We start from the raw sequence: 288,358 nt of genomic DNA on the forward strand, positions 1-288,358 counted from the left end.
CCATTGGTCGACTTCTCTGTTTTTATGCCAGTACCACACTGTTTTCATTACTGTAGCTCTGTAATAGAGTTTGAAGTCAGGGATGGTAATGCCTCCACAAGATCCTTTATTGTATAGGATTGTTTTGGCTATCCTGGGTTTTTTGTTTTTCCATATAAAGTTGATTATTGTCCTCTCCAGATCTGTGAAGAATTTTGATGGGATCTTGATGGGGATTGCATTGAATCTATAAATAGCCTTTGGTAGAATTGCCATTTTTACTATGTTGATCCTCCCAATCCAAGAGCAAGGGAGGTCCATCCATTTTTTGGTATCCTCTTCAATTTCTTTCTTCAATGCCTTAAAGTTCTTGTCAAATAGATCTTTCACTTCCTTGGTTAGATGTACCCCAAGATATTTTATGCTGGTTTTGGCTATTGTGAATGGTGAAGCTTCTCTGATTTCCCTCTCTGCTTCCATATCCTTTGTGTATAAGAGGGCGACTGATTTTTTGGAGTTGATCTTGTATCCTGCCACATTACTAAAGCTGTTTATCAGCTGTAGGAGTTCTTTGGTGGAGTTTTTGGGGTCGCTTATGTACACTATCATATCATCTGCAAATAACGAAAGTTTAACTTCTTGCTTTCCAATTCGAATCCCCTTGATTCCATTATGTTGTCTTATTGCTATTGCTAGAACTTCAAGCACTATATTGAAGAGGTATGGGGAGAGTGGACAGCCTTGTCGTGTTCCTGAGTTAAGTGGGATGGCTTTGAGTTTCTCTCCGTTTAATTTGATGTTAGCTGTCGGCTTGCTGTATATAGCTTTTATTATATTTAGGTATGACCCTTGTATCCCTAATCTCTCCAAGACTTTTAACATAAATGGATGTTGAATTTTGTCAAATGCTTTTTCAGCATCTAATTAAATGATCATATGGTTTTTTTCTTTCAGTTTATTTATATGCTGGATTACATTGATAGATTTTCGTATGTTGAACCAGCCCTGCATCTGAGGAATGAAGCCTACTTGATCATAATGGATAATTTTTCGGATGTGTTCTTGGATTCGATTTGCCAGTATTTTGTTGAGGATTTTTGCGTCGATATTCATGAGTGAGATTGGCCTGTAGTTCTCTTTCCTGGTTGAGTCTTTGAGTGGTTTTGGTATCAGAGTAATTGTGGCTTCATAAAAGGAGTTTGGTAATGACCCTTCTGTTTCTATCTTGTGGAATACATTAAGGAGTATAGGTATTAGATCTTCTTGGAAGATCTGGTAGAATTCCGCATTGAAACCATCTGGTCCTGGACTTTTTTTGGTAGGGAGGTTTTTGATAACCTCTTCTAATTCTTCGCGACTAACAGGTCTATTTAGATTGTTCACCAGGTCCTGATTTAACTTTGGTATATGATATTTATCTAAATAAGTATCCATTTCCTTTACATTTTCCAATTTTGTGGCATATAGGCTTTTGTAGTAAGATCTAATGATTCTCTGAATTTCCTCTGTGTCTGTGGTTATGTCCCCCTTTTCATTTCTGATCTTATTAATTTGCAAATTCTCTCTCTGCCGTTTGATTAGCTTGGATAGTGGTTTGTCAATCTTGTTGATTTTCTCCAGGAACCAGCTTTTTGTTTCATTGATTTTTTTGTATTGTTTTCTGTGTTTCTATTTTGTTGATTTCAGCCCTCATTTTGATTATTTCCAGTCTTCTACTCTCCTAGGTGAGTCTGCTTCTTTTTTTTCTAGAGCTTTCAGTTGGGCTGTTAAGTCTCCAATGTGAGCTTTCTCTGTTTTCTTTAAGTGGGCACTTAGTGCTATGAACTTTCCTCTTAGGACTGCTTTCATAGTGTCCCATAAGTTTGAGTATGTTGTTTCTTTATTTTCATTGAATTCCAGGAAGACTTTAATTTCTTTCTTTATTTCTTCCTTAATCCAGCTATGGTTCAATAGTTGACTGTTCAGTTTCCATGACTTTGTATGCTTTCTGGGGGTAGCATTATTGTTGAATTCTAACTTTAATCCATGGTGATCTGATAAGACACAGGTGGTTACTAATATTTTTTTGTAACTGTGGATGTTTGCTTTGTTACCGACTATGTGGTCGATTTTCGAGAAGGTTCCATGAGCTGCAGAGAAGAAGGTATATTCTTTCCTATTTGGATGGAATGTTCTATAGATGTCTGTTAAGTCCATTTGATTCATTACCTCCACTAATTCTCTTATTTCTCTGTTAGGTTCCTGTCTGATTGACCTGTCCATTGGTGAGAGAGGAGTGTTGAAGTCTCCTACTATTAGTGTGTGCGGTTTGATGGCTGCCTTGAATTTTAGCAATGTTTCTTTTATGTACGTGGGTGCTTTTATATTAGGGGCATAGATGTTCAGGATTGAGACTTCATCCTGATGAACTGTTCCTGTTATGAGTATAAAATGTCCCTCTCCATCTCTTCTGATTGATTTAAGTTTAAAGTCAACTTTGTTAGAGATTAGTATGGCCACACCTGCCTGTTTCTTAGGTCCATTTGCTTGATAAGCCTTTTCCCAGCCCTTTACTCTGAGTAGGTGCCTGTCTTTGTGGTTGAGGTGTGTTTCTTGTAAACAGCAGAATGTTGGATCCTGTTTTCTTATCCAATCTCTTAGCCTGTGCCTTTTTATAGGTGAGTTGAGTCCATTGACATTAAGTGATATTAATGACCAGTGGTTGTTAACTCCGGTCATTTTTTTTTAGTCGTAGAGTTTGTGTGTTTCCCTTCTTTGTTTTGTGTTGGTGAAGGGTCTCTAGATGTCTGAGTTATTGTGGTCATTGTTGGACTCCTTGGTTAGTGATTTTCCTTCAATTACTTTCTGTAAGGCTGGATTTGTGGCTGCGTATTGTTTAAATTTGTTTTTATCCTGGAAAATTTTATTTTCTCCATTTATAGTGAATGAAAGCTTGGCTGGGTATAGTAATCTGGGCTTGCACCCATGGTCTCTCAGTTTCTGCAGTACATCTATCCAGGACCTTCTGGCTTTCATGGTTTCCATGGAGAAGTCAGGTGTAAGTCTGATAGGTTTACCTTTATAAGTAATTTGGCCTTTTTCCTTTGCAGCTCTTAATATTCTTTCCTTATTCTGTATGCTTTGTGTTTTGATAATTATATGGCGAGGGGATGTTTTTTTTTGATCCAGCCTATTCGGTGTTCTGTATGCTTCTTGCACCTTCATAGGAAAATCTTTCCTTAGGTTGGGAAAGTTTTCTTCTATAATTTTATTAAATAGATTTTCTGGACCATGGAGCTGCACTTCTTCTCCTTCTTCTACTCCTATTATTCTTAGGTTTGGTCTTTTTATTGTGTCCCATATTTCCTGAATGTTTTGTGATGAGAGTTTGTTGGACTTGCTGTTTTCTTTGATCAGTGTGTTTATTTTCTCTATGGTATCTTCAGAATCCGAGAGTCTTTCTTCTATCTCTTGTATTCTGCTGGTTATGCTTGTTTCTGTAGTCTCTATTCGTTTACCTAGATTTTCCATGTCCAGACGGCCCTCAGTTTGTGTTTTCTTCTTTGCCTCCATTTCAGTTTTCAGGTCTTGAACTGTTTCCATTATCTGTTTGATTGTTTTTCCTTGGTTTTCTAGGGTATCATTCACTGATTTATTCAGTTCTTCAAACTTTCTGTTATATTTCTCATCCATTTCTATAAGGGCGTTTTTTACATGCTGTTTAAGGGTGTCAATCACTTTAATGAAGTCAATCTTTTCTCCTTCCTCTTGATTAAGGGGTTCTTGTCCTCCCGTTGTGAGGTCGCTTGTTTCTGGTAGCTTCATGTTGCTTTTCAGCTTGTTGGGCGAATTCTTGCCTTGACGTCGGCCCATCTCTTCTTCCAAATGCTCCCTATGGATCTTCTTTTACCGGATTAGGTCTCCTTGCCTACCAAACGCTGTCTCTCCCCAATGTTGGCTCTCCCAATGCTGGGTCTCCTGGCGCCGAAAGATCAGGCCTCCTTGCTGGTTGGGCAGCTCGCAGACAAAGCGCCTACCCCGCTTGGTGCAGGCAGGCCACAGAAACAAAGGAACTGCTGCCCGCCCGGGAGCCCCGGATACTCGGACCCTGCGCCCAGATAGGCTGGGCTGGGCGATGCCACGCGCCTAAAGAGGGCAGTGGGGGCGAAGTGGGGAGGGCTCTGGACGGAAGCTGGGTGGGCCAGGAAGAAAGAGTCAGCACCCGGGGAGTAGAGGCCCTGCAGAGAGCCCAAGCAGGACAGGGGGCCAAGAAACCCCCGAGCTCCCCGTCCCAGGCTGGCGCCGTGGGCCAGAAACTCACCCCAATGCTGGGTCTCCTGGCGCCGAAAGATCAGGCCTCCGTGCTGGTTGGGCAGCTCGCAGACAAAGCGCCTACCCCGCTTGGTGCAGGCAGGCCACAGAAACAAAGGAACTGCTGCCCCTCGGGAGCCCCGGGTACTCGGACTCAGTGCCCAGATAGGCTGGGCTGGGCGATGCCACGCGCCTAAAGAGGGCAGTGGGGGCGAAGTGGGGAGGGCTCTGGACGGAAGCTGGGTGGGCCAGGAAGAAAGAGGCAGCACCCGGGGAGTAGAGGCCCTGCAGAGAGCCCAAGCAGGACAGGGGGCCAAGAAACCCCCGAGCTCCCCGTCCCAGGCTGGCGCCGTGGGCCAGAAACTCACCCCAATCAAGATTTGTCACTTGTATTGGCTTAATATAACACTGATTGGCCAGTAACCAGGCAGGAAGTATGGACTGGGTGGATAGACTAGGAGAATTCTGTGAAGAGGACAGGCTCAGTCTTCAACCCATACCCATATGCAAAGGAAGCATGATCAAAAGGCCTTACTGATAACAGGTACAAAGCCACATGGCTAAACATAGATAAGAATTATGGGTTAATGTAACTTGTAAGAGCCCATTCATTAATAAAAAGCCTGTGCTAATAAGCCAAAAAGTTTATAGTTGTTATAAGCCTCTGTGTGTTCCTTTGGGACTGAATGGCTGCAGGACTGGGTGGGACAGAAACTTCCGTCTACAATTGTCTTTCTCAGCATACCCCTTTGCCTACCCCTTGACCCAATCAATCCCTCAAGTTCCCTGGCCCACCCATCCCAGTCCAACCAGGAGTTCTCCTCTATTTCCTCTCCTCTGAAGACCCATGCATCCCCCCTTGGGTCCTCCTTGTTACCTGGTTGTAGTGATATTTCATGTGTATTTTAATAAAAAGAGCTTGCCCAAAGTTTAGAGAGTAAAACAGTCCCACTGTTCAGCCTTACAGACCAGGCAGTAGTGACACACACATTTAATCCCAGTAGCCACACTAGTTTGCAATAAAAACCAGGCGGTAGTGGTGCACACCTTTAATTCCAGCTCTAGAGAGGAATACCAGGCAGGAGGACACAGCTCTTAGACACAGTTCCATTCTGAGATTCTTGGAGGCAGAATCTCCAATTTCAGACTGAAGTAGAGGTAAGAGCCAGTGGGTGACCGTTTTGCTTTACTGACCTTCAGGTTGAACTCCAATATCTGTCTCTGGGTTTTATTAGTTAAACTACACCTAGCCTCTCTGTATCTGTAGATTGTAGCATGGTTAGCCTTTATTTTATAGTTAACATCCATTTATGAGTGAGTACATACCATGTTTGTCTTTCTGTGTTTGGATTACCTCGCTCAGGATGATCTTCTCTAGTTCAATCCATTTGCCTTCACATTTGTTAATGTCATCGTTTTTAAAAGCTGAGTAATACTCCTCTATGTAAATGTACCATGTTTCCTTTATTCATTCTTCCATGGAGGGACATCTAGATTGTTCCCAGGTTCTGGTTATTACAAATAAAACTGCTGTGGACATAGTTGAGCAAATGTCCTGTGGTATGATTGAGCATCCTTTTGTTTTATGCCTAAGAATGATATCACTGGGTCTTGAGGTAAATTAATTCTCATTTTCTGGGAAAATGCCATATTATTTTCCAAAGTGACTATAGGAGTTTGATTCCTACCAGCAATAGAGGAGTGTTCCCTTTGCTACACATTCTCTCCAGCATATACTGTTATTTGTTTTGGATCTTAGCCCTTCTTATTGCAGTAATATGGAAGCTCAGAGTGGTTATGATTTGCATTTCCCTGATAGCTAGGGATGATGAATATTTGTTTAAGTGTTTCTCTGCCATTTAAGGGTCTTTGGGATTCTTCTATTGAGAATTCTCTTTTTAGGTCACTACCTTATTTTTTTTTTTGGTTTTTTTTTTTTTTTTTTTTTTTGTTTTTCGAGGCAGGGTTTCTCTGTGGCTTTGGAGCACTACCTTATTTTTTAACTGAATTATTTGATTGTTTTTGATGTCTAGTTTCTTGAGTTCTTTATATATTTTAGAGAACAACCCTCTGTCAGATGAGAGCTGATAAAGATCTTTTTTTAATAGGCTACCCTTTTTGTCCTTTTGATGGTGTCCTTTGCCTTACAGAAGCTTTGAAGTTTCTTGAGATCCTATCTATTAATTGTTGATATTAGTGTCTGTTCTATTGACATTATGCTCAGGAAGTTTTCTCCTGTGCCATAACATCTGTTAATTCTATTATTTTCTGCTTAGTTTCTGTCTGGATGACCCATCCATTGGTGAGAATGGAGTGTTAAAGTCTACCACTTACCAATGTATGAGGTTTGATATGTGATTTTAACATTAGTGATGTTTCTTTTACAAATATAGGTGCCTTATATTTCGGGTACAGATGTTCAGAATTAAGTCATTATCTTGGTGGATTTTCATTTGATGAATATAAAATGTCCTTCATCTCTTTTGATTAATTTTGATTTGAAGTCTATTTTGATAAACTTTAAGACAGCTTTACCAGCTTGTTTCTTTGGTCCATTTGATTGGAAAAGCTTTTTCCAAACCTTTACTCAGAAGTAATATCTGTCTTTCAGGTTGAGGTGTGTTTCCTATATTCAGCAGAAGAATGGGTCCTGTTTTCATATCAATTCTTCTAGCTTGTGTCTTTTTATTGGCTAATTGAGTCCTTTGATGTGGAGAGATATTAATGACTAGTGATTGCAAATTCCTATTAGGAATTTATTATTGTTGCTGTTGGTTTTGTTGTTGCTCTTTTTGGTGGTGGTGGTGATGGGGTGTGTGTTTATGTTTCCCTCTAATATGGGATTATCTATTGACTGTGTTTTGTGGATATAGTTAACTTCCTTGGGCTGGAGTTTTCCCTCTAGCATCCTCTTTTGATCTGGAATTTTAGATATAATTTGACTTTGTCATAAACTATCATATTTTACCCATCTATGGTGATTGAAAATTTTGCTGGGTATAGTAATCTGGGTTAGCATTCATGATCCTGTTAGATTCTGCAAGTCCATGCTCCTCTGGCTTTTAGTCTCCATTGAGAAGTCAGGTGTAATTCTGATAGGTCTGGCTTTATATGTTACTTTTTTCTTTACAGTTTTTAATATTTTCTCTTTATTCTGGATGTTAAGTGTTTTGATTATTATGTGGCTAGTAATTTTTTTCTGGTGCAGTCTATTGGTATTCTGTAACCTCTTGGAACCTTTATAGGTTTGTTCTTCTTTAGGTTGGGAAATTTTTCTTCTATGATTTTGTTGAAGATATTTTCTGGCCTTTGAGCAGGGATTCTTCTTCTATCCCTATTATTCTTAGGTTTGGTTTTTCAAAGTGCCCCAGATTTCCTGGATGTTTTGTGTTGGAAATATTTTAAATTTAACATTTTTTACCATTATAATTATTTTTTTCTATTGTTTCTTCAATGTTTAAGATTCTTTCTTCCATCTCTTATATTCTGTTGGGGATGCTTGCATCTGTAGTTCCTGTTCACTTACCCAGGTTTTCCATTTCTAAAATTCCATCCAATCTATGTATGTGTGTGTGTTATTGTTTCTATTTCCACTTTCAGGTTTAGAACAGTTTTAATTTGCTTCTGCCAATTGTTTTTTTATTGGTTTTCTTGACATTCTTTAAGAAATTTCTTAAATTTTATTGATTTCTTCCAATTTTTTGGTTGTTTATTCCTCCATTTCTTCAAGGGATTTTTTTTTAAAAAAAATTCTCCTTAAGGATCTTTATCATTTTCATTAAGCTATTTTTAAGGTTGTTTTCCAGTGTTTCAGTTGCATTGGAATGTTCAGGTCTTTCTGTTGTGGGATACCTGGGTTCTGGTGGGTGTCATATTGCCCTTTCTGTTATTGATTCTGTTCTTACACTAGCATTTAGCATTTGAATTTGGGGTGATTATCAGTCTAATTGTTGATTACTATGTTTGTCTTTGTGCAATAATTGTTTTGTTCCTTGGTTTACACTTCCCTTTTGGTCTTCTGGCCTAAGTAGCCGAAGCTTCTGGTGATTAATGAGTCTTTAGGTTTAGTAAGGTGTCTCCTCTGGGGCTGGGGGGCCTCGCGTTCCTTGTTCCATTCTGGTGTCTGGCAAAGCCAAATTCTTCTTGGTTCTCTAGATTCAGCCTGACCTCCAGTAAAGCCTGAGTATTCCTCTAGGGTACATAGGACCAACCGGGCCTCTCTAGAGCTGCTGGGGATATCCATTCAAATGGTATGGACTGTACATGGGTTTATGTCATCTGTTCTTCTAACTAGTATGGAACTATATCTGGGCCTATGGAATCTGGTGGATTTCTGGGGAAGGACCACTCATCCACTGGTGAGGGTGCTTGTGAGGGTGATCTGTGACTCAGTGATGGAAGTCAACTTGGGCTGGGGGCAGGGTCCAGCCATTCTGGATGGTGTATTCTGTGCCTAAGTGGCAGAAGTCCACCAGGATTGGGGATGGGTGTTCAGCAGCAGCAAGGCCCAGTAAGAACTGTGATGGCATTTATTTGCCTGAGGACAGATCATGGAGAACAGAAAATATAAGGTATTGTTCCACTGTTAGGTGGGTCACTCACCCATTCTGGCTTGTGTCTCCTCATCATTTCTTTATAGAGAAGGAAAAAGATCAGATTTGCTGATATTATCTGCCCAAAGGCCCAACACAGTAGGAGTTGTATTGAGGCTGAGATTATACTGTAGATATGGTTTTGTATGCCATTTTTATTCTTGAAACTAGTGAATAAAATCAAATAAATAACTTTCCAAATTTCACAACATTTGTCTTAGGAGTTCGACTTTAATATACAGGGACAGAAGAGAATGGGACTCTTACATTAAACATCTGGAAAAATCCAGGTGATTTACAATTGTTGCATCCCTTAAACCCATCGGAAAGCACAGATTGCAAGGCATGAGAAACTGCTCCTGGAAGAAAAGTAAGAGAAGAAAAAATAAAAGCCAAACAACTGCTCTGATGAGAGGAGAAAATAGGTGTGTGCACAGGTTATTGTTCAGCTACAAAGCAAGGTATCCAGGGAACAGTCTCCATGACCTTGGACAAGGGAAGATACAAGCCATATAGCACAGAAAAGGAAATGTTAATAACTGGACTCCGTCAGCAGTAAAAGATCTGCATACATCAAAAACTGTTTAGGACAGCTTTTGGGCAGCTGTAAGCGTCACTTAAAGTAATCTAGGTACCTTTCTTCCCAGAAGCATCTGGATTTGGCGTATGGTTCTTCACCTTGTGTCCTCAGACATTGTAGGTTTTGTGAACTTAGGGGCATTGAAGAAACTGTGCATCTGAAGAAAGCAAGAGGGCCATGCCAGAGAGCACAGAGTCTTGGGCCAAAGGAGGATGGCAAGCTCATTCACATGGGATGAGATTCAGAGGCATAACAAAGCCCTCCTTGGAAAACTGAGAGTGGGTATTGACAATGGAAGCAGAATATGCCCACTTTATTTTTCTTCCCAGGATGTTGACAGCCCAAAGAAAGCTTTCCTATAGAGACTGCTACTACCTAGATTAGATAAATACGTCTTTTTACCATAAACTCTGCATCCTTGTCTATCTGTATGTGCATATCCTTGTCCAGCTATATACAATAACCGATGATTCCATTCAGCTCTATACAATAAACTTGATGAGCTTACAGGGTACTGTGGTTTCTCCAGGCATGAGCCCAGACCACCAGATCACAGCCTTTTTCTGTATTTATTTGTTTATTTTTTCTTTGCTCCCTTGCTGCCACAGTCAGGTTCATCCCTGGAGCCATCCTGGACAAGGCAACAGTTCAGGTAATAGTTTGCAGAAGCAGAAATGGCAGAATGTAAGATGAGCTTTGCTGCTAGTAGCGAGAAAAGTGGTGCCTTCCTTGGTATGTGGGAAATTAGCTGCACAGGCTACCCATGGTGAGCCGTTATTGTAAAGGTCCCTGCACATAGGCAAGGTGTGATAAAGGTGACTTCCCGTTTTACTAGCTGTGTCCTCCTCCCATCCCCGTGAGGCTTGCATTTCAAAGGAGCACTGGGCAGGTGAGTTTACACAAGCTGGCACACACTTGGAAGAAGAGCAGCAGAAGGGTGAAGGGCATGCTTGGGGCCACTCTCCATGGTGGTTGGGCAAAGGAAGCGCCTTCAGTGTCTCTGCACAGTGCCCTCCACACCAAGCTCCAAACGCGGCAGTCAGCCACCTCTGATTGACAGATGAGTCTTAGTGGGCTCTGCTCTTGTGCTCTGACTGCACAAAGATGAGCCGTTATTTTTCCTCAGTCCTGTCATCAGTGTCCCTCCATTGTCATTAAATGCTTCCTTCCTTCCTTCCACTTAGCTATTGGATGAAAGGTGGCAGAGCCTGGGAGCCCCTTTCTGCCGGTTCCACCCAGGCTCTGGTTTCTCACCTATTGAACAATATCCCACTTGGCTGTTGCTCCAGCAGCTGGCTTCCTCCTGCTCTTTTTATTTCTCTTGTTTGCTTTACAAATTAGAGAGAAAATTATTTCCTCAATTTTTATTTCTGCCATGGGTCTAGGATCTGGGAAGAAGCTGATTTTCCAGTGTATCTTCCTAGATGCACAAAGAAGAAGAACCTGTGGAATTTGCTTTTAAGACTAAGTGCCTGCTGGGATCGTACCTGCTGGGTTTTCAGGCTGGAAAAAAATACTAAGCTACTGTGCTTCCGAAAAATTCTAAGTAAGACTCATTTTTGAAATGACTGGTGAAGAGAGAGAGTTCAAACTCTGTATTCCAAGCAAATGGTGTAGCCTCTGAAGGCTGCCCGCCATCTGCCAGCTACGCGTCTAAATTGCCGCTGCTCACATCCCACTCCAGTAAACAACATTAACCAAAAGGCTCACTTCTGCTGAATCATTTTCAAGTCCTGAAATGCAGTCCACACTGACATTCAGTGTGACAAAGAAGGGAAAACATCATTTTAGAGGAAGGCTGGCAGAGCTCCAGCCGTCAGAAGAGAATTCTGAGGATCAATAATAAAATCATACAAAAAAAAAAATTGTCGAAAACTTCATCCCATCCTGAGCCCTCATCTATTACTTCACCAATACTGCTACTTAATTCTCAGCCCAGCCTAATTTTGAAGAAAGCAATCACAGGAAAAGCTTGGCCACTAGGGTCCGTACTTGGCTTAGATAAGCACACTGTTTTTCCAACACTGCCCCAAGACAACCTGTTAGCAACCTGTGACATTGCACCCTCCCAGTCACCCCACTAGACTGCATATATTCATGATTCAGACAGCAGATATAAGTCAAGATCTGTCCTCAGCAATTGTTCGATGGCATCTCAAGCCTATTCAGTCAGGTTCCTGGATCTCCTCAGGACTGGGATACTGGGAGCAAACATAGCCTGGACTGGTTTTAACTACATGGTCAATAATGCAAACTCTGTCATTGAGTGAGCTTTTAGGTAGAATCTCCTGTTTACCATCATAGGCCTATGAATAGTTGAATAAATATGGTTAAAATCAGATGCATCATGAGAAAAGACCTGCAAAGTAAAGAAAAACTTACATAACATGTCTGTCTGTTAAAAGAGAACCACACGCATGTCTGGATCTGTGGCCCTATGGCAGCCAGGATCAGAGTTGGTGTTCACAACCCTGTTGCCACCGAGGTCCTTGTGGATGACTGGGGTCATCTAGTCAGTCACCTGAAACCACCTTGGTGTCTGAGGGCCATGATGATGCCCGGGGTCATATCAATCTAGGTAGCCTGTACTGCCATCTGGGACCTTGGAGACATCTGGGTAGCCTGTGTTGCCACTGGGGGCCATGGAGACATCTGAGCCCAGGTTACTGCCTGGGGTTGAGTCTGTGAACCTGTAGTGGCCAGGGTCTGCAGTGGTATCCATACCTCCTGTTACCACCAAGGGTTTTGCAGATGGTCTGGGCAGCCACCAGAGACCATATTGGTGGCCAAGAGCCATCAGAGTCATACTGATCTGGGTAGCCTATGCTGTCACTGGGGCCATGGTGACTTCCAGGCCCCAGCTGCTGCCAAGGGCCAGGTCTGGATCTGTAGTCCTGCTGCAGCTAGGGTCTGTGATGACGTCCATGGCTAGAGTGAGCACAAGAGGTCAGAGGAACCACTCATGTGGAAATCCCAGGGCTGTGCTCGGCCAGCCCCACCCTTCACTGGCCCCGGGATAGCTGGCGGTGCCCCTCATGGGATGCTGCAGCTAGAGAGATGAACCCCACACTTGGGAAAGACGGCCTCACTCCTCACCACGGGTGTGCAGCTCACCTGGATAGCACACTGAAACTGATCCTATTGCTGGAGATACAGGTGAGCTGACCCCACCCCATGTTTGCCGTGTGGTAGCATGAATGAGGGAAGATGTCCTCACCCCTCTACTCCTTGCTACCTGTGGCAGATTAGAGAACTGGCCCCAGGGTCACAAGAGTGAGAGAACTAGCCTTGCCCCTCACCAGCTACAACACACAGGAGAGAGGGCAGGGGTGCAGGTGATTCAGCCCAGAGGGTTGAAGGCAAGAGAGCTGCCACACCACTCCTTCCTTATATGCCCCCAACAGCCATTGAGAGAGAAGACCATGTACCTCACCTGGGCAAAACAGTAGAGCTGGCCCTGGAGATATGAGTGAAGGCAACAAGGATCCCAGGATCCTAGAGCAGGAGACCTGGCCCTGTTCCTTATTGTATGCTGCATTGGATGGGCTCGTAGAGGCAGTACTGGGGAGTTTGCTCAGGTAATGACATTGAGGACAAACTGGTACCCTGACCAGCCCAGCCAGCATCCAGGCCCAGAACCAGAGCTATGAGTTGGCCCACCCCAACACCCACAGAAACTAGGTACTTTTGTGGCATGTGAAGGGAACGAACCTACAGATCCAAAAAACTTTCAGATGTTCACAGCATAGGACAAGTATAGCATATTCAAGAGGAGCCCCGGTGAGAGACCATTATAAATAGTGCAGCAGAGGCTAGTGGCATCAAATCAGACCAGTGACTCACATTAGTGAACACGTGCAAGTAAGGATAAATGGACTAACGAATAAATTGTGTGACCCAATGGCCACACTACAGCTTCCAAGATGAGATTCTTCTCCTTTTTTGTTTTGTTTTTAGTTGTTCTTTTAAATTTTGTTTTGTTTTGGGAGGAAGGTACATAGGCAGAAAACAGGTGGAATCATGATTCATGAAGTGAAATACACAGAGAATCAATAAAAGAAAAAAAAAAAGAAGAACCACTCAAGCTACCCTCATAGTAACATGCTCCTCCTGCTATTCACTCCCGAAAGAGAAGCTATGAACAACAATGGCCCTTGAGTGTTTGTTCACACATGTGGCCTGCTTCCTCTTTTATTGAATATCAAGAAGCTGGATTTTTGCTACGTTCTTCATCAAACCTCCTGGTGTCATATTTTCCACTTGCATCTTCTCCAGTCCTGCACAGAAGGCAGGAAGAACCTGGGAGTACCTGCCCTGACAGTGACTTCCTAGCAACGGTCTTACAGATAATGAAATGTATATTTTGGCAATGTTGAAGCATGCATGTGCATCCCATATATGGTGGTTCTGTTGAACTTGTCCATATTGGGTTTCATGGACTCAGTTGGTGAGGATGACTGACCAGGTCTCTTCAACAAGAGGGCATTGGGTCTCATTATAAATAGTTGTGAGCTACCATGTGGTTGCTGGGTATTGAACTCAGGACCTTTGGAAGAGCAGGCAATGCTCTTCACCACTGAGCCATCTGTAGATGATAAAGGTAGGAAAATGTCAGGACTTATCTCTGCTCCCAGGTCCCAAATGGCAGAACTAGGTTTAAGACCTGTCCTACTTAAACCACTTGCTTACACTCTCAAGCTTGGTCTTCCTATTCAGAACATGGTACCTTCTTTCTACGTAAATATCCTCTGAGGAACCACTAGAAGTGGATACTTCAATACCATGCCCTAAAACGCTAATTCAAACTAAGATGTGTGAGCCAAGGAAATCTTGGGAGAGCAACATTTTACCTCCCATTTCAGTAGCTCCTGTCCTTGGAACTGTGTCAGAAGCTTACAACAAAAACCACTCTTTAGGGCTGGAGAGATGGCTCAGTGGTTAAGAGCATTGCCTGCTCTTCCAAAGGTGCTGAGTTCAATTCCCAGCAACCACATGGTGGCTCACAACCATCTGTAAAGAGGTCTGGCGCCCTCTTCTGGCCTTCATCCATACACACAGACAGAATATTGTATACATAATTAATAAATAAAAAAAAAACCACTCTTTAGCCTGTTGCTGCTGACCAGAAACAGAGGCTGAGTTTGAGATTAGGGGCTACCGACTAGACTTTAATACAAGGAACATGTTTATCCATTTTATTAGCCATTGACTAGGCCCATACATCTTCATGTTCTTGACTAGGCCCATACATCTTCATGTTCTAAAAACACAAGGAAATGTTAGGTGCTGAACTATAAAGTTTGGGCTACCCTTTGGTTGTTCCACATATTCTTCTTCACAACTAAGGAATCCAGACTCAGAAAGCTAGCAATTTTGTGCATCCATGCAACTAATTGCCCTGACTTTACAGGGCCACCCTCTCACTACACTGAAGTCTTCTAAGAAAGGATTAACATGACCAAAGTCAACCACACTAGGAGGTAGAAAACTGCAATGTAAGAAGAAACTGTAGAGAGGGCCTTGGGGCTACGCAGGAGCTAGATAAATCAAAACGATGCAGACAGTCAGCCACTTATCTTCCACTCTGATGTGGCTACAGACTGAGAATATCGGTACATTCTAATCCTTCCATGTCCCTCCCCCAGGATCTCCCTTCATTTGTGGGTGTCGTGTGGAGACACTGAGACTTTCTCTTGACTCACACTATAGTTAAAATTCTGTGCTGCCAACTTTGAACCTTGGAATGTGAAACTCTGAACTCAATACTCTCTTTTGCTCTCTCCTAGTTTCTTAGATATACAGTACTTTCATTTATCTTTCCTAAGGTTACAACTGTCAACCATAATACACATTCTACATTTTCTCTGTCTCACTCCTGTTTCCTTGGGATTGGATTTTCCCAAGCCAGTGATAGCATATTAGTTTGGGTTCAGGCTCAGATTTGTAGAGCAATTAGCTAGACACACTGATCTCATGTTAGAGAGTAGAAATATAAGCCAAACTGTGGTGGGGCATGCCTTTAATCCCAGCACTCAGGAGCCAGAGGCAGGCAGATCTTTGTGAGTTCAAGACCAGCCTGGACTGGTCTACAGAGTGAGTTTCAGGACAGGCAGGACTGTTAAAGAAACCCTGCATCAGAAAAAAAGAAGGAGGAGGAGCAAGAGGAGGAGGAGATGTGGCAGCCTGAAAGAAGAAGGAGCCAGTCACAGAATCTTACAATGGAAATAGAATCTGAAGCCAGGCTGCCTAGATTCATACCCTGCTTCTTTGTATACCTGCGTGAACTCAGCTAAGCCACTTAGCTCTTTATTTGAACTTCCTCAATCTGCCCCACAGGGTTATTATCAGGACAACACTTAATACACAGCCAGAGCTACATTAGGCAAACAGCGAGCACAACCAACATCATTAATATCATAATCACCATCATCACTTTGCAATGATTCTCAATCTTCTAGTCTTGTGACCCCTTAATATAATTTTTCATACTGTGGAGATTCCCAACCATAAAATTATTTTCATTGCTACTTCATAACTAATTTTACTACTGTTACAAATCATAATGTAAATGTCTGTGCTTTCCTATGGTTTTAGGCAACCCCTGCAAAAGGATCATTAGACCCCCAAAGGGTTGTGACCCACAGGTTGAAAACTGCTATTTTAAGGCCATAATGAGGGTGAAGGAAATGGTCAGAAAAGAAAAGATATTGGGAGCTATGTCTTTAATTTCATTGCTGCCTCCATTAAGTGAGACTAGCTGGAAGATTAGAAAGGACTTACCCCTCCCTCAAGGTCTCTGAAGTACAAAATAAATAATCTGAATATTTTCGCCAAAAGGCACCCAGTCTTGTGCCCCAAAATGTCTCTGAGAGTGCTGTAGAGAAAGAATGCAGAAGGGTGACAATGGCAAAGACTGAGCCCAGTGGCAGATTGTAGGCACAGCGAGCTGAAGAATTTTGCAGGAACTTTACTAAGGCAAGAGAAGACACTAGGAACAATACCAAAAGTTACAGAGCTGCCCTTACACCATAACCTCAGAGTTCAGCTGTGGTGGAAACGACTTTTAGTCTAGGCAGCGACAAATCAGAGCAGACCTCAGTAAACAATGGCATTGGGTGCCCACTGTCTCTGAGGAAGCAGAGAACTTAAGGAAGAAAAGCCATTTCTCAGAAAAGAGCACACAGGCCAGAGTCCCCTGCATACATCCCACCAACAAACTGACTAGCTTTCCCTATCACACATGCCATGGTAAAGGGGAAGAAGCTCTCTTTAAAGACAGATTTTTAGTTAACAAAAGTCATTACACATCATTGTGGCTTTGGTTTTTCTTTTCTGTTGTTTTGAAGAAAGGTAGCTTTTACTAAATTCTTCTCTCTCATTACCTACTCATTCTTTGCCACCATCCCTTCTCTACAATTCCCCACCCCCTCCCAGCCTGCCAGTTTCTTTTCCTTTTTCACATCACATGGGGCCTTTCCCCATGTACTCCCCACCGTATTTCCAAGCATCCATCTTGATTCTTTTGTCTCCTTCCTTGTGTTTGATCCACATTCACACGCATTTTTAATTAGTCTATGACCCACATATGAGAGAGAACATTTAGTTTTTGACCTTCTGAGGAATTTGTGTTACCTTGATTACTATTATATTTTCCATATCCATCCATTTGCATTTATAAAAATTTGTGTTTTGGTTTTATGAGACAGAGATTTTCTGTCTAATAGCCCTAACTGTCCTGGAACAAATTATGTAGACCAGGCTGGCCTTGAACTCACAGAGGTCCACCTGCTTCTGCCTCCCTCCCGAGGCCTGGGATTAAAGGCATGCACCACAATTTCCCAGCCTTGTATTTATAAAATTTATAAAATATAAATTTCATAACTGTTTTCCTTTACAGATGAATAATATTCCACTATGTTTATATAACACATTTTTTGCTATCTATTCATCATTCACTGTGTTTAAATGTCACATTCTCATTATTGACTCATGTGTTGATAGACATCTAGACTGGTTTTATTTCCTTGCTATGGAAAAAAAAGCAAAAAAAAATTAACTGTGCAAAGATCTCTGTGAAAAAACTGATCATGTATTATTTCTATCTGTTCTTTGAAACTCCTTCATACTGATTTCCATAATGACTCTAGTAATTTGGACTCTCACCAGGAGTGAGAGAATAAAAGGTACTCTTTCCCCACATCTACATTGACATTTTCTGTCAGATTCCTTGGTGCTTGTCATTCCTGCTGGGTCAAAGTGGTATCTCAATGTGGTTTATATTTGCATTTTTCTGGAGAAAGGGATGTTGACTGTTCTTTATAATACCCACTGGCCATGAGTACTTCTTCTTTTGAGAATAATCTGCTCCTTACACTAACCTGTTTATTGATTGATAGTTTAGAAATTTGGGGTTTTATTTTGTGTGTGTATGTGTGTGGTTTCCACAGTCATTTGTAAACTGAATATCAGCCCCATGCTTGAAGACTTTCTCTAATTCTGTGGAAAGCCTGTGTCCTCTGCTGATAGTTTCTCTTAATGAGCAGAAAATTCATGATTTCCCATGGCCTTGTTTGATTCTCCTGGGAAAAGGGTATTATCATTTTTTCTATTTTTTTATTGAAAATGGATTTTTCAGACTCTATATTCTAATAGTGATTTTCTCTCCATAACTCCCATGTCCTCCCCTCTCCTCCCTCCTGAATCCATACCCCTTCAGTCTCTCATTAGAAAACAAATAGTCATTTAAAGAATACTAGTAAGACAAAATAAACAATAGGTAGTATAGGACAAAACAAGCAATTAGGGAAAAAAGAACTGAAGAAAACACACAAGAAATACATAGACACAGAATCATACATATTCCTGCACACAGAAATCCCATAAAATTACAAAACCAGAAGCCATAATGTATATGCGAATGACATGTAAGGTTTTTAAAACTGCCCTGAAAAAAACAGTATGAGACAAAGGACATCCAAAATACCATTAAGTTCTTTTTTGTGTTGGCCATCCACTGCTGGACATAAGGCCTTCCCTTAAGAATGGTTTGTAACCCTAGTGAGACTCTGTTGAAGAGAATTTTTTCATTTGTGAGTAATTATCAATTGGAGATAGATTTTGGGACAAGTTAGCTTGTTTCCGTTTCTTAGTGCTGAAATCCATTATCCTCACATCATGAGCCCCACAGAGACTACCTGGAGTCCGAATTCATATGCAAAAGCAAAGAGCCTTTATTGCCATTCTAGCTTGGGCCCACCATCTGTTCCAACATAGCAGTTGGATTTGGGAGAGTATTGAGCTCAGCTACGGCAGGGTTTTTAAAGAGTAAAGGATGGGGGCAGAGAAGGGGAATTTTTTTGGTTTGCTTGCCTGTTTCTATTCCAGTACCACACTGCCTTTGCCACTATAGCTCTGTAATACAATTTGTGATAAGGTGTTATGATGCATTTGGGTGTGTTCTTGGATATTTCTTTGACTGTTGTAGTCATTGTTCTTTGGGCTAAGAATGAACTTTAGATTATTGTTTTATCCCTAGTTCTGTAAGAATGTCATCAGAAATTTCATAGAAATTATGCCAAATCCTGTAGATTGGCTTTTCATCATATCACCATTTTCTTGATACTACTTTTGCCAATTTGGGAACATAGAACATCTTTCTATCATGTAATGTCTTCTTTATTTATTTATTTATTTTTTTTTTGTTGAAAAAAATTTCCGCCTCCTCCCAGCCTCCCATTTCCCTCCCCCTCCTCCCACTCCTCTACTCCTCTCCTCACTCTTCTCTCCCTCTCCCCCACTCCATTCCCCCTCCCTCTCGAGAATGAAGAGCAGTCCGGATTCCCTGCCCTTTGGGAAGTCCAAGGTCCTCCCCACTCCATCCAGGTCCAGGAAGGTGAGCATCCAAACAGGCTAGGCTCCCACAAAGCCAGTTCATGCAGTAGGATCAAAACCCAGTGCCATTGTTCTTGGCTTCTCATCAGCCTTCATTGTCTGCTATGTTCAGAGAATCTGGTTTCATCCCATACTTATTCAGTCTTCTTTAATATGGAGAAATTCTTTTTGTGAAAGAAGAAACATTCCTGAAACTATATCTTAAAGTTGGTTAAGTTTTTATCAAAAAGGTACTTTAAGAATTGGAGGAAATTGTTATACTTTCATGGAAATTTGAAGTTTATGCTTCTACTTCTCTAGAAAGAAGAGTTCTGCTGCTCAAGGACACCAGAGACTGATTGTAAAGAAGAGACATTGCATTCTAGAACTCCCAGGAATAACTGCGCATATGAAAAGTGAACTCAGAGTGCTTAAATTATCTTAACAAAAACATTCAAAGCTCATATCATTCTTTCTTTTAAAACCACTTCCACTTATTACTAACATTTTCTTTTCCAAAGAAATAACTGTGATTAGAAAGAGTGAGCACCAAATATTTAAAATGTTTGCAGCCAGAAAGGCAAGGAGAGGCCGTCTCTATTTATTTAAAATAAATATTCTACATATTCTGTTCAGTTCTCACTAGAGTAAACAGCTTGTCGTCCATAAGGTCAAGCAAGTACAGAAACCCAAGCGTAAATAATTAATAAGGATGTACACAGTGTCAGAACTTGCCTGCCCTAGGTTGGCTAAGATACAGATAAATTGAAATCTGACAAAAACAAATTGTGTTTAATAGTCCTTAAAACGTGATCCCTGAAACATTCTGCACAGCTTCAGCTGCCCCTTCTCCAGCTTCTTTCATCTTAATTTGTAATTGACAAAGACTACTCAGAAAAAAGTATTTGAACTTCAGTAATGAAATCAGTTACAAAACCACTTACTTTATCACATACTTAATGCGCTTCACTACCACTTTTTATATATACATGCAGCTTTCTAATCTCGCTATTTGGAGAGGACACATAAAGTATCATTTAGTTTCAGCTGAGAAAGCGACTTTGAGAGCCAATCCAGGCCTCAACGGCATGAAGTGAATTACCCTTCCTAACTTTAAGTGAAAGAGATGGGTGAGAGAAATTAGCCTCACATTGATCAGGAAAATAAAATGCCCTCTGACGCCTCAAAGCAGAGCTTCCCAAGATCGAGCACAGTTCCACTGTCCTCAAATTGTATAGCTTAGGAGATACTGTATAGCCACATAATTCTGAATCCCTCCATTTTTTCTTTAAGTTCTAGATAATTAATTATTTTCTGATTCATTTACTTATTTTACATCCCTGGCTGTTTCCCATCCTTCCTCTCTTCCCAGACCCTCCTCCCCATCTCTGTTCCCACTTTCCTGAATCTACACCTCCATTTCTGTTCAGGAAAGGGAAGGCCTCCTGTAGGTATCAAAAAAACATGGCATATCAAGTTGCAGTAAGACTCAGCACCTCTCCAAGTATTAAGGCTAGGCAAGGCGACTCAGTATGAGAAGCAGAGTCCCAAAAGCTAGTAAAAGAGTCAGGGACAGTCTCTGCTTTCACTATTAGGAGTACCGCAAGAGGGCCAAGCTACACAACTGTAACAAATATGCAGAGTACCAAATCCATCCCATGCTGGCTCCATGGTTGTCAGTTCACTCTCTGTGAACCCCGATGAGCCCAGGTTAGTTGGTTCTGTGGGTTTTCTTGTGGTGTCCTTGACCCCTCTGGCTCCTACTACCCCACTCCGTCTTCTGCAGGATTCTAATAATATTCTTCTGTACGCATAATTGGTGCCTAGCGCAATTGTCGTCAGAAAGGCTCCATACAGCAGCTGACGACAACAGATGCAGACCCACAGCCTGACATTAGGTGGAGCTCAGGGAATCTGCCACATTTTTGTTCACCCTCTCCCAGGGCATGATGGGTGAGTTTTCAAGCTTTCACAGTGTCTTTTGTCACTTATTGTCCATGTGTCTTTCTGAGACTGTCCACATATGAGCAGATGGGGTCAGCTGGTGGCCATCTACGTGTGTATGACTGCCGAGAAAGAGAAAACAAACACCATAGGTTACTTTGAAGGAATAGAACAAAATAACATTTTCCCAACCCAAGGAAGAAAAATGTATTAGTTGCTTTTCTTATTGCTGTGGCCAGTTCTCTGATGAGAAGCAGCTTAAAGAAGGAAGGGTTTACTTTGGCTTACAAAGAGCTAGAGTCCATTGTGGAAGGGAAGGCATGGTGACAGAAAGGTGAGACACAGCTCTCAGTAAGTGCTGAGAGATGACTAGCTGTCTCCTAGGTCCCATTCTAGTGAGCCAGTGACACCCATATTCAAAGTGTGTCTTTCCTCCTCAGTAAAGCCTTCCTAGAGACATCTGGGGGGAGGGGTGGTTCCATGGTGACTATGAATCATGTTGCCTTGACAATTAAGAATAACCATCACAAATGCATTACCAAATTTCAAATTAACTTCCAAGTATAAGTGGAGGCAAAATGGGCTTCAATAAATCTGCATTCATTTCTGGAGATAAGATCTTCGAATTGTATCTTTCATTTGCTATGTGCATGCACATGAAAAAATAATTATAATTATATACTTGTTCACAGACTTCACATAATATTTTAAAAAACAATCCTTTTTCAAACTTTAAGTACACTTAGATAATAAGAAAAGAAGAAAAAGAAAGAAAACTGTAAGGGGCTAGAGATGGCTCTTCCAGAGGGCCCAATTCCTAGCGCACACATGACAACTCAAACTCTCTATAACTCCAGTCCCAGGGGATCCAGTGTCCTCTTCTGCACTCTATGAGCACCAGACACACAAGGAGTAAATCCACATACTCACAGGAAAAACACACATACATATAAAATAAATTTTTAATAAAAAAAGAAACACTTGTCACTGTGGCAAGGATTTGAGATTTCAAAAGCCACGCACTGCTTCTGCTGTACTCTCTCTGTTTCATGCTTGCTGTTCAAGATGTGAGCCTTCAACTCAAGCGTCCAGCATCAGTCACCATGCCGCATGGATTCATCCCTTTAGAACCCGAAGCCCAAAGTAAACCATTACTACTATACTTTTTTTTTTTTTTTTTGGTCATAGTGTTTTATCACAGAACAGCAAAGCAACCGAAAGAGAATATATAATATATATTGAAAAAATAACACTTTTTATTAAAAAAAAATTGGAGCTCCAAGTTACTGAAGAAATGCTATTTGTTCATTAATTGGTCTTGGAACAAATCACCAAATCATTTGTCTGGTACAGGGGTAGTTAATAAAATAAAGTTCAAATGGGTTACAGATCTAAGCTGAAAGTATAAATACAAAATACTAACAAGGCCAGTAGTGATAATTACATAACCGTATGCTGACAGGCCTTTATTGGCCTGGTGAGATACTCAGGACAGATGACTAGGTTTCATCCCAGGGATACACACGGTATAATTCAGGAACAAATCCCGAAAGGCTGTCTTCTGACTCCCACAAGTACACCATGACTCATCAGTCCTCTTCCACAGAACACAAATAAAGGAAATGCTGCTTAAATGTTAAAAAATGTACGTAAAGGGTATTCATAAGGATTATGTAAAAAAAACCAATTTTTAAAATACCTTAATATTTGATTATATAAAACAGAACTTCAAGGGTACGTGGCAAAAAAAACTAGAGTAATGTTGAATTTTTAAGAAAAGGGATAATTTCAATGTTTGATTCTAAAATCCTCTCCAAATTAAAAAATAACATTATATAATAATATCTGAAAAAATTCAAATAAAATTTCTTCACAATGAGATCAACCAGTACATGAACATGTCATGTATAAAACAATAATAATCAAGGAAATTCATCTTAAAACTATGAAGTGCTATTTTGCATTTCAGACTGGCAAACATGTTTAAAAGCTGAAATTCTAGGAGCTGCCCAGTTTTCAATAAAATGCTTCCTCTGAAGGCCTTGGTCTTGTATGGAAACACCTAGAATTGTCCTTTCTCTCTTTCCTAAGACCCTTGTTCTGGAAAAAATTTCCTTAAATATTCAACTTTAATGTCAACCTAGTGATGGGTTTCTGAGAACCCTGAATGTATTTGATTCTTCCCCTTTGGTCACCTTCGCCTTGAGTCACCTTCCCTTTGGTCATCTACCTTGAAGCAATTTCTGTCACTCATGTGAACCTACATAATTAGGTTTGATTCTCGCTAGTATGGGCTTAAGTGGCCAAACAGTGGCATGTTAGTGTCTGTGCCAACATCAAAGATATTTCAAAACTTTGTTTTTGTTTAAAAATGTTTCAGAAAGCGTCCTAATGAATCTATGGCCACATTTGCAATTAATGCTCTAAAATTAATTCTGAGTTGTTGATTTATTGGGTCAAGAGTGCCCATTTAAGATTTCAATGCACTTTTTTTTTTTTTGAAGTTTCGACAGTGTATTCCACCAGCAATGGGCAGGTCTTATCCCTTTCTTCGCTTTCAGTGTATTTTAACACTTGTTTTAGTATTTTGGTTTTTAATATATAAATAATAGTGTCTCATAGTTTATTTTGTAACTCTTTCAGTTTAAATGAGAATGAAAATGATATATTTTTTCTAATCTTAATTCTTCTATTTGTTATTTTCTCATTTAAAATATCATACTAGGGGAAAAAAAAAACAAGGCAAGAAGTAAGAAAAAAGCCCCTCAGAATGAACTCACAAATGTGGCCAGAGGGGCTGAAATCATTTATAGCACCTCTTCCTAGTCCAACCAAGCAAGAGTGAACATGACTAGAGAAGGGACTTTCTAACCAGTCCAGAATCATCATTGGGGAAAGCCCGGAGGGGAACTGAGCAGAAAGATAACACTTTAAATTTTGTCTCTCTTTTGATTTCATTATTAGTTATGGATCTCTATCAAAATCTACTTAGATACACACAAGTATTTTATGATTCACACAAGGAACCTATTATTCCATTTAAAACTATTTATTGCATAGCCTAAATTTCTTTCTAAGTATACTGTAAAGCCAGGCAGTTATTATCCACAATAAACATTCATTTAGATTAATCTCTTTTGATACCATCCTTCCACAGAAAATCCTGATTAGTGAGGTCTTTGGTAGCTAAGGTTCCAGGTCAAGAACTGAGTAAGGACTGAGCACCCATCAGTGAATTTCTATTCGTGATGCATTACTCCTCTCTAAGTTTGCTCCACACTCCACTACCCGGCGTGCTAGAGAAAGCACTTCTTTGGTCTAGTCATGGGATAGGATAGTGGAGAAAAACAACTAGAGGTGGATGGCAAGGAACAGAAATAAAGGGTGATTTTTAAGTTACCTAGCCTTCATTTGCTATGAGCATATTAACCAACGTTACGCCCAGTACTGCTCTGAGCTCCCCTCTCTAAATATAAATAAGCCAACCAGGACTTCAAAGCCCATTTCTAAGTCTATCTAATCCCTTGCAATACCTAACTGGGATATTGTGAAGACTGCAGGTCTAACCCACATAACATATTTGCCATGATATAATCAAAGAATCTCAGAAAATAATTGCTAGTGTTTGTATCATTATAAGTGTCTATTAGGACTGGACCAAAGGGAAGGAATTTAGACAGATGTGCCTGGGAAGCAGAGTGTACCTCCTTTTGTCCTTCACTTAGATGGGCTCTTCATCAGAAAAAATGATAGACACAATTAAATCACCCCTGTGAAATGTTGTGAGAAGTTACCAATTAATACTGAAGAGTGCTTTGGTAACATAGTGTGAAATCAAAAGGCTAAACACTGCGTAACAGTTTCCTCGGAATGCCATCACCAACATACAGCAATGTAATCTGATTTAATTAAACAACACACAGTTAAATAATAAAGAGCAGAGGAAGAAATGAATTAAGAGGCACAGTCCAAAGTAAAGGGCATGTTTTCAAGATGAGATCTGGAAGAAGATGGTGAGTCAATGAGGCAGAGAGATGCTGGAAAGCTGTCTGACTTGAGAGAAGATACTGACAAGATCCCTCCTTAGACAATCTGCCACATTCCCTGGTACCTAATTACAGCGTTAAATGTATCAGCATCTGCAATAACATGAATGTTAATGACGATCATTGCTGAGACACAAAAGAGCACTTAATTACCCTTTGGGAGACTAAATGCCGTCGTTACTGAGAATTGTTGAAGTCATATAAAAGTTGAAAAATGTAATAAGTTGTGGCTGGCTAACTCAGAAGAGTTAGTGCCCCCCTTCCATGGTTTAAAGTTGCTGTGGGGATACCTGACCATCAAGGACATAGCCACTCTGCATCGAAATTAAGTAGATGGCTGGTCCAGCTCATGGAGAGCCGGAGAACTAACATAGGTCAGTCCAGACCCCCAGTATGTAATCATTACTGGTACTTGACTGTAAACATTTTCCTCTCATAGTCACCTTATAGCCTTTATTTTAAAAATCATGGCATCAAAATAGTGTAAGGAACCTGAACTCCAGAGTCTCTGAAGAAAGAGCTGCCAGCTAATGTCCCCTCCATGGGGTCAGGCAAGTACAAGGAAAGTTGTCAGAATCACTCTTGCAGATCTACTCAAGCACTTCATACCACTGCAACACTGGCCCTAGGTCTTTATTTCTGCAATTAACTTTCTTTTGTTTAAACATCGAGCTGTTACAAAAAGAAAACTAGCACAAAACAGCAGAAAAGGATGAAGGGAAGCAAGCAAAAATCGATTTCCAATCCATGCCCACTGCACCAGAGAAAGTGAGGAACAATGAGGCAAGTGGGGCAGGACGGCTGGAGGGAAGGAGTTTGGCAAAAGCCCACTTTTAAGTGGAGTAGAGAAGCCTAATGAGAACTAAACTTTTTACGGTTATTTTGGGGGGGCATGCACGCTGCAGTCTGCAGGACTCATGTCGTGAGATTTCAGTTGATAGAGCAGAATGCTGGCCCACCAGAGTGAATGCATTCTTATGGAGATAAACCCAGTTCACAAGGTGCTGGGCCTACTACCTTTTGTATGTCAGCTGATTCTTACAGTAGGTCTCTTGTGAAACCATAAGCACTCTTCCTTAGTACAAGATTCAGCAGAGTATGGATTATTGGGCACAATTCTTTCCCATGTACTGGTATATTGGGTCATCCCCCTCCACTCCGTGGGACCTCCAGTGAGAAATGTAATCGCACAGTCAATAGCCTTGATTCCCACAGTCTACTCTGTGCTTCGTTCCGTTAGATACATTAGAAGCCACCTCCCTGGAACTATCTTCCATTTGGCAGGACATGCAGTCAGGAGAGGAGTCTATTTGGGAGCGTCAAAGATAAAGGGAAGTCCCAGCTCAGAGAGCTGCCTCTGTTTTGCGTGTGTATATAAAGTGGAAACTTCACAGAATGGAGGGAGAACAACAGGAGAAGAATAAAGAAACTGATGCAGAAAAATACGTAGTGGAGAGTTCATTTTGCCCTCAGACCTAAGTCCTGTGCTTGCTGTAAATCTTCTGAACACTGAAGGGCGCATGAGGTCCCCATACATCCATATTCACACTCATGCACACCTCGATGGACATCAAATGATAACTTCTAGAAGTAAGCACTCTCCATCATGTGGGTCCAGATGATGGAACTCACGTCATCAGGCTTGTCCTCCAACATTTTACCCACTGAGCCATTGCACAGGCCCTCCAGTAAAAATTGTAAAGAATATTTCTTCACTGCCCTGGATTTAAAAATGAAGACATCATAATAGACCTAATGAAATCGATTTTCAACAAGAATGAATGAAACCGCAATAAATATAGGACTGAGGGGGAGATAAAATAGAGAGGAGGAGGGTCAAACACTTTTCCCAAGGTAAAGGTAGCCAGAAGAAGGTGGCTAGTGGACACCACCGAGGTGCCTGAGTCATGCTTTGTTCTGGTTGGTTGTTTGTTTGTTTGTTTGGGATTTGGATGCTTAGGTCTCCATCAAATACCACAGTGGAAATGGAGTAGTGAGAGATGTGAAAGAGGGGAGGAAGGGGGCAACTGTGGTTGGTACAGAAAATGAATAAAAAATTAAAATAGAAAAATGTGTATGGCATGAAATGCAGTGAAAAATGTAAATGTAAAAAGTGTTTTCCTAGATATATATCTAAAGGGTTAATACCATTCTGCTTAAGGAACACAGCAATAAAATGACTCCTAATGACAATCTGCTATACCCATAAATATACCCAGCCATCATCAGAGAAGTTTCTTCTTGCAGCAGACTAGAACAAACACAGAGACCCTCAACGTGTCAATGTGCAGAGGGTGAGAGCTATTAAAGCACTCAGTGCTAAATGCCATGGCTTCATCAGAGCCTGCCTTTCGCAACTTATTTCTACTTTTTTTAACTTGAATGAATCGGAGTTCACGGACACTCAACAAAAACGTCACGTATGTCTCACTCCACTCCCATTCTCATCATCCCTCAAAACTAGGCGAAGGACAATCATTTGGAAGACAAACCAGAATGGATATCTCCCTTCACATCTTGTTGACTTTCTGAGGTTACCCTTACATCTATGCTTCATATCACATATGCACAGTGTGTTGCTTAAGTACCCTGAAGTTGCCTGATATGTGAATAGACTTTCAGTTCAACTTCCTGGTGCCTATTTCAGCATTCATATCAGGGCAAAATGAAAATATTAGGAAGAAACACAACTGCAAGAGGAAATGAGTGCAAAGAAAAGCATGGGTTAGTCATGCATTGCTATGGAATAGCAGTGGGTGGTATGCTTCCCATGCGGCAGGGTCATTGGAGGGGATAGATAGCCAGGTAATTAGCACTTCCTACTGACAATGGAGCTCATGGCATTGTCATTGAACAAGGATAGCATTTTTCCTTTATGCCAGATCCTAATATTTTTAAGGGGTACTCCAAAAGTCTAAACAGTATATTGTTGTCCATTAACACCTATCAAGTATTCCCAAAATGGCTTTGTTTTCTGAATACTTCCATTGAATTTTAAAACTCCATTTTCATGTTCGTACTATAAATAATAATTTTTACTTAAATTGAATTAACCCTTCCAAATTCCATTTTGGAACACTCACAGCAACTGCCTTTCAAATCTCAGACACTAATATATACAATTTTAACAACATGGAGTTAAGAGTTTGGAATCATAATATTGCATATTCTAATGAAAGTTCACAGTTTTAGGTATCAAAGGAAATCATAATATGCATAACGCACAATAAGCAGCATTTGCAAACCACACGTATGGTGTGAGTGCATCTGGTGTAATATTTAATTTGAATACTATCTTTGCACTATGTCTCAGCATCTTGAATAGCACCAGGTTTTTCAAGTCCCCTTAAATAATAAAATATTTAAGATGCTTCCAACAATTATAGAGCTTCAAAATCCAAAATTGTAGAAGAGGGAATGGTGTGAGTTAAAGTCAAAATGGAACTTTTTATGTAACTTGATTGTAGAAATGTAAGGTCGTAGGTTCCCAGCACCAAACGTGTGTATGTGTGCATGTGTGTGTGTGTCTATGAGTGTGTGTGTGTGTGTGTGTGTGTGTGTGTGTGTGTGTGTGTGTGTGCTCAGCTGTAGCGTGGGGGCTTTCTCAGTAGATAAGAAGATCTCTTACTGTGCAAGCACGGGAACCTGAGTTCAGATCTCCAGTGCCCACTTAGAAATTGAAAATGGCACTGTTGCCCCAACATTGGTGGATAGGGCAGAAGAACAGATGAAGCTTTTTGGTCAGCCAGCTTCACTGAAAAATGTAAGCTCTAGGAATGTGAGAACCCATGTCTCCAGAAGAAAAGGTGACAATCGGCAGATCAGGCACTTGATGTTCTCCTTTTACCTCATATTCATGTACATGCATGAGTATGTCCATGTGTACACATATGCATAGATCATATATACATACATACAAAAAAATTAAAACTTAAAATTAGTACATTGCTTTTATAAAATGATGCATATTTAAGTAAAATTTAAGTAAATAAAGTAAAAATTTTAAGATATCAAATCTAATCAGAAATTATTCTACCATGGGTGAATATCAGTCACGACAGCTCTACATGTACAGATACAAATCAATAATAAAGTCATAAGTGCTTATAAAATAAAGATCATTGTATGTATTTTAAGTATCTAATTTTACTACTGCTCAACAAATTAGAGCTAAACTATAAAACATTCCATTTTTAAAACACGTTTTTCTCCCACCAAAATTAATCAAAATCACAAAGAAAAAATTAGTGGTTTGAGTTATGGCTGTTATTAAAGCCATATTTAGTTTCTAATTAGTACTCTTTGGTAATAATGAAAGAAAGGAAGATGGTCACACTTCTTCCTGCCTTTTATTTTGTTTGTGCTAATTAACTATTGTTCGTGAAGTGCCAAGGATCACCACACTGACGTCCTGTTTTAATGGACTTCCTATAGTTCTTTCCTCTTAGTTTGTGCTGCTTCTTTTCCCAGATCCGTTTCATTCTTGAGATGTGTGCTAATCCACTAGGTAGCTGGTTGAGTCCCAGAGGCAACTAGTTCTTTCAGGAACAGCGCAGGAGTTTGTGTTTGGGAATGGGAGTCTTTGACCATCATATTCAGTTCACAGCTTTATATGGGCAGAATATCCTTTGGCCAGCTTTGCCTCTGAATGAAGCTTATGACACTCCATTGTTAGTGGATATTGGACATTGCAGAAAAAAAAAAAAAGCAGGTCTGACTTTTCCTCTATAGGAACCTTCTGGTTGCTGGATTTTAAAAAATTTATTTAAGTGTCTAAATAATTCCTTATTTTTTTGGTTTATATATTAGTTTTAAAGGTAAACCAGAATGGTCTCAAGCAGAGGTGTGTTTGTCACTACCTCCCAAGTGCTGAAATAAAATGTAGGAGGTATGTGCCACCATGTCTTCTTTATCTATTTATTTGGGTTTTCTGGAGACAGGTCTCACATTATAACCCTAGAAGACCTGCAACTCACTGTGTCCTGCAGCCTGGCTTTGAACTTGCAATAATCCTCCTGCCTCTGCTTCCCACATGCTGGTATTAGAGGCATTCATTACCATGCTCAGCCTTAATCATTTTATATCTGAAATACTAAACCTTTAGATAAACATCAGGATTATTTACTCTTGAGTGAATGTATATATGTGTATACATGTGTATTTGTATATATGTAGGTGTCCATGTATGTAGGGTTATGTGCAGGTATCCATCTGTGTTTAGGTATATGCAGGTGTACATGTGTGTTAGTGTGTGTCCAGGTGTCCCCTGTGCAAGGGTGTATACAGATGTACGTGTGTGTTTGTGCATATCCAGATATCCTTGTGTATAGGGGTGTATGCAGGTATCTATGTGTGTCTCTGTGTATCCAGGTGTCCCTGTGTGTAGGAGTGTATACAGGCGTACATGTGTGTTTGTGCATATGCAGGTGTCCCTGTATGTGGGGTGTATGCAGGTATCCATGTATGTCTGTATGTATCCAGGTGTCCCTGTGTGTAGGAGTGTATACAGGCATACATGTGTGTTTGCATGTGTACAGGTGTCCCTGTGTGTAGGATGTATGCAGGTATCTATGTGAGTCTGTGTGTCCCCAGGTGTCTCTGTATGTAGGAGTGTACATAGACATACATGTGAGGGTTATTTTTTCCAGACTGGACTCACCACATAGACTAGGTTGCCTCACCAGAAAAACTGTGCTTTCCTTTGTATCCGTGCCCAACTTTTTACATGGGTTTTTTGGAGACTGAACTCAGGTGCTCAATTGCAAACCAAGCTCTATCAAATAAACTGGTTCCCCATCTTTAGTTTTGTTTTTTAGGTTTTTATTCATAAAATCTACATATATGTGTGAATATGTACAATTGTGGGAGCAAGTGTAGGCCAGAAGAGGCCACCAAATCATCTGAATCTAGACTTGCAGGTGGTTGATGCCCATGAAGCCAGTCACTGGGAGCCAAATATGATTTTTTGTGAGGGAGAATGCAGTCCTTCCACTGAGCCATTTCTCCAGGCCCTCTCATTCTGTCTTAATTTCCTCTGGAACAGGACATGTTCATTGTCTCTGTAAATTTAATTCTTAGTTAATTTCAAGAAACATATTTATTAAATTTGAAATATTTTAATTATCTCTTTGCTTTATGAGTTGAACTTTAACCAGCGAAGCATCTATTATCTCTGCGTCAGGGCCCTGCTTTTTCCATGCCTGATTCCTTCTAGTTGAGTAAAACTCAAGCCTTTTTCTTCTAAACTCAGACTTTTTCTCCTAACTATGAGTTTGATTTTTAGATATTCCTCAGTGTTTTGGTGAACAAGATGGTTTTCACTTTGCAGTGTTGCTGTTTGTAGTTTCAATCAAGAAATTCTGGGGTTTTGTTTTGTTTTAAGAAAAACTCAGGACACAATTAACAGACATGATGTTTTTAAAATGAATATTTATTTTTATAATAATATGATTTACACTTTTAGACCTATTCTTGCCTCCAATATTTTATTTATTATTATTATTAGATATGTCAAACCCAGGGATTGGAAACAAAACAAGACAAAGCCATCCTGGTTTCTGTTCTGATGTGCTTTGAATACCACTTAAATATTATTGATCTAAACCCATAGGGATTGATGGTTCCAATGAGACAGGTACCAAGGTCCTGTGTTCATCTGCAATGGTCTACTTTTAAAATTATTACAATTGGATATTGAAAATGATGGAATGTACATATCATTGGTTTCCTTTGAGTTGTTTTTGTTTGCTGACAAGAAGTGAAATAAAACAAACAGGGGTGGGATATGAACATCATGAACTAAAAGGCAATAGAGATAATAAAGATGCTAGAATAATAAATGCTTCACAAGAAAGACAAGCTCATTAAGGGTAAGATATAAAATTACCTTCTTAACAGACTTAAAATTTTTATTTATCTTTGCCTCTTCCCTTATTTAGTTTTTGGCACACTAAACTACCCTGCCTGACCTTGAACTCCCAAGCCTCCCGCCTGTCCAGAGTGCTGCAATTACAGGATCATGCTAATCTAGATGGAAGTGTGTATGCTGTCACACAGACACACGCACACACACATACACACACACCATAGACAAAAAGACAAAAAGACTTTTATGATTTTGTATGTATGGGTCTTTTGCCTGCATGTATATACGTCTGTGAGCCTGTGCATGAAGTCCCCAGGGAGGCTAATACAGGGCATCAGATGCCCAGGGCTAGAATTACAAATGCCATGTGTGTTCTGGGGATTGAACCTGGTTCCTCTGGAAAAGTCGTCAGTACTCTTACATTACGAGGCATTACTCCAGCCTGATGAAAATTATTTTCTATTTATTATTATGGTGTATGTTAATGGTGTGTACGGGTGCAGGCATCATGATAGATACAGAGAGACGTTTCTCTTTTCACACTTAATATGGGCTCCCAGATCAAACTTGACGTATCAGTCTTTCGTAGCAAGCATTTTACCACCTACGCCAGCTTCCCAGAACCAGCACTAGGTGGCAGAGGCACTATCTAGGAACTATTAGCCTCTTGCAAAAACTTCAGCTGGATCACAGGTCACCATGTCTCTAGAGCACCCAGGGGCTCAGGACAATTCACAGGTCTCATTCAGAATTTGCTTCTTGTTCTTAAAAAGCAATTGTATTGGCAGATTGAACTTTAATTAGATAGCGAGTTTTAAAGACAGTCTCATGGGCTATTGTTGAGTGTTTGTTATGTTCTTCTGTGAACCGACTCCTCTTGCTCCACAGTGAGTCCCATTAGCACAGGCAGGGCAGGATGTTTAAATATGTTTTGTCACCACTTAGTTTAATTTGGGTTACGAAATTGCTGTGACATGCTTCACGGAGGCAGGAGCCTTCCACGCTGCTCCTGCAGGTGAGTTTTAAACTCACAGCTTAAACTCATGAAGACGAAGCATCACATTTTATCTTTATAATGAGCTCTGAAGCAATTTCACCTTGCAGGACCTTTGCTCCTCAAAAAAAAAAAAAAAAAAAAAAATGGTCTGGAGAAAGTCTAGTGGAAGCACTCTGCTGCCTCCTCCTTTCTCTCCCAAATCAACCTATGGCTCAAAACTGTCACTTCCGTTACGGGTTACATTCATTGAGAATCGATGCTCCCTCCCTTAGATACATCATCATCTGCAAGCCTCTTTATTATTTTTCTGCTTGAAGCTCATTTTAATATATATAAAACATTTTCTCACTTGTCATTTGTGTGTGTGTGTGTGTGTACATTCATTGTGTGCACAGAGATCTATGCCAATTTCTTGCACAATTACTCCCCTCCTACTTTTTTATTTTTATTTTTTTTGAAACAGGGTATCTCAATGAACCTGGAGCCCCTGGGGTCATCTAGCTTTCTGATCAGCAGGTTCCAGGGTTCTCCAAGGGTTTAGAGTTATACCACCTCACCCCACTTCTACCTGTGTTCTGGGGTTCAAAAGCAGGTCCTTGTGTCTTTAAAAATGTTTTGTTCACTTAGTTAACAGTTTTCAAGTCTCTTCATGTCTTTCCTGTTAGAAGTGCTGTCCTCTTGCCTTCTATTGTTTGTGAAGTAGACAAAAGACATTTATTTTTAAACTGTTATGATTTCATTTAAGCACTAGTACCAAGTTACACACAAGGGGACCTGTACTCATTTTATTAAAATTTCCCCTTTGCTAGAGCCTGAGATTATTTTCAGCTTGTCTACTTTTGTATCATAATATCTTTAAAATACAAGGCCACGTTTTTAAAAGAAGGAATGCCATAACATCAGCTTTGGTAGCTAGAAAATACAGAGATTTGATCAAAGCAAAAATCCCAAATGAAACAGCAGAGAAGAGCTGTTCTGAGCTTAAGTAGTATGCAGATTGCTTTATTTTAAATGGTAGCATGATAACAAATGATATTTCTGGATCTTGGCACATCAAACTACCCACAGATGAAAGATGACTTAATTGCTTTGACCACAGTCCGAGTCGGAATAGCTCAGTTGGCAAATATAAAAATAGCGCGGTGCTGTTTGCATTTGAGCAAGGAAGGATTTCATTTTAATGCCCAAAGTCGAGATAACAAAGCAACAGAGGAGGGGGTACGTCTTGCAAAAAAGGTGCAATTTTTTGATTGATGTGTCTAAGGGTTGTATGGGACACATTGATCTTGTCAGTTATGCCCTTGTGCATAGGAAATAACACTGTCAGGGTAGTGCCTTCAAATTCAGACCATAGTATATTGAGAGTTTATATCTCAGAGGCTTAACGGTTAAGCATCCACAGAGATTTGTCGCCTCTGCTGTCACCTTTAAATAACCTCCTAATATTCTTTTAATAAGCCATTGTTTCCTTAAATAGCCAATGGTGGTGTTAATATGTGAAATTGCGTCTCCTAATTTTATCAAACAAAGAGTTTCAAATAATCATAGCAGAGTGAAACTTATTGTACTTTGGAGTATATTATGTAATCATACAAGTAAAGTAAAGAATCCATAGAAGAGGAAAAATATGACACAAAGAATAAGAAATTTCTCCAAGGCCTGTATTAAATACAAATCAAAAGCAAGTAATGATAACTGTGAACTACAGACTCTCCATTTTTTGCACTGTGCACTGTTTGAGATGATGTTGCTTTTTATATTTTCTAAACTTTGTAATCTAAACAGCAAACTTAATTCAGGAAAAATAATCTTCCATAACTGATTACCATAAGCATGACCACAGACCTTTAAATCAAAAGTCACTTGAGTTGGAAAAGGTTTAGGTTTTTTCAATAAATTATTTTTTATAATGACTATAAAAGTTATATAGTACTCGGAGGCTAGCTGGAAGGAGATGCTTTACTGTGCCTGAATTGCAGGGAACACTTTCTGAGACATAAAGCTGACAATCAGACATCTGAGTGTGACGCAGAAATAACCATCCCTGAGAGATTGAAGTGAGGACATTAGCAACTGGACATAGACTCTTGTTCTTCAGCCAGGAGCTATGATGGGTGAACCGTAACACAAAAACGTGCACATAGCTGGAAAGAGTAAAATCCCACAAGAAATCACTTTTATATTTCAAAAAAGTAAGTGGGAATCCCTGCTCGGCAAATCTGTGTCTCTTTTGGTATTTAGAAAATATCGCTGTGATCATAGGAAACTGTGTGCATAAAATGGCTTAATTTTCAAAGTTTAAGTCCTAATTACTGTTTACTAATTACTGTTAAATAAAGTCTTTACTCTTGCATTATAATAATTTCATGTTTTTAATGTTGAAAACGCTCCTCATCTGTGTAACCAATAGTAAGGAGAAGCTGATGTGTTTGAACATGCGGTAGATATTGATAACTAGTGTGATTACTTTAAAAACATATTCTTGATCAAGGCGACAACGAATAAGCTGTTGGTTTAAAGGAATGATTACTGGAAGAGAACCATTTTAGAATCATTTGAAATTTAGGAAAGGTGATCTGTTTCTAAATGGAGAAGAGACTGGATTGTGTTATGGAGGCTCCAGAGAAGACACTGGTATTTCTTTCTCATTAACTCTTTTGCAGAAATTAAAAATCTCCCAGTGATCTTTCCACGTTTTGCAGAGATGTTTTAAAGAAATTTATGAAAGTGTACCACCTTCTACCTCCCAAACTCCGTTTCCAAGAAGGAAAGAAAATTAACTATCAAATAGTCTCTAACAAATAGGAAATGAAATAGCTATAGGTTCTTGCCATGTAGCCAAGGCTGGCGTCCCACCAGCTACAACCCACCTACCTCAGAAGTGGAATTCCAGCTGCCAACCAGCTCAGCAGGCTTACATATTCATGACATTTTTCATACTTTGTAAGTGGTCCTCTGATGGCTGGCTTTCTCAGTGGGCTGTCAACTGCAAGAGCTGTCTTTCTTCCTGTGTGACTATCACAGTGTAGATGGTCACTGAGACCACATATCCTTCTGAGTGCCATTCTGCCTTCTTTGTCTATGTGAGGCACAATGCCATCCTTCCATCAGTGAGAAGTGAGTTCAGATTCCCCTTGATCCTACTCCTGTGTCATTCAGATGATGATGGCTCTAATGAAAGTTCCAAAGAAATCTGGAATGTTCCGCTGGAAACCCATGTGTTCTGTGTTTATTGTCTTGAACACTGAAAAGGATCCTACAGTTTTTGAAATGTACTGAATATGTTATATCCTATATCTTTCTTTTTCAGTTTATATTTCAAAAAATTCTTCTCAGGCCACAGCTTATAAAAATTTACCACATTCAGCTTTGACCTGTTGTTTTAACAAAGGTTCTCTGCTTTGTAGCCCAGTTTGCCTTAAAGTCTCAGGCCCCACTTTGTGCCTATCTAAGTGCTGCAATTCCAGGTACATCTCACCACATCTGACTTCAGAGTTACTTTACATCATAGGAACTACTTTGTGGGATGGAGGCCCTACAGGGTATTTAACCATTTGCAAGCCTGCAGGTTGTTTGATATTTTCTGCCCTTTAAGAACATCTTTAGAGATCTTTCTACATAGACTTGTGCTTTTGCAGGTACTTAGATTATTACATTTGCAACAATTTTTACTATAGCAATATTTCTTATAACTCTGCATATAGTTATTTTAAAATTTAGCCTACTTTTTAACCTTTATTTGATTTTTTTATAAAAAAAAATCCTGAATCTCTTTTTATACCATTTTGGACATTTTTGCTTTTCTGTTAATTACCAGGTTAAATTATTTACCATGTTTCCTGTTTAATAGCCTTGAGTTTTGTAGATGGCCTCTGTATGTGTGTGTTCATTTCCCCCAATACATCACTCGTCTTTACTTTGTTTGCAGTTGTTTTCTTACAGAACAGGAGATTTGGTGTTTTTCAGTGCATCAGCCTTTCCCTTTGTGAACCCTGGTTGCCAGTGTGTGCAGAGAGGTCTTTCTTTGCACTGTGAGAGCATCTTTGTAGCAATGGAGCTCTTCACTCACAGGACAGGTATTTCCCAATTTATAGGAAGCCTGATTTAACTGGGATTTTAGATTGATTTAATTTTGATTCTAGAAAAACAAAAGAAAACATTAGAATAATTTATCTTGAGGAATAATGAAAGATGGCACAGTAAGCAGCTAAGGTTTAAAAAGAAAAAATAATTCAGACAAGCATGTTCTTCTCAATAAAAATTACAGTCTTAGCTGGTGACCAAAAGCAAGAGTCATAATAAATTTATACCTTTTGACTTGCATTGTCTTCATAAATCTTTTTATCAAAAATTACTTCTGGGTGGCTTCTTTGGGGTGACTACTCTCACTGAGCTGAAAACTGCCTGATGAACCATAAGCAATGGAAAGACTGGCAGCATTGATACATTCAGCACAGGGAAAAAGAAACAAGCCTCACACGAAGCCTGGCAACCGAGTGTAGGAATATATTGCTATCGAGATGATTTTATAGCCTTTGTAAAAGACTAGAGACAATTTTGCTCCATTCAGCAAGCGCCCCACAAGGAGGAAAGAGGGGTACTCTTAATGGCAGAAAAGAAAAACAGGGGTGGGTGTGAGCACTGAGGGTCTGAGAACATAAAACGTCAAAATGTGACCTAAATTATGTGACCTGGCTGCTGTTGGTGGCTTTCTGAAGTCGGGTTTCCTTTTAGGTTGACCTCAAACTTTCTATGCAGCCAAAGCTGACTTTGAACTTCAGATCCTAATGGTTTATGCCCCACATGTTGGGATTACAGGGAAGTACTCTGATGCCCAACATCCCATTACTCCACTGGTTTTATTTGTTTGTTTATTTATTTGACAGTTTCCCTGTTTAAAACTGGCTTGTGTGGGACATACAGAGATCGGACTCCTCTGCCTGTTCTGTGCTGAAATTAGAGGCTTGGACCCTGTCTGACTGCATCCAAAGACTCAACCATGGCCCACTCAAGGAAAGGTGATTTCAGATCTAGTACCTGAAAGTTCTGATAGAAAAAAAGCCAATAAGATAAAAACCAGGAATAAACTATTAGATGAACGAACGGTCAGTGAACTGATTCAGATTGAATAGCCAAAGAAACATAATATAGTGTTGAGACTAAATGTATGTGTCTCTTAGAAACGTCTTCCATAATCTCCATTATTTAATACAGTGAGGAAGTCAGGAAAGGTATGATGAATAGGGCCATCTTCCTCTTGAACCTCAGGATGCTCAAAGGGAATGGCCAAATATTACATATTACAGATGTCACTGCCATAGATCTGCTGTATCTGCCACAGCTTTTCTTATCTCATTAGACAATTTAAAGAGCAGTGCAATCCAACAGACATGTGAATCACAGTTCAGAAACTTTTCCCCAGAAGAAACAGACTGCTTCTGCGAGAGAGTCCCTCCCACATGTTCTGTATTCACTATATACATTTTCTGAACTCAAATACGTATTTTCTGATCTTCCAATTGCCTGCTTTTATTTTTCTTCATGAGCTTTGTTCTTGCAAATGTGGGAAGAAACTCAAGGGAATGAAAATGCAAACAACCTTTTAGACTTTGCATCCATGACAAGAGTGTTTTTTTTGGCGGGGGGGGGGGATTATTGTCATTATTTATTTTGTTTTGTTTGGGAGAAGTGCTTACGGTCCAGTCACTTTTCAAGTCAGTTTGAAATGTGTACTGCTATCTCTGTAACCCACTTTGTAATGCCATTCTCTCCATGGGCATCATCCGAACTTATGATACTGTAGGATGACCTCCTTCAGAGATTTGACACGGAAATTTCCATAAGAGGACACTGTTTATGTATTGACATTCATATCACGAAGACTTTGCAGCTGTTAGGGCCTGTTTTGTTTTCGTTATCTTGAGATAGTATCTTTAGATGTAGCCCTGCTGGCTTGGCACTATTGTCCAAACTCCAGGCTTGAGCCACCATACATACATACATACATACGTACATACATACATACATACATACGTATATACATACATACATACATACGTACGTATGTACATGTGTCTATTACAATATACAGTGCCAACATTGTATATATATAACACAAATGTTATCTCTTTCTTCCCCCTTCCCTCCCTTTTTTCTCCCTTCCCCTCTTTTTATGTTCTAACCAGACAATTCTATCCCTACTTTTCATTGAAATACATTAACAAAAGAGTCGAGTTAAATGTCTCTTTAATAGGAGTTAGTGACTATGATTATGTGCAACAATACCAAATTGCTAGAGTAGATCAAATGACCTCATCAAAAACATTCGAGAATGTGTCAAACTTATCCATGTTCAATTTCAAAATTTATTGTGAAAAGCTCTTTAGCTCACCATCTGTTTATCTAGTTCCTCCTATATATAATCAAATTTCTTTCAAACAGGAGCTCTTACATTGACAGAGTAAATGAGTCCAAATATTTAGCTTAATAGATCTTCACTGCAATTAATAAAATTAATCCTTCACTGAAATGACATTTGCATTTGTCTGTTTGATCTGCTGTTTTTTGAATGATATTCATAATATTTTGTACACTACAAAAAGCATCTCTACTTTTATTTGTGTTCAAGCAGCTGGCCTGTGTATGCAATCCGAGATGAGAATTGCTTTCATATGGGTATCATCTCTAATTCTTTTTACAAAGTTGGAGATCAAAGGCAGCACCTTTGACATGCAAGCAAGCTCTTTATCAATCAATTGGTTATCTACCCCAGCCCTATCTCTGTGTCTTAGTAGCTTCCAGTTTTATTATTAAGAGGGAGCAAGCTTTTCAAAAATACACTTGGAAATGTCATGCACTAAGTACCTGCAATTCTAGTGTGTACACTATGCTCTTCTTGAAAATTATTTACCCTAAATGATATTTCAGGATCAAAACCTAAAATGGACATTTTATAGGATTGGGTGGTGAGGAAACTGTTGCCTAAAGAAAATGAAAGTCATTGAGAAGATGCAGCTAGATTACTTGCTAAGGGTTGCTATGAGGTTGCAAATGAGGAGGCAGGAGCAGTTGAGTCTGGAAGAATCACCTTTACTCCCTTTCCTCCAGAGGGGGTAAGTACCATTCTCCAAAGCAAGGGGGGAGAAGCCTCTCCGAAAGAACTCACTCTTTGAAACACGGTGATAAATCATCGGAAAGGCAACTGAACACCTCGGTGTTTGCTGACTTGTCTGTTCTTGACAGTACTTAAGTTTGCAGCATCTTTCTCATGAAAATAGTCCGGTCTGTCTTAGCATGAACCTATAATGTAATTTCTGTGAACAAATTCTGTATTCGAAAAATTAAATGACATTTTATTATAAACCCCCAGCAGAACTACATCTAAATGTATAAAGCTGATGTGTATATAAAACTAGAACACAAAGTTCTCTTTAGAAATAATTCCCTTTGGGAACTGTACCTGACAATGTTTAATGGCCATAGATGTCTGGATAATGCTTTTTAATCATAACCTGGCTATCACAGAAATGATTTTTGAAGCATAAAATAAAGTGTGCCTGTATGTACTTGAATATTTTGATTTTTAGTATTCAAACATTATCATACCCATGATATTCTCTTTGATGTCAGGAGATGGCGCTGTGGGTTTTAAATCTCAGAGCTAACAATTTCAAAGCCCAGCTAAATCTTTAGTTTTCCTATTTCTGGTCAAACCCTAAAAGTATCTATCATCTTTGTTCGAATTACTTTAAACATTTTTTCCCGAGTGTTTTCTAACATCATGAAGATAAGATTGCAGGGGCGAGACTCCTGTAAGGACAAAGAAGTCTATTGTTACCAGTCGCCACGGAAGACAGCCACATTTTATGTCTAAAGTAAGAAAGGCAACAGGGAACTCTTCATAAGCTCTTTCCACTAGTTCTCCGTTTATTTCAGCCACGTAGCTTAGGTCGCCCTTTGAGTTTCAGCAGTGATAAGCAGGCACCTTATTTCTGTCCCTTTACACAGACTACCTGACCTTGAAAGTCACCGGTATTGGGAACTTCCCTTCAGCGGGCTCGGGCCGGTTTGTGTGGATACTGGAAACAGCTTTTGCACGGGGAGGATTTCTGTCCGTATCGATTCGAACTGTCAAAGAATACTAAACAGAAGCCTCCTTTCTTTAAAACAGACTAAGGAGAAGAACTCCGTGGGTAGAGTTTGTAGCAAATCCCAAGGTCGAAATCTTGGGAACTGGGAAGCCCAAGGCAATACGAAGTTTGAGCCCCTTGGAGTGCTGCCGGAACTGTTTCAGCTCCGACCTCTGTCTTGGTCCCTGCTTTCTCTCTGTTAGTTCTCTTCAACCCGGAAAAGTGCTAGGATATTCGCAGACCCCCACCTCTCCAGAGAGCCTTGAAGGAAGCGAAACAAATACTGGTGGCAAAAGGATGCGGGAGGAACTTGGGCACTTTGATGGACTTGACTCTGTGCCATTGAGATCTCAAGGGACCAGGGGGCGGAGTGAGCGTTTAGCCGACCCAAGCCTAACCAAACGCCACAGGGTAGAAGAAGCAAAATGCAACTTCAAGGTCAAGGTGTCTCTTCCTGGGGCTGGAGGACGGCCCAGAGAGCCTTGGCCTAGAGGGATGGGGTGGCTCGGGCTTCACGGCATTGGAATTGTCAGTGCAGGAGCAGTTTAGCAGACAGGGTCCCTGGGGACTGGGCAGTCGCTGCCAGAGAGGACCTTTAGAGCGGGGAGGCACACCACTCCCCTCAGTCTGTCACATTATCCCCACAGCTCTTAGAGAATTCACTTCCCCCTCAGAGTGGCTCCCTAGCTAAAGTTTATGTTATTTTTGCTCAACTTTGTTTTTATTTTCCAAAGTGTTCTGAAATAGATAAATCTGAAACACGCAGACAGCTCAGAGCCAGACTTCTCCTGGCTGTTTAATTTAGGTAAGTCATAAAGTTATCTGAGATGCAGAAATGCTACAGCGAAATCCCTACCACCACCCCCACCACCACCCCCACTTTAAAGTAGGGTGAGTTCCATTATGATTCTGCCTGAGCTATTTTCAAATCCAAACAAATATTAGAATCATCTCTAAGAAATATAAGTTTGACCTACACATTACTCAGGTCTGCAACTCCGCCCTCTGATTCCAATATGGTGATGCTTGCTGAATATTATAGACGCTTTTCGGGGCTTTCGGAGTGTTTCCTCCAACAATAATAAAATTTGTTCATCTTTAAAAGAGCTCTTTGATGTGTATACTTTTGAAATCCAGCGCTCAGTCGAAAATGCACCCCTTTTTGAATCTGTTGGTCAACGACCTTCTTCATGGAGGCAACGAACAGCTCGGACCCCACGAACTATTTTTGCTTGAGTATCCCTAGCTGTCCCACCCTTCCGCTGGTGCTGGCCAAAGGACCTGTCCCCTGGGTCTCTGGTATCACAAACCCCCTTCCGCTAAACTGTGCGGAGCAGAGCGGTGTGGAGGGAAGGTTTCTATAGATGCTTCAGGATCCAGGGGGAGGGAGGGAAATCAAGGCTGAGTACGGGGATCACGCCCTGGGTTGGTGCCCGACCTCACTCTCCTTAGAAGAGAGTTCTGGTTTGGACTTTCTGTTCAATTTTGCAACTTGCGCGTTGCTTCATGAGCCGCGGCCTTTTCTCTAACAGCTCCAGCAGGATCAAAGTTTAAGATTTCTAGAATTCCCGCGGCCTGAAGACTCTGACAGAGCTGCTGACATCACTCTCGGCTGGGCCGGGAGCTAGGCGGCCTGATTCTACCCAAAATGAAAGGAAGTTGAGGCAGTGACTTGTGATTGGTGATGATTAAACCAGGTAACAAGACGTCGGGCAGATGTGTTTTCATTGCCCTGTAAGATAAATGCAGTGTTAAGTGCCTGACAACTTCCCAGAAGCAATCAGCAAAAGTTTACGAGTGCATAAACCTGGAAGACCATTCCCCGAAGCTGCTTATAGCGCCCGCATTTAAAGCTCCCATAAATTCTCTGGCCATTTCCCCAGCACAACTTTCCGGGCGACTGTTAAACAGCCACCTCCTTTGGGGAGGCTGGGGGGATTTTCTCTAATCTCAAAAGAGGTGAGCCGCTAGTACCTAGGGCAGTAAAGCTGCGCAAAACTTTCCTGTAGAACTTATGATGTTGACTGGCACAGAGGTGGGACTAGGGAACAGAGGAGATTGTAACCTCACACAATGAGTAATTGGATACCTATAAAAAGAACCAGGATTTGCTGAGGTCTGGCTATGAGGCTGGTGGCATCTTTGCCACTGATCTGCCTGATTTTTGGTTTTGATTGTATTTTAATCACCCTGTCCTTCCTGGATGCCCTCCCAAGAAGACACCAACAGCTAAGTTAAGAGCTTTTCTCAAACTGGTACTTGCTACATCCTATGCCTTTTAAATATCTTCATCAGATCCCCGGAAGGAATCCAGGGACCCTGAGAACACAAGGAAAACATACTGGAGAACGAAGTCAGACTTTAGAGAAGACTTACAGTCACTCTGCCCTGAACCACTAAGGCTCTAGCCTCCACCCTTGTATTTAGCAGCCTGGCATCAGACTAACACAACCTACCTGTGTTTGTAGAGATCGTTCTTTTATGATCCCTATGAAAACAAGACTGCTAACTGCCAAACAATAATACTAGCGTGTCTTTAGCTTCCTAAAGGGACAGGTTAACAGCTGCTAGGAACAGAAGAGTGAAAGAGGGGACTGCAAGTTGCAGGAGATTGCATACCTTACACCAAAGAAGCTTTGGTCCACAGCTATACAAGTAGGTGGGCAGGCTCCAGTGTCGTGTAATGGCCAGGCCAAGATCCCGGGCAGTAGATCTTCAGGCAGTCTGCTTGCTGGATCTGAGTCTTTGGGTTCCAACACCGCTGAAGGAACACCAGTAAGGGACGACCTGGGAGTGTCCCTCTCCCTTAGAGGCTGTATCTCAGGCTATTGGACTAGTAGAGCTAGACTCCTTTCCACACTTTCAAGGTGACAACGCAGGCATTTCGGTGTCGCCCTCAAGCTTCCTGTCTGAAATAAGGTGCCCAACTGTTCTGATATTACCATTCAGAAACAGGTTCTGTGGTGAACCTCATTTGTGAATCTATTACAGAGATTAATAGATTATTTCTCCCTTTTCAACTAATTCTCAGTGGGGAAATTTAACCATATGGTAAGGAGAGAATTAGAATTTCATCACATTAGAGGAAAATATAATGAAAAGAGTCCAACACCTGGGGCCAACTCTGAAAGCCACAATTAAAAGGTTTTTTTTTTTTATGAAACCAGAGAAGCCACAAACTACACAGCCTTCCGTAATTCTGCCACAAGAAAGAGACTTATTGGAAATGTTGGGGAATATTGGTGTTACTTATGTTATAAAAATGAAAACCAGTCGCTAAATACCATGTGCTTCGATAGACTGAACTCAGACGCGCGAGGACCGCGTGTACTGTCCCCATCCGGAGAGCACTTGTTTTCATAATTCTGCCCTGAACTAACCCTCTAGGAACAGCCCAGATGGATCCAGCTGTCCCCAAAAGGCTTCTGAGCAGCAGCGGTTACGTTTATGGCTAAACGATTATGCACGTATGCCCCCACTTGGTGTGTGAGCGGATTCGTCTCCGTGTTCACTCTTGCGAAGCAACTGGATTTAAATCTTGAGGAAAGTTTGAGACTAGTTTCTTTCTGTTCGTGAAGCAGTGCGCTTCTGTCCCCAACCATCTTATCAGTGTGGGGTGGGGGGGGAAGGCGCCAAAGCCTCCCCCACCCCACCCAGTTCCAGTTTTAAATCAAATGGGCTGTGTGAGCAACTTGACCATCCTTTTGGTGCTTTATTTTTTTTTTCTCATCTGTGTAGGAAAAGGCCGATGGAGAGGTGTGGGGGAAAGCCGTGGTGGGGAGGAAATCCTAACATACTAGCTGAAAATCTAGAGTAAACTCAGAGCAGGCCAGCAGGGACACCACCACCCCCCTCGCCCCCAGGTCCCATCTCCAAATGCAGACCATGCTATGAACAGGATGGAATGTAATTCTCTCCTCTGAGGGTAACTGCGCAAGCTGAGACAGTAGTGGCAAGTGAAGGGTAGTGGGGGGTGGGGCGCAGTGGGGGTGGGTGGGGGAGTCTGCTTTCCACCGGACTCCCAGCCTTTACCGCAGTTCTACAATTTGCTGAAGGAGCAAAGAACATCCTCGGCTCTAAGTAGGGCTTTTAGTGTGCTCATTGATGAGTGAAAGTCGCCACACATGTCAAGCTAAAGGCAGTTGTTGGGTTACTAACAGGACCCAGCGCCTTGCAAACATATGCGCTAAGCTGTGTATACAGATGGCAGGCAGAATAATGGAGCAGGCGCCTTTTATAAAGCTCTGGCTGCTGCCTGTCTTCAGACCTGGGAAATGAAACTATTCAGACTCGCGGCCAGATAGCGCCTGCGATTGTTTGTTACCGTTTTAATCCTATTAATTAAAACGTTAACCTGATTGGGTAGAAAGCGCTGTCCCAACAGGCGAGTCTTCTTCATAATAACCTACTCAGAGATAATGATGTAAAAGACTCCCCCGTCTGTGGCGGCGGCTGGTTGATGGGTCCGGAAATCTCTTGAAGGTGAATCCAAGCAAGATAAACGGTGCGGAGAGGAGGCGCGGGGCTGGACTCAGAGCGGCGCGAGGCGGCGGCAGCGGCTCCACTCCCTCCGCGACCACCCTCCCACCATGAGGGGCCGCGGCCCATGGTGAGCCCCAGCAGCCAGCACCGTCGGCTGGAGACGAAGAAAAAGAAGAAGAGGAGGAGGCGAGCGCGGGGGAAGGCGAAAAAGAAAAAGAAAGAAGGGGACAGGGCTGCGGGCAGCGAGGGGACCGACGCGCGCAGCAGCTCCGGAGCCCGGCTGGCGCGCGTCTGTGCGACCGCCTGACTCCCAAGCCCAGGCGGTGGCCAGCCCGGGCTGCGCGGCGGGTCATGGCAATGGAGCGCGGGCTGCACCTCGGCGCGGCGACCGCGAGTGACGACGACCTCTTCCTGCACAAGAGCCTGGGCGCCTCCACCGCCAAGCGCCTGGAGGCGGCTTTCCGCTCCACGCCCCCAGGCATGGACGTGTCCCTGGCGCCGCCGCCTCGCGAACGCCCGGCGTCCTCGTCCTCGTCGCCCCTAGGCTGCTTCGAGCCGGCTGACCCCGAAGGGGCCGGGCTGCTGTTGCCGCCGCCCGGAGGAGGAGGCAGCGCGGGCGGCGGCGGCGGCGGGGTGAGTGTCCCTGGGCTGCTCGTGGGCTCAGCGGGCGTGGGGGGCGACCCGAGCCTGAACAGCCTGCCGGCAGGGGCTGCCCTGTGCCTCAAGTACGGCGAGAGCGCGAGCCGCGGCTCGGTGGCCGAGAGCAGCGGCGGCGAGCAGAGCCCCGACGACGACAGCGACAGCCGCTGCGAGCTGGTGCTGCGAGCCGGGGGCGCCGACCCGCGGGCATCCCCGGGAGCGGGGGGCGGCGGCGCCAAGGTGGTGGAGGGCTGCTCCAACGCCCACCTGCACGGCGGCGCGGGCCTCCCCCCGGGGGGCCCTACGGGTGGCGGCGGCGGAAACGTCGGCGGCGGTGGCGGCGGCAGCAGTAGCAAGAAATCCAAAGAGCAAAAGGCGCTGCGCCTCAATATCAACGCCCGCGAGCGCCGGAGGATGCACGACCTGAACGATGCTCTGGACGAGCTGCGCGCGGTCATCCCTTACGCGCACAGCCCTTCGGTGCGGAAGCTCTCCAAGATCGCTACCCTGCTCCTCGCCAAGAACTACATCCTCATGCAGGCTCAGGCCCTGGAGGAGATGCGGCGCCTAGTCGCCTACCTCAACCAAGGCCAGGCCATCTCAGCCGCCTCTCTGCCCAGCTCAGCGGCCGCTGCAGCGGCGGCCGCTGCCTTGCACCCTGCGCTTGGCGCCTATGAGCAGGCGGCCGGCTACCCGTTCAGCGCCGGGCTACCCCCGGCTGCCTCCTGCCCCGAAAAGTGCGCCCTATTCAACAGCGTCTCTTCCAGCCTCTGCAAACAGTGCACGGAGAAGCCTTAAACATTCCCTCCCTCGGAAGCCTCGAGACCGACCCCAAAGCTAGAGGAAAGCGAGATGCTGCTCCCCACCCCTTTTATTTTGTTCCTCTCCTAGTTGCGAAACACTGGCAGGGCAAACAAAGCAGAGGCAGGAACTGAGCAGTAACTGAGACAAACCGGACTTTCAGCCTTGGCTCGGCCCCGAATCTCGGTCTTTGGGGTGGGGAGGGAGGGGAGAGGGATGTTGAGTAGGGATGGAGTGCGGATGTCTCTTTTTCCCTCAGAAAAGTGGCAACGTTGGTGGTAACCTAGACTTCGAGGAAGTGCAGTCTTCCTTGAAGGTTAAAAAATACTTTGAAAACTAGTAGTGCTTGTTTATTAGACGTGAAAAGTATTGAATGGCAAAATACTAATCCTACTAATAGCTGAGAATTTGGCTAGTACTGAAGGGGAGAGGAGTCCCGGGTTTAAAGGTGTGAAAGGGACAGGATATTCATTCAGACAAATCAGAAAGGGCACTTGAAAATAACTTCTGATTCTGAGCCAGGAGAAAAACTTGAAATGCAGGCTTAACTGAAGGGGGAAAGCAGAGAGAGAGAGAGAGAGAGAGAGAGAGAGACACGTTGCTATAAAGGACTTGTATTTTTTATCGTCTCTGAACTTAAAAATCCTGTGAAAATGCTCAAAGTTTTGGTGAGAGTGATATAAAAAGCAGGCTGTGGCTGAAAGAATTGCTTTTAAAATATTTATGTGCACCTTGTTACTTTTTACTCTGCAATGATGTATTAACAATTCATGGTATTTATTTGTTATTCTTCAATGATCCACATCATCAGTATTTATTACGTGTTAAGGTTTTGGGTCTTATGTGAAGATTTTTTTCTTGATGCTTCTAAAATTCTGTTTTATATATTAACTTACACTGTGTGCCAAGTGTTGAAAGGTTTATTGCCAACAAGTAAGAAGAGAAATATTGATGTATTTGAGCTGCTTAGGTTTTTAAAAAGTCACCTGGATATTTTCAGTTGCATCATCCCTGTGTTTAAATTGAGCTTTAATAAATTGCTTCAGTCCAAAAATTACAGGAAAGGTGTATTCTTAATTAATGAATGAATTGATTTCTTTTTCAAAAGGGGATCTATTTGCATTCCAAAAGGGAAAAATCACAGCAATAGATCTTATAAGTAAGAACATGCTGGGCAAATATATTTTCCAGGTTGTGCCGTGCATTTTAAAAGGTCTAATTTAATTGCTTTTACTATAGATGTACATATATAAGTTATTATAACTGTGAAGACTTATTATGTTAAAAGACTGCTTTGATTTGCTTATGGTGTGAAATCATTTGTTATTTTTCTAAAAAAAATATAAAACTTTAAATGAAATGACATAAAGCTAAGGAAGAGCAAGAAGCTGTGTACCCAAAGCAAGCTTTCAGTTTAGTTTGCATGGCTAGCTGCCTGCCTTTTGTCCTATGAAAAATCCAGAAAAACCTCTTAAGAAATGGGGTCTTGCTGTTCTCCACTCCTTACAGATAATACAAATTCAGTTTGTCAGGTTGGATGATGATTTCAGAGCTGTGATGGATCTGTCGGTGGGGTTTGGCTGTATAAAGAATTAAATATATATATATATCTATTAAATAGGTCAAGCAGACTATGACAGTTATGTACGACCATTTGTATGTGTATCTATGTCAGAAAGAATCTTTATTAAAATATTTTGATCAAACATTTTATTATGCTGTGCTTTGTAGAAGGAGACACCACCTCTCTCCTGCGTTATTGTTGCCTGAAAAGTGACAGAAAAGGAAACGTGTTTCCAAAAGTTTTGTCAGTGCTGGCCAGTTATGAGTAGCCCTAGATCACATGCTTACTAAAAGGACAACTGGGATTCCATGGAAGCAGAGGTGAGAGGGGTCAGTCGTGGGACCCAGGACAGGCCCAGAGAGTTCCTGATACTGGCAAGAATGTACAAAGCCAGACTCTCCCGGAAGTCTGTCCCGCAGGTATAGTATCTAGGCCATGGTAGGGCCTGCCAAAGGGAGTAAACTTTCTTAAAGGCATTTTAATCAAAAGTTCTGCCTCCAAAGGCTTGAAGACCAGGGGAAAAGATGGATTTGGATTCTCTGGACACCAGCTTTATTGTGGCTTCATTCTACTTTCCTGTGGCAAAAGAGTCAGCTTGGTTGAATTACCTAAGTGTAAGTAATGTCCATAGAGACTTCCAGAGTTTATTCGGTTGCCTGTTAATGAGATGTTAGTGTTTGAATTGGATTAGGCATGGATTCTACTAAGATATGATATGTTTGCTTGTATTCAGGCCTTTGCTCTTTAGTGTGGAAGATCTAAATTTGTACCACATCATAGAGATGGGGGTGCTGATGTGGAGGTATGAAGGTACAGAGATTCCACTGGACCTGGTTGCCTAAATGCATTTGTGTGTGGGTTCTGTGCATCATCAGCCCATAAAGATATCCCTAAATGCCATCAAACTTGGGGAGGGGGGGCTAAGGAAGGATGTTTTCTTCTCCACTTGCTATCAAAGAAGATTAATCAGAACCTGTAACTTTTTAGACAACATAAGAGCAAAAGGCCTTGAAAGTCAAGCCCTCCCAGTCAAGGGGGGGGGTAGACAGGAGGAAGGGACCAGGGTAGCCCCCAGGCAGGAGAAGACTGTCTCTCAGCATTTACCAGACAAAGCCTGGGTGCGTCTAATTATGATTATTAAAACAATTTCCATGACGATGTCTAATATTATGTTAATTTGAAAACAACTGTGTATGAAAACTGTCGACTATAATACCTAAATTCATTTAATGAAACACATCGTTAAGGCAATTAAACCTCCTGGATGTGATTAAGAAACATAATTACGACACTGTTCTGCACCATAATTGGGTGTCTTTAATCAAGGGGAAAAGTGATCAGCAACGCAGCCATTAGTTTGTATTGTTCTGGTCCTGCTGTCCATCATTCTGATTAGGAATTAGCCACAGCCACCACTAGTCAGGGTTTTTTTCCCCCTTTTGCATATTAACATTGTAGGGAACACATTTGCTGCAAGATTTACTTCTTAGTATTTTACATTATTAAGAAGGCCTCCTTGAAATACTTACGCTACAACCTTTGCACTGTGCACCCACTATCAGAAATTGGACAGAATAACAAACCTTGAACTTCAGGAAGGAGAAATCCTGATTCTCCCATCACCCTGGAATCACCCAGGCTCTGAGTGAGTCCGGAAGAGAACTCAAGTGCAAGCGGAAGAGAACGGAGAGGAGATTGACAGAAAATGTCACACAGGGTCACCTGAATGCATCAGGGACAATGATATTCATTTTCACTTTAATATTTTCTTTCCAGACCTTCTTCCAGCAAGTGCTTTTAGGGAACCCAGGATGTCAAAAGAAAAAGCAGAGAAACTGCAGATTTACTTAGGTGTCCCTCTTTGCCTCAACTTCAACCCCTCCATAGTGTCTCCAGCACCTGCTGGGGAAGTGCTCTGCCTCTCAACACCCCCACCTCAGGCCACTCTTCTTCTGAGTCCTATTTTGTACTTGCTCTGGAGAATTAGCCCCTTCACTGTTGCACCATAGTTTCTGTCCAGGTAGGACACCTGCATGAGAACTGAAGGCTGGGCACCAGGCCTTCAGAGTGCACTTATCCAGGTGTCCTAAAAGTGTGGGCATGTGTCAGCCAATAGTGTTTCATGCAGGAGCTCACTGGGGTGTCCACCAGACCTCAGGGGCCTTTGTCAGGAGTAGCCTTCCAGCAGGTCCTCAGGGGACCGAGGGTGGACACCTGAGAACAGGAGCCCCAAGTGGCCTCTAAGGCTCACTTGAATTCTCGCAGGAGTTCACCCTGACCCCTGACATTTGCTTCAACTCTCCTTACTGAATATCTTGGAAAAGTCACCTCTCCTTCCTCCTCCATGAGGTGGGTAGATTTCTGTGCCTGTGGGGTGCTGAACACAACACAACACACACACAAACAACACACACACAGAGGCACACACACAGACAAAAGACACAGGCACACACACAGACATACACATACACACACACGCAGAGACACACATACAGACGCAGGCACACATACACATGCAGAGATACACATACAGACACAGGCATATTCACAGACACACACACACGTAGATACACACACACATACACAGGCACACACTGCATTGCTCTTTTTTCCTCCTTCTCCACTCTCCAGTTGAGCAACCCTTCTAAGATTTTGTGTTGTACAGGGATTTTTCTTCCTGTAATGACACTCATTTCCTACTATCAACCCACAAACCACTAGAGAAAACCTAGGCCCTCTGAATTTCCTTTCCCATGCACCTTTGGCAAGCTGCACCTGAACCAAATCCTTCCGCCCTTTCCACCTGCCTATGGACCTGACCTGGCAAGAGAGGTAGTGATGGTTGCAATGTAATGACTTATGAAAGATATAATCATGTGTTAAATTGAATCCTCCGTTTAACTGTTAATGGTGTGCTCTGGGCACATTTACGTATTAAATGCTATGGTAACTAATCACCACTAGGAAAAAAGATAATACACTTCCCAGACTTTGAAAAATAATGATGAGAGTTCCGTCTTGCTAGCAGCACATTGTGGCAACTCTGCCTGGCTGAGCGAGGTCTGCCTGTTTTCCAGAAATGAGGGAGGTAAAGGATCCTGCTTGGGGAGGCTTCCAAGCTTCCTCTTCCAACCTTCAGTGAAAAAGGGATTCAGCCTTAGGAGGAAGGGTGGTACAGGGAGGGAAGAACTTAATGACACCTCTACACAAAATGAAATCACAAAACCTACGCAGCAGAAACACAGATGAGCTTTCTTTCAACCAAAATGCAGATCAGACGAAAATCATGCACTGTCAAGGGATTTTACATCAATTTATAATTTTGTTGTTTTGAGGGCAGAAGAAATAATTGAGTCTGTCTCCTGCAATCTATGCCTGCCTTTGTAACTGCTGTGCCTCTGGATTGGCCAAGCCAATGAATTTCAGACTGATTTAAACTCTGCTTTTAAGCCAAACAAACATAGACACAGAACGAAGGAAAATGAGGAAGTAGTAATGTCAGTTTTTGAAGTACAAGCAACTTTTAGGATGAGAGTTATTTTTCTCTCAAGCAGGTCTTTGGTTCTTCTGGTCAACTGTATTCTGCAGGCTGCAGAATGCGCAGGATAAACAGCAGTCTGGTCCAGCCCAGGTCGGAGGCAAACCCTAGTGTTTGTCACCTAACCTCAGCCTGTGCAAGCAGAAGGCTGTGCAATGCTTGCTGGTGGAGAAACCCAAACCGCACAGCGATGTGAGCAATCACAGAGCTGTTCTCACTCTGCACCCGGTGACAGGGTGGCTATCCCTGGCCGCTGAGTCACCATTCTCCCCTGCTTCCCAAAGACTGGCATTTCCTGGCCCTCCCTCAGGCCAGCTGTGGTCCAACCCCCAAGTTTCTAGGGAAACAAAGAGAACTTAAGGCGCTCTTCCCAGGTGTTGCCAGATCCGGATGCCCCCTGCGTCTCAAGTTTCAGGCTCTTCCTTTAAAGGAGCACCTTCTGCAGCTTAGTCAACCCCAGTTGTTTTGGGAACTTGCCCCACTTTTAAATCTGGAGGAGCTTTTACTTCCTTATAGGGAAGGGAAACTCTTCTTTCCCCCTTCCCCTTTCTGCAGATTTGTGTGGAATCAATCCTCTCACTTTTTTTGAATTAGTGGTATTGTCCTTAATATTTTTCTGGATTATCTCAAAATGGGCGAAGGGAGGGAGAATTTGTTTGCTGTGTCCCTTTTCTGGCAGGTTCTCTTGTTATGCAACACAAAAACACAGACTAGACAGCATTAGAAGGAAATTTCAGGGCTGGAAGGGTCAACATGCAACAAAAGGAAGATGATTTTAAATACTGACCACCTCCCCAACCCCACCCCTGCCAATGATGTCCATCTTACACGTCATCAGCATGCTTTGATGGGGAGTTAACTTTAATTATCCTCAATATGGTATCATCTCCTTCCCAGCTTGGGAAAGAGTTAATTCTTTCTCAAAGACCGTAGCTGTCCTTGTCTTTCAACCTGATTCACAGATGCAATAAAATATGAAGCAAATTTATGATCTGTTTCAAGCATTTTATTGCTGTATTTTTAAATTCATATATGCACATATAAGAACTATGATCTGTGAATAATTTGAAATGCTATAGTAGAGTGATATATTTTAGATAAAACATAACCATATCTTTATATAATTATTACAGATTAAAAGAAAGAAAAAAAATAGATTTCTAATGTGGATCAACTGAAAATGTAATGACAGTCATAAACTGCTAACCAACCATAAATTAACATCTTCATCAAATGTTAAAATGGTATCAGTGGTTATATAAATTAATTATTATTTTTCCTTATAAGTTTTAGGATTAGGTCCAGGTGTATTTGAAGATCTATTATTTACAAATGTTTCTCACTCTTAAAAAAATTATTTTTACTAGGAGGACAGTTTCAGCTCAAACCTGTCACGCTAATAGAAGATAAGAATTCAGAATTCAACATAAAAATACCTCATGACCCAACCTCATTTTATACTTTTATTTAATTCTGACAACTATGGAAGTATTTGGTGCAAGAATTTCCTTATATATTCTTTGGAAAGACAACATTTTACCCCTCTCCGGGTGGTGGTGGTAATGGTGATGGAGTTAAAAATGCTAAACCATACACCGTCAAGTAAATGAAGCTCAATTTGCTGTGCATGGTCTCTCTGAGGAATCATATTCAAAATCAGGGGTCAGGCTGAGCCTGTGCTCTTCATCCCAGGCTTCGATGGGAAGAAATTGTTTTCCTAACCAGGCCTCCACAGAAGCACAGGAAAAGCATCCATCTATGGAAAGCTTGGTCTATCAGAAAGTGGGGTGGGCCAATGCATGGGTCTGTGTAACTGTAACTTTCTTTTGCATAAACATCAGGTATACATATATTTAAAGTGTAAGTATCTCAAACAGGCAATAATTTTTAAAAATCTGTAATTGCTCGACAAATTGTGCTTTTTGAACAATTACAAATTACTTTCTATGAAAGTAAACCAATTATTTGGAGGATGGGGATGGATGTGACAGCAAATGTAAGATATGCCCATGGCTAAGTCATCATCTGTGATCGCTTGTCCTGAAGAAGAGCTCTGGACGTTCATTACCTAGGGTCAAAGGTTAACGAAAATGTTCTATGGTCCGAGGCCTTCCTTAGGTTTAATTATTTGAAGGTACTGTTTAGTCTACTTTCTTCTTTAAAAGTAAAAAGAATTTTTATTACTTTTTCCATGCTTATAACAAAAAGTAAAAGCACTGTTGCATGAAGGCCACGATCTTCACTGAGAATTCAGATGAGTTCAACACTGAAACAAATATTCCTTTAAATGTGTAAGACTAAGGTACTTAAAAAAATCTCTTAATTATGTGGGCCGTTATAAGGTGCTTAAAATTATAATCTTAGAACAAAGTTCTACCTGTTTTAACATTAACTTCAAAAATAAAAGACAAGCATTTATTAAAATGCCCATCTGTCAAATACTAATGTCACACATTTAATGTTAACTACAATAGCTAGTTCTTAGAAGTGGAAGTTATGTGGAATGGTATTTTTGTTTGTTTTTTGTTTTGTAAGTAAATTTCTCTGCATGGTACATACATCATACTTACAAATATTTAATATCATTTCAGTGATGAATCCTAGATACTATTACCTTTATCTGGTATTTTCATCTCTTTCTGCTAGCTTCAGTTCTAATCACAAATTGTTGTTATATATAAGATAGATAATGATTCTATCTCCAAGCACTATTTACTGTGTAGTCTGTAATATACCCTTTTCTAATATCTAATACTCTTTAGAATCTGACATAACCATAAAATGTTTTTTATCAAGATCTACTCTGAATAGAAAATGAACATTATTACTTACAAGAGCATGCTAATTCTAGATAGTTCTACACACTTTAATGTACTCAGTAAGTGTTCTATAGAGTGTGAATGAAATCCAAGGTAGCATTTTCAACAAACGTCCATTCAATGAGCAAATCACCCTGACTAGGAAATAAGGAATACTGAATCAACCAGTTCAAAGGGTCAGTTCACCTTTGGCAACAGTGGGCTTCTGTTATCTGTTAATAGGAGCATGACTGTCTCCTAGAAGGCTTGTATCAGAGTCCCTCCAAACCCACAGTGTTCCTAGAAATACCCAGTGTGCCAGTGTACCACTGCAGTGAGTTCCCACAAGAGACTCTTCATTCTCAGCAACATTATTTTGTTCGTAGACTTTGTTTAGCATTTGCATTTCAATTTTATGAATAATTGGAGGACTGTCCAAGTATTTCCCAGCTTTCTTCATTATCTGTTGAGCAGTGAAGAGAGCTGCAGAGGACCAAGCTTAGCTAGATGGAGATTTCCCTCCACTTCCCATTCTTAGACTTCCTCTCCCTAATGACTATAGCTCAGCCTGGTCGACATTGCAGATTTAGTGCTGTTTCTTGGACCTGTTTTTTATCCCACATAGAGACAAAGTTAAAATGTATTGAAAGATACTTTGAAGATGAGCCCTTTTAGGGAGATCATGAGAAGATAAGATGAGAACATATACACGAAGAAAGAGAGGGATAAAATTGAGTTATTTCATATAGCATAACAATTTACCATAAAAATCTGCTTTTTGTTACCAAAAGTAACTAATTTACTCTTAGTATGGAAATGAGTCATAATCATTTATCTATAATTTAATGGTTGATTTATTAATTTTTAATTCCAATTAAAGAATATTAAATATTTCAACTACAAAATGTCTTAATTTATTCAACATTTTTAAAAGACTTTTTTATAGATCCACAAGTATTTTTTAAAATTAAAAATATAGTAAGAAAATGTATCAAGACAATAGTTCATACTTTGTAGAACATTTCAGTCTTTTTATTTTTTAGATTTACTTATTTATTTTGTACACAGTGTTCAGCCTCCTTGTATGCCTGCAGGCCAGAAGAGGGCACCAGATCTCATTACAGATGGTTGTGAGCCACCATGTGGTTGCTGGGAATTGAACTCAGGACCTCCGGAAGATCAGCCAGTGCTCTTAACCTCTAAGCCATCTCTCCAGCCCAGAACATTTCAGTCTTAACACATCTTGAAGTGCAACTGTTAACAAATCCTCACCTATTCAAAACTGTGTACCTAAATTTTTCATGAACTGAATTTAATCTACACTAGAAATTTAGTATGAAAATACACTCAAGCTAAGAAGTTCAAAACTCACTGGCCGCTGACCCAACTCTATAAGCAGAGATATTATTGTGAGAGGTAAGTGCCCCAGCTTTATTAGATTGCTCACTATAACTCAAAACAGTGCGACAGAGAGAGTAATCTTGCACGCTAACATTTTCCTACTGAGTATTCCAAATAGTGTAGTGGAAGTAAGCAATGGTTTGCAACACTGACAAACTTAGTAGGTTAAAAAGTGCACATTTTGCTGGGCAGTGGCAGCGCACGCCTTTAATCCTAGCACTCAAGAGGCAGAGACAGACAGACCTCTGTGAGTTCAAGGCCAGCCTGGTCTACAGAGCTAGTTCCAGGACAGGCTCCAAAGAAACCCTACAGAGAAACCCTGTCTCGAAAGAAAAAAAAAAAAGTGCACATTGTGTTGGTTTTAATGTTTTTTTTTATTTTTTTTTAAAATAACAATCCAAGTTCCCACTTCCTCCTCTCCTCCCATTTCCTCCACACACCCTCCCACCCCACCCCCATCTAATCCTCAGAGAGGGTAAGGCACATTTGCACTGTGGAAGGTCCAAGGCCCTCCCTACTTCATCTAGGCTGAGCAAAGTATACATCCAAAGAGAATAGGATCCCCAAAAGCCAGTACATGCAGTAGGGATAAATCCTGGTACCAATCATATATATATTTACAGTGGTCACTGATGTAAAACAATAGTATATTTCCATTTACTTAAAACTTTTGTGAAGCTGTAAACATGAAAAGAAGAAAATTTAGGATATATGAAATAGTTACAAAATTCTGAAAACTCAGTGACTATTTGGCTTTGGCTATTTTTTTTTATCATATCATCACAACACCTTAACTTATATTTATCTATGCACTGATTAATTATGTGTATATGCACATCTGTGTGTGTGTGTGTGTGTGTGTGTGTGTGTGTGTGTGTGTATAAATCAGGGGACAACTTGTAGGAGTCAGTTCTCTCTTTCTTCCATGTGAGGTCCCAAGGATGAAACTCATGTCATCAGACTTGAGAGCAGGCAAAATCACACACTGAACCATCTCAGTGACTCCCTAGTCCTTCTATATAGCTTTTGTAATTTGTATATGATAATTTATAATGGAACACTGCTTTCTAATAGTTGCAGGAAAAAGGTTATTTAGAAGGTATTCTAAATAAGGTATGAAAATAATTTTAAAATGAAATTTGTTATTTATAACTAAACTGGCAACAGGTAGGTTATTTATATGTTGTTTTCTCGAGTGAAGTGGATATTCATGAAGGGAAACATTAACGCAATGCGTATCTAGCTAGTGAAAATGCTCATTAAACATTTTGTCAAATAAATGAAGAAAAAAACAATAACTCTAAAACATTCATGTACCAAGTATATGACCTAGCACTGTAGGATCTTTCTAAAAATATATGCACACACATATATAAAATGAATTTTTATGGAGTTATCCTATAATGAGTCAACAATATACCAACTATACACCAAAGAACAACAAATAAAAAGCCCCACCCAATGTCCGGAATAGGTTACCTCCTTTGGAATTGCTAGTCATTGAGGTCACATAGACCCCTAAACATTACATTTATTGCAATATCCTTGGCTACCATCTACAGTTTGACGGTAAAACTCCACTTCTAAAGACACTGCCTAACTGGAGATATGTAGCAAGGCTGTCCTGGCCTGGAAACTTCATCCCCAATTGGTAGATTTCATAGAGCTGGAAGATGAGTGTTACCAGGGGGAAAAGCACGTCCATCAATCTTACCCAGATGAGCTATAATAATGACTGGTGCAATAGTGGCACATACATCATGGGACTAACCAATCACTTTCTGATTGGATTTAAGGCCCAGTCCATAAGTTGAAACCCGTACTTGGCACCATTATTGGAGCCAAGAACTTGTGGCGAGACAGACATATGACATGGGAGAACCTACTACTATTACTAAATGAACATGATGTATTAAACAGTCTCTTACTATTTTACTGTTCTTCCCAAAGATTAATAAATATCTCAAGCATCATCAGAGAAATTTATTTTTCTAATAGATTGTGATTATCGCAGAGACCCCAACTGGTCAAGGTTCATAGAATAGAAGATTGTGATATGTTCAGACAGAGTTGTGTATCTGTATTATATTACCCTCTTCCAAGGCTCAGGGATGATTACAGAAGAGTCAGAAAGATGGTGAGATCCAGGGTTAGTTGATGATGGCTAGAAAACAGTATTTACTGAACATACCAGTACAGTTGGAGATATGAACAATGGTGGTTAGGATAGTATGTACAAGGCCTGTGGGAGATGGGAGTGAAGTCCCACTCCTAGCTGAGGAGCAACTGGAAACTGAAAGTTGCTGGGAAAAGGAAACTGAGTTTTCTTTAAGGGTCTGGACACTGGAGGATCAACCAAGCTCCAGTAAGGCCACACATCCAAGCATATATGGCAGCATAAATTGTACATGATGGGAAATAAAGACACAAAGTTGACCAGGTGGGAGATGGAGATGCATCTGGGAGAAGTTGGGGGAGGGTAAGGAATATTATCAAAACACATTGTACAAAATTCCCAAAGAACTAATAAACATAAGAAAACAAGGATTCACTTATCTTTATGTGTATGTGCTTGCGTTTGTACATATGAATGTCATATTATGTGGCTATCCACAGAGGTCAAAAAGGGGTGCTGGATCCCCTAGAGCTGGCCTTAGGAGCTGCCTACTATGGGAGCTAAGAATCAAACTCAGTTCTCTGGAAGAGCAGCCAGTGTTTTAAAGGGCTGTGCTATCTCTCTTTCTTAAAGAATAATTTTTAAAAGACAAAAAGTTGTTTAAGTATCTCTTTTAAACATTCCAATTCTGTTTTCAAAGTAAGTTGACATTTGTTGATGATAACAAGCCAGGTAGACCTCCATGGCCTTTCTTTTCTTTCCTTTCAGTTTTCTTTGTATATTTGTTTTTTTTTAATTTAAATTTATTTATTTATTAAGGATTTCTGCCTCGTCCCCGCAACCGCTTCCCATTTCCCTCCCCCTCCCCCGATCAAGTCCCCCTCCCTCATCTGTTCGAAGAGCAATCAGGGTTCCCTGACCTGTGGGAAGCCCAAGTACTGCCCACCTCTATCCAGGTCTAGTAAGGTGAGCATCCAAACTGCCTAGGCTCCCACAAAGCCAGTACGTGCAGTAGGATCAAAAACCCACTGCAATTGTTCTTGAATTCTCAGTATTCCTCATTGTCCGCTATGTTCAGCTAGTCCGGATTTATCCCATGCTTTTTCAGACCTAGGCCAGCTGGCCTTGGTGAGATCCCAATAGAACATCCCCATTGTCTTAGTGTGTGGGTGCACCCCTCGTGGTCCTGAGTTCCTTGCTCGTGCTTCGTCTCCTTCTGCTCCTGATTTGGACCTTGAGATTTCTGTCCGGTGCTCCCGTGTGGGTCTCTGTCTCTGTCTCCTTTCATCGCCTGATGAAGGTTAATATTCCTGAGGATGCCTATGTGTTTGTCTTTGGATTCACCTTCTTATTTAGCTTCTCTAGGAACATGAATTATAAGCTCAATGTCCTTTATTTATGGCTAGAAACCAAATATGAGTGAGTACATCCCATGTTCCTCTTTTTGGGTCTGGCTTACCTCACTCAGGATAGTGGTTTCTATTTCCATCCATTTGTATGCAAAATTCAAGAAGTCCTTGTTTTTTACTGCTGAGTAATACTCTAATATGTATATATTCCATACTTTCTTCATCCATTCTTCCGTTGAAGGGCATCTAGGTTGTTTCCAGGTTCTGGCTATTACAAACAATGCTGCCATGAACATAGTTGAGCATATACTTTTGTTGTATGATAGGGCCTCTCTTGGGTATATTCCCAAGAGTGGTATTGCTGGATCCAGGGGTAGGTTGATCCCGAATTTCCTGAGAAACCGAAACACTGCTTTCCAGAGTGGTTGCACAAGTTTGCATTCCCACCAGCAATGGGTGAGTGTACCCCTTTCTCCACAACCTCTCCAGCAAAGGCTATCATTGGTGTTTTTTATTTTAGCCATTCTGACAGGTGTAAGGTGGTATCTTAAAGTTGTCTTGATTTGCATTTCCCTGATCGCTAAGGAAGTTGAGCATGACCTTAAGTGTCTTTTGGCCATTTGAAGTTCTTCTGTTGAGAATTCTCTGTTCAGATCAGTGCCCCATTTTATAATTGGGTTGATTAGCCTTTTACGGTCTAGTTTCTTGAGTTCTTTATATATTTTGGAGATCAAACCTTTTTCAGTTGCAGGGTTGGTGAAGATCTTCTCCCAGTCAGTGGGTTGTCTTTTTGTCTTAGTGACAGTGTCCTTTGCTTTACAGAAGCTTCTCAGCCTCAGGAAGTCCCATTTATTCAATGATGCCCTTAGTGTCTGTGCTGCTGGGGTTATACATAGGAAGTGGTCTCCTGTGCCCATGTGCTGTAGAGTACTTCCCACTTTCTCTTCTATCAGGTTCAGTGTGTTCAGACTGATATTGAGGTCTTTAATCCATTTGGATTTGAGTTTTGTGCATGGTGATAGATATGGATCTATTTTCATTCTTCTACAGATTGACGTCCAGTTTTGCCAGCACCATTTGTTGAAGATGCTCTCTTTTTTCCATTGTATACTTTTAGCTCCTTTATCGAAGATCAGGTGTTCATAGGTTTGTGGGTTAATGTCAGGGTCTTCTATTCGATTCCATTGGTCGACTTCTCTGTTTTTATGCCAATACCAAGCTGTTTTCAATACTGTAGCTCTGTAATAGAGTTTGAAGTCAGGGATGGTAATGCCTCCAGATTTGTAAAACACAGAATTTACTACTTAGTCCAAGAACTTAGGATCTTCCCACCTGAGTCTCCTAAAAGCTAGAGTTGCAGTTATGCTCCTTGCTGCTTTCTAATTATCCATATAATATTAATATTTCTTCAGCCATTTTCTTCTCATTTCTTTAAAATTTGTATGTACACTTTTAACTATATATTAAGCAGAAGTTAGAATGCAATAATTTTTTGTTTTCTCTATTGCAACATCCTAAAAGTATACTGCTTTTTGAATTTTACAATATGGAGGATCTCATTCAGATGTTAAGGTAGACAACATATCCTAATACAAATGGAATAGATTGGGTTTTGTGTCAGGTAGAAGAGAAAGTCTAGGGTTCAACATGGCATAAGCACCCATGTATGTGCATGTGAACATGTATGTGTATAAAATCCAAGACCTCTGCACAAACTCAGTAATTTTCAGAGCCAACATCCTTGGTAGCTGGACTAGAAACATTGCTCTATGGTGAAGGATTAGACATATTTGCATTCTTAATCTGTTTCTGGTTGAAACAAAAAAAGCAATCAAATGTGGCTCCTGCCCTTTCCTGATCACGGGTTTTAAGTATTCCCTTTAAGTCCAGCACTCAGGAGGCAGAGGCAGCATAATTTTGTGAGGCATAACTTTGCTTTACAATGAGGCCCCGTCTCACAAGCAAACAAGTAAGCAAGCAAACATACGGCAAAACAACAACAAAATCCCCAATCAAAACAAAATGCCCTTAATCACAGTGTTTCCTTTAAGGCTGGAATTCACAGTCAGCAGTGTACCATGTCGCCTCCAAAATATTCTAGTTGAACATCCCCAGGAATCTGAATTTGACAGAAACATGAACAATAAGCTAAAACCCAGCACAGTTTATACTTTGAGGAATGAACATTAAACCCAGATCAGAAACATTTTCCAGAAGTAAAATTCCAAGAAACACATATAAACTCAGTAGTTAAACTATTGGAAGCACTGATGGGAAGGGGAAATTACAAAATCAGACGCATAAAACAGGAGAGGGCTGGAGATGCCAGGTGCAGAATATAAACCATGCTGACTGTAGTTACAGGGATAGTGAAATGCATTAAAGGAACAAGATTTTTGCAAAATATGGCCATGAAGAAAATATACATGAAGAACAATGAGTTACCAACCAAAAAATGCAATCACTGAACTAAGAAAATTCGTGAGATGGAAAATTTGAAAGGTGACATGACGTTGGTGGCTCAAAATTCAACCAGAGAGACTCTCAAGAAGGAAGAGGGTCAGATCGGTCTGGGGATGGGATAACACATGTGTCCTTTGTTTCCAGGAGAATGAAGGGTGTCATGAAATTGTATAGAGGAGGTAGGGGTGGTTAGAGACAGCATTTGAATAATGACCATGTGGTATATACACATGATGGAATATTGCTTGGTCTTGAAAAATACATTCTGTTATTTGATTCAACATAGACAGATTTAGAGGATATGAAGTAAAAGCAACCAGAGACAGACAAATACTATGGACTCTACCTCATGTATTAGTTTTAATGTCATCTTGGTTCAATCTAGAGTATCTAGGAAGAGAGAACCTTAACTGAAGAATTGCCTTCATCAGATGCCCATGGCCATGCCAGTGAAAGATTGCCTTCATGATTAATGTAGCAGGGTGAAGATACTGTGGGCAGTACCATTTCCTGGGCTGGTAGGTGTGGTTAATAAAAAGCTAGTTAAGAATGAGCCAGTGAGCAAGCCAGTATGCAGCATTTCTCTGTATCAGGTTCCTGCCTTGAATTCAGGCCTTGATTTTCCTCAACAATAGATTATGATTTGGATGTGTTACTTTGATAAATTCTTTTCTCTCCAAGTAACTGTTCTTGTCACAATCTTCTTGTCATAGCAAGGAAAAATATTAGAATATATGAAATTCAAAATAATCAAACTTATCAATGCACAGAGTGAAATAATGATTAGAGAAGGCTAGGAAAGTGTAGGAGAAATGATCAAAAAGTAAAAACATCCCATCCAGGAGAATTACAGTCTTTTGCAGTGGGGGGGTGGGGGGGTGGGAAGAGTTTTAGTACATCGCCTTGTGAATAAAGTCAATAATAGAGCACTCTGTGTTAAAAGTTGCATAAGTATCTGGGTTGATTTAATCATTTGGATTGGTCTAATCATTCCACATCATTTTCATAAACCATAACCTTACTTTGTATTCTGTGAATTTATATAATTATAAATGGTCATTTTGCAATTTTTAAAAGGAAGGAGATTGGGAATAAAGACCAGTTTAATCAAGCAAAAACAGAATTCATGTCAGTAGACTTTCATGCAAGGAGCATTCAATGAACATATACTCCAGAAAGGAGAAAAAAAATGCTGCCTTGTTGTATTTACCTAGTACTATAAGCATTTTAGAGTGCTATTTTAAATCAGTTTCCTTTCTAACAGCAATATAAAATTTCCAAAGCATTAGAATTTCTAATTAATGCAGCATGAATTAATCTGGCTTAATTATTTGCCCTGTGAGTTTGCATTCCGTGTCTCCATTTATGCCAAATGTCAATCACTGGGAAGTTTTATAGTAGAAATCTTTTAATTATTGATACAGGCTGTATTGTATCATATGAAATTATTTTGTATAGTTTAGTGTGATAGTCCAAAATAATACAACTAATCTCCAAGACCAAAAGGTTGTGAATAAGTAATAATACCTAATTCCCAGATTATATAAATTGGAACATTTATTAAAGAGTTCATTACAATTAGAATTACACAGTTTATACTAAAGACCAATACTACCATCAATGCTATAATGACTTCAACATTTCCCTCTAAAATAAATCTAATACTAATGTCTAGAGCAATTGCTGAATACATAATAGGTTTTGTGTTTTCTTATATATGAAATTTTAGCAGTATTTAACTTGAACACGAAAGGTTTTTGTATAACAAGAAATTTTGTTCTATTGAAATGTAGAATACACAAGTTATAAAAATCATTTATGGGCAGTTAAATATTGAAGGGAAGTTGGAACATTTAATCTATTGTAACACTCATTTAATGCAAAGGTACGCTGGTAATATAGACATTATTGATATTCCACTTGAAGGGAACATTTCATACAGTGTAACTCCTGGGAATTAATTTTCCTCTCTTCTGAGAATTTGGAAGTTGTTTGGCTGTCCAAAGACACACTTTTCCAGCAGTACATACAATCCTATTAGAGTATTTCAGTAACTTAAAAAAAAATCACCCAGGGCCAAATTTATTACTGGAAGAGCACATTCACAACCAATGATAAAAAGCACAGTAAGTACAAAGTGGAAATTGTTACTTCGAACTTACCCTGAAATGACTGCCCCGACAGTTTTTAGGTCACCGCCTTGCTTTATCTTATGATAGGCTTCGTGACCAAGAACAAACTGAATCAATCTCAGATCAAATGTAAATTTGCCATTTTCAAACAAAGAAGCATAGCTGTCGCATTTGCAGGCGTACAACAAACCACAGAGCTCAGCGCACGTAGCCTCACTCTGATTAAGTTTCTCTGCCATCATTTCAGCTTTTCCAAGATTTTGCCTTGTACCTGAATGAGACATCAGAATCGGGTTGCTGAATACCGAACAACAAACGACTGTGGTTTTGTCCTACAGGCTCCTTGTCAATTATTTCTAAATCAAAATAAGTTAAAAGTATAGCTAATAGTAGCTTCATTTCAATAATTGCAAAATATCGGCCTGGACATTTGCTGGCTCCAAATCCAAATGGCATAACATAATACTTCAGCTTTTTCCCTTCCTTGAGAAATGTTGTTTTCTTCTTGCCATCTTCTAGGAATCGATCAAATCTAAATTCCTATAAAGAATAATAGACACTGTTAAAATTAAAATTTTACTTAAATTAGTTTGAGTTGGGTCTACTAGGTTGTTGTCTCTCCTTGTCTATCTTGCTGAGCAAGGTTCCGTTTTTGGTCTGAAAACATACAGGAGGAAGTAAAACTTGAATACGTGAAACAGCATACTCAAACTTTCAGAAAAATTCAAATGTTATAGGGAACACCTACATTCAAATACCTAAGGCACTTATCCGCTCCAATTTCTCTTGTCTTTTCTTAAGTGGGGTCTGTGCTGCCACTTACTCCTGAAGGCTGAGTAATTGACAAAAGAAAAGAAGTTTACTTTGACTCTTGATTCTAGAGTCCAAAAATCTAAGAGCCTGGAGTTAATGGGGCTCTGAGCTGCTCCTTGCAACGGGAAATGACAGGACGATTTGGTGCATTGGGAAGAGTAAAGATAAGAGAGGCAGTCTATGGCTTTAATAAGCCAGTTTTCTGGCAGCCAATATGGTGTCAAGAAAGTGATAACAAGTAACGTGGCAAAGGCCTTACCCCTAACCACCTAACCACCAAAATGGCCTTTAGATTTTAGGATGAGTTTCGGATGGGATGCTCATTAATCAAATCACAGTGATTACAGTGAGTGGTTTTTTTTTTTAATTATAAAGACTACATCTGTCTCCATTTCTGTCCTCTCTGATGTGTTTGCAATAAAGATCATTAATATACCAATTATGGGTAGAAGGGGTCTCCTATACGGCTGCCATTGTCACTATGACATAATACATTTGGGTGGCCACAGTTTATATTCATTTATCCTCCCAACTATCTATTGATAGACAAATATGAATTTAGGATTCAGTGCTTATGTTTGAATTAAAGAGACAAAAAATAATAAGATTCAAACATAGCCCCAGAGAGAACCTAAGTAGAAAATCAGATTTTGTCTTTTTTTTATGTTAAGGTGGATTTCTCATATGACATTTCTGTTAGAGTGCACTCTGCTTGGATTAATTCTAGATAACAGAAATTTATGACATATTTTCATAAATAAGTTATACTACTTGCTAAAGAAGATTAGAGAGCTGGTTATTTTAGGGTAGTTGACCTCAGCCTTAATTTTGCCATGCTGCCAAAATTTCCTGGTTTAACTCTCACTTGAGTTGGCTAAAGGGTACTGAGTGACCTGATTTTAGTCCATTGTGAATTAAACCATCAATTAAATTAATGCTCGTGGTTTGAATAAAGACAACCAATTATTTCATTTAATTGGCATTCGTTATATCTGTTCAACCACAACTTTGATATGAACTACATGAAATTATATATAATATAGAAATAAAGAGAGCAGGTCAGATCCAACATGTTTCAGATTATGCTGAAACACTCCAATGTGAATACATTATGAATGCATCACAAATGTTCAGACTCCTTCAATGGCAAGTTTAGTAAAGTCAGGTTAGTCACTTCCTTTATCTGGGTTTACCTTAGTTAATACTTAATTTGCTAAGCATTTGGGTTTTGAGAAAGTTTGCCCCATTCCTACTCTGTCCCGACTTGCAAGCCAGTTCAACGATGTTGACAAAATCATTTAGCATTGTATAGTTGCTTTATTTCATAACAAGTGATACCTTAAACACGCCAGAGTAGAAGTGTGTTTTACCACTGTTAGGGATTGTATCCAAAGTGACCTATCCAATGCAGAACTGAAAATATCTGCTCATTTCTACAGTAAGCACAGTGGTACTCTCTGTGCACATGCAGTGTTTCTAGAGAAAGAGAGGAGCTACATGGAACCCTCTTGTGGTGATCTTCCATTCTGGGGCTTATGACTCCGTCCTGCACGCAGCACTGATGCACTTTTCTTCCTGTTGACTAACTTAGAAGATTGCTCTCTTTCCCACAGCCTCCTGCTCAGGCCAAACAGCTTAGGTAAATTTCGACATGAAGCACAATCCCAGAGGAAAGAGAATTCACTGTAGTTCTGTTGTTTGTGCCAGAAAAAGCAAAAGAGAAAACTTAACATAAGTTATGACTTCATGGCATCTATCCAGATAATGTAAAGTAAGCCTGAAGCTACCAAGGCTGCCCTGTCCTTTCTCAGTGACCTCGCTGGCAGCCCTGTGAGAGGCTAGGGCACCTCCCTCAAACTTCTAGCAGATCGTTAATTTTTCCCTTCTACTGTTCTGTCCTTCTTTCTTGGTTTCCTCAGAATTAATATCTCAGAAATTTCCATTTAATGGTTTATTTAGTAAAATTAAAAGGGAAACTATTAGTAGCATTTGCTCTGTGACTGTCATCATGAGAATACAAATATATAAAATTGAATTAAATTATATATATACATACACACACACACATATATATATATATATATATATATATATATATATGTGTGTGTGTGTGTTTTTCAAGACAGGGTTTTTCCTTAGCTTTGGAGCCTTTTCTGGAATTAGCTCTTGTAGACTAGACTGGCTTCGAACTCGCAGAGATCTGCCTGTCTCTGCCTCCCAAGTGCTGGGATTAAAGGCGTGCGCCAGTGCACCACTACCGCTCAGCTATTTTTTGTTTCACTGCCTGTGCATAGAGAACCCTGACAGGTCCATGTTAGGCAGGCCCATAATCTCCTTTATGAGTTAGTTCAGTTTTCCCCCTAAAGGGAAGCATGTTAGAATCCCACCTGAGCTATTGAAGAAAACAGGAATGTAAAGCAAAGGTCAACGAGCTCCACTGGAAGGTGCTGGAAGGACTGGGTGTGAAAGCCACCAAACTTCCCTGCTGCCCACTGGGGGTTGTACTGGAACAACCTCTGACTGACTTGGGGTTTAGGAATTGGAAACAATCCGTCCAACGGCACAGAGGAAAGAAAGCAGCACAGAGAGACAAATGGCTTGTGATGAGTCTCTCTCTGGACCTCATCATGCAAAGGTGAGGGAGTCTAACTGCAACTGGAAGGGAAGAGGGCAGAGTGAGGGACTCCCCCGGCATCCTCTTCATCTCCCTCTCACAGCCTCCAACACAGGGACACCCCCTTGGCAGCGTTCCCCATATGCTTATTGGACTACTGAGCAAATGACAGCAATGCCAATTTTAAAAATCCGATTCCTGGTCTTAGAGAAGATAGAGAACTGAGTGTGAATGTGAGCGCACAGAGAATGGGAAGTGGCTGCGGATTCAGCATAGACAAATAGCAGAAACTGTACAACACCGAGGTGTTGTGGGAATTCATTCAGCCAATCGCCTTTTAGATACCAGTCCATTAGGCTGTGATCTGAGGTACAGACAGGAAGCTCGCTTAGCCCCTTTTCCTTTCCCTTGGTTGGTAGTCAGAGTTCCGTCCGGGGCTCCCAGCGCCCAAATAGTAGAGGAACACAGTGACTCTTTTATTGTGGGTGATCCCCAATAAACATTTGTTATCCTTTATTACGGGCTCTCATGGACCTTCCTTTAATTATGCAGCATTCTGGCACCCAACAAGGGGATTGAACCCAATGTTCTGGGATTAAGAATCCCATGCTCTACCAACTGAGCTAGCCAGACATTACAAGCATATTAGGGGGTTCTCGTGGACTTTCTTTTAATTACACAACACTGAAACACTTGGAGCCCAGTTTGGATAGGAGATCCATTTTTCTGGATTGAGAGGAACTTTTAATATACACAGCAAAGGAGAATTGCATAACAACCTCATTTGTGTTTTCTGAATACTGTGTTTAGTTCAGTTGAACAGACATTTAATTTTTTAAGCATTTCCTGTATAAGAAGCATTGCTACAAAAGCATATAATACATCCCTGCTGAGGTGGATCACGTGATATGTTCATGTCTTTAGTCCACTAAGTTCATGACTTGAGTGTAGGGATCTAAACTAGACAAAAGATAGCACCCCCTAGTAATGAAACCAAACAAACAAACAAACCTCTCAGTGTTTGGAAAAGCTAAGGGAATGCCAGTGCTGCCCGTGGATTCCAGTCTTCCTGGAGACAGGATTTTATGGCAGAGAAGTCCTTTTTTACCTCTGTGGTCTGGGTTCAAATCAATCATGAGTTGTTGCCAGACAGTACCAGCTTGTGAAAGGGTATGCATAACCCTCCCAGGCTCTGCATCAGAGTCTTCTTGTTGGTAACATGTTACCTCCCCAGTATAGTAGTGTTTGCACCAGAAGCAATGATTCAATGCTACAGATTATAGATTTCAAAATTGCTTCATCCAGACACAAGGATTTTGAGATGGTAGGTATGAAATGTCACTGTGCTGGCAATGGCAGAAACTCCCTTAATATAAAAGACTTGGCTATGAGAAAAAAAAATCCATGTGATAAGGTGTATTTTGCAAACTACACAGAACAAGGGGACCTTTTACTTCTGTGTCACCATTATGTTATCAAAGGGCTTCTTGGAAGAGAGAAGGCTCTTAGGCCTCATGAGGCCTGGGCATGAGGCCCAGTGTAACTTTCTAAGCCTAACTTGAGTTTGCTGAGGCCTAGTGTAACTTTCTGAGCCTAGCTCCAGTTTGGAGACCTGTCTCTAATTACCCAACCTAGGCTGGCCTCTGCCCAGCCACAGCTGACATGGTGGAATATTATTGGCCCTTGTTCCTTGCTTTGCCTCAACCCATCCCAAGCTTCACCCCCATCACAACCCTATATAAGTCCCTGCTTGATGCCATTAAATGAGTTCCTACTTTGACAAACTCCTGACACAATGGGTCTCTCCTCAGTGCCCAGAGGGGGAGGACTGAGTTGTGACACTCACCATCCTGTTCAGCCCCAGGAAGAGTACTGCAGGTCTGGCTCTGCCCCTTCTCCCAAGTCTTTCTGCCAGAGAACCCAGCAGAAGGCCATTATGTTTTTGCTTCCTTGAGCTCTACTGAAGGCATATTCTCTATTCTTGTTGGAGATAGAGAATCATTTTTTATAGCACTTAATCACGTGTGATAACTGGTCTATTCAAAAAGCATTGATGATAATTAAAATAATCCTAACATTGAAGTTCCCATAGTGATTGATTTTCTTCCAAGGGCTTTCCAACATATTTAGCATTTTATTGCACCCACAACCTTCTGAAGATGGGACACACTGCATGAAGTTAAACAAGACATTTCCATAGCAGAGCTTTTCTGGAATATTCTGAAGGGGCTGTGCTTCAAAAATGTCATGTTACTGTGTGTTTACCTCAGGAGTTGCATGGCGATAGTGACTCACCGACATCTTAAATGGTGCTGTGTGTTCTCTAAAGCCTAATACTGTCAACAGATTTCCCTGTTCTTGACAGCTTTTGAAAACTGGGAGCATGGGGGTCAGGGGAGAAGGAAAGGCAGAAGGGGAGGAGGGAGAAAGAATGGACCAGGGAGGCAAACATGAGGGAATGGGATAGTCAAGATGGGGGAAGAAAAGAGATGGAGAGCAAGGAAAGAGACTGTTGACTGAGGGAGCCATTCTGGGGAGAGCAAGAAACCTGGCACTCGAGAAATTCCCAGGAATCCACAAGAATGACCCCAGCTAAGACCCTAAGCAGTAGTGGAAAGGGTGCCTAAACTGGCCTTGTCCTGTAGTCATATTGATGAATATCTTAAATGTCACCATAGAATCTTTATCCAGGAACTTATGGAAGCAGAGGCACAGAGCCACAGCCGGAGCACTGGGCTGAGTCCCAAAGTACAGTTTAAGAGTGGAGGAGTGAGAATCTGAGCTAAGAGGTCAAGACCATGATGGGGACACCCACTGAAAGAACTTACCTGAGCTAATGGGAGCTCACCAACTCCAGCCAGACAGGGAAGGAACCAGTATAGATACAAACTAGTCCCTCTGAATGTGGGTGACAGTTGTTTGGCAGGGGTAGACTGTGGGGCCACTGGCAGTAGCACCAGGATTTACCCCTACTGATTGGATTGCCATTTTGTAACTCATCCTCTTTGAGGGATACCTTGCTCAGCCTAGATATAGTAGGGAGGGCCTTGGTCCTTCCTCAAAGCAATGTGCCTTATCCTCTCTGATGGGGGGTAGGAGGGAAGGTGTAGGGAATGGGAGAAGTGCAGGGAGTGGCAACTTGGATTGGTATGTAAAATGAAAAAAAAAAGAGATTTTTTTAAAAGTAAAATAAAAGTCTTACGATTAAAAGAAAAGAACCAAAGAAAATACATTTATATATCACCTGACAGTGCTAAGTGTTTAGCAAATGTTTACAGAATAAAAAATAATAGCTGGCAAAATCAGATAAAAGAAATGGTTCCAAAGCATTTTTTGTACACAGAATGATCATCATTCTATTACTAATTTCAAAAAGAAAACAACAACAACAACAAAAAAAAAAAAACCACAATAACACTGTAGGAAAAATTACCTGATGCTAACACAAGTCAGGTATTACTAATGATGCTAAAACCTACTAAATAACAGATTCACTGAATATCCTAATGATTTTAAATTACTTTTCACAATATTGAAATTTTATTCTCCCAGTGATTTTGTGTGAGACAAACCTTTTGTTTACTATTAGTATCATTTGGGTTCCACAGGGCAATATATATACACACTCCCTTTCCTTAATGCCCTCCTCCTATGGCTTCCTCTTGCCTCCCACCCCCTATCTTTCTCTTTCAGTTTTGCAATAAAGCCAAGGTTGTGGTTGAATTTGTTAATTTCCTATACCAACCTTCCAAATGCCAGATTACAGATGTGTACCACAAATCCTTAATCAACACTCACAATTTCTTCTTTCTCTCTCTCTCTCTCTCTCTCTCTCTCTGTCTCTGTGTGTGTGTGAGAGAAAGAGAGAGAGAGAGAAAGAGAGAGAGAGAGAGAGAGAGAGAGAAAGAGAGAGGAAGAGAAAGAAAGAGAGAGAGAGAGAGAGAGAGAGAGAGAAAGAGAGAGAGAGCAGGAGCCCTGGATGGCTTGGAATGTGCTTTGTAGTCCTGCTGGCTTCAAGCATACAGAGGTCTGATGGCCTTTGTACCACCATGCCTGTCCCTAATACTCATAATGTATAATTTTGACTTTTAAATTCTTAAAGTTATCAATCAGATGGTTTTATTGTTGTTGTTTGTTTGCTTTTTTTTTTTTTCCAAGACAGAGTTTTTCTGTAGCTTTGGAGACGGTCCTGGAACTCGAACTCACAGAGATCCGTCTGCCTCTACCTTCTGAGTGCTGGGATTAAAGGCCTGAACCCTCACTGCCCAGCTCAGATTTTTTTAAAAGGGATAGAAGAATGAGATGTGGGGAAAGCACAAAGAAACATGCTCCTAAAGATGGTGGCAATTCGGTGATCATTTCTTATTTGATGACAACAATAATTCTGATTTGACTCTCATGACATGAATAATAAACTCTGTTACTAATTGAATAATCACAAAGAAAACCTGGGCAGAAGTGAAAAATTATAAGAAGGGTTGCTATTTTGAAGTTCACAAATATTTTTCTGATACTAATTTCAGTTGTGTTGTTTATTGAATACACACTAACAACTGGAATTATTCACAAATGCAGAAATGCAGCTAGTTCTCTGGAGAACACTCATCCATTGGCTGAAATTCTACATCCTTCTTGCTGTCACTGTCTGCATAAGGCCTGGCCTGAGAAACCATGGTCCTCTCCCCCTGTAATAAGACACCGGCTTTGCTGACTCAATAAATACAAACTGGCATTGCTTGTGAAGTTTGTCCTCTTATTGTTTTTCTAAATTCAACAGTATTATAATTCAGGTTGAGTGCAGAACATCTAGCTGAGGTCCTGTCTTTGAAAGCGGTCCATCTATGAAGCCTTTGAGCAGAGGACAGTCGTTTCCTCCACTAAAGGTGGACGGTAAACAGTACAAGTCAGCAGCATCCTTCATGCGAAGCACAGCAGAATATAACTGCACTCCATTTGCATGCAGGGGGTGACTCTCTTAAGTGGTATTAAGGGATGAACCGAGGTGGATTAATTTCCAGTCTTTGATATTCATTAACTCCAGCTTCGGAAAAAAAAATACAAGGAGATGACACAATTACCCTCGGAGCTTCACCCGAGAGCAGCAGCTTTGCAATTTGGAGTTCATAGTGCCATGGTAATTGATCAAGCAGGGGCACATACCTTCAGCTAAAGGGACTTAACTACTATTTGTTCCTAACGATAGTGAGGATGGTATTTGACGTTTGAAGTCAGCTTCACTTTGGAGGTGCTTAGCAAACTAGTTACTATTATTTAATTTTTAGGCCACATATCAATAGCCAGCCCTCTTGGGTTTCAGTAATTGCTTGTCAAAGAGACTCTTAATTCAGTAGCTAAAAGCAACCGTGACCAAGGTAAAAGTGTCCATTTCATTTGAATTAAGCAGCAAATAATTAGACTTATCTGAATTTTTGTTCACAAATCACACAACCTGTCAAAGGCAGATTCTTGGGGTGGGGGGAACCTGTAACAGCAAAAATCTTCCTATTAGAGGGAAGTACAGAAGTCATCACCCAGCTGCTTTAAATCTCCAGGGAGAGTAGACTAAAGGATGAGAAAGGTGGGGGGTGGGGTGGGGGAGGGGTGCTTTCCTAGCAGTCATAACAGACATGATGTTAATTTACCTCTGGAGCCTCAAAGACTTCTGGGTCCATGTGCAGGATGGGAGGAAAGATAGCCACAAAGTCTCCCTTTCGTAGACAGTAGTTGCTGGTCTCTAAGTTGAAATTCATATCCTCTTCAACTTTCCTGACGATGGTGGAGTGTGAACACAGCCGCAGAACCTCGAGGACCGTGCTGTCTGAAGGAAACAAACAACAGCTCTTTGTAACAAGAGTGCTTTGAGAAGCTCTCACTGCAGCCTGTTAGGACACATTACCAGCAACCTCGCCTCGTAGGGAAAATACTTCTCTTCACATTCATTGCAAGCTAAGAGGAAGTCAAGGAGACTGTGGATGCTGAGAGTAAAGGACCTGGTGGCTTTGCCCCGACATCGTTTGGGGGAGTTTCAGGCGGGAGAGAGCCCTGCTGTCTATGGACAGAGATAAGAAAGACTGCTCTCCAGGAAGGGAATCATGTGTTTGGTGCACAAACAGGGTTACGCCTCCAGTCTCTAGAGAAGTGAGGTTTTTAAAGCCAGGTTTAGCTAGTTAACAGCACTTAGGCGGTATGCAGTAATTGTAGTAGGTGCAGTTGAAGACAGTGTATCACTAAATTTCTCTATGCTAGCTGTAAATAAAATGAGTCAGCATTTGCTGGAAAATTTTCAAAGGAACACATTTTTATCGGATTCGGAAGAAAACCACATTTTTCTCATCATCCAGGGAGAACAACATTCACCAGCATCATATCCTGGAAGATTCCAGAAGCCGAATGTCCTTGCTATCCCAGTGGCCTTCACCTTTTGCTCCTAGCACGGCAGATTTTATGGCTAATTTCCGGCGATTTATACTGGCAGTTTGAGGAGGAATTCCTTTGGGAATAATATGCATAATTTGCATAAATCATTCTGATAGCATGCATATCAGTGTGTAGCTCCTGTCCAGGGCTGCATCTCTCCCTTCATAATCAAAACTGACTATGTTTCCACCAGCGTGAATGGATCCTGGAATATAAAGCTTGATTCTTTCTAATCAGCAGTGTGAATGCGCTCCTAGGGGAGCTCCCCCCTTTTACATGATAATAAATGATTGTGTTTATGACTTGCAATTTAGAAACCTCGCACACATACACATGTTTAGAGCCCGGTTTCTTGGTGCTGAGCACAGTGCTGCCATAGCCAGTCCCCAGTTATTAGGTTATTGAAGGCAGACCCATTAGTGGAGGCTTGCATACAGAGAAACACAGAAATAAACATTATTTTGTAAATAGGTAAAATGAAAACCTCTGAACAGCCGGCACAGGGACATGAAGTAGCTTTGGGTGCCTTCTCCCAGCAGGTTTTTCCTTAAGCATGCGTTTGTCTAAAGAAATGAGGCTGCGGTCAGTTTCGTGTCGGTAGTGGGGTGATTCAATGTGGCGTATAGTGAGGCTGTGCATATTCTCTTAGACTGCCTTCGTTATTCTAATCAGGCAGAGTCAAATCGGTTTGCTGCTGATGGGGCTAGAAGAGAACTTTGGTTTGGGAACATGGACTCTATTGCGGATAGCCACGAGGCACCTGACACGACAGATTTTGGCTGGCAAGACACCAACAACCAACATTTCTATGGTGAAAATCAAGGAATCACTTCCCATGTCCCGCTGCTGGCCCTGTTGGACCAACAACAGCGTAGCATCATTTTAACATGTGGTATGAGATAGTAGCTGACATATGTAGTAGTTCTGTTCACACAACAAGTCCAGTCGGGTTTGGGAAGAAGAAATATACAAAAGCAAAACAATGCTTGGGGTGGCTGCTGTGACAGAGTAGGCATTTAACAGTCCGAATAACATGGTCATATCTGATTGGCTGGTGTGCTCTTGGGAAGCATGGCAGCTTGTGCCCACTGCAGTATCACAAATGACAATTGGGCAAGCATATCTTATGCAGAAGTTAATCACAATAATGGAGCTCAAAGTGTGGCTCAGCAGTCAGATCGTAAGTGACAAATCTGTTTTACCTTCCAGTACCAGTTATGAGTGCAAGACGAGGCTGGCTCTTGCTCTGAGCGATCATGCCGATGATCATTAGGTGACAGAAGTAATGAGTTCTGTTATTATCGCCAGCGGAGAGGGGAGCTTGTGGGGTCTGCAGTACAGAGCATCGAGACACAAAAGCCAGCCGCATTTCCACCAGCCCCAGAATGAACCGGGGGCAGAGCTATACGTTGAGAATGACAGTAGCACAGAGCACAAAGCGTGCAGCTTCTCCTTGTAGTTGTCATAGTAGAGCAGACACCAGGCAGTGCCACTGACAGACCAGCTGGGCCCTGGGAGGACTTCCATGCTACACCGGGAGGTACAGTAAATTATCCTGCGCAGTAGAGCAACATCTGTTTCCGTGCTAGTGCCGAACAAACAAGGCAGTTTAAAACATACCAAGGGATAACCAAGCAACAACTGAGCATGACCCTCATTTTTCCCCCTTCTCACACATGAGGTGCTAAACTTCATTGTGCAAGCATTCCATGAAAGAGAAGCCAGGTTTTCATTTGATAAGGTGTTGTCAGAGAGATTTTTACATAGTTCCAAAATGGAAAGAAAAAGCTTATAGTATTTTTATTCTTAGAATTGTCCCCCTTCTATCTTCATTTCTTTTATACTAAAGCTAGCACTTGGTTCTCAATTTGCTCTAGAATTAAAAAAAAAAGCCCAACTTTCCATACACTTATAAATATTCAGTCTTTAAACCTAATTTGCTATACTTAGTTCACATGCCTTCAAGCATTTGTCTTCCAATTCCCACTGAATAAATGCGTACTAATGAGAACTAGAGCAAGCTGCCGAGGCAAAGCTGGGTGACTGGGGTCTGGCCTGCCACCAGCTTGTGATAGGCGGGCAAATTGAGCTAAAATGAAAAGTCTTGTCAGCTAAAATTCAACATGGTAGCCAAACAGCAAGCTGTCAATCATCCATCCAAAACAACGGACTATAGGTAATAAAAGGTCACTGTGACTCATTAGTGCACACTTGGCTTACATATGGAAGCTAATTTTAATTAAACATGATCTCTATCTGTAAATGTTTTATAAAACTTACTGTGCATAATGGACTGGTAATTTATGCAAACATTTAGCAGGTAATGGGACCGTCTAATTATTAGACTGTATTGTAGAAAAATGACTATCGAGAATGCAAATATTTGGGGGATGAATTTACACAGGCATTGCAAGATGCCAACAGTCATAGCTGTGGTTAAGAGAAGGCTTCTTGTAGAACTGCTAAGAACTGAGTTCCACTGACTGCAATCGACAAGACAATCGGGTCACAAAATTTTGACGATGAACTTAACAATTCCGAGTCTGTGCTGCCTTGTTTACCTGGTTGGAAAAAAAAATGAGTTTCTTTTTTAAGATAGAAAACGAAAATGATTAAAAGTCCCTTCTAAGTAAAGAGCTGGGCACGTGTTAAGCTGTGATGTTTTACAATCCAACTGGAGGAAGAAGACAAATGAAGGGAATTGCTGGGAGGAAAAGGCACATCCGCTTTGTCTTCAGAATAATTCACAAATGAGTCCCACTTGCAGATTTCAAGTGCCAAAGCAGATCACGCTAATCAATAAAGCCTGATGCAATGCAAACACAGAGAAGCACATGCAGGTTTCCGCCTCATACTTAGGCCATGTCTGTATATGTGGAATGAATGTACTGTGACATAGCTGGACTGCTAATTTGGGTCATCTTAATGATTGGTGCAGGCTGGCGTGCCATCTGATTAGCCATGGCGATCAGTGGGTAGCAGCGATGGCAGGAGCGAAATGAGCAGCCAGCCCCACTATAGTCACTGGGGCTGAACACATGGATGCACTTGAAAAGAAAATGCCTGGGAAAGGGGAAGGGAACGGACTTGAAGGTGTGGTGAAAGGCAGCTCGGCTCAGGATGCAACACACATGCCTGGCTGTCTTTCTATAGCTGTTTTAGACAGATGCGAAAGTAAATGAGAAATTGTGATAATTAATATAGAATTTGAAGAAAAATCATAAATTTCTGGATCAACAATTGTATATTTGAATAAGGCTAAAAATAAACCCGAATTGGTACAAATGCCCACCTTCACACTGCATTGCAGAAACAGGCTTCGGTTTCTGCTATTTATGCCTTCTGCTGTATATTTAGACACATGGAAGTTAAACATTTGTATGCTCGATAGAATTTTGTGAAGGTCTTACTCTGCTCAAAGTACTGGGGCATGGTGACTGGAGGAAATAATGCAACATGTGATTTGACCTGCACTCATGCAACAAACTGAAAATTCAAAATTGAAAATTACATGGAAGCAAGAGGTTCCAAAGTGAGGACTTAAAATTGTTTCCTTACTTATTCCCCCCTCTCTCTTTCTCTACAGGGTGTGTGTGTGTGTGTGTGTGTGTGTGTGTGTGTGTGTGTGTGGTGTGCACAAATGACCAAATGTACAAATGTGTGAAGGTCCAACTCATGGAACCCAGGGATGGAACTCTAGTTGTCAGGGTTGATGGCAGGTGCCTTTATCAACGGAGCCCACTCACGGGCTCTCACCCCACTACTTTAGATGTTGAATACTTTACTTCTTAAATTGACAAAGACAGTGAGCTTTGTCTGGCAACACGGATGCTTTGTGGAACAGCTCCATCAGTTTAATCAGCACATGCATTATCTATCAGTTAATTGTTAGGAAAACTCTCGACTTAGCTTCTCGATTTTGCAGGTTTCTTTTCTTTCTTTCTTTTTTTTTTTTTTTTGAGTTATGGGGTGGGGGACCCAGACTCTTGTGCTTGCTAGGCAAGTGCTCAGCCCCTGAGCTACAGTCACAGTTCAATCAAAGTTCGCATGGATTACTAACAAGTAGTGTGTGCACGTGTGTGCGTGCGTGTCTGTGTGTGTGTGTATTGCTGGGGATTGAGTGCAAGGCCTTGCACATGCTGGGTAACTTCTCTACTATTGAACTACAACTTGTCATTTTACCCTCCCTCCCTCCGTCTTTCTTTTTCTTCCTCCCTTCCTTTCTCCCTCCCTTCATTCCTTCTTTTCTTCATTCTATTTCTCTGACAGAGTCTGGCTTTCTAGCCTAGGCAGGCCTTGAACTCATGATCCTTTTATCTTGCCTCTCAGGCTCTGGGATTAGAAGGCATAACTCATGCTTTCCTGACAGACATAGTTTCTTAACATATAACACTAATGAGAGTTTACTGAAAGCGTATATTGGAGGAAAGGTGTTTTTTCCACACTGAAATCAAGTTTTCTTTCCTTTAATTTCAACCTTTATAAAAATTCAGGCAGAAAATCTACTCCTTCTTCTAACCTTTAACAACCCCTTCAATACACATACGTATTTTATCATTTTCTTTTGGTGTAGGGGTTGTGCTGGGTAAAAACTCCAGGTCCTTGTCCATGCTAGGCAAGCACTCTACAATTGTGCTGTACCCCAGGCTGTTGTAATCATTTTGTACTCTGTCTCAGAGATGATATGACATCAGCCTTTTGACATGCCTGGTAAATTCGCAGAGTTTACCACAGTCTACCAGAACTACAAGCTCTGCTTGAGTTGGGAAGCAGATAGGGACTTTCATTTCCTATACCCCAGACCCCGTACTTCTCTCAGTGTTTCTTTGGTGGAAGCAGATGAGGAGAGACATTTTGAAATAACCACATATTCCTTTGAAGCTTTCTTACATGGCAGGGATTTCCAGCTTCTTAGGCTGTTAGACTCACTCAGGATTAGTTAAAAAGATAACGCCTCCATCCCAGATCAATGAAGTCAGAACCACAACATTAACTAAAACCTTGATGAGGGGTGCTGAACCTTGACCACAGATTAGCATCACTTGGGGGAGATTTTAAAGCCATCAACCCTCACTCCAAAACAATAAAAGCAGACTCTCTGGGGACAGGCCTGGGTGTTTTTACAATTCCCCAGATGATTCCAAAGGAAAATCAAGCTGATAACATTGTGGCTGGAAACCGGTTTTCTAAGACCCTCATCCTATTCTGTGTGGGTTTTCTTTTAACACTACTGTGACGAATTTATTTTAATTTGCATCAACGTTACCTTACAATCAGCTTGTGTTTCCGTCCTACATTCCTTTTCTGAACCTCTTAGTTTTGTAATAAAACACAAAACTAATAAATATTGAAGTCAGTGTTTTTCATTGATGTTTCCCTAATATTACTCATAAAGCCTTACTGCTGTCTGCTTCTACTGCGGTCTACTTCTGGAATACCTCTTTCTTGGGTTAGGATTTCCCTCCAGAAGACGAGAGATAGAGTGCAGTCAGGAAGCATTTGCCTAGCATATCCCCAACATGGCAGAAAAGAGAAAATAAAAATTACTAACATGAAGTGAAATTCATTCCTTCTGTGATTCCTCATGAGAATATTTTGGTAAAATTCACAATTCCCTAATTATCTAAATTTCTAATTTTTCAGCTACACGATTATTTTATAATATTTAATGCTGTACTTATATTTGACTGATACATATCATATAAAAATAGTGGTCATTTCTCTAACAATTTTGTCTGAGGTGGCAGTCTTTATCACTAGGTATTAAAGTCAATAGCCTCACATCACTCTTTCTTTGATGTGGGAGTGTCATATAACAATCTGTTGGTTTCATTGGTTAAGCAATAAAGAAACTGCTTGGCCCTGTGGGTGGAGTAAACAGAACAAAATGCTGGGAGGAAGAGGAAGTGAGGTCAGACTCCACAACTCTCCTCTCGGGAGCAGACGCCTCAGAGAGAGACACCATGCCCCGCTCCCGGGCAGACACATGCCATGAAGCTCCCACCCAGGATGGACTAGGCTAGAATCTTCCCGGTAAGACCAGTTCTCACAGATTATTAGAGATGGGTTGATCAGGATATCAGAATTAGCCAGTAAGGGCTAGAGCTAAAGGGCCAAGCAGTGTTTAAATGAATACAGTTTGTGTGTTGTTATTTCGGGCCATAAGCTAGCCAGGCGGCTGGGGTGCCAGGGACGCAGCCCTGCCCCCCCTAATTACTATATTTCTTGATTTAATATTGTTTAGATTAATGGTTTGTATTTGATTTTCTTTCTGGAACTTTGTACCCAGTTATCAAAAAAATAAGAAGAAGGTTAAAATACATAAATCACTAACATAATGTCTGGCATTTGTTGAAATAAATGTTAATAGTTTTAAGGTAGAAACACAGCTTGGAGGTAGAACACTTATGCTAGTGTAATCCCTTGTACCATCATCAACAAAAGATTATTATTCTAATATCTTTTCCTGAAGTTAAAAACTTTTGTTAGTGTCAAGACTTGGTTTACCTGTACCAGTTGACAAACACACTGTGGTAGCTGGCTTGGATATATATATATATATATATATATATATATATATATATATATAATCACAATATATATATATCCAGTGATGGTCATAAAATGCCAATGAAAATTCTGTCTCTCATTCTGAGATACCCTCATTTGTAAAAAGAACAAGATGCACCACAAGCCACAGTCCCCCAGTGCACCTTGATGAAAATCAGGTGAAGCAGCTATAAAATACTTTGAAATACTTAAAAACCGATAAGCTTAACATAGACTTCTTATTTTGTTACAGGACCTTTGATTTTCCAACTGGTTTAGTCTCTGGCTAGGGAGGCAGGTAGCCTCACTGCAGATCTTCACTTCCCCTTCAGTTCTCCCCAAACCAATTCCCCAGCTCTGTAGCAGAACACCTGCAGCAGCCTCCCTTCTCAAACCACACAGTTTTGTTCGTCCAAACTTCCTTTCCATTACTCCTTCCTTTATACCTGCAAGCACCTCCAGCAGACATTGCCTGGGAATGCACAGGCCACTCCCACCAGGAATTCAGGTAGGATAACAGCAGATCTTTACATGACCTGCCCTATTCCTCCAAGTCTAATCTCCCAGTCTCATCCCCAATTCTGCAGCAGACCTTCTGCTGTGGCCTCTCCTTGTTATCTGTACCCATGCCCAGGGGCTAAGCAGATCCTGGTAAAACACCCCACTTTCCTCTCACATGTGGACCCATTCCTAAGTGTTAGCACTCAATACCTAGAAACACATTTTACCTGGACCCATAGTGACCACACCAATCAGGACCCAGAAGGATTTCCTACCAGGCAACAGAAAACTGCCAAATTCTCCTAAGAACCAGAGAGGGCAAGAGAAATAAAGGGACAAATCAACCACGCAACAAAGACAAGACCAGGCATCAGCACCTAGAATTACAATCTTTCCAGTCCCACATGCCTAGATGCCAGTGTGAAAACACACTGACAAGAGCTAGGACGATACGTCTTCACTGCAGCCCAGCAACCCTTGACACCAGGCTCTGAGTATTGCAACATAGCTGAAATACAAAAAAAAAGACCCTACAATAGCCCTTATGAATATGATAGAGGTCCTCAAAGATGAAATTAATAAATCCCTTAAAGAAATCTATGAAAACACAGACAGTGGAAGGAAGTGAATAAAAAAGTTCAAGACCTGAAAGTGGAAACAGAATCAAGAATAAAACCAAAACTGGAAGAAATCTGGAAATAAAAAATTTGGAAACTCTAAGGGTAAGCTCAGAGGTAAGCACCACCAAAGAATACAAGAGATGAAAAAGAGAATCTTGGGAATTGAAGACACAACAGTAGGAATGGATACCTCAGAAAAAAGGAAAGGTAAATAAATTAAAAAAAAAATCTCCTGGCAAAAATATCCAGGAGCAGAGCAGTGGTGGCTCATGCCTTTAATTCCAGCACTCAGGAGGTAGAGGTAGGCAGATCTCTGTGAGTTCGAGTTTGAGGCCAGTCTGGTCTACAAGACTAGTTCCAGGATTGGCTCCAAAGCTATATAAAAAGCCACCACACCCTGCTTGGTCTTTTTAGGAAAGAAAACTAGCTGGTAACATTTTTAAGTTACTCAACAACAATTATTCTGTTTGCCCATGTCTCAACCAGTTGTCCTTTCTAGCAAATGCTGGCATGAAATATTATATGTATTCTTTATAAAAAGAAGTAGGGTACATTGTTAAACCTTCTCTTAGTCACTGTACTGTAGCTGTGCAGAGACACCATGACTAAGGCATTTAATTGGGGGCTTACTTACAGTTTCAGAGGATGAGTCCATGACCACCCTGGTGGGGAGCATGGCAGTAGGCAAACAAGGCACTGGTTGCTGAGTACTTACATGTTGAGATCACAACCACAATCATAAGGCAGAGAGAGAGCAAGCTGAAATCATGGGAGTCTCAAAGCCTACCCACAGTGGCACACCTCCTCCAACAAAGCCACACTCCTAATCCTTCCCAAATCACCTGACCAACTGGGGACCAAGCATTCAAACATATGCGCCTGTGGGGTCCATTCTTATTCAAAGCACTACATCCCTGTAACAATAAAGGTCACCATAATTCTGTCCGAAAAAAAAAATAAATAAAAATAAAAGACAAAAATCTTAAAAAGACAGGAATAAGGAAGAAACCAAAATTAAAGGCACAGAAAACATTTTCGACAAAATCATAAAATCATACAAGAAAATTTCCCCATCAAAGTACAAGAAGCATAGAGAACACCAAATAGACTAGACCAGAAAAGGTCTCCTTGGCACTTTAGAGTGTAAACTCTGAACACAGAGAACAAAGAAAGAATGTTAAAAGTTGCAAGGAAAAGAATAAAATATAAAGGCTGACCTCTTAGAATTATACCTAACTTCTCAATAAAGATTCTAAAAGCCAGACAGATGTGCTAGAGAAACTAAGAGACCACAGATGCCATGCCAGACTACTATACCTAGCAAAATTTTCAATCACCATAGATGGAGATAATAAGACATTGCATGATTTAAAAAAAAAAACAACTTTAAACAATATCTATCTATTAACCAAGCACTGTAGAAGGTGCTAGAAGAAAAAAATCAACCTAAAACACAAAGATTAAACATTCCCAGATCAGTAAAAATCAAGAGAGGAAACACACACACACACCATAACAACAAAATAACAGGAATTAACAAAGACTGCTCACTGATATCTCTCAATATCAGTGGTTTCAGTTCCCCAATTTAAAAAAAAATGCATACTAACAGAATGGATGTGAATAAAAATTTAATCTTTTGTCGCATCCAAGAAACAAGTCTCAACATTAAGGATAGGGAAAATGATATTACAAGCCAATGTATCTAAGAAGCAAGATGCTGTAACTTTTTTATATTTGATAAAATAGACTTCAAACCAAAACTAATCAGAAGAGATAGGAAAAGGCAATGAACACTCATCAAAAGAAAAATCCTGCAAAAGGACATTTCATTTCTTAACATCCATCCCCCAAACACAAGGGTACAAAAGTTTATAAAAGAAACACAACTATAGCTTAAATCACATACTGACCCTTACACATTGATAGAGGAAGAATTCAATACCGCATTCTCACCGATGGACAGAAGATAATCCAAATGAAAACTAACTAGAGAAATGTTGGGTCTACATACACCACAAAATTAATGGAACTAAACAGATGTTCACAGAATATTTTATCTGAATAAAAAAAAAACATACTTTCTCTCAGCACCTCATGGATCTGTCTCCAAACTGACCACAAAGCAAGTCCCAACAGCCACAAGAAAATTGAAATGAAAATCTGTATCCTATCTGACCACCATGGATTAAAGGATTAATATTCTTGAATTCAGGATATCAATAACAATATAAAAACAGAAAACCAATACAACTCACTACTGAGTGGGAAATGGGTCAAGACAGCACTAAAGAAAGAAATTAAAGACATTCTAAAATTGAATAAAAATGAGTACACAATATACCCAAACTTTTGGGACACAGTAAAGGCAGTTATCAGAAATAAGCTAATTGCACTAAGTATCTACTTAAAAACAACAACAACAACAGCAACAAAGATGGGGAGATCCCATACTAGTAACTTAACAGCACACCTGTAAAGCTCTAAAAGAAAAAAGAAAAAAAAATCATACCCAAAAGGAATAGACAACAAGAAAAAAATCAAACTCAGGGATGAACTCAATAAAATAGTAACAAACAAACCAACAATACAACAAATCAATGAAACAAAGAGTTGGTTCTTTGAGGAAACCAATAAGATCACCAAAACTTTATCCAAATAAATCAAAAGGAGGAGAGAGAATTCCAAATAAACAAAATTATAAGTGAAAAGGGAGACATAACAACAGACACTGAAGAAATCCAGAGAATCATAAAGATACACTTTAAAATTTCATACTCCACAAAATTGGAATATCTAAAAGAAATGAATACTTTTTCCAATACACATTACTTCCAAAGTTAAATAAATATCAAATAAGCAAGTGAAACAGACCTTTAACCCCTATTGATACAGAAGCAGTCATTAAAAGTCTCCCAACCAAAAAAAAAAAGCAACAAAAACAAAAATCCCAGAGTCAAATGGTTTTAGTGTATAATTCTACCAGACTTTCTAAGAAGAGATAATGCTAATACTTCTCAAATTATTGCACAAAAGAGAAACAGAATCATCATTGCCCAATTAATTTTAGGAGTACAACATTTACCTAATACATCACATAAAGACCCCCAAAAGAGAGAAATTTACATACCAATTTCCTTTTTAAAATTGCTACAAAAATCCTCAATAAAACACAAACTGAATCCAAGAACACATACACAAGATCATGCACCATGAACAAGGAGACTTCATCCAAGAGATGCAGGGATGGTTCATAACATGTATATAGATAAGCATAATTCATCATATGAACAAACTGAAAGAAAAAAAAAAACCAAGTAACCATGTCATTATATGCAGCAAAGCATTTGACAAAATCCAACACCCTTTTAAGTTAAAAGACCTGGGGAAGACCTAGGGATATAAAAGATGGGTGATTTACAAGCTCATAGTCAGCATCCACTTAAAAGGAGACACATGCTCAAAGATTTCCACTAAAATCAGTAGGAAATCAAGGTTGTCCACCCACTCCGTACCTACCCAACAATAGTACTTAAAGTCTTAGCTAAAGCAGAAAGACAACTGAAGGAGGTCATGAGGAAAGGAAGATGTCAAGGTATGTATAACTAACACTAAAAATCTCACCAGGAACTCCTACAGCAAATAAACACAACATAGCAGCAGGATGCAAGATAAACTCAAAACAAACAAGCAGCAACAAACTGTAGCCCTCCTATATGCAAACAACAAACAGATCTTGAAAGAAATAAAGAAAACAACACTTTTCACATTAGACCCAAATAAAGTATCTTGGGATAACTCTAACCAAGCAAGTGAAAGAACAGTATGACAAAAACTTAAAACATTGGAGAAAGAACAGAAGATATCAGAAAGAAGTGCCTGTGGATTATAGTAGGATCACCACAATAAAACCAGCCACTTTAACGAAAGCAATCTACAGATTCAAATCGATCTCCACCAATATTCCAACACAATTCTTCACAGGACTTTAAAGGACAATACCGAAATTTCATATGGAAAAAACCCAAACTATCTTGGTTTTTAAAAACATCCCTGAAAAACAAAAGAACTTCTAAAGGCATCACTATTCCTGATTTCAAGCTCTATTACAGAGCTAAAGTAACAAAAACTGCATGCCTTTGGCATAAAATCAGACACACTAATCAACAGAAATTGAAACACAGAACAGACATAAATCTACATACATATGGACACCTGACTTTTGATAAAGAAGCCAAATATACCCAGTGGAAAAAATAAACTGTCTGCAACAAACAGTTCTGGTCTAATTGGAAATTTTCATTTAGAATAATACAAATAAATAGATCCATATGGATTATCCTGCTCAAAACTTAAGTCACATTGGATTGAAGACATCAACATAAAACCAGACACACTGAACCTGACAGAAGAAAAAAAATGGGAAATAGTTTTGACACATTGACACTGGCTAAACAGAACACTGATAGTGAAGGCATTAACATTAACAATGAATAAATGGAACCTCATAAAACTGAAAAGCTTCTGTAAGGTGAAGGACACCATCAATAGGACAAATTGGCACCTTATAGAATGGAAAAAGATTTTCATCAACTCCATATCAGAAGGATATGAGGAATTATATATATCACAAGAAACTAGACATCAACAAACCAAACATTCAAACTAAAAAAAAAAAACAATGGGGGGTACATATCTAAACAGAGAGTTCTCAACAGAGGAATCTCAAATGGTTTGAGATTCTCAAAAGCACTTAAAGGATTGTTAAACATGCTTACCCATCAGAGAATTGAAAATCAAAACTACTTTAAAATTCAATCTTATATCTGTCAGAATGGCTAAGATCAATAACACAACTGAGAGCTAATGCTGTTGAGAATGTAGAGTAAGGGGAACACCCCTCCATTGTTGGTGGGAATGCTACTATGGAAATAAATATGGTGATTCCTCAGAAAATTGGGGTTTGATCAACTCAAGATCCAGCTATACTACTATTGGGCATGTACCTAAAAGATGCCCCATCCTACCACAAGGCCACTTGCTCAACTATATTAGTAGTATTTTTATTCATAATGGCAAGAAATTGGAGCCTGTAGGAATCTATATGCCCTCAACCAAATAATAGATACTGAAAATGTAGTATATTTACATAATAAAGCATTACTCAGGTGTTAGAAAAAAATACATCATAAAATTTGCAAGAAATGAATGGAACTAGAAAAAAATTACCCTGAGATAGGCAACTCAGACCAAGAAAGACAAACATATGCATATGTATACACTTATAAGTGTATATTAGCTGTTAAGTAAAGGAAAATCACGTTAATCTACAGATACAGAGAAGTTAGATAAAGAGAAGAGGTCTGGGGAGTATGTGCAGATCTCCCTGGGAAGGAGAGAGAACATATTTTGTGGGTGGAATGGAGGCGGGTGGGAATGGGAACAGGAAGAATCAGGTCAGGGAGGGAGGTATTGAGGGAAAGAGTACTTGGAGGGACTACTGGAATAGCGAACATTTAGAGGGTGATGTGGAAACCTAGTGCAGTGGAAAGTTCTTGGAACATATGAGGGTGACCCTACTTAGGACTCCTAGCAATGGGGAATATTTAACCTGAACTCTCAGTGGTGGAACTGGGGCATCAACTCAGCCACAAAACCCAAGACCGCCAACCTGTCCTGCCTACAAGAAGCACTGGAAGAATGGTCACTCAGCTCTTGTGGGAGTGGCCAACAATGACAAGTCTAACTTGAGACTCAAGCCAGGGGAAAGAGTCCATGCCAACATTATGTAAGTAGCCAGGAACTGGAAGTTGGATGACTCAAGAGACCTAAGGTAGAATCAAACACGATTGACTAGATAGATAGATAGATAGATAGATAGATAGATAGATAGATAGATACATAGATAGATAGATAGAAAGATAGATAAAATCAATGAAATAATTCTTAATGATATTTTGCTATGCTCATAGGTTGGTGCCTAGCGCAGACGTCATCAGAGAGGCTTCCTCAAGTAACTGATAAAAGCAGATGCAGAGACCAACAACCAAAGATTAGGCAGAGCTCAGGGAACCCTGCAGAAAAGAGGGAAGGATTGTAGGAGCGAGGAGGGTCAAGGACAGCAAGAGAACACCATGCACAGAATCAGCTAAGCAGGGCTTATAGGGGCTCACAGAGACTGAAGCGACCATTATGGAGCTTATATGGGTCTGAGCTATGCCTTCTGCATATGTGCTGTGGTTATTCATCTTGCGATTTTTGTTGGATGCCTAACACTGGGAGTGTGGGTATTTTGGACTCTTTTGCCTGCTTGTTGGACCCTTTTCCTCCTCTGGGTTGCCTCCTTCAGCCTTGATATGAGAGTTTGTGCTATGATCTGTTCAGTTGATATCCCTGGTAGGCCTGCTCTTTTATGAAGAGAAAAGGAGGGGCAGTGTGGATCTGGGAGAGCCTGGAGGTGAGACAAGGATCTGGGAGGAATGGAGAGAGGGGAAACTATGGTTGGGTTATATTGTATGAGAGAGGAAAAAAGAAAAAGAAATCAACAACCATAAAAACAACAAAATGTAGCAATAAAGTGATTCTTCATGACATTCTGCTGTATTCATAATAGTTTGTTGCTCAGCCATCACTAGAGAATCATCCTCCTGCAGTAAGATGAAACAAACAAACAAACAAAAAAAAAAAAAACTACAGAAATCCACAGCCTGGCATTATGCAGAGAACACAGTCCCAACTAGAATGACTCTATTAACTTCCTCCCCTTAGGGGTCAAGGAAACCCAGAGAACAGGAGGCAGAAAGAATTTAAAGGCAGAGAATTTAAAGATAGAGGATAACCAGAAACCCAGGGCCTCTAAGTCAGCAAGACTGAACAAATATGAACTCACAAAGACTAGAGGCAGCATGCCCAAGGCCTGAATAGGTCTGGACAAGGTCATCTGTGTACACATTATACTTTCCAAACATTTTATGGGATTCCTGAGTGTGGGAATGAGTGGGTCCTTGTTCCTTGTGCCTTCTCTTGTACTCTTTGCCTTCTGTTCTTTATTCATTTGTATTTTGTTTTTGTTTTTCGTCCAATGTGGTAGTCTTCATTTTATCTTATTTTATTATTATTTCTTAGAAACTTTGTTGTTTTCTAAGGAGAAACAGAGAGTGGGTCCACATGGGAGGGGAGGAGGGAAGGAGCTGGAAGGAATGAGGGAGGGGAAACCATAATCATGATATATTATGTGAGGAAAAAAATCTATTTTCAATAAAAGGAAAGAAATGATCAAGGTGAAAATAAATAAATATTAATGATTGATGGAGGTGGGTCTTGTATCTTATCTGTTGCTTTCATTGGTTAACTAATAAAGAAAACTGCTTGGCCCTGATAGGACAGAAAATTAGGTAGGTGGAGTAGACTGAACAGAATTCTGGGAGAAAGAAGCCGAGTCAGGGAGTCGCCATGATTCTCCCACTCCAGACAGCCGCAGGTTAAGATCTTCCCTGGTAAGCCACCTCGTGGGCGACACAGATTATTAAAAGTGGGATAGATCAATATGTAAGAGCTAGCCAAGAAGAGGCTGGAACTAATGGGCCAGACAGTGTTCAAAAGAATACAGTTTCCGTGTAATTATTTCGGGGCATAAGCTAGCCTTGCGGGCGGCTGGGTGCTGGGGATACAGGCCCCCCGCTCCTAATACTACAACTTGTAATGCGGTGTTTAGTTGATATCCGGATGCCTGCTCTTTTCTGAAGGGAAGGCAAGGAAGAGAGGATCTGGGAGAGAAATGAGGTTTTAGGTAACTGGAGGGAGGGAGAACTTTGGTCAGGATGTAATGTGTGAAAATAATAATAATAATAATAAAGATTTTGTTGTTTCTGTTTATTGGTTGAGCATGGGAGAGCTACAAGTTTGTGAGAGCTCCTAAGTCTAGTTGTGGACTTACACAGACCTAAGTTACAACTTCAAAACTTAGCTGTTCTAGTCAAATAAATCCAAGCAATTCTTTCTTAACATGGCACTTTAAAAATACAATCTTTTATTTCAAGGACAAACTGCTACTATAAATAAAGAGTTGATGAATTTCGAGTAAACTGTCAAAAATAATAATCATGTGCAGAATACAAACATAGTCTTTGGAGTTCATTTGCATTATTTCCTGATCATCCCATTCTTAAAATGAAGGGATATATGGAAAATGCAACCTAAATCTCCATAGAAACCAATCAACTCAGAAAACACTACTCATCCAAGTATAGGCAACTATCCATAATCTACATAAATTTGGGGTATTAGTTCCCTAAGAATTCTGCAATAAAAAGAAAAGAACGTTAGCATTTTGATAATGATGGGAGTATTTTCTTCCTCCAAACAAGAAATCTCTTTGGTAATTCAGACTACATGTGACAAACTTTCATAATGGACTGCAGTAAAAATCACAGCGCTGCTGCTTCCCTTCTATGGCTCTCGGCCAGGCCAGGGGGATCCATCCTTGGAACACTTGAGTCTGTCTCTCTTATTAGCACCAAGAAGCAGTTAACTGTGATCAAGACTATTAGGACCTAATATCTCAGAATTTTCCAAGAGAGCGAGAGGGGAAATATTTGATGCATGAAAACTCGAGGCCAACACAGACTAATTAGTCTTATTAAGTCAAATAACCAAGGAAATAGAAAACATATAAACAATGCATTTTCCCGAAATGCATTTTGAAACTAAAAGTACTATATCATCAAGAATGTCATAAGGTGAGGCATGAATACAGAGGGAATTAGCTTTAGAAATACGAGTTCCCTACATCATGGGAACAAGCAGCCTGCTCAAACTCAGGAAATGGAAATACAATTGTTGCTGCAGATCAATGGTTCATGGCAGGGGTAAGGCTGACTGAGGAAAAGTAAAAGAAAAAAGGGGGGAGGGAGAAGAAGAAAGCAAAACAACCAGCTCCTATGGGCCTCAGATAGACTTGAAATAATGTTTACTTTTATTTAACAAATCAGTAATATTTTTTAAAAAATACTGAAGTCTAGAGGAAGCTGTCTACAGCTGTTTGTTTTCTCCTAATTCCCTGCCTTCCTCATACCCCTCCCTCCTTTTGGCCCTCCTTTTTTTCCACTCTTTCTTTGCTTCACTCCTTTTATTTCTGTGTTTAAATCCTTAATCTACAATGAACAGATTTCCACTTAAGAACCGTATACTCCAAACCTTACAAAACACCGTGACCTGCACCTGAAAATGCAGACACCATTTTAAGAAGGAAGAAGTGTTTTTTGCATGCACACTGCCCCCTGAAATATTTTCCTGTTTAGCCATGGAATCCTTTTCTTGTCGAGACAGTACAGCAGTGTTTGGGAAGCATCAGCAGGCCAACAGATGCTTGGAATCAAATGACTTAATAGGCATACACATTTTCCCCCAAATAATTGCAAAGCTTTGCTTTAGCCCTTTTCATACCTTGCATAGTTAATTAGCTAGGACTTAATGTTTACATGCAACGAGAGTATCTACGGCTATAAACTACATAATTTATAATTGATGTAAATGGGTGTTATTATGTCAATTAGGCAGCTGTGTCCTCCACCTCTTGGTAAACAGCTATGAGTGATAAACTGAGTTTGCAGAGAGCTACCTTCTCTTCATAACAGATAAAAATAAATTACCCAGGCAGACCAAGCTGTCCAATTGTTCTCTGGTGAAGTGGATGGAAAGTCCAGGCCCTTTCTTTTGACCTGTTGACTGCAGGAAGCTGTCAATTTCGTCACGCAGCGCTTCCACAGCTTCTGGGTGCCGAAGAAGATAATACACTGCCCAGTACACAGCTGGAATGGTGTTTGCCATAGAGGCCCAGAGAAAGCCAAGATGATGGGCTGGGAGAAAAGAAGTGAAAAGGAAGATTAATAGCGTTTATTACACTGATTAGATTTGCAGTGTGCTAATTAAAAGATGTTAGGACACAGACCCAGCCAAGGATCAGTGCATGCTAATGAGAACCAATAGGCTTCTGAAGTCTCATTTTCTGCTTAATGAGAAGAGTTTAAAATGTAATGTGTGTTGGGGGGGCAGGAAGGTGGGGATGAGATAAGGGGAGTAAACGCCGCTTAGTTATACTCTTTCTCATTATCGTCATTAAGTATCTTGTTTTACCACCTCAGCAAAAAAAAAAAAAAAAATCAATTATCACAGAGGGTTGTTTCAGAGTAAAACATTTTATCACTAGCCAATTAGAAAGAGCATAAAAATTTTCAAGGTCGCCATTTTTCCTTTTATCTCAAAGGTCTCCTGTAAATTATTTTATTTTAGTGAGTAATCGTTTAGAACCTTCTTACCTCCTATTTCTAAGTCTTCACGCCCATAGTGTTTTTCCAGAAGCTCTTTCCTTTCCTGAACAATTTCTGAGCATCCATGCATCTGATCTAGTTTTTCTGACATGAGGCATCTTATAAGTTTCTCCTGCATAGATTTCACATGTCTTAGAAGCTGAATGGGTATATCGGATATTAAGTATGGAAAGATGTCATCGAATTTCAGAAAGTCATCTCTTAACTCACTGATAATTTTCTTCCTGTTACCAGCAAGAAGTTTTCCATATATAGTCGTAAATGTGGTCTCAAATACCAGTGAGCTAATGAATGGAAACAGTCTTGATGTATTCCACTCTGTGGTTTTTAGTAGTTGTGGCTCAACAATTTCTTTTAGTTGTTGGATTAGGCTTTCTAGGAGACTGTCCAAAGCTTTGCCTTGTAGAAACAGGTAGGTTCTGTGAATGTCTTCATTAAGGTCATCATCAATTTCCAGCTTCTTGATGGAGAAGGCTTTCGATGATAACTGTCTGCTGAACTCCTGAAAGCTGAATTGTTTGGGGTTTTTCCTTATGAGATGGTATTGGAAGGGGTTCAGAACAAACGTTATATACTTCCCTAAAAAAAAAAAAAGAATATAGTTTATTTGATAGCAAGGCAAAACACATATCTTCAGTCTGAAAACATTTAAATCAAAATTAGAGACTTTATTAAGAAGTTAACAGTTTTATCGCACAAATTTAGCAGGAATCCATTCCACTCAAATGCCCACTCTGTCTGCTTTGAAAGTGAAGGATGCTGTGAAGAAAAGCTCTCAAAGTTTGAAGGTAAATGAAGTTCTAAACTTCACCACACACTATGGCCCATGGCCCGTCTCTCAAAATGGGCACAAACTTGGGAGAGTTCCTGGCCGAACCCCTGCATTGAGCAGAGAGCCGGGACAGCTGAGGCAGCGCAGCTTGCTTGCCCTCACTCAGCTCTGGCTTCTCACTGCGGTACTGCTTCATGGTTTCTTCTAGTTAGAGCAAGTGCACGCAATAGCATCAGTGAGTACGCCTTTTCTTTTCTTTTTTTACTCTTTTATTTTTTTTAATTTTTTTCAGTTTTTTTTCCGTTTATTTATTTATTAAAGATTTCTGTCTCTTCCCCGCCACCTTCTCCCATCCCCCCTCCCCCAATCAAGTTCCCCTCCCTTGTCAGCCCATAGAGCTATCAGGGTTCCCTGCCCAGTGGGAAGTCCAAGGACCACCCACCTCCAAAAGCACAAGTTCCTTTAGGGTAACCCCTCAGTGGTCATGTTCAGATATTAGTGTGTGTACTCCATTCGCTCTGTGTCTGTCTGTCTGTCTGTCTGTCTGCATCCCCACACGGTGTGTGTGTGTTTGTTGTTTTTGAGTTGAAAAACTTCCTCTCGTAATTTATGGTAATTCCAAATGTATTGCAAAACTTGACCAATTTGGTACAAATTATTTTAGATAAAGATTTGGAAACATTGTAAATGAAATCCTAGAGATGGTATAATGTTTTTATTAGGCAATTTAAAAAATATAACAAGTGTTAAATGCAGTTTAACACGATGCAATTCATTTTCCTTACAGTGATTTTTATCCACTTCATTTTCCCCTGATTCATTTAACAGACAGGACAAGACAGAAGCTAGGTAGTCCAGACCTAAGCTGTTCATCCTGGTCAGATACTAGCACTGCCTTCAACAAAGTAACTCAAGTTTTGAGTTTTGTTTTCATTAGTTCTTTGTTTTGCCTCAAAAACAGCAGAACAGACCCCATTAAATTTGGGCACTTTCAATAACTTGCTTTACCATGATAACTAAAATTGCCAGCATCTGTCTGGCAAAAAAAAAAAAAAATGAGAATGCGGGAGTCAGTTTTCTCATTTTTCAAAAGAGACAATTTTAGGCAATGCTGTGTATTTTCACAGGCGATGATTCATGCATTCTTTGTCTCAAATGAATGGGTTTTCTTAAACATTAATAGGATTTTTTAAAAGCAGTATCTGAAATCCAGAGCGTGTATGCACTAAGTTTAGTTTGCAAATCACAATCTTTGGAAAATATTTTGAACTTTTTTTAAAACCAAATTTCTACTTTCATTTAAATCCAAAAAGAATTTTTAAACAATGTCTCAGCCCAGACACTATCAGTCACTACAACTTGGCTTTTGAAGTAGGGACAAGATAAATACCAAATTTCTGCTCTGTTCACAAGTCATGAGAAACAGACACGTTCTTATTGCTTCTATTTCTACCTTTCTTATCACTTTCCCTCCTCACTCTAGCTCCCCTTTTATTTTCCCCCTCTTTACCTTGCCTTTAACAGAAGAAAAAGGCGGGCTCATTTCAAATAAAAGTATAAATGGGGAATGTGAAATAACTGGTTCTAGTCAGCAAACACCTTTAATATATTATAAAAATTGATTGACTCTGGGTGTGTGTGCATGTACCGCAGTGTGTGCTGTATGGTGTACAGGTGCACATTGCTGTGTGTGTGCACGTGCCAGTGTGTGCTGTACTGTGTACAGGTGCACATGTGCTGTGTGTCTGCACGTGCCAGTGTGTGCTGTACGGTGTACAGGTGCCCATGTGCTGTGTGTGTTCACGTGCCAATGTGTGCTGTACGGTGTACGGGTGCCCATGTGCTGTGTGTGTGTGCACGTGCCAGTGTGTGCTGTACGGTGTACAGGTGCACATGTGCTGTGTGTGTGCACGTGCCAGTGTGTGCTGTACGGGGTACAGGTGCACATGTGCTGTGTGTGTACACGTGCCAGTGTGTGCTGTACGGTGTACAGGTGCACATTGCTGTGTGTGTGTGCCCGTGCCAGTGTGTGCTGTACTGTGTACAGGTGCACATGTGCTGTGTGTGTACACGTGCCAGTGTGTGCTGTACGGTGTACAGGTACACATGTGCTGTATGTGCACGTGCCAGTGTGTGCTGTACGGTGTACAGGTGCACATGTGCTGTGTGTGTGCAAATGCCAGTGTGTGCTGTACGGTGTACAGGTGCACATGTGCTGTGTGTGTGCACGTGCTGCAGTGTGTGCTGTACGCTGTACAGGTGCACATGTGCTGTGTGTGCACGTGCCAGTGTGTGCTGTACTGTGTACAGGTGCACATGTGCTGTGTGTGTACACGTGCCAGTGTGTGCTGTACGGTGTACAGGTGCACATTGCTGTGTGTCTGCACGTGCCACAGTGTGCTGTATGGTGTACAGGTGCACATGTGCTGTGTGTGTGCGCAGGTGCCATTGTGTGCTGTACTGTGTACAGGTGCACATGTGCTGTGTGTGTGCGCACGTTCCAGTGTGTGCTGTACGGTGTACTGGTGCCCATGTGCTGTGTGTGTGCACGTGCCAGTGTGTGCTGTACGTTGTACAGGTGCACATTGCTGTGTGTCTGCACGTGCCGCAGTGTGCTGTATGGTGTACAGGTGCCCATGTGCTGTGTGTGTGCACGTGCCAGTGTGTGCTGTATGGTGTACAGGTGCCCATGTGCTGTGTGTGTGCACGTGCCAGTGTGTGCTGTACGGTGTACAGGTGGACATTGCTGCATGTGTGCACGTGCCAGTGTGTGCTGTACGGTGTACAGGTGCACATTGCTGCGTGTGTGCACATGCCAGTGTGTGCTGTACTGTGTACAGGTGCACATGTGCTGTGTGTGTGCGCACGTGCCAGTGTGTGCTGTACTGTGTACAGGTACACATGTGCTGTGTGTGCACGTACCAGTGTGTGCTGTACTGTGTACAGGTGCCCATGTGCTGTGTGTGAATGTGCCAGTGTGTGCTGTACGGTGTACAGGTGCACATGTGCTATGTGTGTGCACGTGCCAGTGTGTGCTGTACTGTGTACAGGTGCACAGTTCTGTGTGTGTGCACGTGCCAGTGTGTGCTGTACGGTGTATAGGTGCACATGTGCTGTGTGTGTGCACGTGCCAGTGTGTGCTGTACGGTGTACAGGTGCACATGTGCTGTGTGTGTGCGCACGTGTCAGTGTGTACTGTACTGTGTACAGGTGCACATGTGCTGTGTGTTTGCACGTGCCAGTGTGTGCTGTACGGTGTACAGGTGCACATGTGCTGTGTGTGTGCACGTGCCAGTGTGTGCTGTACGGTGTACAGGTGCACATTGCTGTGTGTGTGCACGTGCCGCAGTGTGCTGTATGGTGTACAGGTGCCCATGTGCTGTGTGTGTGCACGTGCCAGTGTGTGCTGTATGGTGTACAGGTGCCCATGTGCTGTGTGTGTGCACGTGCCAGTGTGTGCTGTACGGTGTACTGGTGCACATTGCTGTGTGTGTGCACGTGCCAGTGTGTGCTGTACGGTGTACAGGTGCACATGTACTGTGTGTGTGCACGTGCCAGTGTGTGCTGTACGGTGTACAGGTGCACATTGCTGTGTGTCTGCACGTGCCGCAGTGTGCTGTATGGTGTACAGGTGCACATGTGCTGTGTGTGTGCGCACGTGCCAGTGTGTGCTGTACGGTGTACAGGTGCACATGTGCTGTGTGTGTGCACGTGCCAGTGTGTGCTGTACGGTGTACAGGTGCACATTGCTGTGTGTGTGCATGTGCCAGTGTGTGCTGTACTGTGTACAGGTGCACATTGCTGTGTGTGTGCACGTGCCAGTGTGTGCTGTACGGTGCACAGGTGCACATGTGCTCTGTGTGCACGTGCCAGTGTGTGCTGTACTGTGTACAGGTGCACATTGCTGTGTGTCTGCACGTGCCGCAGTGTGCTGTATGGTGTACAGGTGCCCATGTGCTGTGTGTGTGCATGTGCCAGTGTGTGCTGTACGGTGTACAGGTGCACATGTGCTGTGTGTGTGCGCACGTGCCAGTGTGTGCGCACGTGCCAGTGTGTGCTGTATGGTGTACAGGTGCACATGTGCTGTGTGTGTGCACGTGCCAGTGTGTGCTGTACGGTGTACAGGTGCACATTGCTGTGTGTGTGCATGTGCCAGTGTGTGCTGTACTGTGTACAGGTGCACATGTGCTGTGTGTGCACGTGCCAGTGTGTGCTGTACGGTGTACAGGTGCCCATGTGCTGTGTATGTACACGTGCCAGTTTGTGCTGTACAGTGTACAGGTGCACATGTGCTGTGTGTGTGCACGTGCTGCAGTGTGTGCTGTACGCTGTACAGGTGCACATTGCTGTGTGTGTGCACGTGCCAGTGTGTCCTGTACGGTGCACAGGTGCACATGTGCTCTGTGTGCACGTGCCAGTGTGTGCTGTACGGTGTACAGGTGCACATGTGCTCTGTTTGTGTGCACGTGCCAGTGTGTCCTGTACGGTGCACAGGTGCACATGTGCTCTGTGTGCACGTGCCAGTGTGTGCTGTACGGTGTACAGGTGCACATGTGCTCTGTTTGTGTGCACGTGCCAGTGTGTGCTGTACAGTGTACAGGTGCACATGTGCTGTGTGTGTGCACGTGCCAGTGTGTGCTGTACTGTGTATAGGTGCACATTGCTGTGTGTGTGCACGTGCCAGTGTGTGCTGTACTGTGTACAGGTGCACATGTGCTCTGTGTGTACGTGCCAGTGTGTGCTGTACGGTGTACAGGTGCACATTGCTGTGTGTGTGCACGTGCCAGTGTGTGCTGTACTGTGTACAGGTGCACATTGCTGTGTGTGTGCACGTGCCAGTGTGTGCTGTACTGTGTACAGGTGCACATTGCTGTGTGTGTGCACGTGCCGCAGTGTGCCTGCGAAAGTCAGAGGACAACTTTTGGAAGTTGGTTTTTACCTTTCACCTTGTTTCTTCTGTTATTGTGCTATGTAGCCAAGGCTGTTTGGCCAATGAGATTCCAGGCAATATTCTTTTGTTTGCCTCTCATTTTGTGTGTGTGTGTGTGTGTTTAAATGTTGAAATTACAGATGTACACAGCTGTAACTAGAATCTTAAGTGGAAATGGGTATCCAACTCAATAATGTTTCTCTACCTACCACTTTCGCCCTTTGATCCAGGTCCCTGTTAATATATTTATTCAAAAACCAGTTGTTAGTCTCAGGTTGCGTGTGTGCATGTGTATGTGCAAGTACATGTCTACATGGAGCACAGAAACAGACACCAGTCGTCTTCCTCAACCACTCTCCATTTTAGCTTTTGAGACAAGATCTCTGACTGGACCCGGGATTCATCAATTCAGCTAGACTGGCTGGCTAGTGAGCTCCAGGGAATCCACTTGTCTCCACAAACTTACAGACACACTCCTCCATCCCTGACTTTTATGCTGGTGCAAGGGGTCTAAAATCAGGTTCTTATTCTTGTGTTTGCAGTAGTTCTTTTAAAGGATCATCCCCCAAGAAAATCAAAGTAACTTTTCTCTCTAGCATCTGCACCTTTTCTTCTTCATTTCAATTTTAATTTTCTTTCCCATCAAGACATTGTTTCTTGCCTTTTACCTTCCTTCGGGAAGATGTGGATTACTTTAGAACTGGACATTTTGGTTTTCTTATTTTACTTTACAAGTTGGAAGTACCAATAACCCTGGAGATTTAAGCTGGCTTTCCAACTTTTAATCTTCAGTATAAACAATTTAAGCTAAGTTTTCCAAAATTAATATTAATTTAAACCATCTGTCCACCATCTGCTAATGTGAGATGCAAAATCAGAGTTTCTTTGTGTTCCGTAATCAGACAGTTAAGAAAATACATATACATTTATAAAATGAATTTAAATTTTCTAACAAAGGAATTTTTCTGAAAAGTTATCTTGAAGGCTATGAACACTCGGAGAGAAATTAGCGTTGGTTCAGCGTGATTTTCTGTAACTGAATGCCAAGTGTCACCAGGCATGCAGCCTAGTTCACAAGGATCCGAGTGTAGAAACAATACCCTTTGCCATGTTTTCAAAAGAGAGGAGAACGCTGTCAGAAGCAGATGTAAAATATTGATTTTTAAGAATTTCAGCGCTTGCATTTGTCTACAACGTAAATGTCAAAATGAGGCCTATGCCTGAAAAGATACAGTATAAAATAATTTTTTTTCTGCCCATTAAGTTTGAAATTAGGCCAACAATTTTAATATCTTCCTTGCCAATTATTTCATTTTTCTTCCCTTTTATGTAACAGACTGCGACTATTAGTCCCAGAATTCTTAGATAACCCATCAGTGCTTTGCCAACCCAATACTCTTATTTGCTTTCTTTATATTATTTCCTTGGGAAGTTAATGCCACATAATTCAAAATAGTTTGATTAATGTATTTTTGAACATATACCTAATCACCTTGAAGTCTTACACACAATAAGTCTGGCTTTTAGATAATAAATGAGTTTTGCTGTTTATACGTCAAATTTGATACCACATCGACATAGGCTTGGAAATTCAAGTCAGTTGCTCAGTCTGTGGAATATGAAAAAAAAGATGATTTCAAATTAATTTTCTAAAATTATAAGGTTTCAATCTCCTCCTGCAGGCAATTCTCCATCAGATTTTGGGCTGAATGTCACTATGTAAGCATCAGTTGGGAGCTGAATGGGCAATCAGTGTTTTATCTGCTGAGAGAGACCACCGTGTGTACTCGGTCCCCTTTATTAGAGAGATTTCTCTAGCAGTTGACACTGATGTACAGTAGAGCTTCTCTGGGGTGACATTTAAGGAAAATGATTCCATTTCACTAACACACAAAATCAATTAGAAAACTATTTTCTGGTGCAGGTTTTTGAATTTATGAGGTTTCTCATAGTAAGCTGTACCTTTCAATTTCTTTATTAAGGTGACAATTGTGTCCCATGAGACTTTTGGGGACGACAATCATTTGCGTGCCCTGAAAGAAGCACACACGTCAGGGACAAGGGTGGATGACTTTGTCCTTCATTTTTTAAATGAACTCTATCACAAACTGATCATCAAAACTGTGTATTCACAGGCCTTTTCAATAAGTATATATTCAAACTGATGGGGGTTGGGGACAGGCAGCTAAGCTTATTCCATGGTGGGTGTTTATTACCAAGTTCAAAAGCATAATGATGGCTAAATTATTTAGGCAGGCAATATTTTAGTCAGTGTTAGACTTCTTAGAATTTACGGTTAAGATATCATAAGTGAGCATGGATTGACTGCTTTTGTTTGTTAGGTTTGTGTGCATGTATGTGTTTGTGTGTGTGCATATGTATTCATGTATGCTTGTAAACAACAGAGGTTAACCACAGTTGTTCCTCAAGTGCTACCCATGTTTTTTTGAAGAGAGGGTCTCTCACCAGAACCTATAGCTGGCTGCCTGGTGTCTGCTAACTGGACAGGGAATCCATTAATCCCTTTGTCTCTTCCTTCCCAGTACTGGAATTTTAAGTACATAGCACTACACAGCAAGCACTTTACCAACTGACCTATTTTCTCAGGCTTCCGCCTTTATAAAATAAAGGGTTTTTTTTTCTTTTTTTCTTTTTTTTTTTTACAGGATGTTGTTGGCTGACCTCTAACTCAAGACTCTCTTGCCTAAATTTCCCAGATGCTGAATAAAACTATCCAGTCTACAAGTTTTTGTTGAATCATTTTAGGCAACCTTCTCGTAAGTTCTTAAAAAGAAATATCTAGAAGTTATAATAATTTTTGTACTGCTCATTGGAAATTTGAGGTTCCATGTTAGCAGTTATTTAAAAAGAAGACTTTGTTTGCAGCTTTAGTTTAGCTCCAAGTGCAACTAGAAAGGAAGCACCGGCTGCATCCTCTTTGTCTATCTAATAGAATTTCATCAGTTTTAAGACGTTAGGAATTTCCCCCATCAAACATTTATTGTGACTAAATCAGCACTGAGCTCTCGGCTAAACTAGAAGAAAGTCACTAACAGAAAAAGACAGAGATGGACAGGTGAGTACGTGGTAAAGCCTGGCTGTCTGAATGACACCGAGCAGAGGCACTGTAGATACCTGGGCCCTAGTGATGGGGTTCCTAATGTTGGATGATATGGACAGGAAAGGATCTGAAGAGGAAGTGATGTGCAATGGGGATCAAAGGTCAGGTGAGAGAAGAGCTCTAGCAGAAAGAGGCGCAAAAGGAAGGACAGAGGCACAAAGGTATGGATGTGTGCAGGAATGTTCCAGCAAGGAGGCATATTAATGGGACTGTAAGCACAAGGCAGTTAACAAGAAGGGATGGGAGTGGACTGGATAGGGATCTCAGGAAAATCATATGAAATGCTAAAAGTCTTTCTAAGATGCATGGCTGCTTTCATTTCCATTTTTGTTTTTTGAAATTGCAGATTGTGCAATTGTCATTGGAAGAGATCTGTCAGCTGTCAGGGGAAAGAGTAAATTATAACAAAAAAGTAATGTTGCCTGTTCATGGGTGAATTAAAACTAACCTCCTGGATGGTTAATCAAGTTGAATATCCATCCTTTTATTACTCAAATGTTTATGGCAGGTTGTGTCTGATATTCAGTGAAGTCATTACAAGCAGAAGGTAGCACTAGTCCTTTAGGGGCAGAATAAAACCTCAACATATACAAAAAATGGAGTAACCCTATGTAGCTTATCAGATCACCATGGCTTAAAACTAGATTCAACAGCAACACTAATTCCAGAAAGCCAACAAACACATGGAAATTAAACAATGCTCACCTGAATCATCAATGGGTCAAGAGAGAAATAAAGGGAGAAATTAAACACTTCCTAAAATTCAATGAAAATGACCACACAACATACCCAAATTTATGGGACACAATGAAAGCAGTGTTAAGAGAAAAGTTCATAACACTAAATGCCTACATAAAAGAAGCTGAAAAAAAAATCCCACACTAGTGAATTAACAAAACATTTCAAAACTTTAGAACAGAAAGAAGCAAACTCACCCAAGAGAACTAGATGGCAGGAAATAATCAAATTGAGATCTGAAATCAACAAAATAGAAACAAAGAAAACAATACATAGAATCAATGAGACAAGGAGTTGGTTCGTCGAGAAAAAAATCAACAAAATGGACAAACCTTTATCCAAACTTAACCAAAAGGCAGTGAGAGAATATCCAAATTAACAAAATTAGAAATGAAAGGAAAAATAACAACAGATGCGGAGGAAATCCAGAGAATCATCAGGTCATATTTCTAAAACCTGTACTTCACAAAATTGGAAAACTTAAAAGAGATGTACTGATATAGAAAGACATTCATAAATATGGTACAATAAGGACACTCAAAGTCAATAGAGGAAGCTGATGGGTCAGTTTCAAGACAGTTGAAAGCAACTGGATACTTCAAGGAGAAACCATAGATCAGTAAGACACCAAGACAGAATATTTAGGACAAACTTGACCATGAATAAGAGTAGATAACTGGGTACCATTAGGGGAACTCTAGAAGATAAGTTGCTAGAGACAGCAAATGCAGGTAGCTTTCTAAAAATATCTAGGAGATAGAGTTGGATACAGAAGGATGGAAGGATGGAGACAAGGAGGGAGGGGAGAGGACCAAGGAAAGAGAGGGTGGGAGAGAAGTAGGAAATAACAGAAGGAAGGGAAGGAAGGAAAAAAAAGGGAAGGAAAGAAAGAAGAGGGAGGGAGGACGGGAGGGAGAGAGAATATTGAAACTAAAACGCAAGCAGGAGATATATAATATGGCTCCAAGTTAAGGACAAAGATTCCAAGTGAAGAAATAATAGGAATGAGAAGGATTTGTGATCTAACAAGCAGAGTCATGGGAACAGGTACGTGTTTTGTATTTATAGCATTTTGAAAGTCTTCACTGTAATGAACAGTTTAAATGCAGAAAAATTACTCCAGACTAGTGCTCGCAAGGCCAGAGAAGAGAAATGATTATGTGGAGAATTCAGATGTTCAGAGTTGTGAATTAGTGTACCACATCAGCCCATCCATTGGAATGAAGTGCCATATGAAATGTAGTAGCTGGGAGTCTGAGACCAAGGGAGAGTAGGTATGCCTACTCTGAACTGTCTGCCAAACTTCCTTACACTCCTAACGCCGCCCTGTGAAGAAATCCTTCATTCAAAACACATCCTAGCTCTTTTCATCAAACTCTTGCCAAATAACCCAAGCTGACCCAAAACAAATTGACAAGTCGGACCAGGAGAAAGGAATCTTTCTTTAGGAAGTAGTGGAGGAGCCTGTAACCCAGTTGTATACATGACGATCACTGCACTCCCGTGAGCCATTCTTTTGTTTTTGCTCGACAAGGCTAGATGAATGCTGCTCATGTTGCCCGTGAGGAAATGTGAGGCACTAAAGAGCCAGCAAGAGTGGAAACCACACGCAAAGTGTCCCACCTGAAATCAGAACAGTGAAAGTGTCGCCGTATTTCCTTTGCAGAGTCTTTATGAAAGCTAACGGGTCCTTTTGGAGCTTCAGAGTAATGCCGAGATAAGGAAGCCAGCCTTTTATCAGGGGAGGTTCACCAGGTCGCCTATGAAAAGGAAAGAAATCAAAGAAAAAAATGAAATCATCTACGTTTTAATACATGCAGGTTATGTATCCAGTCTAAATAAAAACACATGAACTGCACAGGCTCTCTCAGTTTAGAACTTCATTGGTTCATGAGTTGTCATAGACATGGGCTTATAGGGCTTTCGGTTTCTGTGGATATTGGGTAGGTACTGCAGTTCCTTGCTTTTGTTGATCAACTTTTGATACCATTTTTTCTTAGAAGGATTCCATGGCTGCTTGACTGCTAAGTCACAGTCTGATGGATTTATCATATGTCCAGTTTTCTATCACTGTACACCTGAAGGGTCTGTGGCTAAGAGGATCAGTAGGTAACCAAATCGATTTGTAGAATGTATTTTGCATAAGTGTCAGTTTGGTACAACGCTGATAAAAAAAAAGTTAATTGTCTGATTTTCCTTTTGTCTTTTGCAATTCATGCTGTAAATGATACCTACTTAATCTAGTAAGAACTAAACTTGGTTATTTTATTTTAACAATTTTATTGTATGTATATGGGAGTTTTTCCAACCTGTATGTTTGTGTACCAAGTGACCAAGGAGGACCAAAGATAGCATTGGATACCCTGGAAGTAGAATTAAAGACAGTTGTGAGTCACCATGTAGGCCCTGGAAATTGAATTGGGGTCTTCTGAGAGAGCTCAAGTGTCTTTAATCTTTGATCTTTCTCTTTAGCAACCACCCAACTTAGTGTTAACTAACATTTGTGGTTGTGGGCTATGTACTTGCCAAGTGTGATGGCTGATCTTGGTTGTCAACTTGACACACTTGGGAAGAGGAAACATCAACTGAGAAGTTTCCTCCACCAGATTAGCCTGTGAGCATGTCTGTGGGATATTTTCATGTTTTCTAAGTAATGGGAGATAACCTAGCCCACTGCGGGCTGTTTCCCATAGGTAAGTGATCTTGGAAATTATAAGACAATTGGTCCTAGCCAGAAAGAGGGAGAGGAAGAAAGGAAAGAGAAGAAAGACTGATAGATGAAAGAGAGACAGAGACAGAGAGAAAGCTATGGTGTTGACGAATTAGGTTGGTACGGTAAATAACCAGACCAGCTCAAGAATAACAGTTATTTTTTTAATAGTTGAAAAGGGGAAACTCACTCTACAAGAGTGGGAGGTCAGAAATCCAATCGGTCCGGCGGGCACTGCACAGAGAGACAGCGCATCTGTGTCCTACCAGTTTTGTTACCTAGGCTACAGGAAGCCACACCCTAACTAGTGTGATTGGTTGATAGTTTCCCCATCGCTATGGTCTCTGCTTCATTTCCAGGCTGAATTCCTGCCCCAATACCTTTGAACGGTGGACTGTTGCATGGGATTTTAAGCCAAATAAATAAGCCCTTCTCACCCAAGCTGCTTTTAGGTTAGCGTGCTATCACAGCAACAGAAAACAAACTAATATACCAAACTGCTATGTAATAGACCTAATCTAAGATAGAATTAAACTGCTTATAAACCATGCATTTCAATTGCTGATTATTTAATTTCATAGACATCCATATTTCATTTCATAGTAGCATGGGGTGTTCAGTTACATGGACTAGGTCATTTATCTCCCAACTGTATGCAGAAGCACTTAAATCTACAAATTTAGGGTAGGAGTTCATTAAATCTTAATAAGACTTCATTGTATTTATGTATGTTAAAGCTTTAGGGTAATGGTGCACATGGAACTTGAAGGTTTTCAAAAAACACTTTAGTGAATTTTGCGCATTGGAAGGAGGTGTGCTCTTTAGAATGAACGAGGCACACATAACCCACTGTGTTTGTTTTCCGTTCATCTGGTTGATCAAAGAGTTCAGAACCAGATGTCCCCTTGAAGGCTTTAGTGTGTTCCCTTGTTCTCGTGGCCAAAGAATCTCAGGTCTCAGATGTGAAGACATTTTCCTAAAGGTTAAGAACATTCTGTAAACTCTGCAGCCCCACAAATGTATTTTCAACCACCCAGGAAAATCAGTCAATCCATGAACCCAATTAAAATATATATATATATATATATATATATATATATATATATATATCAGCAATATATATATATATAGATATATATATATCTATATCTCACAGCAATGACGAGCTCTGGCTGCACTGACAGACACATGCAGTGAACACAGTCTACTGCAAATCCGAGAGCTCTTGCTGTGCTCCGGGTGTCAAATGTCACAGAATTTAGCTGCCAACATGAAGCTCTTTGTTATCAGCTGTCAATCGGGCTGGAATTACATAATCAGAAGAACGACAATGAATTAGCTTGAAAAATCTGCTATGCTATTGACAACAATAAAGATGCTGGTGCAGAGCACGTGGGAGATCTTGGAGGTGAAGTGCTTGCTTACTTTGTTCGAATGAAATTCTCAGTTTGATTCCTGGCACCACACAAAGAAAAAGAAACCCTCAAAACCTCAGTATAATTTTCCTGAGTTTTGTATTTTGTTACCATTTTATGAAGTTTTTTTTTTAAAATAACGACTACAGTTAAGATTGTTTGTTAAATATTACTAATTAAGTAATTTTAAGCATGTGAAACATTCCTTAAAATACTATGAATTAAAAGTTTCTTGTTTTTTGATCTCTGACATTAGCAAACTTATATTGCAGAATTTCTTCCAGTCATTTATCTATTTATCTAGTAAATACAATCTGATTTAAGATAAAAATAAGACAAACTGAATAATCCTTTTTTTTATCCTTGAACGGATCAAAACAAATATTCAGGACTTCAATTCTCTGATCCATCTGTGATACTACGTGCTTCATGCTTGTGATCAATCATAAATATTACTAGCTCAGATTTAATCAAAGGTCAAGATTATCATCATCTCATCAAGGGCTTTAATGCAGCTGTACTAACCCTATCAGATGTCTTCACTTCCCACATACCAACACAGTAGACTTAAACAAAATATAAGCAGCCGATCTTGACACCGTGTATGTGTGTGTGTGTGTGTGGGGGGGGGTTCAAAATAAAAACTCAGTTGCAAAAGAAATCAAAAGAAGATTTTTCATTCTTTATTTGAAAGACAGTTTATTTTATTACTAATATAGCAGACATGGCAGTATTTAAGTATATCTGCACAGACATGTGGAAACAAGCCATGTTGTAGAAAAAAACTTGGATCTTATTCTCCATACCTTTTTCCTATTCTCTTTCTTTTAATTTTTTAAAAAAAAATATGTTTGATTTTTACATAATTGTTTTAGTTATCCTGGGTTTTTTTGTTTTTTAATATGAAATTGAGTATTATTCTTTCAAGGTCTGTAAAGAATTATGTTAAAATTTTGGTGGGGATTACATGGAAGATTGCTTTTGTTAAGATATCCATTTTTACCATGCTAATCCTACCGATCCATGAGCACAGGAGATCTTCTGATATCTTCTCCAATTTCTTTCATCAAAGACTTGAAGTTCTGGTCATAAAGCTCTTTCATTTGCTTAGTTAGACTTACCCCAAAGAGAGTTTATATTATTTTTTCGCTATTATGAAGAGTGCTGACACTCTTATTTTTTTCTTAAGTTAATTTAACATTTATATGTAAGAGGGTTACTGATTTTTTTTTAAAGTTAATCTTCAGCTATGTCACTGAAGGTGTTTATCAGCTGTCGGAGTTCCCTGGTAGAATTTTTGGGGTTGCTTATGTATATGATCATATCTGTCCCCATCTCAATTTGATATGCCATGCTTTGTTGATATTAGTGAGAAATTTGCCTCTTTCTGAACAGAAAAGGCGAAGGAATGGATTAGGGGGAGGGCAGTGAGGAGGCAGGGGGAGGAAATGGGAAGAGAGGAGGGAATTGTGATCAGAATACAAATAGATGAATAAATTTAATTAATAAGAAAATTGAAACAAAAAAAATACATGTTTTGAGACATGGCATTACCCAGGCTGGCCTTGAACTCTAGTATGCTTTTACCTCTACTTCCGAATCTCTGTATTGGGATTACGGGACTGAAGAACCAACTCATGGTTAACTCATTATTGCCTTGAATCCAGTTTTTCACTCTGTTCTGGGGTAACAGACACAAGTCACCACACCCAGCTTTTTGCATGGGTGCTGGGGTTCCAAACTCAGGGCTCATATTGATTGGACAGACACTCACCCACTGAAGCATCTCTCCACCCAGGTCTACCCAAAGTATTGGAGAAGAGAGATCTCATATGAATAGAGCGGGACGTTCAGGGTGGAATTTGTTACACAACTGGACCAGGATCCTTTGAAGGTTTTAAGCATTTTAGTTCACAGCATCCTGTTTCAAAATACTAGCTCAACTCATTCCTTTGATCTCCTTTTACTGTGTCTGGTTTAATGTTGCATTGTGAATACGATTTAGTAAGGCCTTTTGTCATATTCTAATTTAAAACAACTAATGTCATCTTCTATGCTGTCATTCAACCAAAAGTTGTATTCTTCATGGCGCTTAAACAGGGGAGAGGATGGGATGCAGAAATCCAAGGGAATATTAGTTGTGTTCTGTATTACAAAGCCACATTAGAACACCATTTTATTGTTGCAGACATGGCCGGGCCATTATTTCTTACAGCTGTATTTATTTTGGCAGGAGTAAATTTAAGAATATTAAGCACTATGTCACAACTGTACACAGTTACGGGCAGAAAATAGGGCTTGTTCAGCTTACAACCCATCCAAAACGAATAGCAATCTATCTTTATTGTGATAATTGTAAAAACTATGTAAGGAGGAGAGCCATCACTATATTGGAACAGAAAGGCCTGGTGACACATGGCACAGGGCAGCTACTGCTGTTTCTCCTACTCATGCTCCATAACTTTGAAAATGAACTATTCGGTGCTCTCTACTGAGTGAGGACACAGGATGCTCAGTACCACTTGTGGCCAATACAATCTTAAGGCTGGCCTAAACCTGGGCCTGATGTGTTGTATGAAGTTTAGAAGCCTACAGTATCTATTCTTTCTTTATCTCATTTTAATATTGCATACACTCTCAAATTAGTATTTAAGGTAATAAAATGATATGACAATCATATTCACTTGGGATTTTTAGGTGTCCTCAAAGATCCAATCCAAATTCTTTGCACGCACAATTTCATCAGCACCTGAGATTTCTTCCATAGGTGCTTGGGTACATCTTAAGATCTATGCAAAACATCAAGTCCAAGTTCTCTAAAAGTAAATACTGGAGAAAAATCCAAATACAGCATACAAAATGTTTAAGAGAGTAGTCCAACACGGAAAAATTGATTACACATAATATTTGAAGGTTATCTTTATGTTAGATAAAGATAGAGTTGAATGCAGAGACTCAAATATGTGGTTACTACTATCGGGGCTAGAGAAAGAGAGCTCAGTAGTTAAAAGCACCTGTTCCTTTGCTGGGGACTCAGGCTCTGCTCCCAACATTCATATGGTGGCCCATGCAGAGTTATAGGTCCAGGGGATTCAATCACCCTTTCTGGCTTCCACATGTGCTTGGTGTCAATATACAAACACTTACCCACATAAAATAAAAATAATTATTTTAAATTTTTGGCTACTGAGTGTATATCGTTTTCTGAAAATCTAGGAATACCATATATTTTGTACATCTGACTTAATACAATGCAGATTCTCGGTCTTTTTACCAATCAATGAGAATAACAGCTTTCATGTTCTAGCAGCATACAGAGACAGAGAGAGTGTGTAACCAAGCAGGTCTGGCTCCATCACTGTTCCCCTGCATGCAGTTGCTTATGCATGTGGTTACTCACTCACTGTCTGTGTAAGCTGTTCAGCTGGCAACCCTCCCTCCGTACCTTCAGCCTTCCTGGGCATTTTCAGATTTGAAGAACCTCTCTATCCTTCAAGCCACTGGCCTAATGAAGCGGGTGAGTGTTCAGATATAAATGGACTTGCTAGGTTAAGATGAGTAGGCAAAGAGGACACTACGCAGAAAGCGGACCTCAGGAAAGGGCTGTGATTCTTTAGTAGTAGTTTTAAAAGTGGAACTAAGACAGCGTCTAGTGTTCAGTGATATTTGGAACAGGTTGAGCTTATACATACGAGGTATAGAACAGGTAGACTGAGAAGACAACAGACGGCAGAGAACAACGACTTCTTATCACCTCATAAAGAATCTTGTGGCATGGGATACCCTATAGGGGGTTCTTTTCTAAAGAGTACTGATCCCCCTACTCTCAGCAGTCATTAACCCTAGTAGCTCTTCACTTAGGAGTAAGGCCTTCTGATAGTTCACCCCATTTTCATAAGACATTTCAACTGGCGTTATCTTTATGCAGGTCTTGTTTAGGCAACTAATGATACTGTTGAGATTTCATGAGAGCAGGTTCACAAACATACATGCATAAAAGACAAACAACACTAAATGAACTCTTTATATATATGCATGCACATACATGCAGGCAAAACATTCATACACATAAAACAAAAATAAATAAAATATGAAAAGCAAAATTAAGAAACCCAATTGATTTTCTTTAAACATGCAACAAAAACTGATACTTGAAATAAAAAACGTAATACCATTTATATTGGCATAAATTAAATATTATGCTGTAATTCACTATAAAACTTCATACTTAGGTATAAATCAAAAAATACATACACAGTCTCTATGAGGAAAACAAATGGGGATTGGGAAAAATGAATAGTCAAAAATGTTTAAATCCCCATAAATTATCCTGTGAATATAAAAAAATGGACTTTTGATTTTTTTTTCCTGGGGAAACAAAACACTCCAAATAGTCAACTCACTATTGAAAGAGAATTGAATGACCTATACCACCTGACTTAAGGACAATAAGAAGCTGCAGTAACCAAGACTGTGTGATGTCAATGAAAGAAAAAGTGACATAGATGAAATGGGAGATTAAGAAACCCAGAAGCTGACCACATAAATAGTCAACTAGCCTTACACAGCAGCAAAGGAAGTTCAACAGAGAGAGGGTTGTGTTGGGAGGCTCTGTGGCCCAGATGTTGAAGTCTGCCATAGCCTGCCAGCTTTCTCTAACCTTGAAAATATGGAGGGATCCGCCCCCCTCCACACCACCCTGCCACACTGCCCTGTCAGCAAAGTCTTCCTGTTCTCTACCTAGCCTTACCTGGCAGATGTCATTAGGCCCAGACTCCTTAGTTATCTCAAGGATGACCCTGACACAGTTCCCTGCAAATGTTCTTCCCTTGCTGCCCACGTGATAATTAGGCAAATGTTCTAGACATTTTTTTTTATTTTATTTATTTATTTATTTATTTTTTTAGTTTTTCGAGACAGGGTTTCTCTGTAGCTTTGGAGCCTGTCCTGGCACTAGCTCTTGTAGACCAGGCTGGCCTCGAACTCATAGAGATCCGCCTGCCTCTGCCTCCCGAGTGCTGGGATTAAAGGCGTGCGCCACCACCGCCCGGCTGTTCTAGACATTTTGATAGGGCTATGTTTCCACTAAGCCAGAGACATGATAGGACCGTGCCACTTCAAGCAAATTAGGCTTTGTCCCCAGGCTTCCTAATCCTATATATTTCCTATACTCTGGAATAAAACTGGGCTAATTCACTCAAGTCATCTTCTGGAGGACTACCTCCATCGTTTTCAAGGTCATTCAAGGATATCTGTCTTTGAATTTGTCCCTTCATCTTTATGGATTGATAGTAAGCAGACCATAAAAATAAAGGAAAACCCGCAGGGTAGTTTTTCAACAAGGGCTGTAACAACTATGATTACATGCAAAAAATATGAGTGACATTTTTATACCTTCACAGCAAAAAAACCCAAAACAAATGAGAGACACATTTGTAAACTGCAAAATCATCTTTGGAAAATAATATTGAAGAAAATCTACATGATGCTGGGTTTATTGATAGGTTTTTAGATATGACACTAAGAGTTAAGTAGTTGAATATATTTTGAGAGTAGTTACTTATAATTTAAAAAGAATTGGCTATTCATCCATAAACATTACGAATTCTTTAAAAGCCAATTATTACCGCTTCCCTAACTCAAAATGATAAGGTCAATGAACCATTCTGTAGGGTTTAGTATCAAATAACATCAACATTAATATCCGTAGCTTACATATTATTGCTTAAATAGGGGTTAGAGAAACTAAACAGAGGGAGGCACTGTTCAGCATCCCTGTTCTTGGCAGGACGATTCTGCTTTCTTCTCATAAGGAGCTTCAACAGAGACATAAGGCCGAGGTTTCTGTCCCTTTTAATTCTGTATGCTGGATTCATACACCTAAGGGACTTTAACCAAAGTTACTTTGCATCCCTGAGTTAAAATTTTATTTTTCATATGTCTTAATTCATATATGTGTATGGGTGTGTGCACATGTCTGTGTGTATTCTCATCGGTAAAGATGTACATGTGAATGTATACAACAATAAGGTCAAAGGTCAATATTATGTGTTTTCCTCAGTCACTGTCCCTCACAGTTTGAATTTGGGTCATTAACAGGCCTGGGATGGCTCAGTCAATGAGCTCCAGGGGTCCCCTGACACCTTCGACTGCTCACCTTCAGTGCTGGAGGTAGACAGGCACTGCTGTAATAGCGTTGTAAGCTGCTGAGGATCTGCATATAGGCCACATGCCTGTGCATCAGGCGCTTTGCTGATGCAGACATTTGTCTAGTCTCCGATCTTTGGGTTTTTGTTGTTGTTGTCTTCCTATCACCGGTGCTAGGGTGGTGAGCACATACTCCAACCCTCGGACACATTTGTAAAAATGATGGTTCTGGGGTATGAACTCAGGTATTTTACCAACTGAGCAATGTATTTTATATATATTTCATAAAATCTATTATATATAACATATAATATCCAAGACAATATATCTCAGCATTTTCTCATTTTTCTTCTGTTTTTCCTTATTTTGTTTCTTTTAATCTTTCTGTTTTCACATTTAGTTTTTTGTTCCCTTTTCTACATTTGAAGTGTAGTACATTAGAATTTGTTGTCATTCATATTTGTACGGTGTTTTGCCTTAATTCTATTATTCAGTGCTTTTATAGGTGGCATTTGGAAGTGAGTTTAATTTTGGACTGATTTGGATCAATCTTACCCCTAGACTTTTGCCTGATTTTCATACAACAAGACAGTTTTTCCTCTGTGAGTAAGTATACTATTGGACTTGCTATAGTTATTGAAGAGATTCACTTTGTCTCTAACTGGCTCCTCTAGGCCACTAGCAATAATACCTTTGTCAAGGTGAAGTCAGCTCAGGATATCCTGACTGGAAGGAGCTAGCTATAAAGACCATTAGCAAGCGTTATCAGGATTTTGCATCTTCTAAACACTACCATGAAGACTTGGGAAATCATTTCATATTGTGGCTGAAAAGACACTTCTCTGTTTCACAGAAGATGCTAGAACATAGGCGTTAGATGTGAAAACATAGCATCACAAAGGAAAAAAAGATCCAAAGCAATGTCTACCGGGTGATGTTTGCTAGGCAGTATAACCACTATAAAGAAAGGGTATTGAACATAGGAACCTTGCTTCTTGGATGCTCTCATAAGTACCAACTTTGAAGATGTTAACTATTGCAATGAAAGTAGCTTTGAGCAGAAGTTTTGATGTGGGAATATCATCTATCTATCTGTTGCTTTCATTGGTTAATTAATAAAGAAACTGCTTGGCCTTTGATAGGATAGAAAATTAGGTAGGCGGAGTAGACAGAACAGAATGCTGGAAAAAGAAGCAGAGTAAAGCAGTAGCCATAGCTCTCCTCTCCAAGATGCAGGTAAAGATCTTATTGGTAAGCCACCATCTTGTGGTGCTACACAGATTATTAGATATGGGTTAATCAAGATGTGAGAGTTAGCCAGTAAGAGGCTAGAGCTAATGAGCCAAGCAATGTTTAAAAGAATACAGTTTCCATGTAATTATTTCGGGGTATAAGCTAGCCAGGCAGCTGGGAGCCGGGGCAGCAGGAATGCAGCCTGCTGCTCCCACTACAAAGTTTCATATTTTTTGTGACATGCTTCCTTGTGCTGGACCAGAACTCTTTCAGGCAGGTAAGTTGGTCTACAGAGGCTGTACAGAACCTGCAGTTATTATTAGGCCATGGGATCCCTGCCTTTTGATGGGCAGTACTTTCACGAGCAGAGGAAGGAACACTGGGTGGAATATGTCATCTTCCCTTGTACTTGTGCATGGAGATTGAAAACCTATTCTAGAAATCACTCGTACTCAACCCCAGCAAGAATAGCATTTGAAAAACAAGTCACAGAGATTACATGCTCACACAATGAGTCTAGAATGCTTTACTGGAGCCATTAGCTGACTGCACAACCATGATAATAAAAGGTGTCCAGGGATAGTGACGTGATGGTGAGTCCAGAGAAGAGATGTACACATGTAGATAATAACATGCAGAGTCTCTGGTGACTGTCCACACTGAATCCATATCTAGACATGGGGCAATAGAATCCTCAAGCACTCGGAGTCTGTCTATTCTTTCCAGAGATATTTGTTTACAACCTTTACCAGTGAATCAGGCTGATTCTGATGATCTGTTCAGCATTTCTAAGGTGGATGAGCCAAGAATCAGCCTAAGACTTGCAGTAAGGATCATCAAAACCCAAGTGACCTGCACTCTGAGCATAGACAACTGAGGCCAGAGGCTGTAATTAGGGACTCAGAGTGGATCCAGGTGATATGATCAGGTCAGGAAATGTCATTTTGTAGTTGGACCTTTTTGTTGGAACCACTGACTCCCCAGTATTGACATGGATACTTATTATTAATAAAATTACGATAATTATTTATAACAAAAATAATTATTATAAAAGCTCTTCTGGTAATTATGCTTGTTACTCACTAGCTCTTACAACTTAAATTAACCCATTTTTTTTTAAAACTCAAACTACTTATGGCTTTATTACTTTAACTCTGTATTTTCAATGCTGCTTCCTTCCAATCTGACTGGCAACTTCCCCATTCTTCTTCCCAGCATGCTTTGTACCTGAAAATCCTGCCTAGCTATTGGTCATTTAACTTTTCATTAAACCAATCAGAATGACACATCTTCACAGTGTACAAAAAAAATTATTCGATGACATCATATTTTTTCTTTAATGATTGTCACCAGAGGAAGGATTGCTCCAGCCTGATTATTTCATGCTATACTTGAAGGAAAAACCCTCTGACACAGGACACCCAGTCTCCCCTCCTTTCTAAACCCTGTCTTCTCACCTAGATATGTATGACATATTCTTTAAGACTGTGACTCAAATAAACACAAGCAAACTGCTAAATATCTGCTTACTCCAGGCATACTGTCCATAATCTCTTTTCACAAAGAACATTAATCCAACTCTGCCTAGAGAAATTATTCAATTCATTACCATAAGTAATCTCTATTGTGTCCTGTTCTTAACCTTCATCTCCCTTGCCTGGTCCCATAATCTCACAAATCCACTGGTGTTGTGTGATCAGCATCTGGTGTTCACAGAACCTCTGCTTCATCACAAACACATAAAAAAAAATCTGTGGATAAAAATGTCACTCTCCAGGCTGTCTAAACGATCCCACTCTGTTCTTTGATGATGCTTGCATTCTCTTCTAAAAAGATCTGTAATGCTGAAAAAGGCCTTCTCTGCTGAAAGGTGTTGGTGCTATCTAGGTGGCAACTGATTTGAAAGTAAATGTACTTTCCTGGCAACAAAGGTGCCTACAAATTAAGTGCTTCTGATAAAATCATTCTGTGTGAGGGAAGTGTAAAATAAACAGCGCCATGTGGTCAGACACCTCCGTTATTAGCATGCAGTCTGAGAAAGTCCAATAGAACATAACTGACTCCATCTTCACACTCCAGAAAGCAGCTTTCAAGCCATGCCCCAGCTTGGACCCTCAGCCCTCAGTCCATCCATGCAACCCTATGATCCAAATAACACTCTATGTAGAATGTGCCTTGTAAAGTTGGCACCCTTGGTAGCTTTATGCTGATGCCTGGACAGACTGAGTATTTGCAAGGGGCTTCTGTGGATAAGAAGCCTGGCCTCATCAAAATAGTTTTCACTGAGAATCTATTCAGTGCTCTATATATGGTATCACTTAAAACTTGATTCTCAAGCCATGAAGCAATGAATAAGCACACCACTACTGTGTATCTTTTATTTATTTATTTATTGACACAGAATCATGTTAGATAATCTTGGCTGGAATTGAACACAATATCCTCTTGCCTCTGCCTCCAAGTGCTAGGCTATCAGGAATGTACCATCATGCCTTGTTTGCAAAGGATCTCTTTGTGAAGTTGGTTATGAGGAATAGTTCAGGTCTTCCAGCTTTTCCTTGTATATCATTACAAAAGTCCAATAGCCTGTATATTATTTTCACCCTACTGCCTTTGGCCAATGTATGGCTTAGATCTTCCCCAATGTTCAACAGGTTAACCTTTGCCTCTGTCTTCTAGCCTCTGAAATCGATTGACTGCAGTACTTTATGTAAGAATCGAATAAGCAGGTGGAAGTAAAGTAAAAGACAATGGTGTGAACACAATGCAAACTCAGAATGTTAGTTGCCACTGTCCTCATGTGGACATGTCATCTCACCTTTCTACTGACTTCTTCCTAAACGAAGATAGTACAGATCGCGTTTTCAAAATCTTTCCCCCTCATTTGCACGCACAAACCTCATTTTACCTAATTCACATTTTGATTTATAGCCCACCCCACATACGATTGACTGGTCAGAGAATCAGGCACACAATGACCTGCTTTTCCAAAGGGAGGTTTAATGTGTAATTTGTTTGTATTATTTCAATAAATTATACACTGAGAGAAGTGGCTCAAGAAGACACTAGATCTCAGAAGCATGCTAGCCAAAAATATGTAGGCAGCCTCAGCCAATCTAAAAGGGGGACAAATTCATAATTGAAAGTTATTTCAACTCCTTAATAAAAATAGAAAACCATGCAATTGGCTTTGTAATTTTTGAGATGACAGTTGCTAATTTATTTTGCAGATGGGATTTGATTGAACTCCATGGGAAAGATATCAATCCCATTAAATCATCATTTCTTACATTTGATTAAATCATTTGATTTAAAAATATTAATAGAAAACTAGAAACCATAATTTTGTGAAAACTAAATTATAACAAAACTGGTTGAGAAAACCTGAGCAATGACAACAAAGAGGGGAACACAAGTGCTGTATAAACGCAGGGTCAATTAATCCAATGACATGCCAATCTACTGATCTATGCCAATCAAGACATGAACCTCCCGTACTGCAAATCAGCACTCAGATCATCAAATACAGAATCAGGGGTTTCCTGGTTTGCTATGGTAGACATAATGAAAAGCCTGAAGAGAAAATATTTTAGTTACCTTTTCTCATCATTCTGACCATGTCAAAGCAGCTTAAAGAAGAATGACTTTATTTTATCTTTTAGTTGGAAGGGAATATAAGTCATTGTAGCTGGGAAGGCATGATGGCGGGAATGTGAGCAGGCTAGTGACATCATGCCCACAGTAAGAAAGCAGACAGAAATGAATTTGGGCACTCAGCTTGTCCCTTTGTTTTTATTAAGGTTGAGTGCTCATCCCATGGATGATGCTTCTCACATTCAGGATGAGTCTTCCCTCTTCCTTTTACCTTTGTGGAAATATTTGTTCTCATGCTGATTCTCAATCAACCCAGTTCACAGTCGAGATCAACCATCACACCATGTACTATATCTGCTAAACACTACCGTAAAACAAACCATGTTTTAGTGTTGGATTAAAAAGTTAGTGCTGTCAGAGGGGCAAAGGTGAGTGTCCTTACCGTCATCATACAGCACACAGCATAGAGAGGCAATGTTTGATATTGCTGTTTACTAGAGAAAAAATTTCAGAACTACCTTTGGCTACAGATTGTAGTCACTTGAGCCGGGCGGTGGTGGCGCACGTCTTTAATCCCAGCACTCGGGAGGCAGAGGCAGGCGGATCTCTGTGAGTTCGAGACCAGCCTGGTCTACAAGAGCTAGTTCCAGGACAGGCTCCAAAACCACATAGAAACCTTGTCTCGAAAAATCAAAAAAAAAAAAAAAACCAGATTGTAGTCACTCACAAGACTACAACTAATTCAGGTAATACATTGTCACCATTACTGGATCATGGCATACAGAAAGTAGACATCACACTCATATGTAGTGATCTCTAAGGAGGAAGTACAGGTTCTAAAATCCTATTTGAGACAAACCCTGATATACTTTAAATATAATTCATGTAGGGTTTTACTTATTTATCTATTTTTGTTCAAGCACTTCTATATGACCTTCCACCTCGTATTTGTTGCTACCTATTTTTATTTTTATGCCAAAAAAATGATCCAAATCATCTGCTCTTATTTTGCCTGCTTTTACAAGAGTCCATTACTCGTTCCACCCGTTTGGCCCATTCCAGTTTTCAATATGGCCAGACATGTTTCATATAACTTCTGTTCTATTTTCCACCTTTTTTTATTGTATCCCCATTTCTGAGATATTTTCTACACCTCCCCATTTTGCAAATTATTTTATTTTATATTTTTAATTTCACTAGTCCTTTACAATTTCTGTTTATATTATAAAATTGTATTGTGTTTTTTATGAATGTAAATTATCTCTTTCTATGACTATTAAAGATAATAATTTGGGATTTCTTTTGCTATGTTTCAAGAATTGTGTGTCTTCTGACAGTCTTTTTCTGCTTGTGTTGTTGAATTTTCTATCATTTGTGATGGAAACTTTATTTCATGTCTTCATGACTGTTGGCTTTCTCTGGCAACTGAAGAAAGGGTGTGTATGTGCTGGTGGGGCCAGCTGATGAAACTGCATGGTGGTTGGAAGAAGATCTCCCTATTTTATTTATTTATTTATTGTTTTTTCGAGACAAGGTTTATCTGCAGCTTTTGAGCCTGTCTTAGAACTTTCTATGTAGACCAGGCTGGCCATAAACTCACAGAGATCCATCTGCCTCTGCCTTCCAAGTGCTGGGATTAAAGGTGTGTGCCACCACCACCCAGTGATCTCATTATTTTGATGTGCTAATTAATTTTTTACTACTTACATGGGTGAAGCTGAATATTTTTATTTTAATTTTATTTAGGAACTCTGAGATTACAGCATGATATACAAAGTGTATTTCTTATACCAAGTGTAAGTATATAAAGGATTTTAGTTTTCCATTGTACTATTCTCAAAATTACTCTAATACTCCTGAAACACGAGCAAAAAAATCCATAGAAAAACTCAAAATGTAAGACACAGGTTGGCAAGCATAGTGTGCAGGCTTGTAATCACAGTACTGGGGAAGCTAGGGCTAGCTTGTTCAAAATAATGAAACTTTATTTCAAAAATTTTTAAAGATGAAAATAAAGAAATGACACATTCGCTATTTTTCTCTTTGAAGATTAAATTATGCCAAAGTCAAGACTTAATTAATTCATTCCACAGAGCACCCCCCAAGATGTCTAAAGTCCTAGTAGACAGAAAGAGTTAAATAAATTAGGATTCTAGTGTCTCAGATACTTTCGCCAATCTCCTCAAAAATAGTTGGATTCCAATAGACCCATGAATTTATAAAATATGTATTGTTCTCTCTTTTAAAACACAACCTAAGCAAGCAGAAGCCCCTGTTGGACCTGTTAAGGACCATTCTGCCATTGTAAACACTGCCAGGAAAGTGTCCAGAGACACTTACATAACGATGGTTAGATGGTTAGCGAGCCTTTATAATTGATCCTGCCTCTTTCTCAGAGTTAAAATGTCCATTCCAAAGAATGAGTGGGAAGGAAACAAATAGTTTATTTACCTTACATTGAATAGATACAGATGATGGTTCAGGGGAAGATGTAACATTAAGGGTGAATACAAAGAATCCTTCCTCTTGTCTAATGAAGATACAAGCAATATGCTGCATTCACAAAGGCAAGGGAATGGAATAAGCCTGCATGTAGCTCAACAGATGAGTGGATAAAGAAAGCGTAATATATTTACACAGTACGATTTTATTCAGCTATAATAAAAAATGAAATATGCAGGAAAATGGATGGACCTGGAAATGATTATGTTAAGCGAGGTGACCCAGGCTCAGAAAAACGAATATCACAAGTTTTTCTTTTTCTCATATACAGACCCTAACTTTTATATATATATGGGAGAATGAGTAGGGTTTAGGTTATGGGAAATGAAAGAGGGGGCATGAAAGCAAAAACCTAGGAGGAAGGCAACAGAAAGCCCTTGGCATATGAAAAAGAGGTTACTGGGGGTACAGGGTCAGGAGAGGGAGAGAAAAGGGGGAACTGATCAACAACAACAAATTACATGTGAAAACGTGTTAATGGGGCCTGTTACTCTGTATGCTAATTTAATCGTTTGAAAGGGAGAGGCAGAGGGGCTGGGGAGACATCTCATTGGGTAAAGTGTTTGCTGTGCTACATGTGGATCTTCGCTTGATCTCTAGCCCAAGTGAGGAAAGCTAGTGCCATGGCTTACACACTTATCCCAGTGCTGAGGAGGTGATGGGCTCCCCACACATCCATAGTAATCTCTGACTAGACAGCCTAGCCTCACCAGCAAGCATTAGGCCTCTGCAAATGATTCTGCCCCTAAACCAAGGTGGACAGCTCCTAAGGAGCCTCGGCATGTACACACATGCACCTGCACACCTGGGAAAATATACATGCACACACAGGCACATACCAAAAAGAAAAATAATAAAAATGGTTATCATACGAACAAGCATCTTACTAAGTAAGGCACACACATGATTAATATAGACATAACATTCAATGCCCTTAGTTTTTGGAGGAAATGAACATGAACACTAAAAAGTAAAAGAAAATACTACTGCACACTTAATTGGGATAATGACTGAAACAAGAAAAGAATGGTTGGGCAAAAATCTGCAAAGGAGGAGCTGGAGTTCTCATACATTCAATGAAGAAAAGTACTGTCTGTTTACAAAGATATAGCACTCCCTTGTGATGGTCTACAAATGCAAAGTATAGTATCTATTAATTCCATCCTAAGATACTTTTATACAGAAGAAGCAAAAATCTACATCTACACAAAGACTTATGCTAGGAAATAACAAAATAATTAAAATGTGAGCCATGTAATAACTTGCTACATATTGCACCCTTGCTCAGGAATATAATTAAACAATGCCTACACTAACAATATTGATAATCCTCAAAATGAATATGCCAGGAGAAAGAAACCTGATACATGGAACTTCTAGAAAATATAAACTAGAGACTGAAGAAAGATTGGTGTTCTATAGTCATTATAAGCAAACTCGGGGATTAACCACAAGAGAGCATAAGGAAATTCTCAGGGGCTATAGAAAGAAATCTAAACTTGTGCTGATGAGTATAGTACTATACCAGTTAAGATGCATCTAACTGTACTATGAAAGTGGAGGAACCCCAAGGTGTGCAAACCACAGCACAACGAGCCTATGAAAAAACACAAGGAATTATCCATGATCAATTTCATTTTTCAACTGTCATACAAGTTTATACCCCTAAAAACTGACATTTAAACATCTGTGATTAGGCATAGTAAAAGTTAGGATTATTCTATAGAATGTAAATATTTAGATTGTGTTGATCAAAATGCTATGAGATAGTGTTAACAATCCTATATAATTTTTTGGATGTGAAGAAATATTTTTATTTTCTAATTTTGCAAACAAAACTCTATAATGGTTTTTGCTGACAATCATTGGACTTCTGCAAAACCCTAAAGCAGAAGAGGGTCCTGAGATTGGAATGAGGTTGCACAAGGTATCTAGTTTACTGGCATAAACTATCAAACAAACAAACAAATAAATAGCCAGGCCGTCTAACTCAAAATCCAAGGATTTGCTTTCGTTGCAACAAAAAAAGAGAGACACATGTCAGCATTGCAGGAGTCCTGTCATTCTGAAATCTGAGGTTTTTCTTTCCTGATATGTTTTGCACTTGCACAGAGCCTAGAAGTGATAATTCTATAAAGCAAATAAGCATAAGATGTTATCTCCCATAGGGCAACTTCTGTGTGTGGCTAAATGAGCCAAGATGAAGAGACACTTCAAATAAAGACTCAGCTGGAATAGCACAGCAAAGAGGCCGCTTAGCTTGAAAGAGAGTCTGGCGCATAGCCACTGTAATTCATAAACCATAATGTAATAAAATTGTATGAACAAGAATCTAATTTCCATATTCAACACAGGTTACCTGAATGAGCCATATGAGAGCTAATTTTTGGAAACAGCACTTATTCTCTGGAAACAAAATGATCCACCCGATACCAGCCAGAATGTAGCAGCTAAAAAGACTTCCACACCCTACAGTCCATCACTACCGTTCTTCCATTGCTACACTCAAAAGTACATCACTAAATACATCTTTCGTTGTGTCTTATTCTAGTTAAATACCTGTTTCTAAGCCATCTGTGAACAATGAAAAATAACACAAAGATTAGGCCTTTTTTTTTAAAAAAAAAAAAGAGGGGAATATCTGAGGCTAGAAATTTTAAATCTTCAGCATCACCACTCAGAGATTCTGGATTTTTTGTTGTTAAAAAAAATGAAGAAGAGTTTGAAGGATTTGTAGTAACAAAGTTGTTAGTGACTAGAAACAGCAAAAGGTTCATACAAGCGACATCCTACCAATGTGTCTGCAAACCCTGCAAGTAATGAAGATGAAGACTGGACATACATCAGATGTTCTGCCTGAGGGAACTCACAGATGCCTGGCTGATCACGTGATTTTTCCTTGGCCTGTGCGTGCATTGTGAAGAATGATGACATGCCCCAGTAAAAACACCCCAATGTTTGTACTGTTTCCACAAATCAAGATCTTCCTTTGTGGAAGAGTTTCCATAAATCTAGAAAGTGAAATGAACATAATGACTCATAGTGAACACAGAGACTGAAAAAGAAACACATTCTCAGCTACAGAGTTAAAGCCACATATAGCAAAACCCGTGTTTCAGGTTGGTTCTTATGCGTATTTCACCTTGAGGACCAATGTTTGGCATACTCTTCCAGTCTAATGGTTGTACCACGATATTTGGGAACTTTCTAACTTCTATTGATTACATAATATGTTTTGTATGTATATACCAGTATTTTCCTTATCCATTCACCTATTAATGGACATTCGGGATGACTCAAATTCACGGTTATTCTAAATAATGCTGGAGGAGAAAAGGTGTTCATGTATCTCCCCGAGAGAATCTGGGAGGAGCAGATGAACATGTAAACACTACAGAATTTAAAGCACATGTTTCAAATTCTTCTGCGAGCCGATTCTAACAGTCTTGGAGGTGAGGAACGCAGCATCAGGAGCCAGGTTTGGCACCAGGATTCACCCTCTACTCAACATACAATTTGGAGATTGGTCTCTCTCTCTGCATCTGGGCTACTGTTATAAGTCACAACTACAGTTACAACCGTGCCTCAGCAGACTCAAAGGTAAGAGTGGACCAATAATCTTATAGTCATCATCTGAGCTTCTGTATGCTTTAAATCAAACATGGGGACTGGGTCTGAAAACGATTGCTCTATAACACACATAAAGAGACGTCCAGAAAGGAAATCACTGCAATGTCAGTAACTCTCAGCTATAACCAGGCACTGTCTAAGGAAAACCACTGAATCCAGGCAGGAATGTCTCTGCATGCAGGCCTAGAGAGGTCATTGTGTGAAGCTGAGAAAGGTGAAGCCTCGATTGTCTTGGAGACCCCAAGATGTTGGAAAAACCAGAGCCATGGCATGGAATATCTGTTGAGGAAAGTTGCTACCAGGGATGGAATCAGCCCAAGACAGAGAAGTGTGGAAAGAGTTGAAGGAGAAGCTGGAAGGAGTTGAAGATTTGAAGAACATTTTGACATCAGATATGCAATTGCCCAGTTGGATTTTGGTCTTGCTTTGATCCAATATTTCCTTACTATGCTCCCTTCCCTCATTTTTGGAATAGTAATAAATATTCTGTGTCATTGTATGTTGGAAGTATGTATCTGCTTTTTCATTTTGGTTTTACAGGGGTGATAGTTAAGTGACTGCCATAATCTCAGACAAGACTTTGGACTTTTAAACAGAGTTGAGACTGACAGACTATGGGGATTTCTAGTTGGACTGAATGAATTTTATACTATAATATAACTACAAGGCTATGGGGCCAGGAAGTAGAATGCGGTGGTTTGAATGAAAATGGCCCCACTGGGCTCATAGGAAGTGGCACTATTTGATGTGTGGCCTTCTTGGAGTAGGTTGAGCCTTGTGAAAGTGTGTCACTGGGGTGTGGCCTTTGGAACTTCAGAAGCTCTGTCTCCCCCATCTCCCCAGCTTGCTGCCTACTGATCCAGATGGAGAAAGCTCAGCTCTTTCTCTTGCACCATCTACCTGCATGGCTTCTTGCCATGATGATAATGGACTAAACCTCTGAACCTGTATGCCCGACTCAATTAAATGCTTTCCTTATAAGAGGTGTCATGGTCATGGTGTCTCTTCACAGTAACAGAAACCCTAAATAAGACACAATTTTTCAAAGAGTCTATTTGAACTAAACTACTCCGAGGATCAGAAAACACAATATAATGATAATTTCAGGGTTCTGGGGGATACCTTGTCACACTGATTTTGAGAGACAACCTCAAGAAACAGTCCTTGAAAAAGCTAAGGTCTGCCATAAGCTGACTGAGAACTTCAAAGAGTAGGGACACAATGGTTGGTGGTGCTGCAATCTGTGCTGAGGAGTGAAATCAATCTGCAAGGGTGGAGCAGGGATCAACTCTGGTATGTTTGCTTTGTCATCCCCCCCCCCCATGCTATCAACAGACACTTCTCAAGGGAATAAATATTAATGGCCATCAAACACATGGAAAATGGTTCTTTAGCTGTCAGGGAAAAGGAAGTCAAAACTACAGCGAGAGTCCTTTCACCCTGGTCAGAGTGACTGCCACCAGAGCAAGGAGCAAATGTTGCTGAGGAGAGGGGAGCAGGGAGGTGAACCCTTATACCTCGGCAGGAAAGTAAATTTGTCCAACACATATGGAAATCACTACAAAGGTTCCTTAAGCAAAAGTAAAAATGGAATTAACATATCAATTTCCTATACCACTCCTGGGTATGTGCCAGAAGAAGAGGAAGCTGTCATACAATAGTGATATCTGCATACTCATGTTTAGCACACTATTCAAAATAGCCAAGCTAAAGAATAAGCTTAGTGCCTGTCAATAGATTATTAGACCCAGAATATATATATTCTGTGTGTGTGTGTGTGTGTGTGTGTGTGTGTGAGAGAGAGAGAGAGAGAGAGAGAAATAAAGTATTGTTTAACCATGAAGATCTAAGTTTAAAAAAAAAAAGGAAAATAGAATCAGAAATCATTTTGCTAAATGAAGCACACCATACTCAAAAGGACAAATATCATTAGGTACTCTCTCTTGTATGTATGGAAGCTAGAAAACAACAGAGGAACTACTAGGAAAAATAAAGCATCGGTGGGAGAGAAAAGAAGAGGCAGTAATGTAAGTGTAACATATACATGTATGCAAAATTTCTACCTTCTAACAATAGAAGCAAACTAGTAAAGCCACACACACCAACAGGAAGAGTTGAGGAACATGCCTAGGCAGGACTCCCAGCATGCAAGCAGAGGACAGCGTACTACACCTCTGAGAAAGGCTAGAGGGAAAAACTGCAGAACCAGGTGTGGGAGCTGCATAGCACAGAACAACCCTGGAATCTGGATGCCGTTTCAGTCCTTAGCTCTGCTGTGAAGAGACACTAACATGAGAAATTTAGAGTGCCGATTAGTAAGATATTAGAAAAACACTTTGGAACTTTTCAAAAATTGAGTCAAAGCTTGAAGGAGAAAGAAGGCCATGATTGAGGACTTGCAGTTAGCTCTTCAACTACACGAGAGCGCCATGACCTTGAATTGTCTCAGAGAACACTAATGGTAAAGTCCCAATGCTGTAAAACAGCAGGTGTTCACCCAGCTTTTCAGTCTCATCAAACTGTGGGACTCTTCTTTCTTAAACACAAGGGTTAGACAGAACGCCATTCACTGTTTTCTACACTTTTTAAAAAATTAAACACATCTTGTAAATATGTGGAAAAGGACAGCCAAGTCTTCTCTGTAAGGGCAATTTAGTCTCTTTGAAAGTTGCTGTCTCTCAGTTCCACAACTCCAGGGTCATTTGCCATCATTCAGTGCAACTGAGTCAGGTTTTACTTCCCTTCTATTTCTTTTTGAGGACAGAGAAATGCGCACTTTTCAGAGTGGAAGAGGATATGTAATTCCAGAGGAAATGTCAAGGTCAGTAGCTCTTACTGATTGGCAAAAATGGGTTTACCCTGCTGGATATGACCCCTGGTGCTTCCTCCCTTTAGCTTTAAGGGCCTTGCCAGAAGATGAGAAGTCTGTACACTTCCCTGATATTTTGTAACTACATTTAAGGAGACCATACCTATGTCATCAATATTTATTTGCAAGGGTAAAAAAACCAACAAATTGATTCAGTTTGTTCTTCAATAATTGTCACTGAATGTCTATGGATGTACCTTAAATTATCTCTGTTTACCCAGCTATTACCACAGGGTTTGACACTGAAATTCTAAAAAGAAAAAAAAAAAAAGAACAGAAGGACTGTATGAATAAATGACTAAGTAAATAGAGACTTCCCCAGGGAACAGGAAGAGCTGAATCAACAGCAGTCATTTCTGAATCAGAAGCTCCTAAAATGTATTCAACCATAACTCACTTTCCTTCACCATTTGTGGTGAGGGCATGCTTGATCTAACAATATTTCAAGGAGTGTAGTAAATAACCAATGTGCCCTCCAGCTCTTTCAAGTTGAAAACATAAAGGTATTTGCTAGCTCCTCACAACAAAAGATTCTCCAGAACCTTATAACCTTTTATAACTCTCTAGGTCTATGTCTGTTTGCCTCTCTCTGTTTCTGTCTCTCTCACACGCAAACATATCCCCTCTCTCTCTCTCTCTCTCTCTCTCTCTCTCTCTCTCTCTCTCTCCACACAGAAGGAACAGGGAACATGACAAAGATGGCTACTCTCTTCATCTTGTCTCTAAGAACATGGGATGCCATTTGGGTAGGACAAGACATGCCTGTTACCTATCCCACGTGACACAAACTTTTCCAAGCTTCCCAGCTCTCCTATGCTGTCAGCAACAGTGTCTGTTCAGAGGCCCTCGTCCCTCTCTGAAGGATTAAGAACAAGAACAGAAGCTGGCAAATTTCAGGATTCACTGGGACAAGGAAGGAAAGGAGCTGTTGGACTCCGTTAACATCCAGCACATCACATACTCTGCCTGAGATCAGCTGAGCAGCTGGGTGTGCATGTGTGTGTTGTGGGGCCAGGGCAACATCGAAGATTACTTCCAGGATTATACTGCAGTTTTAATAGGCTTATTTTTATTCTATACTGTACATATCTACCTATTTATCCATCTACCTATCATCTCTCTCTCTCTCTCTCTCTCTCTCTCACACACACACACACACACACACACACACACGTTGCTTCTATATCTACATCAATTTTAATAATGCTAGCCATCATTTATAGAACCAATTTGTGTTAGACTATGTGTTAAGTGCTTTGAATGGATATGTAATTTAATCTTTACAGCCACCTTCCCTATCAGATTTTAACATTATCCTATCTTACATACAGAGAGAGAGAGAGAGAGAGAGAGAGAGACAGAGAGAGAGAGACAGAGAGAGACAGAGAGGGGAGAAGAAGAAGGAGGAGGAGGAGGAGGAGGAGGAGGAGGAGGAGGAGGAGGAGGAGGAGGAATTTCAGCATCAGGGAAGCAGGAATTGGAATCGAGCCCTCACAGCAAATTAGTGTTTGGCTTTCAGGTCCACAGATCAATTGTCAGGCCCTGCAGAAGTCTCACCCTAGATTGTCACTCCTTTCAGCTGATGCCCTCTCACTGACTTTCCTGAGAAAACCGAGATGGGACAGGCTCTGAGGTCAACCTCATTTCTTGGGGGTTGTAGCTGGACTTTATTAATTCTTGTCTGTCCTAAGGGCATTGAAGCGTGAGAAACATTGTGACAAACTACAGAGTGGAAATACTGACAGAAAAATTGGATAATTTGTCCAGAGGAATCCAAACCAACTGCAACTTGATTTGAGTATGAAGGGAATTAAAAATTGTCTCCCCTGCTCACATTAAAATTCTTATGACAAAAATACTCAGACCTCAGCTGGACTGTGATTGGACTCTGGAAACTTGAATGTGTCATATATAAAAATGATACTCATCCATGACTAGCCATAGAATACACATTAACAATTATTAAGTTACTGTAGCAGATGTCAACTGGCTGCTAACTCTAGGGTGTACAGCTCCATCTTCCGTGTGTAGCATCCCTGAGATGTATTTTATCTGACTGTATATATTCATAGCAGTCATTTTCAAGAAGGGGGGGTTCTGAAGGAGATGACTAACAAGAGAGATTAAGTCAATAGATGGCATGAAGTATCCTTATTTTGTAAACTAGAGGTCTACCCCTAAGAGGGCTTCTGAATTGATCTATCTATCTATCTATCTATCTATCTATCTATCTATCTATCTACTTACCTGTCTCTATCTACTATCTATCTATCTATCTATCTATCTATCTATCTATCTATCTATATCATATCCATCCACTCATCCATCCATCCATCCATCCATCTACTCATCATTCCAAGCATCATGTTATACATAATAGTTACAATGTTCTGCCAACCTATAATAAACTGTAGGAAAAAAACTTCCTTTTACATCTTTCTGAAGCTGAAAAACAATAGTGACATGTATTTCTTTTAATATACTCATTTTAAACAAGAGAGCCCCAGAATAAAAAGCTTGATTTTAGAGTGTCAGTTTTATAAAAGAAAAAAAGTAGAGAATAAATACTATATACACTCAAATACATGCATGCAAGGACCACTTTTCTCATTGAAAATGTTGTTTTAGGACTGCAACACTAAATTTAACTGACTCAAGCTAAACAGATGGATTATGTTCCATTTGAACCTATTTTTTTTATGCTAACACAATGTATTTTAGAAAGGATATAACCCCAGTGTTCTGTCAGCCTGGAGAGATGCAAACAGCAGAAGGACCGGACAGGACTCCTCAGGAGGAGGCCTTCGAATTCTGTTCTGTGGTTATGCTTTGACGACACTAACGTTCAGCTAGTTTAATGAGGGAGAATGAATAGAGCTGCCAGAACTTTAAACTGAAATGAAGCAGCTTAGCGTTGAGTTATGTGTTTGGATCCTCCCCTTCGAAGGTGTGGAACATCACTGTTATTCAACAGCATGGTTAGCTAGAGTGATGATGAGCACAGCACTGAGCAGTAAATGTTAGCTACTCCCCCGACTCCCCACCCGCTGCCCCATATGTTGTGTAGAGGTAACATTTGTTTCTGGTCTTGAAAATTCAAATGAAATTTATTCACCTTATCATGTGAACGTATCCCATCTCCTATTTTCTAGCTCTATAAGAGAGTGGAATCTAATTTCCTCATTGCCGTAAGCTTCTCCCTTAATTTTGAAGTTACCAGCATCTTCAAGACTGAATCCATCTTTTCACACGACCAGGAATTTCTAATCAAAGTGAAGTTTCTAGTTGATCTGTGTGCTGACTAATCTTATGTCAGCTTGACACATACACTAGAGTTATTTGAAAGGAAGGAACTTTGGTTGAGAAAATGCCTCCATAAGATCTAGCTTTGAGGCATTTTCTTAAGTGGTAATTGATGGGTGAAGAGCCAAGCCACTGTGGGTGAGGCCATCCCTTGACTGGTGCAATCCCGTTAGCAGTACCCCTCCATGGCCTGTGCATCAGCTCTTGCCTCCTGGATCCTACCCTCTTAGAGGTCCTGTTCTGCCTTCCTTTGGTGATGAACAGCAATAAAGAGGTGTAAGCCAAATAAACCCTTTCCTCCCAAACTTGTTTTTTGTCATGGCTTTTCATGGCAGCAATAGAAACCCTAAGACAATCTAGAAGATATTTTCTCTCAGTACAGACATATATTCTCAAAAGGTAACTTTTTTTTCAATAGCTAGAGGGCAAACAAAGAAACAGGCAAACAGAAAACCAACCTTATCACTATGCACCAAGTTGTGTGAATGAAATCGCAGGTTTGAAAGAAATAGACAAACAAACAAGAAGTGACTTTCAAAGTTAGGAATGCTGCCATGATAATTAAGTAAACTGAAATTGAGCAGAATTAGATTAGTTTTTTATGACGTTCCTGCTAAACCTTAGAGCAGAAGAAAAAAGTGGTCATGTATAGCACACTAGTGCAAGAAGCAAACCAAAGCGAGAAAAGGTAAAATCTTCATTTTCTACACAGAAGACCCTAAAAAGACGCCACTGTCCTATGCTGCTCACCGGGAACAAGCTAAGTTGTTCCGTACTTGATGGCAACAGTGGTCTTTGCAAATCTTCAGGCTGTCATGCTTATGAAAAGATGATCTGACCCATCACACTGTGCTAACATAGCCGTCCATTGACCAAGTGATGCAGGCGAAGACTCGCCACTAAGTGTGCATCAGGGGTGCCTTGCCATCATGGAATGAAGTGGAGAATGTGTGTTCCTTATCCCAACTTGTCAGATCTCAGTGACAGCAGAAAGCCCTGGCTGTGGCTTAAGTGGGAATGGTGGGGGAATGCAGGACTGCTCCTTTGGTTACATTTGAAGAAACTATTTCCACTGTATCTTCATTATCATCCAGAAATAGTAAGAGCAGCACATATAGTAGCACTAAACTTTCTTAAACAAGAAATTCTCCTACACTAGTCACAATGAAATCCTCTGTGCATCTGAGCACAGTGGGCTCAGATAATTGCACAGTCTTCGTGAGAACTCTCACAGTATGCAACTCCACAGCGCAGCTCCTTTCCTCTTGCTTTTTTTCTTCTTCCAGGCAAGAACAGCTCTCCTGTCAACTGCGGGTGTTTGAGATGTTTGGGGCTTTACCTTTGATGAATACCTGGCATGCCACACTCTATGAGCCTACGGATTCATCACCCTCCAAATTTATAGGGATGTATGCAGTGTGATTTGATAAATTGTTTTGTTTTGCCTTTCATCACTCACCGGATATTGGAAGGAAGCTCCCTGTATATCTTAGGCATCATCTATCAAAAATAAGGCTTCGGCGAGAACAAATAAAATGCAGTAAAAACTTGTTGAGCTGATAACTATATAATATGAATGTGTCATCTCTGAATATGAAGGGCCACTGTATGAGGCTCATATTTTATTTTTCGGCAACTTTACATATCTGTCTCCCAGTGGCTTAAACTGCATTTTAGCTCAAATGTTTGTAAAGCTTCATAAGTGTCTCTGGATGGGTACAATAAATTAAAATGATTATTAATCTTACTAAGTCTCTTCCTTTTTATTGGCATTTATTTAGTAGTTCTGTACCTCCTTATGATGGATTGGTTTGGCAACTTACTTGACAAAACATTGGGTAAAAGAATAAACTGGATGATCTTGACACTCAGCTTTGCTTTGCTTTGTTTGCCTAGGCAAAAAAAGTTCCCATCAAAATAATATGCAAATTAAAAGCAGACAATAAAGGAGAATTTGGTTGCATTGTACTTTCTGACTTGGCAGTTTAAATCCAGGTAAGTATAATAATTATAATGTTTATGTATTAAAACTCTACTTACATTTTATCACAAGAATAAAAACTTCTTCTAATAAGTAAGATATTTCTTATCCAAGTACACTAATGAAAGTGAGACCACAAAAATATATTTGAAACCCAGCAAACTCCTTTGTAAGTTATGAGGTCTAATTTCCCAGACACTGACTCAACTAAAGAGATTCCATAGTTAACACGAACAAACAGGTCACGGGGTCCTTACTTTGCCAGTATGCGATGCCCAACTAAAAAAGAACCCAAGAAAATGAATTAAAACAGCACAAAGATAGCTGATTTGCCATTCTTGTAGGCAGCATCTCAAAGACTGGCTGTTTTCAGGGCTCTTTATACCATGAGCAGATGTTGGGAGCAGTGAGACCCTAAATCCTGAATTTCTTGTAAACAACTTGTTTTCCCTTGATCTGAGTGCCTACAGCTGCTCTGAGCACCAGACCTTCAGGAGTTCCTGATGGCAGGAGAGTGGTTTCTGGTGGGTTTGGCTAGGGCGTGGCTATCTCTGTATAATCTGCCCTTGAACACAATAAAGAGAGCATTCTTGGGGCTTTGGAATCAGTGTTTAAAGGTCTGCGTGGCGGTTTGTCTCCTACATCTGTGTTCTCAACCTCCAGCCCCTTTCCGGAAGCTCGCGAACTGGGTTCTAGCGCACAGAGCGCCAACATGGGGGCGTGGAGCGCGGCAAGCAGATATAATTCTCATACTATTCAAACTGATCATCTCTGAAAGGATAAGGCATTTCACACCAATAAGGAAAGATATTTAGTGCTTGCTGTTAATTGACAGCATGGACAATAGACAGTACTAGAATATGGCCCAGTTTATGGGAAAGTCTCCACCTTCCATATATACAGTGTAAAACTGAAGATGTGTAAAGATCCATAACAATATCTCCACTGAGCTGTGTGGTGTGAGGGATGCAGGTGAAAGATCTTCCCCTCTCTACGTATTCCTGGGCTGATCAGTCGGAGACTCATCCATGTTTCTTCAGCAATTATCATTTGAAAGAAAGCACAGACTGATGAGAACCTGTGAATGAATTACCTCAAACTACATAGAAATTTCAGGGTGGTTGAAGGCTTCATCCCATTCCTTCATGACAATTGTTTGCAAACTCATCTGAAGACTTAGGAATTTCCACAGTTTTTTGGGGGGACAGGTAATGGAAATTCAAGCTAGTGAGTTTTAGACAGGCACATGTATGAGTGTGTAAGCACACACTTCTCTGTTTACTCTAGCCTCTTGCCTTACCTTTCTCTGTTGGCACAAGGTAGTATTAAAAATAAGATTTTGTGTGAGCAATGTTTTAAGAATTAAACATGTTTAAAGCTAATCTAACTCCACTTCAAATTTTAAATTCATTCTTGTACTGACATACATACAGCTGGACTGCAGGGAGCAGATCTGATGTGATGTGATGTGATGAGAATGGTGATAATACCCTGTATATTTTTAAAAAGCTACAATAAAAAAAATTCTGAAAATTTTCTCCCTAAGAAATGGTAAATATTGGAGACTATATATGTGCCTTGATATAAATATTATGTAATATATATCAAAACATCACACAGCACCCTTTAAATTGGTAAAAACATTTTGATATGTCAGTTAAAAATAAATTCAAAAGAGTGACATTGGATTTCCCTAAAAAGTAAAACTCTGCCTCAAAACCTCTGCCAGTTCCTTCCAGGCTGCAGCCTACAGAGTGTGGACTTGACACTTCCTGTACTCTCGTGAGTTAATCCTTTATAAATCATAAATCCACAGTGTAAAACACATGCACACTTAGAGCACACATGTGTCTCTGTCTCCTACTGGTTTTATTTCCTATGAAGCCTAGTCAGTAGAAGAGGAGGCCACGATGCATGCGGGATCATGGAGCTGATATTCTTCTAGGGGAAAATGCAAACTTTTTAAATGAATCACTAACCCTGAGAGACACAGTGACCAGGTTGAAAATGAAGTGTGATAAGTGTGATTGCCTCTGATCAGTGAGCTGCACCGGCCGGGTGGTCAGGGAAGGCCTCTTCCAAACAGTGACATTCAAACAGAAACAGGAGTGACAGCCTCATTACTGTTTTCTTTCGTCCATAGATCTTTCATAAAAAAAATTTACATAGTATGAACATAATAAATTATTTGGAATAAATAATGAATATATTAATAACGTGATCTTAAGGGAGACTGGCTATTCCAATTTCAGGGAGGTAAGAAACAAGCTAAGTTTGGTACCTTAATAAGAAGAATATTTCCTCCAAGCTGAAATTACACCAAGCCAGCACTGGAGGATCTTGTTTCTAACTTGATTAATGAACAGAGGAGACTGATTAAGTCGTTTTAAGTATGCAATTGCTTTAACCTGCACTAATTGGAAAACAGTGCAGACACAACAAAGCGGTGAACAATGCACAAGGCAGAAGACGTTCCATTTTGTGCCCCTGTTTTATCTCCTGTTTATCTACTTTTCTTTTCTTTCAAAGCACCGATAAAGGCCACCAGAAATCTGGAAGGTTTGGATTGGAAGATTATTTTTCAAGGAGAAAAGACTCGATTCTGCATTTCCTATGCTTGTCTATTGTAGCAGGAATTCTCGAATTGCCAGTTCCCAAATTATGGTATGGTGACCTAGTATTAGTTATAAATTCTTTGCCTTATCGTATGCTTGTCTACTAGTTCTCATAACTTACTTTAACAAGTTTCCCTTTATCTATGTTTTGCTTCAGGACTTTTTACCTCCTTTCACTCTCTATGTTCTACTCTCCCTGCTTCTTCCAGGTCTGTCTGTCTGGTGGCTGGTTTGCAGCTGTCTGCCTGGCCCCGATCCTCTCCCTCTTTCTCCCTTCTTTCCTCCTCTTACTTACTCTCTATGCCCACCAGCCCTATCTATCCCTCTACTTCCTAGCTATTGGCTATTCTGCTTTTTATTAGACAAATCGGGTGCCTTAGGCAGGCAGTGAAACAGTAACAGGTCTTTACATAGTTAAACAAGTGCAGCATAGACAAATGTAACACAGTTTTACAAAGTTTAAATATGATTCCACAATAGTCTATAATTCTGAATTTCTGACTATGTGATTAGTCATGCCTACTGATTTTACTGTTGTTGTTGTTGGTGGTGGTGGTGTGTGTGTGTGTGTGTGTGTAAGGGAAGAGGTGTTCAAAATAACTTTGAGACCTCTCCATACTTGAATCTAGGAGATGTCCTCATTATTATAAGAACCTCCATTCTTACCAGTTGGTCAGGCATTTAAGAAGGCATAGCAAGCTCCAGTTCCACCTTCCAGTAGCGCTGACGTGCAGTTTGTTTCCTGGCACATATTGGCTGACTTTTGTGTGTAAGTATATAGTACATACATAACTGGAGGTTCACTGTCAATAAAAGCTGCATCCACCAGCAATAAGTGAGCTTCCTTCAGGTTGCCTCTTGGATTTCAGACTTCTGAGAATGAAATAAGAACCATCTAATTGCCCCTGGCCTTCAAATGCTCAAAAAGAAGAAAATTGTTCATTTTTATTCCTATAAGCTAGGTTTTGTGCTGTATATGAAAAGAGAGTTTATATCCCATACTAAGAAAGAGAAAATGAACAACGAGGTAAAGGACAAAACTGAAATCCCTATGGAAGTTTACGCAGGAAAGACAAAATTTGCTTCAGGTCACATCTCCAGAGAAATCATTCTCGTTCAGCCTGGAAACCGTACATGTGTAACTACTCTATTGTGGGGGCACCGGGAATGGCATAGGTTCAAAAGGGTTTTGGGTCAAGACACCAAGTCTAAAGACAGAGACAACCCCTGCTGGGGGAGAGGAGGCAAGGGAGGTTTCCAGGCCTACATCTGCAAGCTGTCCCTCTGGAAACCCTCCTTCCCCTTCCTGGTTTAGCTGTGGCCCAGAAAGCAGGAACAGAGGCCTCTGATCTAATGAGAGCTGTCTGCAGACTTTCCAGGCAGACTCGTAGGCAGTAGAGGTTGACCAGGACCGGAACTGTGCAGAGAGATAAGGGGCACTGCTGAAGGCTTAATTAACACCTTTGCTTGGAGAAACAGAATGCTTTGTCCAACAGGCTTGAACAGAATTTCTACTGTATAGGGGCTATGTATTGGGATGGGTTCACGGGCAGTAATCTTAATTTTGTGTTTGGTGGGGGGAGGGAAGGGAAAAGGCTATAATTAAGCATAGTTGAGAAAAATACTTGCTTCTTATTTTGAATCAGACTATTTCAGAATGAAAATGGACCCCACAGATAAATTTGATTCTTTTCTTACATTACTACAATGATGGTCTGAAACACATTTTTCCTGAAGACCCAGTTTTTCATGCTAAGAGCAGGTATTTCTATTCCTCAAGTAGAAGCTACCCAGGCTGCTCATCAAATTCTTAAGAGAAAGCTGTTTCTTCAGACCTCGTCCTATGCGAGGGTGTTACTGTCAGAAACTACAGCAATCCTGCTCTTTTCACATTGCGCGTGTCAACCTGCTGTGGTCTCAGCTAACCATACTGCCATAGGTATCACATACCACTGTAATACTACAGATAACGAGCAACACATTTATCAAAACAGACACAGATACTAAGGACTATGGTAGGAATTTACAGGTTGTAGTTGAGGGAAAGGTACCTAAGGGAATATAGCAGTGGGCTCCATCAAGAAGCCAACCCTTGGATAGCTCATTGTGTGCAGAAAATTATATTAAAGCTTGTACCTCTTCTCTGATGAAACACACTACTCCCCTGCCCCAAAGGTTCAAGTTCCTAGCTTCCCCACTTTTTCCAGTTTCTTGAAATTTTTTCCTCTTTGAATATGCTGGAACCTCAGACAAGTTTCATGAGGCAGTCCTATCATCTGTTTTGAGATGCATTTGCTAGGATGCCCATGTTCTTTGCGTGTAGTCTATCTATCTCATGCTAAACCTTGATCTAATTTCCCCTGGCCTTCAACTGCTCTGAAAGCAGTGTGCTTTGGACCTGACTACAGATGGCTCCCCATCCCCTCCACTTGTCCTTGGCTTATGTGTCAGGACCGAAGTGTGGGCTCCTTTACTCTGGCCACATTTCCCTTCTTCCCTATGGCTGCCGCATGAGTACCATAGCCACTGCCTCAATAAGGCCTTAACAAGAAGTGAGAGTTTCAGCAATTCTTTGCATTGGAAGTCAGGCATGGAAGCCAAAGCAGAAAGCATAACTCAAACGCATCATCATGTTAAACAGAATTATGACCTGCAAGTAATTCATGATTCTATTAATTGTTTATTCTTTCCTGTTCTGAGTGAGATATTAGCCACCATTGAGTCCTTAGGCATAATAAACAGTTGGACAAGGCAACAGTAGGAAGAGTTGCTTGATTAAAAAACCCATGTCCTGCAAAGCTTCAAATTAGATAATCAGAGTTGATGGGAAAGGTTCTCAGAGTGTAACCATTACCACGAACCATGCAGAAAATAAACAGCCATAGCTCTGAAAGATATAGGCGATGCCTACAAAAGAATAAAATATGCTTTAAACAGATGCTGACAGATGAAATCCACTGGAAGCCTTAAAGACAGCAGAAAGTACCTGGTTCTGAAAGCTGCCCAGCAGCACACGACTGCTCTTTTCCCTCCTTCCCTCGCTTTCCCCTCTGGAGCAGAGCAGAGTGAGGTCCTTGTTGACAGAGCCAAGAAGTGAATGATCGACACTAATGGGATTTTTAATCTTCAACCTAATTAACTTTGTTAAAATTAAGGCTTACCAGGAAGAATCGGCACAAAGAAATTAATTAAAGCAATGGAAGTTTTGCTGGATTTAACAGCTGAGAACCGACTATATCAATAGTGCACAAGGAGACAAATATTTTTCATTCTTTTGCATATTGCCTTTGTTGCTTTGTTGTTTCCATTTTCAAGACAGCCTGTGTTCCCAAGGCTGAGTGTGCGCATACCTTCCGCTGGTGCTGGCTGAGCTGTTATATACAAGAAGACTTCGGATTTGTGTCTGTTGTATTCTGACTGCCTGGTGCCTGGCAAAGTGTCTGACATACACGCTTGATACATATTTGTCAAAGGAATGAGAATATGAAATAACAAATAAAAGTAATTTGCAATAATTGATGATAAGTCATGAAACTGATGATACAGCCCATTTTCTTCCCACCTCATACTTATTTCATGAAAAAGAAAGAGAAAAGAAAGGAGGGAGGGAGCATGGAATAAAAAGACAGATGAAGAGATTGGGGCATTTTCTTCCTTGCAGAAATGAGGCAGGAGGATGTTTTCAACATCTTGTAGTCCATAAAAGCATCTTCCAGGGGGACCTGGCTTTGAGAAACCCACGGCTAATTGAAATTCCTGTCCACCTGAAACCAGCAGCTCTATTAATTCACAATAAGGCAGTAGCTTTGTTTTGGATCATAAAGAAATGTCGACTTTTAAGTAAGTCAGCTTTGTATAGCTCTAACCCTCACAAAATGCTCTGCATAGCAATCCTTATACATTTTATCGTCGTTTTTGACTGATATTATTTTATTGCACCATGATAACTATTTAAACATTTGTTAATGGCCAGAGGCCACCTTTGTGCATAATCAGTTATTCTAGGAGGTACTGGAAAACAGTGATATTATCATTCCCAATGTGGCATTTGGTATCACTTAGAACAACTTCACCCTAAATTCCAGGAAATAAAAGTCTTCTCTAAAAAAAAAAAAAACCTACAAAGTTTACCATACTGTATGGAGCACAGAAGTGAGGGGAGCGATCGGTTTGTCAGGATGATGATGTATTGGAGAGCTAATGAGGTTTTAGCTGATGGAAAAGGGAAGTGACATAAACAGAATTTCAAAAGAAGGAATCAGAATTAAGTACAGTGTCTGGAACTGGTTGGGATGAGCATGGGAGAGAGGACACTCTGGTATTTCAAAACAAGCCAAAAGCTGGCCACAGTGTCACTGCCTTCTTTTAATTCTAACTCTCAGGGGAGGCAGAGGCAGGCAGTTCTTTAAGTTGGAGGCCAGCCTGGTCTACAAAGTGAATTCCAGGCCAGCCAAGTCTACAAAGTAAGACCCTCATCTCAAACAAACAAAAGCAACCAAGCAACCAAAGCGAAGAAAAAGTTCTGTTACAAATGTGAAAAATATACAAACTTGAGGAAGAGCTTGAAGAGTCAAGGGAAAGCACAGGACAGCTCACTCTGAGTCACCAGAGGCAGGCCATACAGAGAGGATGAGGGAGGGCAGGCTGGGCAGCATCCCAAATGGAACCCTTCCATCAAACCCTTCACACCCAGGATGGGGGAGGGTTCAGTCCCACTACCCAGCCTGTGATCTGCCTAATCCCACCCTTTGCTCCCTGCCCACAGGAGGGGCAGGATGGCTTCTGTGAGGGTGACTTTCAAGAATCCTCCTTCTTGAATGGAGTAAGCAACCCATTGTTGCCTCTTGCCTTGAGGTCCCTGTTTGCTGTCCCCATCAGCCCCTTACTCAGATTCCCTGGTTCCTACCTAGTCAGTTGTCATGACCGTGGGGGTCCAGTGGATTCCAAAGTCACAGCCATTTCTAGTGGGACCCATTTTGCAGCAGACTACGCCTTGGGCTATAAAATCTGGCACTTGAGATTGGTGGTCTGGCTCCAGGTGAGAATCACTTGTAGAATGTTAAAGAAGAGCTGCCAGGGTCCCATGTTGAGGGAATATTACTCAACTGATGGACATGGGGCAAGCATGGGGACCTTTGAAAAGTCAGGGGACTCTTCAACATGAGTTGGGGATCACTTTTTACACCTTGCCTTGTTTGAAACCGAATTTGTTCAAAGGTGAATGCTGTATCATAGACAAGTCCTTTCTCATGGGAAGGAAGACTGCTTAAATTGACTTACACACTGCTAGTTTAGAATATTCATTGCTTCTAACTCCTGTCCAGTGGGAGTCAGTCCTAATATCATCTACAGACCCACTGGGGTAAAAGTCTGATGAAATATTCCTTCACTCATCACTTTGATGCTATGTATTCTCTGAATTTCAAACTCAAGCAAACGGATCGCATCATGATAGGCCTGGAAGAGCAAACAAAGCAAAAGTCAGGATGAACCAACTGATACCAAAAAAGGTGATCAGTGCCAAAAGATGCAGAGGAGGGCAGGAGGTGCAGGTGCTGGATGTGGGGAGTAGGGTGCAAATAAGTCAACGCCTTGCACCAGCCAGCAAGGGACAGAGACAAACACTGTGGAATCACATGGTTCAGACCAAGAAGTTTCTGAACAGAGACTGGGATTTGCACAGGATCTGAGTGAGAACCGCCTGAAAGAAACCCCATTTCTACTGTTAGGAACGTTTACAGACACATGCAGAGGCAAATATTTGACTATAGTGGCAGATCAGGGGCACAAATATGTATGTGGTCCATCCATCAAGCGTGCAGGCAATAATGCGGGCAGTATCTACAGAGAGCTTCCTAATAGTGACAGAACTACACAAAGTCAGTCTGATTTTTATTGTCACCATGCACCAATGATTCCAAAATGCGTTGTGGAAAAAAAAAAATCTCTACTAAAACTCTCGCATTGACCTAAGATCTAAACAATTGCTGGGGAAATGCAAAACAAGACGAAAATTCTTACATTTTCATTCATGAACACGGCATTCTGAATGCGATTTAATTTTGGATATCACTAGTTATACAGCCAACCATCCTGATATAGCCAGGCTCAGCTACAGAAATTCATTTCAAGGGGGAGTTTGTAGCTGTTTGAAAATGTGTGTGTGTGTGTCGCAATGAAAGTAGAAAGGAAACACAGAGAGAGGCAGCAGGGAAGAGAAAGAGATCTTAAGAACCAGGAGATAGTAAAGGAATAGGAAGAAAAGGAACGAGAGAGAGAGAGAGAGAGAGAGAGAGAGAGAGAGAGGTGGGGGAAGAGGGCAGTAGTAGGAGGGACTGAGTAAGGCAAGCTGTTGATGACACTTACATATACAGTGCCATAATGAAACTCAAAACTATGCAAGCAAACAAAATGTTAAGTTGAAAAAATAAATGGGTACACTCATTTTAATTGTAATTCATTTTTCCTAACACAACAGTTTTCTCTAGACTTTTGTAAACAGTGGATTCTAGATACATCTAAGCACACCAGGACTGGGATATGAGGAAACAGAGCCCGTGTTCCCATACTATCATCCCATTAAATCCCCAGATTTTTTGTCTGCATTTAAACTTAAAATGATGAAAATTGAAGTATGAATTATGTTTGGTAAATCCAGATTTTAGTTCTTGCTTGACAGATTTGTTAATCATGTATAGTATCTATAATACTGATTTTTCCATAAAAAAAAACGAAAATACTGAAAATAATTTCTACTGATTGCTCATCAGAGTCAGCACCTGGTTTGGCCATATAGAAAGCGGACTAGAAACTTTTCTGAGTGTTAAGGTCATGAGTGTGACCCTGGGACACAGGTGGAGGAGAGCAGAGTGAGCCAGGTCATGCCTCATGCCCTTGCACTCCCCCGGCATCGCGTTAGGCTAACACACACAGAATGCTACACAATTAGCTCCAGAGCAAGGGCAATGCACTTTCCCTGCAGAGATTTACAGAAAGTCCCCTGTGCATGTGCCAAGGCCAACCTTAGAGATCTCTGCTGCCGGGTACACTTCTGCACAGACCTCTGGTTTGATTGGAGTCACTCGGCTCAGGACATCTCCACTCAGAGCTCTTAGCGAGCACAGGTGTCACACCTCACTGTTCTATCTTCGGTCCTGCTGTCACAAGACATCAGAGACAGAGCCAATAAACAGTCAGAGACTTCAGAGGAAACTTCAGCTGTCTATTTGGGCTGTCAGGTAAGTTGCTTCTAAGCTGTCTACCAGCCTCTTGTTTGTTTTTCAGCTCGTGTGGACTCTTTTGTCAACCACCAATTGGTAAATACTTACAGGGAGCTAGGGCACGGTGTCACAGTTTCCACGACTGGGATTATGTTCAGAGAGCAGGACAAAAGGCCTCACACAGTCTCTGGAGTGAGCTCTTTCTGGTATCTCAGGACACGGGCTCTCAGGTGGGTGACACCCACATACACCTGTCTGTACCTGTTAATCTAGGCAACCGCTCTGGAAATATAAACTCAGTGGAGTTCTCCTTTGCATGGTCCTGCACTATCTGGATCTTATATACAGTGTCAGAATACCTAGTACAAAACTTCTGGAGGAACTCTTCAAATACTCATGGTTGAATTGAAACTTCATCACAATGAAAATATGGGACAGACAAATTGAGTTTGGACTATGGCTTACACAGTCTCTTAATTTACAACTCGAGCATAGTAGGCCCTCAATAAATATTTATGAAATTAATTAATCATTTGTGGTATTGTAATGGTATATAAAAATCTCAGTAACATATACTCTAACTCAGCCTGAATCCTCTTTAGCCTTCATTCAGTCAGTGGTCGTCTGTTCCCGCTTCTGACTACTGCATTGTATTAAAGCGTGGCTTTCTTCCCCCAAGCTTCCAATTTCAATGTGCTAGCGAAATTCCTATTAATTTCATTCCAAGTATTTGCACAGAACTGATCCACCATAGCCGCCTGCTAATGATGCATCTGTCATTTTATTGACACCCCGAAACAGCTTTATTCTCTTTTCTAATTAAGAGACAAAACTGGTATTGTCAGCTGATGAACCGACATGTGGGGGCTTTTGTTCCTATGTAGAAGCAACACATTATGATGCTAAAAATAAAAGAAAAAAAGAATAAAAAAAACAACTCAGGAATGCTAATAGTAAAGCTCACTAGACAAAATATTTTTAAGTGTATTTTGAATTAAGCTTGTTATCAACATAGTGGGCATATAGACTGAGTTACAGGAAGAGAATATACATGGTGACAAACTGTACGACGAACCAAGGGTGGAGCTTCCTACCCTAAGTGCCCATTAAATCCAGAACAATGTAGTCTCAGATACCCACTAGACAATCTGAACTCCTCAGGGAGGGAGGGGAAGCCTAAATTCTAATGTTGGCCAGTATGCAGTGTTAGGGTATGAACAACCATGAGGTTCTAGTAACGTTTGAGTAACAGCTAAATAAGAACTGGAATTTCTGTCACTCAAACCACCAAAATGAGGCCAACAGAATATGTTAAGGAGGGAGAGAGGCAAGGATGTCCTGATAATTGTATCAGCTATTTCCCAGGCAAATAACAATTACACCCAAAGACTGCACTTGCAGTTCTCCAGAATACTCTCAAGCAACTGAGGAAGACGGGCCATAAAAGGCTTATCACCATCACATTAAAAGTCTAATCAAAAATCATTGCGTATCAGAAAAACGAAGATTCATCAAAATATCTCCCAAAGGTTATGTGATAAAATGAATGTCGAAAAGGAAACACTCACTCTTCCTGCATTCTGTTATGTAAAAAAATAGAGTGTAAAATTTCCATGTTAGTATAAACCAAATACAAAATCTGGTCTGCCAAAAGAGATCATTGTTAGAAAATGGTCTGACATTTGAAGATGTTAATTGTCATAATAATAATAATACTTTTATTATTTTTTATTATAGGATCTCATTGCTTGCCATGGTCACTTCTCAAGGCTAATGGGAGAACTTCTATGGCTAAACTATAGCTTTATTTTTTTTATTTATGTGTATATGTAAGGGTATGTTGTGTAGCAGGAGCTGTCAGTGACCAGCTGGAGGACATTAAACTCAGCCAATGCTCTTAAATGCTGAACCACATCCAGTCTCCTTGTTGTAATAATAATAAACATCTAATAATTTTGTTTCTGTCCTTGTTTGGAGAAATGTATTCTAGTTTTGTAATTTAGGCCTTTGAGTTAGACCTGAGTTTTCTCTCTGCCTAAAGAGAGGCTTCAGTCCTAAGTCATTGCTTGTATATCTTGAGTGTACTCTCCACTTTATATCAACCTCATTTGTACTTTGTACTTCCTCAATATCAGGGACTATGGTTGAAACCTACCATGCTTGTAGCCGAAGACTATGTCCAAATTTCTACTTGCTGAAAAGCAAAGTTCGAGTAACCTCTGTATCACCTCTCCCCTGCCTGTTGTCTGCATGTTCTAAGATTGCATCTACTGATGCCCTCAACTAATGGGAATGTTAGATATTGACCTTCCATGAGAGGGGAATGTGGGGTTCTAGGTCACTAAGCTAGTGAGGTTGACTTAGTACTGAGACCTGTTTCTTCCCGCCATAGTGAGCATCAACACTCCTCATGCATGTTAAGCTAGCGCTCAGCCGTGGAATGACATCTCCAGCTCTTTAACCCCAGAGAGTCCTGAAAACAAAAGAAAGCACCTGTACAGATCCAAACCTTCCTTCTAGGATAAAGTGAATTTATTAGTTAACAATAGGATGCTAACACATCTGTCAGGAAGTCATGTAAACTCCAGGCTGCTATAATAAGTAATCTTTTCCACATCCCCCAAATAGATGACATTTGTCTTGATACTATTCCTCGGGAGTTTTTTTTTTTTTCTAAAATTAACCCCTGATAGAGAGGACAAATACACACCCAAAGAACAGTTCAATCCAAGTCTATCTTAGCAGATGGAAAAGCTGGTTGAGGTTACTTACTGAACCGTGGAAACTGCACCACTGCCAAGCCTGCCCCAGCCTGGAGTGAAAACTGCATCCCTGAGATGCCTGCACATCTTGCAGGGATCACTGAAGGATGTGCCTTCTCCCGCAGGCAATTATTGTGTGCACAAACTCTGCCTGGAGTCCTGTAAGTTTCTTGGGCCTCATGAGCCTCCCTCCAAAAGGACATGTTTCAGACTCGGTAAAACTGCCTCCCAACACAAGTACAACAATTAACCTGTCCATATCCATTCAGCGCTCCAGGACAGCACAGGGCCAGTGCTAAGCCAAGCTGAGCCTCTTTGTTAAAATACTTGGAAAGAACAAAGCCATTATTGCTCTTTGATCAAAACGTTGCTTCTAAAGATACCCTTTCTATGCACAGGAAAACACCCCTTTCAGGGAGAGGTTATCTATGACAAGTACTGCCTGTGGGCACAGGCAGGTTATGCTGCAGGAAGGACCCTGTCCGAGTATAATGGAGACTTCACAGACCTGTCTTATTACAGGAGAATGGTACTCTTACAGAATCTGAAGAAACTAAAAAGACACATACTTGGCTACATATACGTGACAGTCCTTGTAGGGTCTGAGTTTCTAGGGAGCAGGCAAAGTATGTTTTAATAGCAGAGTTTCACTACATATCCGAATCAAACACCCAAACCTCTTGTCTCAGCCTCCAGGGTGTTGGGATATCAGGTGTCTATCACCACACCCAACTTTTTTTTAAAATTTTTTATTGAGAAAAAGAAAAAAAAAAGTTTCCGCCTCCTCCCAGCCTCCCATTTCCCTCCCCCTCCTCTCACCCTTCTCCCTCTCCGCCCACTCCTCTTCCCCTCCCTCTCCAGTCCAAAGAGCAGTCAGGGTTCCCTGCCTTGTGGAAAGTCCAAGGTCCTCCCCCCTCCGTCCATGTCTAGGAAGGTGAACATCCAAACTGGCTAGGCTCCCACAAAGCCAGCACATTAAGTAGGATCAAAACCCTGTGCCATTGTCCTTGGCTTCTCATCAGCCCTGATTGTTCACCATGTTCAGAGAGTCTGGTTTTATCCTATGCTTTTTCAGTCACAGTCCAGCTGGCCTTGGTGAGCTCCCAATAGATCAGCCCCACTGTCTCAGTGGGTGGGCGCACCCCTCGTGGTCCTGACTTCCTTGCTCATGTTCTTCCTCCTTCTGCTCCTCATTCAAACCTAACTTTTGAGTACTTAGTATTTGTCTCCGAGACAATCCAGAGTTTTGCATAACAACAAAAAAACATTACTTTTAGACACATTTCTACAGAAATTGTAGAACTGACCAGCAAATACACGAGAAGATGTTTATTGTCATAGTGACAGGACAAGGCAGAGTAAATCCACAGCACGATGCTGCTACTATTAGCAGATAGTGACGAGTGTTGGCAAGGATATGGGGGAAATAATAGCCCACTTACACGGCTAGCGAGAATGTAGACTAGTGCAACCACTGCGAAAAATATTCTGGCAGATATTAAAAAATCTAATCACAGAATTACCAAATGACTCAGCAACTCTGCTTCTAGTTATCCACCCAATTGAAAACAGGCATCCATAGAAAAAGTTATACATAAAACTCGTATCGGAATTGTTGTTCAACGTGGCTAACCATAAAGACAATAAGATACAACCCTATGAGTGAATAAATGCACGGCGAAATGCTCCTGAGCTGTTAAAAAGAGATGAAACCCTGATGTGAGGTACACAGCAAGGGCAAGCCTTGAAAACTGTTAGGCTAAGTGAAGACAGGCTCAGAGGGATGTGTGACTTGTGACTCCATTTTCAGTTCATGTCCATAACAGACAAATCCACAGAAACAGAAAGTAGACAGTAGGGATGAGAGGAGTGGACTGCTAATATTTTTTTGTATTGACGGGAATAGTATTCCACACCCTTGTAAGGCCTGTGCCACACAATGGAAGGAATTTTACACTCAGTGATATTTTTAGTCATTTGAAAAGCCTTAAAATCTTGCAAATGAAACAAAAGGTATAACAGTATTTCAAAGCACATGGTGCTGGTGCGTAAGAGGTATTCAGAACTTGCTTTCCTTCCAACAAACCACGCGGACAACTGCAAGCTTCTGAGCATGTATTATGGCTGCGCCACTTTCCAGAGCTAGGGAAGAACTCCAGCTGGTTTCAGCACCGTAAAAACAGAGAGAAGCAGTGGACGACTCTCACAGTAGCCTCGCTCATATTCTGCTATCACACAAGGTTGTTCACAAGACTCTAGTCTGAGCCAGCTCTTCTGGATTGGAGACAGTGCTAGTCCATCATCGGACATCAGTGCTAGTCCTATGCGTCCTGTTTCCTCCCAGTCTATGTCCTAGATTGCAGCGTCCTCTCATGCTGTGTGACAATCTGAATAAACACACGGGGCACTGAGAGATGATGCTTAGCCATTGTCTCCTCTGCGTGAAGCCCCGGTAGCCAGCATCAAATCCACTTCCTGACTCAGCAGGCATCTGGTAATGTCATCATCAAACAGCTACACAGGAAACCCAGTGCACAGGCTGGACCACTGGCCCTGCCAGCAGCTTCTACTCTTTGGTCATCTCTCTAAGCAAAGCTTCAGAGCCTGTGGCTACAGAGTCTACAGTTACCACATGAAGCATTTAAACTGGCTCCGGGAGGGGCTCCATCTCAGGTCCTCTCTTCCCTCCTTTTCCTTCGTTTGTATTTTCTTATTTGGCAATAAATTATTACATAACATAAAGTGTGTGCCAGGTCTGATTCTAGACTTTGAAGATACACTGACAATAAAGGCCCTGGGAGGCCTATGGTGCACTTTCCCCTCTTGTGACAGTAGGGACCCTGGGAGGGGCTCACGATGCACCCCTCTCCACTTGGGCTATCAGCCAGGTCTGGGGATTCTGGTCTCAGTGCCAGTGCCAAATACTGGTCACTTGAAAAAATAAACTCTGAGATACTTGCTCTTATATTTAAGATATGTGCATTATTTCTTAATGTTAGTTTTATAAGTAGCTGCAATCTTTTATCGTTCAAAAGAATTGTCAGCAAATACAAAGCATCCATTGAAAAAAATATTTGCACTATTATGTGTATTTCCTTTGGTCTGTAAGTATGTAAGTGTACTGAATGAGTGCCTGATGCCTATGGAGGCCAGAAGAGGGTGCTAGATATCCAGGACTGGAGCTAACAGAGAGTTGGAAGCTGCCAGTGGGTGCTGGGAATAGAATCCAGGTCCTCCAGAAGAGCACCAGGTACTCTTAACCACTGAACCACCTCTCCAGCTCCTAAAGCATCTCCTTTGAACTAAATTATTTAAATCTGTCTGTCTATAGAAATTCAAATGAAGGCTATACTCACAATGTCCTATGTAAGCCCTTATTGAAAGTACACGCCCATCACAAATAGCATGGTGATCTTATTTCTCCTTGTTGCTTTCGAATTGGGACAGTTAATTGAAACTGCCATTGTTTCTCTGATTCACTTATGATTCCTAGCTACCCAGAGTCCTGCTGAGCAATTACTGTACAGGACTCTAGTTTTAGATGGTAACCCTGTTCTTTGGAAAAGGCTTCAAGAGGGGAATAGGTTGTGTGCTTCCCTGTCAAAATTCATGTTTTCATAAAAGGAAAATCACATCTTGACTCTTTCAAATCCTGAAAGAAGTTCTCAGTGCTGGGCACTCTGCAGAATCAGCCAGCATTTGACATGGTGACCCTCGACTCTTGCCCCAGCACCTGGGAGTTGAGGCAAGAAGATTGTCTGTTTCAGGCAGTCCTGGAACACAGAGGAGAACCTGACTCAAAAAGCCGAGTGCTTGGGGTTGTGGTTCAGAAGTAGAAAGCTTGTTTGGTATGTGCACAGTCCTGGGTTTGGACCCCAACACTGTAGAATCACATGAAAAGCAATACTTAATACCATTATTTTCCTATGTGAATGGTCTATTTAAAATAATGAAGAAACCCAGGCTATGGCATATTTTAGGAGAAAATGGGAAATTTGACCTTCTAGTGTACTTTGCCACCAAGTATTTACATGACTCCTGTAATCTGAACTATCTTTTCCTGCCATACTTACAAAACACTGCAGAAAACAAGTAGGATCTGCTAGTCTTTCCCAAATTTGAAAGAGGAGAATTGCAAGTTTCAGGCCAGACTGCTATGCACTGTGACTCTATCTGGAGAAAAGTGGAGGGACACAGGAGGCATGGAGGGCGGATGCATAGAAATTTGGCAATACGGTGTGATCATCTATGAAATTCTCAAATAATCTGAAAATAAATAAAGTGGTAGCATCTAATAAAACTCAAGGAGGAGGGGACAGTAGGACAATATATCCAGTGAAACTGGTTTTACTTGATGATACCTGAAGTAAATTTCAAAGAGCGCACAATGTCTCCCCACTGGATCCTGCTTCACACAGCTGTGTCTATGGCTGTGGGTGGACACTTCCAGATGTTCCCTTTCAGCTAGGACTATTGTTTTCTATGTTAAGCATACACACACAAACAAGCATTAAATAAATTCAATCATGAAGCAGGTAATGTAGTTTTGGTATGTTACAGTGGCTTAGTGACATAGCTCTTCAAATAGTTTGAAAAAAGAGGACAGGGAAGAGGAGGGGAGGGGAGACGGGGAAGCAGGGAAAAGGCCTCTGTTCAGTGTTCAAAGACAGACTACCAGTGGAGCAGTGGTGGCTGGCTCATGCCTTAATCCCAGCACTCAGAGGCCGAGGTGGGTAGATCTCTGTGAGTTCAAGGCCAGCCTGGTCTACAAAAGCTAGTTCTAGAACAAACTCCAAAGCTACAGAGAAACCCTGTCTTGATAAAACAAAAACAACAAAAAAATAAAGACAGACTGCCAGGGACAGAAGCTTCTGTGCACACAAACACACATCCACACATCCACACATCCAAAAAGCGCACAGAAGTGCCCGTGAGGCAGTGGTGGCTGGGGTGGGGTGTGACTAACCTCCAAAGTCCTTGTCAACACTGACTGTCATAGGTTTCCTCAGGCTCTCCATTGCCATCCATGTCACTTGGACCGAGGAGCTGAGCCTGGCCTCTGTAGCAGCACCATGGGGTTGTCAGTTTTGAGGTTGGGCAGAGCCTTTCTGCTCTCCTGTTTAACCTCACACATCAACAGAGCGAGGAGGGTCTAAGCAAAGCTTATAGTCTATGACCCTTGACTCAGAGTACCTTTCCTGATCAAGACTCTCAAGCTTTCTGTGCTTATTATGGAGACACAAAGAAAGCCCAGAGCACTACACTGTGCCATTCAGCGAAAGTCTCCATTTTGGAAAGTGTGGAGTACTTTCCAGATTCTATCTCAAAATATTCCAGTGAATTAGCATTAACTGAGGCCTCTAGTGGGCAAAACATAAGGAAACAATTCAGAGTGATGAATGCAAGGTGCATTGACAGTGAAGCCTGCCTCAAAGAGCCACAGGACTGTGGACTTCTCTTTGCTTCATTGTCGCCCGTGAATCAGTCTCTGGAACAGCAATGTAAACTTTAGGTCCTCTCCACAGTAATAAGACAATTGCTGATTACTACATGAAATAACAAAACTCCGGAATTATTCACCCTCAACTGTAAATAAGCAGACAGTCGCATTTGTCTCTGTCTCTTTTGAGACTCTCTAAGTGTATGTGTTCCATTCTCTTGTGGGTGGTTGATGTCAACTTACTGATCAACTCAGTTGCTTAGACTACAGCAAGTTGACTCAGACCCGGATGCATGGAAATGGAGCATGGGCCACTCTCCAGCCTGCTAAACACTTCCCTCCACAGCACAAGCTCAGTCATCACAAAGGCCAATAGAAGATGACCAGAGACATGTCTGAGAACGTGTTAGTCCAATCCCAGGGAACCGAAAGGCTCACAGGTCTAAAAGTAAAGATGGATTCCAATGGTACCCTTTCTTTCTGACTTTCTCACACTGGGTACAAGTTCAAACACAGCTGAGGAGGGGCATGTCCTTGGATACCATTTCTTCATCTCCAGCTATTATCTACATTTTTTCCATGAAACTGAAGACTTACACTTTGGATTTCTTGTTGTTTGTTTTGCCTGTGCTATGCACAGCCAGCACCAAACACTGTGAAAGAACTCGATACATGTTCAAATGTGTATCTGGATAGATGAATGAGGTCCCATGCTGTTCCCAATGTTCTCAAGCCCTCGTTACTCTTTTGGGGATTAATATAGCGTTTTCCAACAAGCCAGGGGGAGAGACATGCATTTGGTTCCATTTTCAGAGCTTCATTTTTGAAGTCAAACTGTTCAAATCTGTCTCCTTGGGGACTGAAGAGGCTGGGGAGGATGAGGTTCTGCCAAGTGCCACAGCATGAAGGCCGCCTGCTTCTTTGCTCCCAGGGCAATAACCTGTGATCTCATTTGAAATCTGTTCCCCAAAGAAAGCTCCATTACGATCATTCCTGGGGTGTAGCCAGGATGGTGGGGACTGTCATGCAGAGCCTGAAGGCCTAACAGAGGCTAGAGAGAGACAACCAAGTGCCAGGCATTTGGAACATGTGAGCGCCTGCATGCATGGAGCACAGGTGCATGTACATGAACATGTACAGTCACATTCACATATGCATACATGTATATATACATGCAGGCATGTGTTTGTGCACTCATGCATGTGCATACACATTTGTGTGCACGTTTGTGGTCATGTATGGACTCATAAATGCTGGCATATCCGTGCACATGTTGTGATATCTAGGATGGACAGCGGTGTGGGTCACTGAATTCTCAGGGCCTGGACTCTGTTTATCCTGACCTTCAAGCTGAGGCTCACAGTTCTGAGAAATTTCACTGAAAAAAAAATGGCACTATCTTTAATTGAGGCATTTAAACAATCCTTTCCTCTTTTAAAAAATGATTCTGATATGTCATCTACCTTTTAAAACAAGAATGAGAACAATCATGTAATTAAAGTTAAGGATAGAGTGGAGATGAAGTTAAAAAACACCACACACACACACACACAATGGGTTGACAATGAACTTAGAATATATATATATATATATATATATATATATATATATATATTTCAAGAGAACTCAAGAAAACTAAATATCACTTTAAGAGAAAGGTGGAATCATTGCAAGTACACAAAGCCTTGCACATATAGAAATACGTATGAGACTGCCACAGGCCTGTGGTCTCTAAGGTCTGCTGACTAGTTAGTTTCAGGTTCCTAGTGACCAGCCCTTTGATGAAGGCACAGAAACTCCCACGGCAACTACAGAATCGTTTTATTTGGCTAATATAATATAATTGGATAGTATTTTAAGTGTTTTTTATCTCACTTTTCTAGTCATTTGATTTTATTTAAATTAAGGAAATTTTGGTCCTCAGCAAATTGGTAAAGAAATTAGAGAACCGATTCCTGGAGAGAGCTGCTACAGACAATCGGGATGCGCTGTCCTGGAATAATGGAATAACCTCCTATAATTTGAAAGGCACCAGGATCGACGCGCAAGTGTAAAAGACAAGTGTGCAAGTGTATATTGTGTTTGCAAATGTGAGTTTTGATCACGCATTATTCACGGCGCGCTGGCTGATTTCCAAGCTCAAGGTCAACGGGGAAACAACCCAGAAGGGAATGAAAGCTAATGTAAGGATGAGTAAGGCAACCCGGGCTGTGGAAAGCAAACATGTTTGTTGTTCGCTGTTAAACTACAGGCTGGAGCCAGGCACTTTGAGACCGGAAACGCTGCCCCCATCCGCCCTGCTTCCTCCAAGCTGAGGTGTACCGAGCAGGTGTTTTCAGTCGGGTTCCTCATTTATAAACGGTCTCCGTGATCGCAGGCACACAAAGCCACTTGTTCGGCAGTCTCAGAAGAGGGGCCGAGGACTGACCAAACATGAGACACGATTACCCTCTCACCCTCGAAGTCCCTAAGGGTTGGAGGGGTGACGCCTCAGCAGGTCAGGAAGCAGGAGGCACAGCTGCTGCCTACGCGCGGCACTGTGAGGGGAAGTTTCCATTTCTAAATGACAAACTGAGCGACCAGGTAGCACTGATTTCTCTCCTTTTGGCCGAGTCCTCATTTTCAGGCAGTGCTTTAAGTTGGTCGTCCTTTGAAAGTTGTACATTTTTAAAGACAACAACAACAGAAAGTCTCAAATTTTCTTTTAAAAAAACAATGTGCCTGATAAAATTAACTGTCATTATCACGGTTCTCTGTATGCATATCGTGTCCTGGACAGACAATGGATATATTACCTATGTTCTCAACCAGACCAAGCAACCTTTTCCCTTGGGCTTCTGGCTTTCCTAACAATGCACACTCCCTCTAGTGGTCAAAGAAATAACATGTAACTTCTCCATTACCAAAAATGGGCGATCTTTTCTAATTAGGATGTTTTCAAAGGGAAATGCAAAATTAAGTACATATTTTTAAATTACTTTAAATAAGACAACTATAAATATTCAAAGCAGAAAATTTAGATTGTATTCATAAGTTATTAAAATGTATACAGTATGTATATATATACATATACATAAAAAGTTTAAATACAATTTATAATTTTGATAGTTTATTAGAGATGAGATCATTTTTTTCTGAGTATGAGATGATAAAAATGACAAGTATTCAGAAAAAGAAGATACACTATCGAATTCTTGAATAGGATAATGATTAGTAGCTGTTAACACAAACTGATGCTCTCCTGAAAAAGAATGGGCCATTCTTCAGGGTCGGAGACCTGCTGCCTGAAAAGGAAGCTTTATTCAACATGAAAACATTTAACCCAATTAAGGGTGATAACGTGTGAAAGTTCTAAACCGCGAAGGAAAAGGTGACAACTGCATGTCAAAGTTATTTTCACCGGCTAATTTTAAAATCTTTTCTGCAGAACAACAAAATGCTGAGAACCACGGCACACAAACGATTTTGCCCCAAGTCACAGAATTAGCAAAAAAAGATCAGGAAATTCCACTACTGTGCCCGAGAGGGGCCTTGCTTTGGTCACCCCGTTCCCGTGTGGTCTACAGCTCAGCATAATCTCTGACTGCCTCCATCCCATTTGTCTAGATCCTTCTTGGGAGGTTTACATTGTTTGACATTCTGTTGATTATTTCAACACCTAGAGAAGCATTTGGTAGCTGGTTGAACTATCAGAGAATTGTTTTACAAAATGAAAATGAGAGATTAAAATTAGTAATTATCAAAATATCAGCCAATTTCTGATCCCCAGGCTCTCCTAGTTACAGTAGACTTAAGAGTTCAACAATTCTCTGCTTTTTATACATTTATAAGGTTTGGGGAAGAGCAAACAAAGCCAAATTAGTAAATAGTGTTTTGAAATTTGTGACAAACACTATAAAAATACATTTCTGTCTTAGTCAAAATTAAATCACACTGAAAAAGAAACCTGTTTTATCTGCAGCTTTCAGTTCTCCTATAGTGAAGGAAATTTCCAGTAGAGACAGAATACAATCAGAGGTTCCCAGCAGGAACAGGCACTGCACGGCAGGCTCTGAGATAGGTGCTGGACAATGTGGTCTAATGGCTTCCCTAAAAGTTCTGGCATTTGGTTTGTAGTAGTCTTAAGATCCTGTTACGATCATTACTATGAGAGACTGCAGTTAAGCCTACATGTAAGTACTACTGTGAGTTGCAAACATCTAGAGAATGTCACACATGCTTGGAAAATTGAGATTTTATGACATAAAAAATTTAATCCCTTCTTATCAACCCAGATGGTGAGCACTGAGATGAACCCTTGTCCATTTTTGCCTGCCCATTCTATAGGATGGAGCCAGGAGTGGAAGAAGCACTCATATTTGTTGAATTTGAACTCCATTTGCAGGGTAAAGGGCAGAAGAACTTAAGAGAACCCGAGTTAACACTATCCAGGGATACTTGTCTCCTATTGAAGACTGGCTGTTCAACTCCTGGCTGCATTCCAGGGTCGCAACTGGGTAAAGGTGGTTGATTGTATTTTCCAACACACGTCCTGAAGTGACTCCGCATTCCCAAACTGCCTTGTAGTTTCCAAACTGGATGAAAGAAGATGCATGGAATCCCTGCTATTAGTTTGCATGCCAGGAAAAGAGGCAAAGGACAGCAACATGGACTCTCAAGTGAACATAAAGCAAATAGAAACATAAGAACGGTGGCGTTTCATTCTTAAGTCTTTAACATCTGGCCAAGAAAGACTGGTCCAGGCTTGCTGGGCTAGGTGCTTCTACATACATGAACTCCGTGTGTGTTTGTGTATGTGTCGTAGACTCCATGTTTGTGTGTGTGTGTGTGTGTGTGTGTGTGTGCATGTGCAAGTGTGTGTTTGTGTGTGCATGTGTCTAGAGAGGTTCCACCTCAGACCATGTGTCCATGCCAAAAATAATGCAACTTTCCACTTAAAGGATTAAAATGAGGGAGGAAGACAGTAAAGAAATCTGACCAGTTCCAGTGTCCTCTTCTGAAATAATATTTTAAAAATAATCTCAGCATTCACTGAGTAAAAGGAGCTTCTTTTTACTTTCAGACAAATCAACGAGACGTTGAGAAAGAATTCACAACAGATACTTCCCAACAAAGAGCCTGAAAGTAGCAGACAGTGGGGCCAGATGTTGGTGTGACCTCGGTCAGCAGAGCACGGGGACATGGTGTTGATTTCGATGGCTGTTGGCAGAAGCTTTGCTCAAGCAGCAGGGGAAAAACCCTGAACTAATGGAATTCCTTCCTACCCTTCCTTTCCCTCGCTAAAAACCCCAAATCACTGGTCAGTAGTGCCGATAGCTGTCAAAGAAGCTGAATTTACCACCCTACCCTGCCAGTTGGGATCACATCAGCAGGGAGTTGATGGAGTGAACAAGAACGTCTTCAGGCTGTGCCATTTCCATCCCACTCAACTTTCAACAGCTGTTTCTTGAGCGAGTGCAGACCTCAAATAATTACATGAGAAGAACAACAAACTCAAGATGCAGACAATGTTTATGTGGTCTTCGGTCCTTGAGAGGGTACACAAAGGAGGACAGGCAGTGTCATGTCTGAAAAATGAAGGGCTTGTGAGCAGGTGAAATTAGAACCAACCAAGTGTCTTTCATTGGAACTTTGAGCATGGATTCAAAAGACAGCAAGAGAAAGCGGCTTTGCAACAAGCAGAATTTCTCAAACAGTAAACACAGGATATGATTTTGTAGTTTTAGGGATTCACTGTATGACATGGTCATTGCCACTAGTCACTGGATACAAATATCAGGTTTGTCATCGGCTCCTGTGTTCTCAGTATCATGGCCACTCATAAGTTAGCCAACACCCGCTCATCTCAGATTCTGACAGGATTTTCCATCTTAGTCACCCCATCATGCTGAGCTACAGAACATAAATAGAGACTTGCCTTGGAATATTCGATATGATCGAAGCCTGCTCGGCTCCTCTGATGCTTTTAGACATCTTGTCACTTCACCTGGAGAAATGTATACGGCTTATTCGGAATTGCTGCCAATGTCCAGCACCTGTCAAAACCTCTATCTGTCAAGGCTTTCACAGAGAGTTTCAAAATGACAGACCAGGACGTTTGAGTTGACGGAGCCCCAGGAAGAATGGAACAGACAGAAAATTCATGACTCTAAACTAGATCAAAGTGACTTCTGTCAACATCATGTCAAAAGAACTGTTCATTTTTAGAGGTTTGTTAAAAAATTATATAAACACTTTTTTTGAGTATGAGCTAAGCGTAATGAAAAAATTTTATGTTGTACAGTATGATCATCCAAATGTTCAAAAATATACTTTAGATCATCCAGAAAGAAGGAAAATTCTAATAGTCATTACTGTCTGCCAGTTAAAACCACTGACATTCAAGAAAGAATTATGAAGATACTATCTGCCCAAAATAGGACAAACCATCTGGCTATCACAGAACAAAAGTATTTTTTTTACACACATCAAATCCTACAACTGGATTCATTACTTCTTATTCTGTTACACTCAGCTTCGAATTTTTCCCCATTTGCTTAGTGTAATAATTATAAAACAGCAATTCAGCAATAGTTTCCAAAAATATTTGGTATTATTTTAATTTTTAAAAACCAATGGAAAACCCCTATGAAGCATAATTTTCTTAAATTGTTGCTTTCAGAAGGAAGTAAAAAAAATAAAGACATGGCTTACAACACACAGCACTTTCAGCAGTCTCCACAACTGCATTCAAAGTCATTCATTGGATAAAATACATATTACTGAAGTCTCGAAGTGACCACTGGTCACTGGCTGGCACCTGGTGCCAGAACCCAGGGAGCCTGATTCCTGCTGCTTGACATACATCCTTTTGAGGACAAGTCTGGGGGTGAGCTGGGCTTGTGAGCAGAGAATTTAACACACACACACACATATACATGTACAAACACACACAGATACACAAACCCACACATACACATGCACACACACACAGTGACAGTTTCTACAGTCACTACACCTGTCCCTGATATAGTGATAAGGTCCCTTGCAATATCTCTTTGGCCTTTCCTTTACCTGAGGTTGAGCAGCTTGACATCAGTCCTTTCTACCACAGTCTCCCAGAGACCAGGTGGCTCAAAACGTTCTGTGACCAGAACAGGTTGCTTACCTCATCAAGGGCAAAGTATTTAAAAGATAACAACCACATCTGGTTTCAAGAGAGGGAACAATGGTCCCCTGCAATGCATAGATAGTGTGCAGCAAAGGCCATCTAGGACTATGAAAGCCGGGCAAGAACAGCATGCCTTCCTGGAGGGAGAACTCAATGCATTTTATTTCCTACTTAGGAAAAGATGTTTATTACCCGTAAGGGCACAGAGGTGGGGGGGCCTTATGGCCGCCATGATTGGTGATAAGCCTTTTTCCCTCATTTACATTGATAGCCAGCATTGGGGAAGATAGACGCTTTTCATTTCATGGTTCAGAAAGAACAAAGTATATGTGTATGTGATAGCAGTGGGTGGTTAATGAAACGGTCTGACAAACATAAGCTAATACATAATCATACCAGAATGTGACTGCAACACCTGTTCCTGCTTCACAGACTTCCAATTCTTAAGAAAAACTTACCACTCGCAAGAAGTGAAGCCACTCCTATTTAGACATCAATATGCTCAAGGAAATTTTAGTCACTGTTTTTGGTGGTGGTGTTGCAATCACTAAAGGGTGGTTATTTTAATGATATCAAATCTCTTTTGCTTATGTCCTAAGAGTAATGAAAACTTCACACATGCATGAGGCTCCAGTAATTATTTTAAACTGCCTTCTGTTGTCCCCCTGAGGAACACGGTGGTATTTGTTTGATGCAGTTTAATTAGTGTCAGGGTAATTAATGCTATGCTATCTACATGAGATCAAAACCCTTTCTTTGTAACATTCTGGTAACTAAGAACTAAGAAGAGGACACATTTTGAAAATGTCGTGGCATGGTGTTAACCTGAGTTCACCGCTGATCTGCACGGCTCATCTCTTTCTTCCTAGCCTGACTCAAAAGCCAAATCCAGTCTCTCCCAGGACAAGATCAGGCCAGACATACATTGCAACCACTCTGCCAGGCATAAGATTCGGTGGCTGCTACGGAATTAAATTTCATTTTTATGAGCATAATCAAATTAACTAAAGCCTTCACAGTCACCAGGCACCTTTTGCAACAGTTTAATCTTTTAATAATAAAATAGTAAACTCCTGCACTGACAGAGAACTAGAGTCTCTTGTAAGCGGGGTGTCATATTGCCATGTGCTGATATATTTTTTTCAAATAAAGGAATCATTTGGTTTAATGAATGAATGTGATTCTGCCTAAATGCCTGAATAAATTTGCATTTAATTGTAGGTATAGATAGTCTCTCTGTTTGACAATAATGTTAAGAGAGGGGGGGAAAGGAAACAGAGATAGGCGAGGAGAGAAGTTAAACACACAAAAATTCCAGACACATACATAACATGCACTGCCATAAATCCCTTTTAACTGTTTCTTTGGTAATAAGCAACGGCAATATAAATCTCTCAACACACAAACTCAAGCTGATCACAGGCTTAAGGAAATAGCTCCAGTTATCTTGACTGGATAAATTATTATACCCTAAAGGTTATTCCAGTTTCAAATAAAGCACTGTAGCTAACAAACAAAAATAAAAAAGACCCAGCCATTCTCTTTATTTTGTAACAGATGAAATTACAGGCTGCATGGGATCAGCACGATGACATTGAATGTATTTAAAGTCTCAGGACTGCACTGCACAATGTTCATTTTGGAAGACGGCTAATGTTTCCACACAAAGAGGAGGGCCAGCGTTAGACTAATAGTATTTTTATAGTAAGGGAAGAGTTTATGGCACATATCTAAAAAATAAACGCGACAGTCTGGAACTCAAGCCAAATGGATTTTGTCCATTGCATCAGTACAAAGAATGAAAATAACCTGTGTGCAGTACAGGAAGGATATAGACGGCAGCACCTCTAGGGGAACAAATGTGCCACCGGCCCTCGTTGTGACACTGTGTCTGTATCCATCAGTGGCCGAAATTAAGGCTAACGTTATAAAATGAAATCTTCCTAGAAATTTTTATTTAGGCTGTTGGCAGGTGCCAGCCCAACAGGGCTGGTGCTGAAGGCACCTCCTTTGGGCCACTCATTATGAAATTTCTCCTGGGACCAGCTGCCTAGACAAATACGTTTTTTTCCACATCTTTCTTTGAGTTACTTTTTTATCAGTTAGGGTGATAAACACAAATCAGAGCCCGCTTACAATAGAAATACGGTAAAGTCAATGCAATCCCCATCAAAATCCCATCAAAATTCTTCACAGATCTGGAGAAGACAATAATCAACTTTATATGGAAAAACAAAAAACCCAGGATAGCCAAAACAATCTTATACAATAAAGGATTGTCTGGAGGCATTACCTTCCCTGACTTCAAACTCTATTACAGAGCTACAGTATTGAAAACAGCTTGGTATTGGCATAAAAACAGAGAAGTCGACCAATGGAATCGAATAGAAGACCCTGACATTAACCCACAAACCTATGAACACCTGATCTTCGATAAAGGAGCTAAAAGTATACAATGGAAAAAAGAGAGCATCTTCAACAAATGGTGCTGGCAAAACTGGATGTCAATCTGTAGAAGAATGAAAATAGATCCATATCTATCACCATGCACAAAACTCAAATCCAAATGGATTAAAGACCTCAATATCAGTCCGAACACACTGAACCTGATAGAAGAGAAAGTGGGAAGTACTCTACAGCACATGGGCACAGGAGACCACTTCCTATGTATAACCCCAGCAGCACAGACACTAAGGGCATCATTGAATAAATGGGACTTCCTGAGGCTGAGAAGCTTCTGTAAAGCAAAGGACACTGTCACTAAGACAAAAAGACAACCCACTGACTGGGAGAAGATCTTCACCAACCCTGCAACTGACAAAGGTTTGATCTCCAAAATATATAAAGAACTCAAGAAACTAGACCGTAAAAGGCTAATCAACCCAATTATAAAATGGGGCACTGATCTGAACAGAGAATTCTCAACAGAAGAACTTCAAATGGCCAAAAGACACTTAAGGTCATGCTCAACTTCCTTAGCGATCAGGGAAATGCAAATCAAGACAACTTTAAGATACCACCTTACACCTGTCAGAATGGCTAAAATCAAAAACACCAATGATAGCCTTTGCTGGAGAGGTTGTGGAGAAAGGGGTACACTCACCCATTGCTGGTGGGAATGCAAACTTGTGCAACCACTCTGGAAAGCAGTGTTTCGGTTTCTCAGGAAATTCGGGATCAACCTACCCCTGGATCCAGCAATACCACTCTTGGGAATATACCCAAGAGAGGCCCTATCATACAACAAAAGTATATGCTCAACTATGTTCATGGCAGCATTGTTTGTAATAGCCAGAACCTGGAAACAACCTAGATGCCCTTCAATGGAAGAATGGATGAAGAAAGTATGGAATATATACATATTAGAGTATTACTCAGCAGTAAAAAACAAGGACTTCTTGAATTTTGCATACAAATGGATGGAAATAGAAAACACTATCCTGAGTGAGGTAAGCCAGACCCAAAAAGAGGAACATGGGATGTACTCACTCATATTTGGTTTCTAGCCATAAATAAAGGACATTGAGCCTATAATTCATGTTCCTAGAGAAGCTAAATAAGGTGAATCCAAAGACAAACACATAGGCATCCTCAGGAACATTAACCTTCATCAGGCGATGAAAGGAGACAGAGACAGAGACCCACACGGGAGCACCGGACAGAAATCTCAAGGTCCAAATCAGGAGCAGAAGGAGACGGAGCACGAGCAAGGAACTCAGGACCACGAGGGGTGCACCCACACACTAAGACAATGGGGATGTTCTATTGGGATCTCACCAAGGCCAGCTGGCCTAGGTCTGAAAAAGCATGGGATAAATCCAGACTAGCTGAACATAGCGGACAATGAGGAATACTGAGAACTCAAGAACAATTGCAGTGGGTTTTTGATCCTACTGCACGTACTGGCTTTGTGGGAGCCTAGGCAGTTTGAATGCTCACCTTAGGAGACCTGGATAGAGGTGGGCAGTCCTTGGGCTTCCCACAGGTCAGGGAACCCTGATTGCTCTTCGAGCAGATGAGGGGGGGGGGGACTTGATCGGGGGAGGGGGAGGGAAACGGGAAGCGGTTGTGGGGACGAGGCAGAAATTCTTAATAAATAAATAAATTAAAATAAAAAAAAAAAAAAAAAAGGAGAAAAAAAAAAAAAAAAAAAAAAAAAAAAAAAAAAAAAAAAAAGAAATACGGTAAAGTAACCTCCAGGGGCCATGCAGGGAGATCCGTGCGCAAAGTTCAGCAACTGCCAATGAACTATTAAGGAGGACACCCGAACAAGTGACCTTGACTGACAAGCGCACTTCACTCCAGCAATAAACAGCGGTGGTGCTGATAACTGCTCATTGGCGCAGAGAGTAATTACCTATCTGTCAGCGTTGCTGGTGTGTGCGAAATAGTATAAATGAAACATACATAATGCGTGGCAATAATATCGGGCATGCAGAACCTAATGCATTATCATCATTCTCGGGACCCAGGTTTATGTGGCTGCCACCACTGAGTAAATGCCTCCTAGCCATGATAATTTCATTCTAATCTCTCTTCCATATTATAATTTTCATTGCTAAAAGATACTAAGGAGCAATACATTTCAATCAATGGCTAAATAGAACACGATCTGTAACTGGCTATTTTATACACCTATATATTTTTTTTCTTTCAAAAATCTTAGTCAATTTATGAAGAGATGGGAATAAGCTATAAATTTCTGGGTGACAACTCCTGTCTGTGCCAATGTCACTGTGTCTGGAGACGGGTGGGAGAGGCCTCAAGAAGGGTCAGCAGCTTTACCTCCTATTTTTATCAACAGTAACAACATCCATTTCTTAAAACTCTCATTCTGTTTTGAAACAGAAGGTTAGAGTACGTTCTGAACAAAGCAGCTTCCATTGAAAAAGAGAAAAACAACAACCCAGTTTCTAAGATAAATTATCTTCGTTTACTTGAATTACTTAACAACGCAACCAAAGCACAGACATCTTCTGCAACGGGCACATACTCAACTCTGATAAAGCTGGCCAGCTCTCGCACGTCAGATTGTTTGATTCTTCTTTAATGTAAATTACATCTAATGACACTGTAAAATCCTATTTTGAGGACTCTGTAAAAGGAATCAACAACACGCAGGTAGCCAAGAGGCCATCATGACCAGCAGCTCTCTCCTGGATTAATGTTACACCCTGCCAGGTAGAAGACAAACACCTGGAAACACACCATCCCAAACGACCTGCAGAAGCAGCTGCTGGATTACTAGCTACATCCAGAAAGGGAAGAAGATTGACAAACACTCAGAAAACAAATGTAATTAGCATGGGTAGTCATTTTAATTGGTCAAGTGCTGTTCTCTGTAACAAAAGAGTATGTTTTGGAAACTTTAGGTAAACATGAAAAATTATTGCAAAGTCTGTTTCCTAAGGGGAAAAAGCAGTTTTATTGATTGGGCAACATTTCGGGTAAAAAAATTACAGAAGTGAATGATTTTGATTATAGAAGGACCTTCTCAATTTCTGAGAACTCAAGTCTTGTGGTGTTCTCCTTTATGTTTTATGGGCGTCTCTTTCTATATTTCTGGTCAGGAGAAAAAAATAAGAAATAACCCACAATAAGTTGGTTAGGAATATGATATATTAGATCTCAAAGATACACTTCTATTTAAAAGGAGAAAGTCAGAGGTTATCTTTAACACGAAGAAATGAAACTTATTTAAGTTTTCATATCAAGACATTAAACAGATTATCTCCTGATTCTGCCACAGCCACCTTCTTTGTATTGCCAGCCTGTTCTGGGAAAGATTTTAGCCAAATTTACTCATTAAACTAAAGCCAGAAATTTAGCCTATTATTTAAATCGGATATATCAATAACACCTACAGACTACAGATATTCATCTCACTCATCCCAGTGACTTTAATTTGATCCACAGAATACTGTTTGTTTGAACAACTTGTCTTTCTTGATGAGTAACATTCTATGTATTTTTCCTGAGGGTTTAAGAATACAGTACTTCTGAGAACACAGACAACTTTCAGGAAGTGATATAACCTTATTCCATTAATTCTAAGAAGGGTATGTTGTGCGTGCATCTTAATGTTATTAAAAAGCTTCTCATATTCTCATGATGCCAAGTAGTAAGATAAACAGGGTCCCCGCATTGTATTACCAAAGCATCTTCTTCAGCTCTTATACTCAATGCAATAGTTTTTCAGCATCTTGCAACTGTGAGGAAGATGTTACATGCTTATCTTCAAGTGTTCCACAGCTCAGTGAACTCACCTTAACAAAATATCTGACTAAATAATAAACTCATTTTATGTTACCATACAGGCTATGTCTGTCATACAACCTCTACTTAACTGGTTGAATCAATAATTTGTTGACTATGTGGGGGGGGGGGGCAGGAGAATTAACTACATAGGTGTACTGATTGTATTAAACCCATTAAGCACCTTGCATTGAACTAAATATGACATTTATCTCCAAGCCCTATTCAGTAATTAAATATCACAGATAGGGTGATGGTTCACAACCTAGAAATTGGGCAGAAAGCTAAGGGACCCTAACTCACATCCAGTTCCTGCAGAGGTAAAAGCGGCAACCTTCCAGCGGAGAAGCTCAGCATGAACGAGTGTGTTTGGGAGACTGTATGTCACTGCTTTGGTGTGTGATGGTGATAAATAATAGAGCAAGAACCAGGGGCAAGTGCAATGCACTATTCAAAACAGTTTGTTGAAGGGGTAATCACCTTCCATGGTTTCTTGAATGCTCTAAGAGTATTTATGTGTAACACGATTAGAATCTACTTCACCCACTGCCTACTCTCATACCAGAACATTGCTGTTGTGATGTTTTCACACTCGTTCTCAGCACCTAAGATAGCATTTTTTATGAATATGTATTGAACAAATTAATGAAATCAACCAGTAAATAAATGAATCGTATCTGTCAAAGAAGATTATCCATAAGAAGAAAATACATATATTCTAATTTGATGTTTCAGCATCCATGCCTATTCCCTCCAAAATCTCAAAATACTAAGCACAAAGCCCTTTCTTTAACATGAAATCTTATAAGATATTTTGGGGAAAGAGTTAATAAAGTTATTTAGAAAGGATGGTTTTACAGTTAAATATACTTTTAAATTAGAAATTAATTTTTAATATATGGCTTGATGAAAGATAAGAGTGAGATATGTAAGTGTAGTTGCCTTTGGTGTAGGCAATATACTTGATTAATTTGGCACAATTTAACAGTGAAAGATTAATTAAGAATTTCATCCACTCCAGGTCATCTTTCTTTTCCAATTACATCCTTTTAGAGCCATCATAACTGTTTCATTAATTGCTCAGAAAATGCTAGAAAGTATCAAGATGATATAGCAATTCAGCCAGAGCAGTCAAAGTCAGGAACATGGTATTTTAATATTTTGAGAACTTAACTTTGCCATGTCTAAATAAACTCTCTGTATTTAACAACCGCTTACTATAACACAGAAGGCCTACACTGAGCCTAATACCTTTAATTACATAAGAATCATTTTTATTAGGCACTTACAAGGATGAACTGCTGAAAAAAATAAAAACAACATTAAGACCACCCCCCCCAGTTAAATGTAATTAAATCCTAGACTATAACACTTAGGAAATGTAGCAGATTTAAAATGGAGTCTTTGTCAATCTTAACAGAAAGAAAGAAAGAAAGAAAGAAAGAAAGAAAGAAAGGCAGAACTGAAATGCAATGATAGAGGGTTCTTGTGAATGACTGTGTGTGCTAAGAACAGTTAACAATGGTCTCCGATAGAATCACAACTCTGTGCAGAGGCTACCCCAGCCGTACTCTAAATGCTACAGCAAAGACAACTACTCCACACCCATTTACCGAATCCCAAACAGAGACTGCCTTTGTGACTGATCTTTGTAGCCATGGATTGTTTCAGACAATACGTGATCATCCCCAGCACATGCTTACAGTACTCAGCCATTCCCAAGTATTCTTTGGAGACTTCTCTGTGAATGTTTTTAAAAGGCAGATTTCTTTCTGAACTAACATTCTGTAAAAATTGCCTTTAAAGCAAATAGATCATGTTAAGCGGTAACGTTCACCTTAGTTAAGGAAAATTTGAGCGTGTAGGGTTGAAGCTGAAGTTAGGGTTCATGATAAAGGTAAATATAAACCCCTGAGTGAAACATGCTGAAGGTGATCAGACTGAAGGAAAGTTTGAACTTTAGGTGCTTTTTTTATACCCACTCTAGAGAGCTATTTTCAAAGCACCATTTCCCCTAGTGTCCTTGAAAACTTATTCACAATTTAAGCTTATATCTCCTCATATTATGGACCTCGGAAAACAGGTCCCTTATTGTAATGTGGTAGAATTAATTGTCAAAGGTTTAATAAGTACAGTTCCCCCTTGTCTGCTTTCTGATGAAAACTCTAGCACAAACCTTTGGGTGCTTCAAGACCATGGAGAAAACAAGGGCCCTCATGCTGCTATCATTGCCATTAGTGAGGACTGTGACATCCCCATCAGCACAGTAAAACAATGACAACAAAGTGGTCGTTACAATAAAGAGTCTATCCTGCATCACCGGCAAGTTTTAAAAAACCCGAGTCGTTTCTTAAGCTTTCCCTGCTAGGGTCAGGGCTTTCCTCTGAATTCCATCCCTTAGGTAACATGGCAACAGCTCTCCCTGGCACACAGAAAACAAGAGCCAAGACCACTGTTACTGGGAAAGTTTTCTTACAGAGGAAATTTATATTGCTATTAAAAGCAGAAACAGGAATTTCATGTAATCATTGCAACTGAGTAATCAGTCAGTCCATCTATGTCCTCCTGTAACTTACAGAATTGGTAATAGAAAATCTCAATAGCTCAGCTTTAAACATTAACACGTTTGTAGTAATTTGAACGAAAATTTTCTACATGATCATATGTTTGAATATTTGTTCCCAGATGATGGACCTATTTGAGAAGGATTGGGAGGTGTGGCCTTTTAGAGGAGGTGTGTGACTGGGGCTGGGCTTTGAGGTTCTAAGAGACTAGTGCCATTCCCAGAGTGTCTCTCCCACCTGCTCGTGGGTAAAACTGTGAACTCTCAGTTACCACTCCAGACCATGCCTGCCTGCCTGTTGCCAGGCTCCCCATGATGATGGTCATGGATGATAATCCTCTGGAACTTTGGGCCTTAAATTAAATGTTTTCTTATATAAGTTGCCCTGATCATGGTATTTTATCACAACATAGAAAAGAAACAAAGACCATATTAGTATCCATTTAAAAACTGCAGCTACAGCAGATCTCTTGTGAGTTCGAGGCCAGCCTGGTCTACAAGAGCTAGTTCCAGGACAGGCTCCAAAGCCACAGAGAAACCCTGTCTAGAAAAAAAAAAACCTGCAGCTAAAGAACTCAAAACGTATCTACAGTAGAGCTGCACCGCATATCTGCACAGCTGCACTGCGTAACAGTACAGCTGCACTGCGTATCTGTATAACTGTGCTGCATATCTGCACAGCTGCACTGCGTAATAGTACAGCTGCACTGTGTATCTGTATAACTGTGCTGCGCATCTGCACAGCTGCACTGCGTAACGGTACAGCTGCACTGCGTATCTGTATAACTGTGCTGCATATCTGCACAGCTGCACTACGTAATAGTACAGCTTCACTGTGTATCTGTATAACTGTGCTGCATATCTGTACAGCTGCACTGCGTAATAGTACAGCTGCACTGTGTATCTGTATAACTGCTGCATATCTGCACAGCTGCACTGCGTAACTGTACAGCTGCACTGTGTATCTGTATAACTGTGCTGCATATCTGCACAGCTGCACTGCGTAACTGTACAGCTGCACTGTGTATCTGTATAACTGTGCTGCATATCTGCACAGCTGCACTACGTAACAGTACAGCTGCACTGTGTATCTGTATAACTGTGCTGCATATCTGCACAGCTGCACTGCGTAACTGTACAGCTGCACTGTGTATCTGTATAACTGTGCTGCATATCTGCACAGCTGCACTGCGTAATAGTACAGCTGCACTGTATATCTGTACAGATGCACTAGATATATATATACAGCTGCACTGCATATCTGTACAGCTGCACTGGATATCTGTACAGATGCACTAGATATATATATATATACAGCTGCACTGCATATCTGTACAGCTGCCCTCTATATACCTGTACAGCTCCACTGCCTATCTGTACAGCTATGCTGCATATCTGTACAGCTCCACTGCATATATAACTGCACAACTGCACTGTATATCTTTATAGTTGCCCTGCATATCTGCACAGCTTCAATGGATATAGGTACACCTCCACTGCATATCTGCACAGCTTCACTGTGTATCTGTATAACTGCGCTGCCTATCTGTACAGCTGCATTGCATATTTATCTTCACAGCCACACTGCATATCTGTACAGATGCAATGGATATATGTACACCTCCACTGCCTATCTGCACAGCTTCACTGTGTATCTGTACAACTGCGCTGCATATCTGTACAGCTGCATTGCATATTTATCTTCACAGCCACACTGCATATCTGTACAGATGCAATGGATATATGTACACCTACACTGCCTATCTGTAGAGTTGCACTGAGTATCTGTATAGCTGCACTGCATATCTGTATGGCTAACAAATCTTCCAGGGATAAAAGAGTCTAGAAGTGGCACAAAGAAACTCCCACTCTTGATGAAGTTCATTTTCCTTCAGTCCTGATGGTTGCTAGGGAAGTCAACAAGATGGATAAGAGAGCTAACAGTATTTTCCAAATTCTAGGGTCTAATATGTCCTGGTATGCTTGCTTAGCTGATGGCCACAGACTGTGACAACTAAAAGTCGATCAGATCTCTGATTTGTACAGGTCATGCCCAGGTTCCTTCTCATTTAAAAGTGCAGGCCAAACTTAACTTGGGAGGACTTACTGCATAGTACAGACATTAAACTAGGCTGGTATTTCTTCTTTCCCTTCTTTCCCTTCTTTCCCTCACTTCCTTTTGTTTTCTTTCTGAATTTTAAAATCACATATAAAGGTCAGAGGTTACCATTTGGATCCAGAGTGTCAAAATCAATTCATCCCACAAGCTGGCCCATGGTCCTTTCTTTTAAGTATACAAATACCTTATATACTTTATTGACTATTGCCACTCTCAAACTTAATAAATTCAGTTGCAAATACAACTTATAATCAAAAGCTCACACTGGGGATAGAACTCACCTGTCATCTCAAATAAGGTTTCCCAAATGACTAGCATAGCAGGTTACACTGGAGTGACTTAACTAATATTTTAATAATGTATTTGTTTTACATTGTTCTAGGTTTTGACTTTTTTCTAAAGATTTTCAAAATTAAACTCAAAAAAGAGTAAAACCATAGCATTTTCCTCTCTCTCCTTTGTCTTCACTGTAGCTACCAGGAACCCTATGTGACATGAGACTTGTTACATTCTCCCTTACAGACAACACCTGGCTGCTTTCTTTTGGTATTCTGCAAAAGCAAATACACTTTTGTTTGTACATGAAACTGTTAAGGAAAGTAGTCTCCCATGAGAATCCATCAAGACAATAATAAAATATTTAGTATATATAATGTTGGCATCAGAATTCCAGGTTTTGAGTTTATTCTTTATGTCCTATAACGTCCTCCCAGTTAGTCATCCAGCGATGTATATTGAGTGCTTCACAGTAAGTAAAAATATTTTCAATAATAATACAATAAAATGATAATAAATGATAACATAATAAAGTAATATATAACATACTGTTATTAATAACAACAGTAATAATTTATAATTCAAATATAATAATATTAATAATAACATGATTATCAATATAATAAAATGCTGGTTCATTTGCAAACTTCCATGAAAGATAAAAAAGAACAAAATTGCCAAGCGGTGGTGGCGCACGCCTTTAATCCCAGCACTCGGGAGGCAGAGGCAGGCGGATCTCTGGAAGTTCGAGGCCAGCCTGGTCTACAAGAGCTAGTTCCAGGACAGGCACCAAAGCTACAGAGAAACCCTGTCTCGAAAAAACAAACAAAAAAAATAACAAAATATATGTTAACACAGTCAAATGAACCAAATTATTTTGTGGTTATTGTGAGCCAGTGAAATGATAATTCTAAACTGGCAATAATAAGCTTAGCTAGAGTTTCTGAGAGAGTTCTGCAAGTTCATATTTCATGTTGTCATAAAGATATTTTTCCTTTCTTGTCTATGGCTGTAGGAACTGTCATAATAACATTTAAACTAAACATTATTTTTCTGAATTAATTTTCTAGTGGAAATTCATAGTATTTTAAAATAAGAATTAAAGCATTCTCTATTATTGAAGGTACATGTATATATAATATTTTCTATTTTGCTTTCTCTTGCTATAATAAAATATCATGACTCAGATCAAAGCCACTTATGGGAGAGTTTATTTGACTTGTAGTTCCAGAAGAGAGTCCAGGAGAGCAGAGAAAAAGATGGCAGGCAAGTGGGGCATGAAACTGAAAGATCACATTCTTATCCACAAGTAGAAAGAGAGAATATCCCATAAGCCATTTCAAATGCCATACTTCATTTCTCTGACCAGTTGGAACAACAATACATTTGATATTAGATCTCCATATTTCTACCTTGTGTCTTATTTATTAGATATTTCTGAATTATATGAATTTGAAAGAGAAGATAAGAAACTGAAAAAATCTTATAATCATATGGACATACATATAGAAATGTAGAATCAAATATATTGTTTATATTACATCTAGTTGCTTATATTATGTCTACATTTATATTCAAAATGTATATAAATATACTAGTAGAATGATGAAAAAATTATTGACATCTAGTCATCTAGAATGACTAGGATTTTTTATAAAAGTATGGGCTATTTCTTATAATTATTATCCTGATATCTTATAAAGACTTAAGCCACTCTCAAACATAATAAAACTGAGAGTTTTCAGAGCTAATCTAGATGTGACCATAATTCAGGTAACAAGCTTAAGAAAAGACATAAAGATTATGAATAATATATAGCCTTTCAAAGACGAAACCAGAAAAAGGAAACATGAACTTAGTTCTCGCGCAGAAGCCCTTGAGACTGTTGAAAATAAAACAGTAGTAATCGCAAATTCACTCCTGAGTTATTTTCACTGGGCTGACTTATTTCTCAAGCACAGCTTCATCTCATAGTACACTACTTGAGATATTTACATGTCTGCATTCATGACTGGTGTGTCATGCAATAGTACTCAGTGGACATTTTTGTGCGGGAGTTATCAAGCTCAGTCCCAGTTCATTTCGCTGGGGGTGACATTTCAACACAGGGCATTTATATAGAGCGCACCTCCTGGGTTGCTCTGTTCTGGGAACCCGCCCTTGTGACTCTGGAATCACACCATTTCCTTGTACTAGCTGTCCCCAGTGAAGGCAGTGTCAGCGAAACTTTGGCCAGGTCAGAAACTCTGCAATTAATCACCTTGCAAATAAACTCAGATTCTCTGGAGCCAAGTCAGAGGCCCTCTACTGTTTGAATGTCAGTGGGGCATTTTGCCAAGGACCACAACACAAGTACCAAGACTCGTGGATGCCCAAATCACTAGGGTGATTGTGTACTATTTCTATATAACCTAGCATATCTAGCTACAGAAGTTAACTAATTCCCAAATCATTTATTATACCTAATACAATGCAAAAAGGTTGTTATGCCATATTTTGTTTGGGGAATGCTGAGAAGGAAAATGTATATGCTTAGTAAAAATAAAGTTTAAAAAGAAGAAGTAATATGTTAGTTGTACAAAAGAGGAGATTTCATTACAACATTTTATAAAACATCACACATATAGTTTTTTAAACAATATTTTCAGTTTGTATTCCTGAGTACAAAACTGCAGATATGGAGAACCAACTGTAATTTTCAAACATTAATTTTCAAAGTCCAGTAGCAACAAAGTATTCCTGACCTCCTGAACTCACTTTGACTTTTGATTTCCCTTGTCCTTTGACCCCTTAGTCACCTTTGGTTTGGGTCATTCTCAACAGGTTCATCTCACAGGGTCAAATGCCCGTCATTTCACACTAATGGAGGAAATACTGCAGGGGCAGCACATAAGCATGAGTTTGTCTTTCTATCATCAACGCCCCACACAGTCTCAGTTTCTCCCACCTCAGAGACAATCTTTTTTTTTCTGTCAACCCTGATAGTGCTTTATATTTGTTAGGACAATTACTCCCTTACTTTCAGAAACCTATTGACAGATAACTGTACATCTACAATGAATGACCATAGCAGCAAGGCAGTAAGTTTTTCTTTAAACAAACGATATGGAAAGACAAGTGCTTTAAAAATGTAGGTAAAGCTTGCAAGCATGTTTTAATTAATGTAATTCCATATTAAATTTATAAGCATAATATAATAAATACATAAATAGCACATAAAAAGATGAAATCTTAATTTCATGTTTAAAATCATTTAAATCTCTAAAGGAGTTCAACTAGAAGGAAGTATCTAAAGTTTAGAAGTATCTAATTTCTAATTTAATACCGGAAAACTACATGATCTTAAAGAACAAATCGGCAAAATCTTTCCTGCCGTCATCAAGCCCTTTTTCCACCACTACCACAAGCTGCAGAGAGAGAGGCGAGTACATGACAGATGACTCACTCTTATTCCATTCTTTTAAGAGGCTAAAGTATCTTTGTAACTGAATGAAGCAAAGGAATGAGAAAAAGTCCCATTTTCAAAGTACTCGAAGTTTACTCCTCAGAAAAACTGTGGAGAGGCTACTACCCATCGTTGCTTCTACCGGCTCGGCACAGAGATTTTTAGAACATCTTGGGATAGCAACCTTTGAAACCCAAGCATCTCTCACTCTACACAACCTACTGAACTGAGAAAGGATCTCACGGCATGAACTTCTGGGCACTGGTCCTAGCTGGTGGTCCCATTATCTAATACAGTCACCCCAGTAGCCCATCAGGGCACTCACAGAGAAGATAAAGGGCCAAGGAAAGACCACCTGGCCAGGTTGGTTTTATCATCAGTCCCTTCCTGCAATGAGACACTGTCTTGGAGAAGGTGGTCAAAGCTTGCAGAAAAAGGTTCTTGCAGGCCCAGCTACATTGGGCACTGTTGGGGCAAGTCACATAGCTCTCATTGCAAAGGGGATAGGAAGCCATTTGCTCAGGAGAGAAATAGGAGTCACCATGCCCCGACACAGAATCACATCACTCCCAATTGCATGTCCAGTGTGGCAGCAGTCTTATGAAGCTTTCACAGTAACAGAGAAATGGCAGTCACAAATCAAGCCATTTCTCAAATATGTTGGTAGAAGCATCAGAGACATGGGTTACAACTAAGTAGGTATATCTCTTTTAAAGGCCTTTAGATACTACTTGAATACATGCTTAGCTTTTGTTGCTGGAATCACTGACCATTTGGATTAAATAAATAATTCCAAAATAGTTCACTTGTTAGTCAGAAAGGTGTTGGTCACATACAGAGATGAACAAAAAGTGACTATTAAGAGGGCTGAAGACAGTTCAGGAGAAGTTCTAACTAGACTCTGGCCCTCAATATTGCAGTTCCCCATCACTGAAGTTCTGACAGAAACAGCCTTCCAAAAGCCCAGTGGAAGCTGGGGTTCTTCCCAGCAGCTGTTGGCTCGGCCCAGCCCATCTTTCCCTTACTCAACTTGAATGCCTTTATTGCCTTTCAGTAAGACAGAAATGAGACACTCATTCTAATTTTAAATATTCTTGTGATATTCTTTTTGTTTAGAAAAGATGAATTTGATCTGAATTTTCCAAATACGTCTTTCTCAGAAGGCCATCAATTCAGTCATCAAATCAACAACGCTAATTGCAATTTACAATGTGCAATGTAGCAAGTGCTAATTGTCTTATTGTAGCACTTTCAATACAGCAGATTAAGAATTATTTCTGTCTTGGTGGCTATGTTTCATTTTCATAAATACCTTAATACTGATTTCATGGCCAGTCCTTAATTTCCTCTTCCGTTCTGTTGTTGTCCATCACATCACTGCTCTTTCAGGGATTAAAAGAAAGAGCCTGCAGCACAGGACTGGCACTGAGTGACAGTTAAGGAATCATAGCCGGAAGCAGCAACCAGAGGCATTGGAAAGCAGTAGCAGCTTGTGTAGCTGCTCCGGCTGGCTCCTCTTCTACAATGTAGAATCTTCTTGAAATTCAAACCCTAAGACTCCAAAATTAGAAATCCACTATTCTACAGAAATAACACCAGAAGGACAAAAATAGCAATACATTCGTCGTCTTTTAAAAGAAAACACTTATCTGGAAGCTGTGATATTAGCACGTGGAAACTGGGTCTCAGAACACAAACAAGCTGGCCTGCCTGGGGCAAGTTTTCTGCCCTTAACAGAATGCAAGTGTCACCACACCCTTGCTGGAAGATAAATGTAGTCTTCTTTGATAATGTTTCATGTGTTATTGCCACTTCATTTTCTGTTTTTGAATTTGTGCTTTGAAAGGCCTTGTTTTTGTTCATGATGGTGGCTCCAATTCCAGAATTCCAATAACAGCCTATTATATATATTTGTTGAATGGGTTTTTGAATGTTTATTAAAGTAAATATATTGTTCTTCTTTGTTAATATGCAATTACATAAATATGTATACATATCTACACACATTTCTCCATATATATACTTATATACAGACACACACATACACATGTATTTACATTACACATCACTCCGTGTGTGTATCTATAAATACAAAAAAATTATATAAATAATTTTCCAGACATTAGGTATAAAAGAGAATATTAAACAGGAAGTAAAATTTGATTAATATTTTAACATATACACATGGGAAAGTAATATGCGAATAGATCTAAGACACTTTTCATATTATTCTATTAATACATATTACTATCTGATAACGTTTATGCTTGTGTGGATTGGGCTTTCTCAACTATAATTGCCTGGAGGATTTTTATTCATAATTAACTGATAATACCCAATAAACTGAATATAATATCTATTGAATAATTGAATAGATAGAGAGTTATTTAATAACTGGTACTACTGAACAAATTGCCAGGGTAGTATTTGAGACCTGTCCTGTGATCCAAGGCCAGATACAGCCTTCCACAGCTTAAACTTAAATTTCAAATGAGTCACATAAATATCCAGACGTTTTAGCTGAATTCTAGAACAAAGTCTCACACTTTTAAAAGAAATATGATGAAGGGCAACATGGCCTAACATGAAATGTTTGATATTCAGTCTGCAATCAGATATTATCAGGTACTCAAGGAAGCAGTCAATCATACACACTCCCAAATGAGAGAGCATGAAATGAGTAGACGGAGAGGTTTATACAGCATTTGTCCAAATGCTTTCCATTTATCCCCAAATTAGTAGACACAAAGAAGTGGAAATTTTTTTAAAATGAAAGATGAAGTAACTTCTGTGAAGAGGGGACTGGGCATGATTAAAAACAGATCAGACCAGATGCTGCAGAAAATGAATGGATTTGATGAAATAGTAATAGAAATTATTAAAAGAGAAGAAAATAATTTTTAAAAACTTAGAATAAGAGTGATACTATCCTGTGGTGATGTCTAATTCCCCTCTGTATGCCGTGAACACCATTGGTTAATAAAGAAACTGTCTTAGGCCTGTGATAGGGCAGAGGAGAGGTAGGCCGGGAAAACTCAACTGAATGCTGGAAGAAAGGGGATGGAGTCAGGAGAAGCCATGGAGCCACCTCCAGAGACAGACATGCTGAATCTTTGTTGGTAGGCCATGATCTCGTGGTGGTGCACAAATTATTTGAGACGGGTTTAATTAAGATGTAAGTGCTAGTCAACAAAGAGCTAGAGCTAATAGGCCAATCGGTGATTTAATTAATATAGTTTCTGTGTGGTTATTTTGGGAGTCTGGGTGGCTGGGAAACCAACAAACGGCCATACTACAACACAGTGGGATAATCAGAACCATTTAAGCAATACAAGTAACTAGAAGCCCAAAAGGAGAGAGTATGAGTAGGCAGAAAATTTTTCAGGAAATGTTTGTTCAAAAGTGATTAGGGCTATAATCTCATATCTCTTTTTTAATGCAATATAGTATCCCACCAAAATTGCATTCCGGAGCTGTAAAACATCAGGAGCCAATAAGATAGCTCAGCAGGTAAAAGAACCAACCACCAGGCCTGATGACCTAAGTTCCATCCCCAAGACCTAAAAGATGCATGAAGAAAACTGATGCCTGCAAACTCTCCTCCCATCTCCTCCACACTTACTGTAGCAACACCTACTTGATGCCATGTTCAGATACTAAACATAGCAAATAAAGAGACAGGAGTTTTTGTTATCCATATTTTACATATAAGGCCACTTCTTTTCAGAGACATTTAGTGGTGCTGTGCTCAACTCCACCAGAGTCCTATGAGGAACCAAAACTCAAATCCATGTAGTCTGGCTTCAGTAGTCACACAATCACATCACATGATCTCTTTATAATCAATGCAATGCACAAGGTATTAATGCTCAAAACTGAGACAGGAGCCAGAAATGTCCCTTTTTATGCTAACAATAATTTTTAAATACAAAGATATTTCCTGTGATGTTGTAGAAAATATCAACTGAGAGGTTATAGAGATAGCTGCCAGTACAGTGCTGGTCACACAAGTGTAAGGATATCAGTTTAGTTCACAGTCTCTATATAAAGAGTCACTTGTGTTAGCTGTGAGTGGAGAAGGCAAAGATCCCAAGAGTTTACTAAGAAGGCAACCTAGTCTAATCAGCAAGGCCCCAGTCACAGTAAGAGTAAGAGACCCTGTGTCTAAAACTAAATTGAACAGTTCCTGAAGAATGACACTCCAGGTTGACCTCTGCTCCCCCCCCCCACACACAAACGGACATATTGTGTACATACACCTAAATACTCACATAACAAATAATATCACTGACTTCTCATCATTTAGGATCCAGGATGATGTGAATTGTTGGCAGAGGCTGCTTGTTTGTTCCCGGTCACCCAAACTTGAAATAACCACACAGAAACTATATTAATTGCAATACTGTTTGGCCAATAGCATAAGCGTATTTCTGACGCTTATAACTTAAATTAACTAATTTCCATTATTTAATATTTTACCACAAGGCTTTTGGTAGGGTTCCAGTGCACCTGTTTCCTGCAGTGGTTACATAGTGTTCCACTGACTCTGCCTTCTTTCTCCCAGCATTCAGTTTAATTTTCCTGCTTAGCTCTATCCTGACAATCCACTGGCTGAAACAGCTTTATTCATTAGCCAAAGGACCTCCTACATCAGTGAGTAAATATGAGAAAATGCATAAGCCAACTGGCAAAAAGCTGAAGAATATATTGCATCTGTAGAGGGATGTGTATGTGGGATTTTCTGGTTTTGCTTCAGATGAAAATCAAGTGTACCCACAAACCCGAACTGTTAGCAGTCTAACTCCTGTTTGGGACTGGAGGGTTCTTGCTGACAACATGAAACCCTGCTTGTCCTTTGTCACATATGTGCTTCCCCTGAAAACTGCCACTGACTTGTCAGAATTGATCAGGAAGTCTTAGGTCATCTCTCAGTGACAGGCTGGCCTTGACACAGTAGTGTCCCATTTCTGGTTCTGTGTCACATACCGTATGAAAACGGATGTCCCTATCACCCTGCTCTCAGGATGGATGGTTGCACACAAAGATGATGTAAGTTTTTGAATGTAAAAAAAAAAATCAGGATAAACTCAACACTTAACAATTTTAAACAACTGTTAGTCTAATGTTAGAGAGAAAATGGATACTGAAAAATGATGTAAAATCCCTTCTCATTGTGTTATGAATAAACTGTCACACTCCTAGTTGAGAATTAAACCTCCTAATGAAGGAATAGAGAAAGGGGGCATTTCTGGTAAATGACCTGAGGCTCTGATGTGCGGAAGGTTTCCAGCCAGTGACTTAAAGGCTGGAAATCTGGAAGCATCTTTGTTGAAATGTATTAGAAATTAGGATTGTGTTACATTTCAAGAATTTCTACTGTTTAATATACCAGAAATCTTACTACATTAGTCTCCTCCCCTCCAGTTTTACAGTTTGCACTGTCTCGACCACCAGGGGTTAACTGTGATCTGAAAATGCGGAAAGGAAAATTACAGGAATAATTGATGAATTTTCAAGTATATACTGTTCTAAGGAACTTGATGAAATCTCACACTCTGATATTCTGCCCTTAGTTTCACCAGGCTAAGTAATTGTCCCTTTGTCCTGTGTATCCACATGGTATAGCCTACACACCTGCCCATTAACCACCCCAGTTCTTAGATAAACTGAGGAATTACAATGCTAATGTTCAGGGAATCCTTCTTTGATAGCTTAACACTACTTCACAGCGGCTGCAGGAATCAGCTCACCCGTCACGTCAGGAACTGTATCATCTCCTGCAGGATGCTACAGTCAGATGTTGTGAACAAAACAGACCATATCCACATAGCTTTCATTACAGTATATTGTTACAGTGATCCTACCTTGCTACCATTATTCTTAATATCACTGTGCCTAATTTCATGAATTAAACTTTATTGCAAATGTGTATATACAAGATAATACATAGTATATGCAATGTTCAGTACTATTTAGAGTTCCAGACACTTCATGGGGGTCTTGGTATGTATTTCTAACAGATAAAGAGAAACTACTTTATTATCATCTTATTTAAATTTTTATTTTATTTATGGATTGCATTTTTTTTCAGTGTTGGAGGTTGATTCCAGGACTTTGCACATGTCAGGTAAGCATTCTGTTCCTGAACTATATTGCTAGCTTCTCAGTTTTTTAAATTTAACTTTAAAATTTGTAATATCTAGTACAATATAAATATTATATAAATACCAACTTGAGGAAATTGTGATGTGAAACATGCACACTCAACACACACTATTCTGCCACTCACCCCTCTCCCCTCCCCTTACACCACTATATTCTTCCCCCTCCCAGTGATTTCCCCCTTCCTCTTTCTTATCACAGACATACTATTATGCAGCCCTTTCCTTAAAGCCCCTTTCTGCCATCTCATGGGCCCCTACCTCCACCCCACACTTGTTTCCACACTTTTAGAAAGATTTGTATATGGCAAGAAAACAGACAGATTTGTCTTCCTGAGCCTTGGATACCTCCCTTAACACAATCGTTTCCAGTTCCATCTATTTTCTTGCAAATTCCATCTTTCCATTTTCCTTCACAACTAAACACAATTCCATTGTGTATATGCACCCCACCCCCATGACCTAGTCATCTGTTGATGTACACTTTCTTGCTACTGTGAATAGGACAGCAATGAACATGGACAAGCAATGTATGGTAGGAGGCAGAAGTCTTCGGGGATATGCCCAGGAGTGGTACCACTGGGCTGTTTGGTAGCTCTGTTTTCAGCTATTTGAGAAGTCTCACATTGTTTTCTCAGTGCCTCAATTGATGTATATTCCTATCAATAATGACTACAGGCTGCCTCGGAGTTTGATCAGCATTAGTGGTCATTTCTTTTTGAACCTACCGTGTTTCAGCTAATATTCTAGAAGGTAGAGAGCCAGCTTAGTTGTTAACTGTGCTTGCCACTTTTCCAGGGGATCCCAGTTTGTTCCCAGCCTCCATAGACAGTAATTCACTCCTACCTTTAACTCTAACTTCATAGCACAGCATTTGTGCCTTCCTTATTATTCTGGTGGTACACATGGAACACATGTGGCAGACACACACAATTCATTTAGTTATTTTCAAATTTAGTTTTTAAGATTTATGTTCAGTGGTGTGTGTGTGTGTGTGTGTGTGTGTGTGTGTGTGTGTGTGTCCGTGTGTTTAGAGATACGTGCATGCGAATACTGGTGCTCTAGAACACCTAAAGCACTGTATCACCTTGGACCTGGAGAAAGAGGTAATTGTGAGTGACTGGACATGAGTTCTGGGAACAGAATGTGGATCCTCTGCAAAAGCAGTACAAGCTCTCTCAACCACTAAATCATTGCTCTAGCCTCAGTTTTTGGTAATTTTAAAATTTGTCTGACATATACATTAGAGACTAAAAATAACGGCAATCTTTAGGAGGAAAAAGTGATATATCACTAACTTGGAACAGGAATTTAAACTACTCTTGTTCAAAGGGGGTTGAGGAGTGCCATGTTGCTACTATTAAGCAGTATACATAATTCTGCAACCATATTAACTGAATATTCTAGAATGTTGTGCAAACTGCTCAACTTGCAACCTCTGTGTTTGTGAGAGACACTAGATGCACTTACGTAACGGAGAAAAATCAAATAACCCTTCAAGCCATATTTTTTTCTACCTTTAGAAAGTCTGCAAGTATGAAATAACATGCTGACACCTTATCAGTCTATCATGTCTGTCTTGGTTCACATCTTGAAGAGTCTTAACTCTTCAGAATAAAGAAGTTAGAATGTTCTAGCAAATCACTGTAACGCTATAGCATGATGGCATAAAATCAAACAAATCATTGTAATAGTACTATAGAGTTAGGAAACAGCTAACCTTAACAGGTATTAGTGTAAATTACTATAGAGACAAATGTTCACATACTTCCTGCATGGCCATGTGAGAACATTAGGGATACAACTTAGGCCACTTATATATGAAAATATCAACATTTTAAAATAAATAATTTCAAAGGCCTAGATAAAGTTTAAGCCACTGACTTAAGTTTTTATGTTGCTATATCCATAGGTATACATGGCTTCATATATGTAAAGTAGACCTCTTACACCAGAGCAGAATGAGGAGTGCTTGTTTCTTTACAGATTGAAACCAAGAGCTATTAGCAGCCTGTTTATTCACAATGGTTCTGAGTGTGAGGTATGATAATGATGCTTCAGGCTCCCTCAAGAGTCCTCTTTAGGGTCAAATGCTTAGGTGCTCATACATCAGCATTGGCTGCCTCAACAAAATAGCCCCTCTTGGACAAATGTGGGTCTCCTATATCCATCGTCCCAGGTTCAGTCATGAAATCAATCATGATCCCCTGCACACTAGAGTCTACCCAAAACTCATTATTGGGATGAAAGTCTGATAAAACTTCCTGGAGATAGGAAGGCATGCAAGAGGAAATGGTTTTGTAGAAAGCTTGAAGCAGCCGGGCGGTGGTGGCACACACCTTTAATCCCAGCCAAGCTACAGAGAAACCCTGTCTCGAAAAACCAAAAGGAAAAAAAAAAAAAAAGAAAGAAAGCTTGAAGCAATACGTTGGCTGAAAGATGTACTTGTATCTAAAGCGATACAAAGTAGCAGGAGAAAGGGACATAAGGTAGAGGGAATGTTTCAGGTTTAAGGTGATTACAGAGTAAGGCTGCCTCTTTAGGACCACCTATCAAAGTTGGGCACAGTCTGCTATCACAACCATGATTTAAACTGACATGTTATACAGCAACTTCTAAATTCTTACAGTATAATTAAGAGGTCACAAGTATCTATTTTTAAGAAACCTTAGCTCCTGACAAGAAGTTCCAACTTATTTATCATATTATTTTAGGATAAGTATCAATATGCAGCATAGTATTTATTGCCCCCAAATTAATTCAGATGGAATGTTAAAGAATAAAAACCCATTTGAGAAAATGTGAATATCATTTGGGTAAGGAAACTTCTCTTATAAAACCCAAGGTGGTTCTGTGGCCTAAACTCTTTATGGAGTCTCTTCATCCTTTCCACACACTCAAGTACTGACTACTAAAGCATATCAAATTGTTAATTCTAAAAGGGGTACCATTAAGAACCCCAGAAAATCACTTCCCTCTGGAGCCATTTTTTGTAAATCAGTAAAGAATATTGCAGATTTACATGGCATTAATTGCCTGTCAAGATATTTACAGTGCTGGTTTCCAAATTAAAAACAAATCCTTCGGAATTATATAAACTACACTGAGTTTATCCAGCGAGACATATTGTTACATGTCCAAGGGACTTAGTTTATGTGACAGAGCTACACGCTGCCTTTGGGTTCACAAGTCCTTCAAAACCAAAGGTCCATGCTAACGGAAGCCTTTCTGCATAAAGCAGCCAACCATCAGAGTTAACGTTTTATTTATTGGCTTTGACCATCTACTTCTGTTATCAACCATAAGGGCCCACACACTTCATCAACCCCTGACAATAGCCGCAAGCTTGGACAATCTGTCTTGCGTCTTCATCGGGTGCGGCTTCAATGGAACAGCCTCGATTAAAGAGCAACCCACGCATAAAATGGAAACTCATTAAAATAAACTTTCTCAAAAGGGGACACTTCGGTTCCAATTGAACCACACTGTTTTTATTTCAAAGATGAAAAGCCCATTACCCAGCCATACATTCATGTGTTCTTGGCCTCAGTGCTTTCGCTTTGAGGACTTTAGCTCTGGTGCCTTCCCATGTCTTTTTGGAGGCTTTGGAAACATAATAGGAATTCAGCCCTATTGAACCTGATTGGAACATAGTATCTGTGAATCTCTTAATAATACTTCAGACTTTTATGGTTTAATTTGCAATGGTGTCCCTTTTGTCTGCCTCGCTGGCCTTTAATCTAAGGTACAATGCACCCACTTTACATTTATTTGAAGAAAAGCACTGAATAGCTAAGGATTTTTCAACGTGCCCATTGGAAATAGAGGTTTTTAAAAGCACACAGGTATGATCGTTTACATAAGAGAACACAAGGCTGACTAAGGAAAGAATAATGTCAAAGATGCTTATTTCCAGATAAACAACAATTTCATAAATGACGTGCAGCTTTGACCCCAAAACCTTCACTTTGAACTTATTTGGAGGACACTATCAATAAAAGAAAAAAAACTCATTAAAATGAAAAAGTCAGGAGACTTGGAAAAATCTGTGCTCTGTGAAAACATCAGCCCACCTATAAAAAGTTATATAAATAGCATTAGCTGAAGCAAATAGTAATATTTTTGACTTTAATTTTATATGAATGACCATTAAGTGAAATGAACCACAATTATGGGTATTTAGACCGTAGAATATTCAGAGAAAATTTTAATATTCAAAGCAAGACAAAAATATTCCTCTAATGGCTGTGTATACATGCCATGAAAATGAAGTTAAGCCCTTGAAGATGGGATATGTCATTGCATAGCTTTAATGCCTATCTTTGTGTGAGACCCACATGTCTGCCATGTGCAAATTCTGAAAGACGTTAGTTAAACAAGCATAAATATCTTCTGTTAAAACTTTTCTTTAAAATGCGTAATTATAAAAGTATTGGGGATTCATTTTAAGTTTTATCATAATTAATAGCTAGCATAATGATCTCTGTGTAAGGAATACACTACATAAATGTTCAGAAGAGATTAGTCAAAGCTTCCCAATTATGTTTCGAATTTAATCTATTTGTAAATTGCTTCCAAGGGTTATTTCTCTTTATGCAAAAGTCTATCAAAAACTGAATACATAAATAAAACATTCTTGCAGTAAACAAAATCTATCATTTAAAAACAAAACTGAAGGACAAAACCTAAAATTATTACAAAATCAGACATAATTACAAATGACAAGCAATAGGAACGCTTGATCCTTACCTAATTGCTAACAATAAAATCATACTCAACTTCCTTCCTTATTTTTGTCTCATTCTTTGAGGGATTTTGTCAATTTTTTAATATGAGATACATTTGAAAGTTGGTATTAATCTAAACCAAAAAGCAACTAAAGAATCAAAACCATCATCATTTGCAATGATAATCTTGTCACTCATTAAGTCACACAGCAGCTCAGGGTCAGTCCAGGACCAGCTCTCGCTGACAGAAAGTACTAAGCGTTTCCTTGACTTCATTCACATAGAGTTTTGCTCATTTCTTTTTCTTAACTCCTTAATTTCTATATCTTATTTAATATTGATTTGGTCTTGGCACACATATTTCTTAGGCTATCCAAACAATATGATAAATAAAATAAGAATCAAAGAAAATTAAAATAGGTCTATCACATTTTAAGCAAAATCAACATACAAAGTAGGCAGAGACAAAGAAAAGATTAAAATATATAATACAGTGCCCAACTTGCTCTCATATTGGGAATCGGAGCACTCAAAAGGCAGAGCCAGAAGACTGTCCTGAGTTCGAGGTCAGCCTGAACCACATAAGAATTCCAGGTCCACATGCACGTAGAAGCATGCCTCAGACAAAGAAACAAACACACACCAGCAAAACATCCTCATGCATGAGAGTAACAAAAGACTTCTTCAGGAATGAGTTGCTCTCCTATGGAAATAAATGCACAGTCTTTAAAAGGTTTACTATTTATAACTGTGACAGGTAATATCTAACACACAAAATAAAATTCCATACAAATGAAAACACTTTCAAATGCAGATTTAGCATATATGAAAGTAACTGAAATAATGAAATAAATTATGCCATAATTGAAAATGACATATGTAATTGTTTTATGTATACACAGCATTATCAACTATAAATATTTTTATTGCTGTTTCATTCAAACAACTCCACAGGACCTATTACACCATCTATTCTTCCAAGAGTATTGATTTATAAGAATATGAATATTCCTCATAGAAGACTGGATATTTTTAAAATGTTAGCATAGGAACTTCACACTAATTGCAAATCATTAATAAGTTTAGAAGACAACATAATGGTGGTGTAAGTGATTTTCTTGTTATCAAAAGTTTGATCCATGAAAACTCAGGAAGAATAATGAATTTATCACTTAATAAGGTTGACTAAAGTTGCTTTACAGAATTCATTCTAATATAACCAGAACCAGTTTTGTTCTTGCTTCTAAAGGCCCCTTCCATGGTTATCAGGATGACTTTCTATAATTACCAAGGAGAATGGCATGCTAGAAGCCGTGGTCTTCCTAAGCCACATATGTGAGATGGTAACAAAAGAAGCCAAAACCTGTCTGGCCTCTTTTTCCCACTAAAGAACTTTACCTAGACACCAGCGTAGTTATGAATATCAGCCACAGAAATGATTCAAATAAGCTTTAACATAAGTCACGTCCATGTAGAATAATTTTTAACAAACCATCAGCTGCTAAATATGTTTCTACATTCGGATATAAATCATTATGTTCTAAGAAAAATACCCAACATAATTATACTATTATTCATTTGAGATTGAAATTATTAGAGCAGCAAAATTTGAAAAACCAGAATCTTTCTCTGTCCATGACATGTTCAGGGTTTGTGGGGGACATGTGTGATTTTCACTTGCATAACTTTTCCCTCTGTTGTTGCTCTCCCAGGAAAACTGGGATACTGTAGTAGTGAATTCAGCATCTGCATTCAGCATCTGCACACAAACTTAAATAGCTTGTAGTGTAGAATAGTTGGTTTTCTTTTGGGGGGGGTGTGCTTTTCTTGGCCTTTTTTTTTTTCCTTTTTGCCTTAATCCTCTCATTTGGTTTAGAAACATACGGCCCTGTTCACTTCATTTAAGCCTCACAATGACTAGAAGCCTGATCAATCTGTCCTGTGTCTTCTTGGGGCGAAACTGCAATTGAGCGGAAGCAACAGATGAACAAAGCCCACATTCAAATCTGTAGCTCATTAAAATAACGTTAAAATGGAGTAAAATCTCAATTGTAAGTGAATTGTAGCTTTTTTTTTCCCTGATAAACACATTTGATTAATAAACTATACAATCATTAACCCTCAATCAGTGTCTTTAAACTCAAATAATTCTCTTCTGTTTAAAAATATGAATGTGTTGAAAACCTTTTGGAGACAGGTTTGATCATAGCACCACATGAAACACCTTTGCAGCATGCTCCATGAACACAGTTCATCAAGACAATGATACACAGATTTGAATGAAACAGCTCTCCTTATACCTAATTTTTACCTACTACAGGTTTGAAATAGCTACAAAAACACTGAACCAAAATCAAGCATTTGAAAGGCATTGATTTTGGCTAAGACTTGTTTGTCCATGTTCATGTTTCACTTCACAACCCCTTCTGGTCTTGAAGTCAGGATAATTGGGCCTCGGTCTTCTGAATACTGAGATTTTAAAAGCAGCACCAAATTGGGAGGTGGTGGAGCACACCTTTAATCCCTTCACTCGGGAGGCAGAGGCAGGTGGATTTCTGTGAGTTTGAAGCCAGCCTGGTCTACAGAGTGAGATACAGGACAGCCAGAGATACACAAAGAAACCCTATCTTGAAAAACAACAAGAAGGAGAAAGAGTACCCCTAAACCTGGATGGTTTGGATCCCTAATGTCCCCCAAATGCTAGACACTTACTAAGGTTTGGTCCCCAGCTTGTGAGGCTATTGGAAGGTGGTAGAACTTTTGGAGGTGAGGCCTCCTAGATGGATTTTAGGTAACTAAGGATGTGCCTGGAAGGGATGTTAGGATGCCCCCTACACTGTGTGTGTGTGTATGTGTTTAGGTCTCCCTCCCTCCTTTCCTCCTTCGTGGCTGCTATAACATAATCTGCTTTTCTCTACTATGTTTTCCCATATTCTCAGCACAGGTTCTAGCCAAGTGGTCAAGAACTCTCAGGAACCATGAGCCAAAATGAATATTTCCCAGGCATTTTAGGAAAAAAAATGGCTAAGAGCAACTTTTAATAAAAGCACAATTACACAAATTCCTTAATATGCATATTCGTCAACTCCTCAAACCTCACAAATCTCACACACACGAAAACAACAATATGAAGTCATATGGAAGCAAAGACAGTCACATTAGAATTGTTTCATGGAGCTGTGAAAGAAAAGGGCATAACAATGAAAGAACAGAAATAAATCCAGAAAACAAACTAGGAAAAAAATGTGGACCATTGAAGGTGCGGAAATTTGTATATCACCAGTTGGCTGGGAAATTTTTCCCCTAAAAGTTTTTAATGGAAAGATGCTAGGGAAGACAGATTTCAAAACTAAAATAACAGAACACTTATGCATTCGTGTGTACAGACAGATTTACTGTCATTGTGTACACTTGGAGAAGGGGCCTAAGACCACAAAACAAGGTGTTAATAATGAGCATGGGCAAGAAATGGCAGGGAGGAAGGGGTTGGGGAGGAACGTGGGCTGGTAAACAAAAGACCATTTTCCCACCCAAAGGCCTTTAATTAAAGCATCATATTATTGTGTCATCTCTGAATTTTTCAACAAATATTTCACATTTACATAGAGACTGAAACCATAAAGCTAGTTTCATTAGACAAGCTGGCTGAGAAGTCAATCTGCTTAGAAGTTTTAGAGGTCAATTCTCAGCTTCTCTTTTGACCTTTATAATCTGAAAGATCTAGCTGCATTTCTTTTAGCATCTGGGCATAAAACAAAATGTATTTTTTAGAGCCAGGTTTGGATGGATACCTTTCTCAGCCCAGATGTAGTAGGGTGGGCCTTGGACCTTCCACAAAGCAATGTGCCTTACCCTCTCTTAGGATTAGATGGGGGTGAGGTTGGAGGGTGTGTGAAGGGAATGGGAGGAGGGGAGGGAGTGGGAATTTGGATTGGTATTTATTTTAAAAAATCTAATAAAAAATAAACTGTATTTAGAGAACTAGAGGACAGAGTAGCGATGAACCCTCAGAACATCAGAATTCCTAACCGTCTCCCCAGTCTCTCCCATCTTTCCTTGCAGCCTCCGCGGAAGAAGCTCTCAGAAGGTTTTTAGGTATACATAAATATTGAGGTAAGACAAGGAAGCAGGGCATGGAGAGAGAAAAACAGGTGAAAAGGGGAAGGCTTGAAACACTTCTTCAATGTCTTCTTGGTTATGAGACTAACAGAAATGGCAGGGATCTCTTGATGAATGTAGTGTTAGAGAAGAAAGTTTGTGCTGATTCAAAATCTGGGTCCTAATGGTCTGTCTGACAGGCCAACTCCACTGCTAGGCCAGGCAAAGCCTATGCTTCCTTCAGCAGGAACTGAGTGTGAGCACAGCCTGGAGCTACCACACCTGGCCCTGGTATGAGCAAGGTTTGAGATACATAAACAATCCCAGAAGAAGCAGACGGCACGCTTCATGGGTATCAGGTCCCCCTGTGAGAATCTGAGTGACACATTTTAATTAAACTGGCCCACTGGAGTTTAATTAAGGTGTAGTTTTCTTGAGGTAAAACTAACAGAAACTGGGCCTCTTTTATGGAACAAGCACAGACACTTAGGCTAAGAGTCCGATTCTTTCAACTCCCTAATTGCTAGAACTTGAGAATCCTTTTCCCCAAAAGTTTTCATTATTATACTCAGAAAGCCACTCAGGGGTAACTTTAAATGATCAGCAGGCTAGCCCCATAAAGTCCCATTTCTGAAAAACTCGATGGATATGAGCTTTACGGTAGAATCAGAAGCCCTTCATTTCAGTTCAGTATGCTAGAAGTCAGCAACTACGAGCCTCGGCGGATACCCAGGTGGTCACAGAATACCAAATACACATACATGTCAAACACGATGCTTTTTCCCATGGATATATTCTAAAGATGAACAGTTGCTAATAATAAAGTAGAACAACTCTAACACTACACTGTGATGGTAGAGGGTCCAGAACAGCACTACCCAGAATAGTGTAATTTAAGCCTCTAAAATTGTTTCTGGAATTTCCCATTTAATGTTTTTAGACCAGAATTAATCAAAGGTAACCAACACTGCAGAAAACAAAACCTACTATGTGAGCAGTTGGTATTGATGCAACTTCTTCTTTAAAAATTATTCTTATTTTAAATTTTTATTTATTTTCCATATTAACCACAGTTCCCCCTCCCTCCCCTCGTCCTGCCCTCCCATACCCCTACCCACTCCTCACAGAGGGTAAGGCCTCCCACAGGGAGTTAACTAAGAGTGGTGTGGGGAGTTCAAGCAGGACCAAGTCCTTCCCCACTGCTTCAATACCAAGCAAGTTATCCTACCATAGGGAATAGGCTCCAAAAAGTCAGTTCATGCACCAGGGATAAGTCCTGGTCCCACTACCAGGGGTCCCATAAACAGTCCAAATCATACAACTCTCACCCACATTCAGAGGGCCTAGTTTGGTCCCATGCAGACTCCCCAGTGGTCAGTCTAGAGTCCCTGAGCTCCCACTAGCTCAGGTTCGCTATCTCTGGGGATTTCCTCACCATGATCTTGACCTTTCTCATATAATCCCTCCTTCCTCTCTTAGATCAGACTTGATCACACGTACTGGTACTGTGTGAGCAGCTGGTACTGATACAAGCTCTAAAATATACTGTGAATATTTTTTAAGACCAAGTTTCATCTGCCGTAGGGTGGCATTAAATTCAATATATATTCTAGAATGACTTTAAACTTCTGATCACCCTGTCTCCACCTCACAAGTGCTAGGATTGCAGGCATGTGTCATCACCCCCAAATTATATCAGTCCTGGGACTTTGTGTACGCTAGGCAAGAACTCTTCCAACTGAGCCACACTCAGAAGCCCAGGACTTCTGTATTTTGGGTTTTACATCTTTGAATAAGCAATACTCATACCATTAGCTTCCTGATCCATAAGGATTATTATTGCATATTATTAAATTATGATAGAGACTACATGAGAGAAAGAATGTGAGAATGCAGTGTGCACTGTGGGTGCCAACAGCAAGTCATCACAATTACTCAGGTCACAAAGACAAACAATTGCAACAGTTTTCTTTGGGAAAGGCATTAACAGAAATCAGCAAAGCACCTGGAACTCTAGAGTCATATGGACATAACCCTGTTTTTGAACCCATCGCTTATGAACAGAATGACATGCTTCTTGTTTCATTATTTTTATCGTTCCATAATTTACTGTTTTTGCTGTGTTTTTGAATGGCATAATTCTGAGTATCTATTGCTTTTATTGATATTTCTTTGAAACGAATTAGTTTTTACTCACTTAAGTTTCTTTAAATATCTATGTAGCCAAAGAACAAACTCTCCTGATAATTCTTATGAGTTAGATATTCAACAAAATATATACATTATTTAAAATAGTAAGTAAAACAGAGAACGTAAGTTCCTGTAAAGAACAGTTATGCAAAGATTGCAGTACCACATTGCTGCATCTGCCCCACAACTCCATACCTCTGAACTACAGGGAGTACAGATGACAAGACAAAAATCTTTAAGGAAAGGTTATGTTCATACAGGAAGTCAAACTAGAAGAACCAATAAGAGTAATCAATTACATTCAAAGATTTAAAATCAGTACTGAAGGTTTGGGGCTAGGGAAATGTGTTTTGCCAGTTCTGACAGATTCCCAAAGATAGCTCACATTACAAAGTAGAGAAAGGAGCAAAGATGATGATGCTTCAGCCACACCCCGAATCCAACTGATGAAGAAGCTTGGCTAATTTGAAAACAATAGGAATATTTAGCCACATGCTGGATGAGGGACATTTAAATCCACCCATGCATCCTTATCCTTAGTTCTTCATGCTCTCTTTCACCATGAAACAGGAGCGGTGCTTGCTGCTCCTCTAGTGTGTTCAGTCTTGAGTTTAGCATGCAGCCCCTGCTCTGTACTTACTCTTCTGTTAATGAGCCCGCATAAGTCTTCATCCCACACAAAACTCACTCTCCATATAAAAGGATATATAATTTTTATAATGCCATGAGAAGTAAATACAGCCCATTGAGCTTTCTATGGGAATACTAGGAGACTTTAATTATCAGCCACCGTCTGTATCTCCGGGCACTAGGTTGGTTTATTTTCACGCTTACGTTCTTTCTATCACACAACCAAATGGCCAGGTACATTGCTAGTAAATCTAAGATGATTGTGCCTGTCTGTTCCCCTTGGTGATGTCAGGGCTCAGCTTGCAGATCTTCTCAGGATATCTTAGGATCCCTGAACCACTTGATTGCAGGCTGTGAACAATTACTACCGGATCATTCCCTGTGCTGTGTCCAAGCTTTGCCTCAACTTGGAGAATTTCCAAGATATAAATTATATTCACACTCATTAATATGAATGTTTTTCTACATATATACTCCAAAGATAAGTTATTATACTTGTTAAGTAGAAGAATGGAATGTCCCACGAAGGAATCACATGGACTAAACGTGTAATAAGTGTTAGCTGCTGTGAGCGCTGTGATTATCATCATCTTTGGGGAAAAGCTCCAAAGGATCATCACACCTTTCTCTGAAACACTCAGCAAGATAACTGAACCCAAATTTGAAAATTTTCAGGGAGTTCCCTGCTTCTTACAATTCTTGTGATGTATTTATGTCGTTAAGGACTTTTCACGAAAGGAAACGCTGCTTAATAACAGTCAGAGGCCGAGGAAAGAAAAGTTTGTCACAGAATAACGAAAAGCTGAAAAACAGCTGCAGCTGTGAAGATGTATGTGCTGCTGGGTCGTGTCATTCAGTACAGCAACTTGTTAATCCAGGATTTACTGTCATCAGTACTTGACTTGAGGATGCATAGAAATGCTCACATGGACACACATACACACACCATATGCATACACACAGACATGTGCATGTACCACAGGCATACACACACACACACACCCCACATGCTAACATATTCACATAAACACAGTCTTACAAACAGAGATTGCAGACCCTGCCAAATTACTTAAGCTGTAACTGTGCAAATGATGAGAACTATTACGATGGATTGATAAATTATTATGTTTCTTGTGGTTTTTTTCCTTCTTTTTAAATTCAGGTTTGTTTGGGTTTTGTTTGCTTTCTAGAGACAAAAAGAAAGATCATAGAGTTGGGTGTGTGAGGAGGTGGGAAGCCTCTGGGAGACTTTTGAGGAGGGAAATCCGAGATCAGAATATATTGTATGAAGACTTTTTTTCAATAAAATGTCCTAAAATGATATTGAAACTCCTTTATTTTTATCAATGTAAGGGAAATTAAAGTAAATTAAAGCTAATATTTACTTAGAACACAATGCATTTTTAAGTTTTCCTATCTTAAAATATTTTCTTTATTTTTATTTATGTGTTTTTTTTATTATTTTTATTGAGCTCTACATTTTTCTCTGCTCCTCTCCTTACTTCTCTCCTCCCCTTCAACCCTCTCCCAAGGTCCCCATGCTCCCAATTTACTCAGGAGATCTTATATTTTTCTATTTTTCATGTAGATTAGATCTATGTATGTCTCTCTTAGTGTCCTCATTGTTGTCTAAGTTTTCTGGGATTGTGATTTGTAGGCTGATTTTCTTTGCTTTATGTTTAAAAACCACTTGTGTGATAATGTGTGTTGTCTGTCTTCTTCATAGGAGACAGCTTCAAGCAGAGCAAGATTCTTTGTTTATGGTATTTTATCACAACAACAGAAACCTAACTAAATGCATGGTGAATGCCTTAAATCCCAGGCTGGCCTACAAAGTGAGTTCAAAGCCAGGTGAGAAACCCTGTCTTGAAAAACCACAAAAAAAAAAAAGGAAAAAGGAAGAAATTGGCTTAAATCTACACAATAAACACTATTAGTGTGCTTTTCTCATTATTTTATATGAATAACATATGGTAATAAAAGAAAAGATGAACCCAAAAGAACTCCATAAAAAAAGAAAAGTGATAAAAAGAAACAGTAAAATACTCCTCTCAAGGTCACAAGGTAAACAAACCAAGATGGATCCCACATGAAATAAGCCTCAACGAATTTTTAAAACCTCATATGTTGCCATCCTACCATTCAGTTAACAAAAATTAGTATCAGAAAAGAAGCCAGAAGATGCCCTGCTTGTTTGAGAAGTAAACAGACTTAAGTAGTGCAGTGGAACAGGAGGAAATACTTTAGGAGGAAGTCTTTAAACATCCTAAACATGGTGGCACAAGCCTTTGATCCCAGAACTCAGGAGGCAGAGATAGGAGGATCTTTGTGAGTTCAAGGCCAGCCTGGTCTACAAAGTGAGTTTCAGGACAAACAAAGCTGTTACACAGAAAAACCCTATCTCAAAAACAACCAAAAACAAACAGATGAACAAAATAAAATCATAAACATATTGTGTAGAAAATTAAGGCCTACCAGGCTAAGAGGAGGCAGCCTGGAGTCTGCCTGGTGCAGTCAGAGGTCCTGATCGTGCCTGGTCAGTGAGGGGAGACTACGAGATATCAGCATCATGGAATCCTGGATATTCAGAGGGTATATAATTTTTCCCATTGTTAAATCAATGAGTCTGCTGTATCACTTTCAGCAGACTCCCAGCATCTATGTTAGTGACCACATGCCTTCTCACTCCCTCTTCTGAGGAAGATGTTATGGCCCACCTATACTACTGAACTGAAAAAAAATTACAATCCATCAAAATTTTTGGAAATACATTACTTTGTAGAAAAAATATAGCAATAAAACATATATTCCAAGACACACAGAGGCGGAGCGGCGGAGCGGCGCGGCGGCCAGACGCACAGAGGCGGAGCGGCGCGGCGGCCAGACGCACAGAGGCGGAGCGGCGCGGCGGCCAGACGCACAGAGGCGGAGCGGCGCGGCGGCCAGACGCACAGAGGCGGAGCGGCGCGGCGGCCAGACGCACAGAGGCGGAGCGGCGCGGCGGCCAGACGCACAGAGGCGGAGCGGCGCGGCGGCCAGACGCACAGAGGCGGAGCGGCGCGGCGGCCAGACGCACAGAGGCGGAGCGGCGCGGCGGCCAGACGCACAGAGGCGGAGCGGCGCGGCGGCCAGACGCACAGAGGCGGAGCGGCGCGGCGGCCAGACGCACAGAGGCGGAGCGGCGCGGCGGCCAGACGCACAGAGGCGGAGCGGCGCGGCGGCCAGACGCACAGAGGCGGAGCGGCGCGGCGGCCAGACGCACAGAGGCGGAGCGGCGCGGCGGCCAGACGCGGCGGAGCGGCGCGGCGGCCAGACGCGGCGGAGCGGCGCGGCGGCCAGACGCGGCGGAGCGGCGCGGCGGCCAGACGCGGCGGAGCGGCGCGGCGGCCAGACGCGGCGGAGCGGCGCGGCGGCCAGACGCGGCGGAGCGGCGCGGCGGCCAGACGCGGCGGAGCGGCGCGGCGGCCAGACGCGGCGGAGCGGCGCGGCGGCCAGACGCGGCGGAGCGGCGCGGCGGCCAGACGCGGCGGAGCGGCGCGGCGGCCAGACGCGGCGGAGCGGCGCGGCGGCCAGACGCGGCGGAGCGGCGCGGCGGCCAGACGCGGCGGAGCGGCGCGGCGGCCAGACGCGGCGGAGCGGCGCGGCGGCCAGACGCGGCGGAGCGGCGCGGCGGCCAGACGCGGCGGAGCGGCGCGGCGGCCAGACGCGGCGGAGCAACACCACATACAGGAAGAGGCTTTCGGGGACCAGCACAGCGGCAGACCCAAGCGGCGGGGACAGGCGTGCAATAAGGAGAGCAGTTCGCCCTACTACAATTGAATCAAAGAGGTAGGCTTTTGGTTGGCCAGGTCACTGGCACAAGGGGAGCCTGGTCGTGTCCTGAAGATCCTTCGGAGGGGTGAGAGGGTTCTTGGCCTGCAGCAGGAACCACGAAAGAGAGTGAGGGCATTTTGTAAGCGGAGCCCTTGGCCAGCAGGGAAACCTGATCCGGTTTTTAAAGGACCCATTGGATAGGATCAATAGGAGGAAATGGGCAGGCGCCAAGGCAAGAATTCACCCAATAATCCGAAAAACAACATGAAAACATCAGAACCCAATGATCTTACAACAGAAGTATTTGAACAACCTAACACAGAAGAAGTGGAAAAAATCGACTTTATGAAGATAATAGAGTCCCTTAAACAACATGTAAAAAATGCCCTTATAGAAATGGATGAGAAGTATAACAAAAAGTTTGAAGAAATGAGTAAATATGTACATGATACCCTGGGAAACCAAGAAAAAACCATCAAGCAGGTAATGGAAACAGTTCAAGAATTGAAAACTGAAATGAAGGCAAAGAAGAAAATACAAACTGAGGACCAGCTGGATATGGAAAATCTAGGCCAACGAGCAGAGTCTACAGAAACAAGCATAATCAATAGAATACAAGAGCTAGAAGAAAGACTCTCAGATGCTGAGGACACCATAGAGAAAATAAACGAACAGATCAAAGAAAACAGCAAAGCCAACAAATTCTCAACACAAAACATTCAGGAACTATGGGACACAATAAAAAAACCAAACCTAAGAATAATAGGAATAGAAGAAGGAGAAGAGTCACAGCTCAAAGGCCCAGAAAATATTTTCAACAAAATTATGGAAGAAAACTTTCCCAACTTAAAGAAAGATATTCATTTAAATATTCAAGAAGCATACAGAACACCAAACAGACTGGATCAAAGAAAAACATCTCCTCGCCATATAATAATCAAAACACAAAATATACAGGTTAAAGAAGAATATTAAGAGCTGCAAAAGAAAAGGGGCAAGTAACTTATAAAGGTAAACCGATCAGACTTACACCTGACTTCTCGATGGAAACTATGAAAGCCAGAAGGTCCTGGATAGAGGTTCTGCAGAAGCTAAGAGACCATGGATGCAAACCCAAACTACTATACCCAGCCAAGCTATCGTTCATTATAAATGGAGAAAACAAGACATTCCAGGATAAGAACAAATTTAAACAATACGTAGCCACAAATCCAGCCCTACAGAAAGTAATAGAAGGAAAATCGCAACCCAAGGAATCCAACACTGCCAACACTGCCTATAATAACCCAGGCATATAATGACCCTTCACGAGCACATCTCAAAGAAGGGAGACACACAATCTCTACTACCAAAAGCAATAAGAATAACCGGAGTAAACAACCACTGGTCATTAATATCACTTAATATTAATGGGCTCAATTCACCTATAAAAAGGCACAGGCTAAAAGATTGGATACGAAAACAGGATCCAACATTCTGCTGTTTGCAAGAAACACATCTCAACCACAAAGACAGGCACCTACTCAGAGTAAAGGGTTGGGAAAAGGTGTTTCAAGCAAATGGTCCTAAGAAAAAAGCAGGTGTGGCCATACTAATTTCTAACAAAACTGACTTCAAACTAAAATCAATCAGAAGAGACCGAGACGGTCACTTTATACTCATAACAGGAACAATTCATCAGGAGGACGTCTCAATCCTGAATATATACGCCCCCAATATAAAAGCACCTACTTATGTAAAAGAAATATTACTAGAACTCAAGGCAGACATCAAACCACACACACTAGTAGTAGGAGACTTCAACACACCTCTCTCTCCAAGGGACAGGTCAATCAGACAGAAACCTAATAGAGAATTAAGAGAATTATTGGAGGTAATGAAGCAAATGGACTTAACAGACATCTATAGAACATTCCACCCAAATAGGAAAGAATATACCTTCTTTTCTGCAGCTCATGGAACCTTCTCAAAAATTGACCACATACTTGGTAACAAAGGAATCCTCCACAGATACAAAAAAATATCAGTGTCCACCTGTGTCTTATCAGATCATCACGGATTAAAGTTAGAAGGCAACAACCACGCTGCCCCCCAAAAACCGACAAACTCATGGAAACTGAACAGTCAACTACTGAACCACACCTGGGTCAAGGAAGAAATCAAGAAAGAAATTAAAGTCTTCCTTGAATTTAATGAAAATAAAGGGACAACATACTCAAACCTATGGGACACAATGAAAGCAGTGCTAAGAGGAAAGTTCATAGCACTAAGTGCCCACTTAAAGAAAACGGAGAATGCATACATTGGGGACTTAAAAACACACCTGAAAGCTCTAGAAAAAAAAGAAGCAGACGCGCCCAGGAGAAGTAGAAGACTGGAAATAATAAAACTGAGGGCTGAAATCAACAAAATAGAAACACAGAAAACAGTCCAAAGAATCAATGAAACAAAAAGCTGGTTCTTGGAGAAAATCAACAAGATCGACAAACCCCTATCCAAACTAATTAAACAACAGAGAGAGAACACGCAAATAAATAAGATCAGAAATGAAAAGGGGGACATAACCACAGACACAGAGGAAATTCAGAGAATCATTAGATCTTACTACAAAAGCCTCTATGCCACAAAACTGGAAAATACAAAAGAAATGGACATTTTTTTAAATAAGTATCATATACCAAAGCTAAACCAAGACCAGGTGAATGATCTAAATAGACCGGTTTCTCGCGAAGAATTAGAAATGGTTATCAAAAATCTCCCTTCGAAAAAAAGCCCAGGACCAGATGGTTTCAATGCAGAATTCTACCAGAACTTCCAAGAAGAATTAATACCTATACTCCTTAAGGTATTTCACAATATAGAATCAGAAGAGTCATTGCCAAATTCCTTTTATGAAGCTACAGTTACCCTGATACCAAAACCACAAAAAGACCCAACCAAGAAAGAGAATTACAGACCGATCTCACTCATGAACATCGACGCAAAAATTTTCAATAAAATACTGGCAAACCGAATCCAAGAACACATAAGAAAAATTATCCATTATGATCAAGTAGGCTTCATCCCAGAGATGCAGGGCTGGTTCAACATACGCAAATCTATCAATGTAATCCACCATATAAATAAACTGAAAGAAAAAAACCATATGATCATTTCACTAGATGCTGAAAAAGCATTCGACAAAATTCAACACCCCTTTATGATAAAGGTCTTGGAGAGAATAGGGATACAAGGGTCCTACCTAAATATAATAAAAGCTATTTACAGCAAGCCAACAGCTAACATTAAATTAAACGGAGAAAAACTCAAAGCCATCCCACTAAAATCAGGAACACGACAAGGATGTCCACTCTCTCCATACCTCTTCAATATAGTGCTTGAAATTCTAGCAATAGCAATAAGACAACATAAGGAGATCAAGGGGATTCGTATTGGAAAGGAAGAAGTTAAGCTTTCATTATTTGCAGATGATATGATAGTGTACATAAGCGACCCCAAAAATTCTACCAAAGAACTCCTACAGCTGATAAACAGCTTTAGTAATGTGGCAGGATACAAGATCAACTCCAAAAAATCAGTTGCCTTCCTATACACTAAGGATAAGGAAGCAGAGAGGGAAATCAGAGAAGCATCACCTTTCACGATAGCCACAAATAGCATAAAATACCTTGGGGTAACCCTGACCAAGGAAGTGAAAGATCTACTTGACAAGAACTATAAGTCTTTGAAGAAAGAAATTGAAGAAGACACCAGAAAATGGAAAGACCTCCCTTGCTCTTGGATTGGGAGGATCAATATAGTAAAAATGGCAATTCTACCAAAAGCAATCTATAGATTCAATGCAATCCCCATCAAAATCCCATCAAAATTCTTCACAGATCTGGAGAAGACAATAATTAACTTTATATGGAAAAATAAAAAACCCAGGATAGCCAAAACAATCTTATACAATAAAGGATTGTCTGGAGGCATTACCATCCCTGACTTCAAACTCTATTACAGAGCTACAGTATTGAAAACAGCTTGGTATTGGCATAAAAACAGAGAAGTCGACCAATGGAATCGAATAGAAGACCCTGACATTAACCCACAAACCTATGAACACCTGATCTTCGATAAAGGAGCTAAAAGTATACAATGGAAAAAAGAGAGCATCTTCAACAAATGGTGCTGGCAAAACTGGATGTCAATCTGTAGAAGAATGAAAATAGATCCATATCTATCACCATGCACAAAACTCAAATCCAAATGGATTAAAGACCTCAATATCAGTCCGAACACACTGAACCTGATAGAAGAGAAAGTGGGAAGTACTCTACAGCAAATGGGCACAGGAGACCACTTCCTATGTATAACCCCAGCAGCACAGACACTAAGGGCATCATTGAATAAATGGGACTTCCTGAGGCTGAAAAGCTTCTGTAAAGCAAAGGACACTGTCACTAAGACAAAAAGACAACCCACTGACTGGGAGAAGATCTTCACCAACCCTGCAACTGACAAAGGTTTGATCTCCAAAATATATAAAGAACTCAAGAAACTAGACCGTAAAAGGCTAATCAACCCAATTATAAAATGGGGCACTGAGCTGAACAGAGAATTCTCAACAGAAGAAGTTCAAATGGCCAAAAGATACTTAAGGTCATGCTCAACTTCCTTAGCGATCAGGGAAATGCAAATCAAGACAACTTTAAGATACCACCTTACACCTGTCAGAATGGCTAAAATAAAAAACACCAATGATAGCCTTTGCTGGAGAGGTTGTGGAGAAAGGGGTACAATCACCCATTGCTGGTGGGAATGCAAACTTGTGCAACCACTCTGGAAAGCAGTGTTTCGGTTTCTCAGGAAATTCGGGATCAACCTACCCCTGAATCCAGCAATACCACTCTTGGGAATATACCCAAGAGAGGCCCTATCATACAACAAAAGTATATGCTCAACTATGTTCATGGCAGCATTGTTTGTAATAGCCAGAACCTGGAAACAACCTAGATGCCCTTCAATGGAAGAATGGATGAAGAAAGTATGGAATATATACATATTAGAGTATTACTCAGCAGTAAAAAACAAGGACTTCTTGAATTTTGCATACAAATGGATGGAAATAGAAAACACTATCCTGAGTGAGGTAAGCCAGACCCAAAAAGAGGAACATGGGATGTACTCACTCATATTTGGTTTCTAGCCATAAATAAAGGACATTGAGCTTATAATTCATGTTCCTAGAGAAGCTAAATAAGGCGAATCCAAAGACAAACACATAGGCATCCTCAGGAATATTAACCTTCATCAGGCGATGAAGGGAGACAGAGACAGAGACCCACACGGGAGCACCGGACAGAAATCTCAAGGTCCGAATCAGGAGCAGAAGGAGACGGAGCACGAGCAAGGAACTCAGGACCACAAGGGGTGCACCCACACACTAAGACAATGGGGATGTTCTATTGGGATCTCACCAAGGCCAGCTGGCCTAGGTCTGAAGAGGCATGGGATAAATCCGGACTAGCTGAGCATGGCGGACAATGAGGAATACTGAGAGTTCAAGAACAATTGCAGTGGGTTTTTGATCCTACTGCACGTACTGGCTTTGTGGGAGCCTAGGCAGTTTGAATGCTCACCGTACGAGACCTGGATAGAGGTGGGCGGTCCTTGGGCTTCCCACGGGTCAGGGAACCCTGATTGCTCTTCGAGCAGATGAGGGAGGGGGACTTGATCGGGGGGAGGGGGAGGGAAATGGGAAGCGGTTGTGGGGACGAGGCAGAAATCCTTAATAAATAAATAAATTTAAAAAAAAAAATTAAAAAAAATAAAAAATAAAAAAAAAACATATATTCCAAACCCATGGTCACAGAAATGGTATTGATTAAAACATGGTAGAGGTCATGAAAACATATGTGGGAAAAGGATTTATTCGGAGGAGAGATCACTGAGATCATAGGGAGGAGATAACAGAGTGAAAGACCCTCAGAGAGGACCTTCCCTCAGGAGGAGACCCCTAACCCAAGGAACAGTCGAGACCACTGGCTGCAATTAGCAAGAGTAAAAGTTTATTGGGTGGGCACAGGTACCTGTGGGCGGCAAAGTCCTTTTGGAGGACTTGTGCGCCTGCAGGCTGGGAGAAGGTCTTTTTATAGGAAAAGGGTGGCAAAATCAGGCATACAGAAGCAATGCATGGTTACAGGGATCTCATTGGTCAGTTCGAATGAGGCGATGGGTTCATTTAGGGGACAAGTCCCCCGGGGACATGAAGGTCTGATAATAATAGCCATCTCTCTAGCCCCGATTTAGACATTTTAAATTATTATATATTAATGCAGTTCTCTCAACCATGTTTTTCATGTTTCATATTTACTTCCTATATTTTATACCTTAGAGTAGTTCTACTTTTGGGTTTGTGCAGTGAATATGTTTCCCAACAAACAGATGCAGGTTAACAGGCTGTATTAGAAAACAAAATTCAGCTGGGCACGGTGGCCCATACCTTTAATTCCAGCACTCTGCAGGCAGAGTCAGGTGTATCTTTGGGAACTCAAGGCCTGTCTGATGTACACAGTGAACTCTGGACAGCCAGTGCTGCATAATAGAGAAACTCTGTCTCAGAAATATAGAAAGGACAGAAGGGAGGGAGGGAGGGAGGAGAGAACAGGATCCACATTTCCGCTGCCTCTAAGAAACATACATCAACATTAAGGACAGATACAACCTTAGCATAAAGAAGTGGTGAAAGGTGTTCCAAGCAAATGAAATCAAGAAGAAAACAGATGTAGATAGTTTAATATCTGATCAAATAGAGTTCAAGCCAAAACTAATGAGCGGAGTTGGGGAAGAACACTACATACTCATTTAAAAAGAAGACTTATATAGATACACACAGACACACAGACACACACACACACACACACACACATATATATATATATATATATATATATATATATATATATATATATATATATATCCTGTTCAGTCTGTATAATGTTATTTGTATCTATGTTTTCAGGGCTGATTATTTGGCATTGGACAACCAATTGGGGTGCTCTTCTCTGGGGGAGACCACCTCTCCAAGTCTCAGCTGCCCTAGGTTACCTATATTTCTTTGCGTATGACTCACAAATTATGATGTTTTGGGGAAAGAATAGAAACTTCAAGATGTGGGCCTAGTGGAGGAATTTGGGTCATTGGAAGCAAAGGGTATACTGAGATCTGAGACCTTTCTTATGCTCTCTTCACTGATTTGCCTTAATGTGAGCAGCTTGCTCCTCTATGAGATCCTTGCCCTATGTTCCACATCACCAATGTATAGTTACTGTTTTCTATCTTGACTTCTAACCACTCTCTGAGTCACATAGCTGAGCATAATATGTGTGTATGTGCATATGAGTAAACAACATAGCCTTGGAATACATATACATATTTCATTCTTCAGAGTAGTAAGTCATCTCTTCTGTACAAATAGGTTAAGCTTCCCTATTTAGTACATTAAGATGAGATGATTCATTTCCTAAATCTTAAATTCTTACTATTAACACTTAGAGAAATATGAACAACTATGTTAAAAGATCAATACAAGTGGTTTTTCAGAATAAATTAACTCAGAAAAGAGTTACGGAAAGGAAACCATGAATATGTAATGTTAGCTCCAATTAACAAAGTTATTTTCTTGCCTTTTCTGTTAACTGCTTCTTTCTCCTTACATTCCTTTGTTTTTTAAAGACAGTGTCTCATAATCCAGCCCAAAGTCTAATGTTCTCTATTTCAGACTCTGCCCCACACTGGGATCACAGTGGCCCTGAGGTAACTGTATTTAAACAAAGCAATGTAGGCATCTAATTAAACTGTGCCCCAGAAATAATTACCAAAACCACAGAAAAGAGCTAGACTAGATATCTTCTTTAAAACCTCACAAACTAAAATCTTATCAACTCCCTCAAATACTTGTCAAATCAGTAGGCCTCTTCACGTTTGCCGTAAACCTTTTTCTACGCATACAACCGAAGTCTATGAATTGTCTCACCTCCACTCAGCTGTCTGAATCTCACTGTAATCTAAAACAAAATTCCATTCACAGCCAAATACCTCTATTTGAGGATTTTTCATTTTCCAAACTGAACCATAGAGGAGTTGGAAAGTCCACAATTGCCTGCAATTTTAGCAAAGAAACAGCCTTAAATGCTTTCTTCTTAACACTCTATAATGCAAGCAATAAGCTGAGATATAGTAATACCCAAGTAACACAAAATGTATGCATGTAATAACAGGTTGGTTATACAAGTAATTGTTAAGTATAAACACATATGCTTTTGTAGATTTGTTGGAGAGATTCGTTAATTGCTTAATGAAAGATGTCTTTCAACTACTAATTCCTTCATTTAGTTCAACAGATTAAATTTTATATGAGGAGATATTAGCATGCACGCAATGAAGTGACAAGGATAACCCAAAGTCTGAAATGTTAATGGAGAGAACACTGTGTTCCGATTACTTAAAAAACTAAACTGTATAATTTTCAATTGTCTGCTTCCATTTGCTCTCTGCATAGGCAAAAGTGTCCTTTTTAATATTCATGCGAATATTGCAATATCAAGATTGTTTTCTACATTTTCAGAGTTTGTATGTAATTATAAAACTTTAAGTAGTGCATGAAAATTTTCAGATAAGTTAAGATTGTGACTTTTTAAATTTATAAATCTAGTCAGGACTTGATATTTGAAACTGAGGCAAATTACTACTTTGCAATAGTCTTGAGCCATTAATTTTATAGGAAGTCTGTAATGATAGTTTGCAGAAAGCTTTTTATATAAAAATAGCTTTCACCATGGAGTAAATACTGACATCTTTTGTGTGTGAAAGAAAATTAGTACTCATACCAAAAGACCTGTGTCTTCCTTCCCTCTGGTCTCCATAAACTGTAGTTCAATCTGGTATAATCTTTTTTTCCTCCCCCCAGTAGGGTGCAGAGAGCCCTCTAGCTTCCAAGCCTGTTTCCTACTGAGGTACATATTGGCCAGCATGCAGCTGCTCAGAACAACTATTTGCATCTACAATGGGGTCATCCCACCACGTTCTTTTCAGATCAATATGATTGGTACAAACAATAGTTTGATTTTGATTGCTCTATAGTACGCTTGGGTAGAGCCTCTGAATGCAAGTGAATTGCTTAGAAACAATGGGCTGGTTCATCATCCAAAGCGTCCCATTGCAAACAGCTGCCTCTGCCACACTCACCCTGACAACGTCCAGAAAAACAGATGGTTTCAGCATTCATGGCCAGTTTAGTGAAAGCCCTTGAGTCAACTATTCAATGCGTGGTTTTTAATCTATTTGATATTAAGGGCTACTACTCTCAACTAAAAAGTCCAAATGTATTTGAATTCTCTTGTTCAGTCTATGCTAAATTAAAAAGAAAGGAAGTGTTTTGGAGGTGAGAATAAAATGTCTTTAATAAGTGTGTATAGCTAGGTCTTTTGTTAAATCCCCGGTGTAGATCCTCTTGTAAGATACGTGTAGCATTCCTGAAACACAATCCCAGCAATGATAATGTAGTTGAGGCTTCAGAGTGCTTGTCTCTAGAGATAAGAGCATTTTTCTTCTAGTTTCTTTAGTCTCAAGAAAAATCAGTCCAGAGGGCTGCATTGGGAATAAGGCAAGAGACACTGTCAATTCCTTACACAATACACTCACTCCTTTAGAAAACTTGTTAAATATATTTTATAATCACTTGCTTCTAATGGCTGTGAAGGCTCAAGTGTATTTGTATTTTATAATTTAAAACAAACAGTAGCCAAATATTTGGGCTATCCTTCCAATTAAACTGCATTTTTGTAGTCAGTCTTAAGAGCAAGAACTTTTAACTATGAGTCAGGATAAATATTTGTATTTCAAAAGCAAATTCTTAGAAATGGGGGAGTAAAGAAGTTATGATTATTTATTGCATTAATATTACTTAGAGCATAAGAATTTAGAAAAGGACCCCAAAAGAACCAATGTCATATATTTCTCTAAGTTGTGTTTACCACATAGAAGAAAAAATGGGCATGCATATAAGTATATGTAAATATTGTCCTTTTTCGTGTCTTCAACCCCAATCTACAATTGTAAATGTACATTAAATTCTGATTTTGCAATAAGTTTATGAAATTTCTATTGCTACAGTTTTCTCATAGCTTACAATAACAAATCAATGTAAAGTATGCTAGGTTAAATTAATACAACAGTATATGATTTACTATAAATAGATTTATATAACAATTAGGTAATATAGAGGGTTACATATTAAATTATGTGTTATATTATTTATTTTCAGTATATGATGTTTATAGTATATACAGCATTATACAAACATATTTGGCCTATAAAATGTGAATATAAATTTTATCTGTTTCATTAAGTTGTCATAGAAATAAACTGGATATTGCTTTAAAAGGTATTTAAGTAGCTAAACATGTATCGTCAAGTACTAGAGAAATATAAGGAAAATTCAGAACAGGAAGGCATGCAAAGACACCCAAAGAGTCAAGCCAAAAACCTGCCGAAGGATGAATGGAAATCATGGTCTAGCCTTGCAAGCAGTCCTTGGGCATAGATAGCATTTTGCAATTAGAATCCATGTCTGATAGTCTTACCTACACTCTTCTTCTGGGGACCCAGAGATGATGGTTATACTAATGTTGACACAGTTTTCATCCGCATCTCCTCAAGTCCTTGTCCTATGAAAGACCTGGACTCCCTGTAGCAAGCTTTCCTGCCAGACTATCTTTGGATCGCCAGCCCCCAAAATAACAACACAGATTTATTAATTATGAAAGCTTGACCTTTTGTTTAGGCTTATTTTCAACTAGCTCTTATAACTTAATTAACTCATAATTTTTAAATCTACGTTTTGCCACATAAGCTCGGTTACCTCTCCTCGGTAGGGCATGTCTAACTTGCTCTCGGGCTGATGGCAAAATCCACTCACCTAGATACCCGTTTCTCACTTCCTTTCTCGCTCCAGAAGCCTCACCTATGCTCTCTAGCTATTGGCCTTTGAGCGCTTTATTAAACCAACCACAGTGACTCATCTTCACACAGTGTAAACAAATACTCTACAGCAACCTCCTCGATTTGGGGTTAACCCACTTCATTCATCTCACCAGGACCAAAGAGTCTGCTTCAGCGCAGATGGGCAGCAAATCAGGAGGTAGAATTTTCCTCAAGGAGAGACTGGATCGTAACATCACTCACACTTGGGATACAGTCAATCACACCTTTCTACACATCTCATCTATCCGTCTCCTTCCTTTTCCTTTTAGGAGTGGTCAGTACTCCCCATCTCTTTCTTTAATTCCTTTGTACAAAACTTTTCACTGAAACTGATGCTTAATTGATTAGCCAGGATATCCCACCTGTTGACTCCAATGAACACTTATGGGTGGCTTGGATATTTGACTTTCCTGAAGAATATGAATCTGTTGGCTGCCAGTCATGCCCCCACTCTTACCTCCTAGGTCCCGGGAATCCAAGGAAGTGTTCATTCAGTTACCCTTTTCAAGAAACCTCCTAGGCCACACTCTCCCCTAGCTTCCCTGCAGGTTCTCACCAGCATGGTGCTTTTGCACCTGCCTTCCTTACAAGTGGTTTTATTCCGCTCACTCAATAAATCACTCCCTGAGAACCTATCGTATCTAAATTTTATCTCTGCTTATCACTCCAATTAAACAAGACCTCCAAAATGACAATATTTGTTTTTCCAACAAATGCTGTTGAAGACCTAATCTCTGCAGCCCTAGTGCTAATCTTACTTGATTATTAATGAAGAAGCTGCAGGCTCCAATAAAGTCAGAGAGAATGATAACTACAGAGGCAATTACAATACTGAGTCACACGGATTTGGAGACATGGAGAAGACAGATCTAACTTATTTTAGTTAGACTTTAGATATATAAATTCAGAAGAAAAAAACATTCTCTAACTTGGACTTTAAATAGATCAGTTGCTAGAACACACAAGGAGAAAATAAGAAAAAGTGGGTTATAATAATCCAAGTAAACAATGTCGGCAAACTGGATTAAAGTGGAGGCGCTGGATATAGAAAAAGTTGACAGTTTGTAACTGCCATGCAAAATTTTATCTTCTACACCAGTCCAGTGGTTTCTAATATTTTATGTAATATTTACATTATATCATATATATAGCTGTGTGTATACATATATATATATTTATGTATGTTTGTATATAAATATATATTATATGTCACGTATCATTGTATCACACACACATGCAGACACACACACACACACACACATATATATATATATACTTTCATCAAGGTATTTTTTTCTTAAAAGCAAAGTAGAAAATCAAGGAAAAAAGAAAAAAATGCATTGTATAGGAATTTAAAATAATGGACACTGTAACATTTTGTGACAGAAGGGAATTTTAAATTTTATTTACATGAGTCTTTGCACAGTGTCAGTTACAAAACCACTCACTGAACAGTTCTTGGATTCTCCCTAGACATTTAAGCATACTATATGTACAGAGAGATGCTCTGTGGAAAAAGAAAAAAAAGCCAGATCACGTTCAGTCAGGTCTACTGTGTTTTCTGTTCCCCTCCATAGCTCCTTATTAGGGATGGATGGGTGGGTGTGCAGATAAGAAGGGAGACATAAGCTTTAAACTAAGAGCAAACTTCAGTCTGGAGAGGATGTTGGGATGGACATCCTATCTTTGTCTCACTCTTTAGTGAGTGACACCAAGATCCGAGAGTACCAGTGTAATACATAATAACTGACTCTAGTCCACTGTTTTTCCTTTCCAAGCTTTACAACTCCAACTCTTTCTAAAGGCTGAAAAACTTGCATGTTGTAAAGTCTCGATTTAGAGGGACACTTGAAGTCATAGTAGTCATAGTAGTGAGGTCCAAAGTTCTGAAGCTAGGTAAGGAAGAGGCTCATGACAGACTTGGCCAATCAAGAGTTGAAGATAATCTGTGGGCACGTAATAAATACATGCTACTGATGTAGACCAGCAGGCAGGCAGAGTCCACCAGACACCCAAGCACACATTGGCACACATGAAACACATGATAGGCATAGGGGCAGAGGCAGACCCACATAGGGGCCACACAGAGGTGTGCACACAGGCCAACAAGCAGACACACACAGGAAGACTGAACAAGGCAAAGGCCGTACTGATAAAAATCCTCAAAAAGTGGCATTGTGCCAAAAAAATAGTTTGATATCAGATTACATCACCACTTGCTCCAGGTTCCCCAGATGTCCAGTGTCTGTCATGTTTTAGTTGATTCGTAGCAGAGATCCTTATCAGTACACACTGACAAAACCTGGCCCCATATGGCCTCCTGTTCCCTTCAACAGTCCTTTGCTTCCCAAAGGACAATTGGGTAAATAAGATCTTGGTTCCATCTGTTGGTTTAGTTTTGTTTGTTTTCCATCTTGTTCCAAATACATGAGGACCCTTAAGCAATACTTAATATACTAGGAACTTTGCTATTACACAAACAAGTCTCTAACTTTTCAGTGCAGTGGCAGGTGAGGGAATGAAGACTGGAATGGCATCAGTGGAAAAGGAAAAATCCGGGGGGGGGGGGGGGGGGCATGACTTACTCCTAATTGAACCTGACCATCTCTCTTTCCAGGGTTAGTATGCCTTTTAGAACCAAACCTTATTTCTGTTTCATGTTCTCTTCTGGATCTTGAGCACAAAGATGATTTAAATCCTGCTGCTGCTCTCAAGATAACATGTCGGAATCCTTCATTCAGACAAGTCTGACACAAGTTGGCTCGCATGCTTCCAAACTGTCCCTATGCAGCATGTCGCATGGCTCCCTTATGCCGAAGGCGTCATCTTCTCACCGCCTTACAGTAGCTTCCTGCTGAATACCCATTGCAGAGACAAGTTCCATTAAGTTTTGTTCCCACAAGGTCCCTTTTTATTTAGAATTTCTGATGGTGATTAAGAGAATATTCTGCTGAGTTCAGTTCCCCAGTACCCACATGTCATTGCAACCATCTGCAATTTCAGTTCTTGTGGCTCCAGTGTTGACTTCTGCCTCCACAGACACAGGCATGGACCTACTGCACAGATATAGGCAAAACACAAATCTTTAAAATATACAAATCAGTTTAAAAATTGAATAGTAGTGTATTTTTATTGTAGGCAATACATAAAAATAGAGATGTTAAAAACTCAATGTGAGATAACAATTTGGGTACATCTATAGACAATCACCTGTTTTTGTAAAGAATGTTACCCCCCACAATAACATATGGTATTGTTAATTTATCCTTTCCTTAATAACATGACATAAACAGTTATCCATTCTACAATATATTGTTGTGCTTTTAGTGAACGAATATAATTTCATTTTAGGGACAAGTCATAATATGAAAACCACTTGCTACTAGTTATTATTTTAGATAACTTATTTTTCATTATGCAATAAATATTATAATAGACATCCTTTACCTATAGAGAGATGAAATAACTATATTTTAATAAATCTTATGAACATCCATGATTGTTTTCCAAGGATAAGTTACCAGCATTGGCATTGCTTTGTCAAAGAACATGCATGCTTTTAAGTTTTTTTTTTCATTTGTTTTTCTCTGATCTTGATGTTTTGAAAGAGCCTCAGGTAGCCCAGACAGCCTTGAACTCATAATTCTCCAGCTTCCTCTTGTGAGTTCTAGGAATATTGGTCTTTGTTACCCACACTCAATCTTTTGATGTTTACAGAAAAATTGTTCTTCAGAGGAACTGAAGCTATCCATATACAAGTAGCAGAACATAAAAGTGTTCGTTGCTATTTAAATTCCTTTCTAAATAGTTTATCTGTGTCAAGCATGAAGTCATCCTAACTAGTTTTTAGAATTGGGGTTTACCCTGAGCCTCACCTACACCAGTTTGGGGACCTTGCCAAGTGTGTGAACCTCCCTGATATTTTCACTACTGACAATGTGTGAAAGAACACAGTGACATGGAGACTCACAATCATTTCAAGCTCCTTCTCCCCTTTCCTCATGTGGCATACCATACAACATCATTGCCGCCCATATTGCTATTTATTGTTTGATGTATACATTTGTTGGGGGGGGGATATTCTGCCACCCAGGATGAATTGTGATGAACAGTCAGGCCACCTATAGAATTAGAAGGCAATATCATTCATTGCCAGCAGATGCCACTACCTGATCCATGATGTATATATACTTCACAGGAGAAAGGGGAGCTTAACTGTAAAGTTCCAGATACTCTAAGAAGAATCAGTGTTCTAGTTGGGTTATTAGCAGAAGACACCTGAAATATGTAAAAATTACAGAGAGGAAAGTTCTTCCAAACTTTGGAATAAGTTTTCATCATTAAATACCTTGTCCAATTTCTCTCTCTCTCTCTCTCTCTCTCTCTCTCTCTCTCTCTCTCTCTCTCTGTGTGTGTGTGTGTGTGTGTGTGTGTGTGTGTGTGTGAGAGAGAGAGAGAGAGAGAGAATCAAGTTAAATCCTAAAGTTTTCCCAAGAGGCTTATATTAATTATGAGCTGCTTCCCAATGTATTTCTGCCACCCACTGAGTTCTGATGACTTAAAGATATGCTTGTAATGAGGGAAGACAGATGGGATATGGTGTAAGAGATATAGAATGAGATTCAAGGAATGGATAGCTTTCTAGTGTTCTCTCTGTGTGTTTGAAGTTATTAAACATTATGTCCTTTTCTCTATATACATAAATATATGCATATGTCTAAAACACTGACCCCACGGGGATATACATATATATATATATATATATATATATATATATATATATATAGTGTAGTGGCCACAGTAATATGACATCCTGGCATCCTACACTGTTTTAAGTGGAAGAGCCAAGGGATGCGATCAGATTCCAGAAGTCAAATTTTCTAGAAGTTACGAAAAGGGGAGAAAGAGCCAATGAATGAACGTCGGCAAAGCTTGCTTTTCTGTAGAGGATTCTAGAACGATGGAGGAGTTAGGACAGACCATGAGTGGCACATGGAGAACAGTGCAGCTTCTGGGAGAATGAGGAATGGAACTCGTTAGCTTTCTTTATGAGGCCTTTCACCAGCAATTCAGGGAGCAGTCAACACTGCAGGGAAGACCTGCCGGAATCAGCCCACAGTCTACCTCGGATTTGGGCTCAGACACGTTTCCCTCAGAAAAGGCCAGCTGCCTGGTGTATGCTTGTGTTGTGTGCATGTCTGTCTGTATGCATATACTTGCCATGCTTTAATGCATGTGATAACTTCTTGCTTCATTCGACCAGAAATGACGTTTTGCTGGAGTATAGGAAAATTGTCCAATTCCGAAGGATTCCATTCACATAGCTAGTGAAAGAACAACCCATTTCTTCCCACTCACTAGCAAAAGCACATCATTTTTCCTCGGCTCCCCTTACCCTCTCCTATTTTCCTATAAGCCCTCCCATTGCCTGGTAGCTTTTCCTTTTAGACAGGAACTGGCAAACATTTAGACATTGCATATTTCTGGGTTTGCAAACCAAGAAACAAAAGTGATCACAGTATGTTGATACTTGTATATAGATCATATATACAAGTCATATATCTGTCATTGATGACATTGCAGGATAATAAATGAGAACAATTCTTTATTTTATGCTTTAGGCTTAATTAATATACCTGAAATTAATAAGATTAAGAGAATAAGATTCTTTTAGTGACTTGCCTAACTTTGAGTATGCTGCCCTTGGTATTCAAATTAGTTGCAAATATTTACATGTAACCAAACACTATTCCTCGACTGCACACTGAGCAAAATGAGGCACAGAAGATGGGCTGAACAGACCCATAGGTTGTGATTTGCTGGATGTGAGGGTCAAACCCTGAAGCTGTGAGGTTGAAGAATATGTGATTCCCGCCTACAGGCAACCCTAGAGGCAAAGACAAAAGAAAAGGTTTGTGACTTACGGCCTTGCAAACACACACAGTGGTCAGAAGTAGTTATATAATGGACAATGTGACTATCTAGGTTTTCCTGTACATACAGTGTCAGCAGTCACTAGCTGATTCATTGGATCCTGGCTGTTTGATGTCAGCCATGCTTTGCCTGACTCCTCCTGGCTATGTGTCCATTTCAGTGTCATGTTGTCTAAACACAACCTCGTACCGCTGGTCCTCTGCTCCTTACACAGACTTCGGCTCTTCCCAGCTACACAATTCAGCCACTCTATGTATTTGATATCTGGTGACTTCAAAGCAGGTAACTAGGAAAAGACCTCCCGGCTTCCATGGTATCTCATAGGAAATTGTATTTCCATAAATGTCCAGATTTGCAAGTTTCATTTTTTAACCTAAATTGAAAAAAAAAAACCCTCTTTCTTAGTTAAGAGTAGGTAAATTCGGTTTTCTTTTCAAGATGACAAATTTAGAGTGTGAGACATGCTCTGTTTTTTAAAAATAAGGCAGAATTCTCAGCGATGTAATTGTGCTGGGTCTGCACAAGAATAGGACCGTCAACAGCCAGATACTGATGGAGGGAGGGCCCAGGGATCCCTCAAGAGTGTGCTAATACATTTCGACTGTATTAGCATGAATAACCTCACCAGGTTTGAACTGATAATCCCAATCCAATGATCATAGAGCTGGCGCTGGTTAAACTAAGAGGGTGGTAAAACAAACCCAGAAGTTAGGAACTCTGAAAAGCGACAAATAGGGAAGGGAACACTGATAGCGGTGGGAGAGAGCTAAATGGGGAGGAAGTAGATAGACAGTAACCAGATTCAATTGTCAAACACTAGTTCAATAAAACAAAATAAAGCAGAAAATAGTCTCTGTTTTCATATAGAGAAATATCGTAGAATAGATGTGTGATATTTAGTGTAGAATTTATGCATGAAGTACAGTCAAATCGGTGTATGTTATAATCTCAGCATTGTATAACAGACTTCTGAAGGTCTTTCCCCCAAAACTTTGTGTCTAACCTCTTTTGAGTTCTTTCTTCTGATTATCTGTAGACTATTATAATAATCTCAGGATAATAAACACAGAGTCAAAAGAGAGTGAAACTCTGTAAGAAAAATACTTGTTAAATTGTCATTAGTTAGTCACATCTTTAAATTGTGCAATTAGGAAGAAACTTCAACATAGAAAGATAGCTGACAAAAAACAAAAATACCAACTAAAAGTCCTTCATCCAAAACTTAGAATAAACACACAGCCATTGTTTAAGATCAGGATTTGTATTGGAAGCAGAATGTCTAGATGCTAGGGTAGGTTGGAAATTTGTGAAGGAGAGGGGAAAACAATGCAGGATGGATGCCTTGGTTCCTGTGTCCCACTATCACGTGGTAAACACAGAGCCGTCTGGGTGCTAAAGAAACAGAAATGTGGAATGCACGCCCTACCACAGGCATTTCACGGTCTGCTTCGTTGTGGCCTCTGCTTAATAAAATACAGCTGGGAAGGGACCTCCAAGACTGCAAATTCACATCCGTATTTCAAAAACTACGACACAGAGACCTAGGCGCTCCTCTTCTCTGTACCTTCTCTTCGTGCTTCTGGACACCAGAGAAAACGTCATTTCCCAGCACTTGCTGAGATGGAGGACAGCGCAGTTTCGAGGAACTTTCAGAGTCAGTTTTGCTGACGTTGTGTTTAAAAATTCATGGCTTCAGAACTGTAGCTCTGAGTCAGAAGTGCCATGGGGATTTCCAGCACTTTCTGTGGGAGAACGGCCAGGCCTCCAGTTCCCTCACTTGCAGGATGTTGACAAGCCTGAGTCCCAGAAGTGGGCACATTTTATAGTTCCAGGCGGAGCCTGAAGCTTTGGCCCAACAAGAGCCAAGCCATTCTGTCTTTACCAGTCAAACAGCCTGAGAAGTGAAAGGAATATGGGTTTACGAATATGTTGGAGACTTTAAATCCCGGCTCAGCTGCTCCGTGGGAGTGGCCTTAAGCACCAAAGACTGGCTGCCTATACAAGTTCCCTCTGTGAGGTCAAGAGAATAAAACCAGCTTCCCGGAGGATATTGAATTAAGAGTGAGACCTGGAACACAGGCAGACACATACTCCATAACCACTAAAACAGGACTACTAATGCTCAGTGTGTTTGCTCCCACAGATTTATGATTAACAGGTCCAACCCTTTGATAAAAAATGGCAGAGATGAGGATGTGGAGAGTCTTCAGTCGGTAAAGTACTCGTACAAGCTTGGAGACCTGAGTTTAGATCTCCCCAAACACGTGAAAGAGTTACGGCAGCATAAATGTCTAACCCCAGCACCGGGAGGTGGACATGGCTGCATTCCTGGGCACTGCTCGTCAGCTGCTCTAGGAATTGGTGAGCTCCGGGTTCAATGAGAAATGCTGTTTAGAAAGATCTGAAGTTCACCTCTGACTCCACATAGACTTATGTGCCTGTACCACATTTATATACCACAAACACTCATTAAAAAATGAAAAATGAAAAAATGTAATCCTTTTGATATTTCTTTACTTTTTCTTCTTCCTTTTCTTTTTCTTTAGAGAGAAAGACAGACTAAAGGAAAAGAGAGAGAGAGAGAGAGAGAGAGAGAAAGAACATAAAATTGGGAAGGCAGGGAGGTGAATAGATCTGGGGGAAGTCGGGGAGGAGAAAGAAGATGGTGAAAATAGATTGTATAAAAAATTGAAGCCAATAAATACAAAACAACAAAAACATAAACATGTCTCTCCATTCACTGCAACACAATTCACAACACACAGTTTACACAAACTGCAAAACATTGATCTTTTATTTAAAAAAAGAACTCTTGTGCATATCGCTTAAATGAATTTGGAGAACATTATAGATTAACTGCAAAAAGACAGAGACCAAAAGACAAACACTGCACAACAGCAAAGGTGTATAACATTTTAAACAGCTGTACGTAAAGAGACAGTAGAATGTCTAGGGACTAAAAGGTAGGGAAGTGGGAGATGGTGGCCCCAGAGTACAAACTTTCAGTTATAAAACAAGTACTTTCTGCCGGGCGGTGGTGGCGCACGCCTTTAATCCCAGCACTTGGGAGGCAGAGGCAGGTGGATCTCTGTGAGTTCGAGACCAGCCTGGTCTACAAGAGCTAGTCACAGGACAGGCTCCAAAACCACAGAGAAACCCTGTCTCGAAAAACCAAAAAAAAAAAAAAAAAAAAAAAACCAAGTACTTTCTATAAGTGTAATATATAACTTATTAGCAATATTTAATAATAGTGAATTATATATACTTAAACTTATTGTGGAAATTCTAAATACTATTAAATTAAAAATCTAAAGCATCATTATAAGGCAATGGACATGTTAATTAGCATGGTTGTCAAAATGATTACACAAATGTAGCATCATTGTGTGAAATAAAATATATGATGCTTTAAAATCATTTATTTATTTGTTTTACATATATGAGTGCTTGTCTGCATGTATGTATGTGCCACACATGAATAGCCTATAACCACAGACCAAAAGAGAGCCTAAGAACACACAGAATTGGAGTTACAGATGGTTATGAGATGCTATAAGGGTGCAAGAGCAGAACCCAAGTCCTCTGCAAGAACAGGAAGTGCTGTAACCACTGGTCTATCTTTCCATCCCTGAAACTAATTTATACTTTAAGAAAAAATTAAAATATAAAAGCAATCATAAATAGGAATAGTGGATAAAAAGAGCTGCCATGTGGATGTTCAGAACCAAACCTGGGTCATGTGTCAGAGCAGCCAACAATCTAAACTGCTAAGCCATCTCTCCAGCTCCCACATACATGTTTTTTTTTATTTATCAATCATAAATAAATGTGGAGGGTTATCTTAAAATGAATACCCATTTCCTCAAAGAATTAAAAAATATATATTTTATGGCTCAGGTAGAAAAGATTTGAAATTCTCGCACTATGAAAAGTCTAATAGTTTCCCTGAATGGTGGACACATTCTCTAGAGAAACACGCCATGCTCTCTCTGCTGACCCCTCAAGTCTTACTCAGTGACATTTGTGAGGCACCAGAATGCACACATACCAGAGTATATTTAGGACGCGGTCTATTTCTAGTCACACAAGTTTTGTTTCCTAAATAAGATTTCAGATTAACATTTTGGTTTGTTCCCCCAAATTTCAGCACTCCATATGGTTGAAGATGTGAGTCCCATCTTCTAACCAAGACCTTGTGTGAACTGTATCCAGTGCAGTCTTCAGACTGCTCATGGTGATAACCCACGGTGCTGGGGAATGCAGGCCATAGGAGGAAGCAGAAAGTAAGAGAGGCAGGTCCATTCCAAAGCTGAGATTCTGAGCTGCTTCCCAAATTCTCAAATGTGAGAAATGCCTTTAGCTTGATAAAACTGTTATAAATGATAGCACAGCACATACACACTCAGCTTATGCAATGCTATCTAAGATGGCAGTTATCCTGATTGGGACTCTGACGCCTATCATTGTGCTTCATTTTGTTGTTGTTGCTGTTGTTTTCGTACACTAGCAATATCATAATTGCAATTTTATCTTACCTAAGATAATCACTTACTAAGCTCCTGAGTCTAAATCGGAGTTGGGCTACATGCAAATTATGTTTATGTAACATAAAAATAAGCTCACCGGATAATGAGAGCCCATACTGCACTTCTCTGACTTGACGTCTCTACAGTCATAGGCTTAGTGATCAATTTTAATTATGCTCACCAAACAATTGCCATCCCTTCCCCAAATTCTAGACCTTCTATAACACCAATCATAACTTACATGCAAGGGAATTCAAAGAGCGAGTCATTGCTACTTACGTCAAATTAGTATAGGACAATAAAGTACACATGAGTAAGAAAATAAGCTACTTCAACAACTTTCTGTGCACTTGATTAGTTAACTCATGCAATGACTCTGTGTTTTCTAAAGATCAATGTTTCAGATTAGAAGCAGACATCTTAATAGTCCATTTTTTTAAAAGAAGAAACCATTTCTTATGGTACCATATATGAACATTCAGCTTCATCCAGTCACCTTTCAGATAAGTATTTTATGTGTCAATCTTATAAATAAAATTAGCCCGAAGATCCTGTAGTATTTCTGCTCCATAAACATAGTATTTTTCTGTTTCATCATTATTTGTTACAATTATTGATGGAGAGTATTTGTTCTTTGCCCATTTCTCGAGTGGTAGAGAGACAGGGCCCATACCTAAACAAAAAAGGTCATATAAGAAGGAACTATTTGTTTTAAAAGAGAAATCCTTCACAATTTGTTTTTCTGATGTATTTCTAATATTAAACTTATAATTTTTTCACATTTTCTTCGCTTTCCTACTCCCACACCTCTGACTGCTTCCACGTCAATTCCCTACCTCCAGCCAACCATGCCCTTCCGGAACATCCTTTGTTCCAAGGCTTGTCCTGAGAGCCCTGGGTCAGGCATCATGGTCTCCCTCGAGCTTTCCTAGCAAATTCAGCTGGCAGTGCAGCTGACAAGCCAGCGTTCTTACCATTTATTTTCGTTTCCTCCCATTCTGCTCATCACTCTCAATTAATTGATTCTTAATAGAAATGTTCTTAATACAATTAATAAAAGTTCTTAATAGAATATTTAAAAACCTCGCCTATCTGAAAATAAATTTGTGGAGGGAGTGGTGTTGAAGCTAGAGTTTTGGAATTGTAGTGAATCTTAGAATTTAAGAACAAGGCCCCCCAATCCTTCCACTTGAGATTCAATGCATAAAGAGGGTGAGAAACTGACTTTGAATACCAGAGTTAGGAAGTGGAAACAACGGATGTAGTGACATTGACACATGGAGCAAAGTTCTATCTATTAGAGCCCACAGCTACACTTTAAATGCCTATTAAGAGTGCCATACTTTATACACTTATTATTTTAGGTGCCTTAATTTGCAATAAAATGTTTATGTACTATATAGAATAAAACTATTGAACCATACACTGGAAACCAATATACCGACCATTATAAACATTAAACCAACAATAACACAAATACAAGTCCCACGTCTCTCCAAGGTGGCAGCCATGCCTCAGTGTGTTCATGGTGACCTGTATACCGGCATCAAAACCCGCCATGGTAGATGAACCCACAGCCTATATGTTTGCCTCCTTATACTCTGCAGAAGCATGGGCACGGGAGCTAGGAAAAATGCCCTGGGAAAAGGTGAACATCTTCTCCTTCCCTCCCGATACTCCACCCCCACCCCCTGAATTCAGGGATAATCTAAACATTTATTGGTCATCTAGTTCAGAGCTTCTAAATAATTTCAGAAGGGATAATATTTTTAGTTAAGGGTTTTGCACTGCTCTTCTCAACTCAGCTGAAGTTTTGGAAATAAAACCATGTTCTCTATAAACTGAATCACAGTCTCAGGACTGGGACATAGACAGGAGTATTTAGAAAATCAGTATGTTTCAGTAATAACCACGACACACCGTGAGACCTGAGGGTCTCTTGTTTAGAGACTGGAATGTTTGCCATTAGCTCAGCACCTGTTGGTTTTCTTTTTATCATCTACCCGAATCAGCATAATTCTTCAGTTCTATGTGATAGAAACTCCACTGAAAATAGCCTAGGCATGAAGGGAATATGCTTGGCACATCAGCTCAGGAGCAACCCAAACCCAGGTGTGAACAAAACTCCAGTGGATAGCCTCAGGAACTTAGATTTTTCTGGTCTTTTCTGACTCTCTCTCCCACTTGCTCTCCACTGTTCATTTCTCACCTTAACCTTCATGGTCAATTGTCCTCCATGGTCCCCTCAAGCATCTTGTTCCTCTCACTGCACTCACCAGCATCATGCTCTGACTGGAAGCTTACACATAGCCAGGCAATGGATGATGGATGGAGAGAAATGTACAAACCTGATGGGAGGTCTTACTTTAATGCAATGTCCACAAACATGGGACAATATTGAAGTCAGCCCAGAATCAGACAAACTTCATTAAATATCCTCCACTTGTCCACATTCTCTATTCCCTCAGAGTAGAGTTAATGGCTACTAGATGTTCAAAGGCCTACATCTTTATATCTTCTGGCACTTGGAGGAAAAGGAACTTTTCTAACAACAGCATTTTGTGAAGCATCCAAAGTAAATATTCAAAGGTCATGTGCTATCTATCTATCTATCTATCTATCTATCTATCTATTCATCTATTAGCCAATGACTTTGACCCTGAAGATATAATCTTGAGAAGAAATAGGGGATGTCATTTCAAGTGGTCCAGGGAAGGTGTGGCACCTGAGAGACCTGTCCTGAGCTGGCAACTGCCCCAATTTATTTCTACTTCCCTAGTTCAGAATCACTAAGACAGAACTGAATATAAAAGTTAATGTCTATACATTGTACTTCCAGAGAGAATACAAAGACATGTATCTCATAAATACTGAACATGTAAGACGTCCAATAAAGTAGGCTCATCCTTGAACTGAAATAAAACCTTCCATTTAAAACAGAAATTTGAGTCTCTCTTCTCTTTACTTCTCTCCTCCTACATTAACAGTTACTACTCTAAGAATTTTCCAATCTAGTCCCACTATTAATACTTCATTTTCTCAAACATCTATCCTAATAGCTCTATCCTGATAACATACCCTTTTCTGGGGGCTGTTTATGTCTCTGTAGATTTGGGTTCCTTATGACTTTTCTTGATGCATAGTCAGTAACTAACAATACACTCATACATTAGTCAGGCAATTAGTATTTGTTGCTCAGAATGAGAAGACTGAAGATTGAGAGAGATAAGGAATGGGATGGGAGTTCCTATGCTAATCAGCACCAATAGTCTCGGTTCTCCTTTCAATACAAAACCTTACCTTAGGAGATTGTGTGAATGGAACAAGTGCGCAAAGCTGGGGAATACAGACCATACATAAGCAATCTTAAATTCATAGTGTAGGGAAGTGTGAAGTTGGAAGACTCAATGTGTTGCCTGTGCTCCTAACTCAACTGTAAAGTTCTGAAAGACAGGCTCTAGAGTGCATTTGCTTTGCATTCTGCTCAGTATTTCCTACATTGTTGGAAATAAGTTTTGCCTACTTTCCATGTAGGCGAATCCATGGGATATTTTTAAACTCATCCATGACTCTCCACAACTGTCCTCAGAGTAAAATATCTTATTGAAAGCCTTACTTCCAGTTAGTAAAGGGGCTAGTATTCAAACCCCCATTTTCTATGGTGTGAGCACTCTGCTCTCATCCACTCTGACAATGGCTCTCTGGCTTATTCTGTACAAGTAAAAGTGGGGAAGTTCAAGTACTTCACCCTCTACTCCCTTTTAATAACACAAGTTTCATCCATCTTATATGTTATGTATAAAATGAGTTGCTAGTTGTTGTTCTTCTTGTTGTCGTTTCCCAGACAGGATATTGTGATGTATACAAGACTGACCTAAACTTTAGATCTTCTTGCCTCAGCTTCCTAAGGGCTGAAATTAGATGTGAGTGACACCTGTCAGCTTAATTTTGTAAATGGTCTTCTCATCACTAATCTGAATTCTGGGCTGTCTTGATTCCAAAGTGAATTCAATCATATCTGAGTTCTTGTTCCTGATTTTGACTTTCAAATATTCTTAGTCAATTCCATCAAAAAGCAGCAATAAAATACTCACTGTTTCTCCGAAACAGTTTTGCTCTCATCTTGAGGAACTAGGCATTTCTCCTGCTCCTCCATTTACTACAGGATCTGGAGCCTTGGGATTTTTGACGCACAGAATCCTGAAACTGTTGTTAAAAGCAGTCTAAAGAAATCTCCAACAACTGACTTCTCACTAACAAGTGGAGTCATGAGTCATGTTCCTGGAAGTAAACTATGTTTGCCAGCTTTATCAACATTTTTTAAAGTAACAATGACTTGTGTAAATTGTCCAAAGGTTTGGAAACCAAATTCTATTTGAGAACTAGGCTTTTCTATGATTGTATTGCTTGCCAATGAGTTACAAAGTGCCAGGTATTTCTCTAAACCCTGCAGCCATAGCAAGGAATAAAAAAAAACAAATTTTGATTCACATCAAATTTCAGACACAGTGGCTGGGTGGAAACAGGTATTAAATATTCATTTTGTGATGTGAATTTTGAAGTTCTGGGAAGAAGACAGTCAAATTTCCTAAGAGAGCTGGGAAAATCCCACAGACATAGACCATTGTTATGACTCAAGCAGTACAGACTGGGAGAGGCATAAAGAGACATGTGCAGTGTGCTGTCTGATAAAATTCACATTGCTAATATACGTGTGTTGGGGCCAGCTTAAAAATAGCAATGACCTTGTCTTTAAAAGTGGCTCATCAATCCAACTCCCTAATTTTTAGAGGAGAAAATTAAAGGTCATAGAAAGTGACAAGGGCCATCATGCCTTTTCCCCTCCTGTGAAAGTTTTACCACCGCTATTTCAGGAATAGCATTGCTCTCATTTTCCCTTCTCAGTAGGGATAAGTATTTCTGACCTGGCTATTCTGATAGCATCTCTGTGAAGGTTAGCAAACAGACACAGGAGAACAAAAGCGCTTCCTGTCAGAGGTCCTGCTTCAGCTAATCTTACAAAAGTGCCAGAGAGTCTGATATGAGTATGTTATGGTCACAGCCAAAATTCCTTCCTTTTAAGAGTGACCCTGTAACAAAACAATGCGTTCGCACATTTCCTTAACCTTTCATTAAGGGATAATTACCTGCTTTGAGGAGAGAGAGATTTGCAAATAAATGTATGCATATCTTAAATAAACATTTAAAAAGAAGAAAACGTTGATTCATTTGACAAATAAGAATAATTTTTCGGGATCAGACAACATAAGCAACACTATAAATTTATCACATGACTCAGAACACCCTATAGCTTTGAACATGGTTCTATAAGCTATTTCTTCCCATGATTTTAGCAATTAAATAACAATTCTGATGACCTCCAAGCAGGCACGGGCTTTGGGTTCTATTTGACTTCGTATGTGCATTGAGCTTTTCTCTTTAAGAAAGAGTAGAGGCCAAGCACAGAGTTTAAAAAAAAATTGTCTTCATTACTCCCAGTGAGGCAGACTGATGGCAATGACAGAATTGATCACCGCAGTGTCTAAAGAGATGGACTAACTATGTGAACATACTGAACGTATATAATATAGAGAGCAGATTTGTATACTCTCTCTTCCTCTCTCTCTCTCTCTCTCTCTCTATATATATATATATATATATATATATATATGTATGTATATATATGTATGTGTGTTTGTGTGTCCATTTATATGCACCACATACAAGACGAAACACAGTTTATACATGTCTTTTTTAAATAAAATATAATTAAAGGGATCTTTACATATCAATTTAATTTTATTTATCACATTTGGGGACAAATAATCTGCTATATGCTTCATCTCTGATAACCAAAAGAAAGTTATTTCTGGAGTTATGCTGTTGCTTGGACAGCCTTTAGACCTTTATGACTCTCCAGATGAAGCAACCACTGTTTGAATATGAAGTATAACAGCAGAACTTTAATGCACCACAATTCAATCATGTGATGAGAACAGCACTAGGAAGATATACCCTAGAGGGCAAGAAAGCTGAGGGGACACCATCGCAAATCTTCCATGTTTCTCCGGGAAATAACTACTTAAATTTCTTGTTTAATCAAGTAGTTGAACAGAACATTCAGTATAGCACAATTAGACACAGATGTATCTATCTGAGATTTCAAATGAGGAAATTCTGGGAAGCAATGAAAGACAAAGCACAGGTGACCTCTGACCCTTTGTTCCTTACAGAAGGGAAAAGACAGACCCAAGGAACGCTGTGAACTCAAGCATTCTGAACCTCTCTTTCTTTTGAACTGAAACGTCATCATGGCTACTCTTTGTACATGGCACTAGATTGCACAAAGGCCTGTCCGTGCACATTGCGATTGTACACTGAGCTTCGGGACTCTTTTTATTAGCGGAAACATCTCGTCCCGGAATAGGTTGGGAAAGCTGCAACCCTCCTGCCACTGACCTCAGAGTCCATCCACCTGCGGTGGGTTTCAACTGGAAGGCCTCTGCTTCTGTAGCCAGAAGAGTGGGCTACCCCAGAGGTCAAAGAAAAGAGACAAGTTCCACACGTGTCTATAGAAGATGTTCATTTAGTCCATTTCTGGACAAGGACAAGGATCACATTTGGATTCTCTCTCTTAGAAAGCCATAGCCGTTTTAAGTTTAAAGTATCTGCTCTGGTTAGGATTGTGGGTATTAGAGGCAAGCATTATTGCCTATGTGGATATCAGAGTTGCAAATGAGTTGGACAAAAGTCATTACCTTTCTTCAGCTGACTGATGATTTCATATGTTCTGAGAATATTGTTATCTTTTTGACACAATGCTCTACACCATATGGGACAACACACTGACAAGCAAAGAGGGTAGAAATAGTCTGAGATACATACATGCATGCATATGTGTTTGTGCATGCACACATGCAAACACACGAATGTATACTGCATGTATGGTGAAAGATGCAGCATGTATAAGTACAAAGTTACTTAGATAAAGCTATGAATTTTCTATACAATATGGTCCTGTGAATCTTTGCCCAGGTATAAAATGTCAGTAAAAATATGAAACAACATGAAAAGTCTATCACTCACCTCAAGGTATCCCATAGATATTGCATCAACTACTATGCTGTGCTTCATCAAGAAATAAGTGAACTGTCTACCACTTTCTCACTCAGTGTTTGAGGCCACTTTTCAAGGGCAATAGTAACTAGAGCGATGTCACATTCAACACTCGCACAGACTACTAAGGGAGGATGGTTAGGAGATGAGAGACGAAAAACTAAAACTGTCTTTAACAAATTTTCAGACGATGAAAAGATCCTTCTCCTTTGGCTCTAGGTTCCTTCAAGAGACAATATTGGAAACCAACGGGTTGTAAATCAAATTTCCAAAAGTTTTCAAAAGGTAAAATCGTGAATCTCAGCTTGGACATTCCCCCACGTTACAGATTCTAGAATCATGGGTCCTGTTCTCTGGTTCATCTGAATATGGAGCAGCCTCCATACACAGAGAACCCCAAATGCTCTGCTGAGCCAGAAAGGGGATGCAACAAGAAAAAAAGAGACCCACTCCTCCCATCTTACCCTACACATCTCAGCCACAAGGTCTAGTGTGAACAGGAAACTACAGGCTGCTTGCATCCTTTAGCAATATGCTGTTGGTTAAAAAAAATTTAACCCATATATGCATATGTTAGCCAGGTTTCTATTAGAAAGGCTTTCAAGTTGTATCAGGTCTTAATTTGTTCATTTTTCATAAAGGGAAAGTGCCTATGTCACGCAGTAGCAGTAAAAAGGAAGAGATAATGGCATAAAGGGAAGGGCTTAACACAAACACTGTGTGAGAGTGTGTATATGTGTGTGCGCGCTATTATGTGTCATGTATATGGTGTATACTTGTTAGTGTGGCTGTGTGCACTTATATGTGTGTGGAGGCCAAAGCTCACCAGAATCGTTGCTTTATTTTTGAGAAAAGTCTGTCACTGAACCTCAGATCCATAAATTTGGCTGGCGTAGTTGGCCAATGAGCCTCATGCGTCTTTCTGTCTCCACCCACTCCTCCCATTCCAACAGTGCTGGATTTCCAGGCTCACGTTGCTCTGCCTGACTTATGCAGGTGCTGGAGCTTTGAACTCAGCATATCAGATACTTTATTTACCACCTGAGATGTCTCCTCAGCTACTCCAACACTGTGACATAGAACCTCTCATGTTAACATCATATCTATGAACAGATGAAACTATACATTGGAAGCATTATTTAAATGAGACTTATTTTATGTCTGTATAAGACGAAGGATGTTCTCAGAAGAGTGTTGTAAGGAGTGGGCTGCGTCCCACTGCCCGGCTAGCTTAAACCCTGAAATAACCACACAGAAAACTGTATTAATTAAATTACTGCCTGGCCATTCACTCTAGCCTCCCACTGGCGAACACTCACATCTTGATCTAACCCATTTCTATTAATCTGTGTTCACCACGAGGTCATGGCTTACCGGGAAATATTTAGCACGTCTGACCTGGCAACTCCATGGCAGCTCTCTCTGACTCTGCCTTCTTCCTCCCAGCATTCAGTTCTCTTTTCCACACCTACCTAAGCTCTTCCCTATCAAAAGACCAAGGCAGTTTCTTTATTCAACCAATGAAAACAACACAAATACAGAAGGACCTCCTACACCAAAAGAGATGATTTAGTAAAATGCAATGTAATAAAGAAAACAAAGAATTTGCCTTATGTCTATTAGGCAAAATGTTTTTCCTGTTATCATTCTATTTCAGAAACAGTTATACAATATACCAACTCTAAAAGTGATGTCTAGCATCCAAAGTAGTTATTCCTTCACATCCTGTCCCCAAAGACTAGCATTACCAAAACACAGTTCAACAACACTTGGCCCTGGATGAATGTGATCAAGTAATAAGTCACTTGTTTTTTCAGGCTAAAATGGTTTGAGTCCTAAGTTACAGTCACTACAAAGCATTGCTTTTGCCAAGACAACTTTGGTTTTCAATGATAAAATCTGGTCTCTTTAGCATTCTATAACCATTTATATGCCCATGTTCTTAAATGTACTTAGTGGCAAACATTTATGAATGATCAGGTATGATTGCCAAAAACAGGCTTAACCTTGTCACAGAGAAATTCTATTTTGTTAAATAAATCATCTATTTATTTGGGCGGGGAATACGGCATAAAAATCTCGTACCTAAAACTGAAAATTAACTAGACAGTTTTTAAAACTGTAAATTTGCAAGATCAGGAATTTTAGGTGTTGGCTGCACTCCAGTTACTGTGCTTTTAAATAGGTCTATGCTGAAGAATAATCACTGCACTAATAAAGTCTCCTTTACAAACATCCTTGGCTCATAAGAATTTGCTTAAGGCACCTTCACATTTTAAATAAGAAGAAACAATCTGCATGGCTTTGAAAATCACTTTGTGTGATTTGTACATTGTGATGTTGTGACACCCTAAAAGATTCATCCTGGAAGACAACAACTGACTACATACTTAGTACTCAGTGCCCCACATTCCACTAGGTGCTTAATCCAGGAAAACTTGTAAATTTTTGTTCATTAACTATTTATGATGAAGTTGCAGGAAGAAATGACAATGAATTTAAATCATATTACAGCTATGCTTTTGTTAGAAATTCTATTAATTTTTACATTCAGCAATTACAGAATTAATTAATCCTTTTTACTTTTCTATAGACAAAAATATCCACTCCACATACTTCTGTGTTTAAAAAAAAAAGCCACGCCATAAAATGAGCACTTCAGCTATAAAATGCATCATGTAATTGATGTCCCTTTCTCTTATTCAGCAAGGTAGTTGCACAATTTTGTCCTTTACTTTTCACAGAACAGTAACCTGGAATAGTTTCAATGGGACTGTACGTTGGATGAAGCAGAGTGCCACTATCCTACAAGAAGCTGTCAATCCTTTCTCCACAGCATGGAGCCTGCTCCACTCTTACATTTAGAAAGACAAGCCTACACAAAATTCTCCACATGAATATTTTTAGCAATTTTCCTCACAAATGTCCAAAATTAGAAACCATTAAGATGTTCTTCAGTAGGTAGAAGAACCTGCTGTGCACATTCATATACATGAATATTAATGAGTGATAGAGAAGAGTAACCACTAGGACCTTGAATTCAGGTTGCTATGCTACATACATGATCATGCCGGAATAATCAAAGCTAAGAATACAAGGAAAAGGTCAATGATTCCAAACGGTTAGGGAGTTTAACCAGTAACCATGTACTTAAAAACTGATTTTTAAACTATCTATCCATGTGTATAAAAGTAAATCTATATCCCTCCCTTGCTCTCTACCTGCTCAAACATTAACTCCAAGTGGATCAAAGATCTTAATTAAAAATTTGAAACCTGAAAAAATACATGTAAGCAATATACTCATACACATAAAAAAATAGAAATAAATCTTGGAAATAAAGAGAAACAAAACACACACGTGCACAGGCATGTGCATTCCACATTATCTGGTTAGAGCTATCACTGAATATCTGATAATTTGACATAGAATTTGGGTTCTAGAAACATGAAGTTGCCTGGAAATTGGCATCACCGCAGATGACTATAAAAATTATATATTTACTAAAGAATAGAACCCAAAAACACATGATGGAGATACTAAGAACTTTAAAGAAATCCAGGAGAAAGGAGACCAAAGATGGAGTACTAACTGCCCACCCCCCTCCGAAAAGCTACACTTTTGCAGGAGGTCCTCCCACTCCTCCAGCCTATAGCTGCTGAGATACCAGCCCATTGGGGCGTGGTCTCTCTCCCTTTAAAAAAGCGGCCACTTCCCTCTCCTCTCTCTCCTCACTTCCTGCTCCTCAGGCGACTAGACTCCCTTCCTGGTTGCATAGAGGGCTGTTGTCTGGGACGGCGATCTGTAAGTTTTTTCCCCTTTAAATAAATACCACCCTATTAATCATAATTCCAAATTGGTGTGGCATTGTTTGTGACTTATGCCTTTACTACACTATCACTTGAGATGCCAGCTTGAGGTGACTGGAGTAACCAAAATCAAGGAAAGAAACCTAAATACTGAGAAACGAGCTTCTGGAGCTGTAGTCTGACCGGAGTTCAGCTACTGCCACCATTTAGAGGACAGTTAGGCTTGAATTTCACCATCTTTAATGCATAGCAGTTACTGTAACATCAGACCACAAGTCCAGTGGCTTACAAGAAAGAGAAATTTATCTCTCACTGCTCTGGAGGTTGGGAAGTTCAGGATCAAGGGGCTGACAGACTCAGTATCTTGTGAAGCCTTGCTTTCTGGTCAATAGACAGCTGTTTTCTTGCTATGGCTTACAGAGAAAGTCTCATATTTTGGTGATGCTATTAATTGAGTCGAATATATTACTGCTGGAAGGGTTAAAAATTATGTAATTACTTTGGACAAGTAACAGTTTTCCAAGTCCGTTTCCACCCTGAGAACTAGAGAGCAAAGGACCTGAAACATGTAAACTTCACTCTTGACTCTTTTCTCATCTGCCATTAGGAAATCCTGTTAATTCTATTGTCCAAAATATATGGTGATTCTAAGCATTTCCCGTCCTTCCTAGAGTGATAGCTCCACGTTACGCCACTGCTACCCTTCTTTTCTTCTCCCCGCTGCAGCACTGTGATGGCATCTGTGGTTGACAGTCTCACTAGTCATCATCTTCCTGGAAAGGAAAAGGAATCCCATCCCACCCCCTCAAAAATTCCAGGTGGCCTGAAAGCAGAGACATGCCCTCTAGTCTCAGCTACTAAAGTGGAAGGATCACTTCGTCCCAGCAGTCCAGACTAACCTGAGATCCAGTCTCAAAAAGAAACAGAGATGGAAAGGTGTGGGCGTGGGGCAGGGGATGAGGCAAAAGAATGGAAAACATCTGATAAACGGGCAAGAGCAATAACTGACCTCTGGCTTGCCCTGTTCTCCTCTAATCTTAGCCGTTTTGTGGGTAAACCATGTTCCTGTAAAACACTGTATTACAAGCATTCCAGACAAAATTGCTCACACGGTAAAAATTGAATATAACCACCCTATGTATACCATCTCCGTAGACATTAGTTGGTGATGAGGGACAATGCTGGTGGGCATTTTTAGCATGCCATGACTCTAAAATGTTTTTTTAATAAGGATGTGTATGCAGAAACTCTAACTATGAAGTAAAATGTGAAATAATTGCAGTACAGTCGGAAGGGTGCAAAGTTCTGTGAGCGTTACAAGAAAGGGTTGAGGGTGTGACTTAGAGGTGAGTGATTACCTAGCACATACAAGGCCCTGGGTCAGTTTTAACTCTGAAAAAAAATAACTAAAAAGAAAATAAGTTACTAAAGAAACTTCCAGAGATAACTCCATCAAAACTATAGAAATTGGAATGTTTTACTTTTTAAAGGAAGCTTTCCTTGTGGAGTAGCTCAGTGACAGAGTACTTGCCTGGCATGTCCAAGGCCCTGGATTTGACCTTCGAAGGCTTTTACGTGTATGCCTGCACACACACGAGAGAGAGAGAGAGAGAGAGAGAGAGAGAGAGAGAACTTTATTTTTCTTTATCAGTCTAGCACAAGCAAAATGAATTGTGATATGGCAGGGACTTAAAAGATCTTTAGTAGCGGAATAAATTGTAACTGAGGGAAGTTGCGTAACTATTACAACTTTATTATCCACAACATCCCAAAGGTGTGTGTATGTGTGTGTGTGTGTGTGTGTGAGAGAGAGAGAGAGAGAGAGAGAGAGAGAGTTACTGTCTCTATTCATTATCAATGGCCCCTAAGAATACCATACAGTGGGAAAGGCAAGAGTGTTTTCCTTCTATTTGTACATTTTCACTAATAGGTGTTCAAACATGATTATACACAAAACATTGAGAACCATCGTTTCTCTTTTACAGGTGACATCAGACAGGACTTTCCTATGGAAATAGAATAAATTGTCCAGACACAGAAAAGAAAAGCCATCAGACACGTGGGTCTTTCCGGAATATACTCATATCTTTCCATACTGAACTACAACCTATGAGCTGATCTAGAACGCAGTGCCTCACAGACCTGCATTAGTCTTCCTGGTGTGAAGGAACTGGCAACTGATGGAAGGCACATGATAGCAAATCATACTTAGTGAACAGAGAAAAACTGGCCTGTTCTCTGAACACCCTGAGGACAGCTTTCCTTGCTTTTTTACCTCCCCGTGGACCTCCTGAGTTCCGCATTGTCACCCAGTTACCCTCAGTGGTCTAGAATGAACTGGTTTGCTTTGACTGCCCGTGCCCTGCACGAAAATGGAGATTAGAAGAAAGAGCCTTGGCATCTATATTCCTAGAAGTGTGACCTAACTGACACGGTGTAGTCACAGGAGCCTGAAGTTAAAGACCTAATACCCTGAGCTCTGCAAGCTGTAGGCGTGTAGAAGACTACATAAAAGGAAAGGCAAGGTTCCAGAAAGTTCTCTGAAAAGTTACATGTGAGCAAATCCAAATACTATTACTTTAAATATTTTTCAACTGGTACTTCAAAAACTCCCACGGATATTTATTTGTATGAGGTACGATTGTGTCATTGTCCCCAAAACATTGATAGATATTTAATTAGTAATACTCTTCTCCTTAAATTAACCTATTTCGTTTTCAAAAGCCATGAAAACTGTGCATGAAAAAGATAAGGCACTAGTGGGAAAAACAACATAAATGGGAAGTGAATAATTTTATTCCCATTTCTCTGCTTCCACGTTTCCCCGCAGATAGTTACGCACTTCTGAGTTTTACTGTCACTACTATTTGTTGTCCTGAGAAAAATAAATAGAACGAAGGCATAAACACTATTAACACCTTTGTTTCTCACAAAAGTCCCATAATCACGATCGGTAGGTTCTGTTGTTTCTAATTTTCCAGGTAAGGTACAATTAGATAAACTGAGGCACTGAACAGCACCCACACTGCGCACCAGAATTTTCTTAAAACATTTCTCTCTGAACTAGATAAAATTCAAGAAGTATCTCTCCTTAAAATGCGGGGAATTCTGGGTCATGAAACATGCATGGGCCCAGGCAAAGGCCATCGCAGAATGCTTAACCAAACCTGAGAAGCCCGAGACTGCGCTGCGCAGCAAGTAAGGTTGGACAGAACATCTGTAACCTGGACGTGAGTACGTGCAGAGGTGCGTGCAGAGCCTTTGTAGGACACCCAGAGGCTCCCGGAGCAAGGTCTACCTGCACCCGCCATGCCGAAGGGACTCGGGTGCCCACGAGGTCGTGCGGCCGCGACCCCGCGCATGCGTGGCCATGTCAGCGTTGGAGTTTACCTGGTGCGCTGGGTGAGGAGGCGCAGGGCCAGGAGCAGCAGGGTGACGGTGAAGAGCAGGCCCGGGAGGGCGAATGGCTCCATCGAGCCTGCGTCTGGGGTCGCGGCTCCTTCCATCCAGACGCGCTGGCGGCTCTGCAGGGGGCGATGGCTTCTGCACGGTGCCCTGTCTTTCTCACCCGAGGTTCTGGCCTGCCCGCGGCGCCGAGCAGAATGTCACCGTGGTCCCTGAAGCTGAACTACAAAGTTAGTGGAGTCCCCTCCCCCCGCCTCCCCCTGACCCAAGCGCACCGCCTCTCACCGCCTCCCGCTCCAGCGGCAGGAACCCTGCCAAGGAAGAGGGAAAGGATTAGGATTTCCCCAGACGGAGCCACGAAGTCCTGGAGGAGGGGGGTTTTGTTTCTGAGTCAGCAGTGAGCCCACAGGAGGGACCCTGCCTTTTACCTCTCTTCACTCACCATCTTAGGGACTTGGCCCTGTGGCTTGGATCTTCCTAAACTGCCAGTGCACACTGCAGGTTGGGCTCCCCACCTCCTTCATCACCAACATCCTATCGTGCTTATACTGAGGTAAAGGGCATAATATATGCAAAGGCTCACACCATAGACTGGGATAAGGAGGCCAGGCCATCTTCTGGAAGGATTGCTGAGGTGCACAACTCAGCAAGAGGCCACAGGTAAAAGTAAGCAACACCACATTATACAAGGCAGAGAAAGAAGGCACTTGGAAAGTGTCTTCTAATGGGGTCAATAGGGGAGATATATCTATTTAGTAGATACTGGCTTTTGGCTGTCAAACCCTGCCTCAATATATAAAGTAAGACTGGCTGAGGAAGAGACCTGATGTTTTATCATATTGTATGCATGCATGCTTCTACCTCTGCTTAAAATATTTTTGTATATTAATACAATTTTAGGATATATTTATCATATTACAATGTATATTTCTACCTCTGATAAAGATACTTATACATTGTTTACATTTTGACGTCATTGTCCTCATTTGTACAGTTGTATAATATTGTATAATATTCTAATATGAAGTCTTAGTCTTTAAGTTATATAGGTATTAAGAATTATAGGACAATAGTCATCTATGTTTGTCATACTTATAGTTAGACTAATCAGGTTCTTTAGATATATAGAGATTGTATTCTGCATAAATAGGTAATCTTCAACCACTTCAAAGAGCCATACAATATGGCATTTAAATAACTTCTATTGAAGTGAGACACAATTGCTCCTGGCAGCACTGATCTATTCCAGAGAGAATGTTGAGCACCAAAGACACTCCACTAGGAGTTTGTTTTCTTCTTGGCACAATTGGCCTTTGGGCAAGGAGCTGCCCATTCCTCGACCACTGACAAGGTACATGGTATCCGGAAATTAATAAGCAGGACACAAGGAAAAAGACTGTCAAATCTTGCCAAGACAGGGTAAGACAGTTCTGAAAATTTTCCTGCCTCTGAAAATGGTCTGTCAGTTATTCTAGGCTTTAGCCAAAGTTGATTGCTTCAACGTTGGAAATGAGACTTTGGGTGATTGCCAAGGTAGCCTGTTGTCTCTGTCATTTGTTGTACATTTTTGGAAGTTGCTTGATTGCACTTCCTGCTTACTCAAGTAATATTATTTCCCTTCTCGGATCTTTGATGGGGTTGAATACTAGATAGTTGTAGTTACTTTCCTCTCATGACTTGGCCAAGTTATTTATTATACAAGACTTAAACTCATTAGAATAGGATAATTATTGAAACATTTATCACACGTTTCCTGCTTGATATATTTGTTCTTATAGCATATAATTTTGTATTAGACTTAGAACTCTCTTATTTAAACAAAAGGGGGAGCTGCTGTAGGAATTCCTACCACCAGTAGTCATTAAGTTACTGACGCACTGGGATGTGACCTCTTATACTATTTATGCCAATGTAATGTGCACTTCAGGCCTCTTTTCCGGGTGTGAGATTCAGTTTGCTGTTCTCCGTTTCAGCAGAAGATATTGATTTGTGAGTCTACCCCTAACTAAATAACCCTCCACTATTCTCACTTCTGAGCCAGTGTGGGATTTCTTTTAAGTGTCCACCTTCACTGATGTTAACTCCAGGATGAGCGCCCACACGAAACACAAATATAGACCCCATCCTTCCCCACCCCCACACACACACCTTTTTTCCTGAGTAATGACTATACAGCAGATATTTCACGTTCACTCCCAAAACTTGTGTTTGAGTTTTAGTAGTATTTAATAGAAAATATCAGGATATCAAGTTGTCCTGTGGACTCAGTTGATGAGTATTACCCTTCTAACTAAATCCTATTCTATATACTCTTAATCGTCTCTTCTGGACAAAACACAGTTTATGTCCTCACCCTGTCTCTGAACAATTGCTATTAACAACTTCAAAATTGTTTCCATGCCTCTCACCTTTTTACACAGACCTGCTTGTACCCTGTCCCAAACTCTGAAAGAAAGTGATAAATACTCCATGTGCAATGAAAAGTGTTAATCCCAAAGATTTGAGGAGAAAGATCACCAACCCCAACAAAATTAGTTAAATCAAGCTTTTTTATTCCTGTACAGGAGCTGCCTCCCCCTATGTTGGGTTTGAGAGGCAACATTGGACATAAGAAAGACAAGATTTTTATAGCTCAGGGTAGTGGGGTTTCCGAATGGGGGGGGTGTGTGCAAAATAGACAGAGTTATGGAAGTAGAATATTGCAAGGTGGCCATAATACTAAAGTTAGAACAAGATAGTCATAACCTTTTGAAACAATGGTAGGGTTTTAAGATAGTCATTACAGTTTTTTGGAACAAAGAAATGATTGCAAGGTGCTCATAAGGTAGTCATAATAATGGGTGGTCATAAGAACAGGTGTTCATATAACCTTTTGAAGCAAAGGCATGGTTGCTGTTTCCAGGCAGTATAGAGAACCATTTGTAGTTAAGGTTACAGGTGGGGCATAACTCAATCCTTGAGAAACAGAGATTAAATCATAGACAAGAATGAACCGAATTTGTCTTTACAACAAGATGGTTTTCAAGTGTAAGATGGAGTCAGGCAGTTCATCAGAACTCCTCCACAATTTGTCTCTTTGACACAAGTCACCTTGCTATGACTGTTCCCATGAAATTCATTCCTGGTCCATTTTGTCCTCACATTCCACACACCCACTCCTATGATTAAGAGTTCCTTCTACCTGAAAACAAAATGTGCTCTCTCCTCTAAATGTTCACATTACCTCTCCCATCAAGGTCCAGCTTCAGTTTTACTGTTTAAGGGGTTGTTGGTGATGTTTGATTGTTTATTTCTATTTCGTTTTTTGAGACTATGTCTTATCATCAACACAAGTTTGCTTGGAATTCCGTGTGTAGAGCAGGCTAGGCCCAAACTAGTGGTAATACTCCTGTCTCTGCTTTCTAAGTGCTAGGATTACAGATGGTTGCCTTGTTTAAATCCCTCTCTCCCTCATAAAATCATTCAAAAGTCTACTTTTGTTGTTAATCATTTCTTACAGTACACTGTTGCCACTTTCATCCCATCGAATTAATTTTCCATTCCATCTGCTATTTCTGTGTCTGTTTCTCTTTCTATAATAGGTGGATACTATACCAGAATCAAAAGAATCATTTTACCACAACTAAACACATCAAGGAACAAAATAGATACCAAATAATGCTTTCAATATTATTTGTTGTCTAGTCACAATTTACATTTCAAATGGAGAATGGATGGTTTTCATTTGTTAAATCTGAAAAACCTCATTTAATTCCAAGGTACAAAGAGCTATGAGAACTCTGTGATTATGGCCACCTGCCGGTTCCCTTCGGAAGCCAGCCACAATGATTTCAACATTGGTTTTCAGCGTTATCTTGTGTACTTTTGGATACTCTGATTAGACCATAATCAATAGCCAAATCTAAAGGAGTCATCATGGCTTGGCTTTAAGATCTGAGGTCTCCAAAAATGGAAATATCTTCAGAGTTAGGTGACAAACATATATTACCAGATCATTTTCACACCAACGAGTGGGTGGGGACAAGGAGAAGCAATAACTGAAGTAAAAACAGAGAGAGTCAATGGGAAGAGCAATACATTTGAGTCTCAGAAGAGCCATGGAAATCAGGGTGCTGTTCAGGTCTCGCTTATCTATCACATCACTATAATGGTACCGTAGTTTAGATATGGTTCATCATGAAGGGCCCATGTGCTAGAGACTTAGTCTTTAGTGTGACAGTAAGATCGTTGAGAAATGGGACATTGTGAGCTTGTGGCAAATGTAAACAAAATGTACTGTCTTTTCCATTAGAGGAAATGCTATTTAAAAATTGCATATGGACTCAGCATGTTTGTGTTTATGTTTTCTGTGTATGTTCGTGTGTGTGCACAATGACTAAGGTTGCGTATATTTATACAATTATATATATATATATATACAAAACAGTATTGTCTCTATAAACAACTGCTTCTATGTAGGATATATATGTATACATACACATACAAAACAACCAAAGAAAAAGGCTTTCAATTTGAGTTAGTGTGATGGACATGGGAGGGGTTGGAAGGAGGGGACACAGGGAGGTAAGAGAAAGGAGAAAGTGATGTAATTTTATTTTGATTTAAAATGTAAAAACACAAAAACAAAAACAGCAGAAATTCTTCCAGAGTCAGCTCTTTTGAAGTAAAAGATGCGTTTAAGGCATACTTCCTGGTAAACATTGCATTATGCTCTATGCTCATCATCTTAGGTTGCTGTAGCCACTCAGGTAAGACTGTGAGGCCAAGCTCTGATGCTCAAAATGAGGCACAGGTGCCTCTGGTTAGAAATAAAAACCCAGTAGGACCTACTCTGATCCCCAACTGGATATGCTAGCCTTACTGATTTGGTGTTTTAATCCCTTAATTGGTAGGAGAAAACGAATCTCATCAAGACCCCTAGACAGTAACGATCCCATCTGTAGTTGGGCTCCTACTAGACAGAGTTCAGTCAATGGGAGTAATCTAGTTTGAAACTCCAACCTTTAAAACTGAACTAATTTTTTTTCTTAACAATGGATCTATCCTCAAGTTATTTTGTTACACTAACAAAAATAGGCAAATATAGGTAGCCAATTCTTTCTCTCTTTGCTAGTGGTTGAATCTGGGGCCAGATGCCTTAATAAGGATCCACTTTCTAGCCCTTTCTCTGTCTTTCAAATGGAATGTTAGGACTGGAATTTTGACCCTCCTTTCCTTAGAACTTCTCTTTTGATTCTCAGGAACCTATTTGATAAATGAATAATGGCTATTCCCTCCTACTTTTCAATTTGGTATATCTAATTTTCCTGTTCAGACTCAGAGATTCTGTTACACTGGACTCAGATGTAGGTAATTTTGTAAGTGTAAGCCAGGTCCATGGACTACATTTGGTTTGCTGGATCTGTGAAATATAAATACAGTGTCTTTCTTCTTTCAAAGAAGATGAGATGAAGTGAACAGAAATTAATAGTAAATAAAGGTTAAGAAAAGAAATTAGTTACCATGTGATTGTGAAGTAACAATGGGAGAATTCAACAGCATGCACCCATATGGTTTCAATGTCCTGAGTTTTCCCCCAAGCAAATGATATGGTAGGGATCTGGCACATGACAGATTCTGGGACAATGTGGAAACTCCCTGGACTCCATGAGGGTGACCCTAGAAGAGACTCCTAGTAATGGAGGACCCAGAGCCTGAATTGGCCATCTTCTGTAACCAAGCAAGTCTTCCAGTGGATGGACTGGGACACTGGGACACGAACCCAGACACAAATTTTTGGCTTACAATTTGTGCTCTATGCAAGATGCGTTGAGCTGCTAGTGGTGCAGAATTTATGGAACTGGCCAGCCAAATGACTAGTCCAACTTAAGACCCATACCACAAGAGGGAGCCCATGCCTGACCCTGTGTGGAGGGCCAGAAACCAGATGCAGTACAGCCCAGAGACCCAAACATTTCTGTGTGTGTGTGGGGGGGAGGGGGTGTGGAAGTCAATTAAATGAGTGATAATGATACTCTGCTATTCTTACAGGGCAGAGCTTAGCATAATCACCATCAGAGAAGCTTCATCTGGCAACTCATGGGAACAGATGCAGAGACCCACAGTCAAACGTTAGGCTGAGCTCAAGGAACCCCGCAGAAAAGTGGGGGGTACAATTATAAGAGTTAGAGGGGTCAAGACACCAGGAAGACACAACCCAAAAAATCAACTTCTCAGGACTCATAGGGGCTTACAGAAAATGAAGCTACAATCAGGGAGACTGTATGGGTCTGAGCTAGTTCCTCTGTACATACAGGTATAATTGTATAGTTTGGTGTTCTTGTAAAACTCCTAACAGTCGAGTTAGAACTGTCTCTGACTCTTTGCCTTTTCTGGAGACCCTTTTCTACCTACTGGGTTGCTTCTCTCAGGAATCTGTAAGGGATTGTGCTTAGTCTTATTGTAACTTGTTATGCAATATTCTGTTGATATCCCAGAGAGGCCTGTTCTTTTCTGAAGGGAAACAGGAGGAATGGATCTGAGGTGGCAGGGCTGGGAGAGCTGGAGGGAGGGAAAACTGCAGTAGGGATTTACAATATGAGAGAAGAATTAAGGAAAAAAAGACTCGAAAGATAAAGAGAGGGGGGAGGGAGTGAGAGAGGGAGGGAAAAAAGAAAGAGAAAGAAAGGAAGGAAGGAAGGAAGGAAGGAAGGAAAGGAAAAGAAAAGAAACATTTAAAGGCCTCACAGTGGGCATGGGAAAAATCAAAGATGAATTCCACCCATTCTTTTCCTAATATAACAAAGCATCTAAAATCAGGGTTGATTAGTACTAGCCTGAAAAGTCTTAACAACTTTTGATATAAAATTCTATCAAATCACACTTCTCTGTGATTACAAAGTATGACTTTCTGTGATCTTTTTTCCTCTTCCTTTTTCTTCTTCCTGCAGTAACTTCTGTTTTCTGTTTGCTGTTTCCTGTTAGAACAAAGACTGGGCAAACTTCTGAAGCTGGGGAAGGAGACAAAGAAGAATGGGTTGCCGGCTTCACACACACAGTTCCAGCTCCTTCTCAAAGCTTGGGTTAGCATCCTCTTACTACAGGCTCTATAGCTGCAATGTTTAATGAGTTGAGAGAAGATATGTTTTAAAGTTTGGACTTTTTTGGATTTTGTAATATTTGTATTGTGTAGGAAGCTATCTTGAGGGATTACTTTAATAGGGTTCATATGTGTATCCATATATCCTAAAGGTAACTTCACAAGACATCACAGTGTTTTTGGTACACCTACATTTATTTCTTACTTTCTGAATTTTGTTATTATTATTACTTCAATTTGAGACAGATGTCAACACTTGGTCTTCCAGTGCACTACATTTTTAGTTGTGACTTCTCACATGAGGGCAAATGTAGAATTTTCCATTGTGGCATCCATTAGTGTTTAAATATTTCAATTCTCATTTTTTCATATTGGGAATATCCAACATAAATTCTCCTCTATATAAAGAAACTCAAGACTCTAAGAGTTTCCAGACACCAATGCCTATTCAGCTTGTGTTTCTGAATGTGAAGTTACCTGTCTAAGACTATCCCATCCTGTCCTTACAACTGTCACACACGCTTAACTCAATTAGTTTCGTCATTCCTGCCTCTGTTTGTCTGGGTCCAGTTTTTACCCCGTGTTGTTTATAACTGGGACCCTGACTTCTGCTTTCTAAGCTGCCCTTTGTTGGCCTTTAGGAAGCGGTAAGGCTAGTCTGACCTTTTTCTTCTGAAAACAAAAAAAAAGTGTGAAATTGCCCTTCCTAACAGGTACATGAACATTAGCCTGCCACAGGTAACTTGTAGCAGTGGGAATGACAGAACTTCTCCAGCTTTCAGAATCAGGCACTTCCGGATGCACTGGACAAGGGTAGAAACGAGTTCTCCAGATGTGGTCAGCCTGGCTGAGGTATTAGCATTTTGATTAATTACTTTTGCCCCATGAAAGGTAAATTCTGTTGTTTTCTTCTTTCTTGAAGGTTCTAATCTCCACTGAGTTAGCCATAGCCATAGAAAATACAGCTGCTAAGCCTGAATGTTATTACATAGCAAATGGTGGAACACTGTAAATGCATAAACCAAAACTGACTGAAAGTATCTTAAACCACAGTACCACTGTTTGTCTTGTCATTTACACCTTAGACAATATTATTTATTTCCTTTTATTTTGTTCTCTTTTCTCCTATAAAGCAATACTTTATAAACTGAAAGTCCAGTTTAGGCAGAGCACATAGAGACAGTATAGACAGTAATCTTCATCAAATATAATGTTGGCTGTCTGTGGTGGTGTTCACCAGGCCTTCGGAGGCAGAGACTGGAGCGTTTTTGAGTTCAAGACAAGCCTAATATGCAAACTGAATTCTTGTCTCTACATAAATTAATGATATGACAAGTAAAAGACTGATGGACAAGCAAAGTTGTAGAGAGGAGCGGTGGGCTGCATTCCTGCCACCTGGCTCCCAGCCGCCTGGCTAGCTTATGCCCCAAAATAACAACACACAAAATGTATTCTTTTAAACACTGCGTGGCCCATTAGTTTCAGCCTCCTATTGGCTAATTCTCTCTTATTTTTTTAAATATTTATTTATTTATTATGTATACAATGTTCTGTCTGTGTGTCTGCAGGCCAGAAGAGAGCACCAGACCCCATCACAGATGGTTGTGAGCCACCATGTGGTTGCTGGGAATTGAACTCAGGACCTTTGGAAGCGCAGGCAATGCTCTTAACCTCTGAGCCATCTCTCCAGCCCCTAATTCTCACATCTTGCTTTAACCCATATTTAGTAATCTGTGTAGCACCACGAGTTGGTGGCTTACTGGGAAAGATCTTTTTTTTTTTTCAAGGGGATGAAAGTTTATTTTCTTACAGATTGCAATCCATCATGGAGTGAAGCCAAGGTAGAAACTCAAGGTGAAATCCAGAGGCAAGAACTGAAACCCAGAGGCTATGGGAGAAACACCCTTACTGGCTTAACCTGCATCCATCTCGGAGAGGAGAGCTATGGCTACTGCCTCACTTCCCTTCTTCCCAACATTCTGTTCAGTCTACTCCACCTATCTAAATTCTGCCCTATCAGGCCAAGCAGTTTTCTTCATTAATTAACTAATGAAAGCAACAGATAGAGGACACTCCCACATCACAAAGTGACCCAACAATAGGGAATAGTTCCATTTCAACTTCTTTTTTGACTATAAGGAACAATTTTAGTAAGACCTGAATATATTATTTTGAAACAGCTTTTAAAATGGTAGAACAGATGGCTCTGATTATCTCCCAAGGAAGGGAAGGCTTGGAGAGCTTTTGTTTCTTGTTTAACAGTTTGGCATTGATTGTACACAGTTGAGGTTTGAATACTCTGGTTTATAAATTCACAATCACAGGCTAACAGTTCATTCTCATGGTTGACCCAACTTCCACGCCAAGTCCTGGAATTCATGCTCTCTGTCCCTGGCTTACACTATATTTCCCAGCAGTTCATGTCCCAGTGCTTCTCTGAACCTGGATTTCTGAGAAGTGACATTATGAGGCTCTTACATATTTCTCTTAATGAGAACTGCTCCTTTTAATCCTGCTCCCTGTCCACCTCTGTTCACTACAGGAACATTTTAGAGATTGCAAATATTTTCTGTGGACTGGGCTGAGCTGATTCTCTGAAAAGTGTCAACTTAGCCAATGTACAGAGACTCTCTCAAGAGAAGAAATTTATCAGAGGATATCAAAGCATTGCAAGATGAGTCCACATGTCATAGTGGGCTATGCTGAGGATTAAATAAACTACTGCAAACAATAATCTTTGGCTACAGCAATTAATCACAAAGGTGATGCCATGAGGATTACACATTTATATAGCCATGCTTTCAGAAGTGTGTGTGTGTGTGTGTGTCTGTGTGTGTGTCTGTGTGTCTGTGTGTGTCTGTGTTTCTGAGAGTTAGAGGTTTTTGTGAGATATTTCTGTTACAAAGCAACATGCACCAAGGAACTTTGCGAAGCTCATATAACTACTGGGGTGTATGTTAGAATTCTACCTGCTTGCAGAATTCTCTAAATTTATACTTTAGTTTGGATGTCTATTACTGTAATAAAACATGACCAAAACCAACTTGGGACATGGGGGTATAATTTCTCTTAAGTTTTCAGTTAACAGCCCATCACTGAGGGAAATCAGGACAGAACTCAAGTTAGGGTAGGAACCTAGAGACAGGCCATAGAAGGGTGCTGTTTACTGGCTTGTTCCATATGACTTGCCCAGCCTGCTTTCTTATGGCACACAGGACCAGCAGCAGCTCAGGGATGGCACTGCCCACAGGGATCTGGGTCCTCCAATAGCTAAACTGGGCTGTAAAGAGGCAAACGGCAGAGCAAAGGGATACCTTTGTATTTGAGGCTAAGGAAAAGGTAGAGGTTTGGGGAAGCCGTGGGTCAGAGGACCAACTGATAAACTAGACATGATGGGCACATAGAAAACTCGTGTGATGGTTCATTTATGTCAATTTGATACGAGCTCGAGTGATTTGGAAAGAAGAAAATTCATTTGAGATTGTACCCAGCAAATTGTCCTGTGGCCAGTCAATGCTGTGGTATATTTTCTTGATGGGTACTTGGGAGGTCCCAGATTACTGTGGGTGGTGCCACCCCAGGGCTAGTGTTCCTGGCTTATGCTATAAGGAAGCAGGCTAAGAAAGCCATAAGGAGCAAGCTAGTGAGCAACACTCATCTGTGGCCTCAGCATCAGCTCCTGCCTCCAGGTTCCTGCCTTGTGTTCCTGCCCTGACTTTTCTGGATGATGGATCACAAACTACATAAAATCTTTTTTCCCAAGTAGATTTTTGTCATTGTGTTTTATAAAAGCAATAGAAACCTTAACTAACACACTGGGCAAGTCAGGACATAGAGGGGAGCTTATGTAATTAGAGCCAGACAATCTTCCAGTTCCACCACTAATTTCATTACGTGGTTTCAGGAACTTGCATTCATCGAGCTCTAAATATAGTTGAAACACCAATCTTTATTGATTATTTGCATATCTCCATTCCATTTCGCCCAAAAACCTTTGTCCTAACATAATATAGTTTTTTACTAGGAAGGTTTTATTGATAACATTTTATATCTTTCTGTAATGAAGTTTTGTATATAAATTGAAATTAATTTTTATATTCTCTGTTACCATATGACCTATTATCATCTTATCTGGTTAAAGGTATCTTTATAATTACAACCAATACAAAGATATGTAAATATATTATAGAGATTTATAAGCAAATCTCTAGTTAAGATCAGTTAGCAATAAAGATTTTAATATTCATACATATGCATGTGTGCTTATATGTGTCACCCTTCTCTGACATGAGGAAATGGATTCCTCATCAGGGCATTTGCATTGGATCAATTATATCTATGTGGCCTACTTCCCATCTCCAGTAACTGCACAGACACTCCAGCAACTCCAGTAATTCTCACAACCTGCTTCCCAGTGGACTCTCACACAACACAGGGCAAATATACAGATGCTGTCTCGCACTTTTTTTTTCATTTTTTTTTTATTATTGAGAAAAGGAAAAAAGAAAAAAAAACAAGCTTTCACCTCCTCCCAGCCTCCCACCTCCCTCCCCCTCCTCCCACCTCCCTCCCCCTTCTCCCACCCTTCTCCCCCTCCTCCCACTCCTCTCCCCATCCCTCCCCAGTCCAAAGAGCAATCAGGGCTCCCCGTCCTGTGGCAAGTCCTAGGTCCTCCTCCCTCCGTCCATATCTAGGAAGGTGAACATCCAAACTGGCCAGGCTCCCACAAAGCCAGCACCTTGCGCAGGATCAAAACCCCGTGTCATTGTCCTTGGCTTCTCATCAGCCCTCATTGTTCGCCATGTTCAGAGAGTCCAGTTTTAACCCATGCTTCCTCAGTCACAGTCCAGCTGGCCTTGGTGAGCTCCCAGTAGATCAGCTCCACTGTCTCAGTGGGTGGGTGCACCCCTCATGGTCCCGACCTCCCTGCTCACATTCTCCCTCCTTCTGTTCCCCACCGGGACCCTGGGAGCTCAGTCCAGCGCTCCAGCGTGGGTCTCTGTCTCCATCTCCATCCATCACCAGATGAAGGTTCTATGATGATATGCAAGATATTCGTCAGTATTGCTATAGGCTAGGGTCATTTCCGGTTCCCTATCCTCAGCTGCCCAAGGAACTAACTGGGGACCTCGGCCTGGGCTCCTGGGAGCCACTCTAGGTTCAAGTCTCTTGCCAACCCTAAGGTGGATCCCTTAACTAAGAACTGTGCTTCCGTACTCCCCCATCCTACCTTCCTTCATCCCAATCTTCCTTTTTCCCCAAGATCCCCCATCCTCCCCTTCTCCCTTTTCTCTCCCCATCTGTCTCGCACTTTTTACGTAGGCTTCTGCTCTTGCTGCTGGGGCTGTTGGGGTAGTTTGCTCTCTTTTGTCTACAAACTCCTTGACCCAATTATGCAATAAAGAAAATGAGAGTGGATAGACAGAGGTAAAATATGTTTAAATGCCATTTACTAATGCAAATCAGTAAGTCACACTGATAAGATAGAAAAACGTACGTTAGAAAATTAGGCCATTTTCAAAACTTTCCGTTTTCATTTTTTGTTTCTTAAATCCAATGTTTCATCTTTTCTATATTAATGAAATCATCTGTCTTACTTAAATTAAGACCTACTTTACTTATCTTTAATTGTTTGACAAATTCTATACTTGTATAAATTGATTGTACCCACTTCAAATTCCCTCTTCCTTTTTCCTCAGGCATCTTCCCAACTTATTCTCCTCCCACTGTGATTTCCTCTAATTCTTTTACATCCACTAAATCCAGTTGGAATTCAATTGGTGCTTCCTGCTGGAATGTTTATAAATCTAGTTGACTTCATCTTGTGCAGGTAACCACAACTGCTGTGGTGTGTAACAGCCGTGCTATGTCCAGAGCACAGCAGAGCCTTTTCCCCATCCTCTGGCTCTCACAGCCTTTCTGCCTCTTTTCCCACAGCATTTCCTAAGCCTTGGATTGTGGGCTCAGGCAGATGTCCCATTTAGGGTGGAGCATCCATTGGTCATTTCATTCTCTGTACTCTGACTAGTTAGGAGTCTCTCTGTTAAATGTTGCCCAGCTTAGAAGATGATTGTCAAGCCAAAGGAGAGTTCAAGAGAAATATGTGAATATGAATCCAAATATTTAGAAGGCTGTTTGCCAGCATGGCCATGTATAAAATAGTGGTAGTAGTTTTCTCACTCGGCCTATGAGCTCCCGAACAATGAACCCTTGCAAAGAATTTTGCTACTAGGTGTGAATTTCATCTTGTGGAGCAGCCTTTAGATCCAATCAAAAAAAATTACATTGTAGTTATAATTAATAGCTACAACAATTTTCAGGATTATTCTTAAGAAACTTTTTTTCGCATCTACATCTATATGGCTATCATTTACTATCTGGTATACATCCAAGTGATAGTCTCACTGTGAAGTACATTATATAGGACAGCATCCAGTTACTAATCGGGTCCTGTCATTTATAGTATCTACCACTGTGTCTTAAAAGTGGCTAAGCTGGCTAAAATGGTCTGGAGTAGCTGTGCATGTTTACAAGAGGAAGGGTGGTGTAGGGAATTGGTGAGACCCACCATATAAACCCTGGCTTTCTTTTATTGTGCCCTGTGGGTGGCGTTTTATGCTTCAACGTCTTTTTTTTTAATGTTTAGTTTTCGGGTTTTATCTATGGATTTTGGTGGGGTGGAGCAAGGAGATTCCTCTCAGCAACCATTTCAGCCATTCTGGAAATGCAGAAATAGACTTTCAATGGGAGCTCTGTCCTCATTTCTTCTTCTCCGGGCTTATCAGGCCCTGAACTGGTGTCACACTCTATAGTTCAAAGCCCTCTTTTGAAACCCTGTTTTCCTTTCCCTGTCCTTGGCAATTTATGATACATGGCATAATCTGATCAATAGTCAAGGTTGCCTCAGGTTGACACTATACCCACTACGCCTGTCTGTCCTGCTCTGCGGTCACATGAACAGCGGCCCACACTTTGTCCCAGCTGCTCCAGAACGTGACTGGCCCTTGCTGTCAGCCCATGCCATGAGGTGCTCTGTCAGAGCGTACCTGTCTCCACTCTGGTCTAGGTTCTACTTTTGAGAAGACCCTTGGGTCAGAACTTTCACTTTTGTTTTATAAACCATTAGAAAACCATTCAAAACACGGTGGAAAAACCCATCATTCTGTTGTAATAGGCTGCGGTATAACACACATAACTTTTTAGTATACAACATCTCACATGTCACTTAAAGTCTCCAGAGTCTTCATTTACTCTGAGTTCTCTGCACGCCAGAACTGGGAGTATACTGTGACTATTTCCTCAACAAGACAACCTCTTTCCCTATCTTGTCCTTTCTGTGTGGCTATAATAGAGTAATAAAGATCACTTACTTTAAATAGAAAAGTATGTTCTGCAATTTTGGAGCTTAAGAAACTCCAAGGCGAGTTAGCAGAAGCCATGGTGTCTCAGGAGAGGCCAGTTCTCGCCTCTAGATGAAACCCTGAGTGCTGTGTTCTTCACAGAAAAGGGAACTGCATCTCACATGAATAAATATGAAAGCCCCTTTTAAAGGGCACTAGCTGGCACCTGAGAGCAGAGCCCTCGTGATGAAACTACCTCTTAAATGTTTTATCTTCTAACTCTGCTACGTTGGCAGTTAAATCCCCATGTAAGTCTTGGAAGGGACACACACTGAAACATCCTGCCACTCACTGGTTGAAGAGAAATTTGAGAAGTGTCATATTACAGCAGAACTTCATTACAGTGTCAGTGACCAGAGGATGCCTGAAAGTTACTCTGGCTTAAAAGAACACAACCCAGAAAATGCTTGGCACTGAAGAAAGTGTGGGAACATGTTCCAAGGGCAGAGTTGTGTGAGGAGATTTCTGAGTGCTTGTGAGAAAACTCAAAAAAAAAAAAAAAGGCAAGAAATGAGTCTTGTGACCCCAGTTTCTTCAGAACAGGAAATTGTTCTTAGAGTATGCTTTCATGTTCTTCTCAGGAGGAGCAGATAGGAGGGGGTTTACTTCAGATTATCCATTATAACTGATTGAAGTTATTTGTTTTTCTGTCTCTATGGAGAAACATGTTTTTGCCCATGCGATTTGTCCTTGTGAAAGGACACTTTACTCAGGTGAGTCTTCTTAATCCTCAGAGTCTGAAGCTCAGAATAAAGTCAGGTATTGCGTAAGACTTTAGTTTGCCTCGTTTTCTGGCTCTATTCTCCCGGGTCCTACCACCGCTAGAACAGTAAACAAAAAGAAGTTTACAAGTTGAAAGATGCCAGGGAAATTCCTTAGGTGTCCTGGATTTTGCTAAAAATTTCTTGTTAATGATAGGCATAAAAGAAACAAAACAAAGCACCCCCAGCAACAAAAAACATTCTCTCAGGATGTTTCACTATTCCCCTTTATTTTTGTAAAATTCACTGTTACTGTTAGTATGTAAAAGCAAGTAATACGCAGATTAAAGAAACAGCTTGAGAAATGGGAAAAAAAACCTTGATCTACACATAGTACTCATACTATACACTGGCAGGGAGCATCTAGAATCTGTAAACAACTCAAAAAATGAACATAAGAAAAAAATTAATCCATAAATGCTCAAGTGAATTTTATTGACAACTCTCAAAAGAACAAAGACAAATGGTCAATAATATATAAAAACATGATCAACATTTTTAACCAACAAAGGAACTCAAAGGCACATTGAGATTCCTTCTCGCTCTGTGGGTGTCGACATGGGGCGGGGGAGTTCTGTGCTGGGATATGAAGGAAAGCTGCATCAGCGTGACTTAGCTGGGCTTTTTCAGACTTCTGGAGTGTGATGCTGAGTAGTTTAGTTTTTACACATTTAAATAGAGTAAAACTTTGGAGAAAAATTTCTGCATGACAAGCATCACAGCAAAGCTTAAAGTGTGACTACATCAAAACTTCATGTGTCCTTTGCTAAGGACACCTTGTGGCCTCTTCCACAAGAATGAGTTCTGGTGACCGAGGGACAATGCTCAGGACAAGGGCTTAGGGAGAGAGGGTTTGTAATAGGCATAAGGATGGGTTCAATTGACTGCAATACAGTGTTCAGGATAAGAGTCCAGGGAGGAAGGGTTTGTAGTATAAGCATAATAGCAAACTCTTGTGCAAAGTACTTGGATCCTCTAACATAAGGATTAGCTGTATATATAGACTGAGAAACAATGCTCAGAATATGAAGAATTTAGGTGAGGCTGGCTTCACAGAATACCAAAAGATCACTAGGATATTAAATAACACTAGGTTATTAAACAATACTCCAACCTGCCAGTTTCTTCTGTTGAAGAACAAAGCCCATGGATTTAATAAGTCTGGCTAAACACTCTCTAGTGCTATCTGTGAGCATATGGGCCTCATGCCCCATCATTCCAGTAAGAATGACTGTTGTCAAGGAAACAAACAAACAAAAAAAAAAAAAAAACCACACACACACACAAATGCTGGCCAGAGTCTGGAGAAAAAGAACCTTGGGGACTGATGCCGTCATAACAGCCATTATATAAGTCAGTATTGGAGCTCTTCAACAAACCAGAAAACTGAACAACTATATAGCTCTGAGTATTGGAATCAAAAGACTTGAAGGAATATACCACAGGCATACCTATATACCATGCCTATTGCTGTACTATTCATAACAGCAAGGTATGGAACCAGTCTAAGTACCCTTCAAACAAATAAACTAGGTCTGTGGAGATAGTTCAGCAAATAAGCACAGAGACCTGACCACATCCATTTTTATTTTTTTTAAAAAAAATGTTGGTCATGATTGCGAGCACTTATAATCCTAGTAGTGGAGAGACAGAGACAGACCCCTGGAAATGTAACAATGAGTCTCACTGGGTGAGCCTCTGTGGGGAAAGGAGTACTTGTCAGTGAGAACTGTGACAGCCAATTGCCTAACAAGCTGTTCAAGGGTTAGTTTATTTATTGCAAAGCCTAGTGCTGGGAGCATGTCATTTTCCATTAGTCTCTGATGTCCTAGAGGCCCCTAAAATAACAAAGGGCATTGCCACGTTTGGCTAAATGTAAGAACTAGGTGGTAAGGCTCTATTGCTGAAGACACTGTGTTGTGCAGGACTTGGAGGATTGGAGCTGGGACTTAGATGAAAGTGTCCCCTCCCTGGTCACTACATTAGTGACAAAAGGTGCTGGGAAGCCTGCGGACAATTATGCCAAGAGTTCTAAGTATCTATGGACCCTGCATGCTAATCTGTGGAAGTGACGGGCAAGATGTGCCCACTAGTGCAGCAGTGGCATAAACGATGATGGATACAACCAATTTTCTGATTGGACATTAGGCCCTTTCTGCAGGGAGAAAATGATACCTGACAGCTGGAGCTGTGAGCTCACACAAAAAGCTGTGGTTGGGAAACTCACGGAGCAACTGTAATTGTTTGGCTAAATGGATGTGATGTGCAGCTAATATGTTTTCTGAGCATTTGTGTTTACTTCTGTGGGCTATTACAGTTGTCGGTGTCCATTCAGGTATTTTCCTGTTTTCCATCTCTACTTGCCTTCCCCTTTCTCGCTTGAGTTCTGTGGAAGAAGGAATACCAATGAGACTCATCACCAGCTGTTCTCCATAGATAGATCAACAAGAAGACATTAGGGTTCCCCATACCCTCCTGGAGTTGGAGGAAAATAGACATTTACACCATGCCCTCCAAGACTTAGAGAGCATTGTAGATGAGGCAGGCAGAAAGAGCACAGGAGCTGGGGAGGAATAGAATGGCATTGAATATCATCCTCCCAACATAACATCCCAACACCTTTACCAGGTATCTGTGCTTGCTTGCAGGAGTTCCTCAAGATTAGGCCTATGTCTCTATCTCCATCCATCACCAGATGAAGGTTCTATGGTGATATGCAAGATATTCTTCAGTATTGCTATAGGATAGGGTCATTTCAGGTTCCCTACCCTCAGCTTCCGTGCTTCCGTGCTCCCCTAACCAACCTTCCTTTATCCCAATCACCCTGTTTCCCTAAGTTCCCCCCATCCTCCCCTTCTCACTTTTCTCTCCCCATCTCCTCTTACCCCCATCCCACCCCACCCCCAAGATCCCAATTTTCTCCCCGGCAATTTTGTCTACTTCCCATAGCCAAGAGGATAACTATATGATTTTCCTTGGGTTCCCCTTCTTACTTAGCTTCTTTAGGTTCACCTATTGTAGACTCTGTGACCCTTGTTTATGGCTAGAAACCAATTATGAGTGAGTACATCCCATGTTCATCTTTTTGAGTCTGGGTTACCTCACTCAGGATAGTGTTTTCTATTTTCATCCTTTTGCATGCAAAATTCGAGAAGTCATTGTTTTTTACCGCAGCGTAATACTCTAATGTGTATATATTCCACACTTTCTTCATCCATTCTTCCGTTGAAGGACATCTAGGTTGTTTCCATATTCTGGCTATTACAAATAATACTGCTATGAACATAGCTGAACAAATGCTTTTGTCATATGATAGGGCAACTCACTGGTTCCTTTTGGCACCAAAGGAACAAGTAAAAAAAAAAAAAGCAGGACTGGGGTGCAGGTCACAGAGTGTTTACTTGGTGTATCTGAGGATCCTGTTAGATCATCAGCATTGAAGAAAGAAGAAGGGAAAAAGCCCTCCAGTTTAGAAACTAGTAAAAAGCTTGAAGCTGTTACTACACCAAATCAAAATACAGAGAAAAATTAGCATTACACACATTATTTAAGAATGTAGCAAGACGTGTGTAAAGTTCCTCACGCCAGGGAAAAGATCTTGCCAACATGCCTATTCATCCTACTCCTTCTCTGGAAGCAAAATTCTCCCCCAAGCCTAGAATTTCACAACATTTCAAATTCGGATGCAAAAATGGAAATACCCATCACTTCTTTCCTTGAATGAGGTTAATCATTGTGTGGCTTCTTTTCTAGTACTCCAAGCATTTCAGCTGGTGGGAAGTGTGAGGTGGGGGTATAGCAGTCATTGAAAAGTCTGACATTTTGTTAAACTGGGTGAAGCAAATCTGGGGGGAGTCCTTGTACTCAAGGTGATGGTCAGGAGAATACCCTGGATGCAAAAGAGTGAAGCAAGGTCCAGGAAAAGTCTAGGTGAGGCAACAGAACCAAAACGATGCTTCAGCAAACCTCATTGCCTTAGAGCCAGTCTGCCTGCTGATATGGTCTCATGATGCAGCGAAATAGGTAAGCTATGTGCACCGTTACACTGTGATTTCATAAACACAAGGAGGACCTTTTCAGCCTGTTTGGGGAACAATGAATTGTATGACTTTAAACGTAACCAACGTGTATTGTTTGAAGTTTTGGAATATTTGCAGGAATGATACATTCATCTTGAACTTGAACCCAAATCAAATAATGAAAGTATGTTTCTTATATATGCCTTGTCTATATTGTCTGGAAGTGACTTTATGCCACATGCTTATAATAAATGAATGAAACTGCTACCAAGGCTGCCTTCCTTTTTAATCCCACTAAAAGTTGTAAGCAGTTGAAGAAGTCATAAAACAGATAAACACATAGTGAGTTTGTGGAGGGAGCAATTTGACGTTGTGGTTGGGAAACACAGTCAGAATTCCTTAGATGAGAGAAGTCAGAATAGTTAGAAAGGGGTACAGACTGATGCTTAACTGACCCTTAAAACCAAGAAAGATGTGATTCTGACTAGTGGTGGGTAAAGTACCCCACGACTACAGGACTCCAGCGGGTATATTTACATTTGGGGAGGCTCTGTGGTTAACACCTCAACTACTTCTACATGTTATGGTTTGAATACACAATATCCTCTGTGTTGAATCCCAGAACCCTGTACTCCTCCTCAACGAATAGTGCTGTTTTGAAAAGTGAGGTAGCAGTCAATCCACTCTCTGTCTCTCTGTCTTTGTCTCTCTCTGAGTGTCTCTCTCTTAGGGTGTATGTGTCTCTGTCTTTGTCTCTCTCTCTCTCTCAGTGTGTATGTGTCTCTCTGTCTCTGTCTCTCTCTCTTTTTCTTTCTCTCTGTCTCTCTCTGAGTGTGTGTGTCTCTCTCTCCCTCCTCTCCTCCCTCTCCCTCCCTTCCTCTGACTCTCTCCCCCTGCTCCCTAGCTACTATGATGGGAGAAGCTCCTCCTTCCCACCCCTACATCAAGGGTTCCTGCCTCACAGCTGGCACAGAAACAATAGAACCAGCCAAACTAGACTTAAACCTCTGAGAGCAGAACCCACAATAAATCTTTTATTTTCTCAAGTATTTTCTGACATCAGCAAACATCTTGCTAATACAGTGTCTGCCATTGTCCTGACTCCAGGAGCTTGTCCACAGAGGCGTTCCTCTCTTGTTCTCTTGTTTTCCACCCTACCCCAACCTAGTACCAGTACCATGAATCTCTAAAAACTCCTTCAAGCCTTTCCCTGTGAAGTAAAATTTTAAAAATTGACCTAGTGGATTGAAAGAAAAAAACTGTTCTGTCACTACAACTTCACAAGCAGTTGTAGGAAACAGGGAGAAAACGACAGAGATTCTTCATGATAATCTATTTCAAATTATAGAACAGCATCATAACCAAGATGTGGACAACAGTGCCGCCCTGACACAAAGCAATCTTGCAATGAAAAGGATTCTCCTGTTATCCTCTTGTAGTCTTCACACCCACGCCGACGTTCTCAAACCTGAACTTCCCACTAGTTCTTCCTTTCCACATTGTCCTCATTAGTAGAAAGCCATGTACATGGAATGACGGAGTGTCAAAGTTTGAGGCCTGGGATGTCTACACTCATTGTAATTCTGTAGGGAATCCTTGGGACTTCACATCGATGTTCACTCATTTCCCTGCCAAGAGGATTCTTCCAATGACACAGTGGTGATGCCCACAGTTTACTTCACTTCTGTGACATGGAAACACAGCAGGTAGTTTTTCATATATGCTGTTAGACATAAAATTGACATAAATGCTCGTGCACATGGTCTTCTGAGAACATGGGCTTTAACTTCTTTAGGAAAACTGCTCCAACATTCAAGATCTAGAGTATGTGATACTTACATTTTTCAGTTTTTAGGTTTCTTAATAGAAAATCTTAAATTGTTTTCGAAAATGTCCATATAACTTTATTTTCATGAGAAAGATATTCATATGTAAGTTTCTCCACATCTTTGCATTTTGTTTTGTCTGTGATCATTTATTTCTAGCCTTCTAATTCATTAATATTAATATATTTATATTAATTTAGAGTTGGATTGCACTTTTAAATTTTCAGTATTCAAGTTCTTTACCACTGTTGGATTTATATGTTAGCACTTAATTTGGGATATGAGTTGTTACAAATGAAATGTAAATGAAATTTTAGTAATGATAAGATTATTGTTAGTACATTAAAACAGAAATTGTTTTTGTTTCTTTTTTAGATTTTTTAAAAAGCATTTTTATTGGGAAAAATTTCAAGCCTATAAAAGCCTTAGAGTGTTATGCTGAGAACTCTTGTAAGGATAACAAAACTTCAGAAACTGGAACTCACAGACGAGTTTCTTTTGTTTGTGTCCCACATATTCTTTTTGTTGTGGTTGTTTTTTTATGTTTCATTTTTATTTATTTTTATTTTTTTTAATTTATTTATTTATTAAAGATTTCTGCCTCCATTGTTTTATGTTCTGAACTCTCTTTTTCTGTTGTTCATTAACTCTTACTCTGAGGGTTCTGTGTGTGAATACTTAGGATTTCATTTCCAGACAATCATATCATCTGCAAATACAAATCATCTGCCTTATTCTTTATTTCCATTTCTGCCCTTAGATCCTGCTGAAAACATTCAGCATGATGTTTAACAGGGTAATAACATGGACACTCACCTTGATACTGATTGTGAGACATTCAATAATAAATAGTAAAAAATAAAAGGTTTTTATAGCTGTTCTTTATAAAGTTGAGAAAGTCTGTTACTATTTCACCCTGAAAAGATTTTTATTACTTTTATTTATTCTTCTCTCATACAATATATCTATAGCCTCTCCTTCCTCTACTTCCCCCTCACTTTCCCTCTCCTCCAGGTCCACTGTTCTTCTGTTTACCTTCAGAAAAGAACAGGCCTCTCAGAGATATATACTGACCATGGCATAACAAGATGCAGTAATATTAGGCAAAAACCCTTATATCAAGGCTGCAGAAGGAAACCCAGTAGAAAGAAAAAGTTAATGTTTTGTTTAGGAAGTTATCTCCTGTGCCAATTTGTTCATGGCTATTCTCTACTTTTTCTTCTGTCAAAATGGGAAACCAGGACATCTGTTACATGGGGGAAAGGGCTTTGTTTTTGTTTTCACAGAAGAAAAAACAGCTATGAATATAATTAAAATTGATAAAGATTTGATTTGAACGAGAGACATCTCTTAATTAGAAGATGAAGAAGGACATTAAAAAAGAAATCCCACACTAGCTCAGAATTGAGTATAATAAAAAGTTATTTATTTAGGGGTAGACTCACAGATCACAATACTCTGCTCAATCAGGGAACAGAAACCAAATCCAGCAGCTGAGAGAGGCTGGATGTCTGCTTTACATCAGCATATATAGTATAATAGGCCATGCCCAAGTGGGTGGGTAACTTAAAGGCTACTGGCAGTAGGAATTCCTACAGCACCTCCCCCTTTTGTTTAAATAATCAAGTTCTAAGCCTAATACAAATTTATATAAATTAAGAACAAATATCAGTTATAAAAATTACAATTACAATTAGTGTAAACAATATCAAGCAAGAAACATGTAATAAATGTTTCAATAGTTTTCCTATCTTAATGAGTTTAAGTCTTGCATAATAAGTAACTTGGCCAAGTCATGAGAGGAAAGTAACAACTATCTAGTCTTCAACCCTAGTGAAGACCCGAGAAGGGAAATAATATTACTTGAGTAAGCAGGAATTGCAATCAAGCAAATTCCAAAATGTGCAACAAATGACAGAGACAACTGGCTACCTGGGCAATCACCCAAAGTCTCATTTGCAATGTTGGAGCAACCAATTTTGGCTAAGGCATTGACAGACCATTTTCAGAGGCAAATTTTTCAAAACCATCTTACCCTGTCTTAGCAAGATTTGACAGTCTTTTTTCTTGTGTCCTGCTTGTCCTATCTAAACATCATGCATTTTGTCAGTGGTTGATGCACGGGCAGTTCCTTGCCCAAAGGCCAGTTTTGCCAAGAAGAAAACAAGCTCCAAGTGAAGTGTCTTTGGTGCTCAACATTCTCTTGGGAATAGATTGGTGCTGCCAGTAGAAATCGTGTCTCATGTCAACAGAACCCTAAGTTATTTAAATGCAATATTCTACAACTCTTTGAAGTACTTGAAGATTACCTATCTATGCAGAATACAATCTCTATGTATCTAAAGAACCTGATTAGTCTAACTATAAGTATGACAAGCATGGATGACTATTGACTTATCAATCTTAATATGTATATAACTTAAAGACCAAGACTTCCTATTAGAATATTAAACAATCTTTAAACAATTGTGCAACAAATGAGGACAATGATCTCAAAATGTAAACAATGTATAAGTATCTTGATCAGAGGTAGAAATGTATATTGTAATATGCCAAATCCTAAAATTGTGACAATATACAAAATGTCTTAAAGCAGAGATAGAAATATGCATGCATGGCAATATAACAAAATAACTTTGCCTAGATATACAAATATTGTAGAAGAAAATAAGAACATATTAAATATATTTAAAGCTTGTATCAACATACAAAAATCTATACCAATGTAAATTGTCTATATATAGCTCATAAGTATTCACTCCATTACTCACTATTAGCTCACACTCATCTATTATCCCATTCACATACAATTTCTTCTTCTTTTTCAAAGAGATCCCTGAGCTTACAAAATTTCCCCCCCCCAACCTTCAACCCTATAACAATTATAATCAACCCCCAATTGATGTCTCTAACCCTGAGGACAAACTTTTTTTGGGAGAGTGGTCATCGTCTTCTAGAATTACTTCTAGCTGTCATGGGGGCGATGTTCTTTCTATGAGATCCTGTGTAAGTAAAATGATGGTTAAGTTTCAAGATTGCTATCTGGTATAATTGCAAATAGTCTCTGAGTATTTGGTAGGGTTTTTCTGGGGTTCCTATTTAGAGTTCTGGCCAGAATGGTGTAAAAAAGGTGCACCATTTCAGCTAACCAAGTTGAGACCATCTTGAGCAACTGACACCCCAAAACAAGCCTTATAGTAGCACTATCAGCATCATGACATCATATCAACCAGATGGAGTTGTTGTTGTGGGGCTCCATCTTCTTCCTGAAAACTTCAAATATTACTGCAGGAAAATTCACTGTTTATTGTGGAAAACTTAAACATTATTTATATAGACATATACAGACATATATATTAAAGAAAGGTATGATAAAGACAAAAATAGGTATGAAGAAAAGTATTTTTTTTCTAAATTCTTTCTTTTTCTGTCCTATACCAGGTGGCTCTTGACATGAGAAAGAGACTCTGAATTTTTCTTTTAACAACATGCTTGGATTTAGAGAAGTATAGAGCCATTGTCCAACTCCAAAGCCAGTGCTATATATTCGTATAACACACACACACACACACACACACACACACACACACACACATATATATATATATATATATATATATATGATCACCTGTTCTTACCAGTCATATTCCTTTTTCTTGATGATCCTTATTGGATAGTTATTTTTTGCTTCTGTCAGCATTCAAACATCCAGGGTCTCTTGAATTTTTGAAGATGTGTATTTTCCTGTAAAGACAGAGCAAAAACCCTGCTCCAACCCTATATGGTTTCCTTACCACCTATATGGTTGTCATTTCTCTTTCTCAAGAGATTTCTCTTTTTCAAAGTGAATCTTTATTAATTTTGATGGTATTCATAGTTTTCTTCTCCTGTGGAGACAAGAGCAAAACCCCTTCCCCAACATAGCACATCTCCTGGCTTCCATTGTGAGGTCAACACTTCCTTAAAATATACTGGCTGATTTAATTCAGAAGACTTTTCTACTATCCAGTGTCTCTCTGCTACTATTTTTTTTTCTCGTTAGCGTTAAGGAAATTCAAGGTTAATAAAGCATTATGTAATCTATTTTTTGGGATATTTTCCATCCCTTTCTTTATGTTTAAGATATCCTTTATATTTCAAGTCAATATTTTTATAGCTGTCTGACCTCTAGTATTGTGTGATATACCTGTAATATGCTTTAAATTATAATAAGCAACAAATCTGTTTCATTTTTTCAGAGACATATGTTGAACCATTATCTGTCTTTATTTGTGGAGGTATACCCATGACAGCCATAACTTCTAATAAATGTGTGATTTCAGAATCAGCCTTTTCTGAGCTTAAAGGAATTGCCCACTGAAAACCTGAATAAATGTCAATGTGTGGTGTACATATGTTAATTTTCCAAATTCTGTAAAGTGAAACATATCCATGTGCCCAATTTCATTCCATTGAGTACCCTTTGGGTTAGTCCCTGCAGGTATTGGGGTTTGGTTATAGAAAGAGCAAGTAGGACATCTCTTTATAATCTCCCTATCTTGTTGCCATGAAATAGAAAACACTTTCTTTAAACCTTTGCTATTGGCATGATGTTTCATATGGAATTCTTAGACCTTCAATACAAATGTACTAGACACTGTCCATGTATTTATTGCCTGTATATATTGTATATAGTTCTTGTACTTACTGTATATGATTTTTCTTATATTAGTTTAAGTTTTCATTTCAGACACAAAAGGGTAAATGTAGTAATATTTCATTTGTTTTTAATAAATAAAGCTTGCCTGAAGATCAGAATGCAGAACAGCCATACTAGTCAGTCATACAGGTCAGGTAATGATGGCAAACACTTTTAATCCCAGCAGCCACACTAGTTAACTATAAGGGACCAGGCGGTGATGGTGCAATCCTTTAATCCCAGCACTAGAGAGGAATATAAGACTGGATAGGACAAGAACGTGGTCTCTTTCAGTCTTAAGATTTCATAGAGGTAAAGCTATCCAGTGACTTTGCTTATTTGCTTTTCTGATCTTCAGATTGAACCCAATATCTGTTTCTGGTTTTTTGTTATTCATACTACAGATAATGGATTTTGCTTCTTTACCTATGACTGCTATAATTATTTATTTACCACCTAATTGTGGATTGTATGCATTAGTTTTCAAGTACTAGACCATTAAATCATGCAGTTTAGACTTTTTATGTATTGCTAAAATCTATTTGCTATTATAGTGTTCAGATTTTTGTGTTCATATTAATGAGGGTCTTGTGTCCACCATACATAAAACTGTTCATACTTACAGAGAACCATGACACACATATATGGTGTGTCAATGTGATTAACATATTCATAAGCTCAGTTATTTTCATTTTCGTTGTTGGGAACATCCAAATTCCATTCATCATAGTACTTTGAATTATATGATGCTAACTACAGTTGCCCTCCTGCTATAGAACATAACTTATTATTGGTAATTAAATGTGGTTTTGGTTTAGGAATTGTTTTTGTTTGTTTTTTCCATTTGTACTCTTGCTCTGTGGCCCAGGAGACCATAAGCTTGTATTGATCCTGCTCTGTACCCTAAGTTCTGAGACCACCAGTGCATGTTACTCTGCTGGGCTTTTACATGCATGTCTGTGCCCACAATAAGTTCTACGTCTAAGCCCCAAGTCTGGCAAAGACTCTCCTATTCTTTACTTCTATGGAAGCTGCTGATGTGATTCCCACCAACCTGCTGACTTTCAGTTAGACTCTACTATGGCAGGAAAACACTCTCAGCATTATGGTACAGGATAGATCAATATTTTGGCATTTGTCTACGGAAGCTTAAAAGAATGTGCTGAACTTCTTCAGTGTGGTGGCCTCTAAATTTCTATTTCCTCTTTGGCAGTGATGTCAAATTCTAATCTACTACTTAGCTTGTAGCCCGGCTGCTCAGTCAGTTGTTGAGTGAAATGTAGGCTCACTATTTCTTTCTCAATTCTGTCAGTTTTTAACTAACGTTCTGGCCTGGCTACACTCAGGGTTGCTTGATGTTTTTGGTGGGCTATCCCCTTCATCTCTCTCTAACATCCATGCCTCTCAGAGCTAGTTTTCATTGCCCTGTCATCTATTTTAAAATTTATATTTCTGTTTTACTTGTAGCCTGACTATACTGCCATATTTAAATTAAAGTGGTATAGATAGTGTGTGTTTGAGGCATTTTCTGTGAACCATTGACATGGATCACTATGCTGATATATGTCTTTTAATTATTTAATGATTTGCATTCAATTTATATGTTAGGGTTTAAATGGGCTAATTTTCCATTGTGTTACCATGTGTAGCTTTTATAGTGGCATCTCTAGATATTATATATACATAATATGTCAATCTAAGTGTATAATCTGTTAAAAAGAAATTTTCTTACCCCAATTAAATTTACTAGCATTTACTTACACAAAGAAAAACAGAATGAAAGAGAAAAACAAAGCAATGTTGATAAACAGTTCCCCAAATCAGAATAGGTTCCGAACCCTACAACCAATGTGACCTGCCCTAATGGCATTTAGAGAAAACAGAAGTGAGGGATAGAACCAGCATGCTTATTTTCATAGTAACTGGCCAACTGGCTAACCAGTCTCCTGCAGTTAATTGACAATCAGCTATTGTGACTAAATTCTGTATTAGTTTGGCCAGTTAATGTTTGGTGTAAGAGCTTGAATAAAATCAATGAGCTCTCTGGAATTTTATTTGATGATTGATTCACTGTGCCAGTGATTGATTTATTGAACATGTTGGTGTCACTGAGTTAAGGAGCATCTGGACAAGGATTTAAGGTGTTCCTGTAAGGATTTTCCCAGAGACAACTGCCATTTCTCAGGTGAGGAAGTTCCTCAGTATGCTTGAGCACCACATGGTTGGCTGGAAGAGTGGAGAAAGAGCTACAGGAAGTACTTTTATTTATTTATTTATTTATTTATTTATTTATTTATTTTGCATCTAAGAATTGCGTGGCTCCAGCCTGCGATGGCAGAACTGCAAGCATGCTGGCTTTTGGACTCCAAGACCTCCATCAATAGCTTCTTCACCAGGAATCTGAACTCTTGGCCTGAAGTTCATATCTCTTCTCTGGTTTCCTTGGCTCTCAGGCCTTTGGGCTCAGACTGAGCCTTGTTACTGGCTTCCCAGGATCTCCAACCTGAAGATACTTCTTGCTGTACTTCTCATCTACTGTGGTAATGCTAGTCTGTTACATATTTCTCTCTATGTGCTATATTATTTGGTCTATATAGAGAACCTAATACAACAACTTAAGTACAAAATTTCACCTATTTCTTGTCTTTACTCTCCACCATTCATTTAACTCATTTTATTTTCTTATTTATTTCCAGAGCATACATCTACTTTTAAAAATTATTATTAATATATTGTTCATTATTTAAAAACATTTTCAAATTCAAATATACTTTAGTGGTATTCTTCCACTACCCCAAGTTCCTCTAGCTCCTCTCCTCTCCCTACCCATCCAACTTTAAGTTCTTTCTCAAAAAACAAACAAGGAGCCAATACATCAAGCCCCCAAAACCAAGAAAATAAAGTAAACCCAAGATACACTCACAAGCACACGAAAGAGCCCTGAGTTAGTTTTGCTCCAGTCCTGACTTCAAAGGGAAGTTTAGTGCACACCTTATCTTCTCAGGTCCCTCTGTGTTCCGTGTTTCATGTGCCATGTTCAGGTGACCCTCTGTATTCTGTGTTCAGGTGACAGCCTTCATCAAGCATCTTGTCATTTGAGAACTTTGAAATGCTATTTTAGGAAATAATTATTTTTCATTTCTGTTCATGCGATAATTTTTATTTCCTTTTCCCTGTCTTAGAGATACTTGTGATAGCTCAGAAATTCCTGGTTAAAAGTTGCTCTTTCTCAGCACCTGAAACATGTTTGCCACTTGCTTCTGACTCATATCATTCAAAATTTTTTAATTTTTTTTACAAATAAGTTGTTTTAGTTTTCATGCTCCATTGAAGTGTTTTTTTTTCTTTTTTCTTCATTTCTTGTTTATCAGAAGCATTGCTGACGTGCCCTCATGCTTCTTGGCATCAGTATTGCAGATTTGTTGGGTGTCTTCTGAAAGTTAGTGTCTTTCTCCTTTTGGGGAGCTTTGAGTCATGACTTCTATGGATTTCATCTTTATTCCTCCCCTTCTTCTTCTCCAATGATATTGATGTTAATATCGCTTACTACATTGTCCCACCAGCCTAGTGAAATTTTAATAACTTTTATTGTTTTACTCTGTTGAGATTCAGTGAATTTATCTTCTGCCTCCTAGTCTACTAATTTTTTCATGAGCCCATTCATCAGTTTTTAAGTATTTTTCTTACTGAGTTTCAAAGTTCCAAACTTTTTATTTAGTGTTTCTACTTTTATGATGGGTATTCTCTTTGTTTTCTTCCTTAAGTCTGCTTTTTTATTACTCATTGACTTGGTTGTGTAATGGCTGATAATTCTCGTATTTCTCTTATTTTGGTACTGGATTTTATTGGTTGTCCTAGTCATTCCTCTTGACATCATTACAATGGAATGATGAATGATTTCCAGCAAAAACTCAGATTTTCTCAGTATCCTGTATCATGTGCCCCAGGATTTTATTGATTGAATGATGTCCAATAAAAACTCAGATCTTCTCAGTATCTTGTATCATGTGTCCCTGGATTTTATTGATGATACTATCCATTCCTCTTGGAGTCATGACAATTACTGGACTGATGAAAAATTTCCAGTAAAAACTTGGATGCTTTCAGTATCTTATGTAATAAGACCCTGGACTGTGGTAGCCTTAGGTTCCCAGTTGATTTCCATTAGGACTTGAGGGTCTGAGAATCCTTGATATTAGTGCTCAAGAGAGGTCATTATTGGTCCTGGAACCTCATCTCTGGAAAAAAGACAAAGAGATGCCCATGACTCTTCTTCTTGGCCTCTGCTGATACTACCCTACTGGCCATGGCAGGGCAGATGAGTGAAAGAGCCCTTGTTTAACCTACCTAAAATGAACACCCTGGCTCCTTCTTTTGTCTTTTCTGATGTCTTCCTATGACAATAATTAAGTGTTTCTCTAAAGCCCAGCAGTGGCATAAACTCTGGCATTACCTCAGCCTTGGAGACACAAGCTGAGGTAGAACGTGCTTTTTTATGTGTGTTCATGGGTTGTAGTACAGTGGTTGTTGCATAAAAGTGTTCTGTTATTTTAATGTCCCTCTTTTATGGTGTTTTGGATAGAGACAAGCAGGATTTTTTCTGTCTCTCCCTTCTTCATCGCTGTCTATTCCTTTCTTGTGTCTCTCTCCCTTCTCCTGTCTCCTTTCTCCTTACTCTTTCTCTTCTCTGGGAATGGAGCGCCTCTGTTTAAATTTCAAAGCCTACCCCAATAACATACTTCCTCCAATAAGGGTCACACTCCTTATCCTTCTCCAAGAGTTCTACCAACTTGTAACCATTGTTCAAAACATACGAGTTTATTGGGGACATTCTTATTCAAACCATCAATTTGACTTTCGTGCAATTTCAGAGAAAACGGTCAAATATCTGTTTTCTGCAGTGCATTTTCTGAGCACGATTTGTTGAATAGGTTTTCATATTTCCAATGTATATTTTGACCTCTTTCTTGAAGAACAGTTGACAGTAACTTGTGGGTTAATTTCTAGCATCTCTGTTTTCTTTCTTGGTCTGTGTTTTCTAATAAGACCATGCTGTTTTAGTTATGATTCTTTATCTATTGTGGGTTATGGTTCAGATAGGAAGTATCCCCTCAATACACTAACATAATAGATGTTTGGTTACCACCTACGGTGCTGTTCTAGGAGTTCTGGAAAGTTTAGTAGGTGAGACCTAATGGAAAAAGTATGTTGCTGGAGGTGGAGTTGTGTCCACTAGGATTTTATCTCGTTCTTAGATGCTCTTTCTCTGTCTCTCTCATCTTTCTCTTTCACTCTGGCTCTTATTCTCTCCATCATGAGTGCCATAGGTAATGTTACCCCATCCCGCATGGCCTTCAACCTCATTCTGCCTCCCTATGGACCCATAATTATTGGGTAGGAACTATGGAATGAAGTTTCTGAAAGCATGGACCTTTTCTCCTGTAAGTTTTTCAATTAGGGGTCTTGGTACTAGCTTTGAAAATTCAGTTCCCAAAGAGAAGTAGAGATTATTTCTGAGACTAAACGCGACCATATAGTTCTTAAGTTTTGGAGACTGTGTGAAGAAAGAAATAGAAAACTTTAGTTAAATGGACTACATAAAACCTATTGTGCTTTAGGCAAAGCTTAATGGTCAGTTCTCATGGGAAATCAGAAGATACCAACATGCCAATAGGAACAGATAGTGGAGACAAAGGTAGTGAGGTTTCAGATAAGAATGATAATTATATTGGGAATTCAACTAGAGGCCATTCATGTTATATTGTGCCAAAGGAAAGCTGCATTTTGTTGATGTTCTAAAACTTAATGAAAGGCTCACTCTCAAGCTCCACAGGAAATTTTAAGGCAATGGAGCATTTAATCTATTTCATACATACTCTTGGCTGCTGTTAGCCAGAATTAGGAGCAAAAACCAGAAAGGTTTACAAACTTGTGCCTTAGTCAGAAAAAATATATGTAAAGTTGGGGCTATCAAAAGGTGTAGCTGAAGAGATTAGCCTCACTAGAAGGAAGCCAGATATTTTTGATGGGAACAGTAGAAATATGTTTTGAGGGCCTTTCAGGAATTGCTCATAACCCATCCATAATGGACTCAACAGAATAAATACATGAACTTATTTGAAATACTTGCCCTTAAGAAGGGAGGGCCTCCAGTGTACCCTGCTTGCACAGGGTCTACAAGGTGTTTCCTTAAGATTCACTCCACTGTGCTTTGCTTTCTGGGCAATTAGAGAGTATAAGAACCGATACAACTCTACTATAAGAGACGTTTCTATTGCTCAAGATAAAGGTCAAACTTGGGTTCCTCTACATGGTGCTGGTATTTGCTGGCACGGAACATGTAAGAGTTTTCGTGAAAATGTAGGTCATAGAAGATTTTATCTAGATTTCAAAGAGATATATGGAAGAAAGCTGTGAACTTACTGTGAACCATGAGTGGAGCAGAGTGTTCTTCTCACAAAATTGTTTTCTGAAGAGAATTACATAAACTGTTACTAGTGAACGCACTTGGAAGCAAGAACATGAAGGGAGTGTCCTGGTCTCTCCACTCTATATCTATAAGAAGGGTGATGACCTGTGAGGATTATTCTTGGCTCTTTTACCATAACAAAAAAATGTAACACGAATTGCATTTCATGCTGTACTTTTGTTTGTTTAAGCTAAATATAAACATCACCTTTCTTTTAGCTTGCTTTTACAAAGAGAATGAGAAGTGCTTTGTTTTTTCTGCTTGAGCTCACATGCCTAAAGTGTCCCGGTACTCCATTCACATCTTTGGAATGTCTTTCGATATGAGGAGCCTTAACCTTGCTGGCCACAGAGCAGGTGGACAGAAGACCAGGATATGTATTGACAGGGTTAGAGTTACCATGCAGAGAACCTCTGAGAGTGAGGTAAGTGACACTGTAGAAGTGAAAATTAAACTACAGTGGAAACACCCAGGATATTGGAGATGCTCAGGACATGGGACATCAACCAAAGAAAAATGCAATGAGTTTCACCAGACAAAAGTGAGGCTTTATGGCTCTATCTAGCAAGGCCATAGAGATGTGTCTGTGCAGGCTTTTGGAGTTCACATATTACCCTGTGCAATAGATCTATGATGTGGGCTACAAGTCTTAATGTTTATCTCTTAGGTCCTAGTCTTGCTTGGGTCTCACCCTTTGTTTCTGTTCCACCATTCCTCCCTTTTGTAATAGATAAATCTATTCTGTGCCATTGTCTCTTAAAAGAATGCAACTTAATAAAAAAATATTTACAGAGAATCACAGATAAGATTTTTTATTTGAACTTTTGAACATTGCTCAACTAAGACTATGATATTTCTTGAAGATAGGCAACGGATTTTGTATTGCAAGATGGATATTTGCCTTTGGGGTGAGGTGTGCAAGGCCATTATTTGCAAATAGTGTTTGTCTTTCCCTGCCATAAGGCTCATGTATTAAAGGCCTGGACACTAGCTGGTTAGGAAATAGGAAGTGGGGCCTAAATGAATGAGTCAGTCTCATGGGGTGTCTTTAGGCAATATAAATTGTCCCTGTACCCTCTCTGTCATTCTCTCTGCTTCTTTTCCCCCAGAAGGTAAGTAGTCCCTGCCATATGTTCCCATTTTCACTATGTTCTCTCTCAGTATAGGCCCATAATCAGTAAAGCTAAGGAGGAAGGACTGAACCCTCTCAAACCAGGAGGATAATGGACTGTTTGCTGTATACTTTGTTAATTAATACATCAGTTATTGTGATGCCTTCAGCTCTACTATATTTTTGCTTAAATTTCCTTTCATTATCTGGATGTCTGATGTGAAATTTACCTCTGTAGGCTGTGAATATCATTGGTTAATAAAGAAGCTGCTTGGAACCTGTGATAGGGTAGAATAGAACTAGGCAGGGAAAACTAAACTGAATACTGGGAGAAAGAAGGCAGAGTCAGAGAGATGCTATGTAGCCCCAAAGACAGACTTGCCAAATCTTTGCTAGTAAACCACAGTCACATGGATTTTATATGTGTATGACCTGCAAACAGATAATTTTACTTTCTCCTTCAGTTCGTAGGACCTTTATTTCTCTTCTTTTGTTCCTGGTTTTACATAAATATGACTGCTAGTTTATCATGTATACCTTTATTTTGAAGAGAAGTAAATTTTCTGCTCCTTGATTTTTCCATAGATTTTTATTCAAGAGATGTTTAAATTTATCAAATATTTTCTCATTCTATTAAGATAACTATTATTTCATCATTTTATTCTTTTACATTTTACACTTAAAAATTAGCTTATTTCAAACCATCTTTGCATTCTTGGCATAAAATGAATGTGATTATGCTGAGCTATCTTTTTGCTGTGCTGTTGAATTTGTTTTACTAGCATTTGTTGAGAATTTTGAGATCTGTGTTCATTGGGAATATTTGTTTATACTTTGTTCCATCCTTCACTGATGGAGGAAGGTCATTGGCTAATAAAGGAACTGCCTTGGCCCATTTTATTGGTTAGAAGATAGGTGGGAGGTGTAAACAGAACAGAACGCTGGGAGGAAGAGGAAGTGAGATCAGACTCCACAGGTCCCCTCTCGGGAGCAGACGCCTCAGAGAGACGCCATGCCCTGCTCCCGGGCAGACACACACCATGAAGCTCCAACCCAGGATGGACTAGGCTAGAATCTTCCTGGTAAGCGCACCTAGGGGCGCAACACAGATGATTAGAAATGGGCTAAATTGATATGTGAGAATCAGCTTAGAAGAGGCTAGATAGAAATGGGCCAAGCAGTGATTAAATGAATACAGTTTGTGTGTTGTTATTTCGGGCATAAGCTAGCCAAGCAGGCGGCCGGGGTACTGGGAACGCAGCCCCGCCGCCCCTATTTTTTACTACACTTCACTGTCTGGGTTTGATTAACAGAGTAATGCTGTTTTACAGAACAAGGTTTAAAAGTTTTCGTTCTAACAAGTTTACGCAATAGTTTCAGAAAGACTAGCATCAATTCTAGAAAAGGTTGATAAAATTCACTAGTGAAGCCATCAGTTCCCAGGACTTTTTCCCTTAGATATTTTTTTTAGTACTGATTTAATCTCACTGCTAATTATAGATTTATTCAGCAAGCTTGCTTTAATTTTGTAATTCATATATGTTCATTTCTTCTACATTTTCAAACTTGCAGAGGCTCTACAAAGTAACACCTAATGATCCCTTATAATTATGTACTTTAGTGTGACTTTATTTTTCTGGTTATCTGTTTCTTCCCTTTTTCTTAATTAGTCTAACTAAGTAGTGTTGTTAATCTTTCCCTAAACTGCAAATAGTTAATCAGTGGTTTTAAAGAGTCTTTATTTATTTCTGCTCTAATGTTTGCTATTTCATTTTTTAAATTAATTCTGAGTTTTCTTAGTTTCTGTTTCTCTAAATTATTGAAATGTATCAAGTTCACAGTCCCTTCCTGCTTCCCTCTCTGTGTCCTGATTCCCTTGAGACTAACAACTTTGTAAACAATCCTACAGCCATAATGTTCTACCACACCACAGGCCCTGATCCATGGAACATAAAAATTATGTCTACACTTGTGATCTAAAATTAAACCTTTTTTGTCTGGGTCTTATTTTTCTTTCTGTGATAAAACAATGGCCAAAAGCAACTTCGGAAGGAAGGGAAATTTCATCATGCAGGATACATTCTATTATGAAGTGAAGTCAGGACTGGAACTCAGTACAGGAACTTGAAGATAGGAACTGAAGCAGAAGCAATGTTGTTTACTCTCTTGCTCCCCTTGGCTTGCTCAGCCTGCTTTTTCATATAATCCACGATCACTTAACCAGGTATAGCAACACTGATATACATATATCAACCAATAATAATAATAATAATAATAATAATAATTCCCACAGACTTTAGTATAGGGCAATCTTATTTTCTCTGGGCTATTGTAAACTAAAAATTAGGTTCCATAAAACTTTTCCATAAAGAGATTTTTATAACCCTGAGCTCTTAAAAATAAAAATTAAGTTCCATATATCTTATTCTAAGTGCGAAGAATCAGGGCACACTTATAATCAAAACAAAGAAAAACCAAATTGTAAGTCAAATTCTGTAGCTCAGTCTCCATCATCTAGGTTTCCGTGATGGTCATTCAGGCTTCAAAGGCTTGAGCAGCTCCATATCCCTGGTTCTACCATCTACACTACACATGATTGATCTTATAGATCCAGACTAGCTCCACCCCACACCTGCTGTTGTCCTTGGTAGTCTGCAAAATGCTAGAGGCTCTACTGAAGCTGACCCTCAGTCTCTTCTTTGTCTCTTTCATTTATGCAGGGTTGGGGTGGGGTGGGGGGGGAGGGAAGAGGGGGAGAGAAGAGGGAGAAGGGGAGGGTTGGGGAGACCTTGGAGGAGTGGGATGATTGAGATGGAGGAAGGACTGATATGGGAGCAGTGAAGAAAATATCTTAATTAAGGGAGCCATTTTGGGGTTGGCAAGAGGCTTGGCTCTAGAGGGGTTCCCAGGTGTCCATGGGATGTTCCCAGCTAGGAACCTGGGCAGTGGAGGAGAGGGTGCCTGAACTGGCCTTGGACTGATAACTATCTTGAATATCACCATAGAACCTTTGTCCAGTGACAGATGGAGATAGAGACAGAGACCCACATCCGAGCTCTGGACTGAGCTTCCAAAGTCCAGTTGAAGAGCAGAAGGAGGGAGAATATGAGCAAGAAAGTCTGGACCGTGAGGGGTTGGTAAACCCACTGCGACAGTGTGCCTGATCTAATGGGAGCTCACCAAATCCAGCTGCACCAGGACTGAATGAGCATGCGATCAAACCAGACTTTCTTTTTTTTTTTTTTTATTTTTAAATTTATTTATTTATTAAGGATTTCTGCCTCGTCCCAGTTTCTGATTATGGCTGACAATTGGGGCAGACTGTGAAGCCAATGATAATGACACTGGGATTTGTCTCTACTGCATATACTGGCTTTTTGGGACCCTAGTCTATTTGGATGCATACCTTCCTAAGCCTGGATGGAAGGGGGAGGGCCTTAGACTTCCCACAGGGCAGGGTACCCTGCCCTCTCTTAGTACTGAAGGGAGAGGGGGAGAAGGTGAGTAGAGGAGTGGGAGGGAAATGGGAGGAGGGGAGGAAGAGGAAATTTGAATGGTATTATTTATAAAGCAATAAAAAACCCCGATAAACAGAAAAAAAGGAAATTTCAAAGTTATTTTGATTTGCATGTCCCAAATGCTAAGGCTGACACCCACACACTCCTCCCTCACACAAATACACACACACACACACACACACACACACATAACTTAATTTTGTTAACCTCATCTTTTGAGAACGCTCTGACCAGGTCTATAGCTCATTTTCTAATTGGGTCACTTGCTTCTTTGGATCACTTCTTATTAGGTTATTTATATATTCTACCTAGTAATTTTCTATCAGATATATAATTGCCAAAGATTTTTTTCCCACTCCGAGGGCTTCTTTACTTAACTGTATCCTTAGATATACAAAATCTTTTTAATATTATGAGGTACCATTTGTCAAAGGTTGACCTTAATTCCTGGGTGAATGAAACCCTGTTCAGAAAGTCCTTTCTTGCACCTGATCTTGTAGGGAAATGTGCTGTGTTTCTTCTAATGGTTTCAGCATTTCAGGTTTTACATTGAGGGCTTTGATCAAGTTTTTGTGCAAGGTGATGGAGGTATAATTTCCTTAGCATACATTAGGACTTCCAGCTTTCCCAGTACCCCTTGCTGAAGATGCTGTCTTTTTTCCTATGTTTAGCATTTTTATCAAATATCAGATAATTATAGCTAATTAGCTCATATTTGGGTCTTTTATTCTTCTCCTTTATATGTCTGTTTTTGTACCAGTACCATGCTGTTTTTAGTATTATGGCTCTGTAATATATTGTGAAAACTGGAATGGCAATTTCTCCAGTATTTTCTCTTTTAAAGGTTTCTTTTTCTTTTTTCTTTCTTTCTTTTTCTATGTGTGTCTTTTGTGATTCCATATGAATTTAATGATGTTTTTAGTATGTCTGTGAAAAATGTTCTAGAGGTTTTGATTGGATTTACTCTGTAAATTACTTTTGTTAGAATGATCATTTTCACAATATTAATTCTGCAAATCTGTGAGCATGGAATTTTAGTTTTCTGCTGTTTGTCTTTATCACTTTCTTAAGAGCTTTAAAGAGTTCTTTCATCTCCTTTGTTAGGTTTATTCCTAGCTAGTTTATTTTTTCAAGCTATCGGGAAGTGGGCGTGCATCAATAATCACTTTTTCGATGTATTTATTGGTGGTGTATGGAAAGGTTATTAATTTTTATAAATTTATTTTCTATCTTACCACTTTATTAAAATTGTTGATTGTGTCTAGAAGTAGTCTGGTGGAATGTGGAGGCCCTCATTTACATATCATATCCTCTTCAGGTAAGGGTTGCCTGGCTTTTTTCCTGTTTGTATGCATTTAGTTCCTTTCTTTGGCCATAGTACTCTAGCTAGTGCTTTGAGCACAACGTTGAAATGGAGCAGACATAGTAGATATCCCTGATTTTAATGGGGTTGTATTATGTTTTTCTCCATTTAGGATAATGGTGGCTGTGGATTTTTCACATATATAGTTATGTTTATGTATGCTCCTTCCAGTCCTATTTCCTCGAGAACTTTTATCAGGAAGGTATGTTGGATTGTTTCAATTTGTATATTGCTTGGCTTGGCCTTGAAGGTGGATATGGCATGTAAAAAATGAAATAAGGTTGTTATAGGCTTGGCTGGGCTGGCATGTCAGATATATATCTTGTCCCAAACAAGGCAGTTGGGGACATCTTGGGTGGAGCTTACCAGACTATACCGGGGCACCAGATGTGGGATGCAGGTTAGATATGAATACTGGGGAAGATACGGGCAGGGCAGGATCATGTGAATTCATCTGTGTACAAGATGTATTTTACATCACTTTTATTTAACTTTAATGTTCTACATTCATTAAGACATCCAGTCATTTCTTTCAGATTTCCTTTTGGTAGAATAAAGACTTTGAAAACATGTCCTTAAAAATCCCTGAATTTCTTTTATATCTATTGTACTACTTCCTTTCTCATTTATACTTATATCAATTAATTATTTATTAACTTGAGTCTTCTCTCTTTCTTTTGGTTAATTTTGGTAAGGATTTTTTAATCTTGCTAATCTTTGTAATGAGCTAACTCTTCATTTAATTTGTTCTTTTTTCATTATGTTTCATTGATTTATTTTCTGTTCTTTATTATGTTTCTTCTCATTTACTTCTGTTTTTGTAATACTAGTTTTTCCATCAAGGCATATCTTAATTTTCATTCTGTTCTAGAAGACTTTTATTTTTTAAAATTTATCCACTATCCATTCTTCATTTGGTAGAACATTGTTTGATTCCATAGCTGTTTGTATCTTCAATTGTTTATATTGTTATTGATACTTCATTCTGTTTCATTGCAGTTTGGTAAGATATAAGGAATCACTTCAATTTTTATGCTTTTGTTGAGAGATGCTTTATGTACCATATTGTGGTCTATTTCCTTGAAGGTTCCATGGGATTCTGAAAATATCTGTACTCTGTAGTGTTTGGCTAGAAAGTTCTGAAGATATTTCTTAGGTCCATTTGATCTATTACATCATTGAGTTGTATAATTTTATTTCTTTCTCTCTTTTTCGTTTTGGTTTGTGTGTGTTTGTATACGTGTGTGTGTGGTCTGAATGTTGGTAAAAGGGTGGTATTGAAATCTTATGCTGTAAATGTGTCTGTGGTAATCTTTTGATTAATGTCTGTAAGTACCAGCTTTATCAAGTTGGGTACAGCAAAGTTTGATCATGCGGTTTTTCTCTTTCCGTGTTCTTTTTCTTTTTTTTTCTTTTTTTTTTTTTTGGTAGATTACACTGACACATTTTATTTTCTTTTTCTTAATAATTTATTTTATTTTTTAACTTTTTTTTATTGAGAAAAGGAGAAAAAAAAACAAGTTTCCTCCTCCTCCCAGCCTCCCATTTCCCTCTCCCTCCTCCAACCTTTCTCCCCCTCCTCCAACCCTTCTCCCCCTTCCCCCACTCCTCTCTCCCTCCCTCTCCAGTCCAAAGAGCAGTCAGGGTTCCCTGCCCTGTGGTAAGTCCTAGGTCCTCCCCCCTCCGTCCATTTCTAGGAAGGTGAACATCCAAACTGGCTAGGCTCCCACAAATAAAACACACTATCTCTCTCCTCCTCCCTACCCCTCCACATTTTCCCCCATTCACTCCTCAGAGAAAGTAAGGAACATTGTTTTGAGGAAGGCCCAAGAACCTCTTAGGCTGAGCAAGGTGTTCATCCAAAGAGAATGGTTTCTCATAAAGCCAGTACAAGCAGTAAGGATAAATCCTGGTGCCACTACCAGTGGCCTTGCAGTCTGCCTCAGCCATGCAACTGTTGCCCACATTCAGAGAGTGTGGTTTGTCCTATGCTGGTTCTTTCCCTGTTCAGCTGGAGTTAGTGAGCTCCCATTAGCTCAGGTAAACTGTTTCAGTGAGTGTCCCCATCATGGTCTTGACCTCTTTGCTCATATTCTCACTCTTCCCATACTTCAACTGGACTTTATGGGGAAGCTCAGCCCAGTGCTCTGCTGTGGGTCTCTGCCTCTATTTTCATAGTTGCGGGATGAAGGTTCTATTGTGGCATTTAAGATATTCATCAATGTGACTACAGGGCAAGGTCATGTCAGGGACCCTTTCCTCTACTGCTTAGGATCTTATTTAGGGTCATTCTTCTGGATTCCTGGGAATTTCTATAGTGTCAGGTTTCTTGCTAGCTGCATAATGGCTCCATGGTGAATTTGTGTTTCTTCTTCAAGTTTGGTGGGTAGTTTTGGGTATCATATTCTGGGCTGGGATCTGTAGTCTTTCAGAACTTATAGTCCAAATATTTATAGATTTTATATTCTCCACTAAAAAAAAATCAGATGTTATTCTGATGGACCTGCCTTTGTATTTGACTATGTCTTTTTCTCTTGTGGCTTTAAAAATCCTTTCTTTGTCCTATATAGCTAAAATTTTGAGTATTATATAATATAAGGGTTCTTTTGTATTTGGTGATCGATATGTCTCTTGTGTCTTGATGAGTATCTCTTTCCTTAGATTTAGGAAGCATATGATTTTTGCTAAAAACAACCTATTTTGTCTTTTACCTAAGGCTGTTCTACTTCTTCTATACCTATGAACCATAGATTTAATCTTTTACAGTTCCTCAGACTTCCTGAATGTTCTATTTTTTGTTTGTTTGTGTTTGTTTTTTAAGATTTATCATCTTTAATTTATTCAGTTCCTCTACCTTGTCTTCATGTCCTGTTATTCTTTCATTCACTTGGTCTATTCTTTGGTAAATCCTTTCTACTGAGCTTTAAATTTTGAATTACTGAAGTTTTCATTTCAGTTCATATTTTACATAACTTTTCTTTTTATAATTCCACTTTTACATCTTGAATTGTTTTCCTTATTTCATTCAACTGTTTGTGTTTTGTAGTCTTAATTATGCCATTTATTCATATCCACTTTGCTTTCCTGAACATATTTATAAGTGCTATTTTCAAAATCTTTGTTTTGTATGCCATTAAGTTGCTTTTCTCAGGGAACATTATTACGGAAGCGCTCGTTTTTGGAGGGTATATATCATCTTGGTTATTGGTGTTTATGCTTTGTGATGAGACCTAGGCATCTGGATTTAGGTCATTGGTGGTGTGTTTTGTATGGTCATTTGTCTCACAATTGTTGAGTGAGCATTTGCATTTCTGTTGACTGTTACCCTGACTTGTCAGGTTTTGGATCAACTGAATCACGCTTGGGGCCACCCAGTATTGACTGATATACAATGAATGTGATAGCTTGAATGTAATTGGCACCCATAATCTAATAAGTAGTTGCACTATTGGGAGGTGTGGCTTTGTTGGAATGGGTATGACCTTGTTGGAGGAAGTGTGTCACTGTGGGAGAGGAGTCTTTTATGCTTAGAGTACTGCCCAGTGTCTGAGTTGACTTCCTGCTGCCTGCAAGGTGTAGGACTCTCAGTTACTACTCCAATACCATGTCTGTCTGGACATGTCATGCTCTCCACCATGATGATAATGGACTGAACTTCTGAAACTGTAAGTGAGCCAGCCAATTAAATGTTTTTCTTATAAAAGCTGCCATGGTTATGGTGTCTTTTCATAGCAATAAAAACTCCAACTAAGACAATGGGAATATCAGAAGTGGCCCTCGGTCAGCTATATCTACTACAGTTTTTGAACACACAACCAAACCTTCTGTAGTGGTAGCAGGCTTTCACTAAAGATCTCCAGAAGTCTCTGGAAGGCTCAAGAGGTTCTCCACATGGTTCTTAGGTGGTAGAGACTAGGGTTGCAAGATTTATTTTCATATAGCTGAGAATGGTACACAGAATTCTGTGTGTGGACCTCATGTTAGGAGAGTGGGCTCACAGCAGGGGTAGTTAGTATCTACCTGGGAGAGTTGTGTTGCATACAACTTGTCAACGATTATGCCATGATATTTTCGGTTGCTATGGTTTTCTTGTGTCACCCAGTATGCCTCATACTCAATCTTCCTGCACCTCCTGAGTGCCGAAATTAGAGGCTCATGACATCTGACCATTTTCTTCTGGAAATTTTTGTGAAATGGCAAATTCAAGTTTCTAAGTTATTTAAAAATTTGCAACATTATAAAATCCATTACAATATATATTTGTGGTATTTCAGATTGAACATAGGGCTTTCCACATGCTAGGGTCATTGAGTTATATTACTAAAGTGTATACATACCAAAATTTTAAAATTAGCTTGATATGATATGCTTTATTGATATTTAATCAAATAATAGAATTTTGTCTCATTTTATTTCATATATGGGAATATATACACATATATTTACATATATACATGTACACACATATACATATATGTAAGTATATATGTATGTATGTATTTGGGAGAGTGTAAAACTTTCCCTTGGGGCTTTATAACATTCTGGTCATAAGGTTTATAAACATGACAAAATTGAACCTAGGCATGGCACCTCAATTTGTGTTAATGGAATATTTGCCTATTATTTTTGAAACTGTCTCTTTCACTGCTGTGTTCTAGTGAATTAGTGCCGCAAACTTTTATAATATTAAAACTTACACATATAGTCTGTCCGTTGCCTCTGTATGACAGACACTTGCTCCAAGGACACTTAGTGATGTTCGTTTAATATATTTTTTGTTTATACATCCCCACTGCAGTCTCCCCCAGTTCCTCCCACAACCTCTCTACCCCACTCAATCCACTCCTTCTATTTTCCTTTCTTCTCCAGAGTCTGTATTCTTATATTAAGAGAATTGTTAAGCATAAAATAAGAATTCTAACTCTTTGACTGTGGGTCAATACACAGAAAACATTTCTATTCAGCACGAAAATACTCTGAAACCATTGCTTGTGAGTAAGTACACAGTGCTTGTTGACTAGTGATAACCCAATGACGTATAAACAATAAAAGGTCTAATGTTGCTGTGAGATAAAGCTCTTGTACACTTTAAAGATTTGTCACTCATATTACTTTAATAAAATGCTGATTGGCCAGTAGTCAGACAGGTGGTATAGATGGGGCAAGCCGACTAGGAGAATTCTGGGAAGAGGAAAGGCAGAGATGCAGTCACCAGCCAGAGGCAGAGGAAGCAAGATGAGAATGTAGAAGAGCATTCTCCCACCGCATAATGCCCTCCAATTGCTTGCTGAGGCTGTTGCGTTGGAAATCTTTTCAGGTCTTCAACTGCCATTTCTCACAAACCAAACAGTTCACTTGGTATTTTTAGACATGAACACTTCAGCTCAGTGAATACAGTTTAAACCTTTGTCCTCTGTTAGTTTTACACTTCCCTTTCATCTCCCCTTTTCTGAGTCTGCTAGGCTTCTGTTGAGGGACATGAATAAGGAGGGAGAAGGCCTGATCATAGGATACTCTTTTTCGTTCTCTTCATCCCACTGCATCCCAAGTTCTTTTCCCTCAGGGTGGAGGCAGCAACAAAGCAAAACAGATAACTGCAACTTGGTTGCAGCAGATTGTGTTCGGTTCTGAATGATACCACGTGGCCATCAATGTCTAGGTATGTGAACTGCTTAAATGTCCATTTGGGCTCTCAGATGCATCCCTTCAGGGAATGCTGGACAGGGTCTGCCTATTGTTTGGTCCTTGAAGCAGAACATGCATTTTAATAAGGTCATGGGCTCCTTTACTGGCAGTTATCTAGTAAATTTTCCTCCTATGGTTGTCTCCTTATGGGACCAAGTATGGTAATAGTTATGTCCACTTGACTTTTGGCCTATATCCATTCCTTGGGCTTCTCAGTTCTACTGTTTTTCTTCTCTCTTTACATTTTCTTCTTTCATAACAACTTCAATAACAGATTCGTTGGAGAAAGAACTGTGATCATTTCCTTGTAAGAAATTATAAACATCTGTGAATAATTATTTTGGTCCCAAGGTTGGTTTAGGATGGGGGTAGACTCCACCCTTCCACAGAAAAGGAAGAAAGTGGTTCTGGTACATCCTCCTTTCGTCTCTGGCAACTGGGGTAGTAGAAATTCCAGTGCCAACTTCAGCAGGAACAACAGTAGAGGAAGTCCCTAGTTTCAGTGGTGGATTGATAACCTCTTGGTTCTCAGCTTTGGCTCCAGTGTTTGGTTTTAAGGCTGCAGGAAAAGTCATCTTTTTCTATCTGAAGGATAATCTGTGATTGCTATATTTTCCATTTTGAATAAATGAATTTATTAAACACATAGCAAGCAAGAGTAACATAACATTATCAAGGAGCAGATAGATAGAAAATCATAAAACCTTAACAACACCAAGCACAAAATAATTATTGAAAGCAAAAGTCCAATAGCATACAATTGAACCCGGACTGCTCTTTGGGCTGATGAGAGAAGGGGACTTGATTGGGGGAGGGGGAGGGATATGGGAGGTGGTGGAGAGGAGGAGGCAGAAATCTTTAATAAATAAATAAATTAATTAATTAAAAAAAGAAAATGGAATGGTTTGGAGAGAGGAAAGGAAATGGACAAATATAAATTATAATTTGAATAATAAAAAATATAAATAGCATCCAAAAAAAAAAAAGAAAGAAAGAAAGAAAGAAACTGACCAGGAAATCTCCACTGAGAAATCCAGTTTGGACTCCTGATTAAGAATCCCAGGTGGAACAGAATGTTATTTTCAGATAAGGTTTCCAAGTAAAAGAACGACAACAACTAGCAAACAGATGATGAAACATCATCAGGTGAGTGTGAGGATTTGTGTTGGCATGTCCAGCTGAGAGCTGTGGGCAGAGCGCTTTCTCGCCATTGACGAGCTTCTGGCTTCTCATTCCCACCACCTACTCTCTACCTGCACTGGAAAAATCTTTACCTTCCTCCTGTTTTGGGACAGCAAAATGGCTTTAATACCATTTGCTATTTCTTATCTTCCAATCTTCCACTTGCAGGGGCAAGGGATATTCTGACCCACGAAAGGGAGTTTGGAAAGACACTTGAAATAATATGACTCAGTCTGAGATAAGTCTCTTGTTCTCAGAGTCAACTTTCAACAACTGCAAACAGCGCATGGCAACTTATCAATATAATTTCTATTGCAACCTGTTCAAAGTCTTGCCATAAGACCATAGAAAGAAATAATGCAGCCACTGATGGACTCTGTAGGTGCTAATTCTCAGAAAATTTGGGGCACAGGTTATTTTGTGGGAATTATGTGGATATCTTAGGGTTTCTATTGCTACAGCAAAATTCCAGGCCGAAAAGCAAGTTGGGGAGGAAAGGGCGTATTCAGTTTACACTTCTACATTGCCATTTGTCATCAAAAGGAAGTCATGACAGGAACTCAAACAGGGCAAGAACCTGCAGGCACGGGCTGATAGAGAGGCCACGAAGGAGGGCTGCTTAGTGGCTTGCTTCCCGTGGCTTTCTCAGCTCACTTTCTTACTGAAACCAGGATCACCAAACAACAATGGCACCACCCACAATCCCTCCCTCATTGATCACTAATTGAGAGAATGCCTTCCAGTTGGGTCTCATGGAGGTGTTTCCTCAAATGATGACTAGATTTCCTCCCTTTCTGATGACCAGCTTGGATCAAATTGATGTACGCAGTCAACCAGTGCAGTAGAAAAGACAGACCTGGCTAGAAGTCTGGCTGGCATCTAAGACCAACAGTCCTAATCAGCTCATTGGGAATGTGGAATGACAGAGTGTCCTTCACAGGGTGACACTGACCAAGTCTTTACACTCTTACCTCACACTGTCACCGAGCTCCTGCTGTCTAATAATGCTGTGCTCCGGGGAGCATCCCCTAAAGCCAAGAGTGGCCTTGGAGACCTGGAGCCTACATCTGACTGACTACCCAGCCAGCAGCTGGGAAGTGCATATTCTTGCACCAGGGTAGGGATGGTGCTTCTCCAAATCTGCCATAAAGGTCCTGCACCAGATTATATATATATATATATATATATATATATATATATATATATGTGTGTGTGTGTGTGTGTGTGTGTGTATATGTATATATATATATGTATGTATATATATATATATATATATCCTAAGGCAGGAATATTTACTAAGAACAATTACTAGATTAACTTTGACCCCTATGCTTATGGGGAATCCATGCACATGTTTAGCACAGGTTTAGAAAGGAGAAGTATGCTTAGACTAGGGGAGGAATTCTCAGCAAAGTGAACCTCAGTTTAGACTTTGCACAGCGCATTTCTTTGGAGTTTCTTGGAAACAAGTCTTTTCCCAGTCTTCCAGGTCATGATTAGTAGTCATGCAAAGAAAGCCGACCCCACACGTGGTCTCCAGAGTAGCCGCTGGGGAATAAAAAGAGCTGCTTTCCCAGCTAGGCAACTCATCTTCAGGCCCTGGAATGCAGACGCCTGCCAAAGGCCGTGGACAGGAAGATCTAGAGACCATTTGTTTATACTGAGCGCTCAGTCCCCGCGAAGCAGGTTATGTGATTTATACAAGAACAGCAGTTACTTGTTACATATTTCTTCTCAGGGTTTTCCCCTCACTTTCGCAAAGCTCTGAATACTCAGGAAGCTTTTTGTCTGTCTGTCTGTTCATTTTGCTTTTCGAATGAAGGAAATGAAATTCCTTCCTGATGAGTTTTGAATTACAGTCCTTCAGTGTGGATTTGACCACATGTGCAGTTCGGCTTTACCTTTCTATAGTGTGCTTCTAAGCTGTTCCTAATCACTTGGATAAGTACTCCTTAAACCCTCCCACAGCAATGTGTGCTGTGTTTGATAGAAAGGGTTTCTCCCTGAGGATTCTTGCTATGTTTCTCTGAGCATCTTCATGTACTCACTTGCTAGTAACTGAAAAGCAGGGAGTTTTAATAGAAATTAACCCAACAACTTTCTTTTGGGGAAAGAAGTAAAGACAGATCCAATTTGTATGTGTCAGTTGCTCAAACCATAATGTGTGTGCTAGATCTGGCAGGTTAATAGAAGCAAATGAAAGAACATTAAAGAGAAGAAATTACTTGCAGACTTACTGAGCTCCACAGAAAAGGGATGCCACACAGTAAACCACCAGGCAGATTTAATAGGTTGAGGCCTCATTCAAAAGTGAGCCAAGTCTGGTGGATGTGTGCTTATGTGCATGTCTAACTTCAGCCTCATGGACAAGGAGATCCTATTAAAACAGTGCTACTTTAAATAGTTAAATGTATGGGATGCATTTGGAATCTCATTCAAAGACAATATATTGGAGTGTTCCTGTAAGTTTAAGTGAAATACCCAGCAGAGAGACTTGTCAGCAATGGAGGACCACTGTGAGTCTGCAGATGCCACAATCCCATGTGCTTTTCCATTTAATTTTCATAAAATTGTACTACTATCTATTGACATTGCAGTAAGTTAGCAAACCTGTGTGTGTGTGTGTGTGTGTGTGTGTGTGTGTGTGTGTATGTGTGCATGTGTGTGTGTATGTGTTATGTGTGTTCCTACTTGTATATATGAAGTTAGGCATGGGTATAATAGTACATGTGTTAAGCTCAGATGGCATCCTTTGGCTGTTGGTCTTCACTTTTCTTTGAAACAGGGTGTCTTCATTGCTGCATAAACCAAGGGTATCTGGCCCAGAAGCTACCGGAGAAATTCTTTCTCTACTTCCTATCTCCCTAAAAAGGCTGAGATTACAGAGCTTGAATGACAAAGTTCAATTTTTACATGGGTTTCTGGGAGCCAGTCTAAAGTGATTAGGCTTATGCAGGAAGCACTCTTAATTCTTGAAGGTGTTTCCCCAACTCTGTGTGATGGAGGAAGGTCATTGGCCAATAAAGAAACTGCTTGGCCCTGTGGGTGGAGTAAACAGAACAAAATGCTGGGAGGAAGAGGAAGTGAGCTCAGAGACTCGACCGCTTTCCTCTCCGGAGCAGACGCCTGAGAGAGACGCCATGCCCTGCTCCCAGGATGAAGCTCCGACCCAGGATGGACTAGGATTGAATCTCCCCGGTATGCGCACCTTGGGGTGCTACACACAGATGATTAGAAATGTGCTAAATTAATATGTGAGAATTAGCCTAGAAGAGAATGGGCCAAGCAGTGTTTAAATGAATACAGTTTGTGTGTTGTTATTTCGGGGCATAAGCTAGCCGAGCAGGCGGCTGGGGTGTTGGGGACGCAGCCCGGCCGCCGCCCTTATTACTTCATCTGTGAAACTTATAAAATAAATGATGCTCAGAACACTAAATAGACATATGAACAATGAATCATTTTATGGCTTGGTATGTTATGTCAAGGAAATCCATGCTCCTTATCACCAGCTGAACATCCAGACCAACAGACAAATTCCCAGAGCTTCTAAGTAGCACGCAGGTTTGTTTGTCAGACTCCATCCTAGCATCCGGATATCAAAACTTAAGATGAACACTGACCTCACCTGTGCAGTGATTCTGTTTTACTGCATCTAACTAATCAGTTCAATACTTTTGCCAATTGAGATTATTGCATAACCACTGCTTTCCCCCTCATATTAGTAGAGTGAGTTGAACAGAGTCAACAAATATTTTTAACTTTTCCTAAAACCTTTGACCTCTGTGAAAGCATAGCATCTTTTTTCCTGTTTATTGTTCTTTTGTAAATAACAAGTAAATTTGCATTTATAATTAGTTAATTTTTAATTAGTTATTAATTTCAAAGGAACATGTATTATATAATGCTATGTGATACTAACTTATGAAGGTAAAATGAAAGCTGCAGTCATTGCTTACCCTGGATTTGTGAATGAAAAATATCTGTAACCAATTCTTATTTTTTCTTTTGGATTTTTAAAACAAGGTCTAATTCTACCCAGGTTGGGTCTCCTGTTTTTGTCTCCCAAGGGCTAAGATTATGAGTATGTGCCAACATAGCTCACATAGCACTTATTTTCTTGTGCATTGAATATTAAATTTTCAAATAATAAGATGTATACAGTGATATAATCTACCACTAAGTGAATGAACATTTTGTAAGTTCATTAGACTTCTTGTCACTTCATTTATTAGTCTGTATGAGATTTTCTGGTGAGATAAAGACTATACTATCATGGATAAGTCATACGTAAACTTTGGATAAAACAAGAATACTCATAAGAAATATAGAACTTAGAAATTGGATTAATATATCTAACTAGACAGAAAACTCAGTAGTGATTAAGATTTTCTGTAGATAAAATAGACAACTTTCTATAAGTACAGGAATATGTATTGAATCTTCTAAAATATTAAGTGGAAGCAATATAATATGATGTTGAAGATCAATTGACTACTGGTCTAACAAGGCAGTGGCTTGTTATTGAGGTATCTGGGTTCTGGCTTTGAACGTGGAAAATGTAATCTTACGAAGCTTAGAAAAATTTAGATTGTCTGGAATAGATTCACACTGAATAAAGTTACAAGAGACAAATATGTAAATCAAGATGCCAATGTGTTAATTTGACTTCTCAAGTACTGAAATATTTGAATTCACCCCTGTGAGAATCCAGGCTAAGTCAAATGTGTGATTTGGTGAGAGGAAGACAGTGGATGATTTTGAGGGGGGTAAGCATCTGAGTCTTTCATGAAAACTCTCAGTTCTTCTCCGTAGAAGGTAACCCTAAAATGCTAACTAATGGAGCTGTCCTTCCTGTTGCCATCAGTCTTCTTGATGCAAGCTACCTGGGAATTGCTCAGCTGGAGTTCTTCCATTCCAGAGTCACTCTTCGGAGATCATTGCTATGGATGTTTCTTCCAAAGATAGTCATAACACTCTCTAATCAGCCCTTCATTAAGAGACAGAGTAAATGCCTCTACTTTCATCTATCTAAGTGAGTAGCTCGTGATTGGTTTGTTCAAGAGATGACAGTAGTAGCAATGCTACTCTGCCTGTTCCTGTTTTAGGTATAGCCTTTCATCGGCTTGGTAGTTTGTCTCTGGTTTATGCAACACTAGCTTTCAAGACGCTTTTCTAGAGCCAGCATGCACTGCCAGCTTTGTGACTAAACAGCTCTGAATTCTTAGCCTATGATGGTCAGCCTCTGTCTTAACCACACAAATGAAGACACCAATCAAACTCTTCGTTGGAAGGCAGTCAAGATATAAAATTGTTAGAAATAATAGATTGGTTTTGGCATCAAAGTTTAAGGATGATATATCATACAGAGTAGATTCTAGAAACAATATCCTGTTGTCCCTCAATCAATCAGCTGGCTAGGGTAATGTATATGTTCCTACTTTTATATTCAGTAGTTCTCTGGTTACTTCCACAGCCCTGTTTATCCGTTGATGTGTAATTTATTCATTGCTATGATATACTAAGTATTGTCCTAGAACTGACAAGTTTCCTGCACTCATGGATCTTAGATCTTAGTGGGGGAAACAGATCATAAATAAGGTAAGTCACAAGGCTAAGAAAAAAAAAACAATTAGGAAATAAATGCCCAATGTTTATTGATGAGTATAAGGTAAGAATCAAGTGTTTTAAACAAGAGTGACAAAATTAAATATATACCTAACAGAATTAGTCTAATTATTCTGTTTAGAATGAGAGGAGTTCAAGCAGCAGAGAGACCAAGGAGGAAACCACTACAACCATCTGAGTGTCAGACAACGTTATCTTGGACAGCACTGTCAAAACTGTGGCCAGTGGGATGCATGCAATGCAGCACAGGATAACATGGAAACAGCTCAACACAAAGTCCTAAGCTTATTTAAAACACAGAGAGCTTCTTTTAATATGTTTTTATTTTTGCTACGTTTATTTTGGTGACTTGATTACATAGTCCTGCAGTGTGAATGCTGCAGAGAGCAACATGGTGTTACAATGTCAAAAAGTTAGATGAACCTGAGACATGTCTAATGAGTTTCAGTCTCTGGGTTTTTATTTTTCTCCACTTATTCAAAGATTCTGGTGAAGGACCTGCAGCTCCAAAAACAAGGCTTTATTGATCTCAATGCCTCAACATTATGCTTATGCTGGTGGTCTTTGTACTGCTAAACCTTTTGGAAGTAATATGGACAGACCTACGTGGATACTAAATAATCAGAGGGCAAGTGCTATAGCTGAGGCATTGAAGGAATCCCATCTCTGTCATGGAAATAGGTACCAAGCAAATTTCTCCAACCATTCTAGTTGCTAAAGGCACATAATGTTCTGATGGTTCCCATATGAAGAGACATTCGTGCCTCAAATGCTTAGCACAGTTGACAAGCATGTGCTAGGCTAAATTGCAAAATATTCACATTTCAAATGTAGGGGTATGGGATTTCTGTGAAATGTTTTTCTAGCTGATTCAACTTTTTTCTTGGTTTAATGTTTTTAAAGATGTGTGTGTGTGTGTGTGTGTGTGTGTGTGTGTATCTCTAGGCACATATTTGTTCAGGTGTGCGTGCATACATGTGCACATTGATTTGGAAACCAGAGGTTGATATTAGGCATCTTTTTCAATTTTTTCATTTACTGAGGCAGGCTCTCTGGCTAAACCCACAGCTTGCTGGTTTGGCTAACCTACTTGTCTACTAATTTGCTGCAGGGATCTCCTGTTTCTGCTTCTCAAGATCTAGGATTGTAGAAAGGCAACATGACTATCCGGCATCTGCATGGGTGCTAGAAACATAAACTCTGGCCCTAAAATTTGTGAGTCGATCATTTTATTCACTGAGCCATATCACCAACTTTTCTGACACCAGCCTCTGCAAGAATTATGAATTTTAGCATACCAAATATTCCACATCGTCTCAAACTTCAAATTTCAAAATAAAATATTAAGGTATAACATACTTCAAATCATCAGACAAAAGAAGCGATTCAACACCTATTTCCCAAATCTCAAATTTGTCAACCAGTGAGATAATGGATAATACATAGTTTACAAATAGTGGAGAATTGAGAAAAATTTTTTTTATGTAAAGAAAGCATCATTTTCCTTTTGTAGAATCTACTGTTAGTTTTATCTGGTTTGGAATGATATCCTTTTCAAACTGCATCCTTCATTTATGCAGACTCTCAAGTTGTATGCCTTTTTCTAACCCCACCAAACATCTAAATTAGTAGGATAGTATTTTTATCATCAGAAACAACCTTTATTTTATTAGAGAACCCAATGTACAAGCATGCTCTCGAATACAGTCTCCTTCCTTATGGAACAAAAGTAATTCAAATAATGTACCAGCTGTTGCAGACTTCATTAGAGTAAGCTGAGGTGTGTCTGCATGTCCTAAATTTGCTTCTCAAGTGAGCTAGGTGTTTCAGTTTTCTAGATCACAACTGTACCTCACTAATGGAGAATAATTAAATCTCAGACTCCTGGAGGCTGATCATGAGAAAGCCTAATTAATATGTTCTACTGAAACAGGTGCGGATAGAACAATCTTTCCTCAACACGAAGTAGGCACAAAAATCACTCTGTGTTGGGAGCACAGCATGCAGAAAAATAACTGTTTAAGTCCCAGTTCTATAAAAGCTGACTCAGTTATGTAGAGTGGAGGAAGATATTCGGGATTTGTGAAAAAGATACGTAGCGTAGGTAAGTGCAGTGTTTCACTAGGATTTAACAATAGAATTTTGTTGAGAGCCAAAATGTCACTCCTCAGACTTCTCTGAGTGCTGTCTTAGCACACTTACCATTAGACACATTGAAAATAAACGGTTTTTGAAGACACTACTCCTCATGAATATGCTAATTGAGTTTTCCTTTTTTATTAGAACTTTTTCTTTTTAAAAAAGTTGTTTGACCCCGTTGCTTTTGCTGTCTACTCCCAAATCTCTAAATCTAAGTAAAAACTGTACAACCTGCCAAATGTCCACAATGACTGGCAAGGCAGAGCGCTCCTGCACCATTTAGGTTGCAGTCAAATATATATCAAACTGACTTCCCATTTCCTTATTTCGTGTGGGCCTGTCCCCATCTTCAAGATTTCTACAACATTACAGAGAAAAAAAATCTCTTCTTGGTCACGATGGGTACAGAAACACAACTCCTTGCTGCTTTGCAGGAAAGGATGAAGCAGTTTAAATTGGTTACCTAATATCAAATGCTCAGCCTCACACACACACCGATGTGTACTTACAGGGAACATAAAGACAGAGCAAATTGTATTGATATACATAACAGTATGTGTGTATACACACACACACGCTCACACACATCAATAATTAAGGTAAAAGAGTGCTTCAATTCGATAGAGAGAGTGAGGAGGGGGTAGATGGCAGGGTTTGGTGGGAAAAAAGAGAAGGGGGAATTAATTATAATTTTAAAAAATAACAAACTTGTTCTTAAACATCGAACAATTAAAATTAAAAGGTTTATACAGTTAATGTGGGCTTTGAAGTTCTCATTTTTGAAGGGTTGCTAAGGAATTTCGATGAAGTCACAGAGTAGTTTCTGAAGTTTACCTGACAGGATTGCAGGAGATGAGCTAACACTTAGCAGGATGCAGGAAGGCCAGCTTTAGGGAAACAAAGTTAAAAACCTTTTTTTCTGAGACACCCAGAAAATATCTCTGAGGTCATCTGGACTCAGGCCTGAAGCTGGGCTTATTTTTATTTGAAAACGCAATTCTGTCTCCTGTTGGCTACCTTCACAGCCAACTGTTAGTTGTGCAGAACTTGAATTCTCAGCAGGAGGTTTCCAGGGGCCAGAGAGAGGTTCCTTCCTTTCCGTGTTCCCAAGCTTTCCAGCCTCTTCTGCCTTGCTTCAGTCCTGGTTCTCCCAGCGCAGTCTGCCTGCAGGCAATGTGGGAATTGGGCTCATGTCTGTTGCACTAAGCCCACAGTTCTTCCAGGGTCAGCTTCCTCCCCTTCCATTAGTGGGTTGCCACTCCTTCCCCTTCAGCCTCACTTATTCTTGTTTTCAATTCTGATGATAGCTCTTGAGACCATATAAACTTCAAGAAAACATCTTGCCTATCTATTATCTCTTCATAAGTATCAGACATTTTTCCTCTCTTTCACACGTTTTGCTAAGATATAATGTTACCTTTCTGTCAAAAACTGGATTCATAAATTGGAAAACATTAAGTAGCTGTAAACCATAGAACTTGGCTGACATTGTATTTGAACAAATTCAAGCTCTTTGGAGTTTTAATTTTTATTTTATTTTATTTTAAGAAACATGAATGCTGATGCAACCAGCATTCTTTTTGACGTCCATCTGACATCCTTGGTCTCAGCAATTTGCTTCCACGGTCTCTTGAGTTTTTTCAAAATGGAAACCGTATGACTTGCTGTCTTGGAATAACAAGAGAACTGAATTCTCTGAGAAATAAAGATTTATTTTATCTGGAAGATTTCATTTATACCAAAAAGGCATAAACTGTTAGAGAATTAAAGCATATAAAGCTTGTAATTATGGTGCAACATTTTAATCTTCATCTTCTGTGAGACCTTTCTCTGTCAGCCTACCAGGCTTTTTCATTCATTTATTTTTATTTTATTTGGAGGATTACAATATAATTACAACATTTTTCCTTCCTCTTTCCTCTCTCTAAATTTTATCATAGGCCCCTCCCTCTTTTCCTTCAAATTCACGGCATCTTATTTCACTAATTGTTATTGCATGCATGTGTGTATATACATGCAAATATTTCTCAGTATAGCCTGCTCAGTCAATATAATGTTACTTGAAGGCATGTCTTCAGGACTGACTGTTTGGTATTGGACAACCAATTTAGTGTGTTCTTCCCTGGGAAAGATCATTACTCCCATTCCTAGCTTTCCTCAGTTCTCTAGTCCTTTGTGTAGGGTTAAAGGTGTAGTAGTGGCTTACATACCTTGGCCGTAACCAACAGCTTTTTATTTTACACTGCAGTTGGGTTTGAGGTTAAGGAAAGCCAAGAATCATGGTGTTGGATACTGGTTGGCAGGCGGAAAGGTATTGTGAGTGTTTTAACATCACTTCAGAAACCATATCTCTAAGGCTCAAATTTCAGTAACTATCTGCTTCCTAATCCCTGCACAGTATCAGCTGGGGTGATCAATTTGTCTAAGCCCTGAGTGAAGGAAGATCTTCAAAATGAGGATGATGGTTCCCACTTCACAGAGGTGTTATAATTATAAAGTTAATTTCTGTAGAGTGTTTCATGTATTATAAGTGCTAAATAAACATTAGCTATTCTCATTAAGAAATTGCACTGACCAGAGCTGATAGCGACTGAAATTTCAGTTTCTATGGGCAGATTCTGATCACATCACCTCCCCAGCTAATAATACCAATTTATAAAAGTGACACATCCCATTATGTGAGAAATGAAATGCAATCCCCTTTGTCACAGAAAATTTTCTCTTACCCATACTTTCCTTGGGAGACTCACCTCGGTCAAGCCAGTCAAAATTCTTAAGACATCTGTTTTGTCTTACATGTTATGTATGTCTTCATACTACCACAACGATACCACATAATTTGTGTTTTCTAGCCATGCACACAGCAAATAATACTACATTCACATTTGACTCTGTATTAAACATCTGGTGTCAACAGCAGAGATAAGAAAAAATGATTGTACTGTCAGAGTTAATAATTCAGAAATATTAATCAGCTCTTGTAATCACCTATAGTATATCATGCATAATTGGCCCTTATGAATATCTCCCCTTGTGTCACTTAGTGAATTTTATAGCTCGCATTTTAACCAAGCCAAATGTTTAGTCGGGTGCGTGATTTTCACTTTCTTATGATGCTGCTCTGTATGAATTACTTTTGAATATCTAAGAAATAGATTATCATCATCTTCACTGAACCAGGGTTGAATATCAGTTTGATGGTAAATGATCCATGATCTAGAGAATGTCTTCATAGGTAAGATCTTTGCAATGAATGTTTGAATGTGAACGATCAAAAGGGATATCCACCGCAGGCTCAGCACTTCGGGGAAGGTGCAGTTTCATAACTGTGGAAGGGGCCTTTGCCAAATGGCGGCAGTGATAGAAAAAGCAATCTCCACCAGGATAGAATGGCAGACTGCAATTGCACCTCTCTAAACCCTGCTGTGTGCTCAAATAAGAGGACGTTGAAGTTTAAAAACCTTTCCGATGTACAAGCACCTTTTTGTATAAATCATATTTCAGTGCCCGGCTTCCACAGAGTAGAATATTTTAAAGAACAGCCTTAGCGTGGTCACATTTTGCTGTGTGTTAAGCATCTGGTGTCAGACTAAACTGCACAGAAAGCAGGATGACGCCATCAAACAAATACTTCAGTAATATTAAATCGCTCTCCTAATTATCAGTACTTCTTCATATATGATTGGCCCTTGGTGTATATTTTGTACTTGTGTGCAATTATGTGTGTAATATATCTAGAAGGTAACAGTTCCCAATCTTTCTCGTTAACTCTCAGCGAATATAGCTAAACTGAATCACTTCATCAGCGGTCGTCCCTCGCTTCAATTTTTTAAAAGTTAAGCACACAATGCACCTTTTAAAACAAGACAACAGGCTGATTTCATATAGTAACAAACAACTCTTTGCTTTATGCAAAGCTATTTTGCTGTAATCAAACTCTGGAAAGTAAGCCTTTTCCTTGGCCTTGCCTTTGAAGCTAATTTCTTGAGCTTGGGTTACTGTGAGATTTCGTTTGAGACCATTTGCTTCTGTGCTTAATTAAAACCTGTTTGTCATCTGGTGTGATTTTTCACCTGTGTGTTTCACCTGTAGGGCTGTTCAAATCCACTTCATACTGGGTTTGAACAACTTAATTTCAGTAGAGACAACTTGCCATTATGGTGGGAAGCTATTGTGTTGGGTCCTGAGCTAAAGCAGCAAATACTGATCAGATCTTGTTTACAACTCTTCGAAGCTTTTCAAGTTGAAAGACTTCTACTATGGTGTGATATGGTATTCCCCTCTGTATGCTGTGAATACCACTGATGAATAAAGAAACTGCCTTGGCCTGGTAATAGGGCAGAGTAGAGCTAGGCGGGGAAAACTAAACTGAATTCTGGGAGAAAGAAGGGCAGAGTCAAGGAGAAGCCCTGGAGCTGCCAGAGACAGACACACTGAAACTTTGCCAATACGCCACGAGCCTTGTGGTAAAATATAAAATAATGGAGATGGGTTATTTCTAGGTATAAGAGCTAGCTAGTAATATGCTTAATTAATTTGTCAAGTGGTGATTTAATTAATACAGTTTCTGTGTGGTTATTCTGGATCTGAGCTGCCAGGCAGCCAGGGAACAAACAAGTGTCCTCCTACTACAGTGGTGATTTAATAGAAAAGCCTCCTTATATATCTTAGTTGATATGAACATTTCCCACTTTCTGGGTTCTTCTCCTTGTCTTGTATGCGTTCCTGTGCTTGTTATCCTGTCTGAGAGGAATAACTTTTTCTTTGGGTCAGTGTCTGTTTCTCTGAAATAGGCCTTGGATTAACACAAACTTGAGCAAAGAGACTGACGAGGAATAAATGGGCTATAAGTGAGGAAAATATTCTACAGTGTAGCCAGAGGATATACCATTCTATATTTTCCAGCTCTTTTGCTTTGTTTTGTTCTTAACTATGCTAGACTTCAGATGGATCTAGCTTGCTACACTCAGCAACTGGCTAGAGAGATATAATTTTATGTAATTGAAAAGAATGTTTGCATGTTGACAGGAAAGATCTGGAACATCTTCTGAGAGTGATTGCTCCTGTGACCTTACAGAGTTGGAGAATTACAGCTGTTGTTCTTAGGCATGCACACACATGATGAGAATGTGTGTCCCCTGTGCGGATTTCTCAATAACTGGCTGCATAGGCTGGCCTTTTCTATTCTCTATAACTGGGTTCCTAGTGAAAAGAGAAAGAGGGAAGTGCAGGGTGTGTTGGCTTTAGAAGAATGAGGAAGTAGAAGGTATTTATGAAAAACACGTTCCTGTGGCAAATCTGCCCTAGAATAGCGGTTCCCAAGCTTCCTAAGACTGCCACCATTTAATACAGTTCCTCATGTTGTGGTGGCCCCCAACCATAACATTATTTTCACTACTACTTCATAACTGCTATTTTGCTACTGCTATAAATTATAATGTAAATATCTGATATTTCTAGTGGTCTTAGGTGACTCCCGTGAAAGAGTTTGACTTCCAAGGGATCATGACCCACAGGTTACAAACCACTGCCCTAGAAGGAAGTAGAATTGTATTTCAATAGAAGGATTATTTCTCTTTAGAGCTGTTTCCAATTTGTAGAAGAAAGAACAATAGAGATTTTATGAGAAGCAAGTAAAATCTGAAAAACATTATATGTGGTACTGATCATGGCTAACCTTTGGTATTTTAAAGTGTGTAGAGACCCTGTTTTCCTAGAAGCTCTGAAGTACCAATGCCCAAAACAAATTCAGTTCTTTTTATATTAACACAGTGTTTGTTCTAGCTTCATTTCTGTTGCTATGAAAAAACACTGACCACTTAGGGGAGAAAAGAGTTTACTGTGCTTTATAATTACAAGTTTACATTGGCAGGAAGAAAGGCAGGAATTTAAACAGCTAATTATGTCACTGCCATAATCCAATCTCCGAGAGAAATGGATGAATTCTTGCTTGCTTGTTGGGTAGGCTCAGCTAACCTCTTCACTCTTAAGTTCAGGGTCTTCCCATGAAAATTAATAATCAAGACAGTTCCCCACAAGTCAATCTGATCAAGGCAATATCTCCTTTGACAGTTCTTTCCAAATGATTCCAAGTTGCAGTCAATTTAAAAAATATTATGTATTAAGAATACAGACTACCCTTCCATTTTATAAAACAGAATTTTGTTATAACAGAAAAATAAAATTTCTTCAAAGAAACTCAACAACAACCTAACCTAATTGTTGTTGAAGTAGTAAGAAACTTAAGTTCTTCGGATGACTGCTACATAAGTTCTATGGTAATAGAACTCCTGAAAATTAAAAAATTGATCTGTATAATTGCTTTTAGTTTAGTTTAATTTGGCTTTTAGAGACAATCTTAACCTAGCCGGCCTGGTATCCTCTATGTAACCCAACATAGCCTTACACCCACAAGTGTTGGGGTAGTTTGTGTCAATGTGCATCTTTTTTTGTTTTCATGTTTTGGAAATTTCATAATATATTTTGATCATATTCCTTCCTCTCCCCCAGCTGCACCCAGAACCCACTTTCCTACCAAGCCAACTTCATGTTTCTTTCTCTTCAAAACAACAACAACAACAACAACAACCAAATAAGGTGTATGGAGTCTAATTTGTGTTGGCTATTCTTACTTTTTTTCCAAAAGGAATATTTTCTAGGAAACTAAAGGGCATCCAAACATGAGACCAGCCCTGGTGTGGTTGATATACATAATATCATTCCTTTGGAAAAAAAAAACAAAAAACAAACAAACTGTTTTTCCCTCACCCAGCAGCTATGAGTTGTAAATAGATCTCTCCTAGGGCAGGGCTATTCTGTCCACTTCTTCTAAGTGCTAGAATTTTGACTGGATTGATCTTGTT

General features: G+C 40.0%; 2 protein-coding genes across 2 annotated transcripts; one reads left to right on the forward strand and one right to left on the reverse strand.

Annotated features, from left to right (window-relative positions):
* The first annotated feature begins 45,419 nt into the window (after nucleotides 1-45,419).
* On the forward strand, nucleotides 45,420-48,920 carry Bhlhe22 (basic helix-loop-helix family member e22). The gene has a single exon (XM_041667834.1). It carries the CDS (start codon nucleotides 46,126-46,128, stop codon nucleotides 47,209-47,211), a length of 1,086 nt encoding a protein of 361 aa, XP_041523768.1. The 5' UTR covers nucleotides 45,420-46,125; the 3' UTR covers nucleotides 47,212-48,920.
* A 15,067-nt stretch (nucleotides 48,921-63,987) lies between these two features.
* LOC121458368 (cytochrome P450 7B1) lies at nucleotides 63,988-229,127 on the reverse strand. Its single transcript, XM_041667606.1, has 7 exons — nucleotides 229,084-229,127; nucleotides 228,627-228,859; nucleotides 103,602-103,738; nucleotides 92,406-92,996; nucleotides 91,740-91,946; nucleotides 73,645-73,820; nucleotides 63,988-65,115 (listed from the first exon to the last, which is right to left on the reverse strand). The coding sequence occupies exons 2-7, from the start codon at nucleotides 228,740-228,742 to the stop codon at nucleotides 64,819-64,821; spliced, it is 1,524 nt and encodes a 507-aa protein (XP_041523540.1). The 5' UTR covers nucleotides 228,743-228,859; nucleotides 229,084-229,127; the 3' UTR covers nucleotides 63,988-64,818.
* Between the last annotated feature and the right edge of the window lie 59,231 nt (nucleotides 229,128-288,358).

This window comes from Microtus oregoni, unplaced genomic scaffold, assembly GCF_018167655.1.
Source record: "Microtus oregoni isolate MIOR12 unplaced genomic scaffold, Mior012 000017F_ref0000208, whole genome shotgun sequence".
Classification (NCBI taxonomy): Eukaryota; Metazoa; Chordata; class Mammalia; order Rodentia; family Cricetidae; genus Microtus; species Microtus oregoni.

Excerpts from the sequence above, each read along its gene's own strand:
- Bhlhe22 (XM_041667834.1), top strand. The coding sequence starts at position 46,126 with ATGGCAATGGAGCGCGGGCTGCACCTCGGCGCGGCGACCGCGAGTGAC.
- LOC121458368 (XM_041667606.1), bottom strand. The coding sequence starts at position 228,742 with ATGGAAGGAGCCGCGACCCCAGACGCAGGCTCGATGGAGCCATTCGCC. Across the intron at positions 92,997-103,601 it reads TTTCACTGTTCTGATTTCAG|GGAAGTATATAACGTTTGTT; the intron begins GTGGGACACTTT and ends TTTTTTTTTTAG. Across the intron at positions 65,116-73,644 it reads AAGTCTTTGAGGCTCCAGAG|GAATTTAGATTTGATCGATT; the intron begins GTAAATTAACAT and ends TATTCTTTATAG.